This window comes from Rhineura floridana, chromosome 9 (assembly GCF_030035675.1).
Source record: "Rhineura floridana isolate rRhiFlo1 chromosome 9, rRhiFlo1.hap2, whole genome shotgun sequence".
Classification (NCBI taxonomy): domain Eukaryota; kingdom Metazoa; phylum Chordata; class Lepidosauria; order Squamata; family Rhineuridae; genus Rhineura; species Rhineura floridana.
Genome location: NC_084488.1, coordinates 78,748,261 through 78,985,859, shown reverse-complemented (window position 1 = coordinate 78,985,859; position 237,599 = coordinate 78,748,261). Strand labels below are relative to the sequence as shown.

Here is a 237,599-nt window from a genome sequence, read left to right as displayed (position 1 = left end):
GAGTTTCATAGCTCATCTTTCCTCAAGTTGAGACTGGACATAGACTCTAGATGTATAACATCATTTTAAGGAGAACTTGCTGATCCAAAGGCTCTAAGTGGAGATGGCTTATTTATTTTACATCCCTCCTCTGTGAAGTATTTTTACTTATATATAATTTCTTTCCCCCTTTTGTTTTCACACTTAACTTGTACCTTACACAGAATGTTTATTGATCCAGTGACCATTCTAGCCATTCAGGAAAAGACAATACAACAGCAAAGATCATCAAGCATTTTAGCTGTAATGTTAATTACATTATTTAAAAATTCAAAACATTTAAAACATTTAAAATAGCTAAGGGACAGTTACCCTTTAAACATACTTCCACTCCTAGGGCTGCAGGAGAGCAGGAAGGATTGGACAGGGCTAATAAACTCTGTCTATCAACATCCAAAGTCCTCTGATCAAAAACTTAGCAAGCAAGCAATTATGCCTGCACAGCTCTCCAGAGGAGAAGCCAAGAAGAGAATTTTTTTTATGACGGAGCTTTTTTCCATGAGGAAATAAATGGATCTCAATAAATTGAACAAATGAGTTCATATCTTCCCTGTGGACTTAACTTGTACCTTTCTTTCTTTCTTTACTTATTTATTTATTTTATAGATATACACCGCCCCATAGCAGAAGCTCTCTGGGCAGTTTACAATTAAGAACATATTTAAAAAACCTATAACAAAGTAATCCATTCATACAAGGGAAGTAAAAAAGTTCCTATTTCCATAAAGAACAATGGCATAAAGGACATCAGTTCATGAACTATTAATTGAGATATGCATATGTATAAATTTGATCAGTTATTCATAATATTATCATCAATAATCTCCCTACTCCCAAACTCAATTTATTTCATCCTTCCTCCCTGCTCCTTTTACATTCCCCACTTCCTCCTATAACAGATTTCCATTAATTATTAATTGTATTTAGTATTACATAACCCTTGTTTTATATATCTATAATTTCCTTTAACACATCCTCAGGCCTTTTCCCTTCAGAGGAAGGGGACTCCCCCCTTTCACATCCACCCCACTTCACCAAACACCTTTGCTCTGCATGTGGGAAAAGTTGCTGGTGCTGGCTTCAGTGTTTCCAAAAGCTACAATGTGGCCGAGGCGGAGGGAGGGTGAGTGAGTGAGGCACTGGGCAGGATGTGGCATTGAAGCACACCTGAAAATGGCCTGAGGCCCAATGGTAGTCCCTGGCCCGAGCCAGAAAAATGCTGTGGTAAAGGGATCGTCAGACTCCTTTCTCCCTTGTCTCCTCTGCAAAAGTCCCCACTCTTTGTGGGCCTTGAAAAGTCTGTTGCTTACTTTTTCTAAACCACACACCTCTTTGAATTTGGCACATAAAATCATACATTTTACTGACAACCATTTATAGGACCACAGAGGCGAGAAGCAACAGCAACATATGAAAGAAGCAGTGTAATATGTTGATGCAACAGCATGGCCAACATTAAGGGCACAAGGTCTAGAAATTCAACAGAATGGTTACCATGGCAGCACGCAAAAAAATCCACTTGTTTTGCTTGGTAATTAATTTTATATGAGTATACATAGTGCTATGTTCAGTGGTTTATTTTTCATAAGCACTGCTACTACTCAGTAGGTCCTTTTGTGGATAAGGAATTGGTTAAGAAGCAGAAAGCAGAGAGTAGGAATAAACGGACAGTTCTCCCAATGGAGGGCTGTAGAAAGTGGAGTCCCTCAAGGATCGGTATTGGGACCTGTACTTTTCAACTTGTTCATTAATGACCTAGAATTAGGAGTGAGCAGTGAAGTGGCCAAGTTTGCTGACGACACTAAATTGTTCAGGGTTGTTAAAACAAAAAGGGATTGCGAAGAGCTCCAAAAAGACCTCTCCAAACTGAGTGAATGGGCGGAAAAATGGCAAATGCAATTCAATATAAACAAGTGTAAAATTATGCATATTGGAGCAAAAAATCTGAATTTCACATATACGCTCATGGGGTCTGAACTGGCGGTGACCGACCAGGAGAGAGACCTCGGGGTTGTAGTGGACAGCACGATGAAAATGTCGACCCAGTGTGCGGCAGCTGTGAGAAAGGCAAATTCCATGCTAGCAATAATTAGGAAAGGTATTGAAAATAAAACAGCCAATATCATAATGCCGTTGTATAAATCTATGGTGCGGCCGCATTTGGAATACTGTGTACAGTTCTGGTCGCCTCATCTCAAAAAGGATATTATAGAGTTGGAAAAGGTTCAGAAGAGGGCAACCAGAATGATCAAAGGGATGGAGCGACTCCCTTACGAGGAAAGGTTGCAGCATTTGGGGCTTTTTAGTTTAGAGAAAAGGCGGGTCAGAGGAGACATGATAGAAGTGTATAAAATTATGCATGGCATTGAGAAAGTGGATAGAGAAAAGTTCTTCTCCCTCTCTCATAATACTAGAACTCGTGGACATTCAAAGAAGCTGAATGTTGGAAGATTCAGGACAGACAAAAGGAAGTACTTCTTTACTCAGCGCATAGTTAAACTATGGAATTTGCTCCCACAAGATGCAGTAATGGCCACCAGCTTGGACGGCTTTAAAAGAAGATTAGACAAATTCATGGAGGACAGGGCTATCAATGGCTACTAGCCATGATGGCTGTGCTCTGCCACCCTAGTCAGAGGCAGCATGCTTCTGAAAACCAGTTGCCGGAAGCCTCAGAAGGGGAGAGTGTTCTTGCACTCGGGTCCTGCTTGCGGGCTTCCCCCAGGCACCTGGTTGGCCACTGTGAGAACAGGGTGCTGGACTAGATGGGCCACTGGCCTGATCCAGCAGGCTCTTATGTTCTTATGTTCTTATGTTCAGTTGTGGCTCTTGAGGGAGGCATAATGTTTGAAACTGAATATGCTGGTAAACTGATTTACAGCCTGCTGCATAGCGATGTCTGCCGTAGAAATGGTTCCTAAGTAAAAGTGGTTGCAAGGCACAAAATACCTACAGTCTTTGCCAGTGAAGCCCTCAGACAGGCAGCTCATCTCTCAAAATAGGCTGTATTTGTCAAGAGATTGCTGAATGAAATAAGAGCATTTGTTTTTAATTTTCTTTGTTCCAGGACAACCTTAAAAGCCTTTTCTCATCAGTTTTCCTACCTTACAACAGAAGAGGAGAATGCAATTTTACTTGCCTATGTATTTTATAACATATTATATTGATACATTTTAAAAGGGGTCTCTGTGTAAGTATAATGGTAAAATTAGTATTTATGAACATGTGGTTTTGTCTAAATCGACATGTGGTATGGCTTGTGGCAAAAATGTGGGGATTTATATATACAATTCAGTATGTTTATGTATTTAATATCAGAGGCTATCACAAATAGGATAATTTATATGTTGATCATACAGAATTTCTACAATTTCTTAAAGTAAATTATATCCATAATTATTGTTGTTGTTGTTATATGACTTATGGTGACCCTATGAATCAGAGACCTCCAATACCATCTGTTATAAACCACCCTGTTCAGATCTTGTAAGTTCAGGTCTGTGGCTTCCTTTATGGAATCAATCCATCTCTTGTTTGGTCTTCCTCTTTTTCTATTCTTTAATCTGTTTTTGCTATTGTTTATATTACTAATATTGTAAGGTATCTTTGAAATATTTTACCTTGAAAGGCAGAGTAAGTATGAATGAATAAAACATATAAGTCACAAAGGGGGAGTGAGACCTGAGAGTTCCATTCGTATTAGCCCTTGTATGAAGCTCCTAATAAGAAATTGTTGCCTGGGTTGCATGTAAGGTTTTTCTTTTATAAAAGATCTTTTCTCTCATAAATGATCATCAGAAATTGTTTCTAATTGATTGACAAATCAGGATAAATATGCAACTTATGCATTATTTCCAGTGGCAGTTCACACCAGTAGGCACACATTTGTGCAATCTAATATGGCATACTTTTAAAAAGCAGAAGCTGCTTTTAAAATACTTGGAAGAAACAAGTCGCCAGGAGTAGATGGCATACCAAAAGAGTCGCTACAAGCTACTGAGACTGAATCAGTCCAAATTTTGACAAAAATTTGTCAACAAATATGGAAAACTAAACAATGTCCCACAGGCTGGAAGTGTTCAATATACATCCCAATTCCAAAGAATGGACATCCCAGGGAATGCAGTAATTATTGAACTATTGCCTTAATATCCCATGCAAGTAAAGTAATGCTCAAGATTCTACAACAAAGGCTCTTATCATATATGGAGCGAGAAATGCCACATGTCCAAGCTGAATTCAGAAAGTGAAGAGGCACCAGAGATCATATCGCAAACATACGTTGGATAATGGAACGGACCAAGGAATTTCAGAAGGAAATCAGCCTGTGCTTTATGTATTACAGCAAACCCTTTGATTGTGTAGATCATGAAAAACTATGGAATGCTTTAAAAGAAATGGGGGTGCCACAGCATCTGGTTGTCCTGATATGCAACCTATACTCTGGACAAGAGGCTACTGTAAGGACAGAATATGGAGAAACCGATTGGTTCCCAGTCGGAAAGGGTGTGAGACAGGGGTGTATTTTATCACCTTACTTGTTTAATCTATATGCAGAACATATCATACGGAAAGCGGGATTGGACCAAGATGGAAATGGAAATGGACTGCTTCCAAGTCAATTCTGACTTATGGAGACCCAATGAATAAGGTTTTTGTGGTAAGCGATATTCAGAGGTGGTTTACCATTGCCTTCCTCTGAGGCTGAGAGGCAGTGACTGGCCCAGGGTCACCCAGTGAGCTTCATGGATGTGTGGGGATTCAAACCCTGGTCTCACAGGTTGTAGTCCAACACTCAAACCACTGAAATTGGAGGGAGAAATATCAATAATTTAAGATATGCAGACGATACCATACTATTAGGAGAAACCAGTAATGATTTGAAACAAATGCTGATGAAAATTAAAGAGGAAAGGCACAAAAGCAGGACCACAGCTGAACGTCAAGAAGACTAAAGTAATGACAACAGAAGATTTATGTAACTTTAAAGTTGACAATGAGGACATTGAACTTGTCAAGGATTATCAATACATTGGCACAATCATTAACCAAAATGGAGACAACGGTCAAGAAATCAGAAGAAGGCTAGGGCTAGGGAGGGCAGGTATGAGAGAACTACAAAAGGTCCTCAAATGCAAAGATGTATCACTGAACACCAAAGTCAGGATCATTCAGACCATGGTATTTCCGATCTCTATGTATGGATGTGAAAGTTGGACAGTGAAAAAAGCGGATATGAGAAAAATCAACTCATTTGAAATGTGGTGTTGGAGGAGAGCTTTGTGCATACCATGGACTGCGAAAAAGACAAATAATTGGGTGTTAGAACAGATTAAACCAGAACTGTCACTAAAAGCTAAAATGATGAAACTGAGATTATCATTCTTTGGACACATAATGAGAAGACCTGATTCACTAGAAAAGACAATAATGCTGGGGAAAACAGAAGGGAATAGAAAAAGAGGAAGGCCAAACAAGAGATGGATTGATTCCACAAAGGAAGCCACAGACCTGAATTTACAAGATCTGAACGGGGTGGTTCACGACAGATGCTCTTGGAGGTCGCTGATTCATAGGGTCGCCTAAGTCTTAATCGACTTGAAGGCATATAACAACAACAACAATGTCTGTGTCTTCCTTCCAAAAATGTTTAGGTTTTTGTCTAGAAAAAGAGTTGTTAAAAATCTTTTTGGAACAGAATATTAACTCACAGGAGTAATCCTGCTGAGCATAACTGACTGATTGAAAATGACATTACTGTAAAAACTAGGGTTGCTTCTACAAAGCTCTTTTCTCTGTGGTTGCCAGTGCTGCCCCCCCCCCAAATGAGGCTCCATTACTCATATCTTAATAAAGGTGCTGTGGGTGCCAGCACAAAATGGGCAGCAAAAAAAGAGATGAAGGTACTCTGCACCAATAAGCACCATCATAAAAAAACACTGGTAATTGCCTTAGAAAACACTGGACTGCAACAATTTGAAAATCTTGTCATCTGGATTCTCTGTGAAAAGTGAGTGAACTAAGGATGGCTTTCTCTCATGTTTTTTAGACTTGGTTTCAAATTATTTTATTTTAATTTAATTTTTTTAAAAGAAGACTAAAAAGAGTTGCAACAGCACCCTATGTGGACAAACTTTTCTGAGGTCTTGTGCTTTTAACTGAAAGGTTTGTTTTTGCAGGCATAGCCATTGTATTGCTTCCTTTGATCACAACTGAGGGATTAGGGATGAATTGAATCGATTTATCTTAATTGTCCCAATGTCTGTTTCTGTTCCTGTCCCCTGGGGTGGGGGGGCTTTAGATACTGAGTTTTTCTCTCCTTCCACCTTCCTTTTCTTGTTTGTAGTGAAATAATGCTACTGATATTGAGAAATTGATATTGGTGCTCCAAACAGGATACTTTCAATAAGCATTAGAAAAGACATTTGCTGAATGGGTCTTTTGAATAAACATTATAGAAAGATCTTGGACATGAATAAAAGAATTGCTGGATAATATAGTGCTACATTAAGTGCTGTGTGGAACCTCCATTTTAATTCAGTTTCCACTTAATTATGAAGGAGGAATGCCTCAGCAGTGCTAAAGAGCACTAGTCTGGAAGCAACCTGGTGTAACAAATATTACCACTAAAAAGAATAGCATTGGGGGATGAGGTTTCAGACCCTTGGCCTCTCACTTGTGGGGTGCCACAGGGCTGCATCCTCTTCCCGATGCTATTTAACATCTATATAAAGCCGCTGGGGACTATCATCAGGAGATTTGGGCTGCAGTGTCACCAATATGCAGATGACATGCAGCTCTATCTCTCATTTAAATCTTCACCGAGGTTGGCTGTAGAAACCCTATCCAAGTGCCTGGAATTGGTAAGTGGCTGGATGGGAAGGAATAAGCTGAAACTGAACCCTGACAAAACCGAGGTACTGTTCATGGGAGACAAGGGAAGGTTAGGGGATTTGGACCTGGTGCTCAATGGGGTACAATTGCCCCTGAAAGACCAGGTAGCCTCGGGGTCATTCTTGACTCCCAACTGTCCATGGAAGCTCAGGTTTCGGCTGTGAGCCAGGCAGCGCTGTATCAACTCCATCTGATATGGAGGCTACACCCCTACCTTCCCAATAATCTGTTCCCATCGGTGGTACATGCCCTGGTCTCCTCTCGCCTAGACTACTATAATGCGCTCTATGTGGGGCTACCCTTCAAAACGGTCCGGAAGCTGCAACTGGTACAGAATGCGGCAGCGTGACTAATTAAAGCTAGCCGCCAGCGAGATCATATTACTCCAGGGCTAAAAAAGTTGCACTGGTTACCAGTTGCTTACCAAGCCCAATTCAAGGTGTTGGTTTTGACCTTTAAATCCCTATACAGTTTCGGCCCAGTCTATCTAAAGGAGCGCCTCCAGCATCATCAGCTATGCCGCCCAACAAGATCAGCCTCAAAAGACCTGCTTTCCATCCCATCAGTCAAAACAGCCAAACTGGTGAGGACTAAAGAGAGGGCTTTTTCAGTTGTGGCCCCCACCCTGTGGAACTCCCTCCCAAATGATCTCCGCCATGCCCCTTCCGTGATGAGTTTCCGCCGGGCCTTGAAGACCTGGCTCTTCAGGCAGGCTTTTGGGGTGGGCTAGATTTTATCTTCATTGTTTTTAGATTTTTAATGTCTATGTATTGTATGCCTATTTTGTACATCGCCCAGAGTAGCTGGACAGCCAGCCAAATGGGCGACTAATAAATTCAATAATAAATAAATAAAACGTATTCAGAAAATGGCAAATGAAAGTAAGATGCCTAGGTATTTTTGATGGTCACCAAAGCAATGCCTCTGGGAAAACAATCAGCAGCATGCAGCTGCCTCTTCCAACACATTGCTTTGCTTCATTTACTTCCTGCACTTCTACAATCTATACACATCTATAAATCTGCAAAAACTTCATTTTAACTTTCTTCAGTGCAGCGACATTTAAAACTGCTCTGGCTCACTGACGTATTGGTCAGAAGAGGGAAAATTGTGATTTAATGCTGAAAATCTAGGGGTTGTTAGTGGCTACTCCTTTAACCCCTCTTGATTTCAGGCTGGATTATTTGGTATTCTGTTTGCAATGCAATGCAAATAACTGCTACAAGATGGTACATGTTCCTTTGGTACAGAGGGCATGTTTTACAGAAATCCCTCTGACACATGCCTTAACTAGCAATCTCTGCTTTGCTACATCACTAGATGTGATGATTTTTGCCTGCCTTCTTTCTTAGTTTAAAATTTTGATTGCATTTTCACAATAGATTTCTATAACGTGGTAGTTATGATATACTCTGGATGACACAGAAACATTTAAACAATGCAGCTGCCATTAGAAAGGTGCACAATTGATTATTTGAAGAACACAGGACTAAAATAATGAACAATGTCCCTTTAAAATTATATGCCCCCGCCAGTCAAGAGTCCACTGAAAATGAACTGCCCCTCCCACTTCAGTTAAGATCTCGGGTAGCCGGACTAGGAAAGACCCTGTCTCTGAGACCAGGCTGGCGTCATCACCTGGCATCCTAGATCAGATGCCAGGACCCTTGTCTCCTTTGGAGGGAGAGTTGGATTTAAATTTAATAATAATAACACCCTCCTAGTTAGCCTGGGGTTTTGTGGGAAATTCAAATAGCGGTACCAGCTCCTAGTCACTCTTTGAATGTTGCTGCACCTCCATAGCCAAAAAAAGCCTCAGGTGGCCCATCAGAGGGCATCTGTCCAGGTCTCCTAAAACCCCAAAGAATTACTTTTAATGAGAGTTGGCACAATTGGGCTAGAGTGACCAATAGTCTGACTCAACAGAATGCAGTTTCATTACATTTAGATGTTATAATTGTAGGTTCTGTTGTTGTAACCCACCCTAGGATCATGGTGAATTACAGGAAAGAAATCTGATAAATAAATAAATAAAATACCTAGTCTATCAGTCTAGGAGCAGTCATTAGGAGATTTGGGGCAAGGTGTCAGCAGTACACTGATGATACCCAGCTCTATTTCTCGTTAACATCTGAATTGGGAGAAGCCATGCAAGCCCCGGACCAGTGCCTGTACTCAGTGGTGGGCTGGATGAGGGCCAATAAACTGAGTCTGAATCTTAGCAAGATGGAGACACAGTGGGTTGGTGGTTCCCAAGTTCGGATAATTGGTCAGTTGCCTGCTTCGGATGGGGTCGTACTCCCTCTGAAAGAGAAGGTCCGTAGCCTGGGGGTGATCCTGGATCCATCTTTGTCACTAGAGGCCCAGGTGACCTCAGTGGCTAGGAGTGCCTTTTACCAGCTTCGGCTGGAAAGACAGCTGCGGCCATTTCTGGATTGGGATAGCTTGAGAGCTTGGAAAAGTTACTTTTTTGAACTACAACTCCCATCAGCCCCAGCCAGCACATGCTGGCTGGGGCTGATGGGAGTTGTAGTTCAAAAAAGTAACTTTTCCAAGCTCTGAGCTTGACCACTGTTGTCCATGCACTGGTAACCTCCCGGCTGGATTACTGTAATGTGCTCTATGTAGGGCTGCCCTTGAGGTTGGTCCGGAAGCTGCAGCTGGTGCAAAATGCGGCGGTGAGACTGCTCACTGGAGCAGGTTATTGCCAACATGTCACCCCGCTGCTGAAAGGATTGCACTGGCTACCTATTAGCAACCGGGCTAAGTTCAAGGGTCTAGTTTTGGTGTACAAAGCCCTATACAGCTTGGGACCAGGATACCTGAAAGGACCTTCTTACCCTTTATATACCCACTCGATTACTGCGCCTTACAAGTGAGGGCCTCCTGCAGATTCCATATCAGGAGGTCCGTTCCACACAACATAGGAAATGGACCTTTAATGTAGTGGCACCTACCCTTTGGAATTCCCTCCCCTTAAATATTAGACAAGTGCCATCTCTGTTATCATTTTGGCGCCTACTGAAGACCCTCCTCTTCCAACAAGCCTTTTACGTAGAGACTTTATCTCAGCCTGTGTCTGTGTAAAAATTGCTTTTTAATGTATTTTTAAACCTTTTAAAATGTTTTTAAAGCTTTTTAAAAATGTTTTTAAAGATGTTTTGTTTTAATATATTTTGAAGTCTGTTTTTATGATGTTTTAAAGTGTTTTTAGTGCTTTGGTTTTCCACCTTGGGCTCCTACTGGGAGAAAGGGCGGGATATAAATCTAATAAATAAATAAGTTATAAATGTCCTGCCCAAACCCAACGAAGACAGACGCAGATGCAGAGGTTAGTTTTTTCTTTAGTAGTTTTAATGGAAAGTTTCAATTTGGAGCGCTTCATGAATCAGCTTACAGGTTACACAAGATTCAGTCTCATAATTAGGAGCAACAATGCACAACATCACTGCACTATGACATTGTCTCAGCAACTAGAAACGCCCCTTCACTGACCTTAAGTAAAGATGGGCAGACTTGCGTGGACTGCAAGTCACTACGGAGGGTGCACACACAAACAAGCACTCCTCAGAGGGACAATGAGAGCCCGCTGAGATTGCCAGTGCTACGACCTATGAGTCTGGAGTGAGAGCGGTCAGACCACCTCAGAGGTATCCTCCCCACCAGGAGAAGGGAGCTATGCAGCAGTGACAGCACAGAGGGCAGAGGAAGGGGGTGAGTGATGAGTGGAGAATTATCCTTTTGGTGGGGACAGGTTTCCTTGCTGGTAACAGTGCAGGAGCTTGCAGACTCCTGTGCACCTGGAAACACGTCACTGGCGTCTTCCCATTCCAAGTCTGACTCCTCTTCATTTCCGCCACCCCACGCCCTTTCTGCAGGGCTCAGGACAATAAATGAGAGTGGGGTTTGGTGTGTGCATCCGGGCAATCTACTTTTGACTTCAGACATCACAAGAAACATAAAGGAGTTTTTTGTGCCTTGGGCATGACTAGCTTTAAACAGGGCTAGAGATGTCTGATCCTCCCACCAAGAAAAGAAACCATATTGGGATTAAGGTGGGGGGAACCTTTGGCCCTCCAGATGTTGCTGAACTACAGTGGCCAGGGATGATGGGAGTTGTATTTCAGCAAAATCTGGAGGCCAAAGATTCCTCGCACCTGAATCAAGGAAATCATAAGGAAATACTTGTTTTGTTGTGAGTGTGACACCACTAAACCTTAAATGTTCCTTATTCTAGATTCCTTTGGTGGTTAGTTACATAACAGTGTTGGAAGATTCTAAATGTTATGGAAATATGTATATATATGCAGAGATACTCAGGGGCCTGAGCTGCATGTGCCAGTGTGTCTATTAACCTAAGTAGCAGGCTTTTACCCTGCATTTAGATCACTGAGACTTAAGACATAGTAAAATAAGAAAAAGCTACTTTCTTTAGAGAAATACATAGTAGATAGGAAAGGCCTACTAGTTCTAACTAACTAAATTGTAGGCGCAATGCCCACACGTGGGTATTGCCCTCATGGTTCAGGAGAGAGAGCAAAGACAAAGATGTCTCCTCTCTCCTCGGACAGTCAAAGAAGAAGACAAAGGAAGGAGGGGCAGGTCAGCTTCCCTGAGCATATCAGTTTACAATAGAAGGAAGTTAGGTAAACACAGGTAAAGGTAGACAAGCCTAGCCAGCTGGAGGACCCTAATTCTATCTTCCTTCTGGAATACAAAGAAAAGAACCCAAACAGGAGTTGCTCTTGCCCCACTTCCAACACTAAAGGGAGTGGAATCAATAGAACAACAATGTGGTATTCAGGTCTTCTTGATCAGAACAAAATCCTTAAGTAATAACATATAAGCAAAGGAAGGTGATGCGGGAAATAGAAATACAATTGAAATATCCTTCTGGTTTCCCTGTTATGGAGGTTCTTCCCCCTCCCTCTCCGGGGGGGGGTTCATGTCCATGAGACAGTAGAACACTGTGTATATCTGCATGCTACCATGTTTCATGTCACAATGGTATGACATCTTTCCCTGAAAAATATTAAAGACCCTTTCTATAAGATCTAGAACATTTCTACAGGATCTTTAATGCTCACATTTGGAGAATGGGGGTTGAATGTGAATAATCAAAAAATGTATCTTCCATTAATTTTTAGCACTGACCAGAGGCCTTTTTGAAAGAATAAACAAATATTTGTATAACCTCTTATCTTTGGAATTTAGTTATCATGAATATTTGGTAGTGCTGATATATATAGTGAACTGAGGGTTTACTATATATAAACGGTTTCACCACAGAGAACCTGGACAATGTGCTTGTTCTGTAGTGAGGAGATGCTCATTTTTATACCTCTTTCTTTAAAAGTCACTTTTGGCCCTTTCAATTACCTTTTTACTAAAATAATTGAATCCCACAAATAAGGTTAAGAAAGTTTTGAACCTTGACTGATTTCAATGTTATGTGGAGTTAATGTTCTAACTTTAAGAACTCTATTCTGAAATGGGATAATCTTTCTCAGCTTCTAGTGTCTATATGGCACTGAAGGAAAGAATGGACTGTAGCTGTTGGACAGAGCCTATCCAGAGCTTGGAAAAGTTACTTTTTTGAACTACAACTCCCATCAGCCCCAGCCAGCATGGCCACTGGATTGGGCTGATGGCAGTTGTAGTTCAAAAAAGTAAGTTTTCCAAGCTCTGCATGACGTCTTTATACAAAATGGCAATACAGATACTTCCTTCCAATGCATTGTGGCATACTTATGCTCTGTTTGATCATGTAGAACCTCTTTAATGTCTTCAGATGAAAGGTGGTGAGCTATAACATGAATCATAATTAATGCTAACATGAAATTAGATTTACTGAGCTATATTAATCTGTGTAATTATAGAAAATGATCAGGTAATAAGCAATCATTGTTTAATCAACTAATGACTCATTGAGCTTGAAATCCTCAAGTGCTTATGTCAGAGTTGTCCTGTTGCAATTTTGGGGGCTAGTCTTGGGTGGAGGCTTACAATTGTAGTATGTGTCATAATGAAAAATATTGTGGATTGTTGTTTCGCAACCCGAAAACATATGTACATAAAATTATTTACATAATGCTATTTAAAGGCAATTAAACTGAATGCATGTAGGTGTTTTGAGAAGTAGAGACACGTCTAGAAAAAAGCAGATAGTTGTTTAGTGGAGGGCAGAAGCTGGTAGCCATTGGGTCTGCCAGGGCAGAAGGCAGAGAGGGGCAAACAGGAGGTGGAGCCAGAGCCAATAGCAGGCACAGCCAACTAATTCTAGTTTTACTCCCATCCTCCTCCCTACTGAGTTCTAATTTTATTCCCATCCTCCTCCCTACTGAGTTCTACAACAGCAACACTGACACAAAAAAGGAGGAAGCTGATAGGCAGTGCCACTTCCTGGACTGGATGTAAATAAGAAGGCAGGCAGGTAGGAGCTCGCTGAGGGCAGACGGAGGCTTGTGGGGTAGTGTCCCATTCACCCTGATGGGTCAGTCTCCACTGCCATTTCCTAAAGAAGTCTACTGTTTTCATTAGAAATCTCATTAGTGCTGCTCCAGAGATCTTTCTGGATAAAGTGAATTCTAGACCAAAGGCACACATTGGACCCAATATAGAGAAAGTTAAGTCTGATTGAAATTAATGGGACAAGTTGTGACTATCTTAACTCATTGATTGCATTGATTTCAAAGCTACTTAACTAAGGTTGAAATCCTATGCATGCCTATCTAGGAACAAGCCACACCGAACACAGTAGGACTTATTTCCAAGTTAACATGTACAGGATACACTGCACAGCAGCAATTCTATGTGCATTTACTTGGACCTTGGAAGTAAGTCCCACTGAATTCAGTTGGGCTTGCTTCTCAGTAAATATGTGTAGGGTTGCTGAATCTTTCTTTGGGTCAGGCCTGTTCTCATTAAATCTTGATTCTACCATTCAGTGTCAGTCTTGACATTCATTCAGGTGGAATCAAAATTTATCCAGTGATTGTATGTATTATGTCATACAAAAGCAAATGATTCTCAAACACATCAAGTATGGCTGCTTCCAGACTGACACTATTTTGTGGGTGGCATTCAATCGCCTTTCTGCAAATTCAGGTTGCACAATTAAAGTGAATTTGGTGCTCAGACTCTTGCACAGTAAATTCCTCTCCAAATTGGGACTTTTTGAAGTAAGTAAAGTGATAGGGAATGCATGGGACAGTGTGGGGTAATAATTGTTTAGTGCAACTGTGGAAGAAAATAAAGCTTCCAATTGTGTATAAATCCATATCTTGCCACTTTATTAAACAAAGTAAAACAAAACCAAGCAAACGACAAAGCAAGCGGCTGCTTGGACAGAAATTCAGACAAAAATTAGTCTAAAGTTCTCTGCCATAGACAATTTTCAGCTCACTTTTATAGCAAACTTTCTAAGGTGTACATAAAGCAGATTTCTATAATCACATAAACATTTCTCAATTACTTGCGAAAAGAACACCTATGTGCCTATGTACTTGTGGTTTTTTAGAAGTTCGAACATCAAGTTTTCTTGGAACATTCTGAAACACAACCTGTACATGTTCTCTGCAGCATATTTCATGTCATTCTTCCCATCATTCCCTTCATGTCTGCAAGGTTCTGACTAAAGTTTGAGGCCCATAGAATTTTAATTCCACACAACTTTGTATAACCTCCCCACAATCAAATCAGAATCTCAATGAACAGTGGATGTCTAATAACCTCCTCACAAACTTTGTGCAAACAAATCAGGATAAATGTTCAATAAACAGGTTATCTGGAAGTGACCTATTGAAATACCAAACTGTACTGCCAGTCTTAGGTGGTCAAATATAAATGGTGAGAATCTAAACACAATACAGTAGTTGCATTCAGGTGTAGATGGCTTATGAAATGGAACATGATCTGTGGAAGTACATCTGTGTTTCTTTTGCTAGACTATGTAACTGCAACAAATTAATGGTGCACATGTTTTTTCTAACACAAAAACAATTCCTGTATAAGAAAGATGTCAGCTGTGAAGCGCTCCTAAACTGTAGCTTAAGCCTGGACTAAAACTTCAACAAAATGTATTTAAAAGAATATTAAACACATGTATTTTTCATACCAGGGCCAGTGTCAGGTTGGCATTGTTGGGCATCTGCCAAGACCCACATCCCAAAAAGGGCCAACTGCCAATTCCCAGAGCTCTGACTGTGTACTCTTTCTCCATATCATCACAGCCTGTTCACCTGCCCTCTCCAAGAAAGATAACAAGGACAAGAGCAATGAAGGAGAAGCCCCTCTACTCACCCTTAGCAGTGAGTGGGTTGAGCCCAGAAGCAGAAGGCAAACAAATGGGCAACAACTGTGAGGAGGAGGTGGGCCTACTCATAGAAAGGAGGCCCTTAGGGCATCATTGCCAAGCCCCCTCAACTTGGAGTAAATACTTTGTAAATTTGGAGTAAATACTGCTTCACACCTAATGTACATATAAGTTGTACAGCACTCCCCTTAACAACCATGTTCTCCCAAGATGAACAATGTTGTCATATTTCTATAGATATACTGGACAACAGAAGCACCAATGTACTTCTGTTTATTTAATACTGTTAAGATGTGGTGCTTCTTTTATTTGAGTTGCTTGTTTTTCATGGTGTGTATTTTATTATATATTGTTGCTTTTGTTTATTATTAAGTCACTAGTGTATTCTGATGCTGTTATTACTTTCTTGTAAGGGAACCTAGTTAGGGAAAGGTGGAGTATACATTTCCAATGAATAAATATTTGCGGGTTTTAATTTTTTAATTTGTTTAATTAATTGCGAAATGATGCATTTGGTGTTGCTGGACCGGTCTGCGTTATTTTAGGTCACTCCCATATACTTTTGCAGGTCATATAATGCCTGGAAAAGCGACTAACCAACAGTCGGCGAACACTTAGCAGCAGTGCTGACCTCTGGCCACAGGATGGCGACCGTGGCCAGCAACCTCTCCCTCCTCCTCCCCTTGCCCCCTTTCCAGATCTTTCTCGAACTCGGGAGGCTGCCCGAGTCTAGGCGGAAATTGCCGATGCTGCATCCGGAGTTTCGCGGCGTCCCCGTTTGGCAACCACACGCGCCTGCGCAGAAGACAGTAAGTGCCGGTTGGTGGCTGTTGCTCCGCAGTGAGAGAGAGAGCGCGAGACGCGCAAGGACCCGCGTCGCAGCAGCCGCGGCCGAGAGCGCTCGCCCGAAAGGGACCGCCACAGCAGCGGAGAGGGGGAGGAAGAAAGCGGACCGCACCCGGCGCAGCCATGTCTGTGGTGGGCATCGACCTGGGCTTCCAGAATTGCTACATCGCGGTGGCGCGGAGCGGCGGCATCGAAACCATCGCCAACGAATACAGCGACCGCTGCACCCCGTGAGTACTGGCCTCACCCTCTTCCTTAGCCGGCCTCCCAAACGCCATTTGGTTGCAGGAACTGTCAAGAGTCCTTCGTAGGCCCCTGAGAAGAAAACCGACCCCCTCCAACTGCCGCTCCTGCCGCTCTTCCTCCATCCCCGTAACTACAGGCCTCTCTTCCTCACCTTCCCCAATGACTACCGGCCCTCTGGCCGCAGCCTCCGCCTTTCATGGCATAATGAAGTCTTCGAACTGCGGGGTCTCTCCTTCCCGAGCGCCAGTGTCTCCTCTCATTTCCTTCACCCACCACTTGGGGGGCTCCTCACGCCATGGACTGGCACCCCATTTTCATTCATGTTCCCTTTTCTCTCTTCCCCGCCCTTTTAATTCCTTCGAGGACTCCTTTCAGGCCCGTCTTTTCTCCTTCATTAGCTTCGCTTAAATAGGTGACACCCCCTCCCCCTCGACTTTATCCCTTTTTAGCTACCTCCTTAAGGATCCCCTCCTCCTTGGTCCGGAGCTGATCGTGCTCTTCACCTCTCATTTTCTGTGCTTAGGATGATGACAGGTCTGAGTCTCCTTTACCAACGGTTTTCAGACTTGGAATCCACTTTTATCTTTTGTCAGTAATGAGGGGGGAGGATCATTGGCCTGTAATGAGAGGGGTCCTTCTCCTCTTCTTTCATCATGCTTACCTGTCCTCTCTGTTTTCCTCCCCTCCCCTTCCAAATATCCTCTTGTCCTTCCTGCTGCTGCTGCTTTTAGGTCTTTCTTCTCTTTAAAAATCATCCTCTCCAAAAAATGGTAGAGCAACTGGTGTGCAACCCAGTTGTACATTGTAACCCACTAGTTAGAACCTAGCGTTGTGAAGGTTAAGGTGTCAAGTAATCCCTAGGGAACGATTTTGTTCTTTACTCTGCTCTGCTCATTTTACCACCTTTAGCTGTGCTACATGAGTTTGGAATGGGGCAATAGCAAAAGCATTTGTCTTTTGGCAAATAGTCCCAGGATTTGGGTGTTGGCGCACTTCTGGAAGCTCAAGGTAGTTTTAGTGCTTCACATGAGGAAAGAAAAATATTCCATTTGAGAGCAGTTGTGGTTGCAATGATGTGCAATGTGCAGCGTTCATAGGTCCACCTTCTGAAATCACCCAGTTGGAGTTTGTGTGGGTGAAAGGGAAAGGTTACCTAGAAAGAATAAAAGAGATTAACATAGCTCTTCTCTTCCTTCTTCCTGCACCTAGCACCCTTCTGCCTGACGTGCTACTACTTGTTCAGTTGCCTCACCAGGATGTAGGACATGGAAGGAGATGCCAGGGAAGAGTTAGTGTACTGTATGTCTAATAACAGAGTATGCAGGATGTAGGTGGAAATTCCTCACTCTCCCTTGTTTCCATGGGTTACAGCCAGGAGTTGTAAATGAGCACTATCTCTAGCACAAACTAGGGATTCACTTAACAAAATGCTTGGAAACTAATTGCTGGCTCTCTGTTGCTTTGAAAAACAATCTTATTGCTAGCAAGGCTTATAACTATTCGTTAATCACTTAAATGTAGCATAACTGTGATGATAAAGCGAAGTTGTGAAAACATGATTATAGCCAAGATTAGAATGCATATACAAGAGCTTCTTTTGCTGGATTAGACCAAAGGTCCAGTATTAGGAAGCCCACATATTGGTCATGAAGATGATAGCTTTCCAGTTTGTCCTCAACATCTTGTTCTCATAGACAGATTGTCTCTGAACCAAATTGGGAGTGGTGAGATGGGACTGGATTGGAATCAAGGCAAAAGTAACAAGGAATGAATGTGAGCAAAAAGCAGCTATACTATACCCTGTTTGGACCTAATGCTGAACTATAGTTTAGCAACTATGGGGGAAAGCCTTAGTGAGCCATGGTCTTACACACTCCAAATCGTAGTCTCTCTTCCTTCAATCAGTGCAGCCACAGATGAAGATTAAGAGTTAGGGAATATTAATAAGTTTGATAAATGGACACCAGAAATGTTTCCCTGTGAAAATTTACAGTACATTTTAACAAAGGTTACAAGAAGTAATGTAGGTTTTAATGTGCTGAAGCAATATTTTCCTGGACAACCTCCCAAGTACTGAAGCGGCTTTGTTATCACTATCAGATTGTGTTGATCTCTAATGAGCCTTCAATGAAAGTATCTCTTCAAAAATGCAAACTTGTTGCTTTGCTACAGGCACTTAAGTGCTTTTCTAGATCAAAATGTGCAAATTTTTAACAATGTTGGTTATGCTTTAAACAACTATTTCAGGCTGTATTCTGGTAGTACCTCTTTCACTGTAATTTATTGATCTCAAGCCTTAAACCTCTGATTATGTTTCTATCCCATCTTTCGTCCAAAATATTCCTTTTGGAATTTTTAGCAGTGGTTTTAAATTCTTATTGGTGGCCTAATCTACTGTTATAGGAATGCTATCAAATGAGGAGATTACCCTCTTCAAATATCTGTATATAGAGGGCTTGCTTAAGGACCTGGGTTAGACAACAGCTATTCCAGGCTACTGGAAATCTAGCCATGGTGAGGGCAAAAATAAGTGTACTTTTCCTGTGTGCTGAAATGGCCTGTTGAAAGGTCCTTCAGGCCTCTTCCCTTTTGACATTTCAAACAAAATGCAAGACCTTTTTTGTTTGTAGGTGCTTTTGGTGGTGATGAGGAGAAATGTACCTGTTGTATTTCTGCTAGTTTAAGTAGATGTATGTCTTATACTAAAGCAAATTTATTTGTTTAGACCCATGGCAGCCTCCCTTGATACCAACTAAAATCTCTTATTCCTTCCATTTTATTTTGTTTCAGTTGAAGCTTTGAGTTTTTAGCCTGTTTGGTTGCCTCCTTCTGTATTTTCTTTGTTTTGGGGTGTTTGTGTTCTGTTGTTGTTTGAAGGTGGTATTTTCTGAGCATCATTAGGTATTTTCCTGTAGTTCTCATGACAGTTTCTTCCAGATGTGTTCTCCAGGACCACAGGGATTCCTGGTTTAGACCTTAGGTCATAACAAAAACCATAATTTGATCTACATTATACCAAAATCTATATGTAGTCAGTGATCACTAAAGTCCGCTACCTGCACAGGAGTGAAAAACAACCTTTGATACACATGCTGTGCTGCACAGGCAAATAAAATCACCTTTTCATTTGCACATCTATTGCTGCTAACTAGCAGGATTTCAGTTGTGTTTGATCAACATATAATAAAGCAAGAAACTATTCTAAATGTATGTTACAATTATAGATGGAAAAATTCAATTACTGGAGTAATTTTTTTTCTGTATCCTCGTGAATACAAATCTTAAAACAGAATGTCAGGTTGTCATCTAAAAGCTCGGGCGGCATCCGTTGGAACTGTTAAAATAACAGATCTCTTATGCTATGAAGATTCCCAGCTCTCTTAAATAGCTCTTGAAAAACCATAATTTAAACTTAATAGTAATGCCATGGTGGTGATTTAACTTTGAAAAGAATAGTCAGATTAGTTCACATTGACATATAAAAGTAAAAAGCCATATGACTGTATAGCCTCCCGTCTTGCACAGCCCGGATGCATGATGGGGAACCTCCAGCTTGTGGCCCTAATTAGGTCTAACAGGGGTCCTAACTTGGTTCACAAGCCTATATACCTCAAGCAACACCCACCTGTCCCACAGCTGATATTATATGCGATGTCTTGTGTGGGACAGGTAAACACGTCCTTGCAAAGGAATCATTGGGAGCCTTAAAATCCATTCCCAGTTGTTCGTTGGCAAATGGGGCTTGTATTTGGTAGTTTTTAAAATTTGGAATTCCTGAGTGGAGCCAATTCCTGCTGAAAGCAGGGCTAGAAGATAATATCAATCAGCTGATCTGTAGTGACTTCAACCTCACTAGGATCTTCATTTACAGTGCTGCTAGTGTGCTGCAAAGCAAAAATAGGTCACCTGATGTTATGGTGGCAGCAGGTGATTGACAAGGTGGGAAAGGCTATGATCAAGCCTACTTTAGTAGAATGGGAGAACCCTGCTCCTGGAGATAAAGTTTAGGCTGCTTCTGTTTCCATCATAATCTTGTCAAATAAATTGATTATACGAAATGGACTTCCATTATCATGGGAAGCATATCTGATCAAAAGAAAACTAAAGGGGGTATTGCTTAAGGCAATTCAAAATGCTGTTTTCTATCCTGAGACTTTTCCAGTTTAGTGAAATCAGCATAGCCCCAGATTTTCTGATCTGTATAAGATCTGATGTAGTCTTAAGTAGGAAGAATTCCCTCCCTGCCACCACCATTGTTTCTCTAGAATAGCCAGCCTTATAGATTGAAAATAACCCTGTCAAACAACAGTTTAAAACACACACAGAGAAAGAGAGAGAGAGAGAGAGAGATGACATGATTAAATCTGTTCAATTGCACAATTGTCAGTATGCGACATCTAGGTCTTAGGTTTCTTAAAAATTACCACTTTGGTCTTTTCATAGTTCGTCCATATTCAGAGAACTACACTATAGAAGAAAGTCCCAAATGTTGTGTCAAACCTTCTTAATGTATGGTTGGTTTTGAATGTTTGAAGGTACAACGCATGAACATTCTTGGTGTGTCACTTTGAATTACAGAAGTAAGATACAAATATTTTAAACAATATTTGCAATTGGCTAGCTTGAAGCTGCCCTGGAAGGCTGGATAGGATATATTTTTCTGAGTCTGAATACTAGTGCTGTTCTGTTACTTGCCTGAAAACACCCAAAAATCTGAAGTATACCCTCTTCACAAGGAAGTGAACCTGTAAAAATCTGTTCTTGGAACTTCCCACCGTTTGGGGACTGAGAATTGTGAAACAGGATGATTACCTGCACAAATAGTCTGCATGTGAAATACAGTTGTGGTTGATTAATGCAGTACATCTGTGAACCAAACACAAGTTTACATATTCAAGTTCTCAGATATTTTCAGGTTATCTTATTCAGATTAAAGAAAAAAGCCTAATTATCTTGTACAACTGTTAAGAATCTTACATTGATCATACGTGAATGATTAGAATAATGGATTTTGTGTTTTTTTTAGGCTGATGGAGAGCTGTAAAGCAATTAAGTATTAATTGATTATAGAGAGGTAAAAAAGCATGGTTGGGGAACTGAAAGCCATAGGAGTAGAAGACATGGGTTGAAGAACTGTTTTGCAAGCTTCACATGTAGTATTTGCATGAATAAGTTTTGTGTATGACACTGACTAATGCCAGCCTTAGAGTCCTTTTTGTTTTTCCACCTGAAGATTGCTTCCCTCCCATTTTTTTAAAGATGCAGAGTTTGGAGGCAAGAAAATAGGTATCCTCTCTGGAATGCCTTTCAAAGCTACTACTTGTAGATTAATTGCAGGCAGTTTTGCAGCAGTGTGGATATGAAATTAGAGTCCATTCTTCCTGTTCAAACAGGTTTTGCATGGGTTTGTAGTGCTTCAAACTATTATTTGAAAAACTAAAAGTGATGTGAAGGATGACCAATGCTGCTACAGTAGAAATGTATGCATTGTGGGATGACTGTTGTGGGTGCCTATTGGATAGTGCCTACGTCAAAAAGACTGGAAAACTTTGAAAGGATGGCTACATGCTCACACCTGCATCATTTTGCTCTATTTCTGTTTAAAGATAATCTGTTCTTCCACAGTGCCATTTTAAGAATACTATCCAAATTACTATCCATCCCCTCTCCCCTTTACACTATGTTGGCATATTCTTACAACATAAGAGTAAGCCTTTCTTAAGTGAGGTGTTTCACTACTTCTGAGGGTTAAGATATTTTGAAGCCTTTTGTCAGTGTTTTTCAACTGATGCTATATGGCCCAGCTGCCACTGTGTTATAGAAGACAAAGTGCCACAGCCTGCATGCTAGCAGTCTAGGCCATAAGCTTTCTTTTCTGGTTGAGGAAAGTTGATATACAACAGTGCTGAGGCTGCACTGTGTCACTTGGAGGCAGTTGTTAACTAACAATATATTATCAGGCAAGTGTATGCCTTAAATTGACAGCATCACACAATTCCATGATTAGTGACATCTCAAAATATCTGATACTGGTTGAAAAATGTATATAAAAATCTAAAATTGACAGTCTTTTTAGAATTTGTTAATGGAATTTTCAATATGCTAGCTCACCAATTTCGGAGAGAAATTCCTGAGGCTGAGACCATATGTTCTTTAAGCTTGGGTGAATAAAGCAAGTTGGCTGGATTTGAATAAATGTGGAGAGGTGTCAAGATGATCACACGTTTGCCATGCAGATTATGCTGGTTTTGTGTTTGAGATTTTGAGACTGTTCATGTGATTGCTGTTTGTTCTAGTCTCACAATGGTTTGTGCTTGGTGCTGCTACTTGGATAGCTAACGGCACAAACTTAACTATGATATCAAGATAACCTGTTTGTTGCAGAAAGAAGTTTCAGTACAGTAATAACTGCCTTCTTATTCTTTCTTAGCTCATTTGCAAACTAAGTATCTGTTTTGTATTTCAGAGCTTGTATATCACTAGGATCTAAAGCCCGGACTATTGGAAATGCAGCAAAGAGCCAGGTAAACATTAATTTATTGTTACTTTAGGGAACTTTGTTGTCTTTCCCAGCGTGGATTCTCATAAGAATTTTTGTTTACTAATTCCAGAAATGGTTTCCTAATGTCAGGCGTCAGTGGTTACTGCTAGTGGACATTATGAACACCAGTACCTCAGAGCGCTTTAAAAACTTGTTTAAAATACAGTAGGGCCCCGCTTGTTGGCATTCCACTAATATGGCAATGTCAGCGGGGCGATCAGATGTAGCGCCAGGAGCTCCAGCCACTGCGCTCCAGCTGACAGCGATCAGCTGGAGCACAAGAGCTCCCGCGCTCCAGCTGATCCCTGTCAGCTGGAGTGCAGGGAGCTTACACGCTACAGCTAACAGGGATCAGCTGGAGCACGCTGCAACTGATTGCGCGCTACAGCTGATCAGCTGGAGCGCACAATCAGCTGTAGTGCTGGGAGCTTGCACGATACAGCTGAGTAGGGCCCCACTTTCCGGCGGTTTTCACTTTTCGGCGGGAGCCTGGAACAGAACCTACCATATGAACGGGGCCCTACTGTAGTAAAAAAAAAAGAGAGAGAGAAATACATTGTATTAATTGGATAACAGTGGGGTGTAGAAGCTGTCCTTGGAAGTAGTACTCTTAAATGACTTGGAAAGCAATGCAGGGTTTTTTTTACTATTATGACACTTCAGTGCTAGTCAAAGATAAATTGCAGCTAAAGATGCTGAGAGAAGATTGCAAGTTAAGTTAGTATTCTTGGTATTATTTATTCTTTCTTTCTTAGATTTATACCCCACTTCTGTTGTGCACTAGTGTTTCCAAGATAATATACAATAAAAGAATCAAATCAGTAGATGTTGTTTTCACCACAGGTGTGAATTTGAAAACAAGTTTGAACTTTACTCATAAAAATTAATAAGATCATTGCTGAGCTGTAATATAAATATGGGAAATTAATAATGGCAATATTATACTTGAACAGATTGTCACAAATATTAAGAATACATTACATGGATTCAAAAAACTGCATGGGAGAGCATTTGATGATCCTTTTATAAAAGCTGAAAGAGCCAAACTGCCCTATGAGCTTCAGAAGTTTCCTAATGGGAGTGTAGGAGTAAAGGTGAGTGTTGCAGGCTGTGTTATGAGATCTGCATTTAATGTTAAAATTTACTGTGCATTGTGCATTCTAACAAATGATCTCTCCAGTTTGTCTTACCAAATTTTGTTGTTGTTGTTGTTATGTGCCTTCAAGTCGATTACAACTTATGGCGACCCTATGAATCAGTGACCTCCAGTAGCTTACCAAATTACTAAATGTCAGAACAAGGCATTAATGAAGATCTGATAAGATTAACTTGAGTATTTGTGGAAGATGTAATGAAGATAATGAACTTGCCCACATCAACCTGTCTGTGTACTGAGGTCTTTTGGAGGCCCTCAGATGGCGGGACCACCTAAAGATGAGACAGATGGCAACTGAAAGAGGACCTTTCTGTTTGTCACATGCCACCTGTGGAATGTTCTCCCTGGGAGACTTTCCTAATGTCTATTTTAATTTCCTTTTGGCACCAGGAAAAGACCTTTTTATTTTCTCAGGCTTTTTATTCTTCCATATAGCTATTCTAATGCTGTTACTTACCTGTTGTTTTTGTTCAAAACAAAATCAAAACTGTTTCTATATTTTTAACACTGCAAGCCGCCTCTAGAAATATTTATATTGAGTGGTGTGATATACATTTTTTGAAAATAAAGAAAAATAAACTTAGAAAAATTATTTCCTACACGGTTATTATTTTCCTGCTGTCCGTTATTAAATATAGTTTTGGATGTACATGTTACCTGCATAAAATTCCTATAAGGTGAACTCTACATGGAAGAAAGTGGAAACCTTTACCAAGTCCTCCTGTAGTTCCCTGTGTCCCCTGAAAAGCTACTCTGGTTGGTTGGGAGATCTTCCAGAGCTCTGGGAGGTGGCTGGGGAGCTGTAGGGAGCAGGGGGAATGGGCAAAATTAATATTCCCTCCTTCCTCCAGAGGGTAGTATCCCATGAGTGGAGTTCAGCTCACGGAAACTCTGGATCCAACCCTATGTAGATAACATTCACATTTTAAATTATAACAATATTTAATATTAGGCACTGATGGCTAACAATGTAAACTTAACATGCATACAATTAGACAGTGCTACTCTATAATTAATAGATGGGCATCTGTAAGTAATACAGTAGCTTATAAGAAGCCAGTTGCATCATGTTTCTCTCGTGTGTAGGATTCTTAAGTTTGCTCCTTAATACATTTACTGAGAGGTAGGTCCCATTAGATTCAGTGGTAGCAAGGCAACATGCACAAGATTGCAACCTCCGTATCTTGATTTCATCTTATCTATCAAGAAAATCTGTTTTAAAACATGATCCTCAACTACATGCTGAGTGCAGCTGCTTTTGGTTGTATGCTGCTATTATCTTAGTATACTCTTCCAGTCTAGTATACAAGAAGACTATCACTTCTCAAAGCAAGTTCCCAATATTCTTGGCTGTGGAAAAGAGTCAGACCATTTCTGAGCAGTATCGCAATAAAGGAACTGTGTTCAGTGCTCTGTAGGAAGTGGATTTGTGTTTCAGTGGAGTAATAAGAATTCCCACATTATATCACAGTAAAACTGGGTTTATGACTGAATGTACACTAGACAGGAATCTGAAACCAACCTATATTCCTGATTATTGTACCTATATGAGGCATGTTAGTCACACTCATGCTTTACCTTTTAGGTATGTATGTAAAATATCTTGGGTGTACATCTGACCCATGGGTCATTTTGTAATGTGATTCAGAGGTCTATTAAATGTTTTGACAGTATTTTGGAAGGTTGCCTTAATGTGTATTGGAAACACATTATAGTAAAACGTTACACTTCTGAGACCATGTGTGTTAACATGGATATTGTTTTTCTTACATTGTAGGTTCGCTACTTGGATGAAGAGAGACCCTTTGCAATTGAACAGGTTACAGGCATGCTCTTGGTTAAGCTTAAAGAGACATCAGAAAGTGCACTTAAAAAACCTGTAGCAGACTGTGTAATTTCAGTAAGTTAGTATTTAATGATGATCAGATACTTATAAAAAATAACAGCATTGTATATCTTTGGAAGAGATCATAATGAAAGCTGTTGCTAAAAAGGATGTGCAGCACAATATGCTAGGATAGCTTTGCTTTGTAAAATACTCACAGTAATTTTCTTGAGTTATTTCAGCTGGTAATGATTATTGACTGGATCCAACTAATTTTGTCTCCCGTGCATTTAAGATGATCACAGGTGGGATTTCTGCTTGTGAAACAGAATTTCTCCTTCCTCTTCCCGTGCCCTGCACCCATCCCATATCTGCTCTGGAGGGTTGGGTGAACCTCAATAACAGATTTTTTTGATGGGGGGAGGTCTGTTGCCCAAGTGTAAATCCTTGCATTGACAGTTGGATACTGTCCTATTAAAAACATGTGAGCAACAGAAATCCTTTCACTTAATTTTGCAACCAATATTGTAAAATCTTTTCAAGAAGAAGCTTCAGGTAATGTTAAAGGTTGACCTAGTTAGTTGACTGTGTACTCTGAGGATTACGATGCGAGAGGGAGAGACTGTAGCTCATTGGTAGATGACATGCTTTACATTTGCAAGAGCCGAGGATCAATCCTTGACATCTCCCTTTAGTCGGTGATGAGTGAGACTCTTGTTGAGATCTTAGAGAACCTCTGCCAGTCAGAGAAGATAATACTGGGCTAGATAGACAAATAGGCCTGCTTCACACCTAATGCTAAACTACGATTTGTTTAGCCGTGTGGTTAGTTTGAATGTATGAGCCCAGCAAACTAACCATGGTTTGTTTTCTGCCAATAAACCATAATGTGAAGCCATTGTTTTTGTTGGTTTTGAACCATGGTTTGTTTTAACTATAATGTTATGCTTGAACCCAACAGCTTTGCTTAACTGTTTTTTTTTTTTACCATTCCACCCCAGATAATTAAAATTAAAATTAATTCCAGTTTAAAAGGTGCAAGGCAAGAGCAGCAGAAAACAAACAAAGATTTGGGGAAACAAACCATTGTTTGTTTGCTCATCTGTGAGACAACTTGTGATTTGTTGAATAAACAGTGGCTTACCAATATGTGCAAATGAAGCCAGTGTCTGAACTGGTGTAAGACAGCTTTCTCTGTTTCAGTGGGAAAGGGATCTAATCCTGTATCCAGGAGCGCATTTGCCCAATTAAAACTGGTGCGCCAGCTGCGCCCGTTCCTGGAGCTGCCTGATCTGACTAGAGTGATGCATGCCTTGGTTACATCCCGCTTAGACTACTGTAATGCGCTCTACATGGGGCTGCCTCTGAAGACTGTTCGGAAACTTAAATTGGTACAAAGAGCTGCAGCCAGAGTGCTAACTGGGGCTGGTTACAGGGACCATACAACTCCCCTGTTACAACAGCTCCACTGGCTGCCAATTTGTTTCCGGTCACAATTCAAAGTGCTGGTTTTGACCTACAAAGCCCTATACGGCTCAGGTCCAGGCTATTTGACAGATCGTATCTCCCTACATGAACCTGTCCGGGATCTGAGATCTTCAGGTGAGGCCCTTCTTGTGTTCCCCACACCTTCGCAAGCACATATGACGCGGACATGAGATAGGGCCTTTTCGGTGGCCGCCCCTGGAACTCCCTTCCGAGTGAGGTACGATCAGCTCCCTCCTTGCCGTCTTTCCGGCGACAAGTAAAGACTGTTTTATTTCAACGGGCATTTGGGATAGAGAACAACCAGGATTAAGTGTCATAGGTTTGGTGACTATATTATATGATTTTATTATTTTAGATATTTTAATAATTTATTACTTTAAATTGTCCGCTGTTTTTAACCTATATTTTATGGTTTTAATTTTTCTCATAGTTTAATTCTTTTTTAATAGTATACTTCTGTATGTTTTAATTGGTGTTGTTTTTAGTTGTAAGCCCCTCTGAGTCCTATTGGAAAAAGGGCGGGGTAGAAATAAAGTTTATTATTATTATTAATTCAGATTCAAGTTACAAATGAACCTAGAAGTCTTCCATATCTTGCTTAAGGCTCCTACTTACGTTGTAAATCTGCATTAATAACTGTAATGAAAATAACCTTATAGTAAATGACCTGTTCTGCTCTGTACAAATGTTGAGTGGGGCTCACTTAACCAGTGTTTGCTATATGAGGAGATAGTATCAAAATATATAGTCAATTAATAGTTTATTTTTCACTGTGGTAAATTGCATGAAGATCTACTTTTTGTTTAGTAAATTGGAAACAGCTAGAACAAAGTATTCCTTGGACAAAAGTTAAGAAATCTGAATGCAGCCAGGATCCAAATTTTTAGCACCTGGCAGGCAGTATGCATTTTTGTATGTGTACATAATATTCCAATCTGGTAATATATTAATTCTGCTGCAAATATCATAATAGTGAGATTTTTGTCACTTTATATTGCATTTTACTAATTATTACTTAAGTAGAAAGAACTTAATATAGCAAGTTACTGTTTGGCCTTTTCATAGCTTTTTTACTTTAATACTTCTATACATACTGAATCTGGATTCAAACAGCAATTTGATCCCTTCTATAAACTTCTAAACAAAGTCAGATCCTTAAACAGTATGAACACCGTCAAAAAGACTGAAGAGAGTATCTCCAGAACTGCCACCATCAATAGCCTCTCATCATTCACTCTGTGACTCCCCTTCCTTAAACACTTAATTTACTTTTGCTGCCCACTCCCTGTCCTTTCTTTCAAAGCCCTCCATGATTTTGTTCCTCCTCCTGTATTTCTGCACTCTAATATCCTGATACATTCCTGCTGGTGTTCTTTACTCCTCAAGCTCCATCACCCTTGGTGATCCAAAGGACTCATCCTCCCTTGCAACTCCTTATGCCTGGAACTATCTCCCACAACACCTCCATGAAGCTAACTTTCTTACTTCAGATCACTTTTTTTTTTAACATGGATGCAATTTTGAACTATTTCAGTGAACTTCATTAAACCAAATTAGTCTAAAAGGGAACTTAGTTCACTGGCAACCCAAAATTGGCCTTGAAGAAATGCTGTTTGGCTTATTTTTTTCTCTACCCACCTTTCCATAAGTCATTGGCATGCATTTATTGTCCCTGTGCTTGTACATGCAACTGAAATAAATGAATAATCTTTCCCTATTTATCTCTACCTCTGTATCCCTCTCCTTTTGTCTTCTGCATGTTGAGCTATAGATTATAAGCTGCTCAGGGTGTAGGGTATTCTGTACTTTTAAATGCCACACATATTGATGACACTATATAAATAATGTATGTTCAATTAATGTAATAAATGTAATAATTGTAGTTAATTTAGCATTTCTTCCTAAACAGAATGTGAACTGAGCTATTAAATTGTGGTATTGTGGATTAATGGATGTATAATTACAGTAGGGCCCCGCTTTACAGCGCTTCGCTTTACAGCGTTCTGCTAATGCAGCGGTTGTCAATTGCAGAAAGGCCCCGCTCTTGCAGCACTTGTTCCACTTTTACAGCGGTTTTTTGCCATCAGGTGCCATTTTGGTCAATGTTAGTCAATGGGTTCCGCTTTATAGCGGTTTTTGCTTTACAGCGGGGGTCCGGAACGTAACCCGCTGTATGAGTGGGGCCCTACTGTACTTAAAGTACTTCAACTTTACAGTAAATAAGATGTATGGAATGTGTCTTGTTTGGAATTCATTAGCAAAAAGGAATGCACTGCAGCTAATATAACCATTTTTTCAACAGATCCCAAGTTTTTTTACTGATGCTGAAAGAAGGTCAGTAATGTCAGCTGCACAAGTAGCAGGCTTAAATTGCCTGAGGTTAATGAATGAAACAACAGCAGGTAAACTTGCGACTTTGATAATTACTATATATCATACAGTTTGTTTTAGAATGAAATTTACAGACAAATATCAATGTGTGAACCAGAACAGCTGGTGAAATTATGCAGGACATCATGACCCCATTCTAGGGCAGCTTACTCACAACTAAATTACAGTAGAGGAGCTTTCTTCTTTCTTCTAATTCTGTGTGTATCTAGTGGAGACATGCAGAACAATCCTGTACATGTCTACAGAAGTAATTTCTGAGTTCAACATGACTCACTGTCAAGTAAGTGTATAGGATTGCAGCAGCTTTAAATGATTGTTGCCTCAATCCGGAGAACTGTGGAGCTGAACAGAATTTAGGTTTGAAAAGAACAATTACTTTTAAATGCTTTCGGCAAAAAAGGAATGAAAGTTTCTGTATATAATTTGAGACACAAGTGTATCCTGTTCCACAATAGATCATACAGCTTAGATATGTAGTCCATCCAGAGCACAGATGGAAAGCCCTCCAGAGGTTGTCAGACTTCAATTCCCATCAACCACAGCCAGTATAGACAGTGGTCAGGGATTATGTAATGTTTGGATGGCCACAGGTGCTCCATCATTGAACTAGAGGAGATATAGTAAGCCAAATTCATAATTACTGAGACGTTTGAAATGTCAACTTATTTTTATTTAAGCTAAAAAATTAAAGTAAAAAAATAAAACAGAAGAGATCTTAATAATACTCTTAAATGGAATGAAAGAGTAGAATATCATCTCTTCAAACTTGAAGGAGTTTGCGACAAAAGTAAAACTTGATAGACATTTTGCAGGGTGTCTTGTGTATTTGAGTCTTCTGTTCATCTAACATACAAAATTGTCTAGTCCTTTTCAGGTGTAAAGTTTTATGAAGGGAGCAAACATGATACAAGGGGCTATAGGGTGGCATGTTGAGCCCAACCCCAAAGTCATGTGGCGCCTCCTGCTGTCGCCATGTGGGGCCTAACTTCTGAAGCAGGGAATCTGCTGTGACGCTCCCCACATAATTTGAAACAATGGAATTCTTAATTGCTCAAAGAGCCTCCATTTGAAAAGTTATACCCACACAGCAGTGATAGGAGGAACCATGTGGCTTTAAGGTGGCACTAAATACAGCCCCTTTCTCTACTTTTACTCTTTCACATGAGTAACTCCTGAAGAGGATTTCTTTCTCCCATACATAACTTGCATCTATATCAAAGCAAATACTAAAAACCTTGACATATTTGAATGTCTTTCTTTGAGATGTCTCATTTAACTTCTTACAACTTTTTAATTAAAGCAATTTGAAGATGGGTGTGTGAAATGTCTCTTCTTGATGATGGCTTTATATTTGGCATTATGCAAAAAGCTATTTACATTTTTCCATGTATTTTTGTATAGATGTTGATACATAGAATATCCTAAATTGTTACAGCTGTCATCATAAAGCTATTTACCACACATTCAGTCTGCTTTAATTATAGTAATAATAATAATAACAACAACAGCAACAACAACAACAGCAGCAACAACAACAATAATAGTTAGTCAAAGTTACTGGTCACGTGTGGAATCTGGTCTAGCTGGTGACCTAGCCTCACAGGCAATTCTAGCACTGACATATAGGAGCACACATTGAATCACTTGTTCGTTCTGTTTGCATTTTTAAATCAAATGCATCATGATGTCTCCCAGCAGTCTCTCAGTGATTCTGACGCTGAACGTATTTAAATGTAAAATGGTTCAGGTCGTATCCAACGCTGCTGTTCCACTAGCACAGCAGACTTCCGGCTGCACAACGGAACTTTCTTCTCATCTTCCTGCAGCCGACCATGTACCCTCAGAATTTGCTCCAGAGGGTTGGAGGACCCTCTGGAACAGATCTTGAGGGCATTCTGAAACAGAACATGGAGAGTCTCATTGTGCGAATAGAACTCCACACATGCGGCATTGGATACAACTCCATGTTCCATGAGAGACTTCGAAGGTAATAGATTATTCTAATGCGATTAAAGCAGGCTTTTTGGAAGAACCTGAAAATACCGTATTTTAGTTCTTCCATAATACAGTGACATATTCCATAATACTATCGTAATGCTACTTAGATTTCACAAAATGTATTCTTTATGCTCTTGCAGTTGCGCTGGCTTATGGAATTTATAAACAGGATCTACCAACCCCAGAGGAGAGACCAAGGAATGTGGTTTTTGTAGATATGGGACACTCTGCATACCAAGTTTCTGTCTGTGCTTTTAACAAAGGAAAATTAAAGGTAATTTGTTGAATTGGCATGTAATTATTTATTTTATTTATTTTTAAAACTTATATACCGCCCGACTAGCAATAGCTCTCTGGGCGGTGAACATAGATACAATAAAATACAATATAATACAAAAACATCAGTCTAAAATCAAATTTCACAATCTAAAAACAGCAAAGGCTAAAATCAAATTACAAACATTACAATCATTAACAAAAAATTAAAATGCCTCGGAGTAGAGAAAGGTTTTAACCTGGCGCCGAAAGGATGATAGTGTTGGCGCCAGGCGAACCTCCTCAGGGAGACTATTCCATAGTTCGGGGGCCACCACTGAGAAGGCCCTTGATCTTGTCAATTCAGAAAAGTAACCATGGACCTCAAAGAAGACAAATAATTGGATGTTAGAACAAATTAAACTAAAACTATAATTAGAAGCTAAAATGATGAAACTGAGGTTATCATACTTTGGACACATGAGAAGACATGATTCACTAGAAAAGACAATAATGCTGGGAAAAACAGAAGAGAGTAGAAAAAAGGAAAGGCCAAACAAGTGATGGATTGATTCCATACAGAAAGCCATAGACTTGAACTTACAAGATCTGATCAGGGTGGTTTACAACAGATGCTATTGGAGGTCGCTGATTCATAGGGTCGCCATAAGTCGAAATCGACTTGAAGGCACATAACAACAACAAAGAAGCATAGAAAATGTTCACAAGCGCCAAGAATTCATGTGCTGTGATTTACAGCTACAAAGCAGTATATAATGTGGTATTCAGCAAAATAATTCGTAGAATCATAGAGTTGGAATGGGCCTGTAAGGTCATCGAGTCCAACTCCCTGTTCAATGCACGAATCGAAATTAAAGCATACCCGACAAGTGGCTGTCTAGCAGCTTCTTGAAGGCGTCCAGTGTTGGAGAGCCCACTACCTCTGTAGGTAATTGGTTCCATTGTCCTACCACTCTTAACAGTTAGGAAGTTTTTCTTGATGTTCAGTTGAAATCTGGCTTCTTGTAACTTCAGCCCATTATTCCGTGTCCTGCACTCTGGGACAATCAAGAAGAGATCCTGGCCCTCCTCTGTGTGACAACCTTTCAAGTACTTGAAAGAGTGCTATCATATCTTCCCTCAGTCTTCTCTTCTCAAAGCTAAACATGCAAAGTTATTACAGTCTGATCATCCTTGTTGCCCTCCTCTCAACCCATTCCAGTTTGCGTGCATCCTTCTTAAATTGTGGTGCCCAGAACTGGACTCAAGATGAGGCCTAACCAGTGCCGAATAGAGGGGAACTAGTACTTCACATGATTTGGAAACTATACTCTGTTAATGCAGCCTAAAATAGCATTTGTCTTTTTTGCAGCCACATCACACTGTTGGCTCATATTCAGTTTGTGATCAACAACAGTTTCAAGATCCTTCTCTCATATAGTATTGCTGAGCCAAGTATTTCCCATCTTCTAACTGTGCATTTGGGGTTTTTTTCCTAGGTGTAGAACTTGGTACTTATCCCTGTTAAATTTCATTCTGTTGTTTTCAGCCCAGTGTTCCAACCTATTAAGATCAGTTTGAATTTTGTTTCTGTCCTCCAGGGTATTAGCTATCCCTCTCAATTTCGTATCATCTGCAAATTTAATTATTCCCTATACCTGCTCATACAAGTCATTAATAAAAAGGTTGAAGAGCAGTGGGTCCCTATGGGCTTGTTACCTCCCTCCAGTTTGAGAAGGAACTATTGATAAGCACTCTTTGAGTACAATTCTGTAGCCAACTGTGGATCCACCTGATAGTTGTTCCACCTAGCCCATTTTTAACTAGTTTGCTAATTAGAATATCATGGAGCACTTTGTTAAAAGTTTTGCTGAAGTTGATATATTATGTCCGCAGCATTCCCACAATCTACTAGGGAGGTTACCCAATCAAAAAATGATATAAGATTAGTTTGACAAGATTTATTCTTTATAAATCCATGTTGGCTTCCAGTAATCACTGCATTATTTTCAAGGTGCTTATAAACTGACCGCTTTATAATCTGCTCCAGAATTTTCCCAGGGATTCATGTTAGGCTGACTGGTCTGTAATTCCCAGGTTCCTCCTTTTTGAAGATAGAGACAACATTAGCCCTCCTCCAGTCATCTGGCATTTCACCCATCCTCCATGATTTTGCGAAGATAATAGACAGTGGTTCCAAGAGTTCTTCAGCCAGTTCCTTCAATACTCTAGGATGCAGTTCATTGGGCTCTGCAGATTTGAACTTGTTCAAAGTGAATAGGTATTCCTTGACCATTTGTTTATCAATTTCAAGCTGCAATCCTGCCCCTTCAACTTCACATATCCCAGGAGGGTCATAGACCCTCTTTTGGGAGAAGACTGAGCCAGAATAGGGATTGAACACTTCTACCTTTTTTTTGTCATCTGTTACCATTTTGTCATCCTCATTGTGTAGCTGTATCACCATTTGTTTTCTCTGTCTTTTACTATGGACGTACCTGACGAAAGCTTTTTTGTGTTGCTTCTGGCATCTGTCAGCTTACCTCAGCTCATTCTCAGCTTTAGCCTTTGTGACACCATCCCTGCAATTCCATGCTACCTGTCTGTACTCTTCCTTTGTAGCCTGGTCTTCCTTCCACTTCCTGTATGTGTCCTTTTTTTGTTTTCAGGTCATCTCTAAGCTTTCTGTGTAGCCACATTGGCTTCTTCTGTGGTCTTCCCCCTTTTTTCTGTGATGGAATTGTTTCCCATTGTCCCTTTAGAATTTTCTTTTTTAGAAACTCCCAGCCATCTTGGATTCCTTTTCTCATTAGGATCGCTTGCCACGGAACCTTACTTCCCATTCTTTTGAGTTCATTAAGATCGGCTTTCCTGAAGTCTAGGGCACACGTATGGCTAATCTCAACTTTTGCTTCCTTTAAAATCGAGTATAGCATGGTCACTTTCCCCCAGAGTTCCTGCAACTGCCACTTTGTCCACCAAATCATCTCTTGGTTATAATCAAGTCAAGGATAGCTGATATTCTAGTTGTTTCTTCCACTTTCTGTAGGAGAAAGTTATCTCTAACACAAGTCAGGAATTTCTTGGAGGGGCCGTGCTTGACAGAATTTGTCTCCCAATATATATTGGGGTAATTGAAATCCCCCCTACATCATGCCTCCTCAAAACATTGGCAGTTTGCTTTTCAAAAGTTTTATCCTCGTCATCTCCTTGATTGATTGGGTGTTCGGTAGTAGACTCCAACTCCATGTTCCTTTTATTCCTTGCCCCATTTATTTTAATCCAGATACTCTTGGTGGAGCTACCAAGCTCATCTTCCTGTATTTCTGTGCAGGGATATATATTTTTAACATAAAGCGCGATTCCGCTTCCCTTTCTATTTCTTCTGTTCCTTTTGAACAAGTTATATCCTTCAATTGCTGAATTCCAATCATGGGAGTCATCCCACCAAGTTTCAGTTATACCTATCAAGTCGTATTTACTCTCCTATATTAAGAGTTCAAGTTTATTTATTATTTTATTTATTTCATTAAACTTATAGACCGCCCCATAGCCGAAGCTCTCTGGGCGGTTCACAAGACAAGTTTGTCCTGTTTGTTTCCCATACGATGGGCATTAGTAGACATTGAAGAGCATATGATTTACGGCGTGACTTCCTACCTACATCTTTATGAAGTCTATTACTGGGCCCCATTAGAGCCGTTCCCTCAATTCCTCTTACTGTGCACACAAGCCTTTGTTAATTGTTACGACCAAGTTTACAGTCTCCCTCCCCCTTAGGATTTATTTTAAAGCTCTCCGGATGACTTTCTCTATGCTGTGGCCAAACACTTTCTTCCCAGTCCTTGTGAGGTGCAATCCGTCACTTGCCAGCAGTCCATCTTCCAGGAAGCATAGTTTGTGTTCCCAGAATCCAAATCTCTTGCGTTGGCACAACCTTCATAGCCAGTCATTCACCCGGACTAGTTTTCTTTCCCTTTCTACTCCTCTTCTAAGTACCAGAAGGATGGATGAGAAAACTGTCTGGGCCCCAAAGTCTTTGAGTTTCTTTCTGATTTCTTCGTAGCTCTGCTTCACAGTATCATTTGTGCCCGCATGGATGAGAAGAAAGGGATATCTGGCAGCAGCCTTTATGAGCATTGGCAACCCTTCCATCACATCTCTAATCCATCCTCCAGGAAGACAGCATTTCTGGCGAGTCCATGGATCTTCTTGGCATACTTGGGTTTCAATCCCACGCAGTAGGGAGTCTCCCACTACTCCTACTCCTCCTCTTGTTGTCTTCTTTTGGGGTATGGTTTCATTGCCTCTGCTTGACTGAGTTTCCGCCTCTCACTCATTGTCGCATGAGGTCTCCTGTAATTCTTCCCCTGCAGACTGTCCTCTAATCTCATCCTCAAGCGCCTGGAAGCAGTTCCATAGTTCCACCAGTGAAGGGTGTCTTCTAGCTCTTCTAACTGTCACCCTTTTCCACAGAGTTTCCTCCACTTCGCTGTTGCTCTCTGCAACAGTCTCCTCTTCTGCTTCAAGTTGCTGTTGTTCTTCCACCTCCTGCACTTCTCTTTGCTGTTGTCGTTCCAGCATTCTGTCTAAGAATTCGTCTTCTCTTACACTCTTCAGTGTGGCCACCCACTGTTCCAGGCCCCTCACTTTTTCTTCCAGCAGTGCCACCAGCTTGCACTTGTTGCATGTGTGCACCATGTTCTCAGGCAAGAAAACAAACATTGCACACATCTTGCAGTTTACCGCTACTGCAGTGTCCGTATAATATACATCTGGAAAGCCCGTATTGGAAAAGTCCATAGTCTCTTCTGCCTTTTGTTTGTTTCTATTTGTATTGGAATGACCTGTGCTTTGTCCTGTCCTCGTTCAGGGTAAACAGGAGAGTCCCACTGGTATGTGGTGCGCTGTGCAAGAAAAAAAAATTAGGGACCTCCCCCACTAAATTCCTCTGTCAAACTCCTAGCTCTCCCTGTTAGCTCACCCTTGTCGCTTGCTGTCTGAGAACTGGTTCACTTGTATATCCAATGGACCAGCTGACACAGCTCCCTCTGACTCTTTAAGATACTGTCTAAGCACCATATTTGTGAGTAATTCCTTAGAAAATAGATGCCTTCTAGCAAGCCAAAAACAACTTAAAATGTCAATATATTGGGGAAAATGCAGGATCATACAAGTGGACTTCCTCTCCTGCCCTCCCCCAATTTTGGTGGTTCATAGAAGGCTGCAGGGGCAGAGGAGAGGAAGGTGAATTCCCATTGCACAAACCAATAGTCCATTCTAATTGCACACAGTCACCTTTGGATTTTATGTCTTATTAGTGCAGCTTTTCGGCAAAGAATGGAAATTAAATTTTATGAAAGCCATTCATTGGTTCAGCTTTCATGAAGACAGTAGAAGTTGTAGTATGAATTAATGCAGTCCGTCTGTCATCTATAGATACAAAATGTTTGGTGTAAAAAGTTTGCAAGAAAATTGTAGCTTTGATCTCTGCCATCTTTTGGAAAATGGTTATCGGTTTTGTGGTTGCTGCTAAAAGATGTTTATAGTGAGCATTGCAATAAATTGAGTGCATATTACTTAAAATATCTGCCTATAAGCATGAACATTTCTGTCATAACTTTTTGGCAAGCAGCAACTCTGCTGTATTCTGGCACCTCCTGAAAACATTTGTTCACCCATTGCAGGTTATTGATCGCAAGCTATTGAGAATTGTCCAGCTACTGTGATTGTTACTGTTTTTACTGTGTGTATTGGATTTTAATGAACTGGTGTTTTTTTATTAGCATTTATGGGCTGTATCCAGTGCTGTAGTTTCACTTGTGCAGGAGACTTCCATCGGCACAATAGAACTTTCTCTCCTGTCCCCTACACACATGCACCAAATCAGCTCCAGAGAGTTAGGAGACCCTTTGGAGCAGATTTGGGGATGTGTGGGAGGAGAAGAGGAAATCAAATTGCATGAATGGAACTCCACTCACATAGCATTTGATCCAACCTTCTGTGTTGTAAACAGCCCTGAAGACCGGTACGAAGGGTGGCATAAAAAGTTTCCAGTTATTAACTTTACATTCCTTTACTTTGGCTATTTTGGCTTGAGCTTTATTGTTGAACTTTATGCTCATTTTCATTTTGATGTATATTATATATATATTTGTGTGTTGTAGTGATTGTTCGTTTTATTATGTATTACTATGCTACAGTATTTGGGCTATTTGTTTGTGTTTGAGCATAATTTTTTGAAATCGCAGTATATAAATAAATAGACTATTGACTTTCCAGTTAGTAACTTTATATTCATAACCACTGTCGTGCTGTATCTTTAACTTTACAGGTACTGGCTACTACGTTTGACCCATTTTTGGGTGGTAGAAACTTTGATGAGGCTTTGGTGGATTACTTCTGCGAAGAATTCAGATCTAAGTATAAACTAAACGTGAAAGACAACGCTCGGGCACTGCTGCGCTTGTATCAGGAATGTGAAAAATTGAAGAAGCTTATGAGTGCCAATGCCTCTGATCTTCCTATGAACATAGAATGTTTCATGAATGATGTTGATGTCTCTAGTAAGATGAACAGGTATTGTGTTCAGTTTTGTATAAGGTGTAAGTAAAATGGTAGTCACTTTTGTCTTCAGTACTTAGTGGATTCCTTCTTTTAAACAGAGCTCAGTTTGAACAGTTATGTACATCACTTCTGGCCAGAGTAGAACCTCCTTTGAGAGCAGTGATGGAGCAAGCAAGTAAGTAGAAACTGCTTCAGCTTATTTTCAAAACCTGTATTTTTTAAAACTAAGACTTCTTGCCTGCCAGTCTATTATTAAAGCTGTTTATGATATTTATTTTATTTAGACTATTTCTATACCGCTTAATATATAAAAATATCTCTAAGCGGTGTACAAGGAAAAAAGAACACAAGAAGTATTATAAAAAGTACGCAATGAAGCCATAATACAAATAAACTCATACTTAATACAAATTATTAACAAATAAATATACCAACACAGCAAATTCCATCACACTTCCCCACTTATCCCCTGCCCTGCTCTGTTCCAACAACTTGGAAGAGAGTCCTGTTGTAAGCCATGGTGCATTCAACGAGGCTACCCTTCTGCCTCTGTTGTTTCAGTCTCCAAGATTACTTCACAATACTCCACCTTGTTGAGAAAGAGGCTGTCTGGTGGCACAATGATGTTCTGGGGGTAATCCATCTGGTCTCCAGGGTATCCTCCATATGGCGAGGTTGCAGCCGGTCCTGGCCAACAGCCACCAAAACGCCAGCCATGCACAGCACCAAGGGTCTCCCCACCGCCACGGCCATACTTGCACTGGGGTCTGCAAGTGCAATGAGGCTCCGGCTACTCCACCTCCTGCACCACTGCTCCTGCCATGCGGGCAGTTCGAACTCGGCCCTGACAAGCGGCAGGGGCTGGGTTGAGACTGCTCTGTAAGTAGATCACCAAGAGCAGGGAGCCCAGACAAGTGGCCAGGACCATCCGGTGCACCCTGCTTTTTCTCATTTTCTCTTCTACAAGGCATTCCCTGGGGGCACCACAGCACAGGAGTTGGGGGAAGTCACTGGACAGCCCCTGCTGCTCCTCATGGCCCGGCTTAGGTCTGGCGGCGGCAAGAATCCAAGCTCAACACCTTCAGCCCGCTCTAGCTTAACACATTCAGCTTCCTAGAATCCAGCCAGCCTGCTCTTTCCTCAAGAGGCAACCTCTGCCCTCTTCAGGTTTCTTCTTCATAAAACAATGTTAATAACATAACATCCACATAGTGATATAATTTCAACAACTATAGCAGCAAGAACAACAACAAAAAAGAACTCTGTATCACTTGGTAGAAAGTGCCAGGTCTTTAGCTGCCTGCGAAGGTCTTTAGCTGCCTGCAGAAGCACCCCATCGTTGGTGCTCGCCTGATCTCATAGGGAGCTCGTTCCACAAAATTAGTATCACATTGGAAAAGGCTCTCCTTTGAACACCAGCCAGCCAACTTTCAGTAGGTCACTTTAGAGTCAGAACACGCACAGACACACTAGTGGATCACAATGACCTGGACAGGCTGCATAAGAAAACATGGTCTGAAAAGATAACCTGGTTCGAATCTAAACTGTTTAGAGCTTTATAGGTTAAAGTAAAAACCTTAAACTTGACTTGGGAGTTAATCAGCAGCCAGAACAGATCCCTTAGCACTGGTGTTATGTGTGTGTGTGGTAGGAAGCTCCACTAAGTGGGCTAGTTGCTGCTTCTGAACCAGTTGCAAGTGTAACTCTACCTAGTGTATTATAGTAATCTAATCATGAGGTTACCACTATGGTCAATGATAGCAAAATTCACTGAGGGATTAAGCAAGAATAATAGGTCACATTGCCCCTGTCCCTTTCCCAGTAAAGGTTCTGGCAGGGTAAGTAAGGCTGATTGTATCTCAAAACTGGAGCAGAACACAAACTAGAATGGGTCCAGATCAGTATATTTCACAAAAGTCTACAGTAGGGCTGCAGCCACCCTCTAAAAAAAAATGCCCCCAAAAGGGGTATTTGTGACTGGGTGGTAGTAATTGTAAACCTCTGGGTCTAAGGGTAGCTTACTTAGGAGTGATCATCCAACTGCCTCTTTTAAGGGTGGCTGACATTCACCACTCCCTGGACCCGCCCAGCCATCCCACCCTAGCTAGTTCAAATAAGCCATGATGAGCAAGGATGAAGACAACATGTAGTAAGACAGACTGCTAAAAGCATCTTGTCCACATCGCTAAACCTCATCAGTTGGAAACTATCCCCCAAGTGTAAACCGGAAGGTGTATTAAACACCTTACCAGGATTGTAAAATATTTCTGAGAATTGTTAAATGTTCCTGAGGGTTCAAAAGCAACCAATCAAGAGAGTAAATATTTTCCCAGTATAGGCCGGTGTAAGGTTCTTATATTGCTATCCTGTATTCTGATGAACAAATTCATTTTCTATATGTTGATGTTTAAGTAGCCAAAACAGCAGTATTCATGCACAAGAGGAGAGGTTATCAGCAGGTTTTGCAGAAGTATTAAAAGTCCTGGACATGGGGAGTGGGGGAATCCTAGAATAGCCTAGTTCTCAGTGGCCATGGAATGCTGGAGGGGGTGAAGGAGCAGAAAACCTGTAGGGAGAGGGGGGATGAAATAAAGTGTTACGGATATGGCATGGCTGGCTATAACATGAGCTGAAGCACTCTATGCTGCAACATTTTCTTTCTTGTCCAACTTGTCCATCTTACAATCCGCATGAATACTTGAAATAACCGTGCATCCCTAAAATTCTCGGTCACCGGGGTCGTGGAGCATACAGGAATGGGTTAACTTCTCCTGTAGGCAGAGTCAAACTATAACAAAATGTTAGACAGTGGCCAGCCGGAAGGGGAGGGAACCACCCTCTAACTGCCAGTCTTGACTCTGCCTCCAGCAAGTTAACAGAGTCATCTGCATACTCCTGTATCTCTTTAGGGATACGGGGGGGTGGAAAAGTGTTTTTTAGGGATTTTTTCCTCAGGACCTCTGTTCCTCACCCTGCCTGTCAGTGATTGGTTCAGACGGTGGGGAGGAGAAAGGATTTTCCTCTTGAATACATTGAGCGGGGCAGTAGCTGGGAATCCTCCCAGGCCTCTCCACTGCCCTGCGGAGATCGACATTCCTCTGGGGGGGGAGGTAGCTGGGACTTGTCCCTGGCCCCTCCGTTGCTACCCAGGGGTGGCGGACGACAGCGGAGGCGGGAGGTAGCTGGGAGGCATCCCAGGCCCCTCCGTTGCCTCAGGGCGGCAGTGAGTTCCGTCCTGCCAGCCTTTGTCTTCTTCCCTGGATCGGGGTAGGAGGTAGCCTCAGGGTGGATGTGAGTGGCTTCGCGCCAGCCCTACTCTTTTTTCCATCGGAGGGCGGGAGGTAGCCAAGAGCCGTCTGAGGCCCCTCCATTGCCTCAGGGCGGCGGGGAGTGCTTTTCCTGCCAAGCCTCTTCTCCTTCCCACCGCCTGTGGTTTTTCATCGCTGGAAGGGGGGGTAGCCAGGAAGCGTCTCGGCCCCCCTCCATCCTGGCGGCAGCACTCAACCGCGCCAGTGCCTGTAAAGGGGGGTTAGCCAGGAAGCATCCCAGGTCCCCCTCCGTCCCGGCAGCAGCACTCAACCACACCCGTGCCTGTAAGGAGAGGTAGCCAGGAAGCGTCCCAGGCCCCCATCTGTCCCGGCAGCAGCTCTCAGCCGCGAGCCGCAGTGCTATAGGGTACTGGGCTTCACAGAGGGAATTGACCCCGCACCTGGAGGCTCCCTGAATGACCCGTGGGACAGGAGGTAGATCATGGGGGAGCGTTACTCTGTTTTCCTGTCTTTTTTTCTCTTTCTAGCGGGAAAGGAGACAGCACACAAACAACAGCTGCTACCAGCGCTGCCCTGTTTTCCCCAACCACCTTAGTGCCTAAGGGGCTTTGAGGGGGGCGCTCGTAGTCCCGACCCCCCCCAAAAAGGGCTTCAATGGTTGAGCCAACGGAACATCAGTCTTCCTTGGAGGAGGATGTCTTGTCTCTAAGTGAGGGGGAGCTCCAGCATGATACTCCTCTTGGTACCTTGGCCTCAGCGGTAGGGGCCCTGTTGTCTTCCCTTTCAGCGGGGGGGACTCCATCTCAGTTGGCGTCCACACACCACGGAGGAGGCGTTCACCACAAGAGGACCAGGCGTCATCAGGAGTTTGAGGAAAGGTCGTCCTCCATGATGAAGTGGATTGGTAAGGCCATGATGAAGGAAGCGGGAGCATCGCTGGCTAAGCGCCTAGCTCACTCACAGGAAGAAGTGGCCCAGACATGGCCGAGTGCGCTCTCTGTCTCCCTTCTGTTCCACTTCATGGTCATTCTCTTCTTCTTCTGGCTCTAGTCCGGTTGCGGTGCACAGCAGGACCAAGCGCAAGGGTCACCACAGGTCTGGAAGGCATGGCAAGGGCCATTCTGGGACCAGGAGCTCCTACAGAAGGGAGGGCCTTAGCCCAGACTCCTTAGAGGTTGCTGGGCCTTTGGATTCAGGTTCAGAAGACTCGGAGAGGGAGGAGGGAGAATTATCGGGATGATCTTCCGCTTCAGCCCTCAGTGCACAAGAGGCTTTATTTGCCCGATACTTATTCAGTGCTGATTACCAAAGCTATGGCATGCCTGCAGTTGGAGTTGTCCAAGGAGGCCCCTTCCCAAGTACCTCCTCAATGGGAGGTAGATTTGGTAGACAACGTCATCCCAAGCCTAACTCCAAGCCGGCTGAATCATGATGCCACAGAGTACCCAGTTGGGGGCAAGCTGCAGTTTTTTGTGGACACATGGGCAGCATCCACTACCAACAAGTGGGTATTGGATACAGTGATGAAGGCGTATTCCCTGGAATTCTTAACCATACCCGCAGACAAGTGGAGAATGGCTCCCATGGCACTACCCCGAAAAAAGGCAGGGGACGCTATCTCATCGACATAAGCACTATAGAAAATGTGCCAACACTACATCATGGGTCAGGGGTCTTCTCTGTCTTTTTTACGGTGCCCAAAAGCAATGGTGACCTGTGCACCATTTTGGACTTGAAATTTCTGAACCGGTTTATCTGTCCCAGGAAATTCAAAATGGAGATGCTCCGGTCGATTGCAGAGGCAATTCAGCCCGGAGACTTCCTTGCCTCTATAGATTTTATGGAGGCATATCTGCACGTTTCGATTCTGCCGCAGCATTGCTGGTACCTGCAATTTGCACACGGAGGGCAACAATTCCAATACAGAGCTCTGCTGTTCAGTCTCTCCTCTCTTCCCAGAGTTTTTACAAAACTGGCAGCAGTGGTGGGGCATCTACACAATTGGGATACATGTGTAGCCCTACCTAGACAGCCTTATTCGGGCCCCTTCTCTTCAGAGGGCAAGACGGAGCGTGGAGAGTACTATCTGCTGTCTGGAAGCTCACAGCTTCATTATCAACACGTCCAAGAGTCATCTGTTGCTGATGCAGCACCTTCAACAACTTGGGGTGGTGATAGGTACGGAGCAGGCCAAGTTGTTCCTGTCAGAGGACAGGATATCCAAGCTCCAGTGTCAATTACTCACCTGTCTCAACAGCAGGCAGGTTCGGCTGAACAACCTAGCCAAGCTCCAGGACTCAATGGTAGCAGCGATCAACTCTGTACCCTGGGTGAGATTTCACTCCAGAGCGTTACAGTGGTTCCTACTGCCTTTCCAGGACAAAATTGCTTAGTTTTTGTCAGCAGAAGGGCTTAGTTTTTGTCAGCAAAGAGGTGAGGGACTCTCTGCGCTGGTGGTGCCATCTGCCCAATCTTTGGAAGGGTCCGTCCCTCAGGATTCCTTCAGTATTTGTTGTTACCACAAACACCAGCCTCCCGGGATGGGGGGCTACCTGCCTGAATCAGTTTGCACAGGGAACGTGGCAGGCACAGGAACGGACGCACTCAATCAACTGGCTGGAGCTCCGGGTGGTCAGACTGGCTCTACAGCACTTCCTACCCATCCTGGCACAAGCCCATGCGCTGATACGGACCAGCAACGTCTCCACGATGGCTCATTTGAACCGTCGGGGGGGAACATGGTCGAGTTCCCTGCAGAAGGAAACCAGTCTCCTTTTCAGGTGGGCAGAGCAGCACCTGATATCCATTGAGGCAGTTCATCTGAAGGGGATACTGAACACCCAGGCAGATTGGCTCAGCAGAAAGCTGGTGCAGCAGGGCGAATGGACTTTCCACAGGGAGGTGTTTCATCAGTTGGTGCAGAGATGGGGGACTCTATGCATATTTATCTTTGCATCCGAGAGGAACGCGTAGGTCAACAGCTTCATGTCGCGTTACTGGGAGCCCGAGGCTCAGGACGCAGATGCCTTCTCGGTGCCCTGGCCCCGGGGTCTTCTGTATGCGTTTCCCCCTCTACCTCTCCTGACCAGGTTCTTTGCACAGGCTCAGGGCTCTTCAAGCGCAGGCAGTGGTTATAGCTCCCCAGTGGCCCAGGCATCCATGGTTCTCCGATCTGGTGGACCTCAGCTTGGAACCCCCCTGGAGGCTCCCTCGGAGACAAGACCTTCTCTCCCAGGGACCCTTGCTCCACCCAGATCCAGATTGGCTACAGCTTCATGCGTGGAGATCGAGTGGTAATCATTGGAAGGAGATAGGTTCTCAGATAGAGTCATAGGCACTATATTGGGCTCATACAGGGCCTCCACTCAGAGAATTTACGAGACCACGTGGAGGGCTTTCAATCGGTGTCGCAGGCGTAAGTGAGTGCCATTTTAGGATCATCCTGGATTTCCTGCAGGATGGTCTAGATCAAGGGTTGGCCCATTGCACATTCAAGCAACAGGCAGTGGCTCTGAGTACTGTGTTTTCCCTGCCAGGAGGCTGCTCTTTGGCATCCCTCCCCAGGGTTAAACATTTTCTGAGGGGGCGCCCATTGTTTCTCCCCCCACTCTGCATAGATTCTCCTCTTGGGATCTTCCCTTGGTTCTTAGAGCCCTCTTTTCTCTGCCTTTTGAGCCAGCTTGCACATTGTCTATTAAGTTGCTCACTCTGAAGACAGTGTTTTTGGTGGCGGTGACGTCCGTTCAGAGGGTGGGAGAGATCGGAGCACTCTCCTCCCAAGAGGAGCTTTGCACATTTCACGCAGACAGAAGTGGTGCTTTGACCTGATCCCGCTTTTCTGCCCAAGGTGAATTTAGTGTTCCACAGGGCGCAGGAAATTTCCTTGCCTGATTAATGTCCACACCCTACACATCCTAGAGAAAAGGAATGGCACAAACTGGATGCCAAGCGGATACTCAGGATCTATCTAGACAGGACTGAGTCTTTCCGTAACAAGGAGTCCCTCTTAGTTTCCTTCAAAAAGGGAGCAGAGGGACATAAAGTGTCATGCTCCACCATCAGCAGATGGGTCAGGGAGTGTGTGTCTATGGCATATGAGGCTGCTGACAGATCTCCGCCAAGTGGCATTACTGCTTACCCAGTCAAAGGGCAGCGGCCACGGCTGCGCTCCACAGGAAGGCACCACTGGGGGAGATCTGTAAGGCAGCTACTTGGACACAGCCATTCACCTTCATTAGATACTACAAGGTGGACAAGTTTGTATCTGCCGACGCAGCCTTCGGCAGGAGAGTTCTTCAGAGGGTAGTGGCCTAGCCCTGCATCCCTCCCTAGGGATGTGGGGTTCACTGCTTCAGTACATCCCATTCCTGTATGCTCCACGACCCTGCTGACCGAAAACGAAAGTTGGACTTACCATGAAGTCTCCTTCTGGTCAGCGCGGAGTGGAGCATACAATCCCACCCTGCAGGGGTGGGGTGGCTAGGCCCAAGGGGTGGGAAGGATCTCCTCTTCTAGGTCCATAGGCAAATCACGTTTGTGTGGAAACCCGGATAGTGTGGGAAGGGCCTCCTATGACAACCTCCTGCACTGTCTACTATTGTTCCGTATTCTTTTACTGTCCACGGTGCGCTTGTTGTGCTAGTTTTTTTCGAGGTGGCCGGCCTCGCCGGGTCAGCTTTATCATGACTGGCAGTTAAAGGGTGGTTCCCTTACCTTCCAACTGGCCACCATCTTAACACTTTCTTATAGTTTGACTCTGCCTACAGGAGGAGTTAACCCATTCCTGTATGCTCCACTCCCTGCTGACCAGAAGGACGCTTCACAGTAAGTCCAACTTTCCGTGTACTAGCAGAAAAACAAAACCAACCTGAATGAATCTCCCTGGTTGGAGGGCACAGCTATTTTTGGGGGGGGGCAGGGCATGGCATCTTCAGATGTCTTCTACCACACACCTGCACAACACACAACTTTAAATTAATTTATGATTATATTCCATAAGTGCAACATGGAAAAAAATACTGCTTGCCCAGTCCCTAAATAGCCATAAGGCTCAGCAAATGCTTTTGATGAATCCTCTTTAGACTGGCATCCTAAACCACCATATGGATGTAAGCTAGTACCTAATGAGAATTGTTTTTGATTGTTTATAAAGCTTCTGTGCTGTATTTCCTTTCTCACCTATAGGGCGTAACTATTATGGGTGTGCATCTGATTTGGATAAACCCCAGGCAAATATGGAATAATTTGGAAGGATTTTTGGCTTGTCACAGGTGAAGCAGGATTTGTACAAGGCAGCACAAGTTGAATTGGGGCCCCTGAAGCTTCTGAATATCAGTTACTGGAAACCACAGTAGGGGAGAGTGCTGTTGAACTTAGGTTCTGCTTGCACACTTCCCGTAGGCATCTGGATAGGCACTATGAGAATAGGATGCCACACTAGATGGGCCATTGGCCTGATCCAGCAGGCTCTTCATATGTTTTTATGTCAGCATCCCTATGTGGAGTGATGGGGAAAGTGAGCAAACACCAGTGGAGAGAGGGTGAAGGGAGATCCCTCTACTGACTGACAGTTCAGGCTTGTAATTGGAAGGAATGATTTTATCTGGAAAGTGAATCCCTCATAGTTTCTTCCCACCCACCACACTCACCACCCACCCCAATAAAAAGGATGACTGACACAAAAGCCCCTGAACCAATTTATCTGCAGTTTTACCCAGGGTACCTCTCTTATGCCTGCAGTTTTAAGACCAATTGCTCACAAAACACTAGGAAAGATCTAGTGTTTCCTTTTTCACCCACCTTAATACTGTAACTGTTTCTCTTGTGGAAAAGCTACTGTAGCTATCTTTCTGAAACTTGGCAAGATTCTCAAGGGGTGACCTCGTCTGCAAATTTCTTCCAAATGTTCCAAGTGCACTAATAACTAACAAAATACAGCAAAAGAAATGGGGCCTGCAGAAAAATGTTGCAGCGTGGGGTACTGCTGTTCAGGAACTCATCCACTCCATTTCTAGTTTTTAGCTTAATCATAGGGCCAAACTACATGAAAAAGTGACAGATCTTAGTGTTTAAATATAGATTTGCCCCACTCATGTATAAAGTAGGGGTCTGGTGTCCCGGTTTTAACAACAAAAGGGACACATGGGTCTCCTTCCTAAGTGTTTTTCTCCAGATACTGACTTCCAGTATCACAAACTGCAGTATCCTCTGTGGAAGCAAATTGTCTGCTTATGTGTCTTTTAGAACTACAGCGTGAAGATATATACAGTATAGAAATAGTAGGTGGAGCAACTCGGATTTCAGCAGTGAAGGAGCAGATTTGTAAATTCTTCTGTAAAGATATAAGTACCACACTTAATGCAGATGAAGCTGTTGCAAGGGGCTGTGCATTACAGGTAAGTTTACTTACGAATGTATGTTAGCATTATTACTTAATATTTCTGGGATTGGTAATTTGAGCAAAAGAGGCATGTTATAATTACAGTGACGTTTGGTGCAGGTCTTCATGGTGAAAATGTACAAATTACTTAGCTTTTGCAAGATATTTATATCATTACATCTTTTAATTGTTTTTCAAAATATTCTTTGTAACCATTTTCATTTTGGGAATAACTGTTCTTTTTGAAATCTATGTCCTGTATTTTGCCTGTCTTTTGTTGGGGCAAGGGAGTTACCGTTCTTCCTTCTATTATTGTACATTGCACATCCTTTTGATGCTGGTGGCTAGTGTAACAAACCAATACATCTTCATCAGCATCATTAAAAAGTGAAATTAAAATGTAGGTGGTTGATGGTAAGATCAACCAGACATAAGGCAATCATGTATTATTTATTTATTTATTAGGCTTTTTTATAGCGCCTGACTAGCAATAGCTCTCTGGGCGGTGAACACAAAGAATAAAATAAAATCACACAATATGATACAGCAAAACATATAAAAACAGTCAAAAATCAATTACAACAAAATTTTACAAATTAAATTAACTTAAATTAAAATGCTTCAGAGAAGAGGAAGGTTTTAACTTGGCGCCGAAAAGAAAACAACGTCGGCGCCAAGCGCACCTCCTCGGGGAGACTGTTCCACAGTTCGGGGGCCACTACTGAGAAGGCCCTAGATCTTGTCACCACCCTCCGGGCCTCTCTATGAGTCAGAACCCGGAGGAGGGCCTTCGTAGTAGAACGTTGTGTACGGGCCAGTTCGTATCGTTTCCAACAAGTATCGTGGTCCTGCGCCGTATAAGGCTTTATAGGTTAATACCAACACTTATGTAATAAGTGATATTTGATCTCTTTTCTAGTGTGCAATTCTTTCTCCAGCATTTAAAGTCCGTGAGTTTTCTATCACAGATGTTGTTCCGTACTCAATTACTCTGAGGTGGCAGTCGTCTTACGAGGAGGGAACAGGGTAAGAATTTTGCAATAGGAATATAATAGTGCCAAGGAGAAAGTATGCTTCTATATCAGTAAATAGATAAGTTCTATTTGCCATTTGTGGTACAGCTGCATTTCTAGGTATCTGAATTGGATGTAAGCAAAGCTGAGTCACACTATCATTTTAACACAGAAGCTGACACAAAGAGTTTTTTCTTGCTTCGTTTGATGACATAGTCTTGTGTCCTTTCATAGTAAGATGGGTAGTTAGCACATGCTGGAAAATATTAATGTAATCTCTCTGTCATCCAAATAATTAGGGTTCTTTATAACTTCCTAGGAAAGGAAACTAGGGCAAGAGCAGGTCCCACAGATTTGTATGCCATGCTCACCTTGATGAGCATTCATCTACCTTCTCCTGCTGTGAACACCTCCGAAACTCCCATCATGAAATAGACAAGCACTATCCCCCATTGTCATTCTTATGTGCCTGTGCTCACAAGTGGGAAAGAGGAGTACAGTGCAGTGCAGTCAGGCTAGGTATCAGAGGACTTGGAGCACCCCTGAAGCTCAGCATAACTGAGAGAAGAGCACCCCAAGCTTGTTCTTCTCAGTTCCAATCCCAGGAGGAGAATGGGGACTTATCCCTGACCTTGTGTTGAATTTCAGAAGCACTCCAAAACCCAATATGAGATCTCAGATGAGGTCCTGCACTTCGAAGGTACAGTTAATCATGACAACCAATTTGAAGCAGCTGCCAAGGTGTCGCTTACCATCTCCTTTTTCTCCCCACAGCTCTCAGGATATGGGAGAACTAGGGAGAAGATACAGTTGAATTACTGCTTCTAAAAGATTGAGTCAACACACGCAAATAAAAATGCCTGCCCCATAGCAGACATTTTAGGAAGTAGGAAACATAGGGATATTACTTTGCCCTTCTCATTTGGAGGCTGTTAAAAGTTGCAGCTTTCTTTTTTTGTAATGTTACTGGTCCATAGTGGTTGATGCAGATAATGATTTGGAATATTGGTCCAGCCTGACAAGAAATTCTGGGTAAATAACTTCCAGATACTGAAGAGTCAAACAAGTTCTTCTACCATATCTTCTACAGAAGATGGAGACCAAACACTTAGGAGTTTGCTTCCTAAATAGCTGTCTCACCTTAGCTGTCCCACCGACTTCCAGGAGCCCTGGTCTACTTGGGCTGAGATGAGCTTTTCCTGGCTTGTCCTCTTCAGGGGAGTTAGTCATTTATGTGATCCTGTCATTTTGGTAACTAATTTGTTTGCAACTAGTTTGTGCCCAACACAGGTGTGAATATTTGTAGTGCAAAGGTACTATGTTGTCAAAGTTAGGATTTAGCCTCAAATAATAGTCAGGACTCAAATAATTAGAATTCTTTTATATTCATAGGATATATTTGAGTTCATTTCTTGTACTTCTCATATTGTGATTTCATTGCCAGTCCCTTTGTGTCTTAATTGGTGACCCTTTTATTTTCTATAGTGAATGTGAAGTCTTCAGCAAAAATCATGCTGCTCCTTTCTCAAAAGTTATTACTTTCCACAAGAAGGAACCTTTTGAGCTGGAAGCATTTTACACCCATCCACATGACATTCCTTATTCCGATACAAGAATAGGTAAAAGTTTCCTTGATTTTTGAGTATGACATACAGTACGTTCTAACTTTGAAAAGGAACCATTGTTTCAAAAACTTAATACTAATATAACAAAATCATGAAATAGCATATCTCAGAAAATCTTCGAATCTACTCCTTGTGTACAGTGCTTTCATTTATGCTTTCTCCTTGAATACATTTAATATCAAGCTTTTCTACTTGATTTAATTAAGACCACATTTTTCTCCTTTTGAATCCAAACCTATATATTTAAAGAACTATGTAACAAATTCCTCATTCCCAGGGGAGCTTTGGACTGTGGTTTCTTGAACAGCATCTCAACAAGCTTGCACGGCAAGGATCTTTGGAAACTTGGAGAAATTTTCAAAACCAGTTTGATATGACAAGTAGTTTCTGCCATTCGTAAACAATTCGAGCGTATTCAAAGTAGCTCTTTGGATTCCAGCCTCAGCAGTGTTTCAACAAATAATTAAATCAATTGCAATATAAAATTCTAGCAATACTTAACTGGAAAGTAATGGCTTTGAGTTTAAAGTGAACAGAGGGAGAATACATGAATGTAGTAGTTCCCCTGTGGGCACTAGAACATCCCCAAGTGGGTATTGTCTTCCTGTCCTGTTGCTTGAGACAGGAAAGAGTTAACACTCCAAAGAACTCTCATCTCAGCCACTCCTACAGAGTGTTAGTTCTTGAGTAGTACTGTTTTCGTCTTTCTCAGGGGAAGCCACTTGAAGGGTGGTTTGGTTGCTCTTGACTGCTTCCATTCAATATTAATTTGTTCTGACTTTGCTAACTAAGGCAGTGGAGTGGCAGCCTCTAATGATCATCATGCTCCGCAGCTGTTATCCTCCTTGCTCCTCATTTTGCTGGTAGCGATACCAGTTTGCTTCTGGGCCGTTTGTACTTCTTCCTATTTTTATGGCTGTTCTGCTTCCCTGGAATATCTCCCTAGTAATCTAACCTAGTAATCCTTGGTTATCCCAGTCTGGGATGGAGCTACAATTGGGGGCAGAAACAATGTTTCTTGTCTACACATGTCCATTGCTTTTAGATTCAACAGTCATAGTCTTACCTTGATAGTATTTTAAATTGTAGATTTTCTTTTCTACCGTGTAGTTGCAGAAGTGTTCGGAAAGTCAATTGCTGTAAGGAGTATGTGCTGGCTGGCTCATCTGTGACAGGGCACAGCAACAGATAGTTCTTCGTGTCCTTTGTGCAGTCTTATATGCCTGTGCAAAGCAGCATTTGGAACCTTAGGAACTTTCTTTGTATTTGTGTTTATTGTATTTGTGTTTATTGAAATGTACCTGTTAAATAGAATATGTTACTTTGCAGTATGCATTGCTGGTGAGTCGAGTCTGGCTGCTGTGCCACCTTCCTTCCTGCTGTAGCTTTGTTTCAATAGTTTTTCCAGGATGAGTGCCTCTGGTCATCACCAGCAGAGGCAGCAATCATAAAACATCCTTCTGATCAAGATTTAATCTAGGAGTTGCTAATTGCTGGCTCTTAATTTTAAAACATACATTTATAAATATAGCCACAAGGTAACTGTAAATGAACTTTAGCTTAACACGGATACCAAGTCTACAGATGGCTGTTTTGTATTGTTCAGGTCATTTTGTTATTCAGAATGTTGGACCTCAACACGATGGTGACAATTCAAAAGTGAAGGTTAAAGTACGTGTTAATGTCCATGGAATCTTCAGCGTGGCTAATGCATCTGTAATAGAGAAGCAAAGTACAGATAGTGATGCCAGTGATATGCCTATGGACACAGAATTGTCTTGTAAGAATCAAAGCAAAGATGAACCGGTATGTAAAACTATAAGCTCATCTTGAATTGCAAGTACAACTTAGTTTTTTCCTGCAACTTTAATTTTAAATAGTTACCTGTGAGTGGTGAAAGGTAACATCTTATTAAAATATTGAATACTATTTCAGGAATCATACTGGGTAAAGAACTTGAAAAGCACAGTTTTTGTATGATTTACTGAAAATTCTGCTTGGTTTAGCAGCTGAACTTCCTTAGGTTTTACTGATATTTCACAGTTTTAATCTTCCCTTGATTTTTTCCCTATCCACTGTTAATTCAATTTCTGATTTCTCTTGATTCTTTCTTTTGTCTTCATGCTTCTTCATAAATCTGTGTGTTGTAATTGTAGGCTGTTCACCTGCACTAATAGAAGCTGCTTCCAATGGCTCTATTTTCATGTTACTTTGATAGTCTTACAAAAAAAAAGTCTCCAATGAAGCAGGAATGACCTAATTTTAAAAAACCAGGCTCTGCACATTAGTATTCAATTTGGTTTAAATTTCCGTTTCCCAAAATAGATTTCCATTTATAAATCTTTGCAATGCCTTTTAATATATGCATGTTTAAATTTTCATAAGTTTCTAAACAATCTATCAAAGCAAATTCTTAATGGACGTGAGCAGTTGGTGCTCTCTCTCTCTCACTGTGTCTTTGAGACTTGCAAGTATCTTGAATATCTGCAAAACTTGATTTTTTAATTTAAGATGCCGTGGATAAAAATACTGAGGAGAAAAATACTTTGGTCAGTAAAAAAGTAACCTTATCTTCTGTTTTTACTATGATGCTTGTTAGCAGTTACCTTTCATAATTGAGGATGAATCCCTTGACTCCGAGGACGAGGTTTGTTATACATATAGCATTCAGTCTGCTTTAAGAGAACAAGGATACCTTTTCCTCAGTTTTTTCCTTTTCTGAGGAAGCGAGATAAATGAAAAATATTTTCAGAAAAGGGAAGATGTTAGGAATTTGGCAATACCTATACATTTCAGAAGTGAAATATTGCTAGTCTTGATATTCATATTGTAATATTTACATCTGAATATTCTATGAGATAATTTTATATTGTATGTTTTTAGTAAGAATTGCTTCTCATCTAGTGGTTGGCTGAATGCTCAAAACTAAGTATTAAATGAAGCACTCCAGTATGGACACTCAAGCTAGTAAAACAATGCAAAACTATTTGGCTAACTTTCTAATTACTGGAATTGCGTATGCAGGGTGAATGCTATGTTGTCCCTGAGCTTTCCTGATTCAGTGTCCCTTTGTGAATACTTGCAGTATTAGGTCAATGGCCTGTGTGCCTATACTGTGGGTTCTTTCTACCATCTGTGTTCTGCTTACCACTACAGTTGAGTTTCAGTCCTCATATTTTGCCACCCAACTCTTTGTTTACATATGCTAGAGGAAACCTTTAGTTGCATTGTGGTTTTCCTGGATTGCAAAGGCACCTCTGCTATAATTTCAACATCTTATGTTGAAGAGATTGGATTCCTTCTAAACTGTCATTAACATTGTAGTTACAAGATACATATAATTGGCAGAACAATCCATCCTCCCTTTACTCTGTGCCAAATGCCAAGGTGCCAAATGGTGAGGCAAAAGCCAGCAGAAAGCCCCAACACTGGAATGGGCTGAGGCGCCTGGGATCCATTGGCTGCATCAGGCTCAATCCACACCTGATTGCTGCACCACCTCCAGGCTGGCACAGCAATCTAACTGCTCCCCACGCACACCTCCAGCATGGTCGGCAGGCCTGAAGATGTAGTGGTAGCCCTACTGTTCTGTTAAGCCTCACTAGGCAGCATCCAGAATCTAATATGATATAAAAAGGTTCAGGGCCCAGAGTTTTGAGAATTTTTTCTTCATCTGGGGATTAGTCAGCTCCATCCTCTTGTCTTTCTGCATTATATTTTTCCAGTATTTCAAAGAGTACAGAATTGCCACCATTTGGGATTTCATTATCTGGAATGCGTTTTCCTTGTCTTTACCATGGTCACTTGCATACTATACATTTATTCTATTCTACTTTAAACAGCTATGGCTTCCCCCTCCCAAAAAAAATTCTGGGAAGGATATTTTGTGAAGGGTGCTGAGAGCTGTTAGGAGACTCCTCTTCTCACAGAGCTACAATTTCCAGGGTGGTTTAACATTCAGTCCCTCTTCCCAGAGACATCTGGGAATTGTAGCAGTATGGGAGGAATAGGGTGTCCTAGCAACTCTCAGCATCCTTCACAAACTCCACTTCCAAGTATTCTTTGGGGGAAGCCATGATTGTTTAAAGTGGAATAAGTGTATGGTGTGAATGTGTTCTATGTTGAAGGGAACAAAGCTTGAGAAATCTTAATTACAAGAGTATCAGTTAAGTTTTCTGAAAGAGAAAAAATCATGTGCCTCAAGTACCAAAACACTATTTAGATAAAAGTGCTTTTATTTTGTAGGATTTCATATTGTTTGATTGTGGAAAGCTACTAAAGTAGAATGAGAAACTTTCCTCTAAAGTTTAATGTGGAGGTTTTTTTTTTCTTTTTATAGGCTAAAATGCAAGTTGATCAAGATGATGGCAATCATAAGAACCAAAATGAGCAGCAGAATCAAACAGATGAGGACGTTGATCATATAGGCTGTGAAGGAAAGGTCAGTATGAAATAACAAAAACTGGCTTGAGGACCTCAGATCTTAGAATAGAATCAGCTTGTCTTCTGATACAGCTAAAAAGTGTTGGAAAAATACCATTATGCTGTTCTGTGATCAGTCTGCCATAACTTAAATATATAGGCATGAGTTTTAATATCCTGGCACTGAATGAACATTCAAGAGTTAATAGGCTTCATGTTCATCCTGTGACATAGGAAATTTATTTGCCTTATACAGCCCCTATAGAAAATTATGCACTAGCTCTTCTTTGGCTCTTAATCTAAAGCACTGCTGAGAGCTTTTTCTTTTCAAGTAATGCTTGAACTAGCCTCCTTGTGTCATATAAAAAAACTTGTAGCATCTGCAAACACTAAACTATAATGTTATCCTTTTATGAGTCTCTTATCTTAAAATTGTATTGCATCAGAACATTCTTCATATAACATGCTTATGTACACTGGGCTCAAGTGTTCTGCATGTCAAGTGCTCAAGTGTTGACAGATATTTCAATGTGCAATTCTGCAGACTGCTTCAGGAGACAAGCTTGATACAGCTCAATCTGGCAAAACTAAAGCAAAGATCAAGAGTATTGATCTACCTATCCAGGTTAATCTATACAGGCAGGTGGGACAGGACCTTATTAACTGCTACATTGAAAATGAGGTAAGGATACAGAATTATTCTGATTCCGTGTGTATGACGTAGTTGTCTCAATTCTAGATTAAATAAAAAGAATTACAAGAAACAGTTCGAATAATAAATCTACTACACACAAGTGAAATAATATATTATTACATTTTTAATCGTTATAAGTTTGTTTGCCAAGTTTAGAGCACATGACTGTTGTTGATTCAGGTCAACTAATTCCACAGCCTGAAGAGTTTGTGGTGAAAGATTCCCAAAATCATATTTGGGGGAAAAAACATGGTTGCACCGTAAACTGACTTATATTCTTACAGGGGAAGATGATGATGCAAGACAAGCTGGAGAAGGAGAAAAATGATGCCAAAAATGCTGTTGAAGAATATGTGTATGATCTAAGGGACAAGCTATGTGGTGTCTATGAAAAATTCATCACTGAAGATGTAAGAACCATTCTGAATTTATAACATGAGAAACAAGTTTAATTGGCAGTAGTATTGAAACAAAACAGGAGACTGCTGGAGTAGGAAAAGCACAGTGACTCTTTAACCTTAGCTGCTACTACTACTTTAGGTTTGACAGCACTGGAGCATTGCATATAGAGAAGAATATACTATTAAGTTGTCATGTCATAAAATATTTACAAGTTTTCCAATAAACATTTTCAAATAAAACTTTGAATTTGAATATAACGTATGTCACACTAAATGCACTTCAGGGGAAAAAGTCAAATAGTTCAGATCAAGTACTTTTGGCTATTGGAAAAACTTGAAATATTTTACAGCATATTCTAAAGTAAATATGGCATACTTGATAGTTTTGTTTATTAAACCCAATTTAAACAAACCTGCTAAACCGACTCTCAATCAATTTAGGGTATCAGAAAATTTTCTGTTTCATAATTTTCCAGGAAAAAAAGCACTATTTATTAACATATAATTTTATTTTATAGTCTCCTAGAATCATAACCACTGCAATGGCAAGGAGGTATGAGAGAAGGAAGCATAAGAATGGAAGAATTTGACCGTCTTTTAAATTCATTTTTACCTTTAAATGGCGTTGTTGAAATAGCCTTTACACGACCTTGTTGAAAACCTATATCCAATATTCTAGAGTTTGTTTTATTAAAATCAGAATAAATCTAGAACTTGAAAAAGATTATGGTTGAATCTTGGATTATCAAATGAAAGACTCCTTAGTTGACTTATTAAAAGAAATACAATTTGATGTATGGATTAAACATAAATATATTTGCATATTACTCAAAAATATAAGGTGATGTAGAATCAGTATACTAATTTTCATGTTTAGAAGGAAAGCTTTTCTTTAATTTTCTTCCAGTTCTTTTACAAGAACACACCAGAACCACCAAAAAACCTCTTACATATAGAAGTGTGTTTTAAACTTTCAATCCTGTCCATTTAAAATAGTTCCTAATCAACTACAGCATCAGAATCTTTTTTTTTTTTTGCTTTTCACTGAATTCTGCATTTCATATTGCTACATTTGTCACAAATCACTCAGTGTGCATATTGGCATGGAAAGAACACTGGTATGTGTCCTCTTGCATGCATATAGATTTAAGCATACTAAATTTTAACTGTACAGCAGTGCTAAACTGAATTAGCAAGATATTTCTGAGAGAGAAGCTTAAATGGAATTACAGCCTTTCCTACATTGGCTTGACTAATTAACTGTTGGGCTTAATTTACTTATCTTGATCTTGCCCTGTCCTTCGGGCTTTGGCTGGGTCACATAAAATTGTTAGCCTTTATGCAGAAAGTATAAGGAGTAAAGCAAAAACTTATCCTTGTTACAATTGTAACAAAGCTCATTTTCTACTAGCTGTTTCTATACATTGGCATGAATGAATGAGACAAGCTGGCATTCCCACTTTGTTTTTTAATATGATAGCTTGAGGCCTTGCTTCTGCTGCTGTTTTTTCCTTCCTCTGCAATCATCATGGAGCTCAATTTTGTACATTTGTTTCAACATCATTATTGTATATTGTGAAAAGTAACTGAAGACATTCTTATACAGCCACCTGTTCTCGCTAATTCAAAATAACAAGGCTTGATGTAGTACTTGGATATTTTGTACTGCTTTTCCTAGGACACAAGAAAGATAACTTTAATGTTGGAGGATACAGAAAACTGGCTTTACGAAGATGGAGAAGACCAACCAAAACATGTATATGTGGAAAAACTTCAGGAAATGAAAGTAAGACCTGCACTCCAGGAAGGATAACATTTGAACATCCTAGAGATGTGAGCTAGTGGCTTTGCTGTCTTAAAGTCACTGAAATCTGACTACAGACAGCCAGAAGTTGAAGATGTCACAAGTATATTTTTAAAAGATTAAATGGAGTAACTGCAAGTACTGTAGCTTTAGTCTTACTGACATCATAATTCTCCTTAGTATACTTCATAGTAAAAAATTAACCCTCCAACCTGTTCATTTGAACAGAAATATATTATACCTTACTAGTAAACAAAGGCTACAAAGTTCCTGAGGTGTCTGGCTATATATTTAAAAGAAAACACATTCAGGGTGTTAGTCCTTAATGGGTGTGGCTTCCTCTCAACCTGTTGTTGTTTTGTTGTGATAGAAGATTTTCAAAGAATCGGGGGGGTATTTACAAGCCTTCCTACCATCGCCCCCAAAAACCTTGGCCCAAAGGTGATAATTTGCTTGGATTGAAACAAACCGTGATCCCCAGTTTGGACATTACCCTAAGCCAAGGATCATCGTTTGTTTCTCCCACATGCTGCCAGAAAGGAGCAAAGTAGTTCATAGGGCTCAGCCTTATGGTTTATCATGACATGGAAACTGAGCTTGTGTTTGTCTCATAAAATAATAGCCTGCCTGCCAAAATAAAAAGCTGTCAAAGAACCAGTGAAAAACATTGAGGGAAGGGAGCAAACTGCACTTCACTGTGGAAGATGTTCCATTATCTGTGTGTAGCAACAGAAAAGGCTCGCTCTCGTGTGGTGCCTTGCTATACTTCCACCCTATATTAGGCCTGTATTAGTCCACCACTGAACAGAGCTTCCTCATCTACAGTGCTGATAATGTTGCAGCTTATCATTTATGATTATCGTTGTTTTCCTGATAATTGTCTCCTGCCCTTTCTCCAGAGAGCTCAGAAGAGCATCCTTTCCAAACCACAGTTGGTAAGAGGAGATGATAGTTGGGGATGCACTAGCTCTGGATTTCTTATATCAAACCTGTTGGACTTGATGGGCTGCAACTTCATGAATTGGGATCCAAACCCGCTGTTCTATGAACAGGAGTCCTTCCATTCTCAAAAGTGAGCCTGATCCAGTAGAGGCTCCACTCCAGTAGGCATTCTTGTGGACAGAAGGGGGCATTTTTGCCAATTTCCCCTTCCTGCAATCTCCAGTGCCATTTTCATCCTGTTCCTGTGGATCTCAATCTCTGGAGCAGATTTTAGAAGTGGGGGGGGAGGAATGAGGGGGAAATAGCCTACCCCCTTCTGAAAGCACAACTGAAAGCAGTTGTGGAGTAGGCTTTGTGCAACTCTTGAATCAATCCTTTGTTTCAAATACAGTTGAGATAAAGATTTGCTGATGTGACCCACTTTTAAGCTTCCACAGTAAAGTATCTGGGTCTTTTGTTTCCCCCTACTTCATTTCCCAGGATTGCTGTGCTTTTCTTGTATGTCAATAATTTTACAAGCATTTCTGCTTAATAGGTCTAAAAAACAGTATGTTCGTGCTTTCTCCAGTTTTTAGGGAATCATTCTACAATATTTCAGTATCTATTTTTTATGTTTGTAGAAACTTGGTGGTCCTATTCATGATAGATATATGGAACATGAAGAGAGGCCAAAAGCTTTAAATGATTTGGGAAAGAAGCTCCAGATGCTTATGAAAGCTGTAGAAGGATACAAAACTAAGGTAGGTCCTCAGGATTTATCCTCAGCATAGTATACTTATAAGTACATGTTCCTTCTGTGATGTGTAACGGTTGATATGATTATTTAAGTCTACTTCAATAAATAAGATGGAACGATTTTTCACAAATTCTATTTCCAAATCTAGAGTTCCTTTCAATATATAATTATCCATGTTTATAAAATAGTGCTGTTTAGAAAAGACCATAGTTTAAAACAGGTGGGGAACTACTGGCTCAGATGTGGACCGTGAGGCTTCCCTCCTCTCTGGCAGCAGTTTAGACCTAAAAACAGCCTTCCATTGGAGCCAGTGGGAGGCAAGTTTTTAAGTCTTAAATGCCATGGGCCAAAAAGCCATAGCTGGGAAGAGCCCCCACCCCATGCATCTCCAGCTGTAATTTCTATAAAGATCTCATGCATGCATACACATGGCAGTTAGGCTTGAAAAAAGCTAAAATACTTCTTTGAAATCCCGTTCTGTGTGAGTGTATAGGCGGTGGCAAAACAGTTGCAAGCGCACTTGGAGGAAGTGGATTATCTGGATCCATTTCAATCGGACTTCAGGCCTGGACATGGGACTGAAACAGCTTTGGTCGCCTTGGTAGATGATATGAGGAGGGCATGGGATAGGGGCGAATGCACCTTCCTTGTCCTCCTTGATCTCTCAGCAGCTTTCAATACCGTTGACCACGTTATCCTCCTGGACCGCCTGAAGAGGTTAGGCATGGGGGGCACTGTATTGCAGTGGTTCCATTCCTTCCTCTCTGGTAGGTACCAAAGAGTGGCATTGGAGGATGAGGTTTCGGATCCTTGGCCTCTCTCTTCTGGGGTGCCACAGGGTTCCATCCTCTCCCCGATGCTGTTCAACATCTATATAAAGCCGCTGGGGGCAATCATCAGGAGATTTGGGCTGCAATGTCATCAGTATGCGGATGACACGCAGCTCTATCTCTCATTTAAATCTTCACCGAGGTTGGCTGTAGAAACCCTGTCCAAGTGCCTGGAGTCGGTGAGTGGCTGGATGGGAAGGAATAAGCTGAAGCTGAACCCTGACAGAACCGAGGTACTGTTTGTGGGAGACAAGGGAAGGCTGGGGGATGTGGACCTGGTGCTCAATGGGGTATGTTTGCCCCTGAAAGACCAGGTCCGCAGCCTGGGGGTCATTCTTGACTCCCAGCTGACCATGGAGGCTCAAGTCTCGGCTGTGAGCCGGGGGGCGCTGTATCAACTCCATCTGATACGGAGGCTGCGCCCCTACTTTCCCAACCATCTGCTCCCACCGGTAGTACATGCCCTGGTCACCTTGCCTAGACTACTGTAATGCGCTCTACGTGGGGTTATCCTTGAAAACGGTCCGGAAGCTGCAACTGGTACAGAATGCGGCGGCTCGTCTGATTAAAGGCAGCCACCGGCAAGATCACATCACTCCAGTGCTGAAGGAGTTGCACTGGCTACCGGTTGTTTACCGGGCCCAATTCAAGGTGTTGGTTTTGACCTTTAAAACCCTACACGGTTTTAGCCCAGTCTATCTGAAGGAGCGCCTCCAGCATCGTCAGGGATGCCGCTCAACAAGATCAGCCTCAGAAGACCTTCTCTCGATCCCACCGGTTAAAACAGCTAGACTGGTGAGGACTAGAGAGAGGGCTTTTTCAATAGTGGCCCCCACCTGTGGAACTCTCTCCCAAATGATCTCCGCCATGCCCCTTCTATGATGAGCTTCCGCCGGGCCTTGAAGACCTGGCTCTTCAGGCAGGCTTTTGGGGTGGGTTAGGTTTCTTACTGTTATGGTTTTAAATTTTAATGTTTTAATGTATTGTTTTATCTTGTACGTCGCCCAGAGTGGCTGGACAACCAGCCAGATGGGCGACTAATAAATTAAATAAATAATAATAATAATAAATAAATAAATAATATATACACCAATGTCCCTGCCAACTGCTGGTGTGCAGCCCCCCAAAAGTTAACCATGAAAACGTCCCAATCCATGGCCTACAGAAATGGGCAAGAAAAAAAGCATGCATCAGCTCTTCAAAGGAAATTAAAGCTATAGGAAAGTTCAGAGTGTAACACCTTAGGTCTAGGTCCAGCAGTTGCTAATCTGGGCAGTAGGCACATTTGGCAACCTGAGAAATCATTGTTGGCATGCAGTGGACCACAGTAATGTCACATATGCTCCATAACCATGCATGTGTTTTCTCATTCAACTCGCCATTGGAGTTGAAAAAACCATTTTTTTCCCAAATGTAATTTTATTTGGATTGGAGGTGAACTTCCTGCAGAGTGTAGCTGAGGATGGAAGGATTAATGTGACTCCAGCTGCAAACTACAGGAAGATTTCCCAACAACCACTCAAAATTTAAGCATGAAAAAAGCCTTCTATTAGAGCTAATTTTCATGTTTAATTGCATCAGGGGAGAGGTGATGTGCCCAATAGAAGTTTTCTTTCAAGCCTCATTGTGATGGGGATTGAGGATGAGGGGTGGGATGTGGATGCTGTCAAATGCCTCATCAAGCATATGTGCAAAATTTTCTTTGGTGGAGGAGGTTATCTTAAAACAGGTTACTCCTCCCACTTGCTCCACAGGCAGGACCATGTTAGTCGATGTAGATTCTTCTGCCATTGGAGGAGACTCCACCAGTTCCAGTCCTTCCTGCTTCACAGTCACAGGGCTCTTTGAACCTTCTGTTGTCTTACAAGGACTGGTCATAAAAGTTAATGGTATTTTGTATCATTCCACTGGCTAAGCATAGTTTATAACCCCCAAATCATGGCTTGAGCTCACTAATATATAAACCTTGATTTAAAGCTGCTTGTCTCTTCTCACTTTCTGTCAACTCAAGACAATGAATTGGACAGTCATTAGAGACCATGTCAAACTGGTTTGCAAACCTGCTTTAAATTTCTGGTTTGTTTGCTTATTGCAGATCATGATTTGTCAGTTCAGACATCGCACTAAACCATAGTTTAGCTTCCTTAACAGTGGTCTGGAGTGATATCAAATATGAGCCTGTGTGTTCATTACCTTGCTGAATTCTGGATTAAAAAAAATTTATCTCCTAGGATGAAAAATATGATCACATTGATCCTGTTGATATGGGAAAAGTTGAAAAGTATACCAATGAAGCAATGAATTGGCTGAATTCAAAAATGAATGCGCAAAACAGGTTGAGTCTGACCCAGGATCCTGTTGTGAAAGTGGCAGAAATAATAGCAACGTCTAAGGTAAATCTGAAAAATATTCTGTGAATGAAATAAGATTAATACAAGCGTGGATGGACCAAGAAATAAATTAATATTGCAAATAATAGCAGAGCATAACATACATTTCTACAAAAGTTAATAAAAGGATTTCAGCAGGACAGATACTTTTAGCATCTGTGCATGCTGAGCTTTGTCTGCCATAGCTATTGCTGTGACCTGTGTGCATACAGGGCTTTGAATCACAGCATCTTAGTGTGTTTTTATATCAAGTGACACAATCAGCTACAGCTCTGATTGATGCAGAAGAATATGGCCTGGATTCCAAAGTTTCATGCCATAAATGGAAGGAGCTTCTGTTGCGTTTACCCATATGCTACACATGGGTAAGCAGTACAGCTGTGGTGGGGGTTTGCCTTCATGTGCTGTAGCGGAATAAGCAGTATATCTGTTGAAAACACACTGTTCTGGTATTTAGCAACAATAGAGATTGTTTGAAAGTGTGTAAAGCAGTAAACAGGTTCCCACCAACAGTGGACAATTTCTGTCTCTGTGGATAAGCAAGAAGCAATTTCCTATGTGTGCCCTAAAATACAGTAAGAGCTGTTTGACATACTTCATGGAAGGCTTGATAATTCAGCAACTGGAACAGATAATAATTTAGCTAACAAAATTTCCAGCAGTTTCCATTCTTGAAAGGATCTGATTTGTGAACAGTTGCTTAATATTAATCTTTTAGTCATGGACAATTCTTTGGTCAAATCAATACACACACACACCTGATTCACCTCCCAAATGCTACATCATAATCAATTTTATATGCCACTATGTTCTTATTTTTTACTGAATTATAGTATTTATTTTCTCTTCTTTTTCACAGGAATTGGACAGTTTATGTAACCCTATTATTTACAAGTCAAAGCCCAAGGCAGAGCCACTGTCTGAAGATCAGGCAAAATCTAACAGGGAACACAATGGACCAATGAATGGACAGAGCAGTGCTGACACAAAATCAGAGGACAGTTGCCAGCAGCCTAAATCATCTGAAGAAATGGATGTGGACTAAGTTTTACATTTCTTTCAGTCCATTAAAAACAGTGCAAGTAATCAGAGGGTCCATCTTTCTTTTATGTCTGATTCACATTACAGATGTTCAGTTAGTCAACCTTCTGTCCTTTGTTCTTTGCAGTAGGTTTGAAAGTGTTTTTCTATTTGAGTGCATTCCCATTGTTCATTCCATTGATGCAGCTTATGTGAAGCTTTAGTTGAATGTAGATTGTAAAAGTCAGTTTAAGCTTTCCCGATATATTTTATATCAAATAGGCAGAATTGATATATAAATGACAACAATCTACCTTATTTAAAGCTTTTATTGTGGGTAAGCCTCTGCTCCTCTATTCAGGAAAGACCACTGTATTGCACTACTGATGCTGAAGTGTAGATCTTTGCATCTTTATTTTGGAAGATATTGGATTTGATATGGCTTAAACATTGCCACTTGAAGCACTGACCTTTTTCTAGTTGTTGTACTGTTCTAATTTAAATATTAAAATAGAGGTTAGCTGGCAAACTAGTTCATCTTGTTGATGTACCATGAAAACTGTAAGAACCTTGTAGACAAAACATCCAAGGCTTGAAAGGAGCTCATACCAGCAGCATTCTTTGTCACAAGACAAGCAACATGACTAAAAATAAAGTTCATGGTCTCCATGTACACAGCCCTGTATATCATATTCTGTGTTGATGCTGAGCACACTGTTTAAAGTGGTAATAGTAGGAAACGTTAGTGAAATGTTAAAGGCCGTTAACTGGGGACACATGTTTTCATTTCCCTTAATTGCCTCCAAACCCACTAGTTTGGCTTAGTTTTGAATGCTGCCTATGCATGTTTTTTAAATCTGTCCTCCTCACAATTAAAAGTGGAAAATGCACACACATTAACTGTTAATTGATCTTCTCTGTCAGTGTTCCTTACTGAAATACTTCTACCATTCTTCTTGGCCAAATGATCTTTATTTTAGTATCTGTGTTTGGAAAAGGAGGATAACACGAATAGAAAGATCTGTTAGCAATTGTCCCAAACATCCCTTGACATTATAAAAAGCTCAACCAAGAGATATGTTCAAGCTACTAATGTTCCAAACATGCATTGGTTTAAACTTGATTCTACTAGTACAGTTTTAAGTCTGAGCTGAGGACATACTAAAACTAAGCCGAGGACATACTAAATCAACTGTCTTGAAAGATGGGCAAGCAGAGAAGGTTCATCAAAAGCACTCATTGTTAAGGAAGGGCATCCTTCAAGGGAATACCTCAGTTTTTGGCTTAAATGTTATCTTTGCTACTCTAGCAGAGTTTTATCTCTTTTTCCCCACAACTACTATGCAAGTTCAAGTAACATTTTGTTTCAAATTTTTCAGTCACTTCTCATAGTTTTGTGCACCAGGATGCATGCAAAAAGCCTCTCTACACTTTGATTTTTACAGATTACTGAGTGTTATAGGCAGAGTTTCTCTTATTTGTGCACGGCACAACAATATCTCCATAAGGTTATTAAATGTTTTGCTGTTTTCTAGAATTTCTATGTGATAGGCAGACTTAAAATTAAGAAAGGCTGTCTTGGGGTGCTCTCCTAGTTCTCTGTCTTGCCAGGAAGTGACAGGCTTTTCAAAGGCATTTGCGTTCACTTTGGTTGACTTTGCCAGTCATTCCTGTTACTGGACTTAATTTTTCAGGCTTTTAATCAGCTTCATTCAGGGCAGAAAGGACATGCAGCTGCTTAAGTCATTTTCTGATCTTCACAAGGGACCTTGAGGTGGAGATGTGTGATATTGCCCTAGCCAGCCTTTACTCAGATGTGTTACTGCCGGACTTCCCAGGAGGATCCCTCCGCCTGTGCTGCCTCTGAGACGGGCTCCCGTCTTGGATGAAACTTTTTCAGTTTAAAGTCCAGTCAAAAGGGCTTTTTTGACTGGGGATAATTTCTTCCGGATAAGGAAGAAACGTGAGATCTCCCACACAGCTTCCCACACTGGAATTCATTAGAATTGTCTGTGAAAGGAGGTCTTCCAACAGCTCGGACGGAGCTAGGATTTCTAACTAGCTCAGCTGAATAAGTGAGCCGTTTTTTTTTTCAAAGAAAAACGGATTAACAGGCAAGCATCCTCCTGTCTATGCTCATTATTTTGTTATCTATTCAGTTAAAGAGATTTGTCAAGGAACCAGCAATTAAGAAAACCTGGGTGAGTCAAAACCTTCTCTCTTACTCACGGAACTAAGGGGGAAGAAAATAAAAATAGCCTATCTTTTTTTATTGCAAAAAGCTGGCATATAAATCAGCATTATAAAGATTACAACGGATGAGGGGTTTCTGATTGGGTAATTTTTTTATTTATAAGACTTCTGTGTAATATATGTCTGGGACTATTTTTTCCGGTCTTTTTTTTTTTTTTTTTTTTGACGAATCTGCTCATTCCTTCTGCAACTAGTTATTTGGATGCTGTGAACTAAAGTTGTTTTTGCACTTCTGGGGATATAACAGATAAGGAAATCCGTACTGTCTGGAGTGTGACGTCAGTTGGTTTGAAAGATTAACTCCTTTGTCACTGGATAAAGAAATAAACTGCTCTTTGCTTGGGACATTGAAAATTGAAGGAGTTTTGTTCCTTTGGTTTTAAGAATGACAATTAAGAAGATCATGGATGTACAAGAAGGGACTTTATCTTTAGATATGTTTCAGAAAATAATGAATGGGATTAAGTCAATAAAACAAGAACTGAGAAATAATAGACAAGCGTTGAGAATTGAATTTGACGAAATGAGACAGGAGCTGAAAGAAATTCAGGATTCTATGAGAAAGGAGAATAAAGATAGATCTGGAAAACCAAAAAGATGAAAGAAAAATTAAAGGCAAGGTTCAAACTTTGGAGATTGGATTAAATATGGGCTTGGAAAAAGATTTGGATTTCCTGGCTGTGATGGATCCTGGAGACAAATATTATGGTTTGGAACTCAGCGCTGTCCCTGAAGGAATTGATGAAGAGATTGGAGATAAAGATATTATCGGTTTGAAAAAATTCCTGGACTGGAACGATTTGATGGAACTTGAAATGGAGAAAGTTAACAGAATTAATTCCTGTTTTGTGTCAATGGAAAAACCTTCAAGAGATGTGCTAGTGTATTCTGTAAAAAAGAGGAACAGAGATGCGGCTTTGCAACAATATTTCAGTGATACGTTCGGAATTGATGGCAAAGAAATATCTGTGATAAAGGAAATTCCTATCAGACTCTTATTATATGACTATGACAGCAAGATTATTGGGTACGTAAAGATGGAAGATGGAACCAACACAGATAATGGAAGAAGAGCGATTTGAAATTACTGGACTTAATAGACTTGATGAGTTGGATTAATTGACATGTTTATCTAGAAAAAAAATTGATGGACATATATCTCAAGGATTGGAAACTTCTCTTTGACTTTTTGTGGAAGAATAAAATGATATGATGTTAATGAGATTTGATACCAACTAAGATAACCGCTGGAGGAAGGTGATTTTATAATCTATTAAGAAACAGGCTTGTTATATATTATAGACTTATAGCTGAACTACGACAAATCGGAAGTCAATAGTTTTTATTCTTTTTTTCCCCTTTTTTATTGTATTGATCTGTGTTTTTTTTTTTGTATTGTTTTGGTTTTGAAAATCTGAATAAAAATTAATTGGGAAAAAAAAAGATGTGTTACTGCCACTTTCACACCAATAGCTTGTTGTTTGAGTGGCTGAGAAATAGATCAGTGATACCAGAGATCTTCATTTGGCCTGTTCATAAATACCAGAACCAGAAGAACCATGCAAGAAAAAGGAAATTATTAGAAACAAAATGTAACACTGAGGTTTGCAGCTTTTTACTGGATGCAATGAGGAGGCATAGCACTCAAGTGCATTTCACTTGTCTCGGATGCCTCAGCCAACTGCCCCAATCCACCTGTTGCCATTCTCATGAGTGGTGCACCTGTTTTCTCTCTGATCTGGTAACCAGAGCTCATGCAAATGAAATTCCTAGTCAACTGGAAAAAATCCTGCTGAGCCCAGATTAAATTATTCAACATTTATGAATGATTCGGGAATTAATCTCAAGACATTCTTACTAAACAATCAACCGGGTCAGGTGAAAAAGAAGGCTTTATTCAGGATTCAGTCTTCCATGATCAAAGACATGGATTGGGATCCTTTCTAAAGACTTGGGTCTCTAGTTGATTTTCTGTCACCTTAATGAGAGATGAGTATTCTGTTGTAGAATCTCTGATGATGATGGGAAAGAAGCAGCACAAGCCTGGGTAGGTGTACCACTGTCAGACCTTGATAGGTGCATTTGACATCTAGAAGATAGTGTTTCTGCAGTCAAAATTGTTTCAAAGAACATAGTATCCTTGTCCATTGTGTTGGAACTTCAAGCAGCTTACCTAGCTCCATAGTCTTTTGTCCACCTGTTTTAAGTATATATGTGCTAGCCTATATAAATGGGGAAACTAGGTCATTTTACTTAAGTAGGAAGCATTTCTGTCTTTCTCCTGAGTAGAATTACACGAGATGCCTGTCACAGCAATTAATTGAACTTACAGGCTGACTGACTAAGCTGTCAAGATTGAGGCCCAAATAAGTAAGGTCTTGAGGAAATCTTCAAAGGTGTAACGTAAGCCCTAGGAGATCTACAGGTAGTCCCATTTGCCTTCCGAGCAACAAAAAGAATAAGCTTTTCTTGAGCAAGCACAGATATACTGGCTTTGAATGGGGTAGGTGTCATGGCCCAGAGCAGGTTTCTTTTATACTTCCCCCTTCTTCCAATTGTACCATACTGTTTAATACATTCTGTTCGTGTTAGATTGGTAGTGTAGAGAACATAGCACTTACCTGCAAATTTCCCTCCATTTGGATTGGTTATAGTGCCACACTAAATGTTCTAGGTTTTTTAACAGGAAGTGTTGCATATAGTATCAGGCATTGTGCACAGGTGGGTACTCAGTAATCTGCTTATTAGACAGGATTGGAAATTACTTCTTCCTCTTTGCCCACTTCTATAAGTCTGCCTTATCATACTACTAGAGCATAACCCAATTTTATAGTGATTTATAGCTAACCCAAAGGAGAACAAATTGCAGGTAAGCACCCAGTGGTAGTCTTTATGACCGATACCTAGCATATAGCATTATGCAACTTCACTGCATTCTTTTGACCTGAGCCTTTCTCTGATATATGGAACTAATGATCTCCATGCAGTTAATGTTAGCACAGGCATTCATGGGATAAGACCATTCCCTTCAGACTTCTCGCTACTTCAACCTGTGGTAAACTCTTCACGTGCATATTCCACCATATTCTGAATACAGCTTTTAGCACTTCACTGTGACTTTATACCATTTAATGACTTGTTTTAAACAAATACAAACGAAACGCTATATGATTGGTTACACAAAGCTTATATATAAAATGTCCAAGCTGGAATATTGATGTGTAAAAAACATTCAGCCAGAAAAGGCCTATTATAGCATTAGAAAACAGGTGCATTAGTGATGAGGCATGGCACTCACAAAATTACAGTATTTAAGGAAAGGTGGTTTGAAATGAAATAATGCAGTAGGAGGTTATACATATTAGTAATTGTCTCCATTCCTTGATTTTTTGCAGGAAAATACTCCTTTAGTGAAACAGTACAAAGAGGAGACCTTGTTTATATTGATAGTAATCCTACAATGTTGAATTTGTGATTTTCTTTTAAAAAGTCTAAGCTGGCCTCCCAAGAGTTTTTTCCTCCCTTTTACCACAATGCATCTTAAAAGTAGCTTGAGGGTTTGGCAAGGAAAGATGCTAAATCAAAATCGACCTACTAAATCCTGATTATATATACACATATGCCTCTTGCTGAACCTGGACTCTTTTGTCCATTCTTCTTGGGGTAGAAATACTACATTTTTAATGCATCTTTTACATTTTAAAGCATGACCTTAACTGTTTAATCTATAAACTTTTCTGTTTTTAAGTGAACATTGTTTCCAAGTTGCAAACTATATGTAGCAAAAGCACTGTTCACACTGTGGGCTTTTGTTCAGCAGTTTGTGTAATTTAAAAGCATGTTTTACCAGTTCCTTTCTAGACAGCAGACTGGTCCACATAATATATGCCTTAAGTCACACTGGCATTTCCACCAGTGCTAGAACTGAAGAGGCACAGTGTCTTGTGGCTTGTAGACTTAAGTATCAAGCCTTACAAAAAAATCCTTAAGAATAGCTTTGATCTGTCCAGCATAAGCTAGTGTATTGTGTTTGGGATAAAATATTTAAATTGCTCCCCAATCATGTTACTGTTGCTCATTTTGACTTCAGTAGATTATCAATGGGTTTGGTTCAGTTAAATCTGTCTGGGGGAAGGCAGAGGGGTTACTTGCATTCCTCTGAGAATGAAATCACGTCAGCAGACAGAGTGCTTAGTGTAAAAAAGGGTAGACTAGCCAGTTTTGCATAGGCTGCTTTCCCCCTCTCCTGCCTACTTTCTGCCCATTCCAGGCATTACTGCAGTTGAACATGACGGCTGGGAAATCTTCTAATTAGCAATCTTGTTTTCCATAGGAAGTGGGCCATCACTGTGGGAAATAGTTCCACCTATCGTGCGAAGGCAAGAATGTTTTTGAAGTCAAGACTAGGGACGTCATGCCCCTCCCACTCTCCAGTTCATTCTTGCCTTCGTACGAACAAGATTGGAATTTCACGTAGCATTTAGCTAAGTCTCGTATTTGTTTGTCTTTTTCTCTTCAAAACCTTTTTTCTGTTTTTTGTGTCTAGCCTACTGAGGATCCCCTCAGAGACCGGGGCTGCGGCTCTCTTCCCCCTTTCCTCAGGGCTATTTAATTTCTTTTATTCCCTTGATTGGGGTGCTCCCTCTGAGACCGCGGCTGCGGCTCTCTTTATTTTTGCAGTTTCAAGCCCCCTCCCCCCCCCGTAGCCAGGGGGTTCCCTCAGTGACCGCGGCTGCGTTTTTTTTTTTTTTTATCGCTTTTGATCGCTTGTGAGGGAAGGGGAATCCCCCTCCCTCCCCCCCCTGATCGTTGCCGCGGCTGCGGCTGATCCGATCTCAGCGGGAGCTTGCAGCTGCGGCTCCCGCCGTTACTACTTTACCGCAGATCGCCCTCGCTACGTGGCTTAAATCCCACTGCGAAGGGCTTTACAGACCGCACGGCGGCTCTCTCTGCGGCGGCTGCCGTTTTTTCCTCTACCTGCTCTTCCAGAGTTTTTTCCAACCGCTACTGCGGCTTTCGGCGAGTCCGTGCTGGCCAGCCCTTCCCCCAGTTCGCTTGCGATGGCCGCCATTGCTCCTTCTCCCTCAGCCCCCTTTTGATCGTTTTTTCCCGCCCGTTTTTTTCCGGGCGCCATTTTTTGAAATTCAAAATTCCCGCCTTTTTTGTTACCATCTATTTAGCTTCGGATACCTCCCCTGCAGGCTATCTATCTGTATGTTTGTGTATATGTGCTGCTGACAAACTTACACAAGGCTGATTTACACACATTTTTACTGTGGCTGTAATCATAGTGGCTGAATTGTATTATTAAGGCTGGAGCTCCAATCCTAGTGGGCTGGATTGTATTATCAAGGCTGGAGCTTTAATCCTAGTGGCTGGATTATATTATCAAGGCTGGAGTTTTAATCCTAGTGGCTGGATTACATTATCAAGGCTGGAGCTTTAATCCTAGTGGCTGGATTACATTATCAAGGCTGGAGCTTTAATATCAGTGGCTGACTTGTATTAAATCTGATTTACATTACATATCCTGCCCCCTATGGGGCCGTGAACAAGCCAAAAACCCAGCCCACAGCACTAATCTGAGTGTGCCAACTCTAAAACAGCCTATATTATATTAACATTGATACCTCTGTGCATTCTGCCCCCTCTGTGGCAGTGCATTCGCCATCTGCCAGTGTATCCTACCCCCTCCGTGGTAGTACGCTGTGCCAGTTCGGGTCTTTACATCCTGCCCCCTCCGTGGCAGTGTACTCCACCCAGGTTCATATAAGATGGCAGAACAGCCAGGCATGTCACCATCAACACACATGGTGCCAGATCAGCCAGACATGCCACAATCAGCCAAGCCACAACATACTAACACGTCTAAGACCAGACATGCCAAAGCACTGGCTAAGACAAAACATCTTTCCAGCCATAGTAAACCAAAGCGCCCTCGTTATGTCTCTGTGCCAACAACCACCACAGCACAGACACACATAAGTGATATTTTCCATTCTCCTGCTACTGCCTCTGACGAGGAAGAGTTTGTTGGCTTTCCCCCTCACGGTTCACCTAACGAACCTGCCTCTGGCTTACCGCCTCAGACATCTGTTCCAACAGCCCACCAGGCACATACATCTCACACATCTGGTCTGCAGCTGTCTCCTGATTTCCTCTCCCAACTCCAAGCCATGCTGGCTTATTTCACACAAATGCAGTCACTACCACAGGTTCCTGCCATACCCCCACTCAACATGGACCAACGCGCGTTCCATGCTGCTCATCCTTCCTGCTCGCCAGATCCCTTCGATGTAGCCAGAGGCAGATGTACGGACGAAGCCTCGTATGCGGAGGAGTTAACTTTCACTGACCATGTTGAAGGAGACGACTGGAGCGACTATTCAGATCATGAGGAGGATACATCGTATCGCTTGTTCAATACCTCAGATTACCAACCGCTCACACGTAGGGTACTTCATACCCTTGGTCTCCAGACTGCGCCCTCAACTTCGTCCGCTCCAACTCTCAAAGGGGCCAAGGTCCTCAAATCCCCTGCACCTACTGAACACTACATCCCGGTGCCGGACCCAATTGCCAAATTAGCTTCTGAAGAATGGGCCCACCCGCTCAAAGCTAGACGATTCAAGAACATGGCTGACAGACTTTACGCCCTAGCCCCAGACTTCGCCACCAAGTTAGATGTCCCTGGCATAGATGAACCGATCGCTCGCCTCGTTTCACAATCTATCTTGCCCAGGGAAGGGGAATCCCACCTAAAAGATACTACTGAACGTCGAATAGACTTCGCCCTCCGCAAGAACCACGAGGCCACTGCCCTAGCCATGCGTGCCTCCGCCTCAGCCTCCATCTTCTCCAGAGCATCTATGATGTGGATGGATGAACTTCTAGAGGATGATAACCCTGATCCTGTCGCCTTCAAAAGAGCACTATTGAAATTACGTAAGACAGCAGCCTTTGTGGCCGATGCCACTTTGGATACCACCCAATTAGGGGCACGAGCCATGACAACTCAAATAGTCGCTCGTCGTACCCTCTGGCTTCGCCACTGGCAAGCTGATTCAGCGGCCAGATTGAACCTGTCCAAGGCTCCTTACTCCGGATCTCTACTCTTCGGCGAGGAAGCCCTAAAGGCAGTTCTGGTTGATCCAAAAGACGCCCATAAACCGGTTCTAGCCACAGTCAAGAACATCGACCACAGGCCCTTCAGGCGATTTCCTTCCTTTCGTTCTAACCAGCCTTTTCGAGGAACGCGGCCAGGAGGACGAGGCCGCGATTTCAGACCCTATGATTCCAACGCATTCAGGGGTTCCTGGAACCGACGCTTCCAGGGCAGAGGTCAGTACCAAGGGCGCAGGGGCAACTCATCGTCCTCATATAGGGGAGGTCCTCGCCTACACAAGTAGTATTAACGCCATCCCCATAGGTGGCAGATTACTTAATTTTGGAGATCGATGGCTGCGCCTTACTAAGGTCTCCTGGATCAGGGACCTCTTCACTTATGGCTATACCATAGAGTTCTGGGCAACCCCATCAGACAGATTCCACCCGTCTCCTTGCCCAAGGGCACCAGCCAGGCACAACATCATGCAGACAGCTATACATCACCTCTTGCACATAGCGGCAATAGAGCCAGTTCCCACAACTGAGAGATCGGAAGGGGTGTACTCCCTCCTATTTGCTGTGCCAAAACGAGATTTATCTTGGAGGGCGGTATTGGATCTCAAGTTTGTCAACCGTTTTGTAACATACCGCAAGTTCAAAATGGAATCTCTCCATTCCATTACCGAGAGTCTGCATGAAGGAGACTTCCTGGCTTCTATCGACCTTAAGGAAGCGTATCTCCATGTACCCATTTGCATAGCCCACAGAAAGTTTCTTCGGTTTGCTTTTGGCCACCAACATTTTCAATATAGAGCGATGCCTTTTGGCCTCTCCTCTGCTCCAAGAGTATTTTCCAAGGTGCTACTCATCCTAGTGGCTTACCTTCGGACCCAAGGGGTTCATATCTACCCATATTTGGATGATCTGCTCATACGGGCCAAATCTGAAGAGCTGGCTCATCATCATTTAATGATCACCCTCAATGTTTTGCAGACCTACGGCTGGCTTGTCAACTTCGACAAAAGCCATCTCCAACCAACCCAACGCCTACTACATCTTGGGGCAATGTTGGACACCCTGCAGGCAATGGTCTTCCTGGCTCCAGATCGCATCACTGCCATCACAAGCATCGCAAGGTCCCTGATGCAACAAACATCCGCAGACGTCATGCTTCTCGCCAGAGCGCTCGGGATGTTTATCTCCACAATCCACATTGTGCCCTGGGCTCGAGCTCACACTCGGCCCCTTCAGTGGACTCTGTTGCCTTTTCAAAAAGACATTGCCAGCTCCAACCATCGCAAAGTTCGTTTGAGCCCCGCTCTGCGCCTCTCCTTCCGCTGGTGGACCAAGGTTCAACACCTCTCCAAGGGCATGTCGTTCAGAGAACCCCGCAGAACCGTCGTGACCACAGACGCCAGCCTCATAGGTTGGGGAGCCCACTGCAACTCCCAGTACATTCAGGGGGTTTGGTCCAACGCAGAGCAATCTCAAAGCATCAACTGGCTGGAACTAAAGGCTGTCCACTTGGCTCTATGTCATTTTCAGTCTCTGTTCCCTTTGCATCATGTGCTCATTCGAACAGACAACACGTGTGTAAAATCACATTTGAACAGACAGGGGGGCACCAGGTCTCGTCCTCTGCAGGACTTAACCTCCCTCATCTTTGTCTGGGCAGAACAACATCTACAATCCCTGAAAGCAGAGCACCTCAGAGGGATTTGGAATGTGACAGCAGACTGGCTCAGCAGACAACAGGTCTTCCCGGGAGAATGGAAACTTCATCCAGCCATTTTCCATCGTCTCCAGTGTCGGTTCGGCGCCCTCTCAGTCGACCTGTTTGCTTCCAGTCACAATTGCCAGCTTCCAAGGTACTTTGCTCGATACCTGGACTCAACAGCAGAAGCAGTGGATGCTCTGACAACACCGTGGCCAGACGGTCTATTGTACGCCTTTCCTCCCATACCATTGTTAGCCAAAACCTTGAGGAAGGCGCGAACCGAAAGGGCACAGCTGGTTCTGATAGCACCATTTTGGCCACGCCGACCGTGGTTCTCAGATCTTCTGGCAATGTCAATGATGGATCCTTGGACACTTCCAGTAACGCCAGACCTCCTATCCCAGGGCCCAGTACTGCACCAGGACCCTACTTGGCTCAATCTAACAGCGTGGCGTTTGAACGGAGACACTTGAGGTCAGCTGGACTGTCTGACGCTGTGATTGATACTATTTTGGCCTCGAGAAGACCATCTACCACTCGCATTTATCAACATACCTGGGTGGCTTTCTCCAAGTGGTGTCAGTCCCACCACCACAATCCATCCCAGGCCAATGTGCACCAGGTGCTCCAATTTCTCCATAGTGGCTTTATGATGGGACTTCGACCCAACACTCTACGTCGACAAGCGTCTACTCTGTCATCCATTCTCTCAGTGTCCTCTCCTGGAGATCATATTTCCTCACATCCGTTCATCAAACGTTTTTTGAGGGGAGCCGCCCTACGTTCTCCGGCTGTTGTCCATCGGTTCCCCTCATGGAGTTTGCCGAAAGTCCTGCAGGCTTTGCAACGCCCTCCGTTTGAACCCATCAGGACTGTGCCCCTACGCATACTGTCCTTCAAGGTCCTGTTTCTGATTGCAATCACATCTGCCAGACGCGTTTCGGAGTTGGGCGCATTGTCTTCTGCTAGACACCTCTGCGTCTTCCATAAGGACTCTGTTGTGCTGAAGACTGACCCTTCCTTTCGTCCCAAGGTCGATTCAGTTTTTCATTGCAACCAGGACATTGTGTTGCCTTCCTTTTGCCCGGATCCTACCCATCCTCTTGAAAAGGCTTGGCATTCGTTAGATGTCCGGAGGGCTCTCAAGACCTACCTGTCTAGGACCCAAGAGATTCGACGAACGGAGTCTCTGTTTGTATCCTTTCATCCAGGGTCTATGGGGCTTAAAGTTTCCAATCCTACCTTATCCCGCTGGTTAAGGGCATGCATTACCTTAGCATATGAGTCCCTGAAGCTGCCAGTTCCTGCTAGTATAACAGCTCATTCTACTAGGTCAGCTGCCACTTCGGCTGCTTTTGCTACTAATGCTCCTGTTGCCGATATTTGTAGGGCCGCAGTCTGGTCTTCCCCACACTCGTTTATAAGACATTATAAAATTGATCGTTATGCCTCTGCTGATGCTTCTTTTGGCAGACGAGTGTTGCAACAGGTTCTTAATGAGGATTAACATGTGGGTGGTCCCTCCCTATATGGGTTGCTTTGGTACATCCCACAGTGATGGCCCACTTCCTATGGAAAATGTACCATTGGTCTCACCTGAAAGGTGATTTTCATAGGAAGGGGCCACCACGACCCTCCCAGTTGGAGGATAACTAGCGATTTTATCAATGGGTTACATGTTATTGTTTCCATATTATATTTAAATGTAAGAGTGAAGTCAAGACTTTTAGTTCTGTTATGTTATGAAGTTATGTTAGAGTCATGTTGTTATGCATGTGACTATTATGTTATTTTCCTGGCGGGCCTGTTGGCCTTGTTCTTGTATTTTTAGATATCTCTTTTAGACTCGCTACGAATGAACTGGAGAGTGGGAGGGGCATGACGTCCCTAGTCTTGACTTCAAAAACATTCTTGCCTTCGCACAATAGGTGGAACTATTTCCCACAGTGATGGCCCCTTCCTATGAAAATCACCTTTCAGGTGAGACCAATGGTACATTTTACTCCCCCAGTTCCTTTTATGCATAAACTATATATTCTCTCACAACAGCAAGTGTTTGATTTCAGGTCCATTCTTCACAGAAAAATTTCCTCAGTAAAGAAGAGATTCTTGTTAATATAAATTAGTTTACATTTGGAGGGCAGAAACCTTTGCTGAATTGCGATAGCTAATTTAAAAAACATTGTGTGCTGCTTTAGTGTTTATGGTTGTATAGGGAATAGCACAATAGTATTTTTTTTTTGCAAACTTTAGAATGCTGATCTAAATTGTACTGCCCAGTAATTCCATTCTGAGTTTTCTAAAGTACGATTCACTGAATGTACCTAAATGCTATTGTCTCCTCATGACTCTGTTCAACTCAGGCCACACAAGATACAGACTTAAGAATCAAGATGTGTCTGCATTGGGGAAAGCACTTCACCAGATTAGGAAGCTTAAGCTAAGGTCAGTCAGCTGCCATTGCCCGGGTTCAACAAGCATTTTATATTTAGCAAGTATATTATGTAAATATGTCTCCATGGGACAGGAGTGTGTTCAACCTTAATAAACTTACAGCAGTGTTTAAGTATGCAAAATGTTTATTATATATGTAAATTGATGGAATCCTTCATAGTGGCATCATGCACAAATTGAATATGTCAATTGATTTCTAAGTGGCAACACAGATTACCAGAGGTTGTGTGTAAATATTTATAATAAATATTTAAAACTACTTCTTGAACAACAAGTAATGTTCATATGAGACTTTTTTATTGCCACTAGTTTCAACCCAGTCTGCAACTGTGATTTAATATTCCTACTACTACCATCCAGTGGGATTAGCCACTAGTGGGATTACTGCAGTGATCTGTAACAGCCATCAAAGTGCTTCAGTTAGTAAAAACACATCAGTGCAAAGACTTAATAAACACTGCTTAATTGTACACATTACTCATTGAGAAAATTGGCTTGGTTACTTGAAGGTGGGCTCTCTGCTGCACCATATCTGGATGTTAAATTGCCATCTGAAAGGAGTCGTCAAGTTCTGCTGCTAGATTTGGTTTGTGGAAGACAGCCTTTGTGTCATCTAACTCACATAATGGAAGAGACTGATAAGCATTCATTACTTTGCTTGCATCTTGTTGAATAGGTTTCAATTGGTACTGCTTTGATCTGAAAGATAAAAGATTATCAGTTTTCTTTCTGGCTAGTAGCTCTAAAAAGGATACTTTTCCTGTTCAGAAGGAAATAAAATTTAGACTTCCTCACCCCAACCTCTTTGGATATGGGGGGGGGAGAGGATGGATTGTATGGATAGTGGAGCTGGGGGTCAGTGCTGATAGCTCCCAACATCTTGTGGGAAACTCCTAACTGCACACAAGAACAGAACACAAGGGATTGTAAACAGTTACAAAAAATAATCACATGCTAGTTGTGATACGTGACAGTTGCTACTTGTAACTCATGGAGAAACTGCATGCTTGTGTATAACTTCATTTTTTCTCAAGAGATGAGCCAATCTTTTTAAAGTGAAATGTGTTCTGTTTCACTCTGCAAGATACTCACAGACTTGTTAAGCTAACCTAAGATGGGACAGTACTGATATTCACTGACAGAATATTTAATTGCAAGTTGTACACACCTATGTAGTCTATTGATCTGCCTTTGCTTCAATTCTTCAGCAATTTCATTGTCTCTTATCTTCAAAGTGCTAGTGTCCTGAATCATCTGGAGTCACCCAAAAGAAAACATGTATTGTCATTATTAGAACTGCATGTTGCCTTATACATGAAGGAGCCAAGTGTGGGTAACATTCAGATAATTTAGGCAGGGTAGAGGAGAGCTCTCATAAAGTAGGGAGCAATGATTTCCTAGAAAAGCCACTCTCCAACTCCGTTCTCCCTATTAATCATGCCTTCTTTTGTTTATGCATGGAAGGCACCATCCCCCTCTTTTTGTAACATCTTCAGTGCCCAGGTCTATAACTAGACACACTAGCCTCTTTTTCACTCTTAATGGGCTCCCTCCAGTCCCTTATTCCCGGGACTCTTCCCCAAGCTTGCTAGCTCCTGGCTCGAATAATAACTTCTCTTGTATTCAGCAAGAGCCTAAATGGAAGGATAGATTAATAATCCCTTCTCCTCTATAACCATATTTTCTTACTTTTCTCAGCCCTACTACGACTATCCCCCTTCACCTCAAACCCAGGAGCCTGATAAATAATCAGTTTGTTTTAGTAAAAACCTCTTATTTTCATCTACAGTGAGCATAGTACTCTGTACAGTGCATTTCCTCTTACAAGGTTCTGAATGGCCAGTTCCATAGGTATATAGACAACCTTGATCACTGCAGGTTGTAAGTTTACAACCTCAGGAGGTCACACGGAGGTGTCATTAGTTTGTACACAAGTAATCAAATTTGCTGTTCATGATCAGTCTAGTATTGAAGTACTATATAACTTTCAGGCAAATTGGAAACTTTATCGATAAAAAATTAAAAATGGCAGGGGAATGTGCTCTCTTGGCAACATACTTGATTCAAAATAAGATATAAACACGCAGCAGTACTATTTTATATATATATTGCTGCTACACCTACAGTAATGTGATCATTGGAACATCAGTCTAATAGTGTATTCTAAATGTTATTCTGACCAGTCTGCATTTGCAGAAATGTGCTATACATTTTTACAGATTTCCTTTTAAGGCCAGAATAATTAAAAGCAACAAGAGAAGAACAATCTCCAGTTTTGATATTTCGATAGAAAACGACCATGATCTTAGTCAATATGATCCAATCATGCTACAGTTCATATTAAGGTGGATTTACTGACTCATATTCATTTGGTAAAAAGCTTATTAGGAGCTAGGGATGTCGAAGAATTCTGGCAAACACTGAAAAGGATGTTGAAATTGCAGTTTTCCTGGTTTGGACTCTGGTCAGGAATGAAAATCACTTAAATGAATTCAATCAGTATTTGCTCACACTGTTATTTTAAGTCTGCAAACAATACATAATTAATTACAAGGCTTTTTACATGGTTCCCTTACATTGAAATAAATGTAAGTTACAGAAGTTAAATAGTGGAAAGCAAGATAAATAATCAAACTGTGCTTATGTGTTGAGAAGGTTATAGTGGACAGTCAGCAAGTAGCCATGTTGTCTTAATTCTTGGGCTGTAAATTTAAGCAAGCTTACTGGAGTTCAATTGAACTGAGTGGCACAGGTTTCAATAGCATGCATAGGATCATTGTGGTTGTGAACTTAAAACTTTTTTGTTAGCAGATTCAAATGATAGCCCTGGGATTTACTTCTAAGTTAACAAGTTTAGTATTTTAGAGGCACAGACAGTTCTGACATGTTCACAGCATTGCTTGGCAGCAGGAATGGATGTGACTAGGGGAAAATGGCTTCATGGGCCAAATTAGGATGCCTGCTGGTTCTCATTAGACCTGCAGGCTAGAGGTTCCTCACTACTGGCAGTCTTGCTACAGTCCACTGTCTCAGATGCATGAAGTGTTATTCTTAGTTATAGGTGTGTATACATCTGGTTTGAGGGCAGAGAGATTGTAGCAGTGAGGTCAGAGTATAATGAAAACCGCAGACAGTGATGACAATAATCTTCCTACCCCAACATTCATCTGAGATTTCTGTGTGGCAAAGGTTCTTGTAGTTTCCTCTCCAAAGGAATCAGAATCACTTTCTGAACTCATGTTAGAATCTGATCGTCCCCGAGATGACTTCTCTTTGATGTTCCATTGTTCTCTTTGACCAAATGTACCTTTAAAACAAAAAAGGAAAGTTCCTTAATAGTCCTATATTTGACCACTACTTATATTTTTATCTACAAGGACTATATTCAGATTTTACTTGCACGACTTTACTTTGCTACATAGGGTTGAATCTAACAAACTTCTCCTCTTGGCGCAAGGACTTTCACCTGCGCAATGGGACTCCTCTCACAGTGCACTCCCTTGTGCCCCCCTCCCAAATCTGTTTTGGGGTTTTCTTCAGCCCTCTAGAGCAGATTGGGAGGGCAGGGGGTGTGCAGGGAGCGGAAGTCCCTTTGCATAGGATACAACCCAAAAGAGTTATAGCTTTGAAAAAACTCAGTGTGAAAGTAACATGAAATGAACAATCGAACGATGGTGCAATGGTGATGCTTCAGCTCCAGTTTAGGGACTGAAAGATCTATCAGTTTTGGTTCTCCATTTCTCATTTTTCCAATCTTAAACTCAGCTGTCCACATTTCTGCAGTAATTTGTGCTTTTTTTAAAAAAAATCCTCATAAAAATTCTCCAGCATTTTCATGCAAATTTCTCCTTCTAAATAGTTTTAGTTTAGCTTTAGTTTTTATTATACTTGTATACTGCCCCATAGCCGAAGCTCCCTGGGCAGTTTACAGTAACTAAAAAGAAATACAATCTAAGATACATCTTTTAAAAAAAACAATTTAAAACACAATTTAAAAATTTAAAACAATATAAAACACATGCTAAAATGCCTGGGAGAAGAGGAAAGTCTTGACCTGGCACCGAAAAGATAACAGTGTTGGTGCCAGGCGCACCTCATCACTAATATCATTCCATAATTTGGGGGCCACCACTGAGAAGGCCCTCTCCCTTGTTGCCAGACTCCCAGCTTCCCTCGGAGTAGGCACCCGGAGGAGGGCCTTAGATGTTGAACGTAGTGTACGGGTGGGTTGGTATCGGGAGAGGCGTTCCATCAGGTATTGTGGTCCCAAGCCGTGTAAGGCTTTATAGGTAAAAACCAGCACCTTGAATCGAGCTCGGAAACATAAAGGCAGCCAATGCAAGCGGGCCAGAATTGGTTTTATATGTTCGGACCATCTGGTCCCTGTTTCCAATCTGGCCGCTGCATTTTGCACAAGCTGCAGTTTCCAAACCATCTTCAAAGGCAGCCCCATGTAGAGTACATTGCAGTAATCTAATTTAGAGGTTACCAGAGCATGGACAACTGAAGCCAGGTTATCCCTGTCCAGATAGGGACGTAGTTGGGCCACCAACCAAAGTTGGTAGAAGGCACTCCGTGCCACTGAGGCTACCCGAGCCTCAAGTGACAGAGATGATTCTAGGAGAACCCCCAAGCTACGAACCTGCTCCTTCAGGGGGAGTGCAACCCCATCCAGAACAGGTTGGACATCCACCATCCGGTCAGAAGAACCACCCACTAGCAGCATCTCAGTCTTGTCTGGATTGAGCCTCAGTTTATTAGCCCTCATCCAGTCCATTGTCGCAGCCAGGCACCGGTTCAGCACATTGACAGCCTCACCTGAAGAAGATGAAAAGGAGAAATAGAACTGCGTGTCATCAGCATACTGATGGCAACGCACTCCAAAGCTCCGGATGACCGCACCCAACGGTTGCATGTAGATGTTGAACAGCATGGGGGACAGAAATGACCCCTGTGGAACCCCATACTGGAGAGTCCAGGGTGCCGAGCAATGTTCCCCAAGCACCACCTTCTGGAGGCGACCCGCCAAGTAGGAGCAGAACCACCGCAATGCAGTACCTCCCACTCCCAACTCAGCCAGTCTTCCCAGAAGGATACCATGGTCGATGGTATCGAAAGCCGCTGAGAGATCAAGGAGAATCAACAGAGTCACACTCCCCCTGTCTCTCTCCCGACAAAGATCATCATACAGGGCGACCAAGGCTGTTTCTGTGCCAAAACCAGGCCTGAAACCCGACTGAAATGGATCTAGATAATCGGTCTCATCCAAGAGTGTCTGGAGCTGGCCCACAACCACTCATTCAAAGACCTTGCCCAGGAATGGAACATTTGCTACCGGCCTATAGTTATTAAGATTTTCTGGGTCCAGGGAGGGTTTCTTCAGGAGTGGTCTCACTACCGCCTCTTTCAGGCAGCCAGGGACCACCCCCTCTCGCAGAGAGGCTTTAATCACTTCCCTGGCCCAGCTGGCTGTTCCATCCCTGCTAGCTTTTATTAGCCAGGAAGGGCAAGGATTCAGCACAGAAGTGGTTGCACGAACCTGTCCAAGCACCTTGTCAACGTCCTCAAGCTGCACCAACTGAAACTCATCCAAGAAATCGGGACAAGGCTGTGCTCTGGATACCTCATTTGATTCGCCTGCTATAACACTGGAGTCTAAGTCCTGGCGGATGCTAAAGATTTTATCCTGAAGGTGCCTAACAAATTCATTACAGCAGACCTCAGATGGTTGTACCATGTCCCTGGGGCCAGAGTGTAATAGCCCCTGGACAATTCTGAAGAGCTCCGCATACATCTTTGTATGCAGTTTTGATTGATATACACCTTTTTACAAGCAATTTCTCCTAATATTACCAGTTTCATATGTTACATTCACTAATATATTCATTTTTATGCACACTTTTCTCTAATGTAGTCATTTTTGTAAACACTGGTTAGAGAACTGCATCACAAAATCGAGATAAGTGCAAGTTTTAAAGGATGGCTGTTTTGGTTCTCATATTGCTTTAGCAAGTGCAAACTTGATAAATGCACCTTCAGATGTAAACTGAATTGAATTTCTCTCCCATCCCTACTCCAGATACAATCAGAGAACGTTTGACCACTTCAAAACTTGACTGGTGTGTGTGTTGCAGACAGACGCAATCCCATTAGATATATACGTGTATGTGTGTGTGTGTATATACAGTGACTGGCCCTAGGTCGCCCAGTGAGCTTCATGGCCAAGCAGGGATTTAAACCCTGGTCTCCCAGGTCCCAATCCAATACTCTAACCACCACACCACACTGGTTCTCATTTTTAAAAATCCATCTTAATCTTACCTATGTATTCACCTTTTAGGCTCCACAGCTTCACACTACAGTCTAAAGATGTGGTGAGGAGAAGGTGATGCTCACTCATAAGGGTGATTCTGCTCCATTAGAAAAAGAAAAATGGGTTTGGTTCATGATACTGACAACTATTCTGAAAATAGACAATGATGTGAACTTCCTTACTATCTTAAATATTTTGTTTCTCACATTCTTTCTGGCATTGGATTAGAATGACAATAAACTTAGAGACTGGTCCTCAACACATGCTATGGAATTCATTTCCCCTGAGATCAATTAGGAGTGGCTTCCCTTCACAGTGATTCCTCAGATCACTGTTTCAGATCAAGGCGTTATAGAGTAGCAATGTGCATAGTGTTGCTTCAAGAATTATTACTAAAAAAACAGAGTGGAATGCTGAGCTCCATTTTACGCATTGCATATTTTACATAAAAACACTTAGTATAAGGAAGAATAGGCAAGTGGCATTTAATTTCCTTCACACATATTCCACTGCGTGTGGAATTGTATGTGATGATCTATATATTGGGTGCATGTTATGTCCTACCTGGAAGCTCTTCCAGGCAGGGAAAATCAATATATATTCACTCTATACTTACTGGCTTCCCTTTATGCTTCCCCCTTGTATTAAGGTGGTAGCATGGGGCCTCCTACTATACCAATCCTTCCACAATGCTGAGTTAACATAAGAAACTCCAGCCATGTGGGAGAAGCCCATGCTGCAGCTCTTTTCTATGTCATTCCAGAGGAGCAATCATTAGTGCAGGGAAGAGTTGTAGCTTTCTCAGGGATGGGAGTGTAGTCCTCCAGATATTGGACTCAAACTCCCATCCGCCCCAGCTAACATAGCAAATTGCCAGGAATGATTGGAGTTTGTAGTCCAACAACACCTGGAAGGCCACAGATTGCCCATCCTTGCTCAACAGCAGTGATGGAAAACCTTTTTCAGCCCAAAGGGCACATAAAGCTTGGCCAAACCTTTGGGGGCTACACACCAGTGTGCATGTACAAGCGGTCATGGCCAAAGTGGCTGTGTCCACTCATGTGCACGCACACATACATACCACACATATACTATATACATGTAAACAAATGCAGACTTGCACACAGCTCTATCTCACTCTAGCATGCACAGGTTCACATCACACTCAGAGATATATGCACAGTGCTTTCTAAGCCCCAACAATCTGCTGATCACCCAAGCTTGCAAAGATTGAATCAAGATTCAACTGCTTCATTGTAGCCTCCCGGTAACTTTGCTTCTAATGTTCTCCGCTCCTTTCATAGGCCTCCTCCTCCCCCCTCACTTTCAGTTCTTCCCACTGGGTTCTAAGATCAAGGAGGAGCAGCTGTTGCTACTGCCGTTCTTCACACACATGCTGCGAGCCAGCTGAATGAAGCTCGCAGGCACCGTTTGGAAACCCTTGCAGCATGTCTTACTTACCTTGTAACACTGCAGTGGTGAGCACTCCAGCTCTGTAGTACTGTTTAAAACAGAAGAAGGAGAGGATGGGATAAGAACTTATACTCGGAAGTAAATATGAATATTCTAGTTTTGAATTCAAATTTTTCTCACAAGCTGGTGGCTTAGCTTCTGGCCCATTCATGGCATATTCTGCAATGTCCCAGATGTAGAGAAAGCCCAGCTGATCTCCTGCACACAGGAGGGAGTAACTGTTATTGACTTCCATGTCACTGATTGTAGACATCTCTTTGGACTGTAAGTGAGGAAATAAAAAGATCAGGTGTGTGACAAAGTGATCTATCAGCTTCTGGATTGCAAGGAATTTCAGTACTAAAGTTATGCTGTGGTGGAAATGTCCTTTAAACAGGGCATTACTTTATTTTTTACTTTCTTCAAGAGTGAGGACTAACAGCATAATCCTATGATGATTTACTCAGAAATAAATCAAATAGTGTTCAGTGGAACTCACTCCCACCTGTCAGTGTATAGGATTGCAGCTTAATTGCACTTTAAAGCTGCACTTAGTTACCTGTGTCACTTTTGGTGTATGATTGATTTTGCGCCTATAGTAGTGCCTATAGTGAGATGTTATGTGTAGCTTGGGCATACATAGTCAAGAAGTGCCTGTATTTTAAGAGTGCCCCTATTCTTAGGCCAAGCAAACATCTGGCATGCATGGACCTGGTATTATATGAACAACCATCAACAGGATCTTTTAAAACTCCTTATTTTGATTGCACATTGTGTTACTTATTGGGCTGATTTCAATGCAATACCAAGTCATGTTTTTGCACTATAGAAATGAGCCTAGAAGGAGCTTCAGGAAGAGGAAACCTTTTTGGCCCATCCAGCCAGATCCTTGTCTTCCCACCCTCATCCCATGGGCCAACACTGATAGGTTAACAGGACCACCCACCTGTTAATCATCTGACATCCTAATGATAGCGGGGAGATAGCAACTGAGCCAAGTTGAACTCCCCACATATCACTTGATACATAGGGAGTTCAATTTTGCTTTCTGCAGGATTCAGGTGTGCCAGCGAGTTCCCCAAGGAAGAGAAAGAAATCTCACTAAAACACTCCTTTCCAATCCCACAATGCACTTTACTCCTTCAGTTCCCTCCACCAATATTTTCTTCTGGTGTCACCATTGAAATCAGTACCTGGTATGCCTCAATCCAAAACAAGTAGGAAAATGCAACACATGGGGGGAGTAAAAGTTTATTCTGGATTCAGCCATATAATGCTAACCCATGGTTTGGTGTTATGTCTGAACTATCCTACCTAGTTGGGATGCAACCCAGTATACTCTTTAACACTTTTAAATTGCATTGAAATCACATCTAAGTCTGTGCTAGATTGTGACATGTACAAATAAGTCTGTTTTCAAGCCATTTTTAGACTGAGGTTTAAACCCTAAAGAACAGCGAAATAATTGCATTGCATTCAGGTGTCTGGTGTAGTCTCCATATCTTTATTTATTTATTTATTTATTATATATATATATATATATATATATATATACTGCCCCATAGCTGAAGCTCTCTGGGCGGTTTACAACAACTAAAAACATCAAAAACAAACATACAAATTTAAAACACATCTTTTAAAAACAATTTAAAACACATGCTAAAATGCCTGGGAGAAGAGGAAAGTTTTGACCTGGCGCTGAAAAGATAACAGTGATGGCACCATTAATCATTAAATTTGAATCATTAAATTTGTCCTCTGCTTCTGTCAAAATGTATGAAGTTCAGTTATTTTAGGGAGTTTCATGTGCATTTTAAGATCCCATTGCCAGTTGTACGAGCACGATCTATACCAAAGCTATGCGGATAATCTGAGAAATAAAGATTTAAGAGTAAATGGCAGATCTATAATCAACATTTTTGTTTAGTGAAATAAGTAAAACTATTCAAATTGTAAGGATTGCTGGGCAGGGTCGGCTCTACCATTATGCAGAGTGAGGCAGCTGGGGGTTGATGGAGGGAACAGGGTTGCATGTGTCTCATAGCCTGCCTTGCACCTCTGAAGCTAACCTGCTGCCCTCAGGTGTGGTGGAGGATGCTCCCTGTCACTGAGATTCAACTCTCAGTCTGGGTGGCTTTTGTATGTGGAAGTGGCAGGGTGCCACCTTGTGCTAGCATAAGGATTCTCTCTGGTGCTTAGACTATTGTAATATGCGTTCTGCAAAACATACACATCAAAAGAGGATAGCGACAAGGCTCTAATGCATAGAGAAATCCTATGGATATTTACTCAGAATAGAGGTAAGTCCCACTGCATGCAATGGGGCTTACTCCCAGGAAAATGGGTATAGCAGAGGTAGGAAAGCTATGACCCTCCAAATGTTACTGGACTCTAGCATGGGCAGCGTCAGGGATGTTAGAAGTTGTAGTCTTGCAACATCTAGAAGGCCACAAGTTGCCCAGCCCTGGTGTTTAGAATTGCAGCCTTGGTTTGCAGTGTCACTTTCAAATATGTCTTACTTAATTGTCTACTTTTTTTTCAAACTTAAGTTAGAAACCTCACAACAGTAATAAATACATATAGAGGTCCTACAAGTGGAAATGAGCAAAATGTAATATGTTTTTACAGAAAATAACCAGCACTTACACTAGAGAAACAAGCTAAAAGTCTCCCACGGCCACATATATTCCAGAACGCAATATAACCTAGGAAATAACAGTAACAGTATCACTGATAGACCATATATGAAAATTAGGTTTTATAGATTTAAAACAAAAGTTTCTAAAGTAGATGCAATGCACCCTGCAGTTGGGTTGGGGAAAAGAGTGGTGGTAGTTGATATTTAATTTCTGTTCTATTACAATAGCACTACTTGGATACAAGCCTGAGAGAGAGAGTGGCTTGCCTAAGGCCAATGCATGAGTTAACGGCAGAGGTGAGACTTGAACTGGGGGCCACCCGATTCATAGCTCAGTCTCTTGGCCACGGTATTGTGCCATCAAAGTTCCAAGCACTGTAACTTACAAGTCTAACAGCCTTGGATATCATCTGAGTTATTCTCTTCCCGTCCCCCCCCCCTTGCCTGATATTTGCGTTGGGAGGAAAGCTCTAATGGTTCCAGTGAGAGTTTTTGTCTCAGTTAAAATAGCCTGGATCAGATTGAGATTGCAGCAGGGAAGAAGGGATTAAAGTCCCCATGGTTCTGTCAGAGTGCCAGTCAGCCTCTCCATGCCTTCCATTTACTCTTGGACAGAGCTTGGAAAAGTTACTTTTTTGAACTACAACTCCCATCAGCCCCAGCCAGCAAGGCCACTGGATTGGGCTGATGGGAGTTGTAGTTCAAAAAAGTAACTTTTCCAAGCTCTGCTCTTGGAAATCCTTTCACACAATTGCTGATTGTTCGAATGGTGGAGGCATGTCTGCCCCGGCCCTGAATTCCCCTTTGGGCTGCAGCCCCTTGCACTGCATTGATTCCCCAACCTCACCTTTCTTGTGAGCACCTGGAGCTGTAAGAAGAATGAGGGATCTGAAAATCCCAGTTGCATTTGTGTCCCTTTGAATCCCAGTTGCCCTAATTTAATTTTATTTTCTTTGATCTTTACCTCGGGGTCCACTAGCCACTAACGCAGCTGCTGTTTTCTTCCTTTCCAGCCTTGATAAGATGATAATGATTTTATTGATGGTTAAATCTCCTGAGAGGGAAAAATTAATCATGAGAGTATTTCCTGCAGTTTACACAATCCCACCACAGGATATTTGTGAGCAATGTGATTGTTGTAATCTCTAAAACAAATCCCAGGTCCTGTGAATCATGACCTGAGACTCCAAAAGGCACTTTCTCTAGCACAGATTCTTGTGGCACCTTAAAGACTAGCACATTCATTGTGGAGTAAGTTCTTGTGGACTGCTACAGCCTTAAGGTGAAGACACACTCACTCTCCTGACGATTCCAATGTGTCTCCACCTCTCTCTTCTGAAAATGGGGGCACACAATGCTAATCAAACCCTGCCTCTTTTCACTTAAAATCTGGCGGGAGCAGCTTGAGTGCTTTTTTAAAAAAATCACCTTCAACGAGATTTCACAACTGATTGACAGATCAACCCATTACCCCTCCAGGTGTGGCTAATGGAAATGCTTTGCTGTGGGCGACTAGTGTGTGCACAGCCTAAGATACATGCAGTGTTATCCTGAGTTGTGGATGCAGGTACATATACCTGCATATACACAGGGGCTGGCATTTTGATGACATCATCATCCTATGGACACTGCAAGGAATTTCTACGCATGGGCGCCTCCCGTGGAAGCACCCTCCATCCAGGCTTAGGATAGTACACATCTAACATTGCCCAACTATGTCAGCAAGCAAGGAGATTGTTATCAGTAACAGAGGCAGATGAAGGCCAGCTGTGCATATTATGACTACCACTTGGAGATTGATTTTAATTATTCTGTTGTTAGCAGTTGCCAAATGTCGGGTAAAGGTGTATATAGACAGTAAAATTCTCTCCCAGCTTCCTCCATCAGTTGGGTTCATTCTGTGATTATAAAACATACCAAATGACAGCCTAATTTTGGTACAGCTTTTCACTCACGTACAGAATACCCAAGAACAAAATACACCCTGTCAATTCTGGAGTGTGTACATTTAAATAGCCACTTTCCCCTTCAAAATATGTAGAAACAGCAATGTGTGTGTGTGTGTGGAAATCTACACATACTGTGGCTGAAGAAGCTTTCAATAGCTTCCATGTTATCACTGCATGATGAGCTGGATTTGTGCAGTGGCTGGGCTCACCTACACAGTGGTTTACTATGTGTTTGGTGCTACTCACCTCTCCTTTAAATTTGCATGGTTCACATGATGTTACCAGCAAACAGAAGCTATCACACAGTTTCCCCTCTATAAATCCATACTAACCCAATCCACCTATAATACAAAAAGGGAAGAAAACATGTCTTCACTCCCTTTCTCTAGTGCTTGCAGATTTTTTGCTCTGATTTTTAGGTGGGTGTGTTAATCATTCCCCTTTCCACGCCCCTCCTTCCTCCTTACTTTGTTCATTTTGCTTCCTGTAGACTGACAAGCAACTTCCAGTTGCTGTCCTCCATTCTTCTGCTCTCTTTTATGTTACTGCCAACAGTGCCTTTATTTCCTCCCCCCCCAACTTGTGTGCAAAAGCATAACGCTGCTCAAACAAAGATTTCAGCTGTATTGTACCAGGAAAAACACAGGTATTCGCAGTTCCGGTTTTTTTTAAAGGAACCTACTGCAGCTGTAGAATAGACGGAGCATGCTTGGTCACCTTAGCAACCAGAGAGAGTGGAAATGTATAATTAGAGGGCAGGGCCACAAGGAAAAAGTGAGATTAATCCTCCCCAGAGGAATGCCTGCTTGTGTGAATGGGAAAAAGTGATTGGCAGCTAACTTTTCAGCAGGAACTGCACACAATGCAAATGAAAACCAAAGGTAAAAGAAGTGTATTTCCTATGAAGAAATGTTGCCATGGAGATGAGTCCGATGTCGCTCATCATGCAATCTTCTCCAGTTACCACAGACCTTTCCCTCACCCCACCCACACTTTTTTTTTGGCCATTTGTTGTGGCACAGACAAAATAATCAGTTTTCAATATATATTCATTACTGGCACTGTATTTACTTTTTCACTTCTCTCACCACACCTTTTGAGTTCTTTTCAGATGTGTTTTAGCATAGGAAAAGACCTATCCTACTCACCTGCTTCCTCTTCGCTTGCTGCTCCGCCTACAGCTCTAAGACGGCTACAGAGATGTCCTGATACCAGATTCCATATGAGAACTTCACCATCAAAACTGGAAGTGGCCAGGAAATGTGGAGGACAGGAAGCTACACATAAAATATCATCCTTGTGGCCATGTTCCTGCATGATGTGATAGCAAAAGTGGTCATTATCATGTAGTCATAGCCGTATCAAGCACAAAATTACCCCAATATCTGTTGGGAGACAAATTCCGCCAAACGCACCCCCTCCAAGAAATTCTTGACTTGTGTTGGAGATAACTTTCTCCTATAGAAAGTGGAGGAAGGAACTAGAGGATCAGCCATCATTGACTTTATTCTAATCAATAGAGGTGATGTGATGGATGAAGTAGCAGTTACGGGAACTCTGGGGAAAAGTGACCATGTTATACTTGAGTTCTTGATTTTAAAGGAAACAAGCCATACAAGTACACTGGACTTCAGGAAAGCCAATTTTAATAAACTCAGAACAATGACAAGTAAGGTTACATGGCAAGCAACCCTAATGAGAAAATGAGTCTTTTTAGTTTCTAAAAAAGGAAATTCTAAATTGCAATCAATTTCAACAAAAAAAAGAAGGAAGGCAGCAGAAGAAGCCAAGGTGGCTTCACAAAAAGCTTAGAGATGACCTGAAAACAAAAAAGGACACATACAGGAAGTGGAAGGAAGGCCAGAACACAAAGGAAGCGTACAGACAGGTGTTGAAATTGCAGGAATGGCATCAGGAAGGCTAAAGGTGAGAATGAGCTGAGGTTAGCGAGAGATGCTAAAAGCAACAAAAAAGGTTTCTTCAGGTATGTGCATAGTCAAAGACAGAGAAAATAAATGGTGGTACAGCAATTCAATGAGGATGGCAAAATGATAACAGATGACAAAGAAAAGGCAGAAGTGATCAATTCCTGCTTTGGCTCAGTCTTCTCCCAAAAGAAGGTCTATGATCTGCCCAGCAAACGTGAAGTTGAAGGGGCAGGATTGCAGCTTGAGATTGATAGACAAATGGTCGAGGAATTCCTAATCACTTTGAATGAGTTCAAATGTCCAGGGCCTGATGAACTGCATCCTAGAGTATTGAAGGAACTGACTGAAGAACTCTCAAAACCACTGTCTATTATCTTTGCGACATCATGGAGGATGGGTGAAGTCCCTATCTTCAGATAGGGCAAAAAGGAGGAACCTGAGAACTACAGACCAATTAGCCTGACATCAATCCCTGGGAAAATTCTGGAGCAGATTATAAAGCGGTCAATCTGTAAGCACCTTGAAAACAATGCAGTGATTACTAGAAGCCACCATGGATTTGTCAAGAACAAATCCTGCCAGAATAATCTTATCTCATTTTTTAATTGGGTAACCTCCCTAGTAGATTGTGGAAATGCTGCGGACATAATATATCAACTTCAGCAAAACGTTTAACAAAGTGCTCCATGATATTCTAATTAGCAAACTAGTTAAAAATGGGCTGGGTGGAACAAATATCAAGTGGATCCACAGTTGGCTACAGAATCACACTCAAAAAGTTCTTATCAATGATTCCTTCTCAAACTGGGAGGAGGTAACAAGCCCATAGGGCTCAGTCCTAGACCCATTGCTCTTCAACCTTTTTATTAATGACTTGTATGAGCAGGTGTAGGGAATACTTATTAAATTTGCAGATGATACAAAATTGGGAGGGATAGCTAATATCTTGGAGGACAGAAACAAAATTCAAAGTGATCTTAATAGGTTGGAGCACTGGGCTGAAAACAACAGAATGAAATTTAACAGGGATAAGTGCCAAGTTCTACACCTAGGAAAAAAACCCCAAATGCACAGTTAGAAAACAGGGAATACTTCGCTCAGCAATACTATATGAGAGAAGGATCTTGAAATTGTCATTGATCACAAACTGAATATGAGCCAACAGTGTGATGTGGCTGCAAAAAAGACACATGCTATTTTAGGCTGCATTAACAGAGTATAGTTTCCAAATCATGTGAAGTACTAGTTCCCCTTTATTTGGCACTGGTTGGGCCTCTTCTTGAATACTGTGTCCAGCTCTGGACACAGCACTTTAGGAAGGATGCAGACAAACTAGAACAAGTTCATAGGAGGGCAACAAGGATGATTAGGGGATTGGGAAAAAAGCCCTATGAGGAGAGACTGAAACTGGGCATATTTAGCCTTGAAAAGAGAAGACTGAGGGGAGATATGATAGCATTCTTCAAGTATTTGAAAGGTTGTCACACAGAGGAGGGCCAGGACCTTTTCTTGATCATCACAGAGTGTAGGACATGGCATAATGGGCTCAAGTTGCAGGAAGCGAGATTTCATCTGAACATCAGGAAAAACGTCCCAACTGTTAGAGCAATACAACAATGGAACTAATTCCTAGGGAGGTGGTGGGCTCTCCAACACTGGAGGCCTTCAAGAGGCTTCTGGACAGCCATCTGTCGGGTATTCTTTAATCTGGATCCCTGCATTGAGCAGGGGGTTGGACTCGATAGCCTTATAGGCCCCTTCCGACTCTATTATTCTTCGATCCTATAGAATGTGCCTGTGTGCTATAAGTTACGAGGTAAGGAATCTATGGCTCTCCAGATGTGATTGGATTCCAGTTCTTTCAGTCCCAACCAGCATGGCCAATGGGCAGGGTTGTTGGGAGTTGTACTTTACAACATCTGCATGGCCACACGTTCCCCAGCCATGCTCTAAGCAAACACATGTAGAAATATTTGTGAACTTTTATACATACATAGCTATAGTATGAATAGCTATGTCATTGTCACTGGATGTTAATGTCTTACCACACTTCCAGTCCAGTCCAGTTGTGGGTATGATCCTTCATCCATTTCATCACTAAGATCCTGAAATCAACAATGTATCAGTTGCATCTTTGGTTCTAGGGAATCATGAAATATTTTATTTTAAAATGGATATACAAAATAATTTTTGGACTTATGTATGGATTAATGCAGAGCAGTGTCACTGGTCCCACTCATATTTCTAGAGAAAAGCACTGGTGAAACTATAGAAGCTGGAAACTATTGTCAGACAACTGACATCCGTGGAATAGGCAAGCTGTAGATACAAGGCTATTCTGATCTGGGGGAAAGCCATACAATATTAAGCGATAAGAAACATAAGAAGAGCCCACTGGATTAGACCAAAGGTCCACCTATCTAGGATCATACTCAGAAAGGAACATAGGAAGCTGCTTTATATAAGCTGCACCATGGTTTCATCAAGCTTGGTATGGTGCGTATACTGACAGGCAGCAGCTTGCCAGGGTTTCAAACCGGAGTGTTTCCTAATCCCACCTGGAAGCTGAACCTGGGACCTTCTGCATGCAGATGCTGTGCTCTGTCACTGAGCTACAGCCCTTTCCCAAAGCTTCCTACAAGAATCAGTCAGATGCCTTAAGGAAGCCCACATCAGAGAGCGTGAAGGAAACATTGCTTCTTAAGTTCCCTAGCATTTGTTAGTGGCATACTTCCTTTGAACATGGATATTCTATATAGCCATCATGACTTATGGCCTTTGGTAGACTGATCTTAATTATGCACATACATGTAGAATCACACATTCTGTTGATGATTGCAGTGCTATGCAGGAATGGGAACTCTGCATACTACTCAAAGAAGTCATGGGCTGTAAGAAAAGGCTTCATGTATGAATGCAAAAGTTGGCAAAAAAATCCAAAAATCTGAGCTCTAATGTTATGTCTCCATTATCCCAAACAAGTCACTCTCCGTATTGGATATCAGCCTTGCATGGTGTTCCCATCAGAAGACCGGGCTATGGACACAGCTATAGTTATCCTGGGCCTCCAATTTCTTACTGCTTTCCTAGTGAAGCAACTAAAATATCTAATTTCTTGGCCTTTCCCCATTTCTTACTCATTCCACAGTGGAGCAACTGAACTTAAAATACTCTTATACTTACTGGGAAAATATTGATCCTCCTGCCACATCCAACAGATATGATGTACCTTTTCAAAAATGGAAATGTGTTTCACTTAAAGAGGAAAGCCAGTTCTTATAGAATCTCTTTCGTTTTAACTCCCCAAATCAAATAGCTCCATGAACAGTGTGATATCACTGATTTCCAAATGTATATGAGGATCCAGAAGTTAAACACACAATCTGCAGTTCATGTTTCACATTGACTGGCATTGTTTGTCATCCAGAATCTACTTGCACCCACCTTCACAAATGTTACTTTTATTTTGAGCAAGCATAAGGGCTACAAATATATTATGTAAAAAGATTAAGACTGAAATACTAAATACTCATCTGTAAGTAGGCCCTATTAAAAACAGTGAGATTTGCAACCCGATCCTATCCTTCCTCAAAAGTGCTTGCTATTTTTAATATGCCTGACTGCCAGGTAAGTGTGCATAGCAGGAAGAAAAAAACTATGGCCTTCCAGATGTTGTTGGACTCCAGCCCCAGCCAGCATAGCCTATGGGCAGGGATGCTGGGAGTTAGAGTTCAGCAACATCTGGATGGCCACTGGTTCCCCATCCATGCAATACAGTTTCTGAAAATATGTGCAGTCTTTCTTCACAGATAACTTTAAATGTAGGAGATCATAGTATAAAATACAGAGTATATGTTGTATGATATCTTAAAGACTTTTCTATGTAATGTGTGTGTGTATTTCTCTCACATCTGTATTCTGAAATAACTAAACAAGTATAATCAGTTTCAAAAGTACCATTTGGCAGGTGTCCAAATTGCTGTTACAGAGAATGTGGTATAGAACTCTTCAAAGTTTACTTGTATTTTCTCCACTATTTATACTTGTAATTTTTTTTACCAACATCCTTTGTACCTGTTATTGTAAATATCAGCATATGTGCAAGCAATGACTTCATCAGCTGAACTGGTAGCTGAAACAGAGAACAAATGATGATCGTGTTGCAGTTCTTCATAAAATGTCAGAGAAATAAGAGACTAATTAGTTCTCTACCTTGCTTAATGGTATGCATGTAACAAAGGGTGCTGCTGCTATCCCATTTTTTCAGACTGCCATCTCTGCCACCAGTTATCAACCTACAGAGCAGGGGAAAATAGTTAATTGTAATGGCATTACAACTGACCAAAAGTTTACATCATATTAAAACTATTGCCAATTTCCTTGGGCAACCTATTTGGCTCTGTATCTCCTGCTGATCATGCTGTGCACTGCAGTGTTGATGTTCCCCACGCATGCACACAGGCATGCATACATTTGGCCTGACTTCCTGATAGGCAGGGTTAGGAATCAGGATCAAGGGTTGTCATAGTTGCGCATCTGTTGATAAGAGCTCCCTGGGCCAACTACAGTGAGAAGGCAGACTCATTGAGGGTGGGGGAACATAGATAAACAGAGCAAGCAAACTGATAAACCCAACACTTGCTCCATCTGCGAATATATCAGAAGCATACATTCACCCTGCACCCCATGCAATACGGTATTCATGTGCCTTCTCACTGAACAACACCCTAACTCTGAGCCCTAAGTTGGACATCCAGGGAATATCACAATCGGGAGAAAGGAAAATACAGCTTAGCTGTATATCTGGATCTAGATCACATACACACCATACATTTGAAGCACTGCTTATACCACTTTAAAAGTCATGGACGATCCTAGGAACTGTACTTTGTTAAGGGTTCCCAGGGTTCTTTGGGGGAAGCCATGACTGTTAGTGGTATATATGTACTTTAAATGTATGCTGTGGATGTAACCATATGCTACATCTACAGGGGTGGCTGATAGAAAGGGGCAGCAGTGCTTACCTGGACTTCCAGCATGGGCATCACTGCAGCTTACCAGGAGGTGGTGGGACAAGGCAGTGAGGAGTTTGGTGCAGTGTGAATGTATTCACCCTCCCTGTCACCTTTCCCTTCTCCCTTCTGGTAAGCTGCAGTAATGCATGTGCCAGGAGGCCAGGGAAGCCATACAGTCACTGGGCAGTGTACAACGTATTAAAACTCACCAATACATCTTGCTAAAGCCAATTAAAACATCAACACAGAATAAACACAGCATAAACTAAAACAACAACAGAAAATAGCATAAGATAGCTATGACTGACCTCAACAAACTACACATCCTCGCCTCCCAAAGCCTGGTGGAAGAGGTACGTCTTCTGTTAGGCTTTTGGAGGTGAGAAGATGTAATTTTGTTAATCTGATTATATAGATCTTTGGATACCTCTTTCCACTTGCATCTAAGGCCATACAAGTTACAGCAGTTCCTCCATGAGCTTCGCACACTTTCAAAACCAGCTGTCCAGTTTTAAGATCCCATACTTTTATAACCTATTAGGAGACAAAAAAGTGGGGAGGGGCAAGGGCTGATCACTCTTTCCTTTTGCAAAACAAAATAAAAAAATGGAGAGAACAAGGAAGCCCAAAAAGTCACAAGAAAAGAGGTCTATAAACTATCCCTGAAAAATCAGAATAAAATTAGCACAACTCTTGAGCTGTGACATGGTGAAAGCATCAGGATCAACCTCTGCCTCCCAAAGCTGGCTTGTCAAGCTCCACTTCCTATACCAGAAGGTAATTTTACCACAACCATTTCATATAGCTAATAAGTTGAATTCCTGTACTGACAGCAGGTATTTTTGACACCAAAAAACAAACAAATCTTCGTTTGTTTAAGAGTTTTTATGTAGCATGGCCACAGTGGGCTTTTTCAGATATAACATTCCTGGATTAATAATCCACAGTTTACTGAACTGGAAACAAGCCCGCATGCTCCCCTATCATGGCTTCTGCTCACCTCCTCCCTTCACGTGCTGGCTTCAGCACTTTCATTCTGGTCTGTTTAAGCAACAAATTTCTGTCACATCTGAAATGAGGAATGTTGTTTACAAACCAGGAATTTAAACCACAATTTGATCCTGGTGTAGCAGCATGGTTAGTAACTTGATATTAAACCATAGTTGACATTAAACTACATAGCTATAGTTTACTGAGACCAGGATCAAAACTCTGAAGCCAGCACACAGAGAAGGCAAGATACAGGAAAGGGCAAAGAGGGACTATGTGTGCCTAAGACTAGTTCCGGTACTAATAAACAATGGTTTATTAAGCCAGGAATGTTGCATCCAAACTGGACCTTAGTTTCAGTATTACTTACTGAATCTTCTGAGCAACTAATCACTTGCTGCAACTGCTCATTGTACTGGCAGCAAAAGACGGGTTCATTATGGGATGTGCCTGAATTATGATTATGATTCTTCCTGAAAAAGAAAAGAACACAAGATGACAAGGTGTAGACTGTGGCTCTGTTCAGACAATTATCCAAGGCTTCATAAACCTTCCTGTTGTGCACCAATTTTGGTGTGAAGGTCCTGGCTTGCACTAAGCCAGATTCCTGTTATATCCAAACTAGGGAAACTTTGGCTAGGCTGCGTCCACACCATACATTTAAAGCACACTATTTTACCCAGAGAATCCTGCGAACTGTAGTTTGTTAAGGGTGCTGGGAATTGTAACTTTGTGAGGGCTAAACTACAGTTCCCAGGATTCTTTGGGGGAAGCAATGTGCTTTAAGTGTATAATGTGGTTGCAGCCTTAACAAACCAGGAAAATAACCAGGATCACATACTAGTTTACTTTCCAGGTTTGTAAGCTGACTTTCAAGCAGAGTTCCTTGGTTCAAATGTAACAGGAAACCCTGGCTTAATGCAAGGGAATAGGGGAAGGACAATCTTTCACAGCTTCATAACCCATCATTTATGAAGCCCTGGACAATAATCTCAGCATGTGTGAATACATCTTAATTTCAGTATATTTGTAGGATATGCATGTACAATTCTTTTAATGGCATGGTTTGGATAACTTAATGTCTAGGAAAATGTCTGAACTCTTTTTCTTCCAAATCCAAGTGAAATACTTCTAGGGCCATAATCAGCACTTCTAATTTTTTTGTGATTAATAGTTTTGAGTGCTATTCTGAGTGCAAAAATGAGAATCATGGGGGGGAGGCTTTGCTGTAGAGGAAATTTTGATTTAATTTTGATTTATGTTTGAGCTGGTGCGTGCCTAATGCATGGTCACCTCAATTTGATTTTATGGATTTACATTTCAAATAAACAGCACACTGCCCAGAGAAGAAGCATGTATTGTGCTTCATTCAATGCCAACAGAAGATGGGTAGATTGTTTGCCTACTTATATTGTAATCGTAGTAGACCAAAGGTTTCAGCTGCAACGTAGAGAGCTCCTAAGTCAGATGAAAAGTAGCAAGCTTCCATCTCCCCTCTGATTTGACTGGCTTTAGGCATAACTGTGAGAAGGCAGGAGTGGTCTTCAATATCCCATAGCTTTGAGAAATATATGAAATAAGGAAAGCTATCAATCACAACTCCATTGACTTAGCATGAAAACCGAAGTGTTTCCCATGGCAAATTATCAAAAATGATCACCATTGTTATCTCTCGAGATCATCACCATCTCTTTCTCCTGCTTCTTGTTCAAGTATTGAGACATTAAGATTTTAAGTTCTATGATGAAGTAGAACTTTAAGAAAAGTGAAATGTTACAACTGAAAACAACTCTGGGGCCTTCTTCATTATTGATAAGCACTGATTAACACTTGGTGGTTATTCAACTGCACGTGTGGAAATTATTGTATGAGAAAAGTTTTTATTCAAACAGTTTAGGGAGCCTCCAGCTATTGTTTCCTTTCTAGCAAATGGAGCTGCATATTGCATCACTGGAAGGGAGCAATTGTACCTCTAAGAAGAGGTCGCTGCTTGTGCAAAGGTTTAATATTATTTTATTTTTTTTATTTTATTTAATTAAGCTTATATACCGCCCGACTAGCAACAGCTCTCTGGGCGGTGAACATTAAAAATACAATAAAAATAACACAAAACTGTACACAAAACTGTACAGTCTAAAATCAAAATATAATAATTTAGAATTAACAGGAATTAAAATGCCTCAGAGAAGAGAAAGGTTTTAACCTGGCGCCAAAAAGATGATAGTGCCGGCGCCAGGCGCACCTCCTCGGGGAGACCATTCCATAGTTCGGGGGCCACCACTGAGAAGGCCCTAGATCTTGTCACCATTCTCCGGGCTTCCCTATGAGTCGGAACCCGGAGGAGGGCCTTCGTAGTAGACCATAGTGTACGGGCCGGTTCATATCGGGAGAGGCGTTCCGACAGATATCGTGGTCCCGCGCCGTATAAGGCTTTATAGGTAAGTACCAACACTTTGAATCTGGCCCGGAAGCATATTGGAAGCCAGTGCAAACGGGCTAGCACAGGTGTTATATGCTCAGACCGCTTAGTTCTTGTTAGCAGTCTGGCCGCCGCATTTTGCACTAGCTGTAGCTTCCGAATCGTCTTCAAAGGTAGCCCTACGTAAAGCGCATTGCAGTAGTCCAGACGCGAGGTTACCATACCATGTACCACTGATGAGAGGTCCTCCTTACTCAGATAGGGACGTAGCTGGGCTACCAACCGAAGTTGGTAGAACGCATTCCGGGCCACCGAGGCTACATGAGCCTCAAGTGTGAGGGAAGAGTCTAAGATGACTCCCAGACTACGCACCTGTTCCTTTAGGGGGAGTGTAACCCCATCCAGGACAGGGTATATATCCACCATCCGATCAGAGAAACCATCCACCAACAGCATCTCAGTCTTGTCAGGATTGAGTCTCAGTTTGTTAGTTCTCATCCAGTCCATTGACCATTCTTGTCCCCACCCTGCCACCCTTCTTCCTATTATTTATCATTGCTCACCCACTCTGTCACTACTGAACATTCAGCAATAAACACAAGAGATCCCCAGTGATTCTGTGTGAGTTGAGGGTGTTGGGTACAATGTACAATGCTCCTGCTGGGAGGAAGGGTGGTATTATATTATTATTATTATTATGCAAACTGAACATGGACACAGACCTGAACTTACAAGATCTCAACAGAGTGGTTCATGACAGATGCTCTTGGAGAGCACTGATTCATAGCGTTGCCATAAGTCGCAACTGACTTGAAGGCACATAGCAACAAAAACACAAAAACTAATTTAAAGAAACCAAGGGTGTGGAGAGGTATCTTTAGACTTGTTTTTCTCAAGCAGCAAATCTCCCAATGCAACATGGCAAACTAAGAGGCATTGCAAAGCAGTTTGGCATTAAGATCTACTGTCCGAGGTATCTAGGCCAGCATCTGTTTCCCACAAAGGCCATCTAGAAGAAGCCAAGTAGGAGAATAGTCCTGGCCGTTACATTAAAAAATGTTGCCAATTACACACACAGAGGAAAAACTAGATGATTGTATAAATTATGTACTTTATGGATCTTTGCTTATTTTGTGTAATTTATGCTGCTTCAGGAAGGCATTGCAAGGAATTACACAAGACACTCAAGATCCATCCTCTCCCCACTTGGACCACTGTTGTTCAACCTTGTTGTCAGCCTGCAACTCCTACCTATCCCAGCCAGTTTAGGCAACAGCCAAGGTTGAAGCGCAGGGCATTTTTTAACATACAAGGGGGGGGGAATCCTCCCCCAGCCCTCATGAACTCAAAATCCCTCAGTGCCCTTTTAATTCTGCTTGACCCTGGTTTATATTTGGGGAGAACAAAATGCAGATTTGATGTTTTTCTCTAGATTGTGATTAAGGATTTGCCATCCATTTTTAAGCAAAGACTCCTGTTGCTAGGTAAACCATTTGATCTGTTATTACTTTAAGGAGGCTTTCAAGGTCTTGTGTGTGCAGACTGGGGTGGGGATCTGTCCTCATTTGCCTATACCACGATCAATTGCCCATTGACCGCAGATTACTGAGCAAACTGCTATTCTGTTTAACAAAGGAAAGTTCATAACGATAAAATAGAACTGGCTGAGTCAGGAATTTCTCATAAACAGGGCCTATTCCAGGGGGGCAAGGAGGGCTATTTGGCACTGGCCTTACAGTGATGGAGGGCCTCAAATTTAATTTTCGTAACCCTGTTTTGGCATTTCTTCATTTTTTAATATGCCAGGAGGAGCCTAAACAAATGGAAGTAGCCCAGGCATCTCTCAACCTCTGGAAGGGCCTACCCATAAGGGTGCCCTTCTGGGCCTCTTTGCCTTCCCCATCCTGCCTTTTGAGGAGGTAGGAGGATTGGAGAACAGTAAATAAAGGATCAAGGTCATGTGGAAGGAAGAAAGCATTAGCCTAGGGAACTCTGTTGTTCTTCTGGACTCTCACTTTCCAGTCTGAGCTTTAAAAGCCTGCATTCATTTAGGTTTCTCATCTCATAAAAATGGCCTTAGTCTCTCTTCCACCCAGTAACTACCATCCAGCCCACTACTGTAAAATTCTGTGCTTTGTTTCTGTTTGTCAGTCACATTTATGAAGACACAGTCTGGGTAAGATGGTTGTTTTTCTATGTTTATGTGGTGGAGCTGGGCCTAGGTCCTCTCAGAGGTTGAGCCCAGGCCACTTGAATTTTTTGAGGCTCCCAGTATATTAAAAATTGTGGAATATTTTAAATGTTTACATTTAACAAATTAACATATTTAACACAAAAACTACAATGCAATATTTTATTTAGCAAGTGCTTTTCTAGCTTTTTTCCTGTGTAAATTCATGTCAAAAGTCTAAATTTGAGCCCCCGTGTGAATGTGAGGCCCAGGTCAAATGGCCCTTCTGGTCCCCCCATGACCAAGCAAAGCAGTTAGTTAAGACAGAGCGAATCAAGCACTAACTCCACCCCAGTCTGTAGGCACAGAGAGAATATATTTGTCATTTGGTATTATTCACTCAACAGTCAATCCTAAGAAAATGACTGGGAGTTGAAAAGGCAGGAAAATCTGTATTTCTGTTTCAGTTTATGAATAAAAATGACAGAGAGAGCTGGAATGATGAGATGTAGTTGCAGAAGTTTTGAGGACAGCATTTCTTTACTGTTGTGATGACTTCTTAGAGTTAATAAAATGTGGTGTGTGTTTTTTTTCAAAGTTAAGGACAGCCTTCAGCCAGTTTAGTAAAATAAGTGCTATTATGTTTGTGTGTGTGATTTACTTGCCATTGCTAATGTACTACCACTGCATCTGCAGTGGGCGGTGGTCCACAAAAGCTTATGCCAAAATAAATTTGTTAAAACTTTAAGATGCTACAAGGTGCTTTGTTGTTTTTTCTGCAGCAGACTAACACGGCTTCCACTCTGAAAATTGGCCGGGGACGTTCAGGCCAGGACCCATGGAAGGATTCTAGTGCAGGATAAGGTGGGGGCTAGGAGTTCTGCTGCTGATCAAGTTATTTATTCTGATATTGGTGTTTAGGTGAGGTGCACAATGCCAAATGCTGAAAGACATGCAAAACGGAAACATAAAGAAATTCAACAAGCCGCTGCAAAATGCTGTAAGTTGACAAGTAGGTTTGCCAAGCAGTCATCACTGCCTGCCATTGTGACCACCATTGTCTCAGATGACAATTCCATTCCCCAAGTTACACTGTGAGAAAAACGATATATCAAAACCTGACCAACAGAGTGGGAAAGAACCAACAAGCAGTGAAAAAGGAGTGAGTTTGTATCAAAGAATAAAGCTTGATGTAAGGTATCTTGTAAAAAGATTTCCAGAATTAGAATCATTTGAGGCTACTAAGGAAGGGAAAACATGTTTGCATGTTGCCTGTAGACTGTGTCAAGAATATATAGAAGAAGCAAAGAAGTACTCAAACAATGGTACTGTACCAACTGCAAATGGTGTGAGAGCTGACGGAGAATGATTAAAAAGAATTGTGAAGCACCTCAACTCAAAAGTTCACGAGGCAGTAAAAGTTCAGCAGACAATGGTGCTGCACTGGGAGAAAGGCAGTAATAAACATCTATAGCTGAAAATACTGAAGGCCCAAAATGAAGAAAATACCAAATTCCTGGTCACTTTGGCATATGATGTATACAATTATATCAGAGCTTAGAAAAGTTACTTTTTTGAACTACAACTCCCATCAGCCCCAGCCAGCATGGCCACTGGATTGGGCTGATGGGAGTTATAGTTCAAAAAAAGTAACTTTTCCAAGCTCTGCAATTATTGCCTTTGTGAGACTATGTCTGCATGTTCATGGCCATCCAGATCCTTGACCACTCTTACTACCAACTGTTTAGTGTGCCTTATGCATGATCAAGGTCCTGATGCTGAACTACCAGCATTTAGTCCTGCAGCTTCTGATCTACACTACAGGGATCCTGTTTATTACAGAGAAATGTTGGAGTGTAAAAAATGTTTGATGAATGCTTGGTATTCAGTATTCAGATTGATGGCAGGGTCAGAAAACAAATGTAAGATAACAAATTTATTAGTTGTAGAATTGAAATGCCAAATGGAAATCTGAGAACTCTTTTCCTACTAATGCATCTACCAGAGCAGAATGGAGCAAAAGTTTTGCTTGAAGGAGTGAATTAAGCTCTGAAAATATGTGGTTCTAATGAGAAGAAACTGACTGGAATTACTACAGATTGCGAATCAGCAAACATAGGGAAGAACTCTGGAAACTTCTTAGTGACCAATACACAAGATAAATTTTGTCTTTTTGGTGCTGTGCGCACCGATCAGACCTTGCTGCAGAGTCCATATTTATTACTGTTCCAGAACTGAAGATTTGGAAGGCTAATCTATTAGCTTTAAACATTTACTTCTGCACATCAAAGAATAAAACAAAGCTACGACATTCTATCTTTCCTGAAGCAAAACAGTTTCCACGACATCATGATGTAAGATTTACACACCATCAGGTCCACCTCATTGATAGTGTTGTACAACATGCTTGGTTTCCAGAAAGTGTGAAAAAATCTTGAGGAGACTAGAGATAGAAAAGAAAAAGCAGAAGCCCATGGTTTTCTGAAAACATGGGATGATAAGCAAATTTGGCTAACATAATTTATGGGAGATATCTTAGATATATACCAGGTTCTACAGAAAAATGTGATAACCTTATCCCTCCCAATGTATTTATTGCAGAGATTCAGCAATCAAAAAGCTACAGATAATGAAGGAAGGACCTTTCCCTGGGAAACATGAATCCAAATCCGAATTTAACATTGGTAGTCATGTTAACAGCAGAAGACTTACAACTAACAAGTTTGTTACAACCAACAGTCGAAATGCTTGTGCGATTCGTTTGGAAAGTGTGCAGGCAGGAGAAACTTTTTTAGCAGAATGCCTTCATACTGAACAGGATACCATACTGTCTGTTGTCAAAGATCTGCTATCAACACAGTTACTCACACAGTTTGTGAAGATAGGATCGGTATTGTGTGCCAGAGACTTCCCGGGGGAAAATGGTGCATTTGCAGATGAAGCATGTGAACAATGGGCAGTTATTTCTGAAGTGCCTCATCTTCCACGTGGCAGTGATTTAGAGTATTCAATGAATGTGCGTCTTTGCTAGCTGTTGCCCATAACTTCTGACATAGTGCAAAAACTTCTGGCAGCAATTGCAACTGTCTCATCACATTCAGTGCAAACTGAAAGAACTGTGTCCCTGCATAATCGTATCGTGAATGACACATGAACAAATATGACAACACAAACAGTGAATGCATGGCTAAACATAGCTCTGAATGGGATTGGTACAGCCTATTATGATCCCTGGCCTGCTGTTGTCCATTTTCTTTCAACTAGAGACAGGAGACAACATCAGCCTGATCCAGAGATTTATGCTGAGTGGGATTTTGTAACAAAATTCTTTTGGAGGTCTGGACATTTTTAGTTAAATTTTAAATGTCACATTTCTTTAAATTGTAATTATTTACTATTAAAATAAATGTTTCATAACATTTATTTATTTAAATAAATGTGTTTAATTATTTAGAATGATTAAAAAAGTCCTTTCGCAGGATTTTAAAGTGCACTTTTGAGTTCATTCCCCGCAGTAAAAATTCCTTTTAAAAAGCCCTAGATGACAGGACTGTTGAACTACAACAAATCTGGGGACCCAAGGTTGAAGAACAGTGCACTGGACACTCCTATTAATTTCCCTCCCATTCAACGTTGAGATTTTACAAGGAAGTGATCACCCAGTTTTTCAGGTATATCTACACAGCCATGAGAGCCAGAAACTTGCTTTTTCTTTTCTTTTTTAATGAAAGCTGATATTCTCAAAACAGTGAATGCTGTGCAGAAGATCCATACTTCCACAGGATTGTAGACAATCCACACAATCCTGACTATACAGTCATATGTAATGAATGGTGACATTCTGTCTTCTAAAAACACACAATTCCTTGCAGATCGGAACCCTTACCTTGATGGTGCTGTCCAGAGAAACTGAGAAAAGCTTTGTACTTCCATGAGATATGCATAGGAAACCAACTGGAGAAGAATGTCCTTGCAGTGTTCCAAGTGGCCATCTAGTGTAGTAGCAAAAATATTTTTGGTAACTTAGGAGTAATTTCCTCTGCTGGCTAGTGCCAGAAAACCTCTAGATTTCTTTAGCATTTATGTGTGTGTGTGTGTGTGTGGGGGTAATTAAGTTTCAAAACTTACAAAAATGTAATAAAATGTTATACTAATACAAAACCTCAGTTGTAAACACTCAATTATAAAATTCAACACACATGCCTCTGCCTAAAAAAACCCTAATGGCCTATGGGACAGTTCCTCAATGTAGAAGAAGCACGTTTGGTTAGCAGTGTGGTATTCTATAGTTCTAAACTATCTTAATATTCTTTTTTAGGTGAGACATTAGCATTAATAAGATAGAGCACAGTTAGGATGAAATGCAATTGTAAATACACCTCCCTGCATACTCATCTATCTATTTAAAAGCCTGATAAAAGGGCATTTCAAACTGCATTTCTGTCTGTCACATATGCACATGAAATATATGTATGAAATCCATCTAAGGACACTTGGCCACAGGGAAGGAGAATTGCAACTGAAACAACCACCTCTTGCTTCTTTGCCTCCACTTCCCTCCTCTGTTGCTAATTTTTAAATTGTATGCTCCTTGGGGCTGGGCCCTGTTCTCTTGTACTCTGTGAAACAACATACGCACAGATGGTGCTATATAAACAAACAACACCATCAGAAGGACTCGTTTTCACTTTGACATATTTTGAGGGCTGAATTATGAGAGACTAGCTACAAACGTGCACATACGTGTACTACTATTTGGAACTTTAAAGTCTTCTAGGGAAAGAATGAATGTGTGTAATGAAACAACATAATGAAAGCTTTAAAAAATACTTCCAAGCCATCAGCTAGAAAATCAATAGATAGGCTAGTTTTACCCCAATTTAGGTTTGTTTGGGTTTTTTACCCAGGGACATAAGGGTTCCATAGACGAATATTCCGGTCCAAACCACCAGTCACAAGAATATTGCTTTCTCTGCTGAAGTCAAAGGTCTTGACTCCTTTGTATATCTTAAAAACAGACTCATCACACTGAAAGCGTCTTGCTGGGGACGCATTAGCCAGTAGGGAGAATTTGTTTTGGCTGTCAGTGCTGGAACCCATCAGAGTTTTCAAGCGATGCTTCAAATTTTTGGTCCCACGAACGCAACCTGTGACAAGAAAACAGAAGATGTACATGAAAAGAGGAGGGAAAGTAGACTGAAAGTGCTCTAGGCAGAGACTGGGTTGCTTCCATTCCTTGTTCTAAAAACTTTTTCTAAAAAAGGAAGCACCCATAGCTCGGTCGTAGAACACATGCTTTGCATGCAAAAGGTCCCATAGCTCAGTCGGAGAACACATGCTTTGCATGCAAAAGGTCCCAGGTTCAATCCCTGGTGTCTTCAGGTGGGGCTGGGAAAGGCTCTTCACCTGAAATGCTGGAGATCCACTGCCAGTAATTGTCAACAATACTAAACTCGATGGACCAATGGTTTGTTTTATTTATTTATAAAAGTATTTGTATACCGCTGTTCATAAAAAAAGTCAAAGTGGTTTACAACAATCCTATCTATATATAGAATATATATAGAATAAAACCATATAAAAATTAAAATCAGAAATCATTAACTTAACTATTGCAGAATGCCTGCATAAGCCTGGTGGCATGGGAAAATTTTCAGTAGGCTTTTAAAAGTCAAAACAGAAGGTGCCTGCCGAATTTCTAATGCCAGAGCATTCCATAGGACTACGCTGATTACACTGAAGGCCTGATTTCTTGTTACAGTCAAATGAGCCTCGCCAACTCTGGACACCAGTGATGCTCCGCCAGTTGGACTTTGTATGAGGGAGCTCCCTATGTTCCTATGAACAGTGTCTTTGGAAATTTGGAAAAGAATAAGATAATGCAGTGGAATGAGGACTACAACCAAGAATACTTGGGTTCAAAACCTTGCTCAGCCATGTAGTTTTCTAGGTGAGTCACTTGGGTGAGTCCTTGGGTCAGCTTTATCTTTCTTCTTAATCTATATGGAAAGGGGTTTCGCAAAGGTAAAATAGGTAGTGAGTGGATCGAAGAAACCAAGGACATTGCCCTGACCTCCTTGAAGGAAAGGTTGGATAAAATGCAATAATTAAAAATAAATTATCCTCTTTAAAAAGTGAAGGAGAAATGTCCATATCTCTTATGAAATATTATTTCAACTTCAAATTCTGACACGTTTGTTCTGCTAGAAAATTCCCACTTACCTATAACCAGTGCAGTACAATTGTCATTTGAACTAGAGATGATGGATTCCATAGAATGGATATATTTAATCTGCAATGGCAAATGTGCAAAGGATATCTCAGTCATGGACAAAGAAGCTATGCAGCAACAAAGGCAAATATGGGAAAAGAACTACAACTTTCCCAGTAGGAGGTGAGGTAAGTTGTGTTGTGCAGGTGTGGGTTTACAAGGAATATGGTGGGTTTGTGGCATGAGAATGTTCCTCAGAAACCTCTCCAAATGCAAAGAGCCACATACACAGAATAATTATCTGAATCCTTTCACCATCAGCAGAAAGAAGATTATGGTAAATTTGTAGAAGATAACACAAGTGTTTCAAGTACTCTTACCTTTGTCACCCAGTCATTATGAACCTTCCAGTGAATGAAGGTGATATTTCTACTATCCTTAACAGCATCAAAAGAAATTGTTGGGATTTCTTCCACTGGTGGGTATTTTGTCCAATTCCTATCAACACAAAAGACATGTTAGGATGGAGGGATGGATGAATGGAAGACAGACAAAATTAGATTTCACTATGAAATATGGTATTTCATTACCATATATATTATTCAGAATTAGCAATCTATGAAATATCTTTCACAGTATTTATCTTGTTGTAATAATACCCTAATAGAAATGTTTGTTTTAAAGAACCTTTACAAAAGTGTGTCATCAAAGTGTGTCACTCAAATAACCCTCCCCCTCCCTGCCTCCAGGATGCCCCAGTTTGCAGCTTTCTATGGGCTGGGCTACTGCTGGTAGGAGTCTCTTTGATGGGCAGAAGCTACACCACAAGACCACAGTTATCAGCTCAGGCCATTGGTCCATCTACCTCAATATTGTTTACACTTATTGGTTTGTTGTTGTTACGTGCCTTCAAGTCGATTACGACTAATGGCGACCCTATGAATCAGTGATCTCCAGTAGCATCTGTCATGAAACACCCTGTTCAGATCTTGTAAGTTCAGAGGCATCATTTCCCAGCCCCACCTGGAGATGCCAGAGATGAAAGGTTGCCTGGGAAAAGGATAGTATTTTGTGTTAAAATCCACTTAAGGCTGGTGAAGTGGTCACATACCTTAATGTTTCTGCCACAGAATTGATCAACAGGATATTAATACAACCCTATATTAAACATAATGCCAGCATATCAGTATTCAGATTTAAAATAAGCATTACCAGAACTATAATACACCTCTATTATAAGTTTTAATTATTGGTTAAAAGGACAAGAAGAGGAGATATATCCTGCACTGAATGCACAAGAGCAAAGTATGCCTGGTTATATTTATATGCTATATGTTTCACTATTATAAAATCATGGGTACCTTTCTTAGCAACAATCTGCAAAACTCCCTAAAGTCTAACTGTGTCATTTTCTTAGTTTATACCTAAATTAAAACATACCAGACAATATCAACATACCTGTTCATCACCATATGTTATCACACATTCACCTTCTCCCCGAACACTTTAAACAAGGACAAAAATCATTATATAATCTGACATTTATTCAAATCAAAGTTACCCCAATAAAAGCCAGTCCCTATATCTATAGCCCAGAAATGCACTCTGTGTGTGCGTGCGTATGCATGTGTGCAAGCACGCCCTAGCAACTACATGTGCCTCTCCTTATCTTAAAAACGGGGTCGAGGAGTGCTATTCCAGCTATGAGGAATAATAAGCTAAAGGCTGGGAATGTGCACAGCAGGACCAGCTCCAGGTCTGAGGGGGTTGGGGGCAAAGTGCCCTCAGTGAGCCCGCGGTGGGCTTACTAGGCAAGGGGTGGCACAGTGCCAGCAGCGCTGACAGGATTGCCAGTACTACATGGCTGGACTTGCCCCTGCTGCCATTTTGATTCCCTCACAACAATGCCATAGTACAATCAGTGCTGGGCCAAAAGAAGGGACTCAGGCAAAGCCTGGCATCAGCAGTGGTGGGTGTTTGCCTGAGGTGCTGGGGCTGAGCATGAGACATAGATCTCTTAAGCAGGCACATTGTTTTGCTACACAGGTGAACTCTTATGGAGAGTGGCCTATGGTATGATAAATAATAGAGTTCTTAGGTGAAACACAAACCAGCTTTTATCATTTCATCCTGGTGAGAACAACCTTACTTTGTAGAGCAAATGGTCTTTCTAGCATTTACAGTACCTCACTACTGTACTGTAATACTAATGGGAGCCAGTTGAAATGCTTTGGAGGAGGAGGGTGTTCAAGAGGACATAGTTATCCTAAGCCCTAGTCACAGGCACTATCGTCTAAAACTGATATCCCTGAAAAAACGTTGATGGTCCTGCTGAGGAGAGGTGTGAGTGATGGAGCAGCTGGGATTCCTACTCTGAAAGTGCCTGTGTGTACACACTCCTGTTTATTCTGCATCCAGTGAGCTCCCACCGCCGATTTGGGAAAAGGTGTATACACATTAGCCACATTCCATATCTATCCCATATCTATACTGTCGTTTTGAAATAAAATACTGCATTTTGATGCATTTCCCCCAAAACTGGCTTCGACCCAAACTGAGAAAAAGAACAACCTAGCTGTGTTTTAAGCCAGTAATGCATATACAGTCAGTGTCAGTATGCTGCATCCTTGAAAGTCATTGCCTGTGTCCATCTATAGGCCAATGTAATTTGTTTTTTGTTTGCTGTTTTATACCATTTCCCTTTGCCTTCAAACATTTCACAGATGAAAATAGGTCTATACACTCAGTTTTCATAGTAATCACTGTCCAAGTCCTCCTCACATTGCACACCGGTGAAGATTCTACTTCATCTTTTGTATCATATATTTATTGGCTGTCTTGTCTTCTGCCAGGAGAGTGTTTGTTCTGTTGACTACCGATATATAGTAATACCTCAGTGAACAAAGTAGATGCATTCCTGGACATTACTTCTTTAACAGAAACTTTGGTACCAGAGGTAGGAATAACATGGAAAGAACAGGGATAGATTCTTCCTATACCCACTCATAGATGGTGGAGGCAGCTTCAACAGGGGCTTTAAAAGGTGCCTCCCCAGCCCCCTCCCCCTCTGAATCCTATTGGATCCTTCCCGCCCCTGCTCTTGAAGAAAGCAAGAGATCTCTTTCATGCAAAGCAAACACACAGGCTTCTCAGTTTCACCTAAGCAAAGCAAAGGCACAGGCTTATCAGTTTACTGATAGCAAAGTAAAGACACAGGTTGGTCAGTTTCACCTTAAAACCAAGGCACCGGCTTGGAAGTTTATCCATAGCAAAGCAAAGCTGATTAGTTTCACCTTTTAAAAAAGCCTTTGTTAAAAGGAGCTTCCTTCCTGGAAGATTTGTTAACTGAGGCATTACTGTATTAGGTTATATGCGCACTAGTTCCTTAAAAAGCAGCAAGATTGTTTTGTCTGGGTGCAGTTTGAAACGAATCTGCACTGACTGGAACACACCCAGCCCCACTGCTGATGTTAAACCTTTTGAAATGGCCCACAGCCAAGCATTTCCATCGGACACACTTCAGAGTTACAATGGGTTGATTGACCAAACAGTTTAGAAGTCAGGGTGAAGCTGGCTTGAAGGGAAAATGCATCCAATCTAAAAAATCCAGGATTTTGAGTAAAAAGGGACAGAGTTTGCCTGACGTCATGTGTCCCCTGATTCACAACACAGAGATGGAGATGCACTGAAACCAGTATAACTGCAAGTATGTCCATAGCCATAGCATAATACGATTGCACAATTCAACCTTCCCCAACCTGGTGCCCTCCAGTTTTTTTGGTCTACAACTCCCATCAGCCCGAGCCAGTACAAGGAGTTGAAGTCCAAAACATCTGGAGGGTACCAGGCTGAGGAAGACTGGTTCATAGTATTCCTGGGCAACTGCAGGGTGTGAAATGGCAAGCCTTGGGTCTTTTGTGTTGATCTGCATGCATTATATAGATGTGTATGAAAGCCAAGATATACTTCCCACTCTGTGATTAAACTTCTAGAAATGCTGTAGGGGAAGGGCTGAACCCTGAAGAACTCCTATGAATGAAATTTTAAACAAGGCATCCCCAAGAAGCATAAAAACAGGGATAAATGAGGGGCAATGATTTACCCAAGACAGGCACAAGAAAGGAGAGACATGTTTTCCATTGATATTAGAACAGAGTAAGAACTGCAGATAATCAAATTGTGTTAATTCTATATTTTTATTCCCAAATAGGTTTTATTCCCATCAAAGATTGATATTATATAGGGCGGGTTATAAATATTTTACATAAATAATACATAACATAACAAGAGAATCTGCTTCCTCCTATATTCACAGGATATTATATATATATGTATTTACAGGCAATAAAGGTTTGCTTGATTATGACCATTTAGTCCAAACTTTACCTATAATCCAAATGCAGAGGCATTGTTTCAAGGCCAACAATTTGGCAATATGGTTCCAAGTTGGACAGCTCGTAGAGATGTAGCTCTCTATTACTGTAAACACAATGTTAATTAAATACTTTTAAAGCCCAGGAAATGCTGCATTTTTAACACCTCTTAGTCATGTTGATAAATTACAATTTTCACTTCACCTACGATTTAAAAAATAGCTTATTTTTATTCTTGCATTAGACACAAAACTAGGACACTGCGATTCATCTTGCATTCAGGGTAGTTTCAGATTAATAGCTGAGTGGTAAAACAACAACAAAATTATTTTCTTTTGACGTGGTGACCATCTCTGATGTGTCAAAAGCATACCAATCTTTGCTCACTCATAACAATATAAGAAAAGCCCTGCTGGATCAGGCCCCAAAGCCCTTCATTTTGTTCTCACAGTGGCCAAACAGACACAGTGGGAAACTCACAAGTGGGATCTGAATGCAACAGTGCTCTTCCCACTTGTATCTCAGCAACTAGTAATCAGAGGTATTCACATATTATTTATTTATTTATTACATTTGTATACCACCCCATAGCCGAAGCTCTCTGGGCAGTTTACACCAATTAAAAACATTAAAAACAAATATACAAATTTAAAAACATGTTTTTTAAAAAGCAATTTAAAAACACATGCTAAAATGCCTGGGAGAAGAGGAAACTCTTGACCTGGCACCGAAAAGATAACAGTGTTGGCGCCAGGCACACCTCGTCAGGGAGATCATACCATAATTTGGGGGCCACCACTGAGAAGGCCCTCTCCCTTGTTGCTAGCCTCCTAGCTTCCCTCTGAGTAGGCACCCGGAGGAGGGCCTTGGATGTTGAGCGTAGTATACAGGTAGGTTTGTGTCGGGAGAGGTGTTCCATCAGGTATTGTGGTCCTAAGCTGTGTAAGGCTTTATAGGTTAAAACCAGCACCTTGAATCGAGCTCAGAAATGTACAGGCAGACAGTGCAAGCGGGCCAGAATTGGTTTCATATGTTTGAACTGTCTGGTCCCTGTTACCAATCTGGCTGCTGCATTTTGACATTCACTCCTCATGTATAGGAATTCTAGGGATAGTGGTGACTCTTTCCTTTCAAATATCATTCCCAGCAAGTAACACTGACATGTCTTGGGGGAAGTGACTCATAAAAAAGAGGCTGAAAAACATTACTTGGACTTCTACACTCCAACAGCCAGTGGGACTTGAGGCATATCCAGGTTACAGGCATGGATCAGTTTTATATCAGTTTAACTGTCATAGCTTCCTCCAAAGAATTTCAGGAAACGTCATTTGGCAAAACTGCTAAGACTGATCCCTCTCACAGAACATCAGTTCCAGGATTTGCTATGAAGAGGAAATTATTATTAGACCATTTTAAGCTTGTGGTATAAAAATGTGGCTCATTCCACTCAATGAGATTGAGATACGATAAAAATAATTGTCTCTAAAACGATAGCCTTGGTTTATAGCTCTTAGTCATTATATTATCCACGCCTGTAAAGAGAGGTTTTGTGCACTAGCACTGCCCCTGTGCCCCAGGGAACCCCTGCCTCCAGCTCTGCCTACATTTTGGGGGCATATTTGCAGAGGGACATAGCTTGCCCAACATGTGTAGGCTGTTCCAAGTTCCTAATTCACAGGGGCAATCTATATGCATTCAGCAGGTTTCCCCTCTGCAAACGTTTCCTCAAAGCAGGAACAAAGAACCTCAAGCCCAGAGGTCAAATGCAGCCCTTCAGGCTGATCTATCTGGTTCCTTGAGACATTTGTCAGGTCACACCTCCTCTGTCTTGGCTCCCAACCAAGAAGCAGGTTCAGGAAACTGGATTTTTCTGCATGAAGCTTTATTCAAGAAATCAGTATAGGAATACAGCATCACATTCTAAGCATAATTCAGGATACAGAAACACATTGGGCTTATCTCAGGATACAAACTAGGCATGATAGAGCTTGCAAAAACTATTCTTGCAACGAATAATCACAAGCATTACTAAGCTTATCTACCAGAGGGGGCAGGGACTGCACTCTATGGGTTAATTCTTGGTCTTTCTGGCCTTTTTTGCTAAGTACACGCTCTTTTGAGGAGCTGATAGTAACTTCTCGAGCTGAAGCTGCCATCTGGCCCTTTCTTTGTGAACTTGGGGAGATAGGAATCAGTGACTCCGGCTGGGAACTTTCACTTTGCTCCTCAGCTAGATCTGGGCTGGATGCCAAGGCATCATTATATTTGGACAGCACTGGCAGGAGGGGGGGGCTTCTGGGCTGTTCTCAACAATTGTAGCAGGCTCAGAGGGCTCTTCAAATCCTTCCCGTGTCGTCCTGATTCCCTTCAGCAGAACTGACAAGCCCCTCTCTAAATTCCATGCCCCACTCTTCTTCCTTCCATTCCTGCCATGGGTTCTCCTTGGGGCCCGTGACAGCATCTCCCCAAGCCACACCCCTCACCAGTTCATACCTCTTGGAGACTACTGTAATTAAGCAATATATAAATTGTTGAAATAAATAAAATAAAAATACCCTCTTGAGTGTTTGTGCTTGCCTGGAATGTGTCCTTTTGAACTCTGAAATTGCCACAGTTGCCTGGATGGAGGATAGAGAGGGGTGTGCAGGGGTTTGCAGAAACTAGCCTACTGTACAAAGGTACATTAATTGCTCCACCCACTTTTGCTTCTGGACCCACCCACCACTGGCATGTGGTCCTCAGGAGGTTGCCCAGATGGGAATGTGGCCCTCGGGCTAGAAATGGCTCACCACTCCTGCCCCAAGTGTGGACAGCATTGGAGCGAGCAGCATAGGACACTAGTGGGGGGTGGAACTAGTGTCCAAGGCCCCACTTTCTCTTCATATGATGAATGTATGAATGGGGCTTATATTAACATTGGATCTTATTTAAAAGACAGCCAGAGCTTTGAGGGCTGTACTCTCTGATACCATTCCCTTTTTTGATCCTGAAGTATCTTGATCAAGACGACATCAAGCACAAATCAAGTGAATTATAAAAGATGTCTGTAAAGGAAGGTGATTGAAAAAAGATTCCAAGTGATCCCAACTAAGCTCTTTTAGTGCTTAACCATAGGACTCCAAGACCATTTCCCTCTTGAATCTCCAAATGTCTGAAATCAACCATTCAAGTAGAAAAATCCACAATGTCAGTACCAAAATCACAGGTGTGCTCTTGTAATGACCTAACACTGAAATATCTACAGGCCACTTCTTCTGAAGTAGACTCAAGGGATTCAGTGTGGCTGGTACCTGGAGAATATAGCTTGGAGTATACAGAGCGCTGCCTATACACTCCAAGCAGACTATAAATCCTTTGTATGAAGCATTGGGGGACAACAAAACAGCAACATGAACAAGATGTCTTACGGTTTGCACTTCCTTGTTTGCTGTGCATCTTTTATACAAGTCAACAAATATAAAGTGATAGTTTGGTATCATGTAACACTTTTCAAATGGTAGCCTTCCCATCATACTTAGAAACCCAGGGATGAACTACCTACCAGGTTCCAATAATTAGCTTGTTGTAATGCGGCATTAAAATAGAGTCGGAAGCCCACTTTGTCTTCCTTCTTTGACGTTTGTTTTCATTTTCATCCTAGACTCCAAAAGAGAACATTGTCAAAAACCTGATCTAAACTGAAATAACATCAACTTAAATCCTGTGAAGTCCTTTTCCTCACTAAGGTCACTTCCACTTGTCCCCAATTTTCTCTGACTTTCCTCCTCCAGTTGCAGCCCCCATGCCACTTCAAACACCATTCTGGAGGGTTCCCCAGCCCCTCAGGAGTGGCTTTTCAGGGACTGCAGCAGGAAGGAATGTGTTGAAAAGCCAGATTCTGCAAGAACACTGCTCACAATTCTTAGGATCCAAATGTAAAAAGTACGTTAAAAAGTAGATACGTAAGGCACAGTGAATGGATAACCACAGTTTGAAAGCTGAATAACAGAACAAAGCAACAGCTCATAGATGTATTTTGAGGCCCAGTTCTCATGTTAGAATTTTCATAGACAGAAGTGCCTTCACAGGTATTTCCAGGGAATAAACTTGAATAGCATTTCCTTATGTGTGCTAGGTTAATAAATCTGAATAGCAGTTACTTTTATGGGCTAGTTTCCTAAAGTTTCTCTCTTTGGGGGTCTTTTATTAGTCCTCCTCAGACAAATGCCCATTGACATTTTAAGAATGATGGCAGCACATTCTGTTAGTAGGGGGGCATGAACTCTTCTGTACCTCAGCCTTGCCCTCTATGTATGAGTGTGCTTAACTGGATCATTAGGCAGTTCCCAGTGTAACTGACATTGGTCAATAACTGACTCCGAATATAAAATGGGTAATGGTATGCTCCCAAACCTTTGTTGATGAACTAGATCAAGGTTCACTATGACACCCACCCACCCTTCATAGGTTTCAATATTTTGATTCCTGAAATCATACCATAGGCCATGGCTCATACCTTCTTTTAATCTGTCTGGTTCTGTGTAGAGACAGGCATACTCATTTGTCTGAGTTAATTTAATCACAGTTATATTTGGCTGACATCATTTTGAGAAATATGGATATGTGTGAATGTGTTTGGGGAGAATGATAATGATTATGGGGACCTTGACAGCTGAAAAACAATCTTCTTTTCATTTTAGCCTCAGTAGGAAGATCTTGCGCCTATTAGTAATAAATATCAGTTTCTTCAAATAATACTTCACTTCTTAAACTCACAAGTATAAGAGAGCTTTTTTTCAGTTTTAAGTTCATGCTCCATATGGAAACCAACCCATCTTGGCCAACAGCTATGATGTTACCATCCACTGTGGAGGAGATGTAAAGGAGTGGCTCTCTGTGTGGTGTCTCTGTCACACTGGATGGATGAAGAAATGATGACATTTGCCTTAACTGGTGTTCTTCCATCATAAACTACTCCAGCTAAACAAAGCAGAATTCAGGTTAGGATAAGGCAACTCATAAAGGAATACTGATAGGTTGTGGGCTACTTTTCCTTTGTGTGCTCCTTGTATAATATACAAGGGTGTGTGTGTGTGTTCATACACACATACAAGTGTATTAAGATTCATTCAGAAATGCATCCTCCTCTAATCCTTGCACCCTGAGAATGTCAGAGCCTAAGAAAACAACATGATCAACCAGTTCATTGCACCATTTCACCGTGTTTACTATAATTACATCTCACTGTGCTACTTCAAAAGTTGTTGATTCAGTTTTCTTATCTGCCACTATCACTCTTTGAAAGTCCATCCATGTCACTACTGTACTGTCTGACTGCTGTTAAAACATATATGTCAGGAGGACTTGATCAAGTATTTTAGACCAAAGACTAGATGAGACACTGTTCAGCTGTGACTAGAGCTATTGGTTTTTCTATTTCTTCTAAAAAGCAATTGTGGAGGTGGAGTAGAAAGGTTATTAACCCTTTCTTTCGGTGCTATTTTCCTGTTCTAAATTGCACACCACTTCTCAAAGCTGCTATTTGCTTTGCTAGGGAAAATATATAGATACCTGTATTCAGTTACATTGGACTCATTCAGATCTCTGTAAAGGTATGTGTTTTAAAAGGATGTTGTCCCACACCCTAATCTGGCATTTGTTTCGCTAGTGCAGGAAACTTCCATTTGTGGACTGGAAGTTTCCCCCCTCTCTCCTGCAGCCCCCCCATGCCCTCAAAATCAGCTCTGGGGGATTGGAAGACCCTCTGGAGCAGATTTTGGAGGCACATGGGGAAAGGAGAGGAAGAGGAATTCCCACTGCGTGAGAGGAGTTCCATTTGCAGAATATTGGTTGGATACAACCCATTATCTCAGGTCATTCTTAAAGCTTGGTCTATAACACATTGTGAATTCTACCCAATCTCCATATTCAGGTTTATCACTAAGGCTACAATCCTAACCCCACTTACCTAGAAGTAAGCCCCATTTAATTCAATAGGACTTACTTCTGAGTAGACGTGGACAGAATTTCAGCTTAAATTATTGTTTACATCAGAGATGGGGAACCCATAACACTCCAGATGTTGTTGGACTCCAGTTCCCATTAGCCCCAGCCAACATGGCCAATGCTCAGTGATGCAGGGATCTGTAATTCAACAACATCTGGAGGACCATAGGTTCCCCATCCCTGGTTTACTGGTTAAGCATATGTGAGTCAAGAGCTCTCAGTTCTTTGGAGCTGTTTTCAGTTTCAGTTGTCCTCCAACCTACTCAGGCAATTATAATGATAATAATTTATTTTTGTTTATACTAACATTTCTAACCCACTTGCCTCCCTCCAACAGAGGCACTAAGAACAGCTAACAAAGATCCAAAGAGACACAGCAAAAGTAAAAAATAACAATAACTTAAGTAAATGACCCTCCATGGCGCAGAGTGGTAAGCAGCGGTAAAGCAGCCGAAGCTCTGCTCACGGCTGGAGTTCGATTCCAACGGGAGGAGGAAGTCGAATCTCCGGTAAAAGGGGTCGAGGTCCACTCAGCATTCCATCCATCCGTGGTCAGTAAGATGAGTACCCAGCATACGCTGGGGGGTAAAGAAAGGCCGGGGAAGGAACTGGCAATCCCACCCCATATATACGGTCTGCCTAGTAAACATCGCAAGGCGTCACCCTAAGAGTCGGAAACAACTTGCACTATAAGTGCGGGGACACCTTTACCTTTTTAAAGTAAATAACAAATATATCACCAGACTAAAAACAGCATAAAAAGAACCCACAGCTACTAAGCATTTCAAAAATACCACATTCCTGCTGTTCAAAGGTTTTTACATATGTTATCTCATTAACGTAATGTAAACCCTTGGAAAGCAAAGAAAGAGAAGAAGAGAAGCAACCAGGTTAATATCTAGGGATAACTAATAATGTAAACCTCTAAAGTGCTAAGAAGGTGTTTGTTTAAAATAATTCATATCCTGCTCTTCCTCTCTAAGGAGATCAGAGTAGTGGACACTAAAAACAACCAAACAATATAATATAGCAAACAACAAAACTCACAGCAGCCAAAATATTTATTTCTCTGTTTATTTTTATTATATCCCACTTTTCTTCCAGGGAGCTCAAGGTGGCATCCAAGGTGCTCCCAGGCTATGGTCTGAAGACACAAAAGGCCATCTCCCTGCTGAAGTTAAGCAGGGTCAGGTCTAGTCAGTGCCTGGATGGGAAACTGCCTGGGAACCATATGTAAGCCACTTTGGATTTCTATCATGAAAAGAAAGGCGGGGTATAAATGTAATAAATAAATAAATAATACATGGTTCTTCTCCCCATTTTTAATCCTCAACAACCCTATGAGGTAGGTTAAACTCAGAGACTATGGCTGGCCCAAGGTCATCCAGTTATCTTTATGGCTGAGTGGGGATTAAACTCAGGTCTCCCAGGTCCTCATCCAGTACTCTAAACACTACAGTACACCAGGAGGGCTGAAAAGCCTGAATCAAAAGAAAAGGGGTAACTGCCCTCCTAAATGAGGTTGGTGAAGGAGTCACACAAACATCCTGGAGGAGGGAATTCTGAAGATGTGGGGGGTGCCACAGAAAAAGCCTTGTCCTGTGCTGTCAGACAATTTATGAATACCTGAAGTGATAGTGAGATGGGCCTCTAAGGAAGATTCCAATTCTCAGGCAAGTTTACATGGAGGAAGGTGGCCCTTCAGGTAACCTGGTCCCAAGCTGTTTAAGGCTTTATAGGTCAACACTAGCACTTTGAGTTGTGCTTGGAAATGAGTAGTCAGCCAATGCAGTTGATAGTTATGACCACAAGCATGTTTACTTGGAAGAAAATGTCCTAAATTTCAATTCAACTTAGTCTCAAGTAGATGGCAGCCTTTAAGCAAGATATTAGTTAACTTGTTGTCTAGCCATGGTTTACTTGATTGCTCAACTGCATTGTTCACAGACTCATCCCTTATGAATTTAAGGATTCCCTCTGAGAGAGCTCAAGTTACCTGATCAAATAGGAATAGAGAGGATCCGTCTAGGACTTTCAAATACTATACCTTTGAGATGCTAAAATGATATGAATAAATCCTTCCGGCGTTCCTGCAAATGAATGCCTTCCAGTATCCTTGTACAATGGCACAATATCATTAAATGAAAATTCTGCCACTTAAAATAACAACATCTATAATATTACTTTCAGGAGAGATTCACACAATTTCACTACACCTGACAACCAACATTTATTCAAGACACTAATCTTAGTATTTCCCTGGGTAGTGGTCAGCCTAGCCATTAGGCTGTTTCCTCCTTAAATCTTGGCCATGTGTCGCAAAAGATAGAACTTTGTTGGGAAGGCTTTGTGTTTCTTTATGCCTCTACCCATTGGGCAGAAAAATTTAGCATTGTGGAAATCTCCAGTTTCATTTTCCACAGTCAGAAACCAAAACACATGATAATACCTTCAGTTGGTGATGTGTGGGTTCAAAGTAAGAATGTGCTTGACTTCTGCCCAATTCAGATTTGGTAACAAATTTTCCATTAATTTGGTTATTCCCAATCTCTGAGGATCAGATTTTAATATAGTGAATTTCTGCAGCTATGTTTGAAAATGGACTTAAAAAAAATCCTCCTCCTCCAAAATATTGATTGTAAGAATGATAATTTATTTATATTTCCTTTTAAAATATTGATTTCTTTCAAAATATCAATATTTTAAAGGAAATACTGATACTTCAAAATATCAATATTTCCTTTAAAAATATTTATATTATTGATATTTTTTCCAAGTCAGAAAAAACCCAGATCGGAAAAGGCAGTGGATAGATGATACAGAATGAACTCGTCTTGATACCAGCCTGTTAGGTCAACGGAATGCTTTTGAACCGGCAGCTGCCAACAGATCCCATCCCTAGTTCAAACCCCTGCTGAAACATGAAGCTCATTAGCTGTCTTCGGATAACGCCTTGTAAGCCTGACCTACCTCACAGAGTGGTTGTAATGATAAAATGAGCTCATGGATGCTGCTCTGAGTTCTTAGGGTGGGATACAAATGTGGTAAACAATAATGAATAACTAACTTGGCCCTGATGCAGAGACTGGATTGGATCCAGACTTGGGCTGCAATCCTAATTCTACTTACCTGAGAGTAAACCCCACTGAATTAAATGGGACTTACTTCTTAGTAGACATTTTTAGAATTTCAGTTTTAGTCATACTAGAGAAGACCCATTGAAATCAATTGGACTTTAATTAGTCACTAATTTACATCGCATTGATTTTAATTAATCACTAATTTAAGTTCCAGTGAAGTCTTGAGTCACCAAGGTGGCAATCTTAACACCATTTTTCTGTGAATAAACCCCCATTGAACTTAGTAGGGCTTTCTTCTGAGAAGACGTGGTTAGGATTGGAATGTAAGTCTGGATTCAACCCAGAGTGCTCATTGTATTGGGTTTCTTTAAAACTTGCAGCTGACAACACAGATGATTCAAATGTCACTCCCTTAATTTTTTCGTTATATTTCATTTCTCTAATGTTTTACAGTCTTATTTCCTATTTCAAACATAGCCATATGTGAATGCAGTCATATCTGAACCTATATTAGGTCATATATTGACAAAAAAATGCAATCAACTGCTCACTGGTCAAAAATTACTTTTTAACAGATATACACACCTTTCTAGATTTCTTGATTAGTGCAAACCCTTCTTTAAAAAGCATCCCTTTCCCTACCAAAAATAGGTTCTAGAAAACATTCAAACCCCTTTGGAATAAGCAATTGTTGTTTGCTTGTTCTTTTAAAAACTGTAAATAAAATCAACACGGATTGAAACAGAACCGTCACTGCCTGACTGGAAACAAAGCAAATCAAGTCAGCAATAAATCTTTCTCACTGTTCAACATTTTGTGCTCCAGTGCCTTTAGTACCTTTGCTTATAAATGTTATGTTGCTATGTGCAAATAAGTGGGGACAATATCTGAGATATCCAAAGCACTCACTTTCTGGATGTTATCGCACCTGCTGTAGCACTGACCCTTCCTCTTTAGGAAACTATCAAAGATATAGTTACAGGCTATACAGTCTGTTGTGCCAACATAATGATCCAAAAGGTCTATTTGATAATGCTAAAGTTGTTATGGTGACACAATTCAGCAACAGCAAAACAAGGAGCTGCTAACCCTAGTAACAGTTTCAGGCTTCCTTAACGATACAGAGAGTTGCTAAGTTTAAGCATGCTCCTATATTGGCTTCAGTAATTTTCATATCCACCAAATGCTGTGAAGGTGGGTTTAGATCAGGGTGCATAACTTAAACCACCGAGACCACTTTCACGTTTTTATTAATAGGGCTCCTGTGCTGTATGAGTGGCAGAAAAGTATTTTTATTACTATTAAAACTCAGCATGTTCTTTTTAACCCTTTCTCCTTTTTCTCTCTGCACCTAGCACTATACCTCAGTCAGAGCTTGGAAAAGTTACTTTTTTGAACTACAACTTCCATCAGCCCAATCCAGTGTCCATGCTGGCTGGGGCTGATGGGAGTTGTAGTCCAAAAAAGTAACTTTTCCAAGCTCTGACCTCAGTGTCTCTTCTCTCTCTGTACTGCGAAAGATCACCAAGCTATCCAAAACCCCACTAGTCCTTCCTCCTCTCTTTATTATACAGACATGAGAGTGGCTGTATACTATAGCCAGCATGGATTTTTTGCATTCCACAATGTTAAATTGAAATTACCCCCATGCCATTCTGCTGCTTCGCATAAGCTCATTTCAAAACAAAACCTTACACAACTTATAGTCCTGAACTCAGAAATACTTGCTTAACAACCCTCTAAGATTTCATGGTGATATACAAAACACTCAGAGAGAATCGAGAGTTCAAAGTGTAAAACAAGAAAAAAATCCAGACCCCTTTGGACTTTTTTCTGTCCGTGGTCTCATAATTTGTTGAAATTAAATAAAAATCAGCCATGTTCACAGAATACCTGTAATCCTATTACTGACCTTGCCCCATACTCTGACCTTCATCTTCTGATTTTTAATTAATTTTTAATAATTTTAAAAATAATTTTAATTAAAGAAATTTAATATTGATGTCTGTTATAATATCGGGCATGCTCAGTAAGAACCAACTGTCAGTGTTCCAAAAGCCAGATTCACAGCTGCGTAGTTTGGCTAATCAGGGAGCTATACCCACACCAGACCTTTATTTTACTTTAGACAGTCATGGCTTCCCCCAAAGAATCCTGGGAATTATAGTTTGTGAAGGGTGCTGAGACTTGTTAGGAGACTCCTATTCCACAGACAGAGCTCTAGCAGGCAGAGTGGTGTAACAGTCAGCCCCTCTTCTGGGGATGGTAGCTCTATGAGCGGAATTTGGCCTCTCCTGGCAACTCTCAGCACCCTTCACAAATTACACTTCCCAGAATTCTTTGGAAGAAGCCATGACTGTCTAATAGGAAATAAAGGTCTGATGTAGATGTGGCCAGGGACAGCTTTGGTTTAAATTTGGGTGAGAGAATACATGTGCCTGCTGTAGAATAAAATCTGGGGGAAATCCTGAAAAACAATGACACCGTTCACAATATTTTTCTTTTGGAAGAGAAAGAGGCTTTCCCTCTGCCCAGTGCCCACCGACCCCGTCACCTCCTCTCCCCCCTCCCTCCCCTCCCTGCCCATCCACCAAGTCAGTTTCACCCATCCTAAGCATGGATCCCACTGAACTCACTAAGCATGCAAATGATCAATCCATTCTCAGCAAACTTGCACAGGATCCCATTTCTTACCTCCCGGATTAAAAAGCAGAGAAATTCACTAATAGGCAAAAAAAACCTTGGGGTTTAAGAATATACCTATAGACAACAGATATTTCTATCAAACTTTAAAAAGCAGAGAAATTGGGCAGCTATAGTGAATGCACCAGGGGAGCAGGAGACCTGACCTCCTCTCTGAGATATTGTACTGTCCTACAAATTAATCAAAATTCAAACACAATTTGGGTTGGTTTTTCATAGCTTGGAAGAATTTGATAAAAAGTGCCTCTGAGCATATGGTGAGTGGTGGCAACACCTGCCATCTCCAAAGATGGAGAATTAAAGTTTTGTATGTTTGTTGGTGTTCTTACTTTGCTTCTTTCCTGTGTTACTATTGTTTCTACAGAGAATCTAATATAGAAAATTACATTTCTCTCATTTTCCATCCTAGAAATCTGTGTCAAATTTATTTTTATTAATTTCAAAGCCTTTTTATTGGTCAGTGTCATATGTCACATAATAGAGAAGACAGCCTTTTGTGTTTCAAACTGGAGGTTATGTTCTATTTCTATTTTGGGTGCATTAACAGTTGAATCTGAAACTGTAGTTTGATGTAAAATCAGAGTGATTGCAATATATCGCTACTTAAGTAATGAATCTAACTGTTGTAAAAAACAAACTTGGCCTGTCCAAGATGTATGTTTTCAGCCTGCTATGCTTAAACCACTCCACTTAAGGAAAGGTAGTCAATTAAAAACACAGAGCACACCTAGAAATTTGCGAGAATATATTTCACCTCCTACTGTTTTATCTTGTGCAAACTGAGACACTCCTCATGTCCACTGGAGACTATTCTGCAGAATAGTCAGTGCCATTATTCCACAATTGTTTTTGGAGGTTTTTTTAATGTAAATTTTGCAAAGTGTTGCTATACTTCACATATTCATGGAAACAGAAGCAAAAGAAAATAATGTACCATAGGAAACATCACTAAAATTGCAAAGTAAATCAAACATATTTAAAGGTATTATCTGAACTATATCAACTGTCTTTATATTGTTGCTTCCTCCCTGCTAAAACAAGATCAGCACAGCATGTCTTGTTTCTGTTATTTGGTCTGATTGCAGGTATTGAATAGTCTGTAATGCACTCTACCCTTCTCTGTACAAACACATATTGTTCTCTTTGCTACTACTTTTTATCTTCCCTCACCCACAGGTCTCTCTGCATATAATGTTGCCTTTATTTTTCTCTTTGTATATACCATAGTACTCGGTTTGCATCATTCATTCATTCATTGGCGATCGCTCGTGGCCAAGTAAGATTGTCTTCCAAGATAAGGTCGTAACAGCGGGTCCGTAAGTGACTGTGGAGGCCAGTTCTGGATCCACACAGCCTCCCACAGTGAGGACATAGGTTTCCAGATGGAAGATGGTCGCGATGAGGATTTGTTTGATGCGCCTTCCGCTTAGCTTATTTGTCCCATTCACCCTGTATTTGTGCTTCTTCGAAGTCCATAGCACCTTTGATAATAGCTGACCTCCATTTGGGACGTTCATGGGCCAAGTCTTCCCAGTTCTTGATGCTTATGTTACATTTTTTAGATTCACTTTAAGAACATTTTTAAACCTCTTTTGCTGTCCACCGATATTCCATTTTCCATCCTTAAATTAGGAGTAAAGCAGCTGCTTTGGAAGATGGTGATCAGGCATTCGAACAACATGGCCAGTCCAGCAAAGTTGATGTTGAAGGATCATTGTTTCAACACTGGTAGTCTTTGCTTTTTCCAAAACGCTAACATTAGTCTGTCTGTCTTCCTAAGTAATTTGCAGAATTTTCCAGAGGCAACATTGGTGGAATCTTTCAAGAAGCTGGGAGTGGCGTTTATAAATGGTCCATGTTTCACAGGCATACAGTAAGGTTGGTAGTACAGTGGCTTGGTAAATAAGCATTTTGGTCTCCCTGCGAATATCCTGATCCTCAAACAATCTACGCTTCACTCGGGAGAATGAGGAACTCGCAGAGCTCAGATGATGTTGAATTTCAGCATCGATGCCAGCTTTTACAGAGAGATGGCTGCCGAGATAGGGGAAGTGATCAACGTTCTCCAGCATCACACCATTAAGCTGGATTGATGGTGCTACAGAGGGACTAGTTTGTACCTGTTGATGAAGCACTTTGGTTTTTTTTAATATTAAGTGAGAACCCAATCTTTCCATATAATAATAAAATAATAATAAAATTTTATTTCTGAGTTGCCTATCTGGCCGAATTAATGGCCACTCTAGGCGACGTACATTAATACACTAAAATACAATATAAAATAGATAAGACCATCAATCATCTAACCCACTCTTCCAGTTAATAGCACATTAACAACTAACCCATCCCAGAAATCCCATAGGCCTGCCTGAATAGCCAGGTCTTCAAGGCTCGGCGGAAACCAATTAAGGAGGGGGCATGACGAAGATCAAACGGGATTTAGGATAGTTGGAAGATCTTTGAATGTGCAGAGACTACATTATCATCGGCATATTGAAGTTGTACGACAGAGGTTGACATTACCTTACTTTTTGCTTTCAGCCTACTGAGATTAAAAAGCTTTCCATCTGTTTGATATATGATTTCCACATCAGTAGCAAGTTTCCCCTCAATAAGGTGTAGAATCATAGCAATGAAGGTAGCCAATAAGGTAGGAGCAATGACACATCCCTGTTTTATGCCTGATCTGACTCTGAATGGATCACTCTGAAAGCCATTGTTATCCAAAATTGTCGCTGTCATGTTGTCATGAAGGAGTCGCAAAATATTCACAAATTTATCAGGGCATCCAGTTTTCAGAAGGATGGTCCAGAGAGCAGTTCAATTCACAGTATCAAAGGACTTAGTCAGATTAATAAACGGCATATATAAAGGTCAATTCTGCTCCCGGCATTTTTCTTGACGCTGTTGTGCAGTGAAGATCATGTCCACTGTCCCCCTGGAAGGGTGGAAACCATTCGGAGATTCGGGGAGGACTGTGACGCCCTTCCCTGGCTCTCCCTGTCAGGTTCCTACCTGCTCGTGGCTACTGCCTGTCACTAGGCACCACCAGGGACTCCACCAGTCCGGACTGTCCTTTTTTATGGTTTCTCTCTCCGCTCTAGCATAGACCTCACCAGATCCCCCTGCTAGGCAGCACCACCAGTCACGTCCTATAACCAGTATCCCCAGAGACTCTGCCTGAGTCTCTCTCAATCAGGTTACCTCTGTGACTGCATGCTTAAGCTGTCCCCAACCCTCTTGTATCACTGCAGATAACTCATAACTCAGGGTTGCTCTAGATACTTATGAATGTTATAATCTCCTCTTCACCGCTGCCACCATTTGTTACTGTTTCCCTTCAGCCTTGGTCATTACCTTACCCTCCCTTCTGGTCTGTGAAACCCCAGCCAAGGATCAGGCCTTTGGTAAACCAAATATAGTTTTTATTAAATAACAGAGATAACAAGATTACTTTTCTAATGGTACTTAAGCATATGGTTTCATCTATTTCTGTGATACTTGACTTATCATGAACTAGAACTCCCACTCTCTCTTTCTCCACACGCTCCTGACATCCACCTCCAAACACCACCAAACACTTCTCAAACAACCCAGCAACGTCCACCCAGATTCACCACAGATTCTCCACCCAGATTCAACTGTCATTCTTCCATTTATACTCCCAGCCATTCAAACACTCAGCCAATCATCCAGCATTCTACTGCTCATTTACTCCCCCCTCCTCTTTCATTCCACTTACCATGTATCTTCTATACAAACAGCACTTACCATATATACATTAATACAGGAACATCACAAGGACATCCTCTGAGATCGGTATAAGGCGATTTGCGAGGATCCTTGCAAGGATTTTACCTGCGGTAGGAAGAAGAGAAATACCTCGATAGTTCCCGCAATCTGTTCTATCACCCTTCTTAAAAAGGGTGATAATTATGGTGTCCCTAAAGTCTTCCGGGATCTCCTCCCTCATCCAGATTTTTTCAATGAGCTTATGAAGTTGTTGTGTAAATTCAGGCCCACCTTCTTTAAAAACTTCAGCAGGAATCCCATCAGGTCCACTAGCTTTGTTGTTCTTCATTTGATTGATGGCTTTACTTCATCCAAATTTGGCTTCATCCAAATTAGGGGATACTGTAAGCTCGTCTCCAGTTTGTTGTTGTGGAATTTGCAAGAAGACCTCACCAGTCACAACAGAGTTACAGTTAAGGAGGTCATGGTAATGCTCTTTCCAGCGCAGTGCAGTAGACTATCCTTAAGAAGATTGGTACCATCCATTGAACGTAAGGGATTTGTACCATAATTTGTTGGTCCATAGATGGCCTTTGTGGCATTAAAAAGGCCCGTGCATTGTGAGCATCTGCAAAGTGCTGGATTTCTTGAGCTTTCTTTATCCACCAGGCGTTCTTAAGTTCTCTAGTTCTTCTCTGGACCTCAGCCTTTGCACTGGCATATATTTTTTTCTTAGCAGCACAGTTAATGTTTTCTGCCATATCTGGAAGGTTCTCCTTTTCTTGTCGATGATATGTTCAATCTCACTATCATTCTCATCAAACCAATCCTGATGTTTCACAGTTTGGTATCCAATAGTTTGTTCACATGCTGCAATAATGGATGTCTTCAGTTTAATCCAGTGTTCCTCGACATTTTCAGGGAGTTCTGTTGGTAAATGTTTCTTGAGAGTTGTTTGAAAGCAGTCTCGCTTCATAGGATCTTGAAGGGCATGGATGTTCATTTTACGCCTTGGTTTTCTTCCTGGGATCCTACGATGAGGAACAATATTAATGGCCATAGTGGATCAAATTAATCAGTGATCTGTCCAACAGTCATCAGCACTCGTCATGGCTCTAGTAAGGAGTACATCATGACAATCTCTGGCAAGAAGAATTATGTAATCCAGGAGATCCCAGTGTTTTGACTGAGGGTGCTTCCATGATGTTTTACATTTTTTTTTGTGTGTGTGAAAGAGTGTGTTTGTGATAACAAGATTATGCTCTGCACATTTTGTCAGAAGTAGAATTCCATTCAGGTTGTTATTGCCAACTTCTTTCCCAATGGTTTTTGGCCATATTGAAATCACACCCAACTCTTGCATTGAAATCTCCCAAGAGAATAATTTTATCCTCCTTAGGTATCTCTGATAAAATGCTGTCCAGCTGGTTATAAAAAATTTCCTTGATGTCCATCAGCATCTAATGTTGGTGCATAAGTTGCCTGCTGGTTTTTGGCAAATTTTAACCAGAGAGTTGAGAGTCGTTCATTAATGCCAGTAGGAACTTCTGACAAGAGCTTCACAAGATTATTTTTAATAGCAAAGCCTACTCCATGTATTAGTCATTCTTGTTCAGGCAGTCCTTTCCAGAAGAAGGTATAACCTCCTTTTTCTTCCTTTAGTTGTCCTTCTCCTGCTCTTCAAGTTTCTTGGAGTGCTGCTATGTCAATATTAAAACGTCTCAACTCCCTTGTGATGATGGCAGACCTGCATTCCGGACATTCAGTATCTGTATTGTCCATCAATGTCCGTATATTCCATGTTCCAAAGTTCAATTGTCTATTGCAACCGCTAAGTAGTGACCCCATTGGATGCAGTAATCCAGTCAGGGAGAGAGATGAGGCAGACTATGTTTAGGGCACCTTTTCTAGCCCCCTCCTCATAAGGGATGAGCAGAGTAGATCCTGAACAGGACAGCTCAGTCGTGGATATAGCTGCTGAACTACTCAACTTTCTCGGTCTTTGAGCCAGGATGACTGAGTCTGTATCCACCGCTCATGTGCCGGTCCATGACTAGGGGCATCCAGATTTCACAGTTCTGCCCCCGTCGCCATTCGCTGATCACCATGGGACTTTTGGTTTGGTTTGGTTTGGTTGGAAGACGCCTGTGAATTTGTTATATGTGGGGAGATCGGTGCACAATGATCAACACAATGTTGACAGAAAAAGGCTTTGATCCAATGGCATGGATACTATGACGATTGGAAGTCTTTTATCTGCTGCAGCCTTCATCCGCCTTCACAGCTGTTGTAACATACACATTGTTATCCTCCACCTGTTCTGCCGTTGAGGACATTCTTAGATTGTTCTTTGTCTGGTTCCTCTCCCTTGACCTTACCACCATGGGTGACCCTGCTGGGAGTACATGACTCCCGACAGCATCGCTGATAGGGTTCATTGGAACGCTCAAGCCCACTCACCACTACAGGGTGACGATCCAGTGAGGGGTCACTTTGCCTCACCACAGGTCTCTCTGCACTTCCACCTCTACCCCCAGGGGTGTAGCCATCTAGGGTGTCTTGGGGATCTTAGACCCCTTACATTTTGGGGAGCAGGGTCCCTATGCCTCCAGCATCTTTTCCTGCTGATTGGAGCCAATCAGAATGAAAAGAGGCGAGTCAGCCACTGAGGCTGTTTTCACACATGGGGGCGATTTCGTTAGTTTAATGGTAGCACTTCTGTCCCGATTTCTAAAACCCCTTTCACATTGCAGTACATTGCAATAAGGAACAGCAGTTTTTTCAACCGATATACTGGCATTTTGTCCAACTGTCTCACAGCTTGTTTTTGTCCCTCATCCATTATACACATGCGCTGTGTTCCCCACTGTGTAGGAGGTCCAAGATCTCATCCCATCACCATGCAAGCCCTCTCCCTTTAGCATCTGACATATATATAGAAAGGCCTCACTTCCTGGCGCTTTGCTTCCCGGCATTCCGCTAATGCGGCGGCTTTAGTTTTCCATTTTAAAGACAATTTTTGCTCTTTTGCGACGTTTTGCGACGTTTCCGCGTCATTTTCGTGCGACGGCCCCATTATAGTCTATGGGTTCCGCTTTACGGTGATTTCCACTTTACGGCGGGGCCTGGTCCCTAACCCGCCATATAAGCGGGGCCCTACTGTATATTGTATAGACACAGGGGTGTGTGTAGGAAATACTTCTATCTGTGCTGATGCCAGAATACGACTACCATTTTCATCAGGAAAAAACACCCCATACGACTAAAGGGCAGGATTGCACTGCATGCTGGAATGCCTGTCACATGAGCAGCTGCAGCTAGCGAAAAACTCCCGTGATTTTCCGGGTTCCCAGCCTTGCAAACGGATTGTTTCTGGTATAATTTATCACAAAAATTAGCACTAAATTTACACTATATTCCACTAGAATTCCAGAACTAGCCTGTACGTTGTGTGAAAAATCAAATATAATCTGCAAATTACCAGGTAAGAAATCATCAGAATAACAGAATAAAGTGCAGTGTGAAAGCAGCCTTAGAAGGTGCTTCTCAGCAGCTAACACACACCCCTTTCATACTGATTGACTTCTAGGGATGGTGTGGGAGAAGACACGTGTGGGAAGAACTGAGGATAGTGGAGATGACGACTTCCGGGAAGGGTGACTTAGCCTGTGCCTGCTCTTGAGACGGGCTCCTGCCTCAAAAGAAGCTTATTCAGATATATCAGTCAGATTTTTTCTTTTTTTGACTGATTAAACTTCTCCCGGGTAGGGAGAAACGAAGAGATTAACCTCAAAGCCTATTTTTGTTGGGACGACCAGATCTCATTAATTTATGGGACGAGGTCCAGCCGACGAAGGTGGGACGGATTTTTAACAACAAGCTCTATCTGGAAAAGCGAACGTTCATCTTATCTTCTAAGAGAGAACGCACTAACAGGCAAGCACCCTTCTTTCTATATTTTTCTTTTACTTGACTTAAATTGTTGCTGTTTAAAAGAGATTTGCCAGATTGATCGGTTTTTGACATCTCACTGGGGAGCCATAACTTCTCTCTGCTACTCATTAATTAATAGCTTATCTCTGTTTTTGTTGCAAAAAGCTGTCCTGGATTTGCATTCTAAAGATATACACAGAAGAGGGATTTCTATTCCAGATTTTTATTTTGAAGAATATTATATTGTCTGAGACTACTCTCTCTTTGGTCTATTTTATTTTGACGAATCTGTTTTCTGACGACCGCCATTAATTGTTTCGATCCTGGGAACTGCATTTTGTTTACTTAAACATGGAGAGATAAGGCTGTCTGCTCTGTTTATACTGTGATGTCACCAAGTTTGGAGTATTAACCCAATTGTTGCTGAAATAAGAAGTGGTTTTCCTATATTTTTCTTTTAAAATGGCAATTAAGAAAGTGGCTGAGAAGCTGGAAATAACTATGTTTCAGAAAATAATGGATGAGATTGAGATAACGAAACAAAACCTGCGACAGGGTTGTAAGGAGCTGAAAATTGAATTGAGTAAAATGAAGCAGGAGATTAAAGATATAGGGGTCCCTGTGAGAGAGGTGACCCTGGAAGGGGTCCCTGTGAGAGAGGAGACCCCGGAGATTGGAACAAACGTGGAACAGGAAAAAGATTTGGAGTCTATGGACTTTAGAAACAAAATTTATTGTTTGGAGATACAGGAGATTAAAGACATAGGGGTCCTTGTGAGAGAGGAGACCCTGGAGACTGGAACAGGGGTCCCTGTGAGAGAGGAGACCCTGGAGACTGGAACAGGGGTCCCTGTGAGAGAGGAGATCCCGGAGATTGGAACAAACGTGGAACAGGAACAAGATTTGGAGTCTATGGACTTTAGAAATAAAATCTATTGTTTGGAACTCAATGTTATCTCTGAAGAAATTAATGAAGATTCTAGAGATAAAGTTATCAATGGCATGGATAATCTTCTGGACTGGAATGATGTGATGGAGCCCAATATAGAGAAAATCTATGGAATTAACTGCAGCCATGTGACAATGGAAAAACTTTCAAGAGATGACCCAGTGTATTTTGAAAAAAAGAACAGAGATATGATTTTACAGCAGTATTTCAGCAACCTATTCAGAATGGATGGCAAGAAAATATTTGGGATAGAGGTAATTCCCATCAGACTCTTACTATATGACTATGGCTTTGACAGCAAGATTATTATGGAATACTGATAATGGAAGATTGGATACTGAAATTACTGGACTTAACAAGACTACTGAAGATGGAAGATGGAAAATGGAACTAATAGGGATAATAGAACAATGGCTACTGAAATTACTGAACCTAACAGATTCCGATGTGATGGATTAATTGAAATGTTTATTTTGACTATGGTTATGACAACAAGATTATCATAATTAGTAATGAGATGGATTAATCGATATGCTTATCTGGAAAAAAAAAATTGATAGATATATTTCTTAAAGAATTGAAACCTCTCTTTGACTTTTTGTGGAAAGAATAAAGTAATGTTTATGAGATTTGATGATTAAGTAAGATAACTACTGGAGGAAAGTGATTTTATAATATGACTTAAGAGACAGGATTGTTATATATTATAGACTTATAACTGATTTGATCTTTGACAAATGGGAAGTCAATATTTTACTCTTTATTTTTTATTTTTGTTTTTTTTTTCTTTTTTTCTTTTTGTTTAACTATTTTTGATTTTGTTTTTTGTCTTTGAATGTTTTATGATTTTGTCTTGTATGTTTTATGAAAACCTGAATAAAAATTATTGAAAAAAAAAAAAAGGATAGTGGAGATGACAAGGGAGAGCAAGCAAGCAAGTAAAAGTGGAAAAGGTGTTAGGGGACAGGAGAACTTGAGTTGAAGGGGTCTCTCTCTCTCTCTCTGTTGCACAGCCTCCAGTTTGTTTGTTAACAAGGGTTTTATTCTCAACCCAGCAGCAAAAAAGGAAGGGAGGGGAAAGATATGTGGTTTTATTCCAGCCCAAAGCTGGAGGAGGAGGGGAGGAGGAGGGAGATAAAAATGTTTGGGGGAGGGGGAAGTATATCTACGTGATGGTGTTTCAGCTTTTAATGATGTTGTATACATGTGTGTTGTACATGGTAAGGTGAAATGCAAATAAATATGCCAGAGAGAGAAAGAGATGTGCAGAGGCAACACCAGAGATTAGGATCAGGAATCCTAATTAAGATTCCTCCTAAAACTCATAAACTCTGCCCCAATGCAGTTCTTAGTATAGGAATCAAGAAGGGAAACTCAGCAAAGGAAGTTTCTTACCTTACAGTATCTTAGTACAGTTGCCCATGTATGTGCACAGAAAAGAGAAGATCTAGCTGAAAGGCAACACACACATGGAAATATGCGTTGATTGTTGCAATGCATCACTAAGGGAAAGAACTCAAAACACAGTAAGAGACTGAAAGCTCATTTTATTGTATAATCTTAGAAGAGGGCATGGCTATGCAGGGGCATGGCTGTGCGGGGACTTGGTGTAACTACCTTGGTCACCCTGATGGATGACCTTTATCAGGAGAAGGACAGGGGGAGTGTGACCCTGTTATTCTTACTTGATCTCTCAGCAGCTTTTGATACCATTCACCATGGTATCCTTCTGGGCCGACTTGGTGAGACGGGTATTGGAGGCACTGTTTTACAGTGGTTCCGATCCTATCTCCAGGGTTGCTCTCAGAGAATAGCATTGGGTGACTGTCTTTTGGCCCCCTAGCAGTTGTGCTGTGGGGTGCCGCAGGGTACCATCTTGTCCCCCGTGCTGTTTAACATCTACATGAAGCCCTAGGGAGCAGTCACCAGGAGATTTGGGGCGAGGTGTCAGCAGTATGCTGACGATACCCAGCCCTATTTCTCCATAACATCTGAATCGGGAGAGGCCGTGCAAGCCCTGGACCGCTGCCTGGACTCAGTGGTGGGCTGGATGAGGGCCAATAAACTGAGCCTGAATCCTAGCAAGACGGAGGCACTGTGGGTTGGTGGTTCCCAAGTCTGGATAATTGGTCAGTTGCTTGCTTTGGATGGGGTCGTACTCCCTCTGAAAGAGCAGGTCTGTAGTCTGGGGGTGCTCCTGGATCCATCTTTGTTGCTAGAGACCCAGGTGACCTCCGTGGCTAGGAGTGCCTTTTACCAGCTTCGGCTGGTAAGACAGCTGCAGTCATTTCTGGACCGGGATAGCCTGACCACTGTTGTCCATGCACTGGTAACCTCCCGGCTGGATTACTGTAATGCGCTCTATGTGGGGCTGCCCTTGAGGTTGGTCCAGAAGCTGCAGCTGGTGCAAAATGTGGCGAGACTGCTTACTGGGGCAGGGTATCGCCAACATGTCACCTCGCTGCTAAAAGAATTGCATTGGCTGCCCATTTGCTACTGGGCCAAGTTCAAGGTTCTAGTTTTGGTGTACAAAGCCCTATACAGCTTGGGACCAGGATACCTGAAAGACCATCTTATCCCTTATATACCCAGTCGATCACTGTGCTCTACAGCTGAGGGCTTCCTGCAGATACCATCTTATCAGGAGGTCCATTCAGCACAACATAGAAACAGACCTTTAGTGTGGCGGCACCTACCCTGTGGAATTCCCTTTGAATATTAGGCAGGCCCCATCTCTGTTATCTTTTTGGCACCTTTTAAAGACTTTCCTCTTTCAACAAGCCTTTTAAGTTGAGACCTACCCTAATCTGCATCTGTGTTAAAATTGCTTTTAATATGTTTTTTTTTAAAGTTTTTAACCCTTTTTTAAATATGTTTTTAAAGCTTTTTAAAAAAAATTTTTTTAAAGTTGTTTTGTTTTAATGTATTTTAAGGTCTGTTTATATGAGGTTTTGATGTGTTTTTAGCGCTTTTGTTTCCTGCCCTGTGCTCCTGCTGGGAGAAAGGGCAAGATATAAATCAAATAATAAATAAAATAAATAAATAAAAATCATGGACTACACTACTGATTACCCCCTCCTTATAGATTCCTTTGTCGCAAGATTGCCAACATGGGAGAGACACACATAAAAATGGGCATTTGGAATTCCTTCAGGGGGCTGCCATTGATTCACACTATTGTTTAAGTACAATATTTAAGTACGCTACTAAGTACACAATAGTTAAGTACGCTATTGTTTAAGTACACTATTGTTGTACACTATTGTGTACAAGATCCACAACAATAGTTGTCAAGGATTGTATATGTATTATTGTACGATTTAAAATGCTCCTAAGAGATGTGCTCCAAATAATTCTTGCAGCTCTGCCTCAATGAAGAAATGTGTCCTAAAAATGGCAATGAACATCTAGAAATATTCTTTTGTTCTGTTACAAGCTGTTTGTGCTCTGAAAAAGTGGTAAGCAAGCCTAATTTGATCTGCTTCGGTCACTTATATGAACTACTTGTGTTGATCGAGAACTTCAGCAACGTGTTCTGGTGTGAAGTGATGTCTGGAGGACACTTTCAACTCTGATGGCGGGTTTCTGTCCCCACCCCCATACATTCACAGTGGAGTTGGTGTGATATTGTGATGAAGAACATGAAATATAAGGTAGAAATTCATGTGTCAAATTTCAGCTTGGCTATAAACCTGCTGTGTGCCTTAAGCAAACCACTGAGGCTCAGCTTCCAATCAGCAACAAATTACATTGGCATATTTATAGGATTGTTGTAATGATTACTGAGATAATATATGTGAGATGCTTTCAGTATTTAGGAAAAGTGCTGTTTGAATACTAAATAACTTTAAACAGTTGGAGCTGTGGGATAGGGTCTTTCCAGAGTATGTGTTATGAATGCCCATAAAATTGCCTCTGTTTTGTAACAGCTTCTACAAAAGATAGCAACCTCTTATATAAAACATAGCACTTAGGCTAACAACAGTGGAAATGTCTATTTTCAGAGACTCACACAACTATCTTGCTAATTAACCGATTTCAATATTATTGCTGATATGGTATGATAAACTATAAAAAGAGAAAGAGCTTAGTCACAGCCTCCACATGGCTTTCCAATGGAATTGTGATGCACTTACTAGCCTTACTTACACTGGCCTCCTGCATTTAGCTCTATGCATGATCGACAGGAATAACAAAGTGTGTGTAATAAATTAAAGGGCAAAGACAATACAGCATGAAAATTATGCATCTCTTTTTCAAACATGGCTAGAAATCCTAATCAGCAATAAATAGCATCTGACAGGGAAGAAACTTGAACAAATGCATTCATGACAAGGGAAATAGCTGAACATTGCTTAAGCAAAGAAGGGAACGGATTAATATGCTATGCTAATTTTTATTGCTAGTTTGACATTATGCACTGAAAATTAACTGAGCAAAATAAAGAAGTGCAAGTCATAAAGAGAAATGATAAAGTACACCAAAGGATATTGCAAGCATACGATAAACTGATGAGACACTCTTCACCATCTACTCAGTTAAACACCATTTGAAAAGGTCACCAGAGTCTGGATTAAAGGTCAAATCAAACATCCTAAGAAAGATGCTCCTCTTTCCTGCCCATCAAATTTTGTGATCTTACATTTAAATTATTTATACTACACTTAGCACTTTATTCTTCATATAATTGGACCCATTAAATCTATATTGATACTCACACGAATTTGTATGACTGCTATGTGTTGTCTTACTGAGTTTTGTACTGCTCTCATTGTTGTTACAAAACTGAAATAAAAACATTTATTAAAAAAGAAGATTCAGGACAGACAAAGGAAGTATTTCTTTGTACAACACAGTTATGGAATTAATTCCTACGGAATATGTTGATTTATTTATGCTTTCATGTTCTGCCTTTCCTCCAAGAAGCTCAAGGCACAATACGTGGTTCTTTTCTTTGTCCTCACAAGAACCCTGCAAGGTAGGTTAGGCTGAGAGATAGCGAATTGTTAACACAGGAGTGTACCTCCAAGGGACGGGGGGGGGGAGAGGGAATGAAAGAGGTCTGTTACATTTATGTCCTGCTTTTAGGTTTCCGAACCGTCATCTGGTTGGCCCCTGCGGGAAGCAGAACGCTGCACGAATAAGATCCAGCAGGGCTCTTCTTACGTTCTTAACAAATGACAAAAGAATAAAAACATGGATGTTCTACCTCCTTGCCGCAAGAGGGCGTATAGTCTCAACTTGTCGAATAGAACACTACCTTGTTTTGCGCAGGCGCCTTTGCTCTGCTTTTCTCCGAGAGTTATAAACAGCCTTACGATGCACGCCTCGCCCTCAAGGAGCCAGAGGATAGGAAGAGGCGGCTAGGACGACGTGATGGCGTCATACGCAGCCTTTCTCCGAGCGAAGTTCTAACGGCGCGATTTTCAAAATGGAGCCTCGCAAGGAAGGGGTTTCTCCCCGACCCCCATAGTGGGGAGTGAGAGGCCTGCGGAGCGGTGGCGAGAGAGAAAGACGCGCATTAGCCGGCCATGCAGTAGCTATACGAAAGCAATAAAGTGACGCGGGAGGAGTGGGCGCCGCTGCCGCCATGGCGTCCTACATCGGCGAGAAGATTGAGGTGCGGAAACGGCCATTACGCGGCCGGGATGGCGGGGGGGGGCGTGAAGGAGGGACCGAACCATTCGCAGCCTGAGGGAGAGTCTGGATCCAACCCATATCTCAGTGGAGCAGAAGCAGGGCTTGTTGCTGTTTTAAGCGGTCCCGTCCAATCTGTGACAGGCGAGGAGATGCAGGATGCTGGGCGGAGTTTCGCCCTACCAGTTATTTAAACAAAGTGCTCTACCTCTCCACCTTCCCCTGTTCAGGATGAGGTAGTTTCTTACACCTTGTCCTTGGATGGAAGAGAATGTTCCTGTCACCCACTCCCGCACACAAGACTGATCACCCTACAGCGCGATCCTATGCATACTTTCTCGGAAGTATTCCCCACCTTGTTTACTTCCTGGTAAGCATGCATAGGATTACAGCCCCAGAGCGAGGCTCCATACTCTAAGGCAAGGATGTTGTTGGACTGCGGCTGCCATCAGCCCCAGCCAGCATGGACAGTGGTCAGGGATGGTGAGAGCTGTAGTTTAGCAACGTCTGGACGGCACCAGCCTCCCCCCCCCCAAGGCTTCAGTCTTAAGCACGCATGTTTGGGAGTAAGTTTGTAAGTAAACTTCATAGGTGACATGTTTGCCATTATCTGAGTGTGTGTGTGTGGTTGAAGTGGGGGTTCTAATCCAAGTTAGTGTAGATTCAGTAGAAATAAAGTGTGGTAGCTATTCTGGACTAATTAACAAAGTTTACCAAGGATGAATTTGAGTACCTTTCCCACCCTCCCAACCCTATTCTTTTTATCCATGTCACTGATGTTCTCCCTGAACTTTGTTATCTGCAGATTATATTTCTTAGCCACATGTGACCAGGCAAGTAGCATCTTTCAAGCCTGTGTAAAGGACAGATAACATGTTAAGGAGTCACCTTAATATTTGTTTTTTTTAATTTTGCACCATTCTTTGTAGCCTGGGGTATAAGTATGAGAGAAGGCTCATGGTTTAATCTGTATGATTAAGTACTACTCCCCCAAAGTACATACTTTGGACACATAATGAGAAGACCTGATTCACTAGAAAAGACAATAATGCTAGGAAAAACAGAAGGGAGTAGAAAAAGAGGAAGGCCAAACGAGATGGATTGATTCCATAAAGGAAGCCACAGACCTGCATTTACAAGATCTGAACAGGGTGGTTCATGACAGATGCTCTTGGAGGTTACTGATTCATAGGGTTGCCATAAGTCGTAATCGACTTGAAGGCACATAACAACAACAAAAAAGTACTACTATGGAACACCTGTTAATATGGTTTTAATAGCACCCTTTGTAGTTCTAATTTGTGCACTTTATAATTCTAAAAGGAGCTTGCATCTATGCTGGCCAATTCTCATTCATATCTAGTAAATTATTACTACAATAAATAAGTGAACTAACATGCTGGCACATAAGCATACATTGAAGCAGGTGGGGTGATCTATGTGTGTTAGATTTATCCTCTTAATTGTATGATAAAAAGTATATTTTGAAACTTCCAGGGATTGAGGCTGCAACACTTATTTGGGAGTAAGCACCACTAAATCCAATGGGATTTGAAACCTGCATAGGATAAGTCTGCATGGCCTCAATCCTATGCACACTTTTCTAGAAAGTATAACCTATTGAACTCAATAGGGCTCACTTTCAAGTAAGCATGGAAAGGATCAAGTTGTAAGTAGACAATATGAATTGATCTTTAAATGTGCACTAAAGTGTGTAGTAGTAAACCATGGTTTAGCAAGTATTGTGATTTATACTGAAATGATTGTTTCAATAGTAGGTTAAACTTATTTGTGATAGACATTTTAAAATGAACTTAATTTTCAGTAAAATAGTCTGAATTAAGCAGATAGGATTTTTTTGTATGGCCAAAGTTGGGTACATTAATAATAATGTTGAAAGATCTGAGATAGAAGAATTCTTCAGTGAGTTAGGAAATGGTTTTTGTTAGGAAATGCTATCATTTTAAAATCAATGTGCTTGTGTTTCCTGTTACTTTGGCTTTCAGTGAGCAATTATATTGGAAGAGAACAGGGAGTCTTTGAGACTACCTCTTAGATTGACACAATGAAAGCAATTGTAAACCTGCCTGTGAAGTTTGTTTGCTTGTTCTAATGATGATGAGAGAAAATAGTGTTGAGAAAAGTTAACATCGGCAACTACAGTAGAAACTCTGAAAACTCACTTTATCGAATCACAGCCTTACAACATTAATGACCTTTACTTGCACAATGATGTACATTAATGCCACTTATTCATCATCATAAGAACATAAACATTAGAAGACCCCTGCTGGATCTGGCCATGGCCCATCTCATCCAGCATCCTGATGACACAGAGGTCATCCAGATGCCAATGGGAAGCCTGCAAGCAGGGCCTGAGTGCAACAGTACACTCTCCTCTTGTAATTCCTGCAACTGGTATTCAGAGGTATACTACCTCTGATAGTGGAAGTAGAACACACAGCCATTATGGCTAGTAGCCACTGACAATCTTATCCTCCATAAATTTGTCTAACCCTCTTTTTAAAATCATCCAAGTTGGTGGCCATCACTACATCTTGTGGCAGCAAATTCCATAATTTAACAATGCACTGTGTGACATAGTACTTTCTTTTGTCTGTCCTGAATCTTCCAACATTCAGCTTTACCATCCAACAGTAGTAACATTCTAGCCATTGCACAGTGGTGATGGAGACCTCAGGATTTTCTTAATACTGAAGCAAGCAACAGTTCTGGTTATATTCTCCATAGGGAGACACCTCTTCCCCTCCAAGCAGAGATAACTGAGGCACCATGTTGCAAAGGTGACTCTTGAGACTTGGGCTCTTTGACTTGGCAGGTAGTTGTGTGTAGTTTGTTGCTGAAAGCCCAAGATGCATGTAGCATTTTCAATATGAATTGGGGCAGTCCATATATTTGAGAATTGGGGTAGTCCATGTATTTGAGAAGTATGTATTGCTGATGGCAGCAGGATTTGAAATAATTAATCACACTGTTAAGAGTAGACACAAGCATGAAGAATTTTATATTGCTTTCTGCAATATATCCTACCCCTACGTCTTGGACATGAGTTACAATTAAAAGTACATAGAAATACAGTAAAATGAAAACAGAAAACAAAAAATAGTCCAAGAGCCACTTTCAAAAAGTGCACATCTTAAGGTACAAAATGTCTTGATATCTGGACATTTCCAGCATTTCCAAAACTGCCAGTCTTATGAGCAACTGCTGGGGTGTGCAGTCAGTAGCAGCCCCCCCCTTTTTCTGGAGCTTTAATTATGTCACAAGGTACATGGATGAAACATGCTGTGTCTGCTGGACAATTGTGTACATAATTTCAGACTATCCAGTCTGACTTTGTTGTGGTTTACCCCGCTTTTGATGCAAAAAATGGCCAATGGGGACCATTAATTACATCATAAGGCACATTGCTGAAACTGGTACCACTTTGTAGAAACTACCTTCCTGCATCTTAACATAATCCAGTCTGACTGTTTTAAATAGATCCATTCCCAGATAGGATCATTTAATATTATCTGAGCAGCAATAATTTCTGCTATATTAACTATGCATGTTAGTTCTGAAATTATGAACTAACTTGGCAATAAAATCAAAGTAAAGAATTTTGACTTGAGGAATAAATATTTGTGTATTACTTTATTTTTGTCCGTTATGAGAACATGGGGTGGGGGGGAATACAACCTTCAGAAAACCCTAGCACAGCTTCTCTATTCCACACTCATACTTCAACCCCAAACTACCTGTCATTTCCCTGTCGTTAGGTGACTTTGTAAGGTAACTGTACATACTGCCAATAAAAACAAAGCAAACGGATTAAAATAAATTATTTGTCTTCCTCTTCACTGTAGTCTGGGGGTTTCCAAATTGTGCAAATGAAAGCTGACCCATTTTAATTCTACTGGATTGGACATTGATTCTGAGCCTTTGGAAAAGCAAAACATGTATATTGGTGCATACTTTATGTGTATGTAGGAGGGGAGAATCAGCCAGAAGGGAAATATGTCCTTGGTCTCAAAAGGCTGGCAATCCCCAGAGTACAGCGCAGAGGAAAACTAATAATGTGCTTTAATCCACGTACCTGCTGATGTAGTTATTGGCTTCAGGAAGATGTTTGGTGGGAGTGGATGCCAACCCCTAACCTCTCCTGGCACTTTTGGAAAATGCCATAATTTCTGAAAGATGTCTAGATATTCAAACCTTTTGTACCTTATGACATGTGGGTTTTGGCGCTGGCTCTTGGTCTAGAATATCTACTTGCATTTCCCCCAACCTTCAAGATAAGCAAAGGAAAAGGCACCAAAGCCCCACACAAAAGCATCCCTGACTCTTGAAGCAAAAACTCGCGTTTGTCAAGAGGACAGAGTTTCTGTTTGAATTGCCTTTAGGTTTCTGCTGGTAGTGAAAAAGGAAGAAAATAATGCTGCCTTAGCTCATTGGTAATGCTTATTGGGAGAAGCTTCTGTAGGCTCCCTTCACACAGGATGCCATGGACTTGTCAACTGGCCTTCCAATGAGTTTAATGGCGCAATCCTATACATGTATACTCGGAAGTAAGTCCCACATTGCTCGGTGGGGCTTACTCCTAGGTAAGTGTGACTAGGATTGCAGTTTTCGAGGCTTTATTCCGCGGCGGCAATAGCTGGTCTGGGCGCGGGATGCAGGGGCCGGGGGGTTCCGATTTGGCGTCCCTCCTGGAGTCTCTCCTTGGCTGCTGCTATGGCAGCGGGCAATGGAAGCTGCGTTTCCCCTGGGAACAGGAGAAAGGGCTGCACGGCGAGCCGACTGCAAGGTCTGTGCTGCGAACTCCTCAGTGGCTGCGAGTCCCTGGCAGGATGCCGCAGTGGCTTCTCAGTCTCCTGCTCTCCCCTGCTGAGCGACAGCACAGCCTGTGCCGGCATGTCCCAAGGGAGAGCTCCATTCAGGTAAAGCCGCTTCCTTGCGTTGGCCGGTGCAGGATTGCTGTTCCCTCGCGCGTTTGAGCATGCTTCCTTGATTTGAGCATGTGTAGCAATCGCTGCTAGAGCCCCAAGCCTGTAGCTCGTCCTCAAGTTACTGACGTGTTTTTCCCCACCTGCATCCAAATGTGGACAGGACAGGGTTTTTTTTAGTGGAGGGGGGGAGTACAAGGATTGCACGGTACATCTGAGTAAAGCTGAAATCTGCGGAAGAGTCAGTGTTGTTACATTGTGAAAGTCAGAAACTTGTGTGTAACTTAGCAAGAGGGCAGGTGCATTCCACTGATGCTTCTCTTGTATTTGCTGCCTTTGCCCTGCCCTCTGTAATACATTAATAGCTCTAGGTCAGAGGTGTGTTAATTCTGGAGCAGACTTTCAAGAAGCCCATGAAATATGGAAGTAGGGAGTGAGGAGTTAACAGCCTGGAAACCTTGTGACAAATGAAAAAAAGTGGTGAAGGGAGCAAAACATGGATAAGGGTAGGTGAGAGGGTAGAGGTGTACGTGTACCCTATGAATGGGATGCATTTTTAAAAATAGTTTGGAGGAAGGAGAAGTCAGCCGCACTTCTTTCCTTTTAGTTACATTGCAATGGGAAGCTGAGGCAATTCTCTCCTCCATTATGATGTACTTCAAGCTAGCCTCAGTTTCTATTAAAAACCTTTCCTTGTGGCTTTCTTGCTTCAGAGCAGGGATTAATTCAAGGTGACTCTTTAAATCAGTTATTTAAATCACAGGGGGGGGGGAGAAACAGGATGTCTCCTCACATCTCTTCTACAAACATGTCAGTGGGAAAATTTATATGTAACATTAAAACTATTAGTGTGAGATGTCCAGCATCTGTTTCTATAGCTGATGCCTATCTATGCAAATAGAAGGTGAGGAGACAATAACAACTAACCTTTTCTTTTTCTTAGGATTTCAAGGTGGGGAACCTTCTGGGCAAGGGCTCCTTTGCAGGAGTCTACAGAGCAGTATCCCTAAAAACAGATCAAGAAGTAGCCATCAAAATGGTAAGTGGCCATTGGAACAGCTACCTGGAAAACTGAATTTAGTCAGAATACAGGATGCCAAATGGCTGAGGAGAAAAGGATGAGGCTTAGTTACATATTTTTATACCCAATAAGCCAATAAATGCCATATTTCACTCCCTGACTGTCCCTTTACATTACCACAGCTCCTTCAGTTCCTGATGTCTGAGTTCACCTGTCAATTTGAATCCCAAACAACAAAGGTTGTTTTCTAATCTCTGTATAGTGCCTTCCCCAAACTGAGCTGTTCAAACACATTAGCCAATGCAGTCCTCTCAGCATTTCACATCTGAAGTACTTCAATCTGCAAACTGTTCAACATAGATGAAGGGCTTAGAAGTTCCGGGTACAAAATAGCTTTCAGGGTCTGGACAGATCATAATGTGAAATAAGTGGTGTCTTTTGCACATTATGTTATGTGTTGTTGCATCTTGTGTCTTGTTTTTATAAAAACCTTATTAAATAGCAGTCACTGGGGGGACTGGGACTTTAGTATTTATTTATTAAATTTGTTATTCACTTTTCTGCATACACATGCACACTCAAAAGACTTACATTTAATAAAAAATAAAGTAAAAGGTCAAATATATATAAAAGGTTAAAAATAAAACAATACATAAAATGGTGGAACATACCTTCTTAGGAAGGCTACACAACCGAAGCCCTCCAAAAGCCTTCCAAAGTTAAGGACCAAATGCCTGGGAGAAAAGTTTTTGCTTGGCACATAGAGATGGATAATAATGGCATCTAGTGTACTTGTCTAGGGAGAATGTTCTACCAATGACAGAGCCACCACAATGGGGAGACTGGCTCATGTCAGTCTCCATGCCTCCTTCGGAGGGGACACACGAAGAAGGGCCTCTTATGTCAGGTGCAGGGTCTGGATTGGAATATATATGGAGAGGCCTTTTTAATTGGCATCAATGATAGTTTTCTTCCCAACACTTATAGTAGTTGGAGGAGGACATTTTCATCAAGACCACAAGGTTTTTAAAAAATCTCCACCAGCACCATGGTCCCAATCCTGATTCATGCCCTGTGGTTGCTATTTTGTATTACAAACAGATAGCTAAGCTGTGGTCTTCCAGATGTTGTTGGACTCCAACTCCCATCAGCCCTAGCCAGCATGGCCAGTGGTCAGGAATGATGGGAATTGTAGTTCCCAGAGGGCTACAGGTTAGCTATTCCTGGCTGAAAGCAAAACAAAGCAGGAGACCACACCATGCTTTTAACATATTGTGTAGTTTGTCTTTTAGCCTGTGTTCCTTGAGAAGGTTCAATATATATATATATCTGTAGAACTTAGTAGAGATACAAAATAATATTTAAACCCCAGTGCTATGTTTATTTGGAAGAAAGTCCCATTTTATTCAGTTGATCTTATTTCCTAGGCTGATATCGTAAGCACGTTGCTTAATAACTTTTATTTTAATAAGGTATGGGATTAAAAGAAGCAAGCTGTACTTGAGATCATGGCATTAATGTACAACATAATAAATAAACTATTTCCAACCCTTGTTCAGCTTAGTTAAACTACCAGAGACAATGTAAGGTTACTTTCACATGTGAATGGTTGTAAAACACTGCAGTTTAGGAAAAATATTTTTATGTCTTTTCAGATTGACAAAAAGGCCATGCATAAAGTTGGAATGGTGCAGAGAGTTCAAAATGAAGTGAAGATACATTGTCAACTAAAGCATCCCTCTATACTTGAGGTAAGAATTTACACTGAGAAACTGAAACACTTGTAATTTGAGCTTCAATCTATGTTAATACTAATTTTCCTTTTTCTAGCTGTATAACTACTTTGAAGATAGTAATTATGTGTACCTGATACTGGAGATGTGTCATAAAGGAGAAATGAGCAGATATTTAAAGAACAGAAAAAACCGTTTCTCTGAAGAAGAAGGTAGGGTTGAAATATTGCTTATGATTGCACTTCGAAGCAGCCTTTCTGACTGGCCAACAAATAAATAGGTTGGGATCCAAAGAACTACTTTATGCCCACCCAGGGCTTGGACATAGCAAGTGGAATTATTTTTTTTCTTTAGACATACTGGACTTCCATGTTTGTAAGACAGTGCTTTTGAAAGTCACCCTTTCTTTCAGAAGTGATTTCCTACACAGCATGTGAGGCTGCAGTTTGAGAAACACAATCCCCAAACTCGCAATAAGCATGTGGAGTTTGTTGTGCTTGCCTTTGGATCCTGACCATATAGTTTTGTTCTGCAGCTAACATAACTCTTAATTATTATGCTGCTATCAATTTTTGTAGGGGTGTAATATGCTTCTTAAAGGTTGATAAATGTGAAACTTTTGGCTACATGCAATGGAAAAAAGCACAACAATGCAAATAAACCAATAGGACACATGCAAACAGCTGGCAACATGGGAATCCAATATTGGATGTAAAGAAAATTAAAAATAGTATAAATAAATAATTTAAATGCAGAATTCCTCTGTGCAATGTGTAAAATAGTAACTCTTTAATCAGAAATGATTCCTTTGTTGCACTGTTTCACTTCTTAGAGACTGACAAATATATTAGATTTGTATGGAATTTAACAGTTATTGTACTAAATGTTTGGCTGTGCTGGAGCACTTAGACTGATTCATTTGTAAGGCTCATTAGTTGCTTGTTTGAGGAACAGCTCAATTTTTGAGTTGCAATAATGTCTCATTGAATATCTTAATTAAAAGAAACAAATCTGGTTAGCAAACTCAAAGACAAGATAACAAAAATGCTTTTTAACACCTCCTTTTTTATTCTATGTAGTTCGGAACTTCATGCACCAGATTATTACAGGGATGTTATATCTTCATTCCCATGGAATATTGCACCGGGACCTTACATTGTCTAATCTTTTACTCACCAACAATATGTACATCAAGATTGCTGACTTTGGACTTGCAGCCCAACTGACAATGCCTCATGAAAAGCACTACACAATGTGTGGGACTCCTAATTACATTTCTCCAGAAATAGCCACAAGAAGTGCGCATGGGCTTGAATCTGATGTCTGGTCCTTGGGATGTATGTTCTTCACTCTTCTTGCTGGAAGGCCACCTTTTGATACCAATACAGTAAAGAACACCTTGAACAAAGTGGTGCTGGCAGATTATGAAATGCCAAAGTTTTTGTCAGAAGAGGCCCAAGACCTTATTCACCAGTTACTTCGCAAAAATCCAGCAGATCGTTTAAGCCTTTCATCTGTATTGGATCATCCTTTTATGTCCAGGTGTAGCTCAGCAAGAAGTAAAGATCTGGGAAATGTAGAGGATTCAATGGACAGTGGAAATGCCACCATTTCTACAGCTTTTACAGCCTCTCCCAGTGTCAGTACGAGTGGCTGCTTAAAGGAAAAGAGAAGACTTTTAGGGGGTCAACCACTTCCCAACAAAATTACCATTCTTCCTAAGAATAAGAATGCCAGTGAAGTTTCATCTGGGTACGGAAGTAGTTCTCATAACAATTGGGGACTTCCAGCAAAAGAAATGGACAATACTGGTAGGGGAAGAGCAATGCAGCTGATTGAAGATAGACCTCATTCACGCTACCTCAGGAGGGCACACTCCTCTGAAAGATCAGGCACATCCCATAGTCAGAGTCAAGGAATACTAAATCATGTGGAGAGATGCCATTCCATGGAAATCCTCTCAAAGCCCAGAGGAGGACTAATAGAAAACATAAAGGACTTTTCACCTGCAATTAGTCATGATGATATTCCTACTGTATTTAAAGAAAAGCTTCCCACTAGCTCTGGCTCAATGGAAGAACATCTCTCTCCACCGGTGAAAGAGCATACTTGGTAAGAATCTGTTACTTACAGATGTGTTTTTTGAGTGCATCCTGTAATTGGTTTCCCTAATGGCCTTGTCTGGATGTAATGCTAAACTATTATGTTAGTTGACTGAGTCCTGGTCTCATCAGTTCTGCCCTCCCCTTTACTTCAGCATACCTGTGAGCAAATTAGAAGCTTTCACTTTAGTTTTTAACTGAGGTCTAGCATGATTAATTAATCACAAACTGATTAATTTTAACTATAGTTAGGGAAATGAACCAACTTTGAATTCTGGTTTATAAATTTGGCTTGTTTCATTTCAGTACACCATAACTGAGATTAACCACAGTTGTGGATTTGAACATAACACTTCACTGTGGTTAACTAAAAATAGAAATGTCTCTCTCCTTGTGGATGCTGTGGAACAGGAGTGTGGAGCACATAATCATAGGATAGTAGAGTTGGAAGGAGCCTACAAGGCCATTGAGTCCAACCCCCTGCTCGATGCAGGAATCCAAATCAAAGCATTCCCGACAGATGGCTGTCCAGCTGCCTCTTGAATGCCTCCAGTGTCAGAGAGCCCACTACCTCTCTAGGTAATTGGTTCCATTGTCTTATGGCTCTAACAGTTAGGAAGTTTTTCCTGATGTTCAGTTGAAATCTGGCTTCCTGCAACTTGAGCCCATTATTCCGTGTCCTGCACTCTGGGATGATTGAGAAGAGATCCCGGCCCTCCTTTGTGTGACAACCTTTCATGTACTTGAAGAGTGCTATCATATCTCCCTTCAGTCTTCTCTTCTCCAGGCTAAACATGCCCAGTTCTTTCAGTCTAATGCTAGACAATAGTTTGTCATTTTGTCCAAACCAGCTATGTAAAAGGTATGAGGCTGCTGATGACAGCAGAAAGGGGAGAAGGCAGAGCCTCTGTAACTAAAGGGAATAATGCTTCAGCTGTACACAAGAGTGGATCACAGAAGGAGGGAAAGGCCTATTCATGACTTCAAAAAATAAAGTGTAGTTTTCAGTTAAACCCCTGTTCCTGTTAGGCTACTTGTGCACCCAAAGGACTCAGAATCTTTATTGTAGTCAATCCAATGACTTTTCTATTGCTGTTGTTTTGTAGGTGACTAGCTAAGTTCTAAAAAAAGCCTTGTAAAAAAATGGTACCAAGTAATTCTGTTTTCTGTGTGGCTGGACTGTAGCTTCTGGTATGATTTAGTATCTGGCCTAACCTTTGGAATAATACTCTCTCTTGCTAATACAAGTAGCTTAAACCTATGAAATATCATGAGCCCATCTGTGTAATTTTTATTAGTCTAATTATTTTGGTAGAGTAGATCACAAGGTTCTTTTGTCTGTAATCGTACTACTGGTGGAATTATTATGCTGTATTTCCTTCTGGTCCAGACAAGAGCTGCCTCAGCCCAGGAAAGGAACGAGAAAAAGTTTTGGGATTTGATCTCTATCTCAGAAAAGTGACCAAATCTAACATTGGAGGCATGCATTCCAGCAAATATCTGGCACACTTATTATAGTAATATCTTTGGAAGAGATAAAAATCCTGATCTTAACAGTCAAATCTCTAATCTGGACTCGTTGGCAACTCTCCCAGAATGGCCCCCGGTCTCAGATCAAGAAGTGTGTAAACTTATCCATGCCTTAACAGCAGGAAAGGCCCCTGGCGAGGACATGATCCCCCCGGAGGTCTTTAAGAATAACCCTGAATGGTGGTCCCCTCTCTTGGCCAAACTATATTCGTATATTAACTCCACAGGGATTTTCCCCAAGGGATGGAAATTAAGTATCATATTCCCAATTTATAAGAAAGGAGACAAATTAAAACCACAGAATTGTCAGCCAATTAGCCTTTTGGATGTCAGCTCTAAGCTATATAGTCATTTCCTTCTTCACAAATTGACAGACTGGGCAGATGGAAATAATATCCAACATTAGGAACAAGCTGGATCAGACCAAATTTTTGTGCTACATCACTTAATACACAAATATACCTGTGGCCCCTCTAGAAGGTTATATGCTGCTTTCATTGATTTCTCTTCAGCCTTTGATTCAATCGATAGGAACCGTTTGTGGGATAAGTTCGCAGGGACTAACATTGACAAGAGATTGCTGCTCTTAATCTGGGTATTTTACACAAACACATGTATGAGGGTTAGAGGTAGCACAGATGGGAGAGTGACTGAGGAAGTCTGTACCACCAAAGGAGTCAGACAAGGTTGTTTACTTGCACCTTTCTTGTTTAATCTCTACATTAATGATATGGTAACTGAGCTAAATCGTCCAGAGCATTTCCCCCCAATAGGCATCCGCAAAACTGCTATACTAATAGATGCAGATGACCTGGTATTGCTATCTTTGAACAAAATTGGGCTGAAGAGAAGTTTGGGAAAACTCTATGATTACTGTATAAAAGAACATCTTGTAATCAATTATGTTAAATCTAAAGTGATGGTTTTTGGCAGACGTCCCCCCAAGAGCAACTGGGTTTTAGGTGGTAATAAGATAGAACAGGTTTCCTTCTTTAAGTATCTGGGAATATATTTTGATGAGAAACTTTCTTGGAACACTCAACTACAGAATGTCAAAACGACAGTGCAGAGAACTACTCGAGCTATCCTCAATTTTTTTTATTCTGGGGGGGCAGGCTGGTTAACCCTGCACTGAAAGTGTTCCTTGGGAAGGTGGTTCCCCAAATCCAATATGGTATTGAGATTTGGGGAATAAGGCAGAATAACCTGAAGGAGCTGGAAGTTTGCCAAAACAAATTTTTGAGATACTTATTGGCAGTACCTTCAGGGACCCCAGCCCAATTTATCAGGACTGAGACAGGCATGGTTTCGGTCAAAGCTAGGGCGCAGAAGGCAGCCCTTCTATATTGCAAGAGGGTCCTGGATATGACAGAAGACCGTCTCCCTAAGCTATGTCTGAGAGAGCAATGGAGGAAGGGCAGTTGGGCTAAGTCATGCCAGGAGCTACTGATCTCTAAAAACCTCCCATTGGACTTTTTTTTATTATCCCCGGATTTAAAAATAAACTGAGACTGGTTATACAGGCTGGATAACCAACAGGATCTAGACCTAATTAAATTATCAAATTTCTCCCATTGGTATGGTTGGTTGAAATCAAACCACGAAAGAGCCCAATACTTACAGATGCTCACTTTCTCCTCCCTGAGAGTTGCATTTACAGAATTACGTTTTCAAACTATGCCCTCGGCCATTTTGGATGGAAGATATAGGCGAATTCCAAGAAACCTACGGCTCTGCATCTGTGGTGGGGGAGAGGTAGAAGATATCCCTCACTACCTACTATTTTGCTACCTGTATCAGACCCCAAGAGAGAGATTCCTGGGCCAGATTTTGACAGCTTTACAGGGCGAGACCCATTGTGAAAGTTTGTTGGTTACTGTCAGATTGCGACCCATATGTTACTTATAAAACTGCACTGTTTGCTAAGGCAGCAAAACATATTTGGGCAAATACCTTGAATGCAACCGCAGTGGACTGCACGGGATTTGTTAAATTGAATTTGCTTGCACCTTGTTTTTGTATACTTATATATATTCTTTCGGGTTGTGATGGCTTTTAGTCAAATACAATAAAACGATTCTGATTCAGACAAGAGCTGCCATGTCCTGGACATGGGTTTATTGCACTGTTGAATCATATGTTAGAACACTAGAGACCAGAGCTGGCATAGGTAACTTCTGGATATGGGACCCTTTAACATTAAACATTCTGTTTACCATGAGACTGAGTTTGACTAATTTCAGTCAAAATAAGTATTGGGGTATTGAACAGCTGTTACATCATTAACAAGTGACAACTTCTTTCAGAAGGTCAAAATAAACTCTACCACATCTTTCACAGGATGTATTATTTAAAAGGTGTTTTCACAAGATGCATCTAGGCCATTATTTCTTTTGCATGTAGCCATGGATCACTTATTGCAGATAATTGGCCTGCATTAATTTATACTCAGAAATGGTTTTATGCTAAGAAATATACTAAGGGATTGAAAATCTCAAATTGTACATTGTACCATTTGAGTATGAGAAATTGTAAATTATAAAAAACAGATTTTCTCTCTTTACTAGCTTTAAAATATTAGGACCATGTAGTGGAATCTGTTCTTTATATCATGTGGTAGCGATATCATCTGTTCCATCAGTAGAATTTATTCTATTTAGTGATCAATATGTTATTTATGCTGAGTACTTATGAATAATTCTTTGTCTTTAGTTCAAATTATCACTGTCCAATGAAGCCCAGCGTTGGTTTATTAGAACCGAAGTTCCAAGCTGAAACAATGCATCAGTGGTTTGGAAATATGCAACTAAATGGTATGGATTTATTTAATCAGAGTATTTTATTGCCTGAGTGTTAAACACATTGAATCTCTCCAAAACAGACCATTCGTATAAGCAGAGCTTACATAAATAGATTGTGTGTCCATCCAAGGGCAATGATATGGCTCAAAAATTAAATTAATTTTGAAGAGATTCCATGTGAATATGAACTTATCATAGATGATTAAATGTGTTGTGGATTGTGGAGTAGCTGTGTAGAACCAGGGAAGTCAATGTGGTGCCCTCCAGATGTTGGACTCCAACTCCTATCAGCCCCAGCTCACATGGGCAGTTGTCAAGGAGGAGGAAAGTTGTAGTCCAGCAATATCTGGAGGGCACCACATTGGCTATCCCTGGTGTAGAGTCTTAAGTCCATTTGAGGGTAGGTCATAGGTCTGTGTATGTTTATTAGGAGCTTGTTCTGTGAAGAAGGCTTTTGGGTATTGCAGGTCTGACCTAGCATGACTGTACTGGCCTACATTTTGTAATTATGAATGTTGTCCTGGATTCCCCATGTACTTTGACAGTACCTCTGCATACTTAACTTTACTATGGAGAAGCAAAAAATACCGCTTGAAGGAACAGGCTGTAGTGATGGACATTCCTGCAGAATACTCGTCGCACCACTTTTTTCCGAGCCACATTGCGTAATGTCAAGCCCTTGTTTGCCATTGTTTTCATAGAGATGCTGTCAATCCTGTGTGTAGATGAACATCCATATAATGATTCCTATGGGATGCAGTCCAGTCTTGTGTGTTCATGAACACACATACACTTCATGCTTCATGAAGTTCCAGTCAGTGGGTGCTGGGCTACATAATGGCTCAAAGGTAGGGGGAAATTCTGCCCTTACAAGAATATTGCCAAGTGCTTTCCAGCCTCCTCCAAAGAGTGTGTGGCAGTCATTCATCTGTGTGGGAAAAATAAAGGGATGCACTTGGGCCATCAGTAGGGTGGAGGCTAATCCCTACTTCTGGTGACCCCAGAGTCAGAGGTGAGGGGCAGGTTTAGCTCCCTTTCAGCTGAATTCTGTGTTGCATTTCTTCGTAACACTTGAGTGTGCCAGAATGTTTGGAACTGACTTTAATTTATTGATATAAAACATTGCTATGTTTGAAATAAAGCAACATAGACAATCCCTGGGAAGATACCCATTATAAAGTAGAATAATTGAATGTGCTATTATCACTTGTTATGGAAGCAAAGCCGAAGAACAGAGAACATAATTCTATTCTAAACAGCTGCTATGAACTAAAATCTCAACAATATAAGTCATATAAGACTTTTTTTCATTTTTTGGAAATGATGTTCACTTTTCTGAAAGTAATAAGATGTCATCTTGAAACAGCTTAACTGTGTAGAGAGGTAAAGGACAAAAACAGCAAATGATTGTTATATTAACATTGCTGCAGAAGGGAGGGTGGAAAGAATAATAACATGAACAGAAGGGAAGGGGGAGTTTTGATCCCCTGCATCATATTACATCATTTATTGAAAGAGCACAGAATGCAGCTGTAATTTAACCAAGGACTACTTAAATCTTCTCAGACATTTTCTTTTGTTTTGAATTACCAGGAATGCCCTGGGGAGTTGTAACCATAGGACATGCAGTTGGGATTATTTGAATCCTCAAGCAATTTGCTTCTTAATTTTTGTTTTTAATTGCTTCTGTAGTTTGACAGAAGGAGGATATGAGATAGTTCATGCACTTTACCACAACAGACCTGCTGTTTTGATACTATCCCAAATGCTTTATATCACCACTCCCAGTCCATCTGTTTCTATTGAAGGCAAGAACCCATAACATGATGTTCAGTCTCTTTCAGTAGAATTAAGTTTAAACAAGGAAAAAACACCTTTTCAGTAAATATTTAAGGAGACTGTTATTAACATCTGTGTCAACCAATTTTTCTGAATAATTAGTTTGTGACACAATACTTAGCTTATTATGCATACAACAATAAATGGTAACTTGCTCAGGTAGTTTATGTAAACTCCCAGTTTATGAGTTGGTTTCAGTTTGTGAGTAGACAAGAATGACACATTGCTTCAGTTTTGAAAATGCTTAACTAGTCTCATTTATACTTACAAACAAAACATTTTTTCTCCTACAAGAGCTAAGAAGCTCCTGTAATGCATTTTTCAAATCATTAAAATATTCCTTTGCCGCTTCAGCTCAGACACAGGAACCTTCCTATAACAGCAGCATTAAGAACGCAAAAGGAGATTATCAATTCCATCTTGGTGTGCCTCAAGAAACATTGAAAAATGCATGGAATGGCTTAAAAGGCACAAGATCTCCTGACTGTGTACGATCAACAGCACCATCTGTAGGACCACAGGACATGAGGAAATACACTGCTGAGAAGGCTCTGACAGCGCCTGCATTTGGTCTCCATCTAGTGTCTGAAAGCAGAAAAAACAGAGGGAAAGAGCCACAATATGGAAATACAAAACCTACACTGCAAAGTATTGTATCTCCCCTGAATGCTCATAGACTAAAACCAATCAGACAAAAAACAAAAAATGCAGTGGTATGTACTGTGTTATATTTCAATACAATAGTTGCTAAAGAATTGCAGTAACAATTTTATAAAAATTGAGTTCTTTAGTGTTTTAAAAAAACCTACCAACTGTTACAATATACACCAATTTGCTTGATTAGTATTAATCTCTACTTAGCAGCACAGCATTGGACATTCAGCATCTTTAAACTTGATAATCAGTTGACAAGAACTGTAGCTTTGTTTCATTTTTAAAGACACACACCTCCACTAGATTGGTCCTTTGCATTGGGTTTAGCCTAGCATTGGCATAGGCAATAACCTGTGCTGCTGCAACTAAAATCTTTTCCTGTTCCTGACTTGCAAGACAGAGGCAGCCAGTTTTTATCTGATTGCTAGAAAACCAGACCCCATGAGATATCCCACAAAGGGTCATGGGGATTCTGACCTTGATCTTTGGTAAAATAACTCATAGAGGTTGGTTTTCTAGTAATCAGATGAAAACTGGCTGGCTCTGCCTTGCTTGCCGGGAATGGGCTGTGGTACCAATACAGCTAAACCCAATGCAGATGACTGGGTTGTTTAGATGGTTGTGCTGTGACAAAGTCAGGAAGTAACCATTGAGAATAGAGGGCTGATGGCTACTTCTACATTGGCAGTGAAGCTGTAGTTGTGGGCTATAGTGACCTGTCCTATCCCCAACTTTGCTTGAAAGATGTCTGATTGGATCAGCCCCTTAAGAATTGCTCATATGCATACTTAAGTATGGGGTTTTGGACTTTTGGTCTCCAAAAATCAGAGGGGGAAGTAAGGATGATATCTTCTGTAGGGTCTCATTCTGTGGGAAGTTGTAATTTTTCATAAGAATCAATTTCTTAACACATTGTTAAGATAATATCCTACCTCTTTTGTGTATTTATGTCAATTTTTGTCACAACAACATCAAACAGAAGTGTACATAGTCAGATTTAAATTCATTTATTGGACTTAATTTCTGGTCACTCCTTAATTTTTTTCCTTACTAGATTTCCTTTCCAGTATTGCTACCATCTCATTCTATTGTGTTTCGCTCTCTCGCTTTTGCTGTCATGGTATTGTTTTTCCCTTAATCCTCCCAACTTTCTTCCTGCATTTGTAAATCCAATAAGGTTGGAACATCCTGATTGGCTGCCTCACAAATCTACACCAACCTCATATTTATTCAATGATACTGAAAATAGAATCTCTGTTCAGGCTGATAGCACTTTCTAGGAGCATAAAAACAAGTTTATGACTGCAGAATTTTAGTTCATTTTGCTTTCAATATTGTGAAAGAAGAAAAGAGCCTTTATGTGGGATTTCTTGCAAAAGCATTTTATTTAGGCTGTGTTCTGTCTTCAATATGCGTTGTAGGTGAGTATTCTAGATACAGGAGAAGTATATATGGAATTCCTAAAAGAATATAATTCACAAGAGTTTGTAAGAGAAGTTCTGAGGATATCTTGTGATGGAAGTGCGGTGAGTACTAATTTATATTCCTTCTAACTTCATTGGTAATATTGAAAGAATGTGTTTATGCCAATATTACTAAGATGTAATATGCCTCATATGTGTTGTTACACTGAAAATTGTGCACTATTTGATGCAGGAAGGTCTTGCCTAAGAAAGCTTGTTCCACATAGTCTTTGCTCATGGGAATAAGTAGATTTCCCCCCCGGACATTGTATATACAGCTTAACACTGAGCCCTGTTTTTATTGTAAATGCTTGTATGTCAAATGTGTATATGTGAAATCTAGATGTTCATTATAAGTATCTGACTTAATTCTTACTATCTTTGAGCTTCAGTGGAAGCTCAATATAACACATCTTATTGTACCACAGAATGGGATATACTGCAGGTGTTACCATGTCGTAAAATACCATATAATCTTTTTTGTTTGCTATACCTCTTTTTTTCATCCTCTGTGCTCCTTGTCTCTGGTGAGTCCTCTGTTTGCTTCCCATGGATGTTTGAGTCTTTTTTCCTCTCAGCATTTTAAAAAATCTCTTTGCTGACATCCCCCTCCTTCCCACCCTTTTTGTTCTTGGCCTTTTTTCCCTGTTACCCTTCCAATTTCTTCCTTTCCACTCAGTTCTGCAGTGGTGGGTTTTTTTACTTCTCTAGGAACCAGTACTGTACTGCACTTGCTGGCTTTAACCCTTACAGTATTGTTTTCATTATAACACAGAAGCTTTATACTGCAGGTACATCCTTTGCCTCCGAGCCCTGCTCTATAATAAGCTTTCAATGTATGTATACTCTTTTTCTGGTAAAATTGCTGGCACAATTCATTGAAAGGTATCTGATTTGACTATAATCAGTTTGGTCTTTAAAAGCACTGACCTAACTAAAAATTCTGTACTTATGAAACTAGATAATCTTGGTTAGTGAGGATAGCCAACTGTTCTTTTTTTGAGAAAACGGACTTTAGACTTGACCACACATATCAAATATTACAATGTTCTATATTGCTGAACAAGTAATTCATTTTTCAGAAAGAACTGTTAGGCACATATCTCTTTGCATATGATACTGTGTCTTTCTGTGTATTAAGGTCACAGTTTACCACCCAAATGAAGGAAGAGGCATCCCTCTTAATGATAAACCACCACCACCTCCTGAAGACTTAAATATATATAGTTTCGACAACTTGTTAGGTAAGGTGTATTTTTATGGGACCATTTAGAAACTGTGTCATGGATCCAAACAACCAAGTGTTCTACATACCCAAGAGGGTTTTGAGCTTGTTTTTTATCCCGCTTTCCATACTACATCGATAACTACTTCTGAAAATTAGGAAAACTTCAAAGGTAGCATGTGATATAACAGAGAGACCCGCTGTTCAAATAAATAAATGAAAAACACAAAAATCCCTAGGGCATATCCAACTCTTTGTAATTCTTTGGATCTTTGCAAATTATTAGCTGGATCCAGACACTTCTACCAGTGGAAGGGGGAAAAGCTATTTCCATCTATTCTTAATTCCCCCTGTGTCCCCTGAAAAGCTGCTCCAGAGGTTTGGGAGTCCCAGCGAAATAGTGTGGGAGGTGATTCTGGGGACTGCAGAAGGAAAAATGGGTCAGCAAAAATCCCCCCTTCCTTCATTGGGAGCCTCCACTGGATCAGAGCTCATTTGCAGAAGGGCAGGTCTGGATCAAAACTTATATATGGATGCTCTTCCCGTAATTATGTTTCATGTGCTTGCCTTTGTCATCAGCATATTTAGAGATATCACAGATGCATTAAACTCAGTAATTAAAGTGATTCCATGTAGTGATTTGAATTAAAATACTCGAATTATTGAAGTTTTCATACTTCATGTACCATGTAAACATATTGCCTAACTTGCAGTTGTGGATATTTGAATACTAAAATTTATAAAGAACGTACTGTCTCTTCCTTTCAATAGTAAAAAATAATAATATAAATACTGATAAATACATGTAAAAATTTGACTAATTAAGGGATGTTGGGTAATCCTATCAATTAGTGTTTATAAAATAAAATATTACTGAGAGTGGCTTCATATGTTCCTGACTTCATGTGGAATCTGCTTTAAGCTTCTTGTTTAGCAAATGTTCCTCAACATTTAAAGGACCTCCGTAGATTGCTTCTGTACAATAGCTTCCAGGGACTAGAAGACTCCACCAGGAATGCTTGGCAGTGATGTAGAGACGCAGCCTTGCATCTTGCTCATTGCATGGAAATGGTTATTATGTAGATTGGAAACCCTATCAAGCTTTTTTAGTAGCTTTCAGTATGCACCTCAGTGTATGATGCTGCTGCTTGAGAAATAAACAAGAAACACAACCTTATTAGATTGCACATTCTCTTTTTTTGGTATGTGAAAAGACTGTGCTGGTTTGTTGCATGCATAGACTTAGGATTGTGGCCCTTATATCTCAAGCTCATGTTCCCAAAAATATAAAATAGGCAGAAATAAAACATCCTGTCTGGATATATTGCACATGGGAGGGTGGGGAGGAGCAGGAAACAGTCAAGAATTAACAGCAGCCTGTTAATGGGCTTTATAATGGAGCTAGGTTGCAGAATAAATCTCTCTGCTAATGCCATTTAAGAACTTTTGGCAGAAATTAATTCCAAGATTAATAAACATGTTCTGTAAGTGGATAGGTGACTTTAACTACAACAACTTTCTGTTATAAATTCATTTTAGAGAAGTACTGGAAAAAGTATCAGTATGCTGCTAAATTTGTGCAGTTGGTAAGATCCAAAACTCCCAAAGTCACTTTCTATACAAGATATGCCAAGTGCATGTTGATGGAAAATTCTCCTCCTGCAGATGTGGAAATTTGTTTTTATGATGGTATGTACCCTTAAGTTGTTTTGTACATATCCCTTCAGCCATTAAATCTGTATTAAATTATTAGTCAACTCTTCTTGTTTTTTAAAAATCTAGGAGTATTTAACTAATAAACCTTAGTTTAACTGATGTTTTTAGGACATGTCAACTGTCATACACCACATACAAATTATCTACTTTTAAAAAAACCAGTTTGAAATGTAACGTATTAAATGTATATATTTGGGGTTTTGCTTCAGCATCATTAGTAGGAAGAAACTACATTCTTCTGGTGCTTTATTTTATTGGAGATTAAATGTAAATATTAAGAAAACATTGAAATAGAGCAAGTGTTAATACTTTATTCCTCCTGATAGATATCTGATATGAATGGTACTGGATAGTGCCTTTTGTAATTACACTCAAGTCAATGATAATTGCCTTTGTACTGGAGGTAGTTGTTAAGCATCATCTTATATTTACTAGTTTACTTCTACTAGAATGGGATTATAGTGCTTGTGCAGATGAGAAAATATGTGTTTTTTTTAATAGGAGCAAAAATCCACAAGACAGCAGGTGTAATTAGAGTAATAGAAAAATCTGGAAAAGCCTACACTATAAAAGAAGAAAGTAAAATTGGATTAGAGAAGGATATACAAATATATGTGGATCATGCAAATGAGGTAAACATTATTTATATGTTTGAATGGGCATGATGTACATAGTAAGTAGTTCTAAATGGCAAATCAGCAGACTGGATTCCCTGTCTGTGTATTATCCCAAATACATGACTTACGTTGAAAGATTCCTTTGAAGTCGGGGAGAAAAGATCAATGAAATTTTACTGATTTGTATTTACTGATCAGACTCCATGTTGTGCAGCAGGAAGGTAAAAACAAACTGTACCTTTTAATTTATTAGACCATATAAATATTTTCTATATTGGCTTTGCCCATTCTCCATGAGTACTGCATTCCTGCTTGCTTTGAAGGGGTCAGCATGTTTTAATGTAAGGTGTCTTATTTTTTAATTTAGGGCCATCGCATTTGCCTTGCACTGGAATCTGCTATTTTGGCAGAAGAAAGAAATGAAGGTGTTCAATTTTTCCCCATTGTTGTTGGGCGGTAAGCAGTCTCTTGTGGATTTTTTTTTTCAATTGTATGTTCCCCATTGCACTCAACTTCTCACACAAAAGTATTAGTTTCTGCCTTTTTATATTTTTAATGGTTGTAAGAAAGTTTAAGCATATGAACATAATTCTTCCATTACCAGGAAACCAGGAAATCCTGAGTCTCCAAAGGCAGTGGCAGTCCTTCCTGCTTTGGCAGATTCAAGCCCTTCTTTAGCAGATATAGCCTTGGTGAAGAAAGATGCTGCCACTAGACCTGACTGTCCAAGTCAAGCATCTAACATTAATCCATCTGTAAGTAAAAAAAGTTCATGCTTTTATTTAAGTCATAAGAAGCGCTGTACTGGAAAGCTAAATTTAATGTCAACTCCTTTTAACAAGCTTAGAGATGACTAGAACCAATGGTGTTGGGTTGTTGCATATTTTAACTAGGTACAAAACCCTTGTCAGGTACCGTATACCAGAGAGAGGCATCCACTCTTTAAACATTGAAGCATCTAACAGTTGTATGATTCACAATTGTGATATTCCCATAATTACATTCCAGATGTCAGCATATGAAGGATCTGCATTCACAGCAGCAACGACTGAATCAAGGAGCATCCCAAATCACCCAAATGAATGTGTTGTAAATTCAGCTCAACTGCTGAAGTCTGTCTTTGTAAAGAACGTTGGCTGGGCTTCTCAGGTGAGTTGGTAATCAATAACCAAGCAGAAAAGTCACAGTATCTTGGGCAGAGAGGGAGATGAGAACAAGTTGAGCTATAATGCAGTAGTTGCTATACTTTTACTAAAGAGGAACTAACAGTATAATTTATGATGCACGTATCAGCTCTGGGTTCCTACTCAGAGTGGACCCATTGAAGTTAATGGATATGACTAATTTCAGTAGGTCAAATCCCACTCTGAGTAGGACTAATGTTGAATACCATCTTCTGTTCCCTGTCCAGAGACACATCCCCTTTGTTTGCTTAGTTGTTTCTATATCTGTTGCAGATCAGGAAGTAGTTAATGGAAGAATACAAAGCTATATGTCTGGCTCCTTTCTGCACTTTAAACTAGAACGTGTTCACCATGAAAAATGGTCAGAATTAACGTGCAGATGAATTTCTGAAGTTAAACAAAATGCTAACTAGGTTGCACAAGTGAGGTAAAATCTGAATTACACATTGCCTAACTCAATAGGCAAGTGCTCTGTCTTGTACGACAAAAGACAGAGTGGATTGCATCCAAATTCTACTTTCTTCTGGAGGAATGAGTCTTTTCTCTGAAGAAAGTGAACCTTTGGATGCAACCTAGTATGGCTATCAAGCAGAGTTGGTTGTCTTTTTGCCAGTAAAAGATATACATTCTTTCTCCTGTAAGTGGTACTGATTGAGTCTGGAGCCGGATCATGGCTCTGAAACAGCAGCTCTATGCAATAGTATCTCTGCCACATGATCTATAGATCATACATCAGTTCTGGGTTGATGTTCTTTGTAGTCTCTTAACTGTACATGCTGTGCCAATCCATGCTAATAAAACTTATAGACTAGAAAAATAAAATGCTTGAAAATAGTCCATTATCATATTTTGGTGTGAGCTAATTGTATAATGAAACTTTTTCCCTACTAGCTGACTAGTGGAGCAGTATGGGTTCAATTTAATGATGGATCCCAATTGGTTGCTCAAGCTGGCGTTTCCTCCATCACATACACATTTCCAGCTGGAAATACAGTTCGGTGAGTGTCACTTGTAATAGTTGCAGCACATTCCTGCCATTTTAATTAATTTCATAATGTTTCTTTCTTTCCTTGTTTTAATATTTGTTTTATTGGAATCACAAAATCTAGAAGAGATATATGATATGAACAAAACCATCAGCAAAGGCAAATTCACATTATATTATTAATCCATATACTCTGGCTTCTCTTCAGATTGTATAAATTTTTCGCCTTTTACTTTCATAACTTTTTGTATTGGTACTGTAATTTTTAGAAGTTATGTGACCATTAAGTATCTTCACTTGTGTGCTATACATATATAGCCTTAGCTGCTGCTGGAGATGTTGCACTACGGCATAGTGGCAACCTCACTCTAGCAAAAGTTGATAATTGGAGTGGGGGAGCTTGAACAACCAAGGTATATACAAAAAACGAAAACTCATTGCACCATGTATAGTACAATATCCTCATTTTACAAATGTTTATGTGCTTATTTTCCTGTTCCCTCCGTGCTTTTTCCTTTTGTATTATGTCGTTTACACAGTAAGCTCGTGGGCAGAGACTGTGTTTTATTTAATCTTTGTACTGCACCTAGAGGGCTTTAATTCTTCAGCCAATCTGCATGCAAGTCAATAGAACGAGGCTGCTGCCTGCACTAAGTGTTTGATTTGACCTGGGAGGAGGACAATTGGTTTATCCTTTGTAGCAGCCTGAGTGGTTGGGGACTTGGACTTCAGCTTCAGCCTCCATCTGAACTACAGAGAGTGGATTACATTGGAAGGCTGCTGTAAAAGCTGCTCTTTCTCAGCATAACCCTCCAACCTAAAACGGGAGTAGAACAGTGAACTACATTGCTCTTTCAGCCCAATCTGCAATATGGGGAAAAGCAGTAAGTAACATGGTAGGGTTGTACTCTCTCAGCTTCAGCCCAACTCTGAACATGCAATGGAGTCTAATACTGTTAGGCAACACTACAGAACTGTTGTATACCACACAGAACCTGAAGTACACTACAAAGGCTGTCAGATACCATTGTCTTGCAGCCATAGCTCTTTCATCCTGCATTTGCTTTGGAATTTGCACTGGCCACATTTTTTTGTTGTTGTTATGTGCCTTCAAGTTGATTATGACTTATGGCGACCTTATGAATCAGTGACCTCCAAGAGCATCTGTCATGAACCACCCTGTTCAGATCTTGTAAGTTCAGGTCTGTGGCTTCCTTTATGGAATCAATCCATCTCTTATTTGGCCTTCCTCTTTGTCTACTCCCTTCTGTTTTTCCCAGCATCATTGTCTTTTCTAATGAATCCTGTCTTCTCATTATGTGTCCAAAGTATGATAACCTCAGTTTCATCATTTCAGCTTCTAATGACAGTTCTGGTTTAATTTGTTCTAACACCCAATTATTTGTCTTTTTTGCAGTCCATGGAATGCTCAAAGCTGTCCTCCAACACCATATTTCAAATGAGTTGATTTTTCTCTTATCCACTTTTTTCACTGTCCAACTTTCACAGCCATACACAGAGATCAGAAATACCATGGTCTGAATGATCCTGACTTTAGTGTTCAGTGATACATTTTTGCATCTGAGGACCTTTTCTAGTTCTCTCGTAGCTGCCCTCCCCAGTACTAGCCTTCTTCTGATTTCTTGACTATTGTCTCCATTTGGGTTAATGACTGTGCTGAGGTATTGATAATCCTTGACAAGTTCAATGTCCTCATTGTCAACTTTAAAGTAACATAAATCTTCTGTTGTCATTACTTTAGTCTTCTTGACGTTCAGCTGTAGTCCTGCTTTTGTGCTTTCCTCTTTAACTTTCATCAGCATTCGTTTCAAATCATTCCTGGTTTCTGCTAGTAGTATGGTATCGTCTGCATATCTTAAACTACTGATATTTCACCCTCCAATTTTCACATCTCCTTCATCTTGGTCCAATCCCGCTTTTCGTATGATATGTTCTGCATATAGATTAAACAAATAGGGTGATAAAATACACCCATCTCACACCCTTTCCGATTGGGAACCAATTGGTTTCTCCATGTTCTGTCCTTACAGTAGCCTCTTGTCCAGAGTATAGGTTGTGCATCAGGACAATCAGATGCTGTGGTACCCCCATTTCTTTTAAAGCATTCCATAGTTTTTCATGATCTACAAAGTGAAAGGCATTGCTGTAATGTATAAAGCACAGAGTGATTTTCTTCTGAAATTCCTTGCTCCGTTACATTATCCAACGTATATTTGCGATATGATCTCTGGTGCCTCTTCTGAATCCAGCTTGGACGTCTGGCATTTCTCGCTCCATATATTGTAAGAGCCTTTGTTGTAGAATCTTGAGCATTACTTTACTTGCATGGGATATTAAGGCAATAGTTCTGGCCACATTACTTTTATATATTTCACACGAAATAAGAACTGAGTTAGAAAGAGCTAGTTCTCTTTGCCATTTCCTTTTGGATGGGGAGAGGATGGGCACACTGGTGCCCAGTCCTGACTACATTAAAATCTTGGATTTCTCCATTGATGTCTATGGGCAGATCTTCCTTCCTGCCCTGGGGACACTTAAAAATATTGTGAACCAATCTAGATGGTAAGATGGTTAGCTTTTTTATAGCGAGGTATGGCTTGCCCCATCTTCCTTTTTCATTCACTCCATTCCATTTCTAGTCTCATCTGATTTTTCTCCTCAACAGTCATTCATTATTCTTTGCCCTTAATCTTCATTGGGCTGTGTTTGGTATCCCCCCCTTATGGTTTTTTTCCTAAAGTTTATTTTTTACATTGCAAACCTTGGTGTTCCCCCAAGTCTACCAATACCTCCATTGTGTGTGGGTCCTAGTATTTGGCTTCAGATGTGCAAATACCCTCTGTTGAAGATTAAAAATAGAATATAAGATAATAGTAGGAATACTTCTCAATTACACAATGATTTCCAGCTCTATGGTGGTGGGTTTGTTCAATAACCTGTTTTGAAAAGTTTTAATTAGGAGCAGAACCAGGGGTACAATTTTCAGTTCAGTACAGTGTTAATGCTTCAGATAAATGTAACGAGAAGTCACTATAATTGCAGGAGCCTTCCTGTATCATTTGCAGTTTGCCTATCTGCACTGGCTGAATTACATGTATATACATAGCGTGTACACATCTAAGCTTTCCCCCTCCTTCTCTGTTTGTGTGCGTTGTAGCCATTAGGTGTGGGTCTACTGATAAGATCAGTTATCCTGCTATAAGAGACCCTCAATTGGAATATTTGGTTTACACACTGAAGGGGTGAATTGGGAACTAACACCACCTAAGAAAGGTCAGGGATTCTAGATTCACATGTTTCATCTTTAAACTATTATGTAAGTAGTGGACTAGCTTTTTCTGGTGAGTGGAATTTTGAATTCCAAAGCAAGTTACTGACTAGCCCACTATATTATGCTTTGTAGTTTAATTCTCTTCAGCCCTTTAGCATTTCCTTTGTATGGATAATCACTCTTATATCAGAGTAACTTGCACTGGGTTGGATTCAAATGTTCTGTTCTGCTTAGAGAAGGGCCTCTTCGGTCCACAGAACAAAACCATTGATTCTAACCCATAAACCACTTGGCCTTTAGACATCGAATAATACTACTCCAAGATTAAGAGCCTCACAAGCTCTACTGCTGTCCTTCCAGTATCTAAATTGTTCACCAACACAGAAGGTCTGCCAAGGCCTACATATGGATGGTAATTATAAGTTACTTTATGTTTGATTCAAGGCAGTAGACAAGAAGAAGCATTCTCAACAGCAAATTCCAGCATTTGCTGAACTGGGAACAACATACAGAAGGTGGTGCAAACTATATGGTCATCTAATTTTGTACCTGAGGAATATACCCTCCTCAGGTTAGGTTAATATAATAATACTGGCAGTGAAATGCAAATTCCAGTGAGATACAAAATGAATTGCATAGTGGAAAACATGTATATGCATTAATCAATCTAAACCCAAAATTGCTAACATTTAACAAAGGTCTAGTTAGAGAAATTGACACTAACTTTAATGTTAACTGGGGTTTCCATTTAATTTAGGATTGCAGGGTCCAACATGGGGTCTTCTTGGAGGTGGTCCTGCAGTTGTGGCACTCTTTTCTAGTTACTATTCATTTGGCCCCTTCAATTCTGCCATTCAAGAAGACCTTAATTTGTCATTTGGGTGTTTTTTTTTACTATTACCTTTCTTTAGGGAAATTTTGGTGATCTAACTCTCTCTCTCATGTATCCACTCAGTTCTTCATGCTATTCCTGAATTTCTACTTTATTTGTGAGGCCTTGGGCTTGACCCCGAAAAGTGACTAATAAATAATTAAATAGGAAAATAATGCTCTTTCTGCTTAGAATCATAAAATCATAGAATAGTAGAGCTGGAAGGAGCCTATAAGGCCATTGAGTCCAAACCCCTGCTCAATGCAGGAATCCAACTTAAAGCATACCTGACAGGTGGCTATAATGTAGAACAGAGTATACCACTTTAGAATGCAGAAGATAGCATTTTTAATGCTGTCTAGCATAACAGCTGTGTGAGTAGAAAAGATCTTAGTAAGCAGTGGGCGTATTATTGGGAATGATTTCTCCACATGAAGGAAATACTCAAAAATTGTGTTGCCTGTTTATATAATCTTCTACCAACTGCTGCTGCTTGTGTAGACTGTACCTAAACCTCATTTTAAAACTTTGGATCAGTTCTGGGTTAAATGGAAAACTGATCATGGTTAAGGCAAGTGCCTGTATCAACTTAAGAGGACAGATAAATAATTACCTCCTAATTTCTTAAGTGTGGTTCAAAAGGAACCAACTATAAATCACTACTGGACCAAAATGTGACCTTGCTGAAATGGGTATCTTGTTTCAGTTGTCTTTTACATGTGTCCCATTAAATCTACTCATCTGGAACTTTTGCTGTTTGCTAGGTATGGAGAAAATGATAAATTGCCAGAGTACATCCAAGAAAAGTTGCATTGTTTGTCTTCCATTCTGGTAATGTTTACCAACCCAGTGGGTCTCCACTGACAAACTGTTGGAATACGAAGGCTCTAAGAAATAACTTGATGGTAATGAAGAGAAATTACTACTATAGTGAACGAAGCATAGCCTCCTCGATGAGCTTACACCTTCCTGGCTGGAGTTAAAACATATGATGATAAAGAGTTGCTGTGTTCTGCTTTGCTAAGCACTTGTAAAGCTTTTAAAACTAAGATCAATCAAGGTCAAATTACTTGCATTTTAATATAATGTATTATAGGAATTTGCTGTGACCACCGTTACAGTTACTTTTCATGAACAGAGTCTGAACTCTATATGTGTATGTGTATTCTCTACTGTTCTTATATCTCTGAAGTCAAAGACCTCTCTGCTGTTGCAGTATTTGTGCCTGTAAATATCTTGTATTTTATGTTACTTCCAGCTAATTTGTAAAGTATTGTTTTATATTTTTGTAACTGTTTTTCTAATGAAATATCCCTGCAAGAAGCCTTAAAAAAATAAATGCAGTGGTAACTGTTCAGATCCTTTGCTTTTTTTTAAACACAAATGCTTAGGTATTTTCTAGTAGATACACCCAATTTTTCAATAAAATTGCACTTCTATAATAGGAATTCATAATCATTTATATGCTTGCATGTAGAGCTATATCCAATCCAAGTAAGTAGTTAGTTGCTTCTTACTGAAAGAATCCATGTAAATCTACCTTTTTCCAAAGGAGGATAGTTATGTGTGCTGCGATATTTTCCCAACCAAAGTAGTGTTTCAGATTTCACACTAATTTGCAGCTAAGAAAATAGTAACTGAACCAACTATTTAGGCTGCAATCCAATACATGTCTACTCAGAAGTAAGGTCTATTGGGTTCAATGGGACTTACTCCCAGGTAAAGGTGTATTGGATGGCAGCCTTAGCCACTACATAAAGAACTACATTTTCCTACTAGAAGATGGAACAGGCTAGGACGAATCTACCTTTTCTCTGCAGTTGAGCCTTCTCAGTGGCCATAATGTACCTGAATGCATTTGTTGTTTCTTCTGACACTCTTGCTTATTAACAATCTAAAAGACATAATATCTTTGTATAATACCAAGGGCATCATTCTACATAAAAACCAAAAGTAGCTATTTCAGCTCATTAAAAAATCCACATGAAAGCAGTATCTTTATTTGGCCAATCAGAATGTCACAGAAAGTGTGCAAGCTTCATGTTCTGAAGAACTTTTCAGCAAGCTGGATGGTAAACAAAGTGTGTGGGGTGTTGGCTAATAGGGACGTCTTGGACTCTATCTGTTAGGGACGTCTTGGACTCTATCTGTTTAGTCTGAAGATGGAATGGGCGTGGATAACATATTTAAAAAATGAGGCTCTGCTAGGTGTTGGGTAGGTTTTAGATTGTACCTAGGACTGCTACAAAGACAGACTCAGAATGATTTTATATGTTTGAAAAATATAAAATTGACTGTTACCCAGAACTGTCTCCATCCCTCGGCAAATACACACATTCCAAGGTAAGTGAAAAGAGAGGTTAACATTACATAATACGCTAGGTTAGAAAAAAGTTAAACAGAAGTCCAATTAGGTAGCTTTGAGTTATTCCCCTTTTACCTACTGCAATTTGTCTTTAGGTGGATAATTGCTACCTTTAGTTGAGAACCTTTTCTCTAGAAAATGGTCAAAAGGCATCCCTCAAACATCTTGAACATTCCCCACCTCAGACTACCCTTTGTTTGGTAATCAATAGATTAAGACAGAGGTCACCAACCTTTTTGGATCAGTGTGCATATTTTGAATTTTGAGAGTGCTGTGGCCACTAGTCAGTCACAAAATAGCTGCTATGGGGGTGTGGCATAACAAAGTGGCCAGGATAGCATAACACAAAATTAAGAGTGCAGTCATGGTGAAGCTTCTCATAACTGTCTTTCTATATTAGGAAAGGCTTAAACTGTTTGCCTGCCATACTGCATTTGAGAACCCTGTTTCTCAAATTAATCCCCTAGACCAAGGCATAGGGTGCCATCCTGTACTCCGAAGTAGAGCCCCATGAAATGCACAAGAGACTGACTTCTGAGTAGACATGTAAACCATTGCTAAGTTAACCACACAGTGAATTCTTAATAAGGGCCTGGTCTTTAGTTCGGTTTAAGCTTTTCTACAAAAGTTTACACATTTACACAGTTTTCACATTTGTCTTTTGGGGGAGAAGGGCAATTTTTTAAACATCCATTCACACTTCATCTGAAGTAGTATTATGATTTGCTTGTGCAAATTATTCCAGCATGGGTTTGAGGAACCCAGGTGAGGAATGATTCACAGCTGGCTGTTTCCTGCCAATCACAAGTCATGTCACATTCATCAGGTAGAGATCTGATACCTTAGGGGACTTGGAAGAGATGACTGACACCCTTTGGGAACCAGGGAGAGGGTATGGCTGGTGTAAGTTTCCATTGGATTTCTCTCTCTAGACAGAACCTAATCTGTAACTTGTGGATTTGGGAAGAGATGTGCTTTCTTCGCTAAGACAGAATGGAGGGAAAGAGTTCAGAACCTTTTGCCACAACAGGTAGTTTAAAAAGTTGGTAACAGCAAAAGGCATGACTGCAGTATATGAGCTGGAGTATTTTGAGGAAGTGAGGTTATTCCCAGATATGGTGCTTCTATGTGTGCTTCCCCCTTGCTTGAGCTTGACAGCAACCTGAGCCAAGACCACTAAGTAAAGGCAAATAAGAGGAATTCGGGAAGTGCATACCATGCGATAAACAATTACTGGCTGGAGTATGTATGTTGGAATACGTATGTTTGGAAATACCAAACTGGAACATTCTTACAGATAAAAACAAACAATCATACTGCGACCACTTCCTTTGCATAAAATATGCATGGTGTCTATATGGTTAACACAAGAATAAGATACCTTTGGTAATTTTATTTACACCGTTAGCTTCTGCTAAAGCTTATCAGAAACCACTCATTAAAATTTAGAAAAGGTAGCAGATTATAAAAATGCAAGCATATTTTCAAGTTTTGTTCAGAAAAAAACTTTCAATAACACCCGATTCACAGAATCAAAACATTTTAAGAAGTACATTGCCAAAATAAGTAGAATTAGGCCTGATACACTTTTGAAACTATGTGCATTGTCTTGATCACAGAAGCATATCATGTTCACTACTTTACCAATGATAAGTCTATTAATAGCAGGGCATGGTATTTCCACAGGGCACACTGGTCAGGTTCATAGCTACCGTATCTTGAATGTTGGCAGCAATACACACTAGTTGCAGCAAAACAAGATTGATCAGTAGTTACCCAGACTAGGAGATCTGCTCTTGCAGTCTCTCATACCTGACAGAAAATGCAACAAGTCTCTTGTACACGATTTCCAGAAGTAATAGAGAGAGAAGAACAATGCCACAGATTAGGCTGAATGCCCAGCGGGGTCCAAAATGAGAGTAGAGTTGACTGACAAACACTGGGCCAAGTATACGTGCACCGCTTCCGCAGGCAGTCAGCCAACCCATGTAGATACCCTAAAACAATTCAGAGGGCTATATTTAGTGTTAGTGCTGTTATTAAAACTTTTGAAACATTCAAACAGAAACTATTATCAAAAAACTTACTTCTGATGGCTAAAACTAATTAAAATGGACTTGTGGACAATCTAAAAACATGACATTTTAACCAGATAGTGTTGCATGCAACACTAAGACATGATTAGATGTGCAAGCTTAAATAAGCCCAAGTGAAGCCACAGGCTTGCATATCCCTACTACCTACGTCTCTGGGATAAGGACTTATGCAGCATTTAGTTTCCGTTTCCACAAATCCTACAGCATTTAATTTCACTTTCCACAAACTATCTTGCTGTTACATATGATGCAGAGATCCCAACATTGGTCACTTACCATAAAGTTTTTTCTGGGGATATGCTGGAGGAATCCAGAAGATAGTGGGTTAATATCCTCCATTGCCATAGGGCAGACAGGGCCATATAATACCAAAAGGATTGTATGAGCCAGCTTCTAAAACTCCACCTCTAGTTCTGATGCTATCTAAGGCAGAGGAAGAGAGGCAGAGAAGCACATGTGAACAAAAAGAGTGCCTACAAAATGAAAGTAGAAAATAACGCCTCCAATCATGGCACAAAATAGACACTGGGCCCCCAGTCTGTATTCATCTATCTTAAGGTGGGTCTGGATGCTTCCTACATGGCTCCCAGAAAGACTATTCACAATGACTAGTGTTCTGTTCCTGGAGATGTGCATAGGAGACATCCAGAAAAACAGTGGGACTCACCTAAACTAAGCTGAATTAGGGACAAATCAGAGAACTGGCTTTCTTTAGGATGGCAAAATCATCTGTCAGGAGTACCTGTCAACTTAAAGAGCCTGACTGAAACATATGGGTTCATTCTGCAGTGACTAGTAAAAATATTGGTGAAGACACAGGTAGCAGCTCTGCAAAATGTCCTCAAAGTTACTACTGCCCTAGTAGAATGAATCAAAATGCTCAAAAGCAAAGGGAGATTTTGAGATTCATGGGCTTTGGTGATACATGTATGTAGCCAGTGAGCCACTGAGGAATGATTAACTTTCTGACCTAGGGCAGAATAAATGAGAGAAACAAAAAGGGAATCAGATTTGCAGAAAGATTCTATTCCTCAAAGAAAGACCTTTAAAGCCCTTGAAAGGTCTATTTTCTGCCATATGTGCTAGTAGGATGAGAAGGGTTAGGGCAGAAAGATGGTAAAACCAGTTTGTGAGACTTGTGGAACAAAGAGTTTACTTTAGGAAGAAAGGAGGATCTGGGCAACTGTGTCCTTCAGAAAAAAAATACACTGACAAGTTTGGATACCCTCTGAGCCAACTTTACAGCAACCAAAAATAGCACCGTAAATGACAAGTGAGAAATAATTGAGTGGCTTTCAGAACCATATAAAAGCTCCATGTTGGGAAAGAATGATTGAAAGCTAAGATGGGATAAACTACAATTGTCATTAATGGGTAGAATATCTGTGATAAGAATGAATGTATTACCGAGAATGATGTTTTTGTTTCAAACAATACCTGTAATATCATCTGATTTACCTTCTAAACAATGGCAAAAAGATATCTCTAAATTTGTATGGCAAGGAAAAAAACCAAGAGTTAAATTTAAATTACTACAAGACGCCAAAGAAAGAGGAGGACTGGGATTACCAAATCTGAGACTTTATTTTGCTGCCTGCTGTTTAGTCTGGATAAAGGAATGGATTTTATTGAGGAACGACAGACTATTGGATTTGGAGGGCCATAACCTGAAGTGGGGATAGCATGGATATCTATGGTATGACAAAGTAAAAGTAAATGTAGACTTTAATAATCATTTTATAAGACGTCCTCTGTTGAAAATATGGAATAGATATAAACCAAGGTTCTATTCGAAAATACCATTATGTGTCTCAAGTCAAGAAGCGTTTTACAGAAGAGAAATGGCTGGAAAAGAGAAATGGTTAACTTATCAAGAACTATTAGAAAATGTACATGGAGAATATATAATGAAAGAGAGAGAACAACTGATAAAGGAAGGATATAGTTCTCAATGGTTTGCCTATTTACAATTGTTAGAAAGATATAAAATGGACAAGAAAATGTATGGGTTTGAAATAAGTAAATCTGATTTTGAAATAGGTTTGTGTACAAATGATGAAAATACAATTGCGAAAATGTATAAACTCTTGTTGAAAATGGATATGGAAGAAGAACAAGTAAAAGACTGTATGGTAAAGTGGGCAAAAAATTTTGGTTATAACATACAAATGGATCAATGGGAAAATATGTGGAAAAAAGGCTTGAGATTTACATTATGCTATAATCTTAAAGAAAATTTCTATAAAATGATGTATCGTTGGTACATGACTCCAGAAAAGTTGTCAAAAATGTATAGTAATGTTTCTAATGTTTGTTGGAAATGTAAACAACAAGAAGGATCATTTTATCATATGTGGTGGCTGTGTAAAAAGGCAAAATCATTTTGGGCACAGATAGGTAGGATGATGCAAAAAATTCTAAAGATAAATATTCAGTCAAAACCAGAATTTTTTTTATTGGGTTTTATGGATAAACAAATAGAAAAGAAATATGGAAGAATAATATTATATATGATTACGGCAGCAAGATTATTATATGCACAAAAGTAGAAAATGGAATCAACACCAACAATGGAAGACTGGCTATTGAAATTAATGGACTTAGTAGAGATGGATAAATTGACATGTTTACTTAGAGAAAAATCGACAGACACATTTCTTAAGGAATGGAAGCCTCTCAGACTTTTTGTTGAAAGATCAAAATAAAATGATATTGGGATTTGACGATTAACTAAGATAGCCTATGGAGAAAAGTGATCCTGTATGTATATATTAAGGGACAGGTTTGATATATATTATATACTTATAGCTGATCTGCGACAAATCGGAAGTCAACTATTTTTTTTTGTTGTTGTTGAATTGTTGTTTTTGTTGTTTGACTTTGTTTTGTTTGTCTTTTGAAAAATTTGAATAAAAATTATTTTAAAAAAAGAAAGCTAGACTGAGAGAACCTGCTTTGAGAAATCTTTTGATGTGTGGATGGGCACACAGAGGCCAGTGGCCTTTAATGGATGGCTTTTAATCTATTAAAGGACAGAGATCTGCCACATTGGGGTGTCAGGCTTGAGACAATCCCTCCAGGAAGGAACACAACACGTGAGGTTTAAGGTGGTTTATGTGTTTTCTCTTAGCAGCAAGAAAAAAACTTCCATGTTTCATATACAGTAGGGCCCCGCTTACCATTATATTCAATGGGGTTCCGCTTTACGGCGGGGGTCCGGAACAGAACCTGCTGTATAAGTGGGGCCTGCCTGTATCCAGAGAGTAGAACAATAATGACAGGACTGCGGCAAGTATTTTATCCTTCATTAAAACAGAAGGGCAAAGGAAGTCTCCTTCTGTTGTTTTGTGTCATCTTCCTCCTTTTCAGAGGATCTCTGAGAGGGGGTCCTGTAAAGAGGCATAGAAAATGACCCAGGAAAAATACTGAATCCAGAACCTCTTCTAGTACATTGAGCCATTAGCTGGCTCTGGAGAGAGTGCATGCAGGTCAGACAAGTCATCCAATAATTTCCTGTAAGAAATGCCCATACAGAGACTTCTTAGGATTACTGCCATGCAAAAGAAATGATTAGATATTTTGGTCTTTTTAGAATGGCTTAAGTCCTTGGAAGCAGATGAATCCAAGAAATTTCTCTTTTTTCTATAGCATGTATGCAGAGATGGAGCAAAATGCAGAGCAAGGTCTGCCACAAAAGTTTATCTGAGCTGTTGTAAAAGTTGGAAGGAAGGCATATCTGGAAAAGGTCCCTATCCAAAAAGCCAGTGCAGGGACAAATGGGGTGCGTGCAAGACAAATGCGAAGATCAGAAGTGCTAGCCAGGTCCAGGTGGTCACAGCAAAGGGCTGAGTTGTTGAGCAGATGGCTGCAGAAGCATCAGTCGGGCCTACACCACGGACTGAAGGAGCTGTGCTATCTATCAAATAGGCAGGTGTCAACACTGGAAGGAGCTGGAGTCTGTAAAAGTACACCAGTTCCAGGTCGGAGTGGTTTGAAATGCTCTGTACTAAGGCAGGGCACAGAAATAACTGGAGGTGGTCTCCCTCTAAATTTCTCATGTCTAGTCTACGAGAGTTTTCGCCTAACAGATGAATTTAAGCCATCGATAAGCTATTATAATTCTCAATACAAGAGATACCCATGGACGGACTCGCTTGCGGTAATGATAGAATCCTTTCTATCATCCTCAAAAGCTATGGATATCAGGGCTCACTTAATGAACTCAGAGTCCTCTGAAGAACGGCTTAACCTATACGTATCCCTTATAGACCAAATAGACAAAAAAATGAGATCAGCGTATGTAGGACCTGAAGTGTCTAGAAACAGTGGCCCTAAATGGTTTGACAAAGATTGTATGTCGCTTAAACGTAAATTAGCGCAAATCTACCTTTATTACCGCCACCAAAAATTAAACCAATTCCCTTCAATTTATTACCAAATTAAACGAAAATATAAAACAACGTTAAAAATTAAAAAAAAACAATGCAAAGAGAGAGGAATGGAATAATCTAATTAGAGCATCACGGACAAAAAATTCCAAAAAGTTTTGGTCTATAATTACGAAAGCTTTCAGACCCTCCCGTCCAGTATTCTGTAATATCTCCTCGTATACATGGGAAAGCTATTTCTCGACCTTATTTAAAAGCGCCCCCCCCCAGAGTACCTAACATTTCCTTTTCCCTAGATATGCAGTCATTCACATCCTGGCCACCAGTTGACCCAATTGAAATCAAGACCTTAATCGCTGGATTAAAATCTGGCAAAGCCCCCGGGTCTGACAACATTCTCCCCGAACTCTTAACAAATTTTCCAGATTGGTGGGCCCCTTTACTAGCAAAATTCTTCACCAGCCTCAATGACTCAGGTATTTTCCCATCTTCATGGCAGGAGGCTATTGTTATCCCTATTTTTAAAAAAGGCGATAGAGAGGATCCACCTAACTATCGACCAATAAGCCTCCTACCAGTAATAGCCAAGCTCTACGCGTCATATCTGAAAGAAAAGCTCCAGCAATGGATGAACGAACAAAATATACTTGGCAAGGAACAAGTAGGATTTAGAAAAGGCTCTTCGAGCCTGGACCACTGTTTGATTCTACAACACCTAGCTGAAAAATATAGTAAACAAAAGGGAAATGGACTATTTGTTGCCTTTATAGACTTAAAGGCGGCATTTGATTCAATCCCCCGCAATATTCTTTGGGCAAAATTATCCAACTCTTCAATTGACAAAAGACTTTTGTTTCTGATTTTCCAGCTTCACCAACAAACTTCCTTGCGTATCCGTTGTGGAAAAGAGGGAGGGCTATCAAATTATATTCCCACTGAAAAAGGGGTCAGACAAGGTTGCATACTCGCGCCGTTCCTTTTTAACCTGTTCCTAAATGATCTGAACGAAAGCTGCCTTTCCCACGATTTTCATTCCCCTAAGCTAGCAGATGTGCGATGTCCCCTCTTACTTTATGCTGACGACACCGTGCTCCTTTCATTGTCAAAAGTAGGTTTAAAACGCACTTTAAAGGCTTTTATGTCGTACTGTGCAGTGAATCATCTAAAAATCAACTTTGACAAAACAAAAATTATGGTTTTCTCCAAGCGAATAAGTACTCCACTTTGGATTGTAAATAATCATTCTATAGAACAAGTCTCACATTACAAATATCTTGGAATAAATTTCCATTCCTCAAAGAATTGGGCTTTCCATATAAAAACAACCTTAAGGCAAATAAAGTATTCCCTACATAGTTTGATTCGATTTTTCTATTATAAAGGAGGGCAATTTATCCCTGCGATTTTGCAAATATTTAAAAGTAAAATTATCCCACAAATTCTATACGGAGCCCCAATTTGGATTCACTCCTGGGACCCCTCAATTGAAGTAATTCTATCTTCCTTCTTAAGATGTTTATTAGGAGTTCCCAGCTGCGTGCCCTCGGCGGCTCTCAGATTGGAATGCGGTTTTCTATCAATGGAATGTCAGGCTTGGCTGACAACCGTTAACTACTGGGTTAGAATTTCATCCGAATCCACGCCCAATCTAATAACTTTACTCTGGAATGACAATTGCCATTCCAAATGGAATTCCAAACTGGAATCGAAATTACGCCATATAGGCCTCTCAAAAGAGTATTTAAGATCTCAACCTCCTAAAGATGCATTAACAATAATCCGCTCAAGAATCAAGGACATCGATTATCAGATAACATTTACCCAAGCGTCTAAAATATGTTCTCCACTACATCTGAATTTGAATCTCCCCCCTGAAAAATTAAGTATATACTTAGATCACCTCACAATCCCCAAATTTCGACAAGCGTTTTCAAAAGCAAGATTCAATGTTCTATACTCAGCGATTCTCGAACGGAGGTTCAAGGGGATCTCATATGAACAACGCATATGCCCCTGCGGTATAGATATAGAAACTCTCTCCCATAGTCTTTTTGCTTGCCCCCTGTATTCACAACTTCGATCCAAATATCTCAAAGATCTACTGCTAAAAATTTCCCATAAGTCTCCAGAAGCATCAGTTGCATACCTATCTGGTACTGATAAACAAAACACCATGCAAGTTGCTAAATATATTTATGCAATCCAACAGAAACGTAAGGGCCTCTCCTAGCACTAATCTTCAAATTCTGTTAACAACAGCCTTCCTAAAGTTATATTATATGCTCATCATTATGTACTATCTTTCTTTTGTATCACCCTCTCCTATGGGTCTATCGACTGTAAATAAAGATTTGATGAACTGGAGGTGGTGTTTTGAGAAGCTGACCGATGCAATGATTTTGGTACTGTGTGAACCTGCCTGTGTCCTGGGACAGTGGAGTGTTATTAACCCAGTTTCCTGGATGCCTCCTATATGCATCCCCAGGAATGTAACCAGAATTTGTTTACAACTACTTTTAAAAAGCCAGCTTCAAGTCATGGGTTATAAAGGTAGCTTCCTTAGAAACTGACCATAGTTTGTTCTAAACTCTGTTTTGTATGCAATGTTGAATTAGGATTGGTGGAAAGCAAAACTAAGTGTTCAGAAGTCTTTCTTTTGGATATGTGGTATGAACCCAAGTCTTTGTTCCAGCTCCTTCCTGTGCTAGACTATGGTTTATTGTTCACATGTGAACCAACCCAATATAGACAAGCTTTTTTTTAAAAAAAATCACCAAGCATTAGGGACTTATAATTTTAGGTAGTTTGTTTTCTAATAAAAAACAAATAGCTTCAGCAGAGAAAAGGGAATTAGAGAAGCCAGTCTATACATTATTACATTTATATTACAAATATGCAAAGAAGCACTGAAGTGTATTTTCATGTGTTAAGAAATCCTAAGTGGAACTAAAAGAAAATGTATTGATTGTTTTCCAATACTGAACACGTCAGCCTCATTAGACATTTGGATAACCGAAGGACACTAAGAAGTGAATGGTTTGCTCACTTGAGACAAAGTATCCTGTATTGTATCCAACAAAATCACTGTGCGCATGAAGTCCAAAAATACATCAGAACTTCCTCTCTTTTTCCTATCACCATGAGCCCCTCCCCCAAATCTGCTTTGGAGTTCCCCTCTGAAGTAGACTTGGAGGCAATGGAGATGCTGGGGCGGAGGCAGAGAAGAAGCTCTGTTCTGCACATGCTATGGTTTAGTTGGATACAATGTATGACGTCTTTTCCTACAGCTGTACTGACTCCATGTAAGACCTACTGCTATATAATATTCTCTCCTTGTTCAGATAAATAACTCCTTCAGTTTGAAAACAATCTGTAATCAAGAGAATGAAATACTGTTCCATGTTCGGCAAGCTGCCCACTTACTGGCACTCTTACAACAGTTTCTAGCAAAATTATAAAATAAATATATATTTTATCTATACCAGTTATGAAAATATCATTCTTACCTGGGGCTTTGGTCCTAAAATTTTTGAATATAAAGTATATGACATGACATTACACGCTGGATAACCAAGTCCTATAAGAAAGACAGTAGTGATGTACTGGCCCAAATGGATGACTGGGGTATAGAGGCACCAGGACTGTACAACAGGACATCCTGTTGCTTCTACAGTATTATTGGATGGAAGTTGTGTTTGCAGTGTCCAGGAAGATGCAAGGCTTTCACTGAAAGTCAATCTTGGAATAGAATTATTCTTTACGTCTGTGGAAAACAGAAAAAGATACCATATACAAGGACAGATACTCAACAGTAAGTTTAAAAGTATAATTTTAATGCTGGTATCTATACCTTCCCACTGAATATTAGGTAACTGACTTCCCCAAGGTAATAATACAAAGAATCCAACCAAGGTAATCACCAGACCTCCATGAAGTATAGCACGTTCACCAGTCCTGTTGGGCAATGAAAACTATTATTACAAAACTTGTGTTAAATTTTAAAAAATGAACGTACAATGCTAAATTCTGCACATCTAAAGTTCTAGTTCCCTCTTCTTAATGATACAAGGAGCATTGGTAGTTGGGCGCACTCTAGGGAACAGGGTGATACCAGTGCTTATAACAAGCAACTACTTTAGAAAGGTTTATTTATGGACAATCATTTGCAACCTAGAGTTCACCAAACATTTTCAGAGCAGAATTTTTTGCTATCATAAACATACATTACAATGAAACACTGTATTTAATAACTTACTTTTTGGAAAGTACTTTAACTGTTAAAAACACAATGACTGATTCAATGCCAACTGCACCAAGGATGAAACCGTTAATAAACACTGCTTTTTTCCTGGTCCAGGAATACATATCCATTGTCAATGGTGTAGCTATGCTAGAGAATAAAATAAAATAAAAGGAAATAACACACTCATTTTTGTGAAGTGAAGTGTCTTGAATAACTTACAAGGGTATCTCAGCTCTCCAATTGCAGCTAAGTGCATTGGAACTAAACCAGAAAACCTACCCCTAGACGTTCATTTTAATAGCATATGGAAAATAACCCTAGCAAACAGACAGATGTGTTAAAGCGAATAGATATGGAGAAATATAGATCCCTGTAAAACATTAGTACTGCATGTCCTTGAAAATCAAGTAGCTCAAAAATGTTGACAGGAATGCGATCAATATGTAGAGATTAAACATTTTGGGAGCTATTTTAAGGAATTATGAATCTATTACCCTGAGATTGTTCTATTAGTTTTCATAATTAAAGAATTAATGACATGTAGAAGTTTGATAACGAACAGGTTGAATACAGTAAGGTGGTAGGCAGTAGGTCATTATCAGGTCCCAGGCTATGGTCTGAAGGCACATGAGACCAGCACCCTGCTGAAGCTAAGCAGGGCCAGGTCAGGTCAGCTGGATGGGAGACTGCCTGGGAACCATAAGTAAGCCACCTTGGATTTCTATCATGAAAAGAAAGGCAGGGTACAAATGAAATAAATAAATAAATAACTATCAGCATTCCATGAGATGTTACTAAAGACATGAGAAATAACTACCATGGAAGAAGTAACCACCTTTGTAAAAGCTCTGAGAAGATAAGCAACAATGACAGAGAAGAACGTGGTTTTTTTCTGTCTGAATATTGAAATGCTTAGTGAACCTAAAAGCTAATTTTAAATACAATATGATTTATTGAATGTTGTGATTGTTCTGGAATTTGTATTGGCTTAGATTAAGTATGATCATTATGACTTATACATATGACAATAGTTGTATCTGAACGAATATTAATTTTTTAAAAAAATCCAGGCCACCACATCCTTACAACTTGGGCAATATCAGTAAGTTGTATGGATTTATTATTGTATGTTTTTCCTTGATTAACTGTAATGTTCCCTCCCTGAACATGTAACTGCTACACTTGGTCTTAGCCAAAAGACAAAGAAGGAATACTGTCCTGTATAATTAGCAGTCTTGTCTGTTGAAACTTCACTTATGTATCAGCAACTATCATGGATCAAGCCTTTTCATCATATTCAAACTTCCCACGTTAAGCTTATGAAAAGATAACCACAACATGAACTGGTAATATGAATCTGGCTGAGCTTCCCATTTCTATGACTGTGTCCTACTGTACTACAAAAACAGACACTGCAGAACCAAATATACTCACGTTTCAAAGACAGCAAAAACAAATAAGATGACAAAGAAAAGAATGTTTGTTGATATGACAGCCACATGGTCAATATTTTCTTGACTACCTTGACTCATCTCGTCATTTTCTGTATTAAAAAAGATATCCAGTATAATTAGTCAGGCCCTGCACTCCCTCCCCCTTCACGTATAAACCAGAACAGAAGATGTTTTCTATTACATCTCAGCTGGGACACTGTAGTTTACTCCTGGACAGCTAACTAGCATATGAAACCAGAAATTGAGCTATTGTTTCCTGGTTCAGATATAACAGAAAGCTATGGTTTAACAAAGGGTTTAAACAAAGAACAGAAGGTAGCTCTATTCTACCCCATGAGTGAAGGGGAGGAATAAGCATGCAGGCCCAACCCTTGTTCTTAGCTAGTTTATTCTTATTACATTTATTTCCTTTCCCCCACACCCCTAGTGCTCAAGGTGGTATAGATGATTTCATTCTCACAACAATCCAATGAGGAAGGTTAGGCTGAGGGACAGTGACTAGCCCAAGGTCACCCAGTGAGCTTCATAGTTGAGTGGAGATCTGAACCCTGGACTGCCAGGTCCTAGTCTAATACTCTACACTACAACGGCCCTCTGTTAAGATATGCCTGAACTATACCATAGAGTTATTTTTTTCTTTTAGTTTTTTGAACTACAGACTTCAGCTATAATATAGTATACCTTTTGCAGGATTTTCATTATTATTGGATATATTTATTTTTTCTTGAAGACCTGACACTAACTTCACACATGACAACAGCAGCAAGTAGATTTCAGCATTTAACTACATGTAATATGCAAGATGTTTTGAAATAAATCTACTGCTTGTTGCCACTAGGCTATTTCCACTTCCTCAGTACATGTTGTTAAAATGTTTTAAAAACCTGATTTAACTATTCGACATAGAAAACACCCTGGGCTAGTTATTCACCCAACTGTTGACTGTCTCAGACGGCATGCACATTCATGGTAAATCAACTCTATATACCTAAAGTCATTATGGCAGCCAGTTACAATTATTAGTGTTCGCTTAGGAGCCAACAAGTTCAACAAAGATGGCAGCAACAGTTATAGGGACTTGCTCATGTATTTACTCCCTGCTAGGAAACATATGCACAAGTAATCACAACCATTGCTTGTCCAGACCCAGCAGGTCACTGTTCCTCTCATTTTAAATACTGATGAGGCTGTACCAGACTATAGCCCATTTGAGATTTGAGCCCAGTTCTTCCAAGTCCAACTCTAACAAGCTGTACTACTTTTACACTGATCTTTTGTGCTAAATTATACCGATTTAGATGTCTGCCAACCAGGAGTAATTCAATAAATTTGCATTAGTAACTGGATATCTAAGTGGCAGATGGAGAGTTGAGATACCTTTTCATTCTGCTTGAAAAAAATCATATACAATTCAAAAGCTTTTGGATGTTATCCAACAAAATAGTTTGGTTAGCACAAGAATTGGTTTACGCAAAAGAACTTCCCCTCCCTGTTATCTCCTCACATGCCATTTCCAAACCTGGTCCACTGGGGAAATCCCCAGAAAAGAATTAAGAGATGTGGGGGGAGGGCATGGGGAGAAGAAGTTCCCTTGCACAGCCAGAAGCCGTTGTATTAACAAAACTGCTTTGCTGGATGCTTTGCATGCTTTTTTAGAAACAAAAGAATTCAATGAAGTATCACTTTATTGCTTTCTATTAATATTTCAAAGAGTATTACAATATTTTATTTCAAGTTCTCTACAAACGTATTACCTTCAGCTTCAAAATTAATGCTCCTTTGTGGTCTTCCCATGTCATCTACACAATGTTCTCTAAAAATAAATATTGAAATAATTATTGAATACACCCAGGAAACTGTCAGCAACAGTAATATATCCAATGTTGTAAAAATACCATGTTATATTCCAAGTCGTTTTTAATATTTTAATCGTTCTATTAAAATTTCTAATCTAATTCATCAACATTTTATGTGTCACATCAATTCGCTAACTTTCAAGGCCATGCAGAAGTAGTTTTCAGTGCCATAAAATTGAACAATTTCCCTTAATCTGTGGAATCAAGCGATTCACCAGGCTACATCAATTTGCAACTGTTCTATTAAAAAGGTTTTGAAAGACTTGCCCTCAACAAACATCAGTTGGTCCAATAATGAGAAAAAGACAAATGAACCCTAATTTCTACCAGTAATATTTCATTTTCACCTCTTTAGAAATTGAAGCCATGCTCTTTGTGTACCAAGTATCATTCTCAGTAATTTGTTCTGGAAAAAATCAAGTTCAGATGACCAAAAACAAAACTTCTATTTCTTCTCCAAGTATCTGTGGACACAGTTTGGATTTGGTTGTCCCTGTAAGTCTTCCAGAATTTCAGAACTCTTCATACAGACCCCTCCACCTTTAACATTGCATTTGAGACTTTTTTCTTATTTCCAGAATAGGAAAATAAAATCCCTAAAATGGCAATATGGTTTTATTTCTTCAGTTTTGTGGGAATCTAAACCTTAATTATGTAATGCTGGTTTGCATCCCAAAATGACCACATTTGCTTTATCATAGTAAGCTTTTCTTGCAAATAATTTGCAAGTTTCCTAGTAGTCTGCAAAACTAGCATGAGAAAGGAGCACCATGTTATCTGCATAGAATAACAGAGATAATTTCTTCCCTATAAAGGGCAGGAAGAACTTGTGATTGTTAAAGTCAGTCACGTGATTGTACATCAAGAAATTAAAACAAAAATAGGGACAGTATATATATGTTGCATCCACATTGGTACACAGAAATTTTCCCCTTGACAAAATCAGCAAACTACTCTTCAACATTAATACAGACTTCACTTTTAAAGATTTACACTTTTTCCTTGCCTTCTAGTGAGGTCCAAGAAAATATACAAGCCCAAAAAAGCAACAAAGATGTCAAAAATCACATATGCATAGATACCCTGGGCTCCTGCTGGGAGGAAGGGCAGGATATAAATCAAATAATAAATAATACTCCCTCCCCCCAAAAGAGATCAAAGGCAAACATTTTGTGTAACTATCATCTTTAAGATCAGCCTTAGTTTCTAATTACCTAAATATAGCAAATATCAGAACAATGTTGATGGTTCCTAGCAGAGCTCCAAATAGAACTGGGGCAGTATACATGTTAATCTGAAGATGAATGATTGTCCATGTGACTCCTTTTTCTCCAATGAGTGCAAAAAGCGTCTGAAAAACTAACCCAAAATACGAGTTAAAACAGAACTTGAAGAGCATTTTTAAATATTTTTTTCTACTTTGAATGTTACCATGAGTTGCAAACCTAAAATATACCCGATACTGAAAACTGCAGAACAAAAACCCGTAAGTTTATTATTCCAGGAGTAAGAATAACTGAATTCAAGTATATTGATGGCATCTCCAGTATCCAAGTATTATTTTGGCCCAATCAATTTAACCATGCATTAGCTAAGGGAATAGTATAGAGTACAATATGAAAAGACTTTTTTATGCTCAGCTCTGAAGCTTGTTAGGTGACCTTGGGCCAATCAGTCTCTCAGCCTAACCTACCTCACAAGGTTGTGAGGATAAAACAGAGAGGGAGGAGAACCACATACACCACCTTCAGCTTCTTGGAGGCAAGATGGGATATAAATGTAATAAATAAAGATTAGAGAGCATGCTCAACAATACTGTCCCCCAAAGCATGATCAGTCAAAGAGTATCTATAACTGAACAACAGTGTAAATACAGGGGTGCATGGAACTCAAGTGTTTCTATGATGTGTAAATGGACCTGTTTTCTTCCAGCAATACTGTAAGAATTATGACCTGAATCTGTACATTAGAAGAATATGATGCACTGTCTTCAAAACCCTCAGTATAAAAGCTTGGGATTTGTGCTTGCAACTTTCTTGCAAACCCTGCTAAACATAAATTTACTCTAACCCAGCTGATAAATTAGATTTATATACACATGTGCAAATGAATGCAGTAACATTTGGAATATATCCAGAATGCCAGATTTCTGCATACACATCAGGCTTCATTTGGAAAGAATGAAAATATAACATACGTTGTACCTGGTCCCAGTATGAATCCTACTGCTTGACATGCACTAGTGTTTGCCATGGCACTAGTTCTTTCAGTAACAGAGGTGGCACCAGCAATGTACGACCGAACTACTGCTACATTTCCTGAAAAACATGAACAGAAAGAAGCGTGTTTACTTGACAGTCAAAAAACATTAGGACTTTTGCTTTATTTACCTAGTTAAACACATTAGCAGCCAACAGCCTGCCACTATGGCAGGCACAATTATTGGCCTCTTTTACCACATCTTACGTTAAATAGATTCATAGCTATTGAAATCCGTATAATTGAAACTATTTTCCCCCTAAAGTGATTATTCACAACTGTATCCAACCGATTCAGATTGTCAGAACTTTTTCAACAGTTTGAAATTTGTCAGCAGAAAGGATTATAGATCATGCTTCTTAAAGGCTTGATGTGTTAAAGGTTTCTGAAAGAACTGAACTAATTTTCTTGTGATTTTACTCTTGCCAAATTCCTAACCCAATTTAATAGGTGTTTCAGACCCTCCAATTTCAGTGGATCTCTATCACCCGAGTAAGCTCCTCAAAATATTGCCCCTTTGGACTACCATTGGCTTAGCTTCAATGCCACAGAGAACTGGTCATTCAACTGGTAAAATGGGGAAACCTTGAGGCTATATTCTGAGGTTAAGCAAGAATAGAAATTATGCATTTACACCAACAATTCCTGAATCCCACCTTGCTGGTGAAGTAGCGAGTGGACCTTTTCCCCACAAAAAGACATATTTCACAGCGCTTCCTTAAACAATATACAGCAACTAAACTACCAATCTGCAATTTAAATGCTTCTAAAATTACCTGCCCCAAACCCCACCAGAGCTCGAGCAACCAGCATGTAGTATTTGTTGTGTGAAGTAGGTAAATGAACATAGGCATAGAGGCAGTTAGCAGCCACTGAAATAGAAGTTGAAACTACAAGAGGCTCTCTTCTTGGCCTGTAATTAGACCATGCTCCAAAGAAGGGGGAAGCTATCATTTGACCAATGCTATATGAAGCAATAATCCAGCCCAGGAAACTTGCATCTGCAGTTTTATCTATCTATGGAAACAAAAGCAATTTCAAGAATAAGTACATTTTATTCACTAGGATCCCAGCAACAGTTTTAGAACCAGTACTGCACAATTTTCAAATGTAATACAAGTATTTTGTAGTATTGTCCTACAGCTGAATTAGTCTGTTAGCGGTTAGAATTTGAGGAGAAAGTTAAAAGATAAATGCATTAGAAACTGATAGAATATGGGTAAGCCCACTATGGAATCGTAAGGGAGTACATTTGGAAGATGCACATGAATGCCACCCTGCCTCATGCCAATATTCATGAAAATAATGGTAAGTTGTTTTCTCAACAGCACTGTTAGACTATTGAGATATGAACACAGATTTCAAGCTTCAGCTAGTAATTGTACGAGCTGAATGGCTACTATTTTCCACCATATTTGGTAGTATGTGCACTGATGAAGAGTTTTGCGAGGAAGGGATCAATACCCAAAAAGATTTGGAAGATTTGGTACAGTCTTCCACTCCACATCTATAAAGACTGCAGAGTGTAGCAGCTCCCACAGGGTTGTGTTATAACTCTTCCCTTCCCTCTTCCAGATAGGATGAGATCTGGTAGATCCATTACATTATAGGCAAGATCTCTCGTGTTGTCCCTTAGGTTGCCTGCTCTTCTTCAGAACAACATATAGGCTACTCCCAGCAAAAGCAGGAATACCGCTGTGCACAGGAACAAGGGAAAAAGATGGCAAAATAATGCAACAGTAAGGTACAGGTACAGAAATACATTGGCTGCAAGTGATTTTTAAAAGAGCACATCATGTACAGAAGCAGCTAGTAAGAAGAAATGTTGCAATATAGCCCATCTATTATATATACCTCTCACTCACAAGCACACAACTATTAAAGAATGTAAAAAAAGTCATTTCACTTGTGTAATTCTTTCACAAGAAGCATATACTATGAATATCAGATCTGTAAGTAAGACAGTGTGATTGCAACATGGGAAAATCATTTCCATGCTAAAAAAAAAGGTGAAATCCAGTTCTCTGTAGTAATTTGCACACATAAACACATCACATTAGATCATTAGGGGGGAACAGGTGTGCTTCTTATATCATATTCTTAACTTCATAGGCTTCCAATGCCTCACCATGGTCTTGCCTTCATGTACACCCACTAGCAGATGCCATGATGGGTGGGGACCAACGTTCTGCTATGTTCTCTGACAACCCCTCTGCATGGGTCTACTGGGTTAAACTCAGTTTAGACATACCATAAACAATGAATGAATGTAAGGAAGTAGTAATGTTTACAAAACGGAGCTTTAAAAGAAGCTCCTTTTCATTCCACAGTCTGAATTTGCAGAATTCAGATGAATTATCACATCTCAAGACAACAGTTTTCAAGAGTCGGAACAACCCCCCCCCAATTGTGCTTTACAGTGTAGTATAGCATACTCATTCAAATGCTCATGGTTACCTGTTGGAGATAGGGCCATATTGACATAATGACAATAGAAAAACCTGCAATGTAAAGAACTAAAGTTATTTTGTGCTATTATTATCACATTATTATGTCAAGTTTTTTACCTGTATTTGCCTGGATAAAAACATGGTGTTCCACAATGTCAGAAGTCCTTAGAGAAATCAAATTACAACTTTCCCCCAAATAATTTAAGGTAGCAGGTGTGATCTCTTCCGTTTTGTTCTTATTGGTATCAATAGTGCTAAGAAAATGATCCTTTGCATGCGAACCTATAACTAAGTTCCACTCTAAAATATATCTATATGGAAAGAACGGAGTATGTCTTAAATTCAAGGGCAGAGCCATGTTGCAATCAAGAAAATGAGTCAAATTAGTTGTGTAATTTTATTCGCATGTATGCAACTAAACCACTGCCAGAAGTCTATGAATCACTCCTTCATGTGCATGACCTAACAGAGGGTTTTTTCTAACTAGGCCATAAGCACTGAATTAAAGTACAAGGTATCTGAAACTTTGCCACCAGTTCTCCAGGTTCAAGTGAAAACCAATTAGGTCTTGGGAAAATAAGATGATATTTAGATTAAGGTTCTTCCTACAGGTTCACTACATAACAACAACAATATAGCATTCGGGGTGGTGGAAACAAGTTACAGCTGCAATATTTGTTTGAATGGTGATCATATTTAAAAAACAAGAATAGGATAAATGGGAGTTCCTCTTCCCTAAATTAGAGAAGAGCACACTAAGAGCAAATCTACACATTACAATAGGTTCTGGATAGTATCCGTTCTACACTATGGCCATAACATGTAAATTTTATCATATGTCCTGGGCTCCTACTGGGATGAAGGGCAGGATACAAATCAAATAATAAATAAATAAGAAAAGTTGCCACAAAGCATTTTAACATATATTCAATAGAGACATCAAACTGACACTGCAAAACATAACATTGTTTTACAAACCAACACTGCTGAAGAACATTGTCATATACATTATCCAAATAGATCTCCATCGACTATTGTAATGCTGCAGGGTTTCCATAACATTATCAGATCTGCAATAAAGAAAACATAATAAAAATTAAGAAATCTTGCCACTTGTTTTTGTCCAACTCTCAGAAATTTAACAATAATAAGCACCTAGAACAGTTACTATTTTATTTATGTACTGTGTGCATTTATAACTCACCTTTCTATGGGAAAAACCAAACCCAAGGCAGTTTACAATAAAATTATAGATTGCAACAAAGCTAAAAATAAATCTAACAATGAAAAACAGTGGGAAATCAACATAATGAAAACTATACCAACAGCAAACTAAAACATATGAAAGTCTCAACTAAAAAAACATGTGTACCAAAATAAAATATATATTAAATGCCCATTTAAAAACAATGACATTATACCAATAACTTGTTAGTGCACTACCCTGGGCTTTGTATTTATATTTGGGACACAATCCAACTTGCATTTACACTGGGTTGAGGGGTTGGATATGGCAGATTTCCAGCTGAGTCCAGGCTCAACCAGGTTACACTGGTGCAAGTCTCTCAGCCGAGACCAGTGTAAGTCTGTGTAAGCACTCAAAAAGGGGCATGTCAGGGGAGTGGCTAAGGTGAGGAGCCTTAGACCGCATCCAACTTGTGTTTGGAGCACTCTAGCAGGTCCCAATCCAGGCAAAAGTTATGCCAAGAAAAAGGTCAGTCTAAGAAAATAATTGCCATAGAAGTCAATGGAGAGAGCTTACTCACCAGTAGGAATATTTGGGAGAGCAGGCTTTTTCTTTCTGGTCCCTGTGCACAGCTACCAGCATTCTACCAAACCAAAGGCTCCTGAACAGCAATTGAATCCACTGGAACTTTACACTGGTTTTTCTTGTTCCAGCACAACTTACACCAGATTTCCCTGAGTTGGATAGCTCTACTCAAAACTTACTATTTCATTTTTAAAGAGCTATAAAAAGAAATCAAAAGCCTGCTATTTTTGCATAAATTACAACATCATAAGAACATTCCAACACAGGAACAAAAATATAAGCACTAACCAGCACATTTTTTTACCATCCTTTCCACCCTACTCTTGAAAACCAGGCCCTGTCCTCAACAACTGACAGCTCCCACATTAATCCTCCCTTTAGGAACATAAGATAACAGCCTCACTCAAGGAGACAAACCCCAAAGAACAGTCTTCACATACCTCCAACCTTCGCCGCAGAGGCCTAGCAGAGGCTCCTCTTGCCCCTCAGACGCAGCTTCCAAAACAGCACCCGCCATGACTGGCTTATAAACATCAAAAACAGAGACTAAGCACATATACTACCAGGAAGAACTGGGAGGGGGCAGAAATCCCGCAGGAGCCAATCCGCGCCCAACAACCTTCCTCTGACAGTTAAAAGTGCTTACGTACCTACGTACGTGCGCGGGTTACTTGTGCCCTTGTTTTTTCTTTGCTATTTGCTCCTGTATGATTTGTGAAGCGGTGTGTCACGTGACTGACGGCGAACAAAAACATCGAGCGAGGGAGGGGCGGAGACTCAAGCACTGCTGGTCACGTGATGGAGGAGGAGCTGATCTCAGGACTTAACCCCGTCCCTCCTGCCCCTTCTTGCGCGGCGGAAGAGGGTGTGGATGATAGCGGCGACCTTCGAAGTTCTCCTCCGTTGTCCCGCCTCCTTTTCCCTTTCTGTATGGCGGGATAGTGAAACGTACGCACGCGTACGCGCAATACGGATTATCGAAGGTGGTAGCTGGAAATTACAGGCTGTGAGAGGCGAGAGGCTGAGGGGAAATACTCGCAGCGGTAACAGTAGCTGCAACTGTCTCTGGTCCCCTCATACCTTCCCCTTCTTTCCTCATTACGGCGGGCGGAAAGAATTCGCCGTGGGTGGAACGTGCAGTCTGATGCGTCCCCTGTGGTTGGTGTTGGACCTGGGGCGGCTGTAGGGTTATTCTCGTGAGGCATAAAGAACAGCCTGTGAGTTCCTACCAGTACTTTGCGCACTTACTGGGAAATACAAAAAAATCTTTGGAGTCAAAGTTTGTTCCTAAACAGAATAAATGGCAAAGGGTCTTGTGGCACATGGGGCTGCATATTTTGTCCTGTATGTCTTGGTTTCGAGGGCGGAAAGGGAAATCAAACCAATTGCCTGTTGTTCTTTTTCTTTACTTTCGTGCAAAATTATCTTGCTTGCTTTTGTTTTATTTTTTCCCCTGCGCGGTTCTCTTCATGTTCACACGGGGACCAGTCCCGTTTGCTTCCGAGTAAGCTTATGCAGGATCGGAAGTAGCGGCATCCGAAAAAAAATTATGGGGTTGGGCACAGAAGGGGTAATTTATATTTATAGCTGGGCAAAATATACTAGGTGGGGGTGAGCTCCTTGTTTGGGGGGGCGCTTGCCCCCTTGGCGCCTCAATAGTATGATCTCGGTGTCTTATATCCCTGCCTATGTGAGCTTGCCCAAACATGTAATTTATATGTTGGTGACTTCGGGTGAAAGCGCGTTTCAGGTAAAACCTCACAGTTAAGTTAGTTCATGAGCCAGCGGCGCCCTTTTCCATATGTGGGATGCAGCTGAGAGAAAGAAAAAAATGTAGAGGTTACTCACTTGTGGTATGAGGTCCAATGTGGCCTGTGAGAAAGTAACTGTGGAGGTGGAGGAATGTTGTATAAGTTTATAGGCTTGTTTTGCCTTAAATGATAGTCTGTTTTCTAAAGCATCGCTGCCTCTTCAGGCTAGAAGAAAACTCTGGACCTCTGAAACATGCTGCTCCTGGATTTTTTAAAAATTGAGCTACCTCCTGTGGGGGTACCATACTATTCCTTTTTTAAAATCAAATACTAGTGTGAGGACCATGGTAGTTCTGGGTATTGTAGCACCACCCATTGTGGGTGAACAAGCACAAAGATAATCTCTGGTCTCTTGGGAGTGGGTAAGTACCTCTGTATAGGCTTTTCAGTGCCTACAGGCTGTTCTCCAGGTTTGTCTGGGGAAAACTATGAAAGGATGCTGAGGGGCAATCTGCGATCTTTAAAAAGTCAGGTTATTGTTGGTGTTACCTAGACAGCATATTGCATCTTATATAGTAGATTATTTACTAGGTAGCATGTATAGACATAATGTTTTCAATTACATCTGGAATTTGTCTCATTATTTGTTCTTTGAACCAGCAGATATATTAAATGAAGAGAGTTGCACTTAAGAGAGAAATCTGGACTAATAAGATTGACAGGTATGAATAAACTGTGCTACTGTGTCATATAAATTACTGCTACTGAAAATTGACAGCTACTGATTGAGAATCTTCTTCAGTGTATGTGTTTACTGTGCGGTTGTTGTACAAAAATGTTTTATGAAAGCACTTAATTTTCTGTTCATAAATTACATGGCTGGTCTTGCTGTTTTCAGGGTTGTTGTTTATTATTGTAGATTGCTTCTGATTAATTAAACAGAAACTATATCTCATTTTAGGAAAAAGCATGTCATTGGCAAGCTCTGCTATATCCTTTTTGATTGCGTGGCTATATGTAACACATTTTTTTGTATGTCACAGGGATATGTGTCCAAAACATGACTAGGGGTGCAATCCAAGTTCTGTCTATGCTGGGCTGAAGGGAGATGGATATGGTAGCCCTCCATTGAGCTGGCTACCCAGCATAAGTCCCTCATCCCGGGACCCAGCTAGCTCAGCTGGAGGTCTGCCTAAGAAGCCCAGTCCAGCAGAAGGCCTGAGAAAGGGGCATTCCAGGGGCGAGTTGGAGGAGGGACCGAGGGGGGGGGACTTATGCAATATCCAGGTCCTGTTTGGCTCTCTCCTGTGGACCTCCATCCTGGCTGCCGATACTCTGGGAAAAGAGATGATGGAAGGAAACATGTATTTTGTTTCCTTCCACCATGCCCTGCTGGTGCAGTCAGCATCCTCCCCTTGAAGAGGCCTCCGAGCGGCAGCTGGATGTGGCATCCTCTTCTGCCAGCTCTGCCAGCTTCACTTCTGCTGGTCTCCAGCAAGTTGGATTGCTCTGTAAGACTGCAGTCATATCACACTTACTTGGGAGTAAGCCCCATTAAATTAAACAATACTGTACTTAGAAGTAGACATGCATAGGATTGCACTGTAAGCCATGCTCCTGATATTATGATAAATTGCTGTGTTATTCATTGTCTACTTCTCTATTCCATGATACGTTTTCAGCATTCGCTAACTATTGTTTTATTTCTGTTCTTTCCTGTTTCCATTTTGATTCCAAACTGCAACCTGTGTCTGTTTGGGAATAGTATTTTTGTTGAATCCAGAGTTATTGTTACAAATGTTTTGCACCTTGTCTTGATTAGTAAAAGCTGAACTATCAAGAAAATTGGTAGAGCATTAAGTTTGGCAACATATTTTCTTCTTTTCAACATACTAAGCTTATGTGCTACCACCATGAAACTTAACTTTATCAACATTATTCCATGGATTTGTTTCCAAACAAAAACTAAGAGGAATTTGTTATGAGGAAAATGAACAAACCATATACAAGTGGTAAAATGAAACGACAAAATAGCAGTGGTGAACTATTAACTAAGCAATTGCATTATGTCAAAGGATAGGGCAGCTTGGTATTATTGACTTTACTTGATAAGCAGTAGATGTACACAGCAGTGATACTGAAACAATTTTTATATCTGGGTAAGGAAGAAAAAATTACTTAAGGGCTCTCTCCACCCACTGCATTAAATAACCTGTTCTAGCTGTTGTGTGGCAGCTTTGTATCATCTATAAATATAAATATTCAAAACATTAACTATTTTTGATAGGCTAATGAAAAAGCTGCATCCACTGCTGCACCTTTACTATTGCAACAGACTTTACGTGCACAGTGCAACTTCCTCTTCCACTCGTCATCTCCAGGCCCCTGTATGCCCTCAAAACCAGTGCTGGGGGGTTGGGGGACCCTCCATAGCAGATTTTGGGGATGTGGAGGGGGACGAAAGCTTTATTTGCTGGACATTGCATTGCATTGATGGGCTGTGTGTGAATGCAATAGTGCATGCACACATAAGAATTACCACTGCAATTTTGCATTAATTACATGTTGTGTCCAGTGCATGTATATGGAGTAAGTGGGGTTTATTAAGCATGATCACTTTGTTCACCATATCAATGGGGCTACATTTGACTAACAGCTTTTTAGCATTTTGAATGTTAAGTAGTACTGTAAAGGTAATGGAATCAAAAAAAGTAATGTTAGTTTCCTTGTCTTGCTAGGTAAATGAATTCTGAAACCCATGTGGATCTCTGATACTTGTGTCTGATTAAAAACTATTTTGATCCACAGTATCAGGAGCTTTGAAGTCATTGCATTCATTTCAGTAAGTGTCATTTTTAGAAACATGATTGTTAAATGTTCCTTTTGACAATTACTACCTCTGTATGCTAAGAGCGAAATCTTAACACTCCAGTATTGACTTAATTGATGATAAAAACTATATCTAATATAGATTAATCTCTTAACACTTTATCAGAGCTGTATCTGACTTGGAATTTGACTCCTACTGAAAGAAGGTTTACCAGATTTCAGCTGTATCTGTGAACATTGTTATTGTTATTATTATTAAAATGTATATTTCTCCCTCCCAGAATTATCTTGGTAACAACTGAATAATAAAATAGCTTGTTAAGTGTGTAATTTTTAATGTTCATAGGAATTTGTTCAGGGGCCTTTGATATTTCAAATTCTTTCAGATCTGAAGTATTACACCAAATTTTAAAACTGAAAATCAAGGGATGCATAATTTCTAAGCATTCTAATACTTTCTATAATTGTGATAGAAAAATGCATTTTGCCTTGTGTAGCTTGTTACATTTATTTAAAATATCATGTTCAAAGATACACATCATCCTGAGATAAGGACATATTAGTATTTGTAACCTGTAGTTGAGCCAGGGTTAACAAGTGCTGAATGACTGGGTAGTATTATTTATGAATTCATGGCTCAAACAATCAGGAACTTATTTGCAGAGGCTTGGGCTACAGAGCCTACAGAGCAAATCTGTTTTATTAAAAAAAGTACAAGCCTCCTGAAGTATGGACAAGGTTATTAATTTCTTAGATGTACATTGCACAGTTTAATACATTGATCTAGAACTGCTATCTTAGAAAAGTCACCTCTTTGAGCAGAGTTTTGAATTTGGATATCGGGCTAAAACAAGTAAAGTGGGTCTCAGTTGTGGCGTTGCAGATAGAACCTAGTTTTTAGTATCTGCCGATAAAAATATCATCCTGAAATTATTGTATGATCATAATTTTATCTGTTATTATACAGCTGCGAGAGTGGCTGTATACTATAGCCAGCGGGGATTTTTCACATTCCGCAATGTTAAATTGAAAATATCCCCCATACCATTCTGAGGCTTCCCATAAGCTCATTTCAAAACAAAACATTACAAAACTTATAGTCCTGAACTCAGAAACGCTTGCTTACAACCCTGTCAATTTTTATGGCGATACACAAAACAGTCACAGCGAATAGACAGTTCAGAGTGTAAAAAGAGAGAAAAAAACCTCAGAGCCCTTTTGGACTTTTTTCTCTGAGAGTTCTCATAATCTGTTGCAATTCATTAAAAATCAGGCATATTCACAGAGTACCTGTAATCCTAATACTGACCTTGCCCCATACTCTGACCTTCATCTTCTGCAGTTGAAAAGTTGAAAAAATGCCTGGCTGATTTTTAATTAATTTAATAAATTTTGGCTGGAACCCAATGATAACGCGGAGCATGCTCAGTAAGAACCAACTGTCAGAGTTCTAAAAGCCTCACAGCTGCTGAGCTTAGCTAATCAGGGCCACACCCACACCAGACTTTGATTTCATGTGAGACAGTCATGGCTTCCCTCAAAGAATCCTGGGAAGTGTAGTTTGTGAAGGGTGCTAAGAGACTCCTATTCCCCTGAGAGAATGGTTTAACAGTCAACCACTCTGATTGAAGGTCTGTGAGGGGAACAGGGCGTCTCCTAGCAACTCTCAGCACCCTTCACTAACTACACTTCCCAGGATACTTTGAGAGAAGCCATGACTCTCCAAAGTGAAATAAAGGCCTGGTGTGGATGCGTCCAGGGAAAGCTTTGGTTTAAATTTGGTAGGAGGCTACATGTGCCTGCTGTAGAATAAAAAGGTGGGGGAAAGCCTGAAAAAGAATGATTCTGTTTACAATGTTTTCCTTTTGGAAAGGAAAGGAGCTTCCTTTCTGCCCAGTGCCCGCCCACCCAATCTCCTCCCCTCCCACTCCCTGCCCCTTCCCTGGGTCAGTGTTGGACTACAACCTGGGAGACCAGGGTTCGAATCCCCACACAGCCATGAAGCTGACTGGGTGACCTTGGGCCAGTCACTGCCTCTCAGCCTCAGAGGAAGGCAATGGTGAAATCACCTCTGAATACCGTTTACCATGAAAACCCTATTCAAAGGGTCACCATAGGTGGGGATTGACTTGAAGGCAGTCCATTTCCATTTTCAAACATGATTGCATAGAAATAAATCCCATTGAACTCAAAAAGTATGCAAATGATCAAACCCACCCTCCCTTCTCCTTCCTCCTATCCCCTCCCTCCCCATCCCCTTCCAATCCCCTCTTTCCCCTTCCCCCTCCTCCCCTCCCCCTCCCCTTCTTCCTCCCCATGGTCAGTTTTACCTATCTTAAACATGATTGCACAGAAGTAAATACCATTGAACTCTATAAGCATGCAAATGATCAAACCTCCCCTCCCCCTTCCTTTGCCCCCCTCCAATATGCTCCTTCCCACTCCCACTCCTCCTCCCCCATGGTCAGTGTTTCCTATCCTAACCAAGATTGCATAGGAGTAAATCCCATTGAAAATAAGCATGCAAATGATCAGACCTGCCCTCCACTCCACCTTCCTTTGCCCCCCTCCAATACGCTCCTTCCCACTCCCACTTCCCCGCCCCATGGTCAGTGTTTCCTATCCTAACAAAGATTGCATAGGAGGAAATCCCATTGAAAATAAGCATGCAAATGATCAGACATGCTTTTCCCCTCTCCTCTCCCTTCCTCCTCCCCTGCCCACTCCAGCCCTCCCTTCCTCCCCCCCGTCAGTTTTACCTATCCTAAGCATGATTGCACGGGAGTAAATCACACTGAATTTAATAAACATGCAAATGATCAAACCTGTCCTTCTCCTCCCCTCCCCATCCTGCCTGCTCCCCTCCCAGTCCTCCTCTCTGCATTTCCTCCCCTCCCTCTTCCTCCTCCTCCCCTCCCCATCCTGTGTGGTCAGTTTCACCTATCCTAAGCATGATTGCAGGGGAGTAAATCTCATTGAACTCAATAAGCATGCAAATGATCAATCCATTCTCAACAAACTTGCACAGGATCCCATTTCTTACCTCCCGGATTAAAAAGCAGGGAAATCCACTAATAGGCAAAAAACTTTGCAGTTTAAGAACGTACCTATAGCCCACAGCTATTCTATCAAACTTTAAAAAGCAGGGAAATTGGGCAGCTATAGTGAATGCACCAGGGGAGCAGGAGACCTGAACTCCTCTCTGAGATACTGGACTGCTCTACAAATTGGTCAAAATGCAAACACCATTTGGGTTGGTCTTTCACAGTCCAATCCACTTCCTGTGTAGCTTGGAAGAATTTGGTAACATGTGCCTCTGAGCATATGGTGAGTGGTGGCCACACCTGCAATCAGCCCAAATAACAGAAAGAAGACATGTGCTGTGCTGATCTTGTTTTAGCAGGGAGGAAGCAACATTATTAAGACAGTTGATATAGTTCAGATGGTCACTTTGAATATGTCTGATTTCCTTTGCAATTTTAGTGAAGTTTCCTATAGGAAATCATTTTCTTTTGTTTCTATTTCTGTGAATATGTGAAGTACAGCAACTCTTTGCAAAATTTATACTAAAAAAACTCCAAACATAATTGTGGAATAATGGCACTGACTTCTGCAGAATAGTCTCCAGTGGACCTCAGGAGGGTCTCAATTTGCACAAGATAAAACAGTGGTAGGTGAAATATATTCTAGCAAAATGCTAGGTGTGCTCTATGTTTTTAATTGACTGTGCCCACCTTGCCTTAAATGAAGTGGTTTAAACATAGCAGGCTGAAAACATGCATCCTCTTTTTTCCAACAGCTAGAGACATTGCTGAAGTAGTAACATAATGGAATCAGTCTGATTTTTCATCACACTGCAGGTCCAGATTCCACTGTTAATGCACCCAAAATAGAAATAGAACGTAACCTCCAATTTGAAACACAAAAGGCTGTCTTCACCATCATATGACACTGACCAATTGAAATTAATAAAAATAAATTTGACACGGATTTCTAGGATGAATAATGAGGGAAATAAAATTTTCTAGTGTAGATTGTAGAAACATTAGTAACACAGGAAAGAAGCAAAGTAAGAAGAACACCAACAAACATACAAAAATATAATTCTCTATCTTTGGAGATGGCAGGTGTTGCCACCACTCACCATATGCTCAGAGGCACGTTACCCAATTCTTTCAAGCTACACAGGAAGTGGATTGGACTGCGAAAGACCAACCCAAATGGTGTTTGCATTTTGACCAATTTGTAGGGCAGTACAATATCTCAGAGAGGAGTTCAGGTCTCCTGCTCCCCTTGTGCAGTCACTATAGCTGCCCAATTTCCCTGTTTTTTAAAGTTTGATAGAATAGCTGTGGGCTATAGGTACATTCTTAAACCGCAAGGTTTTTTGCCTATTAGTGAATATTACTTATGAATTAAGGAAATTTTGAAGTGTGTGTGTCTGTTTTAAATGAGGTGGAAAAAAGAAATGGGCAGTTTCATTCCATTACAGCAACATTTACAAAGTACAAGTTTGCAACACAAATTGGGGACCATATCATTATATTATGTAGAAGTGTTTTTTGAATCAACAGTTTTCTTTCTTGGCAGGATAAATATTGGGAGGGTCTCACCCAGTGATATGTCTGCCCTGAAAGCAACTTTGCTACCAAAGCTGGGTTAATTGCAGTGGGCAAACGGGGTCCTTGGAGTTCAAGCATCTTTGTCTTAACACAGATTAATACATGTAAACTGGCCTCTCATTGTGAACCAAAAACGTCTTGGATCTTCTTCCATCATTATAGGGTGCACATTCTTCTCTATCTGCAACTGTTTAAAATCTTGGAATTTGTGCAACCTGTCTATCCACTAGAACTCAGTTCCTAAAATTAGGTGGCTCTGTACTCTGTGGTATGTTACTTACACAATAGCAAGTATTACTCTGTTTAACCAACTGTGTCCTTCTCATTGAACTTTCTACCTTAATAATTTACCCATCAGCAAGACAATGTAAACTGGCAGGCAAGAGATTTCTTTTAGATATCTCTGCAGCATAAATCGCTTTGCAGGTAATAGAAAGTGTAACATATGCTGAAACAACCTAATTACTCTGAATTTTCATTCTTCTACTCATGATTGATTCCTGTTCCTGAGCTAATGTACTATAGTAGCTAGGACATTGAACTATACACTAGAAAGTTTCTGGGTCCAGTCTCACCTGTGGCAAAAACTTGCTGTCCCATGGTTCCATCTCTCAATCTGCGTTACAGGGAAATTATCACTTTTCACATAAAAATTCCATGTAGAATCAGCATGTGGAATTACTACTGTTGGCTCCACTACTCTTCTAATTTCAGCATATTGAAATGAAGGTCTGAACAGAGCCTTCAAGATTTCAGGGTACAGGCTCCACTCATACCCTTTAGTTGATAAATGGAACTCAGAATGTGTGTGTGATCTCACTTTGCCCCCTCCACATGTAGAATCTATGCAGAATTGTGTAAATGTAGAATTATTATTATTATTTATTTATTTATTTATTTATTTATTGCATTTATATACCACCCCATAGCCGAAGCTGTCTGGGTGGTTTACAACAATTAAAACATTAAAAACAAATATACAAATTTAAAAAACACATTTTTAAAAAGCAGTTTAAAAACACATGCTAAAATGTCTGGGAGAAGAGGAAAGTCTTGACCTGGTGCCAAAAAGAGAACAGTGTGGGTGCCAAGCGTACCTTGTCAGGGAGATCATTCCATAATTTGGGGGCCACCACGGAGAAGGCCCTCTCCCTTGTTGCTAGCCTCTGACCTTCCCTCGGAGTAGGCACCTGGAGGAGGGCCTTGGATGTTCAGCGTAGTGTATGGGTGGGTTCGTGTTGGGAGAGGTATTCCATCAGGTATTGTGGTCCCAAGCCATGTAAGGCTTTATAGGTTAAAACCAACACCTTGAATCAAGCTCAGAATTGAGCTGTAGAAGGGAGAATCCTGGTCTATGTTAATAAAATAAGAATAGCTGTGATGGTATATGTGGTATAGTATATGTAATAGTAATAAATACATACAGAGTTGAATCTAGAATACTTTAGCCACATTTTAGGGCCTTTGAAATCAGTAAGACAGGTTAGTCATATAGGAAAATGGTTCTGTGTGTTCTTTCCTTTATCTGTATACTTTAATAATTTACTATATAAGCAGCTGTGGTAAGAATGTTGATTGCAAGGTATTAGAATGCAAGTAGCTCCTAATAAATTCCCACATTTTATCTAAGTTGACACATGTTTTGAAATCAAAAGAACCAGGATGAAGACAAAACAGTTTTGTAGCAATTCACATTCTGTTTCTGGAGTATTTTCAAAAGAGCCTTCTTTTTCCAAAGATACAATGTGGTTTCAAAATATTCTGGATTGGTTTTTGTTCCAGTCTTACTTTGTCTATTCAACTTGGCTTATAAGTATTTGATGATTTTTTAAAGTTACTTTTTCTGTTATAAGATTTTAAAAAGTTTTAAATTGCAGTCATGACTATTCCCATTGAAAGTAATAGGACTTAAGAGTGACAATACATTTTGGATCAGGCGTTCTGGTAAACCAAGAAATATTTATTTATATACACGGGGAATAACAAGATTACTTAAAGGTATAGTCAACAAGCGTGTGGTTTCATAAGATGCGTTACTCTTTGTTTCTAGTCGTCAATAACCTGCCTTACTACCCGCCTAATCCAATCCACCCAGCAAAAGCCTCCCAAAACCAACCAACCAACAGAACCAACCAGCTTCTCCCCCCCCATCAACTATCCTCTCATTTATACCTTCAGACACTCAAACGCTCAGCCAATCATAATACAACACTCATCAATATTCCAACCCATGTACTCCCCCCTCTCACTCAGTCCATTTACCTCATTTACTCTAATAAACCCTCACTTACCATATTTACAGTATTATATATGCAGGGACATCACAGATCCCTCCATGGAAGGCTCAGAGGGGGGCAACACAAGAACAGGTTTTTTCAGTAATGGACTCCCAGCTGTGCAGTGCTCTCCTCAGGGAGGCACGCCTGGTACCTTCTTTATTCATCTTTAGGCGCCAGGCAAAGACCTTCCTTTTCACTCAGGCCTTTGGCCTTTGATATATGATGTCTTAGTTATTCCTTTTTGTTTGAGTGTTAAGTTTTTACATTGTATGTTTTTAAATCTGTTGTAAATCGCCTAGAGACTCTTGAGTATGAGGTAACCAACAAATGAAATTAATCATCATCATCTTATAGATCCAGTCTCCTCTTTTTTCTTTTTTAATATAGTTTGTGCTCTTAAAATTTTGTAAGTTACTTACAATCTCTTTATGACAGTAAGCAACTAATACCCTGAATAAATAATAACTACATAGGATGACAACGTAATCTGAAAGATGTATTTAGTTCGGACACTGTATTGGCTTGCATCTGTTAAATTATGCATTGCTTAAGTTTAAACTTTGAAATGTGCTCAGAATTCAAGCTTAGATTTTATACAAATGTTGAATAAAGATAGGCAAAAGCCCTGATTGCTTTACAATGACTTCTCTACAAAGTGTGTTGAATGGCTGAGTAAGAAGGTCCCATAGAGGGGCAATTGTTACAACAATGACCATTCTTGCGTTGTGCAGGCTGCCTAAAGTCAGGAGGTCGTTCCTTTATAACCCCTCTTTGCCAATTGACTTTGCTGAGGACCTGCACAGAGTGAGAATCTTGTTTCTTCTCCTGATTTCTCTGGGCAGGCCAGAAGATGTGGAGTGGTGGTGTACAATCTCACTCTGTGCTATACAGCCTTCATAGTTATCTGTTGTTTGCTGTGGGAGGTGGTCTTCTCTCTTACTTCCTGTTGTGCTCTGTGGAAAACCAGAAGCAGTACAGGAGACGTGTTGCTTTTGACTTTCTCCAAAGATTGGCAGGGTGAGAAACAAAATGCTTTCCCTCTTCTAAGTTTCTGCATGTCACTGAGGACTCACAGATGATATTTCATCCCTACCACAAAATGAAAGACCTCTCTTTCTCTGTCCCCCTCTTCTGGACTTTTTTCTGGGTCCAACATTGAAGGAGAAATGGAGCCAAACTTTCTGCTGCATATAAAGGAATGGTAGCTGTTAACCTTAGTGGATATGCAGCAGGCACCCTGCCTCTTACAGACTGAGAAGTCCCATAGAGTCTGGTCCCTCAAATTAAGCAGCTGGCACTAGTAGGAATTTGTATGCAATGAGAATGCTACTTAATAGTTTTTTCCCCAGTGATTGAAACTTGATGATTCATCATTACCTAGTCCTACAAACATAGGCTTCTGCCCACATGCATGTTAAGGGTTTATTCACACTTGTAAAACAAATGTTTGCCACTTCACTGGATTAAGAGGGTATCTTTTTCCCTCCACTGAATATTTGCTTTTGTAGCAGAATTGCAGGCAGTGTTGAGAAGTGGCTTATTAAAAGTGCATTAAATCCAACATTAAGAAATTCAAATTCCTTACTCATATTAAACAAAGAACATGCAGGGTTCTTCTTTTATGCACATTAATGTGCCAGTCCAAAGTATATTTTTGGAAGTTATGTTGTACAGTTTGTGTGTGTGTGTGTTTGATTGGCTTTTCCTTTCATTGCAAACATGAATAGATGTACTTTTACAGCTGGTTATGAACTGAGAAACCGTAGTACTTTTCACCTAGATGTGAAGCAGTTATCTCTGCTCTTTTTCTAGATGTGTTTTGCTAATGGGTGTGAGCAAACTAGATGTCTTATACAGGCGCCTTCTTCTCACTAAGCTTTTTATTCAAGGATGGGGAAGACCAGAAGACTTGAAAAGGTAGCTATTAGCTCACTTACGCTTCAATCCCTGATTGCTATGCATGCTCTGATTTTTACATGACAACAAATGTCCCAGAAGCCTATATTCTGAGTGTACATAGAAGGCTTAAAGCAACTTTTTGATACTCTGTGAAGGGAAAGCTAGAAAGCCACATGTCTCAAACTGAAGGACAACTAATACATGATTATTTCTAATGTGATATCAATCTTTAAACAAAGCTTGTGCTGGAGTTGTTCATTTTAAGATTAGAAATTATATCCTAGATGGGGATAGTATTAAAGATCATCTAGGTGAAGCAGTCAAAATTATAAAACACTTTTTTGTGTCTTCTGTGTAGTGATATCTGAAACAAAACACTTTTTTTCATTAACAGAATATTTGAATTCAGAAAGATTATTGGAAACAGAGAAAGATGTCAGAATCTGGTTTCAAGAGACTATCCGGTGCAAATAAACAAGGTATTAAGGTGTATGTATTAGTTTTCTTAAGTGGGCTCCTGCTGGGAGGAAGGACAGGATATAAATCAAATAATAAATAAGTAGCTTAGGAGTTTATGCAAAGTTTGTATCCCGGTTGTGAAAATGGATAACAGTTTATTCAAAGGAGATGTATTGTGTGTTGAAGTGAAGAGTATGTATGGAAAGGAACGTGTAATTTGGTAAACTTTGTGTTAGAACTCTACAAATAACATTTTCAAAAATGCAATCTATGGTTTTCTGTAGCTCGCTGTCTTTACTACAATTCCTCCTTCTATTTACTATTTATTTATTCCATCCTTCATCAAATTCTTGATCACAGGGTGGGTAACAACATAAACCCTTCATAAAGCAAGCAATAAAATCAGGTCAGTTAAAATTATAAAATTATGAGACACAATATATTCATATTTCTGCTACAGTGACCAACACCATTTCAAAACTGATAACCAAAAGTCTTGGTGAAGAGTTATGTTTTTAGTCAGCATCAAAAGACAGACCATGATAGTGCTCACTGAACCTCAAGAGGGAACCATAAATGAGGTGCCATGGTAGAAAAGGCTCTGTCTTAAGTTACTGTGTAATACGTTTCAGTGGGGCCTCTTCTGCAGATCTCAATGCATGGGCAGGCTGATATAAGAAAAGGCTTTCCTCCCTGTATCTGGTTCCAAAGCTGTGTAGGGCTTTATAGGCTACTTGGAGCATGTAGATAGCCAGTTCAAATTCTTTAGAATTGGTGTTATACGTGCTTGCCTCATAGAACCATTCAGAATCCTAGCAGCCATAGTCTGTGCAAACTGCACCTTCTAAGGTTATCTTCAAGGGTAATCCCATGTAGAGTGCATTACAATTAACGGGGAGGTTACCAGAGTATAGATTACTTTGGCAAGGTTATCACAGTCCACAAGTGGCTGTAGCTGGTGAAACAGCTAGAACTGGAAATAGGCACTTTGTGCATTGAAATCACTTGAGTCTCAGGTGATAAAGGTGGATCAAGGAATACCTCTTCCTTCAGGGGAGCGCAACCATGTCCAAAAAGAGTGTCCTTCAGATTACCAAACTTGTGCACCCAACCCACAACTCCATCTTTCTGGGATTAAACCTCAACGTACTATCTCTCACCAACCCATTGCTGCCTTCTGACATTGGTCCAGTACCATCACAGCTGAATTTGATTTGGAGGATGTGCTAGTAATAATATGAATACTTTAGGTATTGTAAGCTTCATACATTTTGCCTTAATGTAGAGTTGCTGATGAATGACGAAAGGCTTCGTTTGGTATGAGACATCAGCAGAACAACTCATATGCTTTCAAACTATATTTTCACTGTATTCCTGTAAAACAGTAAAGAAAAGAAATCAATTAATAGAAGTGTGCTTAATGAGAGAGATACCATTTTATTTATTTTCTTGATGTTTCCCTTTTAATTAAAGCTGCTTAGAAAAGAAACATCTGCAGAACTAGACTTAATAATTTTAATAAATAACTTACATAGCAATCCTAATCCATGTCTATTCAGAAGTCAATAGGAGTTACTCCCAAGTAACCATGTAGTCCAAACCTACGATCCGCTAGGATGAGGGTTTAGATGCAGTGGATCATGCCTTCCTGGCTGAGCCAGGGCTATGCGGCCATAAGTCCTTTATCCCAGCTGAGCTGGAGATACATCAGCATAACTGCTCTCAGTGACATTTTTCTGGGGACTGTCCTTTACCAGGAAGATGAATGCTTTTGGATAGCTGTTGATGCTTTTTAGAAATGCTATAATTTTGTTAGTTTGATTTTTTGTAAATTGTATTGTTTTTATTTGTATTTTGTATTTGTGTTTTGTATTTGTGTGTAAGCCGCCTTGGGGGCCTTTTTGGCTTGTCCAAAAAGGGGGCATAGCGGGGGAAAGAGCCTTACACCTGTTCCAAGCCCCTTTCAGCTCGATCATGTGACCTAACAGCTCAGCGGTACTTAGCCGACAGAAAAGTGGCATAAGTCAAATGCTTCCTGAATGGAAATTGGGAAAAGTTACACCAGTTTTCTGTAGTTAGGATTGTCCTGTTACTGGAGTCAGGATTGCAGCCTAAAAAACTTCAGTTTGAAACTGATGAATGAAACAAAAGCTTTTGAAGATTAACAATGGATGAACTGTTCATCTTATGTTGGGAAAACATTTTTTTTGGCACATTTTGTAGCTTTCCTTGGATACTCAAGAAAACTTGAGGGGATTTTGAGTATTTTGAAGGAAAGGTTTTTAAAAAATGGTAGAAGCAAGTCCCCTGTTTCAGTTTCCCCACCTTTCCTTCCCAAGGCAAAAAAAAGTCCTCTTGAGCATTTTTTCCAGTTAAGCAGAATCTGGAAAACTTCTACTGAGTGCTCTTGGCTGTCAGCCCCTTTCTCTTCTTAAATGTAACCTTTTTAGGGGTTGGGAAGATGTTTTCAAGGAGGACTGGCTATTGATAGCAGGAAGCCCAATCTCCAGCTGGACCTGACTATGCCCGAGTTGAAATGTGGCGGACTTCTTAAAACCGGGGACTTTTTAGAAGCAGTATGCTTCTGAATACCAACTGCAAATTTACCAACTGTATGCCAGTTGTTAGTGAGAACTGGTTTTTTTCATTGTATTTGTGGCCTTTTTTACAGAACTAGATATTTTCACCAAAGGTACATTGTAATGTTTGACAGGTTCAGTAAAAATGTAATGTTGCTGTAGGTTGAGGAGCAATCAGACTGTAAGGTCCTGGATGGGCACTTCATTTCCCCTTTGGCTCATTATGTTCCAGATATCATGCCATCAGAATCCATCACAGCAAGGTAAGGACAGGGACATAACATAAGTTATGAAATTAGAGAGTGGGATGAGACTAAATGTTAATGAAAAGGTGACACATAAATGTTAATTTTGAATAAGGATAGGTTTGCATGTTGTGTTTAAGGTTTTATCTGTACTAAGTCATACTGAGAAAAGCTACAACAGTCTGTCTTTGTGTTATGTGCTCTGAGAGCTTCACTACAAGGTTTTGTCCCAGTTTGGACAACACTACCATTAAAAAGGTGCTAACTAACATTTTCCATAGGAGGACTGCCATCAAGCGGGTTATAGCTCCACCTATCGTCCGAAGGCAAGAATGTTTTTGAAGTCAAGACTAGGGGCGTCAGGCCCCTCCCACTCTCCAGTTCATTCTTGCCTTCGTCCGTGCAAGTTGGATATATAGCTAGCGTCTAGATAAGTTTTTGTGTGTTTGTGTGACAGGGTGTGGAGGTTTTGTGTGTGTATTCCACGTTATTTCCATCCCTCTGTCTTTTACTTTAGAGTCTGTGGGACTGACTGTACTTTGTTTGTCTTTGTACTTAAGGGGGATCCCATTTTTGTCTATTTTTTTCCCTCAGTCCCTAGCTATGTACTGGGAGACCGCGGCTGCGGTTCTCCCTTCCTAGGGCGGCGGACGCAGCCTTGTTACGGGAGCTTGCGGCTGCAGCTCCCTGCCTAGCCGAACGGCGATTCTGGGAGACCGCGGCTGCGGTTCTCCCTTCCTCAGTCGGTGTACGCAGACTTACTCCAGGAGCTTGCGGCTGCAGCTCCCTGCCTAGCCAAATGGCGATTCTGGGAGACCGCGGCTGTGGTTCTCCCTTCCTCAGCCGGCGGACGCAGACTTAATCCAGGAGCTTGCGGCTCCATCTCTCTGCCTTGCGCCGCCGCTCTTTTGTCAACTCGCCGCCTATTTTCGCGGCAGCTCCCTTAGTTTTTTCTCCAGAGCCTGCGGCTGCGGCTCTTTCTACTTTCAGTGTCCCTTTCTGGTTGGGCTGCCTCGCCTCCCCCGGCTCGTTCTGCGGCATTTTAAATCTCGCCGTGACTGCTTTCGGAGCCTGCGGCTGCTGCTCCTTATTCCCCTCGTTTGCTGAGTCTGTCCCGCGGCTGTAGAGATCTGGCTCGCTCTCTAAGCCGTGATCGCGCTCCTCAGCCCCGCGGCTCCAGAGCGTTTTTTGAGGCCGTTTTTTGAGCTCGCTGGTGCTCCCCTGTGACCGCCATTGCTTCTTCATCGCCCCAAGCCTTTCTGATTGGCCAATTTTCCCGCTCTTTTCACAGGCGCCATTTTGTTCCTCCCCCTTTTTTCCTGCCCTTCCTGTTTGGTCCTTTCCATAGTAAACGATTCTGTTCTAGGCCTTTTCTGTCAGTTTCTGCCTTTTCTGTCAGTTTCTGTGTGTATGCTGCAGAGCAGAACCTCTATAATCCTGCTATAAGTTCTTCAACACAAACTGCTGCCTGAAGCTGACTATTGAAGCTGTTTCGTGTATCCAGCCTAGTTGGAACTGTACATTCTGCCCTATCCGTGGCCATGTGCAAAGCCTGTTTGGAACTGTGCATTCTGCCCCATCCTTGGCCGTGTACCAAGGCTGTTTGAAATTGTACATTCTGCGTATACTCAGGGTGTCTGGAACTGTACATTCTGCCCCATCCATGGCCGTGTACCAAGGCTGTTCGATCTGTACATTCTGCCCCATCCGTGGCCGTGTACCAAGGCTGTTGATACTGTACATTCTGCCCCATCCGTGGCCGTGTACCAACGCTGTTGAAATTGTACATTCTGCCCCATCCGTGGCCGTGTACTTAGCCATCTGAGCCGGTGCATTCTGCCCCATCCGTGGCCGTGTACTGAACCCCCTAGAAAATATATGATGGCGGAACAGCCAGCGACAACTCAGGCAACCAAGCCGAAACAATCTAAGGCGGCCAAGCATAAGCACACCAAAGCGGTTGCCAAAACTAAACATCTATCCAGCCACAGCACAACCAAGCGGCCACACTACGTCTCTGTTCCGGTTTCCGAGGGGGCGGGCCAGGAACAGTTAACGAATCTATTTCACTCTCCGACTGCATCCTCCGAGGAGGACTTTGCTGGGTTTCCTGACCAACCAGCAGCCAGCCACCCTCCTCCCATATTACCACCTAGGGCTTATTCATCTTCACAGCCTACTGAGCCGTCCATAACGTTGCCTCTACAAACGCAACCATCTACCTTACCGGGGCTGCAGCTGTCTCATGAGTTCATATCACAACTACAAGACATGTTGTCGTTGTTCACTCAAACACAGTCACCGTCACAAATCCCCGCCATTCCTCAGCGCAGTGTGGACCACTATGTATGCAATGAGGCAGATCATCATGCTCTCTAAATCCTTTTGACATTGCCAGGGGCAGGTTTGTTGATGACGTTTCTTGTGGGGAGGAGTCACCATTTGCTGTGCAAGCCGAAGGAGACGAATGGAGTGATCATTCGGAACATGAGGAGGATACATCTTATCGCCTGTTTGATGCCTTAGATTATCAGCCCCTTGCTCGCAGAGTATTGAACACCCTTGGTCTCCAATCTACACAACCTGCAGCTGCCACTCCCGCTATTAAAGGGGCCAGGGTCTTGAAATCCCCCACACCAGCAGAGCACTACCTTCCTGTGCCAGATCCTATTGCTGAACTGGCCAAGGACGAATGGTCTCATCCATTACAAACACGCCGTTTTAACGCCCTTGCGGACAGACTTTACTCTTTGGCTCCGTACTTTACAAGCAGACTGGCCGTCCCTGGCATAGACGAGCCGATCTCCAGTCTAGTCTCTAGATCCCTTTTGCCAAGGGAAGGAGATTCACATTTAAAGGACGCCACTGAGCGGAGGCTGGACTTTGCCTTACGCAAGAATCATGAGGCCACCGCTTTCTCCATGCGAGCCTCGGCATCAGCTTCCATCTCTTCCAGGGCAGCGATGATGTGGTTGGATGACCTCTTGGATGATCCTAATCCCGATCCTGTCTCTCTGAGGTCAGTGATGAAATTGCGCGAGACAGCGGCTTTTGGGGCTGATGCCACCTTGGATGCAAATCAGCTGGGAGCACTAGCTATGGCAGCTCAGGTAGTCGCTCGGCGGACCCTCTGGCTTCGTCACTGGCAAGCGGACTCTACAGCCAGAGTTAATTTATCAAGGGCACCTTATTCCGGCTCATTACTCTTCGGCGAGGAAGCCCTAAAGGCAGTGCTTGTTGACCCCAAGGATGCTCGAAAGCCTGTCTTGGCCACTGTCAGGAACGTTGATCGCAGGCCTTTCAGATGTTTCACCTCATACCGCACGACCCAGCCCTTTCGAGGAACGCGGTCCAGGGGACGAGGCCGCGATTTCCGAACCTATGATTTCTGTCCCTCCAGGGGAGCCTGGAACAGACGTTTCCCAGGCAGAGGTCAGTACCAGGGGCTCAGAGGTACCTCAACGTCCTCATATTGGGGAGGGTCTCGCCAGCACAGACAGTACTGATGCGATACCGGTCGGGGGCAGACTGCTTCTGTTTGGAGACCATTGGCTGTGTCTGACTCAGGTCGCCTGGATCAGAGATCTTTTTTGTTATGGCTATGCACTAGAGTTTTCGGCAATCCCTCCAGACAGATTTCATCCCTCCCCTTGTCCCAGGGCACCAGCCAGGCACTGCATCATGCAGACAGCCATACATCACCTCTTGGACACAGCGGCGATAGAGCCAGTCCCTACAACAGAGAGGTCGGAAGGGGTGTACTCCCTCCTATTTGCTGTGCCCAAACGAGATCTGTCATGGAGGGCGGTGTTGGACCTCAAGTTCATCAACCGTTTTGTAAAGTATCGCAGGTTCAAAATGGAATCCCTCCACTCCATTACAGAAAGCCTTCACGAAGGAGACTTCCTGGCTTCTATCGACCTAAAGGAAGCGTATCTCCATGTGCCTATTTGCATAGCCCACAGAAAATTCCTTCGGTTTGCCTTCGGCCCCCAGCATTTTCAATATCGAGCGATGCCATTCGGCCTCTCATCTGCCCCGAGAGTATTTATCAAGGTGCTACTCATACTAGTGGCTTACCTCTGGCTTCAAGGGGTGCATATCTACCCCTACTTGGACGATCTTTTAATACGGGCGAGTTCCAGGGAGCTGGCTCATCGCCACCTAATGCTCACGCTCCATGTCTTGCAGGCCTACAGCTGGCTAGTCAATTTCGACAAAAGCCATCTCCAACCAACCCAACGCCTACAACATGTAGGGGCGATGTTGGACACCCTGCAGGTGACGGTGTTCCTGTCTCCAGACCGCATAACTGCTATCACAAACATCGCACGGTCTCTGATGCACCACGCAACCGCAGACGTCATGCTTCTAGCCAGGGCTCTCGGAATGTTGGTGTCCACCATCCATATTGTGCCATGGGCTCAAGCTCATACTTGCCAACTCCAGTGGGCTTTGTTGCCGTTTCAGCAGGACATTGCCAGGTCAAATCATCGAGCAATTCCCCTGAGCCCCGCACTGCATCTTTCATTCCGCTGGTGGACGAGGGTCCAACATCTCACCCAGGGCACTCCGTTCAGAGAACCCCACAGGACTGTTATCACCACAGATGCCAGTCTCCTTGGTTGGGGAGCCCACTGCAACTCCCAGTTCGTTCAGGGGGTTTGGACCACAGCAGAGCAGACTCAGAGCATCAGTTGGCTAGAACTGAAGGCTGTCCACTTAGCTCTGCTCCATTTTCAGTCTCTGTTCCCCTTGGACCATGTTCTCATTTGAACGGACAACACGTGTGCCAAATCTCATTTAAACAGACAAGGGGGGACCAGGTCCCGTCCTCTGCAGAACCTAGCTTCCCTCATATTCGACTGGGCAGAGCAACATCTGCAATCCTTAAAAGCAGAACTTCTCAGAGGAATTTGGAATGTGACAGCAGACTGGCTCAGCAGACAACAGGTCTTTCCAGGAGAATGGAAACTTCATCCGACCATTTTCCATCTTCTCCAGTGTCGGTTCGGCGTCTTCTCAGTTGATCTATTTGCCTCCAGTCGCAATTGCCAGCTACCCAGGTACTTCGCTCGATACCTGGACACGACAGCGGAAGCGGTGGATGCCCTATCGCTACCGTGGCCGGATGGCCTATTGTACAATACCACTGTTAGCCAGAACCTTGAGAAAGGTGCGACGCAAGAGGGCCAAACTGGTTCTGATAGCTCCATATTGGCCCCGTCAACCGTGGTTCTTGGATCTCCTTGCCATGTCAATGACGGACCTTTGGACGCTCCCAGTCAGGCCAGACCTCTTATCCCAGGGTCCAATATTGCATCAGGATCCCAATTGGCTCAAGCTAACAGCGTGGCTTTTGAACGGGGACATTTAAGGTCTGCTGGCCTGTCTGACACTGTTATTGACATTATCTTGGCCTCGAGATGACCATCCACCACCCGTATATATCAACATACTTGGGTGGCATTCTCCAGGTGGTGTCAGTCCCAGCACCTCGATCCTTCCCAGGCCACAATACAACAGGTGCTGCAATTCCTTCATAGGGGCCTCCTGATGGGACTTAGACCCAACATCTTACGTAGACATGGGTCCACTCTGTCGTCCATTCTCTCAGTGTCCTCCGCTGGTGCTCCTATTGCCTCGCACCCGTTCATTAAACGTTTTCTGAGGGGAACCGCGTTACGCTCACCGGCTGTCTTCCACCGCTTTCCCTCATGGAGTTTGTCGAAGGTCCTACAGGCTTTACAACGCCCTCCGTTCGAGCCCCTTAGGACTGTGCCTTTACGTCTGTTGTCTTTCAAGGTCCTGTTCCTGATTGCGATCACCTCTGCGAGACGAGTTTCGGAACTGAGCGCATTGTCTTCTGCCCGCCATCTCTGTGTCTTTCTCAAGGACTCTGTTGTGCTGAAAAGTGATCCATCCTTCCTTCTGTCCCAAGGTCAATTCAGTTTTCCATTGCAACCAGGACATTGTTCTTCCTTCATTTTGTCCGAATCCTACCCATCCTGTAGAGAAGGCTTGGTATTCATTGGATGTTCGGAGGGCTCTCAAGACCTACCTGTCTAGGACCCAGGATATACGACGAACTGAGTCTTTGTTTGTATCCTTTCATCCACGTGCTATGGGGCATAAAGTAGCTAATTCCACCTTATCCCGCTGGTTGCGTGCATGTATTACCTTAGCCTATGAGTCCCTTAAGCTTCCAGTTCCAGCTAGTATAACAGCTCATTCCACTAGGTCAGGGGCCACTACAGCTGCTTTTGCTACCAACGCTCCTGTCGCTGATATTTGCAGAGCTGCTGTTTGGTCTACCCCACACTCGTTTATAAGGCATTACAGAATAGATCGTTATGCCTCTGCCGATGCCTCTTTTGGCAGATGAGTGTTGCAACAGGTTGTTAATGATGATTAGGATGTGGGTGGTCCCTCCCTGTTATGGGCTGCTTGGTACATCCCGCTTGATGGCAGTCCTCCTATGGAAAATGGACCATTGGTCTCACCTGAAGGGTGATTTTCATAGGAGGACTGCCATCATGACCCTCCCAGTTGGAGGATACCTGGATACCTAGATATTTTTGGGGTTTTTTTCATATATTCCTGTTACGCTATTATAATAGATTTACTAGTGAAGTCAAGACTGCTATTAATGTTATGTCGCTACGTTAGAGTCATATTATTATGATTATTGCTATTGTGTTATGTCTTTGCTGGTAGGCCCGTTGGCCTTTCCTCCTGCATTTTTAGATATCTCTCTTTGGACTCGCTGCGAATGAACTGGAGAGTGGGAGGGGCCTGACACCCCTAGTCTTGACTTCAAAAACATTCTTGCCTTCGGACGATAGGTGGAGCTATAACCCGCTTGATGGCAGTCCTCCTATGAAAATCACCCTTCAAGCGAGACCAATGGTCCATTTTGCATGCTTCAAGGGACAGTTTAGATCCTGTACAACATTTTTTCTACACATGTACCAGCTATTCTGTGTTTGTATTTGCATGGAGAAATGTAATACATTAACAAGGTTATAACTGATTTGGCTAGCAGCAGCAGCAGTTCTTATTATCTCGATAGCTGGATAAAGTTTTGCTGCAGTGATGCTAATTGCTGCGAGATACCTGGTTCACATGTTACTTCTGTCTGCCAGTGTGTGCCTGAATAACAGTGGGACTTCTCATATGGAGAGAGAAATATATTGTGTGAGCTAGTCTAGTGTGTCCTGGAGATTTAGACCAGATTTAAGTGCAATGCCAAAACACTGCATAGAGCTAAGCGGATGAGCATGTCTTGTGTGCTTCCTCCTCTCCGCCTTGGTTAAAAGGAAGAGATTGGACAAATTAAATTATTAGTTTTAAACTAACCTTGGCTTATCTTAACAACTGGAAAGTACAGACAGTGGTTAGTTTAAGCTATGGTTTGTTGAAACAAGCCAGAATCATAAACCCTGGCTTGATCCTGGCTTGTTTTTAAAAAATGACAATTGAACCAGGGGTGGAGAACCTCCATTCCACAAGCCAAATTTGTCTTGCCAGGGCTCTCCAGTTGTCCCACAATGACATTTCAGAGAAGCTATGCTCACTTGCCCTCCACATGATGTCATATTAGACATCAAGTGTGGGGCAGGTAAGGGTGGGGCTTGGCTGAAAGGGGCTTTGCAGGTACTCCCTAATGGATTGTCTGCAGAGGCTTTAGTGTAGTGCTTCCCAAGCACCTGACACCAGCTGTTAGTTGTTGGGAGTCCGGGAAGCACTGGTCAGAGGGCTGAGCAAACCCTTTGAACTATCCCCCCAACCCCTGTGGGCCAACATTTACCAGTGTCAATCAGCTTATGTCACTACAACATCAGATGACTGTCAGATGGGGGGAAAGAAATAAAGATCTGGTCTGCTGGGCTGATGAGATTTCTCACCCCTGGATTAAACTAACAAAAGTTCCAATTTCAAATTTAATGAGAAATTCCAGTTAAAAGCTGGAAACAGATGGTTTCATTCTTTCTGTAGCCATACCAAATGAGTTAGAAAATAGACTTACTGCAGAGATTTTTAATGTCACTCATTCTTCTTCTGGAAAACTCAACTTTTTCTAGTAAAATTTTGCATAGCATGGAAGTTATGCCAAGATATATCAGTTCACCATTCCCCTTTTCATTGGGTAGTGCATTCTTGGAGATAAATGAATTACTAGTGCTTGACGTCAAACATTTTTGTGTGATATTAGTCACTAGCCTATTAACTTTATTTCATGTAGACAGTTTTTTTAAATGATTGCCTTCTGTTTGATAGGTTTCAATTTTTAGTACCAAAGCGATGGAACAGCAAATACAGACCAGTGTGCATTCATTTAGCAGGCACTGGAGACCATGTAAGCACACATTACTTTATTAATGCTTTTTAAAAACCTGCTACACTTGTGCTATTTAATTTATTTTTATGAAACCTTTGTCTTTTTAGTACTTTTGGAGACGACGCACTCTAATGGCCCGTCCAATGATCAAAGAAGCCTGCATGGCTTCACTGTTGTTAGAAAACCCTTATTATATCCTTTATGCCAAGCAAAACATGTCTATGAGGTACAAATACAAAGGGGAAAGGTTGTGCTGTTTAGTTCCAACACTAACATGGTGAAAAGAGAACTCTCAAAGTATATGAAACATCAATCATTTGTATGTTTCCTGTATAAATAGGCAGCTTGGAAATTGACTGAACTGTGCTAGAAAAAAACTGGTCTGTACACTACCTAATAGTTTTACTGCAGTATATGTGATTTTGTTTGAAAAGAAATCAATTAATCTGTGAAAATTTTGCAGCTCCCCAGAGGCATATGTAATTGAAAACAATGTGTGTGCAATTATATATTAGTAAAACTATATACAAATAAAAACTCAGAGGAGCATGTGCTGCATCCATGTATGCAGCCAAATCTTGAGAGATACCTTTAAGGAGCTGTGCCCACAGACCCAGCGTTATCTAAAATTATCCACCTTTTAAAAGCAGCTTGGGGGGGAGGGCATGAGGACAGTTTAAAGAAATAATGGGAAAGTAGTGCATAGGCCCACCAATTTAAAATGGCAGTATGCTTCTGAATACCAGTTGCTGGAAACCACAAGAGTGGAGAGTGCTGTTGATCTCAGGTACTGCTTGCAGGCTTCCCATGGGCATTTGGTTGGCCACTGTGAGAACACGATACTGGACTAGTTGGGGCTCTGGCCTGATCCAGCAGGCTGCTCTTATGGCAAATCCCCGTACTTTATTTTAAACTTGTATTTGGGGGGCAGGGGTTCTTTTGGGGCAGCTGTTGAGGCAAACCTTTATCTTAGCTTACTGTTTTTCATAAGCAATAGCACAGAAAATATGAAACAGAACACTGCCTCCCTCCCAATAGCAAAGTCAATTACAATCACACTTCCCAGTTGCTCACTTTTTATTTTGGTTCACTTAAGCATGAAAACAACCAGTAGCAATTTCTTTTGAGGCAATTAGTACATACACAGTGGTCATATTTGTATTTGAATTGTTCCAGTTAAGAGGTTCAGTTTCCAAATGTGATTACTAGCCATCAATCTTTTGTAAAATGATTAGTTTTCTGCCCCCCATTTTGGGTCCTAATTTGCTGTGTTAATTTATCTATGATTAATATTTCTCAGGTTTTTTTTAACTCAATCTTCTGTTGGCATTTTGATAGATTTTTATTTTTGTGCTTTCACTAATCAGGCAAGTTGTTAACAAAATATGAATTACTTATAGAAGCATTTTATTATCCTCATGGTCACTGGGCTCCTGCTGGGAGGAAGGGTGGGATATAAATAAAATAATAAATAAAATAAAATAAATTGTTAATATAATTCAAATTGCTAACTAAATTCACAGTTAAAATAACTGTTGATTTTTGTGTGCAGATTTATTTAAACATTTAAATATAAATTGTAATGAAAATGTTGAAACCCAGAATGTATATATGTTTGCATATGAATTTCTTTGACTTGTATGTATACATGGATGCAGAAAACCTAAGGATCAGTTGTAAGTATTATGAATGCATCACATTTTGCTAGCTACTCTCTTTCCTCCATTTCTTTCAAAAAAAAAATTAGGAAACAGATGTACTGCTTAAAATTCTATAAATGTAAATCTTAGAGGATACACACAATTTTAAAGTTGCCAGCTTTTGCATACCTTGACTGTGAAATGGTTTTGGTCAGCATGTTGAATGTCTTCAGATCACTTATGTAAGTTATTTCAGTAAAAAAACCTTGATCCAATTACCCAGCAACTAGGTGTTACAAGATGTTCGGCAGTATGAAAACTAGGTCATTTCATAGAATTGAACATTGCATCCTATGGTAGATTTCTGGGTGATCTCTGGTAGATTTGCAGGGTTTCCTCCTTAAATTTGGCAGCTGACACCAGGAAGGTTTGGTGGAAAAGCAGTAGATTTTTGTGGAGAAGGACTGAGAATTTAATTCTGGTACATGGACTTGTATACACTGTGTTAAGTGTGTGTATTTTGCACCTGACTCTGATTGGTGACCTTGCGTTTAGTTAAAAACAGCCTGAAGTTTGCCCACCTGGGCCCTAGGAAATAGGCTACCTGCAATGAAGTTGTCATTCTATGTTACATTCTAATAGATTGAGGTACAACTCAGGAAGATCCTAACACAAATCCCCTTACTAGCTGTCACAGGCAAGCCATTCTCTCAGCCTCGGTCCCTCTCATCTGGAATACTGGGGAAAATAATGACTTACCTTACAGGTTTGTTGCAAGGATTACAACTAGGTTATGCATGTGAAGTGCTTCCAATATATCTATTATTATTAAATACAAGTTTGCCATAAATGACCACTGAAGTGACAGTGGTAACAAAAATATATTGAAAGAGGTAAACATTGAAAATGATTCCTTCAAATGAATCTCTTCAATATAATAATCTATGTTTAGAAAGGAAACTGCTTTTAGCATTCATATGTTTAAAAAAGTAGTTTCTCTGCTGATATAGGTGGATTTCAACTATGTGCACAAGCTTTCAAATTCTCCAGAACTGTTCATCAGGATAACAGAGCAATTTTGTTTTGGGGGGTGTGTGATGTTGGCTGCAGTTTAAACTAGTCTGCATCTGGTCACAGTCTTGAGATGGTATGAGGGAGTCTTAGCAGTCATTCAAATGAGGCCACTTTAGGCAATACAAAGGTATCAGGTTGTACCAGTGCCTGATGGGAACTGGTTAGTGTAACAATGGCCAAATCTCCATCACTAAAAAGATAAGCTCTCTCTGTTATCCAGGTCTGCTTCCGTCTGTAGGTGATACACACAGGATTCTTGATAGGTTGAAAACAGGAATTAAGAGAAACTATACAATTAGTAAAATTGGAAATATGCTAGGTCAGAAGTAAATAGAAGCTAAACTGGATAACTTTAACTAGCAGTTGAAGGGAATGTTTCTCAGAGAATCAAGTCCCATTTTCAGATGGTGTAAAATCCTCTTTCTCGTGTATGGGATCCTGCCATAGAATGGCTAAACATAAAGGGACAATAAAGGCTCCAAAATCCATATTAGGGAAATACCTTTACTGGACCAACCAAAATACCACAAAATGTTGCATAAGTTTCAAGTTCTCCAGAACTTGTCTTTCCCACTTCCTCTCTCTTCCTTATTGCTCTGCTTATCACCTAGCCTGATGAAGACTTTTGGACTGATGAAGACTTCTGTAGAACCTGAAAGCTTGCACAGTATTTTGTGATATTTTGGTTGGCCTAGTACGGATATTACCCTAATATGATTTTGAAATATTTCTAATGGGCCATTGCAACTACCTTTACTTTCTGATCAACTGTCTGGTAACCTTAATTCATAATATTGTGAGATTTTAAAATGCCAGATAAATGTTCATTAATATTGGGGTGGCTTCATTTGCTTTCTTAGCCCAAGTTGCAGCTTCAAAATTCTTTATTGTTTTTGTTTGCATATCACAGTGAGAAATAGCCCCTTATGTGTAGCATTGTACAAATTATGGTTGGCCTTGATAGCCAGTCATTTGTTATTTTCCCAAGTCATCTGGAACTTGTATATGACACTGGGGAGTCAGTCTCTCACCCTGGGCTGGTTTGGGGCCCACTTACTTATGGCAAAATATTCTTGCCACTTCCATTCAGCTCAAAGCAAGTGGCTGATGCCTTTCCTTCCTGAAGAGTGGAGTCATTCACTTACCTTATGTCATGCTCTAGATGCATTTGGAAATGACAGGACAGATTCTTGTTCCTTCAGAGTGCAAGGTGGGTGAAAGACCCTGCCACTTCAGAGGAAGTAATGCCAAGCATTGAGAAATGGCAAGAATTTCATGCTGCTTCCGAGAGTCTTTGAACCTGGATAAGAAGCTGTGATGTGGAGAATTAATGGGATGAGTGTCTCATAGTGGTGACATGTAAGAAAATGGATAATTGCCAATGGCAATGATTTTTGTGGAAACCTGTCTGGGAAACTAGACTTACTAGTACAAATATTCTACCATGAATGTTCCTATTGATCTGTGTGCCATGTGTGCAAATTTAACACAGGAATAATTCTAACAAGTAATAGGTGGAGAGTTAAGAGAGGAGTACACCAGACAGTTAATATATGTGAAGCATTGCATAATCTCTGTGCTATAATAGAACTCACGACAGTTCTCTTACACTTTTGTCCAAACCCTGGCCATAAACTAGAAGAACTGCCAGATACAACTGCCACTCACTGCAAATGTATTTCACAGTGAAGCCTGGTCATGGTTATAGCATTTCTCTTGCCCACCATTTTGAGTGAGGACTGGCAGTTTTGACCAACTGAGAAGGGAAGAGAATCATACAGGAATTGCTGTTCCATATTCCTAAACTCTTCTGCTTTCCCCCCAAATTAGTAAAGCACACTGAACAAGTGTAACATGCTGGATTTTGGCCAGGCACCAAATCTATAAATCATAAAGTTTAATTGTTGCTTTACATGTAATGTTCCTATGGAGACAAAGCTGCTATATACCTCTTTGGAAAATAAATTCTGTAGCTTCAATGCACATTGCACTGCAAATCAAATATGTTCAAGACTGTCATCATAGTAACGCATTTGAAATCCTGGCCTTAACCAGTAATTGTGGATTACACAATTTATCCAGCAACTTATGGCCAAAGTCCACAGCTTTTCTTCTTAAGGCAGTATCAATATTTTTAAGGCCTTTTTGTCACAAAACAACTTGATGAAGTAAATATGAATAAACTTACTGTCCAGAATCCATTGCTGGCAGTTTTGTGCTCCGGTTTACTCTGAAATATTGTTCAAATACCTATATTGTTGGGCCCAGTTTGTCTAGGCAACAACTACATGGTTAAATATAATCATAACTTTCCTTGTATGAAATGGGTGAAAATCTTTATGACAATCATGATCTGATTCAAATCTTGACTTGCTGTAGATATGGTTATATGGGTTATATGTTATATATATATATATATTAAAAGTTGGTCTTTTTTTGTGAGGAAAGAAGGTCATGTCTGAAAAATGTCTCTGACCTGTTTGTGATGGGAGGAGCTCTTGTGCTAGAATCAGCAGCTCTTTTGCACTGGTTGGAAAGAGAAGGCTATGGACCCCTGGGAATGACTGGAATATCCATGGGAGGACATGTAAGAGCTTTTTTTTTTTTTAAGTGGTAATTCAGTTGAAGCTTACTTACGTCCATCGTTAGCTGCTTTTAAGTGTTATACGTAACTGTAAAAGTGAGCTATCTTAATCACATGACATAGACATGAAAAAAAGGATGTGCAGATTTGGAAATTGTCTTTCATTTTCATACTATATTAGACTGAATAGGGAGAATAGTTTGATCAAATTCTTCTTAAATTTCAATTTTATGTAAATAGTAACTTCCTTAGCTGCTGTTTAGAAAATGTCATTGAATTCATCAGTATACAAGAGAACAGTTCTGCTGAGGTTCAGCCTTCATTCTGTCATTCTGTCTTTGCTCTGCTAAGTCAGAAATGTATCTGGGTGTCTTCTGGCAATCAACATATCTGTTGATACTGTACAAGTCAGTTTTGTGGCTGTATGAAGCAGGATCGTTAGTGTCTTTTCAAGAATACTGTGCTTATGTGAAATAATTATATCAGTGAAAGAGCATGGAATGCATTCTCTCATGCACCTCAGCTCCAAACATTTTCCTGTCATCACAGTTTCTTCTTCTACAGATTTAATTGCTGAATGTATAAACATCTGTATACGTATAAATGGGAAAATTAGATGCAGGAAATACCTACTAAAGATTGTGTGTGTTTAGCCCTTTTAAAGATAAATGCAAATGTATATTTACTGGATGGAAGCACATCCCTGTAATGTGCTGTGTGCTTTATCTGTGTGGACGAAATCAACTTTGTTTTCACTGTGACCCCCTGCTCATGCAATTCTAGTTGGCAATCTCTAATTATACAGAAATCTTAGGCACCAGTAGTCCTTAACTGATTGTCTCATGTCCACCAACAGACTTTCTAGTTTGAAAACAAAATAGTTCAAGAAGTTTAAAAATCATTGGCTCAACAGCCCATCATAGCTACATCTGCAATTGTGTTACTCTAACCTGTTGTGTGTTCCATATAACTTATATCACAGTTGTTCCACCAAATGGCAATTAATAATAATCAGCATCATAAAAGGTTTGTTGAGGGATAGTCAAGGCTTCATAATTTATCCTTAAAGTTTTAGTTGAGATAGAGCCAGTTTGACTGGGGAAAGCCTGGTTCAAATCCTTACAATTCATGTATCCTTGGCCCATTATTTATATCTGAAGCTAGCTATATAAACAGGTCTGTTGTGAGGATAAAAGGAGAATCTTATGTTATCCGATTTTCAAGGATCTCAAGATTCATACTTAGAAGAGGAAGGATAATTCCTTGGAAGAAGGATTTGTATTGAATACAAATGTACTGCTTTTAATGGTTTTTAAAAATGTTTTTATATTGCTATATTATGTTCTTATATTTTATGAGAGGGCAGTATAACAATATTTTTCTAAATAATTTGAAGTTCTTAGAGAAATCTTTTAATATAAATGCTGTCTACTTTTTGTATGAATGATATTTGGGAGAGAAAAGTGAGAAAAGGGGTAGTTTTTTGTATGCTATAAAATAGTTGGGGGAGCATAAGTGATTTCCTTCATAGATAATAAATTTATTTAACTTATGCTTATTAGAACAAAATAATTTGTTACTCTGTAAGGAGTTATGAAACCAACTGTGTTGTACAATTAATCTTTTAGTTTGAAGCAAATGAAATGTGTGTAAAGAAAAATAATAGGACTGAAAGTTATTTATCTTAAAGCCTTTTGGAAGAAAAATACTGAGGTGACTAATAAAATATCAAGTGCTATACCAACTTATGTGAGAACCAGAAAATACCTTTATAAAATATATATTGTCTTCTGTTTGTCAGATGGCGTCATTAGCAGTGTCAAATTGGGCTAAACCATTGCCACTAGTTCCCTGTCTCTCCTGGTCTACAGCCTCTGGTGTTTTTACTACGGTAATGTATTTGAAGTTAATAGTATACAATGACAACAAGTTAAAAACCCAAAGGTTTCAAAGCTCTAATGCTTGTTTGTGTATTTATGATTAAATTTATATCCCGCCCTTCCCCCTAGGAGCCCAGGGCTACAAACAAGAACACTAAAAACACTCTAAAACATCTTAAAAACAAAAGACTAAAACATATTAAAACAAGACATGTCTAAGAGCATATTGAAACAAAGCATCTTTAAAAACATATTAAAACAAAACATTTTTAAAACATTAAAAAAAGTTTAAAAACAACTAAAAAAGTAATTTAACACAGACTGGGATGAGGCCTCTACTTAAAAGGCTTGTTGAAAGAGGAAGGTCTTTAGTAGGCGCTGAAAAAATAACAGAGATGGTGCCTATCTAATATTTTATGGGAGGGAATTCTAAAGGGTGGGTGCCACAACACTAAAGGTCTGCTTCCTGTGTTGTATGGAGTGGAGCTCCTGATGAAATTGTGTCTGTAGGAGTCCATCACCTGCAGAGTGCATTGATCGACTGGGTATAGAAGGGGTAAGACTTATCTTTCAGGTATCCTGGTCCCAAGCTGAATAGTACTTTGTACACCAAAACCAGAACCTTGAACTTGGCGTGTAGTTAATGGGCAGCCAGTGCAATTCTTTCAGCAGCGGGGTAACATGTTGGTGACGCCGTGCCCCAATGAGCAGTCACACGGCTGTATTTTGCACCAGCTGCAGCTTCTGGACCAACCTCAGGGGCAGCCGCACAGTAATCCAATCAGGTTTGATTATTGTTGGAACAGTTTACAGTGGAAATACTTTGTGTTCTTGGGGTTAGGATGGAGTTACGAAATTTTAAATTGAGAAGCAAGTTTTTTAAGCTTACTCCATTTCTCAGTACCTCACCAGAAATCTTCTATTTCTAAATGGTTCATGTGGCACAGAAGGCAGTTGTCTGAGACATGCAGGCTGTGAAGGAACTGGACTTTGATGCACTGCACTGTTACTATGGACTACACTTTTTATGGACTGCTGCATTGTACAGCCACAAGAGTGACTGTATACTATAGCTGGTATGGATTTGTCACATTCTGCTATGTTATATTGAAAATACCCTCCATGCCATTCTGTTGCTTCCCATACGCTCATTTCAAAACAAAACCTTACAAAACTTACAGTCCTGAACTCAGAAACACTTGCTTAACAACCCTGTAAGTTCCCATGGCAATATATAACAGTCAGAGAATTGAGAATTCAAAGTGTAAAACAAGAGGGGGGAAAATCCAAATCCCTGTTGGACGTTTTTCTGTCTGGTCTCATTATTTGTTGAAATTAATTAAAGATCAGCCATGTTCACAGAGCATCTGTAATCCTATTGCTGACCTTGCCCCATACTGACCTGCATCTGCAGTTTAAAAGTTTTTAAAAAAATGCCTGGCTGATTTTTAATTAATTTAAGAAATTTAGCATTGGACTCCAAGGTCGGGCATGCTCAGTGAGAACCAACTGTCAGTGTTCTAAAAGCCAGACTCACAGCTGTTTGGCTAGGCTAATCAGGGGGCCACTCCCATACCAGACCTTTATTCTACTTTATACAGTCATGGCTTCCCCCAAAGAATCCTGGGAAGTGTAGTTTCTGAAGGGTGCAGAGAATTAGGAGATTCCTGTTCCCCTGACAGAGCTCCAGTGGCCAGAGTGCTTTAACAGTCAGCCCCTTTTCTGGGGATTATATCTCTGTGAGGGGAATAGGGTCTCTCCTAGCAACTATCAGCACCCTTTACCAACTACAAATCCCTCCCCCTTCCTACCGTCCCCCCTCCCTGCTCCTCCCCCAAGTTAGTTTCACCTATCCTAAGCATGATTGTACAGGAGTAAATCCCACTGAACGCAAATAGCATGCAAATGATCAAACCTTTCCTATCCCCTTCCCTCCCCCCTCCTGTCCTTTCCCCCCTTTCAGTTTTTACCTATTCAAAGCCTGATTGCATGGAAGTAAATTCCACTGAACTCAATAAGCATGCAAATGATCAGACCTGCCTTCCCCCTCTCCTCCCTTCTTCCTTTCTCCTCCCCTGCCCACTCCAGCTCTTCCTCCTCCCCTGTCCACTCCGGCTCTTCTTCCCTCCTCCTCCTCCTCCTCTCCACAGTCAGTTTCACCTATCCTAAGCATGATTGCACGGGAGTAAATCCTACGGAACTCAATAAACATGCAAATGATCAAATTTGCCCTCCTCCTACCCCCTGCTCCCATCAACCTCCTCACCTCTGCCCTTCCCTCTCCCCATACCCTCATGGTCAGTTTGATTGCAGGGGAGTAAATCCCACTGAACTCAATAATCATGCAAACAATCCATTCTCAGCAAACTTGCACGGGATCCCATTTCTTACCTCCCAGATTAAAAAGCAGAGAAATTCACTAATAGGCAAAAAATACACCTTGCGGTTTAAGAGTGTACCTGTAGCCAACAGATATTTCTGTCAAACTTCAAAAAGCAGGGAAATTGGGCAGCTATAATGAATGCACCAGGGGAGCAAGACACCTGACCTCCTCTGAGATACTGTACTATCCTACAGACTTGTAAAAATGCAAACACAGTTTGGGTTGGTCTGTCACAGTCCAATCCACTTCGTGTGTAGCTTGGAAGAATTTGGTAACATGTGCCTCTGAGTATATGGTGAGTGGTGGCAACACCTGCAGTCACCCCAGATAACAGAAACAAGACATGTGCTGTGCTGATCTTGTTTTAGCAGGGAGGAAGCAACAATATAAAGATATAGTTCAGATACAGGGCCTTGCAAAAGTAATCAGATCCCTGACCAATGCTCTCGTATTACTGAATTACAAATGGTACATTGTAATTTTGTTCTGTATGATATTTTATTTTGAAATCAATTTTTGTAAGGTGACATTGGTTTTATGTTGGAAAATGTCTGTAAGAAACATAAAAAACGGAAACCTGTTGCTTGCATAAGTATTCAACCCTCCCACATTAAATTTGGTAGAGTCACCTTTTGCTGCAGTAACAGCTTTAAGTCTTTTGGGGTAGATATGTACCAGCTTTGCACACAGTGTCGGAGGGAGTTTGGCCCATTCTTTCTTGGCAGATTCACTCCAGGTTGTTCAGGTTGGTTAGACGTCACTTGTGGACTGCAATTTTCAAAGAGCACCACAATGGGATTGAGATCAGGACTTTGACTGGGCCACTGTGGGACATTCACCTTTTTGTTCTTGAGCCACTCCAAATATAACTCAATACATAGTTGTCAGGCCCAGGATGTGACTCAGGAACCAGACCAACGATTGTAGTTAATTCGTGTTTTATTAGGGTAATGTCCAAACAAAGACTGCGTTTTCTCATGAATCAATACAGGGATACAGGTCCTGCGGCATTGGGAGAAAGTTGACAGAGCAAGGGACTTCTTCCCGCCTGTTCTTTAAGAAGGGGCCAAACGGGCGCGCAATCTTTCGCTCCTCCTTAACTGCCCCTCAGGTACTGCCCGCCTTCCCCCCCTTCTCTCCTGTCTTTTCAGCTGTCTGCGTGTGCGCGGTGAGGGGGGAAGCATCACCCCCTCCTCTTCTGAAGTTTCCGATTCCAGGATGGGGGATAGGGGAGGGGCTGATGGTAAACTGCCTCCCCGCTTTTCGGCTGTGAGCAGCCCTCCCACTTCCCCCTCTTGCTCTGAGCCTGAAAGAGGGGGAGGCGTGAGAATGTCCAGGGAGGGCTCAGGCTCCCCGTTGCTAAGCGACCTTATCACTGGCAGTTCCTCTGTTTCGTCTTCGCTCCAAAGGGGGGAAGTTCCTCCCCCTTCCCTCTGCCATCCATCCGAATACTCTTCTCCCAACTCTCCGGGATCCAGCTCCCCGGGATTGGGACCCCAGCTCTGCCTTCCGACAATAGTTTGAAACACAAAAGGCTGTCTTCACCATCATATGACATTGACCAATAAAAAGGCTTTGAAATTAATAAAAATAAATTTGACACAGATTTCTAGGATGAATGATGATAGAAAATTTAACAAAATTGAAACCGGTATTTAAACATATGGAGTCCTTAAAACAAGAGTTTAGAATGGCTTGTCACTGCTTCATAATGTGGCCTTTAATTTCAGGGTGTACTGAGCAAGGCAGTGAACTGGAGAGAACTTGAGAAACAGTATTATACTCAAAGTGTTTATGAAGAAGAAATAATTCAAATGCTTGAATATTGTGGAGTAAGTATAATTTTATTTTTCATGCTGAATATTACCTCTGCAGAGTGTGGTGTAGTGGTTAAGGTGTTGGACTATGACCTGGGAGACCAGGGTTCGAATCTCCACACAGCCATGAAGCTCACTGGGTGACCTTGGGCCAGTCACTGCCTCTCAGCCTCAGAGGGAGGCAATGGTAAACCCCCTTAGAATACCGCTTACCATGAAAACCCTATTTGTAGGGTCGCCATAAATCGGGATCGACTTGAAGGCAGTACATTTTACAATGTGTGAAAGCATATTCAGTACATGTTACAGTGTTCAAACACTTCAGCAAAAATATTACATAGGAATTTATTGGATTTGTAATTCAAATATCCATGTCAAAGAAGATATATTAACATCATTGTTCATGTAAATATAAAAATGCATTACCCCTCTTCTGTGAATTATTTTTACATTTGTGTATATTCAAATAGTGGCTTATGAGAGAGGTTGTCAAATACTGTTTGTGATAAAGGAGTGTTTTCATGGTAGGACTAGGACCAGCAAGAGCATCTTAACCTGATAATTGCATTTTTTGATCCTTAGTAAAAAATACTTGGTTATCTCATATATCTGTGAGAATTGCCAAATGGCTCTGTTTGTTATATATTCACCAAATGGCTTTAATGTTTGTTACATATTTACCATTTTTATAAACTATATAACCATGCATAGTTGCTATTTAAAACTGGAAATATTTTTTTCTCAGGGTATTGAAAATAATTTGAATATCCATGGATATCCATTTCAATAGGAAAATCCAGTAGGACATCTGTTCCTATTTTCTTCTGGTGTCCTGACTGTAGCTAGTTGCTGGGGGTGGGGTGGGTAGAGGCCACGTTTGCAGATGTGGGAGGTCCATATGTCAATAGGAAAAACATGCTTTGCATGTAGGTGGTCCCAGGTTTAGCCCCTTAGATCTCTATTTGAAGGATGGTAGGGTTAGGGCTGGGACTTATGCCTGAGACTATGGAGAACTGCTGTCAATCAGAGCAGTGCTGGACTAGTGGTTTGACTCCGTATAAGGCAGCTTCATACGTTCTATGTAACCTCATGGTTTGTTATTAAGATAATTTTGATTAGGTTAACCAAAATTTAATGCAAGGTAGGTTGTAGCGGTAGATTATTGCCTACCCTTCACCCAAAGATCCCAGGGCAGGTCCCAGCCATTTAAAACTATTAAAAAAGTTAAAAACCACCAAAAATCACATTACAAAAAACAAGGTTGGATCCTAAAAATATACATCTATGATACCTGAGGTCAGGGTAAAGAGGTACATCTTCATCATTCGCTGAAAACTGTACAGTGATGTTCCCAGATGTACCTCTGTGGAGAGGGAACTGCACAGGGTCTGCCTAAGAGAATGCTCTTTCCCTCTCCTTGAGCCTCCAAAGGTGGCAGAACTACCAAAAGGGCCCCCTCTGTTGATCTCAACACCTGAGAGGGTCTGTAGGGAAGGAGGTGGTCATTTAGATATTTGGGATCCCAGTCTTTTAGGGCTCTAAACACTAACATAAGCACCTTGAATTGAGCCTGAAAATGAACTGGTAACCAATGCAACTGTTTTAAAACAATGGTTATATAAGTTCTAAAGGGAACCCAAGCCAGTCGTCTAGCTGCTGCATTTTGGACCAGCTGAAGTTTCTGAATCATTTTCAAAGGGCAGCTCCTCATATAGCACATTGCAATAACCCAATCTAGAATTTACCAGAGCATGGAGTACTGTGGCCAAGTCATCTCTGCCCCAAAGGGGCAGAAGCTGGCAAACCCATCCAGCTCATTTAGAACAAATTGTAGATGTTGCTATTTTTTTTAAAAAACCCAAATGTTTTAGGGATCCCAGAGTAACTGGTAACTTACAGGGACAGCTGCTTAATTTTCAAAGTGTCTTAACTGAATATTGTTATTTAGACAGATTCATTCAAGATGGGACAAGACTTTGTCAAAAATTCTCCTGGCAGTGTGGACAGTTTAAGCAACCTGGATCTGAATTCCAATACGGTGAACCTGGATACCAGAAACAATGTTCTGTCTGTGGAAGCTGGTCACTGCCTTAGCAGTAGCAAAACTACTCTAAGTGCCTCAGCAGAAGGACTGCTAGTGCAAGAGGCATCAAAAATGCACTGCATAAACCAGACTTTTTCAACCAGCAGCAGTAGCAATAAGGATTTTACCAATGAGCAGAAGAACCTGATAAGTGGAAAAAGTGACCGTTTACAAAGAGAATCTTTAAGATTCATGAAAGGGGTGATGGATGAATGTACCCATGTAGCTAATTTTTCAGGTATATGCTAATTTTAATATGGTTTTGAAATTGCTTTCTTTTTGTTGCCCTTTGCTTATTTCAACCCTGTTAAGTAACATTTCCATCTTTTTTTCAACCTTTTTCCAAAATGTCATTTCTGCATTGCTTCTATCATGAAAAGGTGGGGTATAAATGTAATAAATAAGTGAGCACACACTGACCACACACAACATTTAAAGTTGAAATTCTCTTTTTTATATCCGTTGGTTCCTACTTTTTCTAGAACTAGGAATGTAGTTTATATGGGAAATCTTTTTTTGTAAATGGAGTCCTTTGAAGTATAATATGTTCATAAAAGCATACTCCAATGGTCTGCTGTGTGAGGCAAAAAGCAGATAAGGTTGAGTACAGTGGCCATTGCGTCATTGCAAATTATGGTGAACTTGTGCAACAGCAACTTGACTAATACAACTTCAACATGAAAAGACAGATGTGAAGAGAGGGATAGCAGGGGCTAGTGACATCCATGTAAGAGGAAATGGCCCCTTGTGCTGCTGCAAGGCCAGGACGAAAAAACATTGAAATGAAAAGCTTGAGTGCCAAGCCCAATTATTCAGATCCAACAAAGTGACAAAGGACCATATTCTGCCATAGACCATGAAACATGTTGAAATCAGAGCACTGCCATAGATCCTATCTCACTACCCCATGTATCTGTGAGCACATAGGGAAAGATGCAGAGGCAGGAAAGGTTAAGAACATAAGAAGAGCCTGCTGGATCAGGCCAGTGGCCCATCTAGTCCAGCATCCTGTTCTCACAGTGGCCAACCAGGTACCTGGGGGAAGCCCGCAAGCAGGACCCGAGTGCAAGAACACTCTCCCCTCCTGAGGCTTCCGGCAACTGGTTTTCAGAAGCATGCTGCCTCTGACTAGGGTGGCAGAGCACAGCCATCATGGCTAGTAGCCATTGATAGCCCTGTCCTCCATGAATTTGTCTAATCTTCTTTTAAAGCCATCCAAGCTGGTGGCCATTACTGCATCTTGTGGGAGCAAATTCCATAGTTTAACTATGCGCTGAGTAAAGAAGTACTTCCTTTTGTCTGTCCTGAATCTTCCAACATTCAGCTTCTTTGAATGTCCACGAGTTCTAGTATTATGAGAGAGGGAGAAGAACTTTTCTCTATCCACTTTCTCAATGCCATGCATAATTTTATACACTTCTATCATGTCTCCTCTGACCCGCCTTTTCTCTAAACTAAAAAGCCCCAAATGCTGCAACCTTTCCTCGTAAGGGAGTCGCTCCATCCCCTTGATCATTCTGGTTGCCCTCTTCTGAACCTTTTCCAACTCTATAATATCCTTTTTGAGATGAGGCGACCAGAACTGTACACAGTATTCCAAATGCGGCCACACCATAGATTTATACAACGGCATTATGATATCGGCTGTTTTATTTTCAATACCTTTCCTAATTATTGCTAGCATGGAATTTGCCTTTTTCACAGCTGCCGCACACTGGGTCGACATTTTCATCGTGCTGTCCACTACAACCCCGAGGTCTCTCTCCTGGTTGGTCACCGCCAGTTCAGACCCCATGAGCGTATATGTGAAATTCAGATTTTTTGCTCCAATATGCATAATTTTACACTTGTTTATATTGAATTGCATTTGCCATTTTTCCGCCCATTCACTCAGTTTGGAGAGGTCTTTTTGGAGCTCTTCGCAATCCCTTTTTGTTTTAACAACCCTGAACAATTTAGTGTCGTCAGCAAACTTGGCCACCTCACTGCTCACTCCTAATTCTAGGTCATTAATGAACAAGTTGAAAAGTACAGGTCCCAATACTGATCCTTGAGGGACTCCACTTTCTACAGCCCTCCATTGGGAGAACTGTCCGTTTATTCCTACTCTCTGCTTTCTGCTTCTTAACCAATTCCTTATCCACAAGAGGACCTCTCCTCTTATTCCATGACTGCTAAGCTTCCTCAGAAGCCTTTGGTGAGGTACCTTGTCAAACGTTATGGAAAAGAGGCCACAGGGTAAACATGGGACCATTGCAGATTACAAGATGATGCCAACTTATACCAGAGCAAGTTCTGCAGCCTTTAACATCACTCATAGAATTGGGCTATAAGATTTTTTTTTCCAGTGGGAGCAAGAAAGCTGGTTACATGTTCAGAAGCTCTTGTATATGGAATAATTTTTTCTTTGCTATTATTTTCCCCACTTTAATGTAATCTAATTCACTAATAGGCAAAAAGCCCTTGTGATTTAAGAACGTAACTATAGCCAACAGATATTTCTATCAAACTTTAAAAAGCAGGGACATTGGAGGAAGGGGGAGGGGAGGAGATTAGGTAGGTAGGCACTGGGCAGAGGGAAAGCCCCTTTCCTTTCCAAAAGGAAAACATTGTGAACAGCATCATTTTTCAGGGTTTCCCCCACCTTTTTATTCTACAGCAGGCACACGTAGCCTTCCACCCAAATTTAAACCAAAGCCATCACTGGCCACATCCACACCAGACATTTTTTTCACTTTAAACAGTCATGGCTTCCCCAAAGAATCCTGGGAAGTGTAGTTTGTGAAGGGTGCTGAGAGTTACTAGGAGAGACCCTATTCCCCTCACCGAGCTACAATCCCCAGAGGAGGGGGCTAACTGTTAAACCACTCTGGCCACTGGAGCTCTGTCAAGGGAATAGGAATCTCCTAACTCTCTGTACCCTTCACAAACTACACTTCCCAGGATTCTTTGGGGGAAGCCATGACTGTTTCAAGTGGAATAAATGTCTCGCATGGGTGTGGCCCCGATTAGCCCAGTCAAAGAGTTGTGAGTCTGGCTTTTAGAACACTGACAGTTGGTTCTTACTGAGCATTCCTGCGCTATCATAGTCCAATGTTAGATTTCTTAAATTAATTAAAAATCAGCCAGGCATTTTTTAAACTTTTAAACTGCAGAAGATGAAGGTCCGAGTATGGGGCAAGGTCAATAATTGGATTACAGATGCTCTGTGAACATGGCTGATTTTTAATTGATTTCAACAAATTACGAGACCACAGACAGAAAAAAGTCCAACAGTGGTCTGGATTTTTTTCTTGTTTTACACTTTGAACTCTAGATTCTCTGAGTGTTTTGTGTATCACCATGAAAATTTAGAGGGTGGTTAAGCAAGCATTTCTGAGTTCAGGACTATAAGTTGTAAAGTTTTGTTTTGAAATGAGCTTATAGGAAGCAGTAGAATGGCATGGGGGTATTTTCAATTTAACATTGCGGAATGCAAACAAACTATGCCACTCTTGTGGCTGTATAATATAGGCTTTTGACAGGGTTATTTTATCAGTAAAAAAATGAGGCTACATTAAATGGTTGCCAATTGCTAAAGAAATAATTTTACATCTTCATGGAATTGTCTTGTACTATTAACTAACGTTTCTCTAACAACATCTTCACCACTAAAGATGGCATATTTAGTTTCAAAGAACTTCACTATACTTTGTTCTCAGTTCCAGTTGATCCAACACTGATCATAGTAGTTCAAGCCAAGGAAGATGCTTATATTCCAAGAACTGGAGTGCGCAGCCTTCAAGAAATATGGCCAGGATGTGAAATCCGATACTTGGATGGAGGTCATATTAGTGCTTACCTCTTCAAACAAGGATTGTTCAGGTTAGGCATCAAGTAAGGAATGAAAATAAAATAGAGCTTTTAAAGTTGACTGCATTCAGCAGACTTGGGCCCACTTCAGACCTAACACTAAACGATAGCTTTGTGCTATGTGAACAAGCAGAATTTCACTTTGGGCTTTAGCACTTTCCTCCTCTGTTTGATCCAGGCTTTTTTCAACAAAGCATAGTTTAAAGTAAAGATGTGGCAACTATGGTTGAGCATTATTTCTGAAATGGGCTTTAATTTCTATCCAATTAATTTTGTTTTATATTTCAGTTGACATAATTAGATTTTCCAAATGTATTCAACAAGTAGAGATCCTCAGTTTTGTCAATTATTGGACTCTTCTCCCAATCATGTGGAAGGTCATAGTGATAGCTCATGGAGATTTCGGATAAAAGCCACACTTCCCTCCTCTTGAATTAGTGAATTCCATTCCCCACCTCCCAAAACAGTTTAATTGAAACTGAATTTATTACAACGAACTCATTCTCTCCCTGCACAGTTGTTAGTCAATGTAAATAAAAGGTGTGATCTTTAATTTGGAATGATGCATGCCTAGCTTTCAAAATCTCTAAAACATCTGTTCCTTTCCAATAATTCCTTCCTCTTCCACTTAATAGGTTTCAGGCAGGTTGCTGGCTTAAGTAACCCCTATTCCAGACTTTGCTCAGGAGGGTTTTCATTTACACTACCGTTTTTGCTGGCTAAGTTCCACTGGGTTGTTAGGTCATGTGACTGACCTGAAAGAGGTTTTGAATAGGCGTTAAGTCTCTCCTTGCCTTCTTTTGGGACTTATGCTGGCTTACGTTCTGCTGGTTGGGCCCTACTGAACTGGGGTGAATGAGTTACACCTGCATAGCTCTGGTTGTGTAACAGTGAGGGACTTATGCCAGCCTAACTTTGGCTGAGCCCTGGCTAAGTCGGGAAAGCCCTAGATCTACCAAATCCATACTATCTCACCCTGGCAAATCTCGAGTTTAGATTGTGCTGTTAGAAAAGGTGGAAGTGATCTTACAAGTCTGCCTGGTACTAGTTGTGGATTTCTGAGATCTGCGTGTGTTCATAAAGCAGTTGTTAAAATCTTTTGTTAGAACACTATGCTGACTCTGGATCAAAATCTTGTAAATTATTACTGTACCCTCATTAATGGTGTTCATCTTCTCTCTTTTTCTTTTAGGCAAGCTATATATGATGCATTTGAACGCTTTCTACAGAAGTATGGTGTATAGTCCTATCCTCTTAAACTGCTCTGTAAAGTTTTGAGCTATTTTTAATGTGGATATTCTTGTTAACTTCATGTGGAGAACAAGTCAGAAGTTAAATTAAAAGTCACCAATTGGATGGTATATTCAACTTAGTGATATGTAAGACTGTTATCAACCAATTTCAACGTTAACTTGCATTAGTCATGCCACCGACAATTCTAGCACAATTTATTAATGAAGATCATGTCTGTTTATAGGATACATTGTTTTTGAAGATTATTTTATTTGGGAAATGCACATATTCTTTGAAGAGAGACCAATACAGTATTGACAGCTGTTTAAAATTGGCTTTATGTAAATTTCAGTTTCATGCCCCACGTTGTCATAAGGAGTTCAAAAATATAGTCATAAGGCACAACAAATCACCTACAGGGAGGGGACAAACTAGACTCAATTTGCTCAACATCTTGAAAGGTTTTTCAGTGGAAAAATCCTTAAGGTAGTCTATACAGACACTTAATTTTAGCAGTAGGCAGATACATGTATCCACAATCTTCAGTATCCCCTAGCCCTGTTTCTACTTCCGTTGGAACACTGTAATTTCCTGCATCTCTTTACTAATTCTTTTTTTTAAAAAAAGTGTCCAACTTTAATCATACAAAACAGGAGCGCTCTGTATGCTCTTGAGGCAGGGGGAAGTGCATTATCTCTAGCTACAAGGAATAAAAAACTGTTAATTGGCTGAAGTGCTACACCTGAAATGAAAATAAAGTGTGGAGCCTTCTTTAAATGTTGCATATGTTTAATGCTGGCTTTCTTAAAGAACATTTCTTTTACAAACTATTTTGCTTCATGTTGCCCTATAGCAGCAGCTTTTTATACTGCTATTTTAGGTTGGGTCCAAATGAAAATTGCTGCCAAGGGAGGAAGGGCAGTGTATAAATTCAATAAATAAGTTAATCTCTTTAGTTCCACTGAAATCAATAGGACAAGGTAATCAAGACTAACTTAATTCACATTGATTTTAATTAGGATGCACACCTTAACGTGGTGAGGGGTTTCAGAGTGTTCACGAAGCTGACAGCAATGCCGTCAGGGGTCTAGACCAAGAGGCTAGACTCCTAGCAGGGGCACCCAAGGCGGAATGGTCAAAGCTGAGACACCAGACTAAGATGCATCCAAACTCAGAGAAAGGCAATGGTAAATCACCTCTGAATACCTCTTACCACGAAACCCCTAAGAACAGAGTATCCAAAATGCAACATGAGATAGTGCTGGAGGATGAGACCCCCAGGTCAGAAGGCACTCAAAGAGCTACTGAAGAACAAAAGACAAGGACAAGTAGCTCTGTCACTAATGACGCAGCTGGGTCAAAGCTGAAAGGAAGCCCAAAGGCTGATGCACACAGATGCGAAAGGAGAGTCCGGAGTTGTATGATGCACACAATAGGAACATTTCCCTGAACCAGGGAAAGATAGAAATTGTCAAGCAAGAAATGGAATGTATCAACATTACAATACTTGGCGTGAGTGAATTAAAATGGATGTGGATGAGGCATTTTCAATCAGGCAACTACAAAATATTTTATGCAGGAAAGGAGAAATTAAGAAGAAATGGTTGCTTTAATAGTGACAAGTGATGTAGCAAAAACAATTGAGAGCTACAACGCAAGGTCTGAGCAAGTTATATCAATGAGATTTAACGGGAAACCTATTAACATAACCATCATCCACGTCTACGGTCCAACGGCAAATGCAGAAGAAGAAGAATTGGAGAGATTTTACGCAGAAGTACAGGAAGAAATTGATCTCTCACCAAAACAAGATTTTTTGATAATCATGGGGGACTGGAATGCAAAAGAAGGGAACAGAGAAGAACTAGGAATTGTGGGGAAATAGGGCTTAGGAGATAGAAATGAAGCAGGAGAAAGACTTATTGAATTCTGTGAAGCCAATAATTTGTTTCCTGCAAACACATTTTTTGAGCAACCGAAAAGACAACTGTACATGTGGGCATCACCAAATGGTCAATATAGGAATCAGATTATATAATTGGTAGCAGAAGATGGAGAAGTTCCATACTATCTGAGAAAACAAGACCAGGAGCAGACTGCGGTACAGATCATGAACTGGTCATACTGAAAATCAAAGTAAAGCTAAAGAAGAACAACAAAGCAATCATAATGCCAAAATACAATTTAAACAACATCCCAGAAGAATATAAAGATCAAATAAGGAACAGATTTGAGGCTGTAAATTTAGTTGACAGAGAACCAGAAGAACTATGGACTGAATTCAGAGACATGATCAGGAAAGAAAAAAGACAATACCTCTAGTTAAAAAAAAGACCTCAATGGATGACTGGAGAAACTCTTAAAATGGTTAAAGAGAGAAGGAAAGGAAAAGGAGATAGAAACACAGAACCCAAAATACAACTATACAACAACTAGTATGTAGGGACAAAGAGAACTATTACAATAGTTATTGTGTAAAAATAGAAAACAATGGCAGAACAAGAGCCCTATTCCAAAAGATTAGAGAAATTACAGGGAAATTTAAAACAAGGGTAGGGATGTTGAATAATCAACGGGAACACGCTGTCTGACAGAGATGAAATAAAAGGAAGATGGAAGCAATACACTGAAGAACTCTATACAAGAGATGCAAGGATGACATTCATTCACCGAGGAACCATATGATGAAGAATCAGAAATTTTAGAATGTGAGGTGAAAGCTGCTCTATTCAATATACATCCCAATTCCTAAGAAAGGGGATCCCATGCAATGCAGTAATTATTGAACTATTGCCTTAATATCCCATGCAAGTAAAGTAATGATCAAGATTCTACAACAAAGGCTCTTACCATATATGGAGAGAAAAATGCCAGATGTCCAAGCTGGACTTAGAAAGGGAAGAGGCACCAGAGATTATATGGCAAACATATGTTGGATAATGGAATGGACCAAGGAATTTCAGAAGGAAATCACCCTGTGTTTTATAGATTACAGCAAAGCCTTTGATTGTGTAGATCAGTGGTTCTTAACCTGGGAGAGGGGTGCGAGGCATTGTTCAAGAGATTTTAAAAAATCATTTAATCTTAGCTAAGTTAGGCTAAAACACACATCTAGCAAGATTTAATGTCCTGCCATCGGCTTTACTTGCTGGCAAATTTAATAAAGTTCCATATCAGGACAGAAAATGTCCATGCAATAAGGAGGAGGTTGAAACAGTTATCCATGTTTTATTATATTGCCCATTTTATTCTGATCTTAGACAGCAGATAATTATTCCCATTATAGATCAAATACCAGGTAGAAAGGATATATTTTATGCAGAATTTTTACTGGATGATCACTCTCCTGATGTAACCGAAAAAGTTGCAAAATACTGCGATTTAGCCATTCGTCGCAGGAAACAATGTGTTGACAAAAGGGGTACTCAATCAGTAATTTTAACTCAAAAGAATCTTTTAAAAGTAATAATTAAAAATAAATAAATAAACAAAGTGACTGATGCTAGTTATAAAAAATTTTTGATGTAGGATTTTGTTATATGTATGTTGTAACACTGTATGTTTTTATTGGTCAATGACCGTAATAAATTTATCTATCTATCTATCACATTACAATAAAATTAAAATAAAAAGTGAACAGTATTTTCTCAGGGGGTGCGACAAGCATATTTTGGAAATCCAAGAGGTGCTGGTAGTGGAAAAGGTTAAGAACCACTGGTGTAGATCATGAAAAACTATGGAATGCTTTAAAAGAAATGGGGGTGCCACAGCATCTGATTGGCCTGTTGCACAACCTATACTCTGGACAAGAGGCTACTGTAAGGACAGAATATGGAGAAACCAATTGGTTCCCAATCGGAAACGTGAGATGGGGGTATTTTATCACCCTACCTGTTTATTCTACACCCAGAACATATCATACAAAAAGCGGGATTGGACCAAGATGAAGGAGGTGTGAAAATTGGAGGGAGAAATACCAGTAATTTATGATATGCAGACAGTGCCATACTCTTAGCAGAAACCAGTAATAATTTACTACAGCTGAACATCAAGACTAAAATAATGACAACAGAAGATTTATGTAATTTTAAA

The 237,599-nt window shown here is 40.8% G+C and overlaps 4 protein-coding genes and 1 long non-coding RNA gene across 20 annotated transcripts; 3 read left to right on the top strand and 2 right to left on the bottom strand.

Moving 5' to 3' along the window:
• The first annotated feature begins 15,999 nt into the window (after positions 1-15,999).
• HSPA4L (heat shock protein family A (Hsp70) member 4 like) lies at positions 16,000-64,992 on the top strand. Its single transcript, XM_061585078.1, has 19 exons — positions 16,000-16,323; positions 22,806-22,863; positions 23,834-23,974; positions 25,814-25,936; positions 29,652-29,751; positions 31,879-32,012; positions 38,328-38,572; positions 38,659-38,735; positions 48,073-48,224; positions 49,128-49,234; positions 50,707-50,840; positions 52,453-52,652; positions 55,186-55,287; positions 55,813-55,950; positions 56,247-56,372; positions 58,042-58,149; positions 59,730-59,849; positions 62,907-63,068; positions 63,925-64,992. Exons 1-19 carry the CDS (start codon positions 16,217-16,219, stop codon positions 64,108-64,110), a joined length of 2,520 nt encoding a protein of 839 aa, XP_061441062.1. The 5' UTR covers positions 16,000-16,216; the 3' UTR covers positions 64,111-64,992.
• Positions 64,993-116,623: 51,631 nt separating this feature from the next.
• Positions 116,624-138,223, bottom strand: LOC133364473 (uncharacterized). The gene is made up of 3 exons (XR_009757953.1): positions 138,175-138,223; positions 117,830-118,033; positions 116,624-116,710 (listed from the first exon to the last, which is right to left on the bottom strand). It is a non-coding gene; the product is annotated as an uncharacterized LOC133364473 (long non-coding RNA).
• A 530-nt stretch (positions 138,224-138,753) lies between these two features.
• PLK4 (polo like kinase 4) lies at positions 138,754-168,432 on the top strand. 2 transcript variants are annotated; one of them, XM_061585077.1, is made up of 16 exons: positions 138,754-139,076; positions 144,986-145,081; positions 146,719-146,814; positions 146,894-147,008; positions 147,876-148,908; positions 153,141-153,241; positions 155,423-155,781; positions 157,144-157,248; positions 158,327-158,429; positions 159,950-160,099; positions 160,628-160,758; positions 161,111-161,199; positions 161,348-161,498; positions 161,752-161,892; positions 162,819-162,925; positions 167,840-168,432. In XM_061585077.1, exons 1-16 carry the CDS (start codon positions 139,047-139,049, stop codon positions 167,937-167,939), a joined length of 2,907 nt encoding a protein of 968 aa, XP_061441061.1. In that variant the 5' UTR covers positions 138,754-139,046; the 3' UTR covers positions 167,940-168,432. The 2 variants fall into 2 exon arrangements, with proteins under 2 accessions (XP_061441061.1, XP_061441060.1); XM_061585076.1 differs by lacking the exon at positions 138,754-139,076 and adding an exon at positions 144,448-144,548.
• A 2,386-nt stretch (positions 168,433-170,818) lies between these two features.
• MFSD8 (major facilitator superfamily domain containing 8) lies at positions 170,819-190,597 on the bottom strand. Of its 5 annotated transcripts, XM_061585060.1 has the most exons (14): positions 190,398-190,597; positions 189,165-189,256; positions 188,194-188,237; positions 186,513-186,753; positions 185,682-185,795; positions 184,692-184,836; positions 183,376-183,434; positions 181,602-181,710; positions 180,180-180,314; positions 179,775-179,878; positions 179,431-179,687; positions 176,995-177,097; positions 171,813-171,959; positions 171,350-171,437 (listed from the first exon to the last, which is right to left on the bottom strand). In XM_061585060.1, exons 1-12 carry the CDS (start codon positions 190,511-190,513, stop codon positions 177,083-177,085), a joined length of 1,431 nt encoding a protein of 476 aa, XP_061441044.1. In that variant the 5' UTR covers positions 190,514-190,597; the 3' UTR covers positions 171,350-171,437; positions 171,813-171,959; positions 176,995-177,082. The 5 variants fall into 5 exon arrangements, with proteins under 5 accessions (XP_061441041.1, XP_061441045.1, XP_061441044.1 ...); XM_061585058.1 differs by lacking the exon at positions 176,995-177,097; XM_061585057.1 differs by lacking the exons at positions 171,813-171,959; positions 176,995-177,097 and having other exon boundaries at positions 170,819-171,437; positions 190,398-190,596.
• A 194-nt stretch (positions 190,598-190,791) lies between these two features.
• On the top strand, positions 190,792-234,289 carry ABHD18 (abhydrolase domain containing 18). 11 transcript variants are annotated; one of them, XM_061585069.1, is made up of 15 exons: positions 190,793-191,174; positions 192,372-192,430; positions 194,447-194,550; positions 203,328-203,355; positions 203,732-203,816; positions 206,538-206,638; positions 214,901-214,979; positions 215,069-215,155; positions 216,612-216,637; positions 220,124-220,262; positions 222,061-222,150; positions 226,253-226,354; positions 228,288-228,660; positions 232,124-232,298; positions 233,467-234,289. In XM_061585069.1, exons 6-15 carry the CDS (start codon positions 206,613-206,615, stop codon positions 233,516-233,518), a joined length of 1,149 nt encoding a protein of 382 aa, XP_061441053.1. In that variant the 5' UTR covers positions 190,793-191,174; positions 192,372-192,430; positions 194,447-194,550; positions 203,328-203,355; positions 203,732-203,816; positions 206,538-206,612; the 3' UTR covers positions 233,519-234,289. The 11 variants fall into 11 exon arrangements, with proteins under 11 accessions (XP_061441056.1, XP_061441053.1, XP_061441054.1 ...); XM_061585070.1 differs by having other exon boundaries at positions 203,732-203,826; XM_061585067.1 differs by having other exon boundaries at positions 190,794-191,174; positions 203,251-203,355.
• The last annotated feature ends 3,310 nt before the right edge of the window (positions 234,290-237,599 follow it).

Coding starts and splice junctions, on each gene's coding strand:
- PLK4 (XM_061585076.1), top strand. CDS start 144,510: ATGAAAAAAAGTGGTGAAGGGAGCAAAACATGGATAAGG. Junction 144,549..144,985: donor GGAGCAAAACATGGATAAGG/GTAGGTGAGAGG, acceptor TCTTTTTCTTAG/GATTTCAAGGTGGGGAACCT. Junction 146,815..146,893: donor AGCATCCCTCTATACTTGAG/GTAAGAATTTAC, acceptor TCCTTTTTCTAG/CTGTATAACTACTTTGAAGA.
- MFSD8 (XM_061585057.1), bottom strand. CDS start 190,513: ATGTGCTTAGTCTCTGTTTTTGATGTTTATAAGCCAGTCATGGCGGGT. Junction 189,257..190,397: donor CTCTGCGGCGAAGGTTGGAG/GTATGTGAAGAC, acceptor TCTTTATTGCAG/ATCTGATAATGTTATGGAAA. Junction 183,435..184,691: donor CTGATATTTGCTATATTTAG/GTAATTAGAAAC, acceptor ATTTATTTTTAG/AGAACATTGTGTAGATGACA.
- HSPA4L (XM_061585078.1), top strand. CDS start 16,217: ATGTCTGTGGTGGGCATCGACCTGGGCTTCCAGAATTGCTACATCGCG. Junction 29,752..31,878: donor AATGAATGAAACAACAGCAG/GTAAACTTGCGA, acceptor ATGCTCTTGCAG/TTGCGCTGGCTTATGGAATT. Junction 38,736..48,072: donor AGCAGTGATGGAGCAAGCAA/GTAAGTAGAAAC, acceptor TGTGTCTTTTAG/AACTACAGCGTGAAGATATA.
- ABHD18 (XM_061585063.1), top strand. CDS start 192,381: ATGAAGAGAGTTGCACTTAAGAGAGAAATCTGGACTAATAAGATTGAC. Junction 203,356..203,731: donor AGACCAGAAGACTTGAAAAG/GTAGCTATTAGC, acceptor TTTCATTAACAG/AATATTTGAATTCAGAAAGA. Junction 206,639..214,900: donor TCAGAATCCATCACAGCAAG/GTAAGGACAGGG, acceptor TCTGTTTGATAG/GTTTCAATTTTTAGTACCAA.